Source organism: Mchenga conophoros, linkage group LG3 (assembly GCF_057382185.1).
Source record: "Mchenga conophoros isolate Kocher_MC1m ecotype Shallow Benthic linkage group LG3, M_conophoros_male_GT1.1, whole genome shotgun sequence".
Lineage (NCBI taxonomy): Eukaryota > Metazoa > Chordata > Actinopteri > Cichliformes > Cichlidae > Mchenga > Mchenga conophoros.
In genome coordinates this window covers 55,121,254-55,353,881 of record NC_140528.1, presented here as the reverse complement: position 1 = coordinate 55,353,881, position 232,628 = coordinate 55,121,254, and the positions used below count along the sequence as shown (strand labels likewise).

At 40.9% G+C, this 232,628-nt stretch overlaps 7 protein-coding genes, 1 long non-coding RNA gene and 1 pseudogene across 10 annotated transcripts in view; 7 read left to right on the top strand and 2 right to left on the bottom strand.

Moving 5' to 3' along the window:
- Window positions 1-10,866: 10,866 nt before the first annotated feature.
- exoc6b (exocyst complex component 6B) lies at window positions 10,867-138,664 on the bottom strand. Of its 2 annotated transcripts, XM_085263567.1 has the most exons (23): window positions 138,411-138,664; window positions 116,996-117,161; window positions 116,854-116,901; window positions 116,668-116,758; window positions 115,887-115,932; window positions 114,938-115,142; window positions 104,191-104,364; window positions 96,473-96,541; window positions 89,299-89,382; window positions 88,068-88,114; window positions 83,477-83,597; window positions 83,310-83,381; window positions 81,783-81,880; window positions 80,962-81,067; window positions 80,607-80,716; window positions 70,887-70,998; window positions 68,229-68,363; window positions 67,800-67,988; window positions 63,217-63,246; window positions 53,051-53,192; window positions 48,552-48,625; window positions 16,288-16,400; window positions 10,867-12,894 (listed from the first exon to the last, which is right to left on the bottom strand). In XM_085263567.1, the coding sequence occupies exons 1-23, from the start codon at window positions 138,497-138,499 to the stop codon at window positions 12,768-12,770; spliced, it is 2,448 nt and encodes an 815-aa protein (XP_085119693.1). In that variant the 5' UTR covers window positions 138,500-138,664; the 3' UTR covers window positions 10,867-12,767. The 2 variants fall into 2 exon arrangements, with proteins under 2 accessions (XP_085119693.1, XP_085119694.1); XM_085263568.1 differs by lacking the exon at window positions 63,217-63,246 and having other exon boundaries at window positions 138,411-138,662.
- Window positions 138,665-139,192: 528 nt separating this feature from the next.
- Window positions 139,193-139,884, top strand: LOC146579569 (small ribosomal subunit protein mS40 pseudogene; annotated as a pseudogene).
- A 978-nt stretch (window positions 139,885-140,862) lies between these two features.
- Window positions 140,863-153,060, top strand: tkfc (triokinase/FMN cyclase). Its single transcript, XM_085263565.1, has 17 exons — window positions 140,863-140,965; window positions 141,490-141,679; window positions 141,758-141,862; window positions 143,708-143,895; window positions 145,608-145,686; window positions 145,782-145,871; window positions 146,450-146,484; window positions 146,570-146,654; window positions 146,741-146,830; window positions 147,218-147,334; window positions 149,206-149,325; window positions 149,624-149,761; window positions 149,834-149,940; window positions 150,028-150,134; window positions 150,967-151,000; window positions 151,099-151,191; window positions 151,279-153,060. Exons 1-17 carry the CDS (start codon window positions 140,960-140,962, stop codon window positions 151,435-151,437), a joined length of 1,743 nt encoding a protein of 580 aa, XP_085119691.1. The 5' UTR covers window positions 140,863-140,959; the 3' UTR covers window positions 151,438-153,060.
- Window positions 153,061-153,233: 173 nt separating this feature from the next.
- On the top strand, window positions 153,234-170,244 carry LOC146579567 (circularly permutated Ras protein 1). Its single transcript, XM_085263562.1, has 19 exons — window positions 153,234-153,279; window positions 156,990-157,041; window positions 157,262-157,318; window positions 159,671-159,802; window positions 159,891-159,977; window positions 160,062-160,147; window positions 160,269-160,466; window positions 161,654-161,698; window positions 161,793-161,882; window positions 162,824-162,975; window positions 163,063-163,144; window positions 163,241-163,368; window positions 165,644-165,728; window positions 165,811-165,917; window positions 166,079-166,191; window positions 166,308-166,419; window positions 166,538-166,678; window positions 167,579-167,672; window positions 168,311-170,244. Exons 2-19 carry the CDS (start codon window positions 156,990-156,992, stop codon window positions 168,452-168,454), a joined length of 1,905 nt encoding a protein of 634 aa, XP_085119688.1. The 5' UTR covers window positions 153,234-153,279; the 3' UTR covers window positions 168,455-170,244.
- A 5,212-nt stretch (window positions 170,245-175,456) lies between these two features.
- LOC146579566 (E3 ubiquitin-protein ligase TRIM21-like) lies at window positions 175,457-191,988 on the top strand. The gene is made up of 15 exons (XM_085269512.1): window positions 175,457-175,532; window positions 178,961-179,105; window positions 179,269-179,503; window positions 180,116-180,336; window positions 180,416-180,520; window positions 181,286-181,381; window positions 183,272-183,505; window positions 184,336-184,483; window positions 186,021-186,068; window positions 186,310-186,336; window positions 186,422-186,486; window positions 186,652-186,762; window positions 186,987-187,105; window positions 191,298-191,394; window positions 191,568-191,988. The coding sequence occupies exons 2-15, from the start codon at window positions 178,965-178,967 to the stop codon at window positions 191,718-191,720; spliced, it is 1,800 nt and encodes a 599-aa protein (XP_085125638.1). The 5' UTR covers window positions 175,457-175,532; window positions 178,961-178,964; the 3' UTR covers window positions 191,721-191,988.
- Window positions 191,989-202,825: 10,837 nt separating this feature from the next.
- Window positions 202,826-210,549, top strand: LOC146579565 (uncharacterized). 2 transcript variants are annotated; one of them, XM_085263484.1, is made up of 2 exons: window positions 202,826-203,033; window positions 204,902-210,549. In XM_085263484.1, the coding sequence occupies exons 1-2, from the start codon at window positions 202,997-202,999 to the stop codon at window positions 206,485-206,487; spliced, it is 1,623 nt and encodes a 540-aa protein (XP_085119610.1). In that variant the 5' UTR covers window positions 202,826-202,996; the 3' UTR covers window positions 206,488-210,549. The 2 variants fall into 2 exon arrangements, with proteins under 2 accessions (XP_085119610.1, XP_085119619.1); XM_085263493.1 differs by having other exon boundaries at window positions 202,826-203,144.
- Window positions 210,550-215,094: 4,545 nt separating this feature from the next.
- On the bottom strand, window positions 215,095-216,149 carry LOC146579564 (uncharacterized). Its single transcript, XR_014890574.1, has 2 exons — window positions 215,982-216,149; window positions 215,095-215,426 (listed from the first exon to the last, which is right to left on the bottom strand). It is a non-coding gene; the product is annotated as an uncharacterized LOC146579564 (long non-coding RNA).
- Window positions 216,150-220,961: 4,812 nt separating this feature from the next.
- Window positions 220,962-228,247, top strand: LOC146579563 (uncharacterized). The gene is made up of 3 exons (XM_085263526.1): window positions 220,962-221,012; window positions 222,637-222,710; window positions 226,329-228,247. The coding sequence occupies exon 3, from the start codon at window positions 226,448-226,450 to the stop codon at window positions 227,585-227,587; it is 1,140 nt and encodes a 379-aa protein (XP_085119652.1). The 5' UTR covers window positions 220,962-221,012; window positions 222,637-222,710; window positions 226,329-226,447; the 3' UTR covers window positions 227,588-228,247.
- Window positions 220,979-232,628, top strand: part of LOC146579562 (uncharacterized) — a 21,170-nt gene continuing 9,520 nt past the window's right edge. Inside the window, exons 1-2 of the mRNA XM_085263448.1 lie at window positions 220,979-221,012; window positions 222,637-222,710. The gene's annotated coding sequence lies outside the window, so the exon portion shown is untranslated. The remainder of the gene's footprint in view (window positions 221,013-222,636; window positions 222,711-232,628) is intronic.

Here is a 232,628-nt window from a genome sequence, read left to right as displayed (position 1 = left end):
AAGGTAGCCGTGTTACAGGCGCTGTTCGAGGGAAAAAAGCATTTGCAGTATGTATTTTTGTATGTTACCATAACGTTTATGTTACCTTAAGGATTAAATTAAACGTTAAAAATCCTCACGTGTAATATTTCTGTGTAAATATCTCATATTACAAGTGAAACGCATACAGCTTAAAATGCGGTGCGGCCTGTACAAGTACAAAATTGATTTTCTTTCTAAAATTAGAGCATGCGGCTTTTAATCAGGTGCGCTCTGTAGTCCGGGAATTACAGTAATATAATTTTTTTATATTACAGTTTAAGCCCAAAGTTGTGGTGACAGATTTTTAAAAATTTACTAGAGCATCATTTCATTATTGTGTAGAAAACTGAGACGTGCTGTTTAAACATCTTTATGTTGACAGAAAGGCAGAAACGTTTCACTGACATAAATAAAATATAAATAAAGGAGGGAGGGAAGCAAGACTTCTTCCTCAGGCTTTCCTTCCTCTCCTCTTTCATGCTCCTGGCTGATTTGTGTTTGGGGGAAGTTATTCTAGTTTGTTATAAAATAACTTCCTGTTTCTATATTTAGCTCTCGCCTCTTCCGACTCGGCTTGAGGACACAATTGAACCTGAGCATCACAGACACAACGTGATCTGATAAAAATGAGTGTAAAGATGAACAGATTGTGCAGCGAAGAGTGTTTGAGAGAAACTCTGATAACAGATGCTCTGACCTCGTGTGAACCCTGCTGTCTGTAGCTCTCACAGATCTGAAACTGGCAGAGAAATGGTAAAAATAAAGAAAAGGTTGATGAGCTGCAGGAAGGAAGGAAAGATTTAAGTAACAGAGATTCAGAAGCCTGACAGAGGTCTCTTTGAAACAAAATAATAGTAGTGTGCAAGAAATTAATAAATAAGTAGGATGAAAGGGGAAACTTTAAGACTTATGATTTTCAGCGTGTTGTGGATTTCCACCACATCAGGTACAAATGATCCAAACAAGAATACGTTAGCATGTTATGAATGACTGTGTGTCCTTTTAATTGCATTTAGATGCAACTAATCTGCAGTACATTTGGAAGGAAATGTGATTAAGGCCTAACTGCGTCCTCCCACAGTCTCTCAGAGCTTTATTAGTTATCCACAAGTCTCTGTAGGTGTCGATGTAAGCGATCTGTCTCTCTAGATGAGATATTATACACTCCAGCGCGGTGATACGTTAGTTTAATCAGGCATGCCATGAGGTGCTAACAGGCCCACCAACAGTTAATAAATAAGACAGACTGAAGAGGTTCCAGTGTTGTCACAACTAAAATGCAGTTGCAGCTAATGAATGCAGGGAAATGTGTGTTCCTTCTGATATATTGCCTTTGGGTCAGTTAAGTTATGTAGTCTATAAGTAAGTTAAGTATGTCCTAATTTTATCTGTTTAATACTATTTGTTTGTTATAACCAACCCTTGGCTTCCTGTCGTTGTTTTCTTAAAAGAAATCCCTGGGTGAAGCAAGTTCAGTGTCCCTGATGGTAACCCTGCACAGGATACAGCAAAGCTGCATAAATCTAAGTTTACATAGTCTGATGGATTTTTTAATAAGACATACATCCTGGTTATGTTAAAAGTGGAAAGGTTTAATCGGAACCACAATCTTTCCCCCTAAAACTACTCAGTTCTCCTCGACCACACAGGGACAGGGCGGGTCGTGAAACATGTGGGAGATCAGTTAGACCACCAGGGATGAATATCCTTCCTGATGCCTTGAAGTTTGTGATGCTCTTGACATAATTGTTGTTAAAAAATAATAATAGTTTTGAGAACCACTGTTTCAAGGCCTCATATTAAAGTGCATCTGTTATGCTTTTCCTTATGTTTTTTCACATCACTCCTGTGAAAGAGTATTTGCCCCTTCCCGATTTTGTAGTTTTTTTGCATGTTTTAGGTCATCGAACTCATTTTATTATTAGACAGAGATAGCCCGAGTAAATTAAAAATCTATTTTTAAAACAATCATTTTGTCTATTAAGAAAAAAGAAAGCTATCCAAGCTACCTGACCCTTTAATAAAAAGTAATTGCCCCCAAACCTGGTTGTGCCACTCTGGGCAGTAAGAACTTTAGTTAAGCATTAACTCTCAGTGAGTCGAGACTTTTGGCCGACTAATCTTTGCAGAATTGTTTTAATTCAGAAACACTGGAGGGTTCGAGATCATGTTAAGGTATCTCAATCAGATTAAGGTTTGGTCAACACGTCAGCGCGGTGAGCTCGTTAACGCGTTAGCGCCGTGCAGCCCCTCACACGAGATTTGCCGCGTTAATGAGGTTATGGCGTTAACGCCATTTTAACAAGATTAACGCTGACAGCACTATGAAAAATATGAACTTTTAAATTTAAACAAATGGTCAGTTTTAACAACTTTAATTCAGACCAGTATATGTTTGCGTATAGGATTTTTGATGTCATGTTTGTTTTTATAGTCTTTAAATAAGGTGTCCACAGAGATAGATAGTGCTTCCTTAATTGACTCATCATCTGTAAAATGTTTAGTTTGTGCTTTGCTATAAGGTGACTCATACAAAATGATGCCTCTATAGAAGCTTTTAGTATTTCTGCGGACCTAGTAAGCAGCTGCTGTTGTGTCTTTAATCCGACTTTAACTCGGTGACTTTGGCGGAGCGCAGAGCGCTTTTAGGCGGAGGTATCCTTTGAATTTTGGGTGGGCCATAGCATGATGTCATTCCAGGTTGCCTTTGTTTTTTTCTTCAGCGCAACTGCTTGGGTGCAAAGCAGGCACACTGGTCTGTCATTGACTAAAGTGAATTAAAACTCATACTCCCATTCTGACTAAAAGTGGTAGGTTTTAAACTTCTTCCGAACGCCATCTGCCATCTTACGCTGCTACATGGCTTGTAGTTTCAGACAAATGACCGTCTCTGTATCTTTGCTTGTAAATCAGTACGGTGACCCAATCAATGCCTGGTTCTGCCGGAGGTTTCTTCCTGTTAAAAGGGAGTTTTTCCTTCCCACTGTCGCCAAAGTGCTTGCTCATAGGGGGTCATATGATTGTTGGGTTTTTCTCTGTATCTATGAAGCGCCTTGAGGCGACTTTTGTTGTGATTTGGCGCTATATAAATAAAATTGAATTGAATTGAATTGAATCAAACATCACACATTCAGACATCATCTGCCAATCAGTCATGGGAACGGTAGAGTGACACATTATAAAGTAAACAGATTGGCTGTGACCTAACTTCTGATAGGTTAAAATAATATATCAGCATTCTTAAATGCTTTGCGATCTACTTTGACACAAAGAACGTTGGCAACTCCTGTTATAGTGCAATAACAAAAATCTAGAGGTGGAAATGTCCCCTTAAGTATTTGGAATTTATCCTGAATAGAAAAAGACTGAAAAAGCAGCAACACTGCCTCATTGGAGTATATAATGACTGAAATCATGGTATATTTTCTCTCCTAGTAGCAGCTTTGAAAGGATTTTGTACACTGACACATATATCTAATCTCCAGCCAGCTCCTTCCTCCGAGCTTTTGATGTGGTTGGCTCCGCTTAAAACGACAAAAGACAGCAGAGGAAATGTGAAGATTGTTTTATTAGAGCCTGGATGCTCATGTGTGCGTTTGAGGAAAAGATCTGCTTCTTCTCACACTTGCCAGACCACATGAATCTGAGACAAACCACTGTCAGAGGAGTATTAATGAGATAACACACACTCTCACACACACACTTGAGTTTGCACTATTATCAGACACTCTTGCAAGGTTTAGTGCATGCCCTGCAGAAAAAGACACTGATTGCACAGGCCTGTCCATTTCTTCACTTATTCTGTTTCCTTCTCTTTAAGGCTAATATTTCTTGCCGTTTTTCAAAGCTAAACCCAACAAAACCCTTTTTTGGATGGATCTTACAATCTGTGAGAAAACATCGTGTTAGCAGGATTACTGAAAAGGTTTTATAGATGGACTGGCACAGGAATTTATTTTACCAGACCGAACTTCAGGAAGCAAGGTTTTGTTGGATTTTTTACAACAGTGGGGCAAAACTAGACATTTATTATTATAGCTTTACAATAACATATGAGATTGAACCAAGTAAATTCAGCAATGCTGTCTTGATAGTCTCAACAAAATACCACACACTTATCCAGTTAAAGATATTCTTCTTAACGTGGAGGCTCAGTTCATCCATTCACATCATTGGGAGATTTTTTAGCCTTAGAAAAGCTATGTAGTCTAAAATTGCGTATATTAGAGATCAGGGTCGTTCACGTTTTCAAACCAAGTGAACCAGGGCTGAAAAAGCTGCAGTTCTTCCAGTGACCGCTTGAGGCTACGATAGCCATAAAGTCTCCCGTGCTAAAAATGCCCAATTTTGCAGCATTAAACAGCACAAAGAATAAAGAGTTCTGATTAGATTCCCCCTTCATTACAACATTTAGTGGCCACTTTGATTGACAACTGGCAGCCATAGCTAGTCGGCATCACTTCCCCAAGCAGATTGACCTTCGAACTGGACATTTTGACTGTTGGACCATTTCTTGTGGAATTAAATGAGAAATAATTCATTTGCTGTGAAGTGCAGAGTAGGGATGTCACAGTACTGGGAATTTAGTAGTCGCTATCAGTACCAGTAGAGTTACACGATTCCTGATACCAAAATAATGCATGTCCCACATACGTAAACATGAACATCTTCATTAAAAAGTCATTATAAAACACAGAGTATTTAATGTTAGCCATTCAAACGTTTCAGCCTGTGGATCACAGTTGATTTCCCAACAATTAAACTGCAAAACTAACATTTTACATTCTTATAGCATATTCTGAGTGCTATTAAGTGACCTACTTCCAGCTTGTTCTCCCAGTTGTTCTACTGGAGCTCCTCTTGGACGGCAGGTCTGTGTTTCTGCTGCATGATAATAATGTTGAGCAGGGTATTGCAGGAAAAGAGCACCAGTTTTACTTGAGTGTAGGTAACAATATATACGGACATAATGAAAAATTCCACTGCAAATAATAATAATAATGATAACTTTTCTGACACTCAAAGCCTTTCTGAATGAAAGAACTGATCTCCAGTAGAGTAGATGCACATTAAGATAAGCCATACAGGTAGACAGGGAGTATGTGTGATGTGCAAATATAACTGGAAGAAGCTTCAAATCAGCACTTTTGCTCATAGCCATCTGTGTTTCAACACTTGGGAACCAAACAGTGACCCAAAGAACGCTGCTACAAGGAACCAGAGACAGGAACTAAAATCTGGAGAGTCAGCTACTGTGAGCTCATAAAACAAAGGCTGACTGACTCAATGCAAAAATCTGCAAATTTCATTAGAAAAAACAGAAGCTGCCTCTTTGTTATTTTGGTTAGGAACGGTTAAGAAGTCACAGAGCGGGAAGGATGAAAAGGAGGAACTTTTCGAAAAACACTGTACGTGCAGCTGAGGAGTGTTCAAGAAGTTCATGCTCTGGAAAAATGTGAATAAACACAGAATGCAATGATTTGCAAATGATGTCTAATCTATATTTGATTGAAAACAACACAGAGATGATGTGCTGCTGCACCGCCTGTTAATCTAACAACAATGTAAGCACTTTGGACCTCAGGAGACCAAGCACTGAAGCTGGCTGAAGAAAGGATTTCAGCTGCTCTGTGGTTCACAGGCTCCTGATCTAAAACGTTTTCAGCGAGTGAGCTCAAACTCTTTAACTACTGCTGGATCAAGTGCAGAATCCGGTTTAGCATAGTCTTCCTGAAATAAGCAAGAACTTCCTGAAAAGGATGCCTGGATGTCAGTAGATGTCAAAAATTACCAATGCCACGTGCACTAATGTGCTGCCACACAGTGACATGTGCTGGCTTTTGAGCTATGTGTTGACTAGCAGATGTTCTGTCTCTTCCCTTTAACCCGAAATATTGATTGATCAGATCACAGGACAGTTTTCTGCTTCTGCCCATCTTAAAACCAGAGATGGACTTAAAATACTGAACACACATGCAGCACACATGATCTTAGTGAAGGTTACCAAAAAGAATCATAAAAGCATTTTCAGCATTTTTACAAGTGATGATGGTGATATTTGGAAAGATTTGCATGTGTGCAAGAAAACAGCTACATTTCTCAATCTTGTTTATGTCCGTTATTTTCTTGTTTTGGTCCTATTTAATTCAGTTCAACTCAATTATTTATACAGCAGCAAATCACAACAACAGTTGCCTCAAGGCCTACTATAATACAAAGGATACAGAGAAAACCTCAACAATCATATGACCCACTGTGAGCAAGTGCTTTGGCGACAGTGGGAAGGAAAACCTCCAGCAGAACCATTGCCTTAAAGTAAGTTTTAACTTGTATGTGTAGATACAAAATTAAACGGTGTGCACTGATCATGATTTACTGAAGTGTTCTTGAGCACAAGCGGCGATTTTCACCTCAGAGACACATCAGGTTTTAATACAGTGCCGCCTGAGACAGTGGCACTGACAAAAAGACTTGTTAACATGTTAAGATTTTAATTTCGAGTGCCTAGAATGGTCAGGATTAGAAACGAGCACATCAGAGGGACTGCTCAGTTTGACATGGTTCGGACATGTGCAGAAGACGGATAGTGGATGGTGAAGATGGAGCTGCCAGGCAGCAGGGGAGAGCACAGAGGTGGTTCGTGGTTGTGGTGAAGGAGGACATGCAGAGGGTTGGTGTAACAGGAGGATGCCAAAAATAGGTTGATAACTGGCTGCGGTGGGGCCTGAAATTTTGCAACTGTCAGCAGTGCGTTTGTTGTCCTGACCGAGTCGCAATAAGAAGTCTATGTCAGTGAGCAATAATTTGTGAGTAATGCATTTCAATAGGAAGTCGTTTTGTATTATAAGTACGTACATTTTTCAGAAAAAGCAGTCAGCATCACCATGGCAACCAAGTAAACAAGTTTTTAACAGATGTTGCAGCTGTTATATTTTATTTCAACACAGATGTTTTTTTCACCCCTAAATGTAATCAAACAACTTAAAATGAAATCATAATTACCGGTAATCGTGAAAAAATCAGAAAATGCTGAAGGAGACTGTCCGACCATCAGACCATGCTCTGAAGGTCAGGCTCACTTGGGTTATGCAGCAGCTTTTGGGGGTTGTTTGTTGTTCAGGCATTACTTTAACAGGACATTCATGCTGAAAACCTTCCTGTGTGCATGAATTAAAAGAATTCAGCAAAAACAAGCCGTCCGGTTCATCTACAGTGATTTCACTCACCACCAGTGTTGGTCAAGTTACTTAAAAAAGTAATTAGTAACTAATTACTGAGGTCAACAATCAGAAACAGACTGCAAAAATGACATCGATGAGAGAGCTCAAGGAGAACCACTGTTGGCCAAGAAGAACACAAAGTCTCGACTAACATTTAGCAAAAAAACTTTTGGGAAAATATTCAGTGGACTGATGAGGCAAAACTGGAACTTTTTGTAAGGTTTGAGACCCGTTACATCTGCAATAAACTAAAACAGCATTTCATAAACAGAACATAAAACCAGCAGTCAAACATGGTGGGATGGTTTGAGGCTGCTTTGCTGCTTCAGGACAACTTGATGAAACCATGAATTCTGCTCTCTACCAGAAAATCCTGAAGGAGAATGTCTGACTATCAGTTCACGCTCTTAAGGTCAGGTTCACTTGGGTTATGCATCAGGTTTTGGAGGTTGTTTGTTGTTCTGGATTTAAGTCTGGCTGTTCATGCTGAAAAACCTTCCTGTGTACGTGAGTTAAAAGAATTCTGCAAAGAGTGGGACGGTTCCTCCACAGTGATGTGAAAGACTCATTGCTAGTTATCACAAATTGCAGTTCTTACTACCAGGGGTCGCACAACCAGGAACATACAATGAATCAGTAAATGAGAGGTCATGACTATCTCATGAATTCCTGTGGATCTGTTCTGGGATTTTGTGTCTATTCAGCAGTTTTTTCTGGTTTTTGTTCCTTTTTCCTTTTATGAAATTATTTATCTGAATCATTTAACACCATAGACTGTATAATTCTTATATTGCTAATGTTATAATTCACATTTAAATCATCCATGTTAATAACCAGAATTTTGTTTTTTAATGATAATTAAATGTTTCTGAGCAGATGTGCACTGGCTAAGACAAATGGTACTGATACAGTGCTTTACCCCATGATTTTGGTCCACTCTTCTTTACACCACCACATCAGTTCATTAAGGTTCATTCATTTATGCACAGCTCTCTGAATGTCCCACCGCAGCATTTCCATCAGGTTTCTTCTTTTTCAGTCACTCTGCTATAGATTTGTTGCTCTGTTTATGCTGTTGCATGACTTAGCTCAGGCCATGCTTTAGCTGTCAGACAGACTGCTTCAAATTTGAGTCTAGAATATTTCAGTATACAGAGGAGTTTATGGTTGACTCAATGACAGCAAGGTGCCAAACCCCATGGCTGAAAACAAAGTCCAAATGATCACACCTCCACCACCCTGCTTGACAGCTGGTATGAGGGATCTGGTTTTCCTCAAATGTGGTGCTGTGCATGATGGCCAGATATCTGTACTTTGGACTTTGGTGTCATCAGTCCAAATGACATTATTTCAGAAGTCTTGTGGTCTGTTCAGATGAAACTTGGCAGCAGAGCTTAAGATTTGCATTCCTTTTTCAAAAGAGGCTTTGTACTGGAAGTTCGTCCAAAAAGCCTGTAGAGTCGGAGATTGTTGCATTGTAATACCCCCATCAGCCTTTTTACATCTAAGGGGTAAATGATTATGTAGCTTCAAGCGACAAAAGAAACTTCAGCAAACAAAACGTTCAACAGTTTTTCATTTATTCCATATTCACCTGTTGGCATTTGTCATAATTTTATTAGTATTTTGTTTCATTCATTAGTGGTTTAATACAACAGCGTGTACAGTGTCTCAATAACAACATCTGCTTTACAAAAAAACCAAAAAACAAATTAGCAACAACATCTGCAGTGCGTGGACTCTGGATACCAATAAAGTTTTTAGTAAATTAAAACGGGGACAGTGGCACTAACACAAAAATGTATTTATTATGTCTTAAACAATATAAACTGACCATCATACTTTGATTAGCTAGGCTTGACCTCAGCTAATCTGAATGACTAAACTGCACCTCTCCAAGGTGTTTGTGCTTTCTGATGTATTTTCAATTAAATTATCTGACATATATTATGACCTGCTGTGTGCTGTAACATTTCATTTTGAGTGAAGCCTTTTATTACTCTGTTATTTAGCATTATTTATCTCTTTGTCTAATGCTGGCTGGCATTAGCTGTTGGTTTAGCACTCCACCTAGTAGCTGGAAAAAAAAGAGCTATGTGACTCCAAAAAACCCAACATAGTAGCAACTAAAATATTAACGCTTTAAAATGCTTAGTCCAAAATCAAGAGGTGGTACCACAGTGTCAATGTCATTCTTTTACATACAGTCTATTGCAGTTACTAGTTGCTAATAATTAATTATTAGGAATACTGAGAAATGTTTTGCAGATCTCTTATAGTTGTGAGAAAATCTTTTTTATAATAAAAGTAGTTTTTGTGAATGTAGTAGATGCCCAGCTGTCTTAAATAAAAGAAAATAGCCTTCAGTTGTTTAGAAAATGCAAAGCAGTCTTCACTGTGATCATAATAAACTGTGCAAGTCCAGGGTATTAACATAAAAGCTTCAAAACAGCATCATAAATAATATAGCAGAAAAGAAAACAGAGCAAACGCAGTCTGGAAAAAAAAAAGGAAATTTTGCAGATTTTGAATTAATTTTTTTTTTGTGAAGAATGAAGTGTTTCCAGAGTCCAATCACCACGGCTGAGGACGGCTGCTTTATTGGCAGGAAAAACAACAAAATACAGCAAAAGGCACATTCAATAACGACGGCCTCGTTCCCTTTCTAAAAAAACAAACAAACAAACAAACAAACAAACAAACAACAACAAAAACAACCCCCCCCCCCCCCCAAAAAAAAAAGATGCACAGCTAATAATGACTCAAAAAACTAAAGAAAAAAAAACTATTTAAAAAAAAAAAGCACAGTGCTGCCATGCACAAGAGAAACAACACACTCATGAGCATGGGAAGGAAGACACTTTTTCCCTTCAGACACCCACCCACACCAGGTTAGCATTCCCTTTATAAATCCCTATTTATAATCCCTATATGATTAACGCACACACACGCACACCTGCTGCAGTTTCTTCCAAGGTCATTATTGCACCAGAGTTCAAGAAAGAAAAGTTATACAAAGAGTGAAAAGACCCCCGTTAGTTTCAAAGACGATCTAGTGTGAAAGGAATTAAGTATTGTGCTTCAATTATTTAAGCTTGTGTGTAAAAGTAGCCTCACTGCACACACTCACACAGAGCTTGGCATGTTCATGGAAGACACACATCTGTCTACAGCGGTTTATATACAAATCTTTCCAAACCACGTGGCAAGCAAACTACACGTTTTATAGCAAGTTGCAATGTTGAAGCATCCCCCCCCCCGCCCTTGTTAAGACCTAGTTTTTGTAATACATTACAACAAAGAAAACACCCAAGCCCCATGTCCCTTCCATTTCAAATCAAGTTTCACTTAAAAGGTTGGTTGCCATGTTGGGAGACCTCACCACCATCACGCACACGCACACACACGCACACACACACACCTTTAAATCCCCCAACATGCACTGTGCTACCAAAGGAAATAAGGTTGCCAAATCAAGTTTCAAGTGTCTGCAGGTTGTATATACTAAGAGGGGAAATGGGTTACCAAGCTGCGCCAATATCCCCCCTTTTGTTAGAAGATAAAGGCAGTAACATTCTGTTCATTTTCACTAATATCTTGTTTTTGTTTTCAGTGCTTTTCCAGCTTTTTCACAACCTTAAAAAAAACAGAAAGACATTCAGCCATGGGAGGCGGCCCTCTGTGATGTACATTCAATGCGTTGTTATCACGTCACAGTGATGGAGAGTGATGCGGAAGACATTAAAGGCCGGGTGAGGATGGGTGGCTTAACCGGCCCGGCTCAGTCTGAGAAGGACTGAAGGGGAAAATGGAATTGAGCACAAAAATACAACCTGCTTCAACGTTTCTTGTACACAATTCCCTTACAAAACTTTTAAGCCAAAATTAACTCTCATTCCCACTAAGCAGACCCACAAATGGATCGATAGCAACCATCCAGCAACTGGAAACGTATTTTTCAAGCTTCAAAGATGACGGAGAGCATTTGATCTGAGAGCAGTGGATAACAGCATGTGTAGAATTACTTGTAATGTTACATTTTTTTCCTTTTAGCTGCATGATAAAAAAGAAATGATCAATTTCATTATCACTTGTGCTCCTAAAGAGACCAAAGTCAGAATCCTTCCAGGCTGAAGAACACCAGGTCCAGTTAAAGGCAGAAGTTGGTGATGATGTAGATTTTTTTCTTGAACATCATGAGGTTTAAGGCAGAGCCAAAGAAAATACACTAGTTCTCTGTAACTGGGGTTACAGAGCCAGAAAACAAACTTGTGAATATACTTTGTGTTAGGAGAAGATATCGGTACCATAACTTTTCTAAAACTGTAAAATCAAAGCTGTCAATTTAATGTTCAGTCTCTATTCCTACCTTCATCTGCTGCCTTGAGCTGCGGAAAATGTCAGAAAGGAGGCGATCATGCAGAATTGAGCTCCCTCCAAAGGCTGTCTGCGCTCTCCCTTAGAGACAGATTGAGGAGCTCGGTCATTCAACTACACTCCTCTACAATGAAAGGAGCCAGTTGAGATGGTTGAGCTATCTGATAGGAGGGAGAGTTTGTCTCTCAGCTTGGGAACACGGAAGTGTCCGCCAAGAAGAGCTGGAGGAGCTGGCTGAGGAGAGGGAGGTCTGGGTGTCTCTGCTTAGACCGCAGCCCACATGACCGATTCTGGATAAGCTGCAGAAAATAGATGGATCGAAGTTTTCTGGTTTCTGTTTCTACTGACCAAACAGCCTGAAGACAATTAAGCCTTAATTGTTGGACTGCAAACAATGCCTCGGGCAAAGAACAGGAAGCTTTGGCCCAGATATCGAAGAGCTACAACAGAAGTCCCAAAAACATTAAGCTTGAAGCCAAAATCGTCAGGTAATAGCCGACGGGCTTCTAGATTTCCTCCTCATCAACGAATACCATGAAAGACCAAAACCAACAATCTATTAATCTATCGTTTGGTAACTAAAGACCTCCTGACACCTTTTCTAATTACTGAGACGATCATTGGTGGAAATCAGTGGGAAATATTATTGAACTTTAAAAAACACAAGGCTCAGCAGGTTTCTGCCATTTATCGCAAATGGCTCTAATAGACGAGTAAACAGTTTTAGAAAGATGAGTTTTGTTGTTCGTTTTGATCTTTTTCTGTACTAAAGAAAAATATAACATGGCACCAGACTTCTGTTTATAAGTCGGTAGGACGTGTGGACACGGAATTACATTTTGAGAAGCCTGTATGGTTATCTAAGCAGATCCAGATAGCTCGATTAAAACTGAACTTTCAGGATGTACAACATTGCTTTTAAAAGGATGTCCTTCCAGCTAACATGCTACTGTGGACAGTTTCTTACATGGTTGTCTTCAGCCAAAATGTAACCACTAACACTAATCAGACTGCAAGCTTATCATCCAGTGTGCTTTTTCCAGTTTTAGACTGCCTAATTTGTTGTTGCTTTTTGAAGTTTTTTTTTTTTTTTAACTTAAGGTGCATACACCAGCCTCGTGGGGTTGTTGGCCAATTGTGTGGCTTGCTTTAGGTGTGGTGCTGCGCGATGAGGTTGCGTAGCTGCTTGATGATGGTGTCGATGAGCTTCTGCCTGTCTCTATCTGTCTTCCTGAACTGGGCGAAGACGTTGTTCTTCCTGCTCGTCTCCTTCATCCTGGAGATGGGTTGTGGGTGGGTGAGCAAGAATAAACAGGGAAGAAAGAAGAGCCAATCAGAAATAAAAAAAGATTTTAAAGAAATCAATCAGGGACAAATAAGGATCAATATTTACAGGGCTGTTCATTTCATGCAATCAGGAAAACACAAGTTTATGAGCATGCTCAGAACAAGCACACATCCCTGCTAAGGTCGCCTATTTGAGAAGAAAAAAACCTTCATTGTCACATGTGTATCTCGGCATGTATTTTTTTTTTGTATTCTTTAGCTGAACACTGGAGCGTTACGACCTCCAGGAAGTTCGGGGGCCCAGCAGACCAGACTAACCCCAGTAGGGTGCTTCCTCATGGGCAAAGAGAGACCACCAGGCCTGGCTATCTGAAGAGAAAAGGCTGTCCCTAATTAAGGTGCTCTGCCGCACAATGAATGAGAACATATGACTTTGTGCGTGTGTATTTTTTTTGTTGTTGTTGTTTCTTGCCTCAAGTCTTAAAAGTGTGTATTTACTTTCAGGTTTCTCTGTGAAAACTTTTAGAGGCGGTGATCCACAAAGTCAGATTATAACTTTTTGAGTTCATGCAGGTTGTGTGTGTGGTTATCTTCCCTATTTTCATATCAGCTCGGGCTCTATGGCCCTACACTGATGGTACACAGATACAGGATGCGGGTGGTGTTGTAGCGATAACATCCTATGGTTAACAGCCATGGCGATAAACATCAGTATCATCACGACATGAGTTTATGTTCTCAGGATGAGTGAGAGTGAGTAATACGGAAGGTGAGATTGCACACACCCTTTTTAAAAAGGAAGAAGGTAAACAGCTTTAGTAAACCCGAGTACTGGTCTTGGTGTAAGTACATGCCTCAAACAAGCATCTCACTCTCTCACACACACACACACACACACACACACACACACACACACGATACTCACGGCTTAAACAACCTGTCAAGAACATGAAGGAGGACAGGAGACAGAAAAGAGCAGATGGAGGAAAAGGTAGATGAAGTTCAAAAGTTCAAATGAGATTTGATGTAGGAATGCTGCTGGATTTCCACTGATCTGATGTTGGCTTTCTCATTAAAGGAGCTCTGCATAACCCACAAACCCCAAACCCATCCATTAACATACATTGTCTTTGCCCACTTCCTCATTTCCAATTTATATTGCATGTTTGTCATACTTGAATATTTCAGGTCATTAGAGAAGATAACCACAGTAAATGCAAAATGCAATTTTAAATGATGATTTGGTTTATTAAAGGAAAACGTTATCCAAACCTATATGGGTTGTGAGAAAGTCATTGTTCCCCTAAATCTAATAACTGACTAGAGTTGTTGCTGCCAGGGCCAGCACAATCAAGCATTTGTGTTAATTGTCAATGCGTCTCTTCTCTGTGGAGGAATTTTGGTCCACTCTTCATTGCAGAATTGTTTTAATTCAGAAAGATCGAGGGAGTTTGAGTATGAACATCCTGTTTTAAGTCACAGCAAAGCATCTAAATCTCACGTAAGTCCAAACTTTGACCGGGCCTCTTCTTCATTTTGTTTGAGCCTCTCAGAGGTGGACTCGCTGATGTGTTTTGGATCCTTGTTCTATTGCATAACCCACGTGAGCCTGAGATTCAGGACACAAACTGATGGTTGGACATTCTCCTTCAGGATTTTCTGGTACATCAAGCAGACATCGTGGTTCCATCAATTACAGCAAAATGTCCTGAAGCAGCAAAGCGGCCCAGACCTTCACAGTACCACCACCATGTATGACTGCCGGTATGATGGTCTGTTTATGAAATACTGTGTTACACCACACGTAACCGGACTCTAACCTTACAAAAAGTTTGTCTCGTCAGTCCACAGAATACTTTCTCAAAAGTCTTGTTTTTTGGCAAATGTGAGACGACTCTTTATGTTCTTTGTGGTCAGCAGTGATTTTCTCTTTGAAACTTTCCTCCCGTCTCTTTCTGATTGTTGAATCATGCAGTTCTTTAGATGTTGCTCTGGGTTCTTTTGTGAGCTCATGGATGAGTCGTCGTTGTGTTCTTGGGAAGGTTCACCATCATTCCCTGAAATCCCAAAGCCTTGAAGTAGCTTTGTATCCCTTTCCAGACTAACAGACATCAATGACTTTGTTTTTCAGCTGTTTCTTTAGATCGTCATGGCGTGATGTGTTGGTGTTTGACATCTTTTAATACAATGCACTTCGTCAGGCAGGTTGTATTTAAGTGATTTCTCTATTCAACAGTTCTTGCAGTAATTCGGCGTGGGTGTGTGAAACTAAACTCAGCTTTCCAAAACATGTGGGTGCTCAAAGTTGACGTATTCAAACAGGGTCAGGTAGATCTGGATAGAATTTTTTCCTTAATATATGAAATCATCATTTAAAAACTGCATTTTGTATTTTTGTAATGCGTTATATTTGCCTAATGTTGACATTTATTTGATGATCTGAAAAAATGGAAGCGTTACAAAAATGCAAACAAAAACATCAGTCTAAGAAATCAGGAAGGGGGCAAAATCAACAGCTTGCCCTTCCAGGTCATCTCCTTGTGCAACTTTCACTGCTGTCTGATCCCATTCCCAACACATGTACATCTGTAACCGGACAAACATCAACTTCTGTGTAAAATCAACCTGACTTTAATACTTGTATATCAAGGGCAAGGGCTGGTTGTGAGAACTAGGTTTCACTATGAAATACCACAAATGAATCTCAATGGAAGAGTCCAAAATGTCCAAGCCTGATGTTGGGGGTACAGGGTCAGAAATTATTTTTCTTTCTTTTTAGACACTTTTAGGTTTGCGAACTACAAAAAAAAATACAATAAAAATAAATATATAAAATAAACAATTGGATCAGACTGTTGTAGAACATGGAGTTGTCTGAGGCACAATCCAGATTTGGCTCCAAGAAACTTAATCCTCTCCCCTAAAATAAAACTGTGCTGGGACACTTAAGGGGATCCAGCACACATCACAAGCGCTCAAGCTCAGAGTGGGATCTCCACTGATCTACAACTGCAAACATGCTGGATGTGATGCAGACCTTGATAAGGAAATCAGCCAAATTTGAGCCAGGCAGGGTTTAAATTTTTATGTGTGGGGGGGAACTAACTAAAATGTTGACGTTTTATCAATAGAAAGAAGTTTATGAAAATTCATAAAACTTGACAGTGAGGGCTTCAACTTTTTTTGTGAGATTAATTAACATGAAATTAACAGTAGTATAAAGCTGAGAAAACAAGGAAACTCTCACATTTAAGAAGCTGGAATCAGAAACTGTTTGGTCAGTTAATGGCAAAACAAGGATTTGAGTCATCCAAAAAATGAGGCAACAGAACAATAGATTAACAGTAATGTGTGAATCCCAGAATGATGAATCACTACTCACTTCTCCAGCAGTGCCAGTGCAGTGTGTGGGTTGACTCTCAGGTATTTGCAGGTGGGTTTGCCGTAATCAGCCAGGTAGGTTGACCAATCCCACTGGGTGAACAAATCCAGTAACTAGAAAAAAAAAGTCAGAGGAAGAACGTGAGATTTAGGGAGTGTTTCTGTTTTACTCATAGGAAGATCTCAGATTTTGGAGATGATAAATTATCCATTAAGCAGTGATGAAATAAACACCAGCAGATCACCGATTCACTCACTAACCCACCAACATGTTGCGTAACAGCTGGTGCCCACTTCAAAAACCAGGGAAACATGAACCTGTAGCAGCTCTGAAGATAAATATGTGGTGTTTTATACAACTACGATGTACTCAGATGGATTCAGAGCCAAAGGTTTGTCTTGTGAACAGATGTGTGGCGCTTCCATGACCACATTTATCACAGCTTTTCTGGCCTTCTTTGCTCAGCTCGGCACCCCCACACCACCCCCTCACTCACAGCAGTGATAATCACGTTCATCACGACCTTGCTGTCGCATCTATGCCACTAGGTTAGTATATCAGACATGAGTGAGTCCTAAGGTATGCTCAGAAATACAGGATTGGGAGTGTAAGTAATAGAGGTGCAGCTCGCTGTAAAAATCACACCAACTGTGCTCTCCTTGAAAAAGGCTGGCAGGTGCAATCACGTTTCAATCGCAACTTTCAAAAACTTTACAAAGCTCAGAGGTGTCGATTTCATTTAAAGTAGTGGGTTGGACCAGTGAAATTCTCCTTGGTGTCAGTGTAAAGATTACAGATTATTAAGACATATTAAATACCTGGGAAGTGTTAATATATGAAAAAGAAGTGCAGTTTCAACAGTACGCCTCTGTTTTTCTACATAATGTAGAAATGCTGCTCTATGCTGCCCCGACTGTCCTGTAATTATAAAATGTTTTTGTTATATCACAGTAAGTCCTATTGTTATTGAATCTTTACTAGAAAACTAATTTCTATAGAAATATATAAACATTTTATATCTCACATTTAGTGAAAAAAATCTACATATGTGACACTAAAAAAAGAGCACTGCACACTAACTCCACATTAGCACACTAGACCCTCATCCCATGATTCCACCATGCTGGTGAAATCATGGTTCAACAAAACCTAGAAACCCACAGATGACGGTGAACCCGTTAATCCCGCTGGGTAGTACACCCCTCTGAAGACTGCTCAAAAACCGCGATGAACCGAAGAGACCAACAGAGAAATGGTCAAAAATTCCCGCTGCCGTCCAGCTCCCTTTAGTTGCCACAGGAAACCTCATGATGTTGCTGTTTGCGTCCAGACTGCACTGTGAGTTATTACTCAGTGTGATTAATAAGAACATTAAAAGCACATTTGTTTGTGGGTTACTGCTTTAGTCAGATTATGCTTGCTTACAAGTGCCACTTGTGATGAAGATCAGTCCGCATGTTATATGAGTAACCACTTGTGAAGTCCGGGTAACTCCAAAGGAAATAGTATTAAGTTCTGGCACTTGCAGCTTGTGCCAACTTAATGCGGATGTTTATGTTTTCAGCACTTAAAAAAATGACCAAATCGTCTCAAGAAACCTTTAAGTTCCCCACATGGAGACATTTTTACATTTAGGTAAATAAAAGCAACAACGCCAAGAAAGTAAACGGCAAACGGGTCAAGGGAAAGGAAAGAAAAGCAACAAGCTGGAGAGGTTGAGTCTTCTTCGGAATGGCCCACATTTCAAACAGTTGCATAACCTGCCGCTGCCCTGCTGAACTCTACCTAACACACACACACACACACACACACACACACACACAGAAACAGGCCCAGGCAGGCAGACCCGTAAGCCTGCAGACATTCACACACGCCGTCTCTCTATCTCTGTCTGTAAAACACACACACATATGAGCAGGAGCCCCAGTGAACTCTGGGTAACACCAAACACAGATCCAGAGAGAGAAACCATATGTGAGCAAGGGATGAGAGAAGAAGAGGAGGAGGTGGAGGAATGGAGTACAGAGGGATGGAGAGCAAAACCACATGTGAGGAAAGGGGGAGAGAAAATGAGGGAGAGTAAAGATGGAAGGAGACACAGATGGAGAGGAATGGATAACAGCGCTTACAGAAAGAGGGAGAGGGTAAAGTAAGGGCAGATGAAGATGGATAGATAAGACTAAGAGAAGGGGATAGACCGGAGTTAGCTGATGAAGGTGCCCCGGCAGGCGACCGGGGAAAACAGAACGGATGACAGAGGACACGAGAGAAATTAAGTGAAGTGAAAAATCTGTGAAAGTCACTGGCTTGTACTGCTGCTTTCTCAGCGTTCACATCTGTAACTATGGTCCTGACGTTTACGAAAACTGTGCTTCACCTCACAGAAACTCCTGCATGGAATCGTTAATCATCCAGTTAGTCCCTATTGTACATAGGATTGATTTTTACAAGTTCCCTGGAGGGTCCTTTATCTTTTCTTAATTCTTCTTTATACTCAAGTCAGAGAGACACTATTTATTCAATCCAACACACATTTTTGTGTTTGTATAATCAGAATGTCGAGCTGTCATGGATGTGCTTTCAGTCTTCCACTGAGTTTAACGCCATTAGATTTCACACACTTAGCAACTTGGTTTTGTACCACTGAACTGTGCGGTGACTTCATATAGCGCTGCTGTTTGTTATTTTTGACATGAACCGCCTAGCTAACCTCTGCTGGAGACTTAGAACCCTTCCCCCCATGCACTCCTCGATGGCAGCAGCCTCCTGCAGCAGGACAGTGGATTTAAGAAAGATATCAAAGAACCCGAGGCTGTCAAACTCTCTGGATCTCTCCAGACTCTGTCCTACAAAAAGCCCTGGAGCAGACCCAAGATGCTGCAGAGTTTATGTCTCTGGGCTGGTTTGGGAACGCCTTGGTGTCCACCCAGACAAAGAGGAGGTGGTCAGGAAGAGGTAGGTCTTAGATTCTTGCCCACGCAATCCAAACACACCTAAGTATTGATGGCTGCTGCGGTGCTAGCAGCTTGTGTTGCTAATATAAACAGTGCTAACAGCAGTAGACTGTGCCTTTCTCCAGGCTAACATCTCCATGCCTGTGCGGAGCGGGCATATCTGACATAGCCGACAATCGTCAACAATCATCGTCTGTATCAAAGTCCTGCAGAACCACACTGAGCTGCTGACATCTAATTACGTCACCACTCGTTCTTTAACATCGCTGACTGAGAAGGAAAGGGGCGTGGCCCTGGTAAGGGACTGGTGGTGTTGTAACACCTTTGAATCGACAGGTAACTGCTGTTGTACATTAATAAAATAACTCGTGTAACTGCAGAGCATTCGTGGTCAGCAACTTCTAAACATTACAACACTCTGACTGACCTGTCTTGGACATGTCTGTACAGTATTTAACACCAGACCAGTCGATGAACTTGCTGACTCAAAAATCAGTGGATGATGTAACAAGTTGCTACATCTCTGCGACGTGATAAATCGGCCCAAATGAAACAAGAATTTACTGGGTGTTCAGTTACTTCTTTATCTGGGAACTGAACTCATACAATCAAACCAATACAGACAAGACCAGCTGAACAGTGCCTGCTTCAGTCAGTAGTAAAATAGATGGCCTTACAGACCACCATAAGCCACGATTCCACATGCATTCATACAGCGCTTTACCTTTGACACACAGACTTAAAACTATCTTGGCCAAGGACACTTCAACATACGGACTGGATTGAATCAGGGATTTTCCAATTACTGGACGAGCCTCTCTGCCTCCTGAGCCACAGCCGCTCGTGCTTTAGACACGTGGAAGTTTCCTTTCATAAAGACCCAGAATTTGAAGACTGCTGTGGGATTACTGAGTTATAACAGTGTATTTACTTTCCAATTAAGCACTGCTTTTGTCTTATTTTGAATTCACGCCACCTTTATTTCCAGAGCAGGTTCAGTTCAGTTTTTATTATTTTAAAAACACTCTGGGGTTTTTTTTTTTTGGTTTCATTATTACTTTGTTTTCCTAATTATTTTTAATGGAGCATATTTTTTTAGAAGTACAGACCAGAAAAGCTGACAGCACTTTATGAAGCTCACAATCGTGTAAACACCTTGAGAGTGAATCAAGAAATACACCAAAACCTCATGAGGCGGGCTGTGATGACCAACCTGACAAACTAAAGTGAAACACATTACACACCCCTCGTCCAAAGGCAGCCGGTCACAACGCGCTCCATCCGGAGATGGACCCCAGAAAAGGAGGATGCTCTGAGAGACTGCTATGACACCACAGACTGGGATGTGCTCCTGAGCCCACATGGTGAGGACATAGAGGGGGCGACACACTGTCTTACAGACTACCTCAACTTTTGAGTGGACACAGTCGCCCCTGCTAAGACGGTACGGTGTTATCCTAATAACAAACCGTGGGTAACACAGGAAGTCAAAGCTGTCCTCAACATGAAGAAGAAGGCTTTCAGGAGCAAAGTGAAGGAGGAGATGAAAGCAGCACAGCGGGAGGTGAAACGCTGCCTGAGGGAAGCAAAGGACACCTACAGAAGGAAGGTGGAGCAGAAGTTGGAGAGGAACAATATGAGGGAGGTCTGGAATGGTGTGAAAACCATCACAGGCCACAACACCAAGAAAAGCACAGTGGGGGGGACTGTGGAGAAGGCAAACGAACTCAACAACTTCTTCAACAGGTTTGACCAGCCCACAACCCCCCCACCCTCACCCTCACCTTCACTACAGAGTCCAATCCCCACTCTCCTACCTCCCTCGCTTCCCCCCCTTCCTGACACCATGACACCCCCCTCCTCCAATCCCTCTCTCAGCAGCAAGACATCTCCCCCCCTCCCCTCCTCCCAAACATCTCCCAGTGTCACAGTGGATCAGGTCAGGAGACAACTGAGGAAGCTTCGCCCCAGAAAGGCAGCAGGCCCAGACAAGGTGTGTCCTAGGATGCTAAAGGCGTGTGCTGCTGAACTTGGGGAGCCGCTACAACGAGTCTTCAACCTCAGTCTGCGACTGGGGAGAGTGCCCGCCCTATGGAAGACATCCTGCATCGTCCCGGTCCCCAAAAAGAACCGGCCCAATGAGCTGAATGACTTCCGACCGGTGGCACTGACGTCACATCTTATGAAGACTCTAGAGCGGCTCTTCCTCAACCTCCTCCGACCACAGGTACAACATGCCCAGGACCCACTACAGTTTGCATACGGTGTCGGAGTGGAGGATGCCATCCTGTACCTCCTACACAGAGCCCACTCACACCTGGATGGGGGAAAAGGCACGGTCAGGATCCTGTTTCTTGACTTTTCCAGTGCCTTTAATACCATCCGGCCCTGTATGCTTCAGGAAAAACTGAACAGGATGGAGGTGGACCCCTGCCTGGTGGCTTGGATCTCCGACTACCTCACCGACAGACCACAGTACGTCAGGCTGAAGGACATCACGTCTGACACTGTGGTCAGCAGCACAGGAGCACCACAGGGAACTGTGCTGTCCCCTCTTCTCTTCACCCTGTACACCTCTGACTTCTGCTACAACTCTGAATTATGCCACATTCAGAAGTTTGCAGACGACACGGCCATCATGGGGTGTATCTGGGATGATCAGGAAGAGGAGTACAGAAGTCTGGTGAGGAACTTTGTCGCATGGAGTCACACAAACCACCTGCAACTCAACACCTCAAAGACTAAGGAACTGGTTGTGGACTTCGGGAGGTCCAGAGCAGGTCCACTGCCGGTTCAGATAGAGGGGGAGGAGGTGGAGGTGGTCAACAAGTACAAGTACCTCGGGCTGTGGGTGGACAATAAACTGGACTGGTCATGCAACACAGAGCACCTGTATAAAAAAGCCCAAAGCCGACTGTACTTCCTCAGGAGGCTGAGGTCTTTTAACATCTGCAGGAAGCTCCTGAGGATGTTTTACCAGTCGGTGGTTGCTGGAGTACTTTTCTATGCTGTGGTGTGCTGGGGGAGCAGCACAGCAAAGAAGGACTCATCCAGGCTGGAGAAACTGATCAGGAGGGCTAGCTCTGTGGTCGGCATGAAGCTGGACACTCTGGTGACAGTGGCAGAGAAAAGGACATTAAAGAAACGGATGGACATTATGGACAATGCCAGACATCCTCTGCACACGGCCATTAACAACCAGAAGAGTCTGTTCAGTGACAGGTTGCTTCTCCCCAAGACAAGAACTAACAGACTTAAAAACTCCTTTGTCCCACACGCCATCAGACTGTTTAACTTCTCTCTGGTGGGGAGAGGGAGGGGAAACAGGAGGATAAAGGAGGGGGGAACAACTAAGCTGTAGTGCCTCTGCACCTCACTGTACAATACCTTGTGCAATACTTTTGTAAATAGTCAACAGTGCAATAGACCTCAATACTTGAAATGTGCAATTCACTTGTATTTTTATTTTTTATTCCTATTTATTCTATTTATCCCCTTCGTATATTTTATTTATATTGTCTCTGTATTTATATGTGTGTGTGTGTGTGTGTGTGTGTGTGTGTGTGTGTGTGTGTATATATAATATTCTGTAACTCTGTAACTTCTGTCGGTGCTGTGCTTTTTTGGAAATCGAATTTCCCAGAGGAACCCACCCGAGGGATTAATAAAGTTCTATCTTATCTTATCTTATCTTATTTGCTTTATTATTATTATTATTATTAAATTATAGTGAATTTTGTGAGCACAAATTGAAGTTTTGCTTTAACTTTAACATGCCTGGGTGTGCCACCGAGCTATTAAACAGCTATAAACTAACTGGATCAGGAGTTGCCCATCAGCAGGTACCAAGAAGTCATACCAGTCTGAACTAACCACCAAAACTGATTGTTTTAATATAAATGTTTATTCTCTTCCACAGCCTGTCAGATATATGATTTATCTGTTTTATTGATTAGCCTTTCTTTAAGTGTTCCCCTTTATTTTGTGCCATAGAACGTGAGACTTTATCAAAATATGAAGCACTTTGTCACTGTGCTTTGAAAATGCCATAAAAAAAGTTATTATTATTATTATTTCACGTCATATGTAAGTGAAAGTAGTCCTTGAAGCTGCATCTTTATCTGTATTTTTTTTAAAGGTCATGGCTTCTACCTGACTTCACCTCTTCAGAGTTATTCCTGAAAACAGGAAACATCCTAAATATTTTCTCAAATGGTTCAACCTGGCTTCGCAAGACAAGTGATTCCGTTGGACTCCCCCCCTTCCTTTCCTCCCTCCTTTGACCCCCTCCCAACGTCTCCTATCGCTGCTTTCTGCTCCTTTCCTTCCACCCTCTGGCCTTTTCACTTCTGCGTTCAGCTCTCTCTACTTTGTCCCCGAGTTCACCCTTGCACGGCCGAGGTTTGACCTGCTAATCCTCCCATATAAACAAACAAACACACACACACACACACACACACACACACACACACACACACACACACACACACACAAGTGAGGGCGGTTAAAGCACAAATATTATTTGATGATTAGGTGCCGATACAAGTGTGTGCACAGTGTTCACATAAACTGTCTGAGTATTATATAATATTGTTTGTCAGGATGTTTCCATCTGCTTGTGTGCAGGAAGTTATTTGTGCACACGCACCTTGCTTTGTGTATGTATGTCTGCACTGCTTGTACGTCTGTATTTGTGGGGACCACATGCGCACTATTCTTCACTTTAACGCAGATGTTTGAACGCAAAAAAAAGCCTTTTAAAGTTATTGTTGAAGGTGTTGGAGGATGGGCTTTGTGCTCAAAGACACAGCACATCTGTACTTGTTTCTGAGGAACATACAAGGTAAAAGCATGTGGGATAAACACATACTTTAGCTGCCTGTTTACAGGAAGTAACGCCCCCCCACACACACACACAGCAAAGAAGACACACGCCACCATGCATCCATAGATGGATAAGCTGCTGGCTGAGATTCGTGAGATTTTCATTTTATCTGACAGCAAATCACTGTCTGCAATCATGCTCTGCGCATCAGTCTTCCTTTATCTCTTGCTTTCTTCTCCCACCCACTTTCTTTTTTTGTATCAGAGATAAAAGGAAAATAAACCTGCACAAAATTTCCCGTTAGGCATGAGGATTGCAGAGGACAAGAGAAAGAAAAAAGCAGTGAGGAGGACAAAGACTAGGAAGGAGAGAAGAACAGGACCACAGACCATACACAAGATCCCACATTGGTTAGCAAAGTCCCTTCAACCCTTCAAACTTTGAGTTCAGGGTTTTTACTGCAGCCATGCTGGTGTGTTTGAAACCTGACATGATGAGGGATCGACCTAAAAGCAATGACACTGTGGGCTAGTTGGCAAATGTATACTGTAAGGTAAAGACCCTCCCCAAGCCGCAGGTTTCTTCCTGTTAAAGGGGAGTTTTTCCTTCCTACTATCACCAACTGCTTGCTCATAGGGAGTCATCTTACTGTTGGGGTTTTCTCTCTTTTTTAGTGTCTTTTTCTTAAAATATAAAGCACCTTGAGGCAACTATAGTTGTTGTTATCTGGTGCTATAAAAGTAAAACTCAATCTTCATTTTTCAGTCTGCTAGTTTTCCACTCTTATTCTTTTAAATGCAACAGAAAAAATTAGTATGGGGAGCGTCACAGACAAGATGGAAAAAAACTGCTGCAAAAACAAACCTTTAGCTTCATCGTAACATTAACAGCTGTGTCTTTTTTTTGGGCAAAACATCTCATGTGAGGGAGGGCAGCATTTGGGTGCACACGTAAAATTACGGCTATTTGTCTTCAACTTTGGTACCTCAGGTGCTGATCTGAGTAAAATTAAGAGCAGTAATGTGGGACAAAAGGGATAAAAATTAAGAAAAGGGAGAAATCAGGGCAGCAGGGAAAGTTTATGAGTGAACCTCAGTTTGGATGACAAACTTTATTTATACGTCACTTTTCTTTGCAAATTTGCACCAAGGGGAAAAAAAAAAAAAGTCTAACGCAAACATCAATTAGGGGGGTGACACAGGAGTGAGGAGTGGAGGGCACGAACAGTAGGAGAAGTTCAACAAGAAGGGAGGACAGCAGGAGGAGGAGGCAGATAAGACTGATGAAAATGGAAAAGAGACGGAGAAAGAAAAAAAAAGTGTGTACGGGGGGGGGGGGGGAGGGGAGCGTGGGCTGTCCAAAAAACAAAAAAAAACAAAACCCAGCCACACGCGAGCCAGCAGGTCCTTCTCTCTCTCTCTCTCTCTCTCTCTCTCTCACACACACACACACACACACACACACACACACACCCCTGACCCTTGATTCACCCGAAACACACACACAGAAAACGGCAGGTCTCTCGCTTCACCTCTAGCTGAACTTCTCTCTCCGTCTCGCTCTCCCTCTCTCACCTCGCTGTGACCTCCCCCACGCTATCGCTGCTGTCTCCTCACACACACACAGATTATTGCTTCCTCTTATTCTTCTGGGGGGTGGGCAGAATAACAGTGATGTGTTGCCCTCACATTTCTTGTTTGTTTTCTCTCATTTCTTCTCCGCTAATGGGCTTCTTTTACTTCTCGTAATCCCTCACCCACAAACCCCCTTCCCTCCCTCTTTCTCCACCCCTCCCCCTTTCTCTCTCTCTCTGTTTCTACAAACTCCATGCCCTCCATCCTTTCTTTCCCTCGTTATCCCTCCTTTTTCGTGTCCTCACCAGCTTTTGTCACTTCCATCTCTTTCATCCTCCTCATTTAACCCAACTTCCATTCTTCACCCACCTTTTTACTCTCCCCATCACTCTCCCTGTGTTCTCCTCCCCTTCTTTCAGCCCTCTCTACCTCCTCAAGCTTTTCACTTGCTACTTCAACTTCCTCACATCCATCCCCATTTTTTCCCTTCTCCCTTTCTCCCAAGTTAACTTGACCCATACACTCCCCCCTTTGCATCTTTCCTCGATTCCCCTCACCATCCGCAGATTTGTCTACGCTCCCCTCCTCCCCCTCCTCTTCTTCAGTGTTTAGCAGACTTGTTAATGGTTATTCCGGCTGCAGGCAGGATTTATTTGTTTGGGACCGTTGGGGAATTGCCGTGTTCCCGTTGCTAATGGCCAAACGTCAGGGTCACCCAGAATTCATCATGTTTACACTCACACACACACAGTTAGGTTGTGATTATGTAATGTTTCGGCTATGAAGAAAACAAATTTGTGACCCAGCGGTGTGAACTTAGTATCATTCATCTTTACACGGGAGAGGAAAATGAATAAAAATGCACCATATTGGATAATAAGTAACGCTTTCTAACTTTTCATCCCTTGCTCTTTAAGCTCCAGTGCTCTTACTCCCTCTCCCTGTACACTCGTCTCACAGCTCTATTAGCTCTCTGTGCCCCTCAAAATTTGACAGGCGAGAGGTCAAAGGTTGCTAAAAGCAGGGAAAGTGCACCAGGCTTTTATCAAGAAAAGCAGCCCTTTTGGCACCGTCCATCTCCACAATCCAAATCTACCGCCTTCATCCGTCGTGCGTCAGTCACCCAATGTGAGATCACTCTTGTCTTTATTCCCAGTGAAGTGCTGTTAAAAGCAAGAGCGGCACTGTTGAGATCCCTGTTACAGGAATAAAGTGGAATTAGCATCCAGGCTGCATGTACAGTGCTGGGAAAAAGTATTTATTCTCTTCCAGATTTCATATCTCTTTGCATATTTGTCACACGTGTTTCAGATCAAACACATTTTAATAATCTACAAAGATAACCCAAGTAAATACAAGATGCAGTTTTTAAATGATGTTTACATTTATAAAGGAGAAATAGTTATCCAAACCTACTTGCTCTCTAAACCGAATGACTGGTTGTGCCACCCTTGGCAGCAAGAACAGCAATCAAGCATTTGTGATAATTGTTTTTTCCTTCGACTCATCACCGTGAGGAATTTTGGTCCACTCTTCATTCAATTCAGAGACATTGGAGGGTTTTTGAGCATGACTGTGATGTCAAACTTTAGTCTTGGACTAGGCCTCTCCTTCATTTGAATTGTTTGAGCCTTTCAGAGGTGGACTTGCTGGTGTGTTCCTCCTGCATAACCCAAGGTTAAACTATTAGTTTGTGTCTTTGAGCTTCAGGACAAAAACGAATAGTTGAACCTTTTTCTTGAGGATTTTCTGGTGCAGAGCAGAATTCATGGTTTTCTCAAATACAGCACGTCATCCTGATTCAACAAAGCAGCCCCAGACCATCACAGTACCACCACCATGTTTGACTGTTGGTATGATGTTCAATCTGTGAAATGCTGCATTGGTTTTACATTAGAATTAAACTAGATTAGACTCAAATTTTCCAACAACTTGTCCACAGAATATTTGTCCAAAATTCTTTTGGATCATCAAGACGTTTTCTGGCAAATGTGAGAGGACCTGTGTTCTTTTTAAATAGCAGAGGTTTTCTCCCACGGACGCCATTTCTGCCCAGACTCTTTCTTATTGTTGAATTGTGAACGCTGACCTTATTTTGGTAGGTCAGTCACTTCTGCTCCACGTTTTCTCCATTTGTGGATAATTTCTCTCACTGTGGTTCATTGGAGGCCCAAAGCCTTAAAAATGGCTTTTGGTTTTTCTAGGTCATAGCATGATGTGTTGCGATCTTTTAGCGTGCTTCACTTTATCAGACAGGCTCTACTTAAGTAATTTCTTGATTCAACAGTTCGGGCAATAAGTAGGCCTGAGTGTGGCTAGTGAAATTAAACTAAGCTTCCCAAAACAATTTGATTATTAACAAACCAATTACGTTTTCACAGCACTATATAATCTCTCTCTCTTTTCTGCTTGTGGGAGAAAGTGAAAGATTTTTGTTATCTAACATTTTACTTTCAGCAGATTAAAAGGTCAAAGGTTAGCAAAGCAGAGAAAATGCTTCAAATTGTTCCAAGGCTAAATCGTTTCCTTTGACACCTGTCCATCACCAGCTTCATCGCTAAGTCCTCTTTTCACTTAAAAGTTCAAAGGTCACCATCAGCACACAAAGACCACCCCCACACCTGTCAGTTAGGTCTGTGCGTCCGGAGTATGTTTAAGGTCAGACAGAAGAGAAAAAGGAGGCGAGGACATGCTGGCTATTTGAGGCGGAAAATAATGAGGGAGCATCTCGACACCTGCCCGTCACGGTGGTCGTCCTGCCTGAGAAAGCAGTTTTTACCTTCAGCATGAAAAACAACGGCAGCTGTCTGTCATCCTTCAGCTCCTTGCTTTCTTCCTGACACAATCCATATTTTTGGCTTCCACTCTGCACCAGATTTTAGGGTTAAAGGTGAGATGTGGAGCAGAATTTGGAAGCGGTCCCACGGACCCCACAATCCGAGATGGTAGCAATGCACATGATCAGAAACCTTTGGGTTGACTGTTGGTGACGTTTGCACCGATCCTCATGTTCAATCTCTGGTTGTCTCTTGCTTTTGTCACTTAAGAAATACTCCCAAGTTAAGTGCCACTGTGTCTCCCTCTGCACTGCAGATTGTTATTCATGCAGTTATTGTAATCCATCGTTCATTTGTTTAAGCAAACTCACTAGAACGTTTGCAGGTTATTCAGAGCGTCGCTTCGAGGTTACTCTCGTGTCACACTGTTGCTAATTCCACAAGGTCATGTGATCAGGGTCTGCTGGCCGTGCAGCTACGAGGCTGAGAACTAAAGGAAGCAGAGCTTTTGCAGCAGCAGCCTCCAGACTCTTAAACTTTCTTCCTCTTCTAAATACAAACAAGCTCAAACCTCATCTTCTTAAACTTGCTTTTGTGTATTTTTTGTTATAATGATTTTACATTTAGCATTTTTATTATGAAGCACAATTCTTTATTGTGTCACATGTGTGACCTTGCTAAGAGGAGAACAAATTCTTGCTTTTAGTGTTGTATTACTGGAATGTGCTCAAATCGGGAGTGATGTCACTCTCAGCTCCGGCATCCGACTTCCGGATACAAAGCAGCATTACCTGCATTAATAGGCCAGTTGTCCCTTTTAAGGTGAGAGTCATCGACCCCACCCTGTAATACCGTTGTGATGGCTCGTGTGACCCACATGGTGTGAATTGAGGTGTGGGTCATTACTGTGACAGGGGCTCAGCAATCTTTAGACATGAAGAAGCCTCCAGAATGAGAAATTAAATTCATGAACCTGAAAGAAGTCCCAGTCCAGGTGCCTTCGTACAAGTGTTTAACTCTTTACACCATGCACACAACATTTGACGACTTCCCCAGTAACGTTAATGACGTGTTTTGAGACCTCTGTATATATCAATAAAGAGATGGTTTGAAGAGCATTAGAATAGTTTCCAGGTTTTTCCAAGGGTACCTGAATAGGCAGAGACCCCCCCTCACCGTCTAGCACAAACCCATTAATTTTATTCTAGGCCTGAAATATGACAGGAACCACTTCAAGGGTTACTCCTAGTAGGCTGTTAAGGGTTAAAACCTTAAGACAACTCTTAGGCTGTTTTGTGAATGGATGGTTCATTAAATGTGAACATTTTAAAACGTGATTATTTACACTAAAAGAAACATACGTTTAGAGTTGTCATTTGTGCAGTGGGTTTATTAGTTTGGCAGACTTGAAATAAGCCTGCATATGACCCATAGATTGGGAGTCTGGCAGTTCTGCATTACAGCACTAAATGATCACATTTGTGAAGCCAATATGGCTGGAAGCCTTTTTTTTTGTTCTTTTGCTCTAAAGTGAATAATGATCTATCATCAAAAACACATAAAAGGTTTTACATTCAAACCATGTAACAACAAACATACAAATATCCTGCCGTGGTTGGGTTTTTTTAATCTGGAAATAATATACTTTCATTATCATTTCGGAGGAAAAATGCTTCTTCTGATTCGTCAGAGCCCAGGGTGATGTCCTTCATTTGGTTGTTTTGTCTGAAAAACAAAAAAAGCCCCCAGAAGATTTCATTGAAATAATTTGAAACTGACAAAAGCAGCTGTGAGAAGCTGCAGGGAGAAAATCTATTGACGATTTTAGCACCAATGTCCCATGCAGTGTGAGAAAGTCCGCTTAGACACCAGCGTGCTCAATCTTATCTGCCACAGAGTCCCACTGACAATCTGCAGGAAAACCCTTAAGTCAGCTCTTGACTTCTGTAAGTAAGAAGTCAAAGGTCATATGCAGAGGTTATACTGACTAGCTACTATCACCTCCACTTTTACTTTTTTAAGTGCCAAACAGAAACTTCTTCCTCTTGGTTTCTTTTTTGTTGTCGTATTCAACCAACATTTGTTTCTAACTTCATGTCAGCATGTGAAAGGCCCTCCATCACTGCTTACACATAACCCCGTACCCTCCAGCTCGAACACTATCGCTCAATCTCGAGCTATGAATGGAATGAAGCACACTTGGATGTTTATCGCTTCGCAACAGGGAACTAATTTCACTTTCTTACTGCAGGGCCAGGAGTTAAATTAAAACCAAAAGCTTGTATCTTTGTACATCTGCCTGCTGCTTCGTTTCCACAGCCGCAGCACGCTGCTGCCAGTGACCACAACGCAGCACAACCTCCGCTGTGATACTGCTTCGCTGTGCGCACTGCACTTCATTTATCCACTGCAGGTCGACTGCTCGCCATGTGCACGAAGCAAAGTGCAGATAAAATCCTGATACGTTATCGCTCCCTGAGGGAAGCTATCTTATGCTTCCTCCACACGCACACAGAGACGCCAGAAGTGTGCAAGAGAAGCTTGCTCAAAAGCACTTTAATCATGCTAGATGTATGCCATACAGGAGAATTTGAATCTGACTGATATTCAGATAGAATATGGTTTAAATTTGCTCAGTGACCCATTCCTGGCTCTTGCCAGTAAATGAATAATAAACAGAAGCCGCAGCAAATGGATAAAATTGATTTTCTGACCTGCTTATTTTACAGAAGATTGATGTACACAAGTATATTTTTATCAGCCTGCTCATGTTAGCACACTTACAACACTCATATAAGTAAATGAATGCTTGGACTGGAAGCAGTCGATGACGACGAATATCAATCCATGAATTTTCCACTTTTCGGACACTAACCAAACTAGCAGCCAAGTGAGAAGCTGCAAGTGGGTTACTATTGGTAACCAGGGTTCTTACAGCTGGAGGCAAAATTAGATTTTTAAGATCTTCTTTTTTCATGTCACTCTGAATGAAATTTAACATCAACTGCACAATAATCAAAATTGAAGGGGAAAAAAACCGTCAGTGATTAGGGATTTGGATGCTAACTGCTTGGTTTCGTGGTTTGGTCGAGGCCCCGGATAAACATTAACAGAAAGGAATTGTTGTTAACATCAACAACAAGTTGATTTGCAATGTTATGGGCTAATCTGCACTCCCTGATGTAGATCATATCATCCGAAATGCATGCAAATCAGGCTGGGTTCAGTGTCTAAAACTAATCACCGATTGTTGTTGTTTTAAACACTGACATAGAAACGGGTCACAAAGCACGATTGGTGCCTACGGTGAAAGGCAGTAAGCCTGTTCCCTTTATTGGAAAGAAATCTCTACAGTTACCTGTCATTTCATGCTGTTTGATGAACAAACATGGATATTTTCTTGAATTAATGAAATTCAACGGGAAAATCTTTATATCAACATTGGAAGGTGCAGGATGTGGGGCACCTTGAGGAAAACTTACTTCTTCACATACTACTCCCTGATACTGGTTTTAGTTGGGTGGAACGGCCCTAATCTACATTTTCCCATTTCGTCACTAGGAAGGCAGAAAGGAAACAGTGCATTGGCTCAGGGGATCCCAGTTGCAAAACATAATGAGTGTTGATGGTTCAGCAAACCTGCTTGGTGATATTAATGCCAGGGGCTTTTGGGTAAACTATTTAAATTACTTTGAATGTCTCAGAATTTCTCAAGCCTTAAAAAAGCCTTTGTTTTTTAGGTTAATGAATTCAATGTTTAGGTTTTTCTTTTTTAAGGAGACACAAAAATTATTTTTACAATAATAAAAAAAATAAAAGAAACCACATGAATGATGCAACTGCTGTATTTGTGTCACAGAGTCACAAGTACTGGGAAAAATGTGACCAGAATTAAATGGTTTTAATTCACCATTAAACACGCTGTTTGTTCAGACAGCCGTTTCTTTTAGACCAGTTTCAGTAATGTTTTATATCCTTATACTCACTACAAAGACAAACACAGCAGTGGGTCATTTCCGGATATGATTTTGGCTCCTAAACATACTCTGATCTGTTGAGGATGACTGTGAAATGCAGTTTTTTGTTTCCTGGTCATGCTACAAGCTGCTTTTTTACTGCACAAGCCTTTACCAGTGACGAGAATCCTCTGAATGGACTCACTGTGCTTCCACTGCAGGGATAAAGGTCTGCTCAGGGGGATGGTACTTTCTGAAAGTTCAGAAGCATTAAACTCTGGGTGTGTGGCTTGCAATCGAGAACATTTCTTAGTGCTTGCAGCATTTCAGCCACTCACTGAATCATTTCCGTCATTAGCTGGTAAAAATAATGTTTACTTTAAGGTATATTACACAAATTGTTAACGTAAACAACCTTCTAGAATCATTATTGGGTCAGTGAGCCAGCAGGCTGGAGAAGGAGGGCGAGCAGGAGTGGTGGGGTGAGGTAAGGAATGAATGAACAAGAGGGATCTACGTTAGAGGAAACGAGGAATGGATGCATTGGGGGAAGCTTGGGGTTCAGTATCTTGCCCGAAGATACCACAAGAAATCACCAAGATTCAGATTGGTAGACAAACTGCTCTACTTAGTATTAGGCTGATGGTCTTTGTTCTTGGGAGTAAAAGCAAAACCATGGCTGTGGAAAGCCAGCTACTGTTTAAAAAGAAAAACAAACAAAAAAACCTTTCATGCGCAGACAGAAAAGCCAGTCAGTAAAGGGTTGCAGTTCAGACATGTCCTGATGTAATTTCAGACCAATGAACAGAAAACTACTGCAAAAGCACACAAAACACAGAAGAAGCTGAATAAAATGCAACAGAAGTGACAGAAATCGAGACAAGCAAAGGATTGCACCGAGACACTGATTATCCCCATGTTGATATTGTTCCTGCATCATCATCATGTTGGTCCAGGATCAACAACAACTGTCCAATCATAGTGTTGTGATGTCAGAGTTTCAATGTGGAGGAAAAAGAAAAGACATAAAAACTCTTCTGTAACAAATGGCAAGCATTTGAAGTGTTTATTAAAACCCTTGGCAGGCCCTGGGACCATTTTTGTACAATATACCTATATACAATATAATAACTATATTATCAATTTGTGTTTGCTGTTAGCCAAAATTGGGCTACTCACAGTTGTTTCCTAGTGGCAATTTTTAAAAGCATTAGCCAAGTTCTTGGATGCTAACTGAATGCTCAGACAGCTTGGTCATTTTCAATGCTGATCCTGGACCAGCATTATTAAGATGATGTAGGAAGGACACCAATATGGGGATATCATCGTGCCTGAGACATACTTGAAAGAAGTGTGATAATTCAAGCTAACGTGTGTTCTCTGATGTTCATAAATGTTTGCTATTAGTTGTTTGCCCGAGCTGTCCCATCGCGTTATTGTCTCCCCTAAGTCACTTCTGTTGTGTTTTATGAGCTTTTTATGTTTTTTTGAATGTGCTTTTGGTGTTTGACCTACTTCCCTTTTGTTTTACTCAACTTGTGTTGCCTTTTGTGTGCTTTTGCAACTAATAAATTACACTTCTGAACTTGAAGTGCGTTTGACCTCCTCGGGCCACCAAAATGGGCAGGAGAAAGCAGAACTTCTGGAGGAAACCCACTGAAGCACAAGAAGAAGATGTCATGCATCTTCCTGCTTCCTGTAAGGCGACAGTGCTGCAGAGCTTTCTCAAGTTCAACAACACAATATAGCAAGAGGAATGGGAACACGTCTGCCAAATGAATTATGCTTCTGAACTCTGAGCTACCCTAAAAGAACGAGCTTTTCAGGATCCGTCCCCTCCTTCCTCTCATCTTTCATCTTGTCCTTGTCCCCACCTTTTCTCTCACCTATTCATCCTCCCTTGTTCTTCGTCAGGAGTGTTAGAGAAGTTGTGTGACCTGCTTTAAAAAAAAGTGAGAGGACTCGAATGGAATGACTGCTGGAGAAAAGGAAAAAAAAAAGAAACAAAAATGAGAAAAGAGTGCTGGTGGTTCAACCAGGGGTCTGCGCTGTCAATTAGACACTGCACAGACGGAGAGAGGGCGAGCGAGAGACATACATGGACAGAGACGAAGTGGGGAGAGAGAGCCAGAGAGAGAGAATGAGAGGAGGTAAACGAGAGGGACGAGAGAAAACTCAAAAAGAATGATTGGGGGAATATTACAGGACTGGTGGAGCAAGGGAAAGGAGGGAGAGCAGGAGGTCAGGCGGAGGGTAACTAGATGTTACGGAGGAGGAAGAACGAGTGAGTGAGAAACAGGGAGACGATAAACAAGTGCAGGCTGAAGTCAAGAGGGGCCTGCTGGGAGCTGCTCTGTGCGCTGATAAAGCAAATAAAGACAGAATACTCCAAAACAAACAGGCTAGAAAAACAGCAGCTTTTAGCTGCACTCTGAGCTCAGTTTAGATTCAGGCACTTTTTCAAAAAGGTCGATTCAAACTCAGCCACTTTCTTAAAATCAATTTGGGTCCACACACTTATTTTTAGAGGTTAATCCTGGGTCAGGAGTTCATGTGAGGTTTGTCCATTTATTAGACTTTGATAGAGTCTTGATACAACGCTGCACTGCAATTCCTTCACATTTTTCTATGCAGACCGAGTCCCTTTAAATGAATTTAATAACAAATTTTTACCATAGCTGCTCCAAAAGACAGCATGCATTTACCTGAGGGGAACTCTGTGTTGTAGCCTGACTAAAACACAGGCCCTTAACAGAAGATGGTCCTGGTCTGGTTAAAAGAAAACTTCAGAGAGATTTGCCTATGACAAGAATGTGATCTGCCCTCAATCTGGCCCAAAGACCAGGTGTATGCTGCAGGTTTGAGCTAAACGTCCTGTGTTAAGGTAAAACCATTGGAGTTCCTAGCATGCTACACGTAGATTTACCTGAAATATTAATCAAATAAATATAAATCAAATCACTCAATCAATCCGGTGTTTTTCACTTTACAAGGTGTAGTATCCAGGATAGTGGAGGGGGATGGTGGCGAGACATAGGAGACATCGTGTGTTTAAATAGTGTGATTTTCAATTATGAAGGTGGAATGCAGGTTGAATAGAGGCTATCTGACCAAATTCTCATAGGCTGCACAATTTCCAGAGTTACTGAACTCCACACGTTAGGTTATGGAATAAGGTTTCAACACTGACATGTAATCCACTGCAGCTCATCTACTCTTCCCTTATTGGTGCTTTAGATGTTGCAAATGTATCAAATAGTACATTTCAGTATTTTTGGTCTGATAATCATCTCACACGATCCATAGCAGCAGCTACACCCAAGCTGGATGTAACACCTCTTCTCTCATAATAAAGGAAGTTTAAGTTCAGGTGAAATTTCCTTTGGGCTGCTGCAGATATAGTGATTTTATGAATGATGAAATGAGATTACAATAAGTCATAAAACATATCTTCAGAGGATCTTAAAGAAAAAACCAAGAGGAGTAACATTTTTGAGAAAGGTTCACTAAATTTAGAAGAGCTCATGAAACCTCTTCATTTTAGTCAATTTACTAGATAGTTCTGTTGTTTTTGCTGTTATTCTTTATATTAGTCTCAACATTTCTTCATGTCCATAAAAGTTTCTTTAACCTGTTTCAGTTAACTTTAAAGCGTCGTCATTAAGGACAAAAGTATCTGGTAACATGGTGTTTTTAGTCTAAAAGTCTAGAAGCAGACAGTGAGGTAGGAAACAAAATGTTAAAAGTATAAAAATAAATAAATATATAAATCTGAGATATTTTAGTCAGCTGGAGCCGCTTCTCCCAAACTGTGAATAAGGAAACCTAAAGGTAAATCCGAAGATGTCCCGACCTCCAAAAAGCCACTGCTGGGTTAAACTGGAACACGTGACAAAGGCTTGCGAGCATGTGCATGCAATTAGTCAAATTTCGCCCCCGGACTAGTCTTCAAAAGATGATTTAACTGCTGTGAAAAATCTAATTTGTAGATCCAGGAAAATGAGACTTCACAGCATCGCTCTGCAGCTCTCCGAACCCTCCCCCCGAACAACAGGAAACAGTTGAAAGGTGAGAGCTGTTGGAGGGTTTTTCGGTTTGACCACAGAATGACCGCAGCCGCACTCTCTCACACACAGGAAGGGGTGTACATGTAGGTCATATCGGAGGAGACTGACGGAGAGGTCGGGACTGATAACGCAGAACAATGACCTGACCGGGTCACAGCGCGGCCACTGTATGTGCATATTAAAAACAAAATATATACAAAAGGCACTTCAGCGTGTGCGCGTCTGCATCTGTGACTGCGTGCGTGAAGCTATTTATCAAAGTCTGAGAGAGCTCATGGTGTGTTTGCGTTCATCAGAGTTTGAGCCACCTTGACTCGCCCCCCCCAATTTCTGACCGCTACTTGACCATTGGTCGGAAGTAGAGAGCCAGCGCTCCCCACCCCGTCCAATCAGGTCAGTGAATAGCCCCTGCTGCCGTGACCACCGCCTGACCTGCTGTCACGCCGATAAAGCTGGCCACAGACAGGACAGGAAGTTGAGACAGGGGCCGAGAAACACACGCTCATACACATACACACACTTAAGTGACCGTTCCCAGATAAATAACAGCTTACACTCGCGTCTGAGCAGCAGCCGCTTTTTGCTGCGTTATCTCGAGTACAACAGGATCGCAGGCTGCGGGGAAGAGCAGAAATGTGTGTGAAGCAAAGAGGCAGGACAGGTGTATGCGGCAGACTTTCAGTGTTTGTGGAAAAGGAGAGAATTGTGTGAGAGACAGATCCATTAGATAAGCGTCTTTTTGGGGGGGGGGGGGGGGGGGGGCTGACGGCAGATTCTCACCCCTCCCTGGCACCACTACTTATCCCGCTGACCTTATATTGCACTTATTGTGAACCGTGTGAATGCGTGCTTCTGTGTCTGAGGCATCAGCCCCCATGATGTCCAGCAATCACGCTTTAAGGCAGAAATTTAGAGAAAGTGGAGGAAGAGCAGAAGCAGATGAGACCATCAGAGACGGAGAGAGTGAGAGGGAAATTACTCCTCACAACCGGTGGATGACCTAAAGGTTTGGCACTAAAGTAGGAAGACTGTAAGCACCAACTCATTTTGCCTTTAACTGCTATCCATATTGCATGCAACATTTTTTTAAATCACTCGAAAGTAGAGCTGCAGTCATATTTTGCATTTTCTCTCTTTTTTTTTTCTTTAGTTGTTTTCATGCCAAAGGTGATTTAATCCCCATAGATTTGAAGGCACTTGCGGCCTTCGGGCTTGGAAACTAGTGAAAATAACTTTGTGTAACTAGAGATCCAGCTTTTACAGAGATCTTCCACCAACCCCCAAAGGTTTTAAGAAAACAAAACAAAAAATTAAGGTTTCAAAAAGGAGTCCAGAACCACAGAATCATGTTTACAGCATTAAAAACCACATAACCTGCTTATCAAGTTAATATTTCCACAACAAAAAGTCAGCAGATTAAGTTTTAACTTCATAAGATCAGTGACACAAAACATGGGCGAAACATAGGACAAGGTTTCCGCAAGAAAACCAGGACGAGCTTGCGTGGTTACACGGCAAGTCTCTCAAGCTGTTGGCCATCATCACGGAGGACTATTTGCTGTGTTTGAGAGTTTTTAGAGGGCTAACAAAAGCAACGTTTCAGAGCATCCCCCCCCCCGTTTCCACACCCAAGTTTGCACGCATGGATGTCCACTACCAGCAAATGTGTTGCTGCATTTTGTGCAAACTGCTCGCATCCCTGTTTTTGTTTGTGTGTCGGCCTCTGCACGCTCGTTCTTCCAAAAGATCGGCAGGCGAGCATTTAGATGTCCGTCTGCTGCTCATCCTCTCTTCGGCCCCTTTCTTCTCCGCTCATCCCGCTCTTTCACCCCTCTCCACTCCTCTATTCATCCCCCCTTCTGTGACCGGTCAAACGGATGAAGAGAAGTGTCAGCCTCCCGATGAGAGAGAGAGAGGGAGCGAGGTAGAGAGACAGGGGGAGAGACCAGTGGAGAGAGAGACCACCCTGTCCGTCCGTTCGACTCGCCGTATCACTTTCACCTGACTGCACTCTTTCACTTGCAATCCCTCGCTTTTTTGCTCCATTCCATCAACTTTTTTTTTCCTTCACACATTCATGTCTCGTTTTGTCACTCGGTGAGTTCAGAATCGGGCCAGAATGCTTTCTCTCTTTTCCACTTCCATCTCCTCCCGTCATCTTCCTTTGGACTCATTCATCTCCTCCTCATCGAGTCTTGCGCATCAACTTTCCCCCTCATTTCCGCCTTTCTGTTAAGATTTTTGTACTTTCGCCATCTCTGCCTTTTCTCCCACCACCCCTTACATTCATCTTCCTTACGTGCTCGTCCTCTCCTCTTTCCCCATCCGTCTGAGTCTGGTGAGGAGTTGAAAGGTCAGAGGTGAACCTGTTGCATGTGCGGTCATTGCTGCTCAACCCTAACACACACACACACACACACACACACACACACACACACACACACACGTGTGCACGGTTCACCCTGGTCTTGTCAGCAGTCCCTTTCCTGACTCTGACCTGTCTCTCACACACACACACACACACACACACACACACACACACACTCCTAAAAACACACACACACACACACACACACACACACACACACACGCCCATGTTGCAGCTGTCCCAGCGTGACCACAGTTCTTAGGAATGTGATGGTAGCAGATTTTTCTGTCTCCTTCCACTCCTCTGACCTCGTCTATCTCTTCCTGTCCTCATCCTCACCTCTGTCCTACCCTTCTCTTAATCCTTCACTTTCTCTTTACCTTTTGCCTCACGTCGCCCTCCCCGGCATCTTTCTCTTGTGTGAAAACATCGCAAAGAGTGAAGAGAGGTCACCAAATAAGCAAGCCTCAGCATACGACCTGGTAAAACGTTGCAATAAACGGGTAAACGGGGTCAACAGCTCAAACGGAGTTTGAGGTAGGAAAGCGTTGTGTTCATATGGAGTCTTGCTTTTCAGTTTCCAGCCAATGAAGGTTGTCAAAGCAGTAAGCACAAACATTAAAAAGCAAATGGGAACAAAACGGCAGAACATAAAGCAGCTTCAGGGATGTCTAGTTCCCGTGCACTAGTAGGTCTTTCTTTCCTTTCTACGGTTTCTGTTTACATTAAATTTACAGCATATAAAATTAACATTTCATATATGATATGTTAAATCTTGTTCCTGACTAAACTAAGTCTTTTTAGTTTCATTCATTATTTTTGTATTTATTTTGTTCTGAATTTGAGTTTCAGTAAGTTTTTATGATTTAAAACTGTCTTTAATTTCTTATCATCAGGATTATTATTGTGATCAACAATATTTTTGCTCTTTATTGCTGTCATTAATTACAATCATCCTTATAACCATTATATCATCATCATCATTATCATCATCAGCAGCAGCATCAGGATGAAACAGTGGTCAAAAATTTCCAGAATTACAATCACCAATATTATTATTAGTGGTAGTTGTTTTAGGATTATAAGCACATTTTAACATTACAGAACTATTACAAACAAACAACACCTGGGTTCAAAGTTCAAAGTGACATGAAACAAAAATATTTAATAAAAGATTTCAGCGTGTCCTGCTTTTCTTGTTGCATCTGCAGCTCCTGTCCTGTTGTTGCTTTGCTAAAAATAACATTTAGAAAATAAAACTGAAAAAAAAACAAAACAATTTATTTCAGTTAAATTGTGTTTTTCCTAAATATAAAACTGAACTAAAACTAAGAAAGAAAAAAGAAGACTCATCTACCCACCCATCCATCTATCTATATATCCACCTTCATTACTATATCTATCAGCCTACCTACCAACTCACCTACTCAGCGCATAACAATGTAAGAAAACCCCTGCTTTTGCTCTTTCTACCTTACTTGCTCTACCTCAGAACATTTACTTAACCCTCCCTATTTCACCAACATCATGCGCTCCTTTCCTTCTCTCTCATTCTTCCCCATATGGGTGTAGTTTTCAGGTCAACTTGGCTAAAGACAGACTGTGGATCAAACTTCGAGAAATAAATCACACTGACATATTACAGGCTTAGCAGTAGCTAAAATGAAAATTCATTTATCCCCGTCTCGAGGACTGAAGTAAAAACTTTGCCAAAACTAAGGAGAAACCTGATATGATCAACACAAAGTTTCGGGTTAACGATGTGAGCATAAACAAAGTTACTAAGACAATATGGTTGTGAGGGATTATTTCCTGCAGGAGCGTATCACGTTTGAAAGGAAGCGGGGAGCGTTAAGTAGCATGTGCACTCCAGTGGGGAACAGTGAGTCGACAAACAAACTGTGGTGGAATCAAGTGAAGGCTTCCTGCCGTGTTGATGGACGACCTTGTTCTGTACAAGTTGTTTTTCTTACTGATACAACAGGCCTGAATGAGAGCCAAGAGCTTTTCTCCGAGGAAGAAACAAACCCTCGTTTTTTGAAACGTCGTGAAATTTAATCCACTACGTGAGGTTATCGTCATGTAGTCGTCCCATGAATAAAAGCTTAATCAGGGTTATTTTGCAAGTCTCCAACTTCTGATCTGGGATAAACAGCGTATGCATTTATAACGTGAGTCAAGCCAGGCTTGGTTTAGTTATCTGTTTTTAAAAGAAACAAAAACTTAGTTTAGCAAAGTTTTTGCTTAATTTAAAGTTAAAGCGCACATTTAAAGGAAAGGATGCTTTGTTTTTCTTCAATGTGACGTTATTAGACACTTCAAATCCAAACTTTGAAAAAAAGATGGGTAAAAGAAAACAAGACAGAGGAAAGCAAAACCCAAAAAGTAAGATGAATACAAACAGCTTCATGTATCCGAGATATGAGGTCATGAGGTAAAGCTGCAGCATTAACGTCATTTGCAGTTTGTGTTTTTTTTGGAAATGAAAGTCTCTGAGGACTTTCACAGTTAATTGGCCTACACAGTTAATTTCATACTGTTATCATTCGCTATCATCTTTAATGGCTTTAACCTTCAGGAAAGAAACTTAATGACAGCAGAAATTACAAGGACTGCCCCAGGGGTATGAGGTGACAGAGTTCCTAAAACTGTTAAGACGATCAAAATAGCAAGTTCAGAAAAATAATAGAACTTCTGATACATTCAGCTTGTGTTTTCCATATCTTCGTTTCTTTCCATCGCTCCTTCCCTTTTTCCAAACTTCTCTCCCGTCTCCCTCCCACTGCTCTGTCAGTCTGGGTTAGGAGGAGGTGAGATGGAGGTTTCCTCTCCCACTGGGCCTCATTGCCTCCCTTAGCTTGTGTACTGCCTCCACATACACACACAGAGGGGGAGAATCTGCTATCCTGTCACTGGATAATCGCTACTGGCCACGCCAGTCAATCTACGCACACACAAAGTTGGGATAAGGGGAGCAGTCGTCATGCTGTGACATGTTGCTTTTGGAGAGTGAGGGGGGAAGCCTCGTGAGGTAATGCTCGGGATGGACGCGAGCGTCAGACACAGGGCAGACGGCACTGAAAGTCTGCACGACTGTGTGTGTGCTTAGAAAGGGAACTGGGTGATATGTTGACCGCTGAAATACAGCACGTGAAGTGGTGAATTGGCGGACGGAGAGACGGAATAATTTAAGGAAGACGGTGACAAGTACAACGGAAAGAACTACAAGTTGGGGTAGGAGTGAGAAGGACAGCGACAGGGAATGAAGTTAAAGGGAATGAAAAGGTGCCAGTAAGTGAAGCACAGAGCAGAAACAAAGAACATCGAAGTGAGAATTCAAATTTTTAGTTAGTAGTTTTAGTTAGTCGTCTCCTGTGTTGTGTGATTAATGTCTGCTTTTTCTTATTTTGCCCCAGCTGTTTTCTCCGGATTACTCTCCAGTTTGTTTAAAAACCTTAGTTTGCCCTAATGCTGCACATTTTGCTGTTTTCACCAAATAAAAATTTGCTGTTGTTTATTCACTCTAACATCCGAGTCTGTATTTTGGGTTTGCATTCCACTTACATGTGGAAATATAATGTTGAATGTTGGACTCTCATATGAAACATGACCATTGGACCTCTAAACTGGAGAAACCAAGCAGCAGAACATGAACTCATCTGCACCTAAAGGTTAAAGGTTACTCGTTCAAGGGTGTCAATGTTCTGGCTCACTGTGAACAACCATCACTGAACAGAGGGGGTGGTACGACACGAACTGTTTGCCACCTACAATCCACTTTGGAGATCCTTTCTCAGGTGCCTTAACCCCCACTCACATTTTGCGTCAGGTGACCTCAATAGGTCGCATAATAAAGTGAGGCAAAGTCAGTTGTTTCACTACGAAACCGCCTTTTTTCGAACCTTGGCTCATGCGATCAGGCACATGATTAATAGCGGGTCAGCTACCTTCTAGGGGACAATCCCCACTAGTGTTTAAATATCTGGGACTCTCCACCTTTTTCTTTTAGAACTAAAGAAGCCTCTCGGTTGAAAAGTCTTCACAGAAGTCCAGTCTCCTTTTCCAAACTCTTAAAAACACATTAACAACGTTTCAAATCTCTGTGAGGCAAAACCTTAATAGGGTCACAATCAGGGAAGACCCACCTCCTTTTAAACGTTTTGGGAGGGGGAGCCAATCAGCAGAAAGCTGACTTAAAAGGAGACAGAGGATGAACTTAAGGCCCAATTATTAAACAAATATGGATGATTTAGAACTGGGAATCATGCAACGCTACATTAGTAGAATCCTAAAATAAAAATATGGAGTTGGTCAACTTTCAACTGCACAGGGCAGTGCAGTTGAAAGTTGCACTGCCCTGTGCCCCCCCCCCATCGGCAGCTGACCTGGGTAAGCAGTTAAAAAAAAAATGGATGGACAGATGGTTTAAAAGGAAAAAAAACAAAAGGGGAAAGAAATGACATTTTATTTTTAAGGAGATGAATGGGTGGAATTTGACTGTCTGTGGTCAACCGAAGGAATGAAACCAATCACACACACACAGACGGGAGAGGGCTGAAGGTGGAAGAATGCATGCCTGGCGTATGAACGAGTGGAGAAGGGGATGAGTGGAACTCCACTGTTGCAAGCGTTTTTTTGGGGGGAAGCCACACCGCAACACAAACACACACCAGAGGGCCAGCCAAAGGTTTGAAGCAACCACAGACTTCTGAATGTTCTAAATATAGGAGGATTGATAGGATCTGTGGAAAAGTACAACCTGGGGATTGAATACACACACCAACACAATCAGCCTCCTACGCTCAACAAATTATTTAGCAATCATAGGGAAGAGGAGAAAGCTGCTGACAACTTAGATAAGCTTGTTGTTACAGTGAATCAGCCTTTTTCTAGACAGCCTTGAGTAGTGTGCCATGAAAATGTGAATTCTGGCTGGTGTGACACTGCCCTTTTTTTCCTTTTCTTTTTTTTTTGGTGATTTTGCAGATAAAAGCATGAACTTGTCTTGTTTGGAGCCTGCAGTGGTTTCACTGTGGGACTCAAAGTTGGCAAATTCTGAATACTAAAAGTGACAGTTTCTTTCTTTGTTTAAGTTAATTTGATGCATAGCTGCTTAAAGAAGGCAATGCACCCAACACAAATCAACCTTATCAACCCAAATCTTTGGGAAAACTCCACCACTGCCTTGTCCCAGGTCCAGGATGAGAGAGTAGGACGGTTGGGCATGGGACCAACAACCGCACTCTATAAACAGCTAACTGCTACAGAAGCATCGATGACAAACTCACAGCGAAGCGCTGGCAGGCAGCAGTGGATGGCCTACGCTCCAGGGGGAGGCTAAGGGCCTAACTAACGTCATTGTGTCCAACTTTGCATGTACACTAGCAGCTGCAGGATCACACAAACATCAGGGTTTTGCCAGAAGCGGGGGGTAGAAATCACCATCTTTGTGGCTGAAATATCAAAGTTTCAAGAGACATCTACAGAGGGCGGATTGTCGATATATTGGGCAAAGGGTGTTGAATATGGAAGAGCCAGGCAAGAGGAAGACCACAGAGAAAATTCATGGATGTAGTGCAGGAAAACATGCAGAGGGTTGGAGTGACCTGGGAGTATAGCAGGGATAGGGAGGGATGGAGTCAGATGACCCGATTTTGTGACCTCTAAAGGGAGCAGCAGGAAGAAGAAGAAGAAAAGGACGAACACACTTACAGGAGCTTTCAGACATATGAAAATGCACAAAAAAGTTTAGGACCTATGTAATCCTTTTCTCAAGCTGTCAAATGGGCAGAGTCTTTGCCAGGTCAATTTTGGAACCCTGGGTCTTATGTTTGAATTTGCACTGTATAAAGAATAGAAAAACTTTACTTTTCTCATGTTTCTCTCTTCATTTTGTCACAATAAAAAAAGGACGTATTTCTGACCAAACACAACTCGAGACCTCCTGCCTTCAGGAATCAGTAAGGATACAGTTTAATTTTGGGGGGTATTGACTGAAATGTGCCTGCAGCACTGACTATTGAAAAATCCCAAATGCTTATTACTGATTTATTTAAAAAAGGGCCAGCTGAAAACACTTGATAGAGCATACAAGATTATTGCTTCCAGCTAAATTTTGACAGTCGACAGCACCTTGACAGGGATCCTCCTTCTTCCTTCTTCTCTGATCGGACAAAAAGTTTATACATGTACGTCTATTATATCTTTACATGGAGACTTGTAAGTCTTTTGTCCCACATGGCCTTTTCCCCCAATCCTCACAGTGGCTATCTGCTCCAAAATGCAGATACTGAGTTAAAAACAGGCTGTACTTTTAAGAAAATGCTTAATGGTGTTAAAAAAACTTTTTTGCAGGTATGACATATGTCTGAGCTGCCCGTATACATCGATTGTACGCGCTCGGTGTGTGTGTGTCCATCCAAGTATCTAAAAGTGCATAAGTGTGTGTGTCCTGGGGGAACTCCTGTCTCAGCCCTGTCCCAGGACCCAGGATCCTTCCAGAACACCGGGACCCGACCACCCAACAAACGGACCCGTCAGCGTGATTTATCGGCCATTCAAAAATCAGGTCACACACACAAACACACACGGACATATTGCACAAAGACCCGCACACACTCACAGAGCGCCAACATACGAAAGTCGACACAGGAAAATGAAAAATCGACCCTCGCACAAACACACAAGAAAAGATGCGCTCGGGCAGATGTGTACGCACCGACGTCACGTATGAAAGCTCGTTCAGAGCTTTGGGGGGGAAAGGAATGCTCTTTCTTTTGATATAAGAAGAATGGTGAGGAAAAACAAAGGAGGAGAGAGATATAAAAGAGCGAAGGAGCTGAATAACGCTAAAAGAGTCGACTGATTCTGATCACTGACAAAGGAGGAGGAGGAGGAGGATGGAGCTGAAGGAAGAGGACGAGGTAGCGGGCAGTGGGAGCAAAATGGGGAAAGAGCGGAGGAGAGAAGAGAGAAGAAGGAGGGGGGTAGCTGAAGTAAACATCAATGCCGGATGAATGCAATTTTTTCTTTTCTCATTCTCCCCATCTTCCCCCCTTCCTTCTCCTCCTCCGAGCGAGAGGACAAGAGGCACTGCATCATCCCGACAGGCGGAGAAAGAGAAGAGAGGGAGAGAGAAAGAGGGATTGTGACGGAGGGATAAAGGGCTATCCGTCTCTGTCTGTCACCTCATTCATCGTCCCCTGCTCCGTCCTGCCGGCCCATCCGTCATCCGCTGTCACACACACACACACACACACACACACACACACACACACACAAAAATACAAACACACACTTTCCACCAACTTTCACACACTCAACAACAACAAACACACATCAAAGGCGAGCACAAACTTTGACTCCCTCTCCGCCCTGTTTCACACATTCACTGGACTGACACACACTTTCACAGCAACTATGACAAACACGCAGCAGCCAGAAAAGCCACACACAAACGTTTTAGTCGGGCTCTCCGCCCCGTTTCACACATTCAGCGATGACACAGACACACAAACGGCGCTTCAGTTTCACACACTCGGCGGCGACTCACGAACGCGCCAGAGCCTCGGAAACGGCGACGGCAAACACAAGTTTGCGTGCTCTCGCGCACGTACGTGGGCGCCGGCTTGCCAAATGCTTTTTTCGCGAAGTTAATATGTGACATCGACACACACACCCACACACACAACTTCGCCTAGCGTCCTGGATTCTCATCGGGGTTGTCCAGTTCTGTCCCCCGCTCTGTTTTTCCCAGGATCCAAAAACAAGACGCCCACAGCACACAATCGGGCCGCTTCCTGTACTCGACTGTTTCTCAGCATCCGGCTCGCGGACCCACTTTATTGCCACAGGGCGCAATATGAAGGCCGCTTCAGCGACGTGTGTTAGAAAGTCAGAAACTGGGCAAAAGAGACAACACGGGACACGTCACTAATGCTAAAACCAGCCCTAAACACTGGCCTTGATCCTGACAGCTTTACTGTGTGTTCCAACTTCTCATATACACAAACTGAGGCTGAAGTTGTGTTTTTTGTGGTGTTTCTGGTGCTTTAGGCCTTTTACCGCCTGTGTCTTACCTGCAACAACTGGTTTTAACTGTTATTTCAGCTGCTGCTCTTTCTGATCATTCATTTGTGGGTTTTCAGCAGGGATCTCTGTGAGGTAAACCCAGTCAAAATGTGGGACACTGTCTATAGATGTGGTCGATATAAATATGTAAAAATGCTGCAGATTCCCAGATGAAGCAGAAACCCGTGTCTGCACCCATTCACTTACACACTGATGGCAGCAGATCACAAGTCAGCACCTCTCAGGGGCAGTTCTGGTTGTGGTGAAGTTGAATGTTTTTGTTGCTTTTGCAGCGTAATCAGAGAAATGTTATATGCAACTTCATGCATCAATCAACTACAACACTCAGGTAAGCAGAATAAAGCTCACTATCTTCTTACACTTGTTGCAATGTTCTTCTGAGAGACTGCTGTGAGAAACCAAATCACTTCCAAACTGTTCAAAAGAACACACGAAAAAGGTGTTGGTGATTTTTTGCACATGTCGAGGAGCGTGTCAGGCTACATTTCACTGTGTGTTATACTTGTATAACTATGCATGTGACAAATAAAGAACCTTGAACCTTGACTAGACATTCATTCAAGTCCACTGATCCCAATCAGAGCCAGTATGGATAGACGCGGATCCACGAAGCTCCCGCCCCACGACACCCAAAGGATGTGTGTGTAAAAGACTTCAGTGGCAAGGACTCCCAGAGGCCCTGAATGCAGGCCCAGACTGAACAATTTAGCAGAACAAAGGCAAACCTACACAATGTTAAACAGGTTATTTCAATTCAATTCAGTTTTATTTATATAGCACCAGATCACAGCAACAGTCACCGCAAGGTGACTTATATTGTATGGTGGAAACTCTTCAGTAATAGAAAGAAAAGCTAATCAATTAGGAGTTGAGCAAGCACTTGGAGACAGTGGGAAGGAAAAACTATTTCCACAGGAAGAAACCTCTGGCAGAACCAGGCTTAGGAAGGCGAAGCCATCCCCCTCGACCAGTTGGAGGTGGATGATTTATGATGTGTCTGATTTAAATCTTTGGTTGCATTCATGAAAATCTGTTAACCTCAGTTTTGTTTTGTTTTTTTGTGTGTGTGTGTGTGTGTGTGTGTGTTGGGGGGGGGGGGGGGGGGGGGCAACGGAAGTTTAATTTTTACACTCTACAAAAGTGAGACGAACTTTTAATGTTTCTCAGATCAGGGTCTTTGCAGATAAGATGCTTGAACCTTTCACCACAGTAAAGCATCAGTTGTTCGTTACAACATTCAGGTTTCCCGTTTTTTCTCTCGAAACATCGTCACTTCCTCGCAATGAATGTGTGAGGAATTTGATGAGAGATAAGGCAGCAGTAGAGATATGTTAGATGTTAGAAACTTCCAGATAAACACAGTAAGTAAACAAAAGGGTGGAGAAAGCAAGGACGACTGGGATGTGGGATAACAAAAAAAAAGAAGAGAAAACGAAGAAGGAATAAAATCAGAAAACCAAATGAAGGGTGAAGATGAGGAGGGTTGAGGGGAGTGTGAGGGAGGATGGGAGAAGGATGAAAAGGACAAGGAAGTGGGGGGGAGGAGGAGGAGGCAGAAAAAAAAGATAGTGGGGTAAATAAAAAAATAAAGAAAAAAACACACAGAAAGAGAAAATGAAGGAGAGAGGACCACGAGGGAGACAAAGACCTACTTGTCTCAAGTCACTGAAGGCCAGAAGCAACGTGTCACCCTGGAAGCCTGCGACCGGGCCGGCTCTGGCAAAACCTGTGGGAAAATACAAGCCCGCCACCCCCAGTCCACCCCCGGAGAGAGGGAAGAGAGGAGGAGGAGGAAAAAAAAATAAGAGGGTGAAAAACAGAATAATAAAAGACCTGGTCGGATTTGCTATGCATCGGGATAGATTGGCAGACAAATGACAGCCTGGGGAGGAGGGGGGAGGAGGGAGGAGAGGAAAGGGGAGGGCAGGGTGTTAGAGTCATGTCGCTAGGTCTTGCTGAAAAAGAGTGTGTGCGTGCCTGTGAAAGTGTGTGTGTTTGGGGTGATGCAGACTTGGTGAAAGTGAAGGAGATAATGTCAGAGTTTTAAGGCTAGCGCGCGCGTGCGTGTGTGTGCGCATTGCTTGTACAGGGCTTAGCTGTTCGATTTTGAACCCAGACGTGAGGCCTGTGTGTGCGCGTCAGGGTCGTACGGAGTGTGAACTAGGGTCTTGGCGTCAGTTGGCTCAGTAAACAAGCCGAAGCGAGGGAACGAGAGGAGAGGAAAGAGGAGCGCCGTGGTGTAGAGAGGGAGCCAGAGCCAGCCTGTAGCTAATCTCTTTTACCTCAGGACACACACAGAAGCACAAGGCCATACACACTACAGCACTGATTACACGCCCGCCGTCTTCACTGACCCCAGAGACACACACACACACGTCCTGCACATAAACTTTGAAGCCATCGCCTAAGCTAACCTTTTAAACGATTCTTCCACCCAAACTCGGTTCAACTTTCTCTTAATTTCTCCCTCTGCCGTCACTTAACAGGCACTGGTCTTGGCAGCAGCAACAGACCTATTACCACTCGCTCCCTTTTGAATATTTCAAATTAGTGACAAATCAAACCTGCTCTCTATCGCTCTTTAAGGGAAACGAAACAGGAAACCCATCACACCGGCTGTTCCTCCAGGCTTAGTGTTAGCAGACAGCAGTGCTTTGGGTACGTGGAGGCGCAGCCACTCGAGCAAAGCTTTCGCAACTTAAAAAGCCGGCCACAGCCCTGTTTCACACCACCTGTTCAACGTTTTCCTGCCCAATGCCGCTACACTTTATACAATCAGAGTAGCACGTTGGCTTGTTTTGTGCATTCAAACTTCCACACATCTTTTAACTTGCAATCATTGCTGTCAACGGACACGGGTAACATCTCTTTCACTACTAGTGATAACTGGCATGCAGTGCCAGTCAGGTCATTTGAACCGCCTCAACGAACCCTTTAGGGCACAGCTGTTGAACTCCAGGCCTCGAGGGCCGGTGTCCTGCAGGTTTCAGATGTGTCCTTGATCCAACACAGCTGATTTAAATGGTTAAATTAGCTCCTCAACATGTCTTGAAGTTCTCCAGAGGCCTGATAATGAACCAATCATTTGACTCAGGTGTGTTGACCCAGGGTAATATCTAAAACCTGCAGGACACCGGCCCTCGAGGCCTGGAGTTCGACACCCCTGCTTTAGGGTCTGCTCAAGTCCAAGTGACATAAATTTCATCATCAGATGAAGAGCACTAGTGTCCTTGTGGACATTCGCATGCCTACCTGTATCACAGGGCACCAGTTATCCATGCACTCCTGGATATCTCCTCAAGCGGACTTAAAGGAAGTACAATCTACGCCTAAGGTGGTGCACATCCACAAGAGAGGGGAGTCACTGTACAGCCAACCATCCATCCAGACCTCCACCCTAAGGTGTTTTCTTGTGTCTCAGTGGCTTCCCTGCTCTTTGTTGTTGGGTTCAAGAAATGGTCAGATTCTTGAAAATCCCTGATTCTTTTTGTGGTTTTCTTTTAGCGAGTAGATCCTGGAGGTTATAATACATTTATGTTCATCTCAAACATACATTTTAAATACCTGCTTTGAACACGTAGCACCTTCTACCTTTGATTCTAACTCCCACGCTTCATTTGTTTCCTCCTTTCATCTCTGGATGTATTTCCCTGTAATATTTATATCTTGTCTTCATGTCTTCGCTCCCTTCTTCACCTTTGAACACGTCAAAGCTACAGCATCATTTGTGGTACAAAAAAATGACTTAGTTCTTTAACCTAGGTGCCGTGGCTTGTGCGCTTTACAAAAATGACTGGCCCTCTACATGTCCATGCGCAAACTGGAAATGAACTAAGGCAGCTTGGCGATGGCTTTCGAGAAACTGACTCTTTCCTAACTTGTTCATTTTGTATTTTTCACCCAGCATATACAAGATAATGGGAAAGCACAAGCCTGCATCCTCCGCAACGCCGTTCCCAAAGCCAGATAAGTGGGGATGGTCGCTTCACTAAGGCCAAAACAAAAACGTGGCTCATAAATCAGGTTTCCATCCCGGATAGTTTTGAGGTCAGGATTACGGATGCCCCGTTTTTCATCCTCGACTTTAATGTTTTTCATTTTATTCTCACTTTATCCATCTCCATGCTCTGCTTCTTTCTCTTAAGCCCCATCCACACAAAGCAATTCACTCGACGGGATTCACTTTGTAGCTGCCAGCTGGTGGCTGCTGTGGATAAACTCCGGACGCTAGTTTCCCACCCTGTCACACGTCCGTCTACAGTACCCGTCCCTCCCATTGGCTTTGCTTCAGGGTAGAAATTAGTTTAACCAGTGTCCGTCCACTCTGCGGCAGCGACAGTCACTGACAGCCTCTGGTCAACGGCCGGGTTTGAACGCTTGCTGCCCGCTGTGCCATGCTCGTAGCTTCACACTCTCATCCTCAACTCTTTTTCCTTCTCTCCATCAATGCTCCTCTGCTTCTCTCAGAATCCGACATCTCCTCCCTTTTCCTCCCCACACTCCCCTGGTGATCGCATTCATTCATCTGTACCTTCCTTTTTCTCTTTATCCCTAGCCATCCTGAAATTCCTCCCTTTATTCAAACTCTAATCCCTCTTTCTTGTGCTCTCTTCCTTCACTTCCTCCTTTTTTTATTTAAACCTCACTGTTAATTTTCATTTAATCCCTCCTCTCATCCATGCTTTCTGCTCTTCCCTCTGTCCGTCTCATGTGCCCTCCTTCTGATTTTCATTTGATTAATTTCACAGCTCTTCCATTTAATCTCATTTTCTTTGTTCACCTGTCCCTCACCCGAAATCTGTTCTGTCCTTTAATTTTACCCACTCATTATTCCACTTTTTGCTTAAAGTTTTCTTCTTGTTGCTCTTGAACATTTAACACTTTTGTTAGTCATATTGCTGTTTTCACCGCACTCGTGCAGTGACTTTTTAAAAAAGCTTACATTACATTAAGTGTATTTATTTAAACACAATAAACACAATTATTTGCCCCCATTTCTTCCACTCAAACTGTCCATGCATCTTAAACTTCTCATTTCATCCCCCTTTCCCGTTCCTCTTCTTCCTTTTTTAGTACTTTCTCCTAATATTTAACCCCCTTTCCCATTATTATAAGGCATTATTCTGTCTTGCATTTCCACTTAAATTTTTAACTCATCTTCCACTTTCCTTTTCTTCCATCCATCTACTGTACCATCAGCTCCACTTTTTTCCCAGTTTGACTCCCACCCCTCCCAATCCATTCTGAAAAACTAACTCTGTAACCTGCTAACCCCTCCGCAGCACTGCATGCATGTCACTGCACATCACATCACCCACACGCTCTCAGTGACTCTAAGAACCTTGATCATGTAAAAACCGAGCCAGCGACGCGTCTCGCTCTTTCATTCCCTGCCCGCCTTTATCTGCAAGCTCTGCATCTTTGTGGCTCCGAACCAAGGAGAAGGAGGAGGGACAGGAAAGAAAGAAATGAGGAAGAGAGGGGGAGAGCCAGGAGGATGATGGGAAGGAGAGAGGAGGCTGGAGACAAGGAGGAGAGTAAGGAGACATTCGAGGAAAAAAAGATGGAAGAGCAAGAAAAATTAAGGATTTTTAGAGAAGGGAGTATCGAAGATGCTTTCCCTCAACCATGCAATTGGTTGTTCCATAGCGCCCCCTGTGCTCTCAGATGCAAAGTGCAAACATGGCTTACTTCCAGCTCATTTCATAAAAGCGGTCTCGTGTGATTAATGTCTTTGTGCGACTCCAAGACTTTTAATTCAAAGAAAAATGCATTTCATGTTAAGGAGATGTGCCTCCTCACTTTCATTTGGGCTAAAAAGTACATGTGTGCACGTGTGAGTGTGTGAATGAAAAACAAAGTGGAACAAAGAAAAAATGAAAGAGAAAGAAGAAACTGACAAAGAGAACGCAAAGAGGTGAAGAAAACAGTAATCTGACAAAACATTTCTCTTCTTAATTCGTGTGTCAACATAAATCAAACGTCCAACCATAAACTTTGTAAAGTTTGCAGAAAAGTAACAAACGATCATTCTGAAGGAAAAAAAACAAAAAGACACAAAACCTTTTCACATATTTCTGTAAAAAAAAAAAATGCTTCAACACAAAAACCCACTAATGAAATGCCCAAACATTTGCACTGCGACACTCACTCTCGCACTCCTTCACGTCGGTGTCGAGCTGGTGCAGAGCGCCCATGGAGATCTGTCGGACCTCCGGGTCAAGCAGGAGCTGCATGAGGGACGTGGAGATGTGCTTACAGGACGACATGCACGCAGTCTGCGCTACTTTACCCTGAGAAAGAGCGAGAAGACACAAGGAAAGAAGAAAGGAGTGAAGTGAGGATGCTGCATTTTCTTCTCTTGATTTCTAAACAGAAATGTAAAATGTGTCGTTTTTCACTGCTAGACTCAGCTCTCATATCTCATAACCAATGTGCATCAGAGGTTAATGAGGGTGATCTCTGCCTGTGCAGCTACAAAATGTGCCCAAAAACTAAACACAACTCAAGTGTGTGTGTGTAGTCTCAGTGACAAGCTGTGGCCTCATGTTTGACCTCTATGACTCCATACCAACAACATGAAGCAAAGAGATGAAAACGGGGAAGAAGTGGTAAAGGGTTTTTTTTTTTTAAAAAAAAAAAGGTTATGTGAAAGAGCAAAAGTTCAGTGGGAACCGAGAAAGAAAAGGGGAAATCTAGAGCTTGAGAAGATGATTAGTTTTCTTGTAATCTTTAAATAAACAATTTGTATGACTTAATTCCTCTTTCCTGAGTACCATCAACATAATTTTGACGAGATGTTGCTTTGAGAGAACTACTGAGAAAAAAAAGGGGAAATCAAGTCTATTAAAAGATCATCTTAACCTTGTAAACTCTGAGTGAAACGCCGAGCAGAGGAAGTTTCCCTGAAAGGCCTGATTACACATATTAATCCTGACGTGACTTTGATGTGTCCGGCTGACACCAACGCACTTTAGGGGTGATTAATAAGAAACGCGGGACCTTTCATTTCAAGCCCTGCATATTTAATTACCTTCATTAATCACACAGTGAAGCTAAACACACATGTATACATGCAGCATGTGCAAATACACACACACACAACATTTATATTTGTGTGAAGCATGAAGGTGCTGGTGTGAACCTAGTGTTTATACAGCTCTAATCACACATGTGACTCTGTTTCCTTGTGTCGTTTGCAAATATTCATACACAGCGAATAAATTGTTGATATCTTCCTGCAATTGTTAGCGTGCATTCGATGTCAAATTAATTGAATTTTAGTCGTTTTAGCTCTTTGCGCTCCGTTTAAAGCAGACTGCAAGTGTTTTCATCTGACCTGCCAATCAAAGGAAGGCAAACCAACACTGTGAGCAGTTATACTCCCACTTTCTTTATATGCTGATTAATTCAGAGTAAATTCTCATAGAAGCCATACCATGACATAAAAAGAAGCAAAACTCAGGACATTTACCCCCTGACCTCCCTGAACACATAAAACATTATGCTAAAACATAAGGAATCACAGCTAGCAGATAGACGATGGTATCAAAACCTACTTTGACCAGCCGGCAATCACACTGTGACCCAAAACACACAGCAAGTTTTCCCCACTGAATTCTCAGAAACCAGATGAAACATCAGGGCACCAGTTCCTGTTTCTATTCCTCTACGCGCCGTAAACTGTTAACCGTGACCGATATATCAGCGGGGGCCGTTAGCAGCCACATGCTGATAAATCTGTATCTGCATTTATAACGGCTCAATTTGTTCCTCCGCTCGTTACCAATACAGATATTTGGTGATTTAAAAATCCCATGTTCCAATATATAGGCTATTTTTTTCCCCCTGCTTGCAGACACACGAAAAATAAACCCTTCCCCAGCGTTTGTGACATGAAGGTAAAATTTAGCTGGACTTCACTGCATACGCAAAAGATGCTGCACAAAAAAAAAAATACAGGAAAATTATTTAATTTAATTCATATGTCAGGAATTATTTAATCAGTAAGGATTTTAATCGGGGCTACATAATCACATTATAATAATAAGTTCCTATAAACGGCCCAAATTACACCCACAGAAAATCCTTGAGCACATCCTTAAAAAAAAAAAAAAAAAAAAAAAAAAAAAGACAACACAGCAAACACCTCAAAGACACTATCGAGGGCTGTCCATGGATGTTCCTGCAGCATGATTTTGTAGAGGGAAATTAACTGGCATCGATCCTTAACACATCAGACAACCCGAGCAGCAATTTCAGCAGCAGATCCCTTCAGCCTCGCTGTATGACGACACCAGAGGTCGTTCCTTCCTGCTCATCAGACTCTACACATACTGAACTGGACTAACTGCACTCCATCACTTTTTGTACACCACAACGTACATGTGCACCTACAATACCTGTAAAATCCTTTTAGTAACATTAGTGTTAATTTTATCTCTTTATTTATCCCTCCATTTCTACATTTCATTTTATACGGTTGCTTTGTTGTCTGTTTTGGCTGTGTGTACGCTGCTATGACAACTCAATTTCCCTCCAAGATTGATAAAGCTTCTCCAAATGCAAATTTAAGCAGTTCTAAATGTGAGGAAGTTACTCCTTTCATTTCGGCTTTTGGATAGTGGTTCATGGAGAAAAAACCCTTTTCTTTTCTCCGATGTTGAAAACAGGAGACACTCACTTTTTAACTAGTGCTCGTCTTGTGTTAAAGTCCCATCAAGTGGCTTTTGTTTCCTGCAGCGAAGGTAATCACAGAACCAGTTAACCTAACCAGCATGTCTTTGCACCCTGATGCAAACGTGAAAACTTGATTCAGAAAGACTCAAATTCAAACACAGGACCCTCTTGCTGTGAGGGGACAGTGCTAACCACCACTGTGCGAATGCTCTCATTTGTATATATTAAAAAAAAAAAAAACAGAAGCATAAACACATTTCTAATCATAACTTTAAAATCAGCGTTGTTTTTCTGCACACTGTCTACGCAATCTGGCGTCTAGACTGGGATGGAAACCTGCAGCGAATGTCCAAGCATTAATGAATGTACGAAACAAGCAGCACAGCACATTCATTATCCTTTCAATTGATCCCCTAGTAAAAATCCTGAGTAATGGCTGAGCTCCCAGACTTTTCCTATGGCTGAAAATACCCTCCCACCGATTCCCAAATACATCCAGGAAATGTGAAATTAAGGAAAAACAAAACAGAACATTAACAGACACATTAGTTAAAATTATTGGCTGTCATTAAGCAACGATTTAATCAAGACATTATTTTTATTTTAATGACACACTTTAATACCATTTCCTCTGTTTTCCAGGCAGCAACTCAACTCACTGCCGCTGTAATAAAACTGTTTCCCCTCAGAGATCCATAAAATTCATCTTATCTTATATAACAAACCCGACAGCAGCAAGAAAGAGAAAAGAAAAAAAAAAGATCTAATTGTAGCAGCGCATGAACTGAGATCCAAGTCAGGAAAGAGTCTGGAGAGCCTTCACCTCACAGGGAAAATCAAATTATACACAAGACACACACATGCAAGCACATATGTTTGAGAAACACACACCTACGACTGGCCGGATATCCTCCAATACGACGCTGACCTCTGAACTCTGCGTGCACACAAACACAGAATACAGTGTTCGCACAACCTCGGGGGTCAATTATCATCGGGTGAGACACACACACACACACACACACACACACACACACACACACACAGGTCTTTCTGACAAAAATGGCGTTGCCTTGGACTTCAGTACAGACAACTGGGAACGATTAGCCTGAGGCACAGTGGAGAAGAGGAAGGAGAGGAAAGTATAAGATGGGAAAGGAAAGGGGGTGAAAAGAAAAGGTGAGGGAAAGGGTGGAAGGTTGGGATTAAAAAAATAAATAAAAGCAGTGACAATTGAAGGGAAATGTGGGAAAAGGAATGGAAAAGAAAGAAAGCATGAGGAAAGGTAAGGAATGACTAGGAAAGAAAAGATAAAGGCAGGAAAGAGAAGACGAGCACAGGTGACAAGGTAACAAAGGGGGAAGGAAAAAGTTAAAAAGAAAAAGGGTGGGAACAAAAACAGAAGAAAAACAAAAGAAAAGCTGCTGAAAAGTGACAAAAGGAAGAGCAAAGTAAGAAAGGGTGATGAAAAAAGAAGGAAAATAAGAGGAAAGAGAAAAACAAGAACAGGTGAGCTGGGGAAAGGAGGAAAGGAACCATTAGGACAGCTGGAAGATGTAAATTTAAATAGATGTGATCAAAGGAAGAATGAAACTGGTTGAGTACTGGTGAGGAAGGAAGAAAGGGAAAAGAAAACAAGAAAAATGTAAAAGAGTGAAGAATTGAGGAAATGCAGGTAGCAAGGTGAAATAAGGCAAAGATGGAAAGAAGGAAAGAAAAGAAGAGGATGCAAAATATGAGGGGAGGTGAGCAAAGGAAAGGTAAGGTGAGGACAGAGGAATAAAAGGAAAGGATTCAAGAACATAAATATGTAGAGAAGAGGAGGTGGGAGAGAAGTTAGTAAGGAAGGAAGAGAGCCAAGAAAAGGAAACTAGAAAAACAAGTGATGCTTCTCCTCCATCCTCCCACCTCCATCCCTCCTTCTAACTAACGAGAGACGTTCATCAAAGAGCTCATTAAAATCTACTAAGCGCCTAACGGCTGAACAAATAGACCGAAAGAAAGAGCAGGCCAGGTGGAGGGAACGAGGTGAGGGGAAAGGATGGGGACGAGACTGGCGGGGTCAGGCGGAGAGACAGACGACGGGTGGTGGTGAGTAATCAAGAAAGAGGAAGGAAGAGGAGGAAAGCACAGTTGAAAAAAAACCAAACATCTGCTCGTCCCACTGTTCAGGATATGAAAATTCACCTTCAGGTGCTTTCGCACACGCATTAATCTCCGACGTTAATATTTAATCGTTTTTATGTGCGGGAAACCTACAAATCGCTCTACGCTGTGATAAACCTGCTGTTTGCTTCCTTCCAACAACTAACAGCAGAGAAAGTGGAGAAAGGCCTAGTGTTGCTTCACTAGGCCTGTGTGAGGGGAAATGATGGGTATGTGACACATGCTAGTGCCACATTAACAATAACACATCCAACTGTGAGTTTGACCACCTGATATCTAATACTTATGTTCACAGTGCTAACACAGTGCTAACTGCTAACAGTTTCCATCTAGTCAGGTAATGTCCACCCTAAATGCTTCCATAGGAATTAAGGAGGTAAATAGCAGCCAGGTCCTGCTAATTAATGCATTTAATTAACTGATCATCAGCAGATGTGAATACCTCTATAAAAGGTACTCACAGTACACAATGCCGCAATATTCCCAGGAACTAGCCCAAGTACTACATCTGACTCTAAAGGGCTCAGTTAGCATGGCAAATGTTAAAGTTTGTGACACTACAATTAAAATGTTTGAATGGATTGTCAGCAGAAAGGCCCTGCAGCACGGCTTAGGCTTGCAAAGTTGCATATGAACAAACTACAAGGCTTCTGGAACAATGTCCTTTGGGCAGAAGAGACCAGACTGGAGATGTTGGGCCATAATGCACAACAACACATCTGGAGAAAACCAAACACAGCATATCAGCAGAAACACTTCATACCAACTATCAGCACGGAGGTGGAGGCGTGATGATTTGGACACCTTGCAGTCATTGAGTAGGCCATGAATTTCTCTCTAGAAGAAGTACTCTATAGCAAGAATGTTAAAGTCATTTTACATTGTGAGCCACATACAGAGCCAGACCAGTAAAACTCCCCAATGTCTGTCTGTGACTGTAAATGCATTTAACTACACATTTAATTCCCCAGAGGTGTTAATATGAGGGAAAGAAGTGTGATTTCAACAGCATGTCTCAGTTTTTCTACACAAATAAAGGTGTAAAAATACAGAACAAAGTTCTGGCTGCTCATATATTTCTATAGTAGAAAGACTATCTACTACTTCACTTTAGTATAGTATGAATGCCTGCGGAGGAGATCTTTATCAATAGGAAAAGTTGTAAAACCTATGAAAAATGTTCTAATCACTATGTACTTAACTGACAAATATACATCTGGTGTCAATACTAGAGACACAGTTATTTGATCAACTGTGAATATAAAATTATATTAAGAGCAAAGCTTTAAAGCCCCTAAAAAAATCTTAAAGTAGTTTTTTTTTATTTTTTATATCTGGCTCATGTTGATTGTCAGCTTCCAGCACAGCAAACTTGAGAAGAAAGTGTTCAGGTTATTCATGGTCTTGCTTTGTGGGGGTAAATAAATGTGTAAGTGTGGCCACATGTATTACTCCAGCAGTGACTGAGGCAGAACAGGTACCTGAATACAGGCCAAATAAACACAATGATTTTCCCTTCATTTAATCTTAGATCGTGTTCAAGCTAAATTTAATCAGTTACTTTTAATAAAAACATTCATGTTTATGGATCTGTTAGAAGCACCAGAGCCTCACGTGTAAAAGCGTTCAGCATTATAGACTCATGTGCAACTCCCCCCTTTTTTTGGACAGAGCTTGTTTTTGAAGTGCCCCCATCTGAATTCAACTGCAGTCTCATAATGCTAAAAGCAGGTTGAGTTATAAACACAACAGCACCGTAAGTCAGCGCTTCACAACGCCACAAACGTACTGATTCACAACTCCTGGAACTGATTCGACATGGTGTATAATATGCTCTCTGTCCATCCAGAAACCTGTCAATCATACGAACAGCCACGCAGCGCAGCCAAAAGTCAAGAGGTGGGATCACAGCAAAAAAAAAAAAAAAAAAAAATGACACTGCAGGGCGACACCCGGCTGTAGTGCTTCTTCACCTAAATCTGCGTCTGGGGGATACGAGATTGAGCGCTCCGGGTAAATCTGAAGGGTTACAGGTGCTTATTCTGATTAATGACCTGAAAAAAATACTATAAAAGGGGGGATATACTGATGTGTCTGAGACCGTGCAGGGCGCAGGCCCAGGTTAAGGCTTGTGGAACAATCACAGATTTCTGCACCAGGCAGGTATTTGTTCATGTCACTCAAGAAACACCACAAAAATGAAGTCTGGACTTTTGTGCATTTTTGTGAGTGATTTTTCCTTCTTTTCTTTGACTGTAACCTTGACACACAGACACACAGATACACAGAACCAATGCAAGCAGCTTTACTTCAAGGACTACAAACCACATTTGATCTGACAGACACCAGGGTTGGAAATTTCTTTTGTCTTTTGAAGCAGCTGGTAAACACATTCTTCACATTGGCCTTTTCCCTTTGTTTCATTAGAGCCCGTTTTAGAAATCTGAAGAAAGTGAGTACCAGACATCAGGCTTGGGCGGTATCCATCTTTTCATACCTTCCTGACATCACACAGGGTGTTTTTAATGGCACACAGTGGCCTTTGTGCAGCTTTTGTACGGTTGTCTTTGTACACCACCACAGTGTATTGTAAATGAAACATAATCAAAATATGTGATTGAAGTGCTGACTTTTAGCTTTAATTCAAAGGGTTTTACAAACATTTTGTATCAACTCTTTGGGAATTACACATTTTTTTCTGCAGTTGTTCATCTTTAGAGGCTCAAACTTAATGTGACAATTGACGGGTGGTTTCATGGCCAGGTGAGATATGTTCTCTTGTGATTTTGTGATAAATGAAGCAGATATGACATCTGAAGTTGATTCTAAATGTCGAGTTTGTATTTATAGCTTTTTACTATAATTTTAAAGCTGACCGCCGTTAAGCGAAAAACACCCGAGTAAACCAATCAGCGAAAACTTCAAAACTGTAATTCCCTGGACTTTGAACAATCATCTATGCACTGCCTTTAGTAAGTCCAGAATGGGGCATGAAGACATCACCTCGGCCTCTCACCCCTTCTTTAGCTCCCTGTCTGTTTTAGAATTGATTTTAAGATTTCATTGCTTACTTTTAAGGTTTTCAACAGACTTGCATGTTTGTATCAGTCTGAGCCGTTTCACACTGATAAACCTGTAAACGCTGCAGTTATCTTACCAGTTCCTCTAACGCACGCCTAAAACCAAGAGGTGATTGAGCTTTTACAGCAGCAGCACCAAATCTATGGGATAATCTACCTCTCCGTATCCACACAGCTCAGACAATACACTCGTTTAAATCTTTATTCGCCTAGGCATTTGGTTCCAGTGCAGCATCCTTAGATTATTGCATTTTGTGTTATAAATGTATTTTATTTTTATCAAATGTTATTCATTGTGTTTTAAATGTTGTGTTTCCTGCTCAATTGTTCTGGATTTCAGTGCAATGTTTGATGGCGCTATACAATTTTAATGTACAGCACTTTGGTTACCTCTGTTGTTTTTAATATGGTATATAAATAAATTTGACCTTGTGCAGCAGCCAAACGGCTCATTGTTAAAAAGAAATGAAGGCACTGGCCAGCTGAGCTACAGCAAAAGGCCTGAAAGACCAGAAAATACAACTAAAGTGGATCACAGATTTATTTCTGTGGTTATGAAAATAAACCTGTGTATCACTGTCAAGATCTGCAATCAGGAGACGCTTATACAGAAGCTGTACAACAAGACGCAAATCACTGGCTACACTAAAGACCACAATGGTCAGATTAGACTTTGCTAGAAAACATTTAAAACATGTTAGACAAATGAATCCAAGATTAACTTGTACCTGATGGGAAAAGAAAAATACAGATGACAGAAACAGCTCGTGATGCAAAGCTATACTATGCATCTAACATGGTGAAGGCTGTGTTATGGTGTAAGCGTGTATGGCTGCCAGTGGAACTGTGTCACTAGTGTTTACTGATGCTGTAACTGCTGATAGAAGCAGCAGAATGAGTTAGTAAGAAGCGATTCTTTCTGCTCGGATTCTACTAAATGCTGCAAAACTGATTAGACAGAGCTTCACAGCGCAAATGGATAACGAACCAAAGCATAAGCTACCCAAGAGTTTTCAAGGCAAGGAAAAGGACATTCTTCAATGGCCTTTTGTTTCTATGTTCTGGCATTTGTTGTGAAGCAGTTTGCAATAAATATCACACAATTTATTTATTCAAATAGAATAAAATTCAATTAATTAGTGCTCCGGACTAAAAAACTAAAAAAGGAAAATGCTTGAATTTCACTCAGCAAAGCCGACACACACTTCTTGGATCGTCTGTACCTCACAGCAAGCCATAAGGTTAGTCAGCTAACCCATTGGACAGTGGAAAAGCTGGGTGCTTCAACTGGGAGATACACCAGGGGAAGGAACACAGCGAGTTTTTCCCAAAGAAATGCTCAGTGCTTAAAACAGAATAGGTTAAGGTGATTAACGAGCATCTTTCACATTACACTCTGACTTTAACAAAATCAACCCAACAGTCAGAAACAACCTTCAGCTGTCTCTCATTGATGATGATGATGATTACGATGGGTCTGTGTAGTCACCACACCAACACTCGTGCATGTAGAAGGACATTGACCTGTGCCCTCGTTACATAAGGAGGTGTGACATTAAATCATTGCTTGACGGATTTATAATGAATCTCGGAATAATATTAATTTATTGAGTCAATGAGGAATTTATACAATAACTCTTTCACCACAACTGATCCCTGACATCATTGTCCATGTTTGATCTCCAAGTCTGTGTCCTCAACAGAGTACAAAACAACTTTTTAAAAGCAAGCAATCCGCACAGCTTCTTCCTTTCGGCCTGTTTGGCTGCCTCACTTTTATCAACTGGACTAAACCCCAAAATACTCCCAAGTTACTGGTTACTAACTTGCAATTGACAACTTTCACAGCTCACTGAGCTCAGCTGCTTGTCCACTGACAGAATCTGTCCTCTTTAATAGAGGACTGTTGGGGTTTTTTTGGACAACGTTGAAGGAAATTACATAATTTCCTCAGGACAACAAAAAAGTCATGCTGTGCAGATTTGTAAATAGTCTTCTTTACTAATACACATCGATACCGCCCAAGCGTACCAGATATGCTCTAGTCAAGATTGGATAACTCTCAGATAGAGAGTTAAATATCAACTGTTTATACACAGTTATAATACATAACAAAGGTTTCATACTATGACTGAACCTACAACAAAATGACAATTTAACCTGCCAAAATATGTGGTTCAGTAGTTGAAACAAACAGAATTGTGCCCCCATTTCCTTCCCTGGTTGGGACAGAGATAACACCGATTCAGGCAAACGTGCATCACTCTCTTTTCATCTTGCATGCTGGTCGATGCGTTCTAGTGAGGAGATTTAAGGTCAGGGTTGAGGGTTAACAAGGTGAGTCAGGGGTTTGTAAACATCACTCCATCACAACAGCAGCCCAGATACTCACCGGTAAGGTAGCGTGTTCTATGGGTGTTCCCTAAAGCAAGAAACATAAACCAGGATATTTAGCACAGGGCAAAGCATCAGAAGTCATGTGTTCTTAATGGAAGGAAAAAAAAAAATATAATGGCTGCCTGGAAACAATCCTCCTCAATCAAATCACTGCAAGGACATTGGCAGCTTTTTCTACCTCAGTGTGTGTATATATTACACACAGGCCCTCGAGATGAAGCTAATCTGGCTTTAACTGGCACTTTGTGCAACATGCTGAAGCACCACGCAGATCTGGTGGACACAACGGCGGCAGCAGTGGCCAAAACATCTCAGAACACTACAGAAAAATGATCTAAGTGCCCATAAACCATAAAACCGAAGTTTGCTCTCCAATATTCATGTGACTGTTTTCACTCCAGAGGACTTTTCACGTCGTCCCCCTTCTGCTTTTAAAATTTGAGCCCAATTCGATTATGATCCTTTTTCTAAGTAGACGTAGTATTAGTCTTTGGATAAAGGAAACGCTTTCCTTTCTAGGAACTGAAACTGAGGCATGAGACGAATAAGTGTAATCTTTCCTGTGGCTGTTCAGGAAATATGAGCCAAGTACCTTTAGAGCTTTTACATTTAATACTAATAGGTTTAGAGCTGTTTAAACAGCTGACACAAGCATGTGCAAAAATATAGCGAGCTGATCGCTGCAGGAATGTTTCTGTAACATGCTGCTCCTTCACTCCATAAATATCGGATTGGGGTTCGTATGTTTGTGCTGTTTTCAATGTCCTTACTGTTGGCTGCATAACATCCAGGACTTTATATTTGGATGCTTTATTTCCTTCCCATTATCGTCCATCAAACAGTCTGCTTCAAAGCTTGGAAATGGTGCAATATATTAAAAAAAGGATCATTCACAGTATTCCATCAAAGTAAAATCCATGAGTGGGAAGCACTGCGAAGCCCTGAACTTGAGTTCATGAGTTGAAGCTGGTCTTAATTTGGCTGATGATCTAAGGTCGTCCAGAAAATTGTGGCTTTGAAAGTGTATGACAGTCAAAGTACAGGAAGTCCGTAATAATCTAATTTAATTAGTTTAACAATTTAATTCAGATTGGCTTTCAGTACTAATACTAGAAGCCATTAAAAGTGTTTTAGATGTTATTTTGTGGACTTGGAGAAGACATTCAACTGCATCCCTCAGTGAATCCTATGGGGCTTAATAGTTGATTGCACAGTATTTAGGTTTCATGTTATGTGCCATTTGGTCCATCTAAAAATACAGGGCTTCACATTGCCACCAATAAGTTACTCATACTGGGCTCATAACGTCTATGGACAAAATTTCAGGCACAGCTAAAGATCAGAGAACATCCTAAAGATCACGTCTGCTTCCTGCAGATGATGTGGTCGGCATGGCTTCATCAAGCAACGACTTCCAATTTGCACCAGGATGGCTTGACTGGGATGGGAATGAGCATCTGCAAGTCTGAGGCCACAGCTGTCAGCCAGAAAAGGGTGAAGTGCTGGTTCAGGGTTGAAGATCCAAGTATCTAGGTGTCTCGTTAATGAGTTGGGGAAAGTGGTTAGATGGACCTACAGTGATGTGCTGGAAAAGAGCCAGTTGAGCTGGACTGGACCAACTGAGACGCTTCCTTGGTGAGGTTTTTGGGTAGTGTGCAAAAATGACGACACACTCTGGAAAAATCAACAGAAAGCATCTTTTGGCTGCATACCTTTGTACCACCCCAGAAGTAGGAGGTTTAGATATCTCTTTTAAATGCTGCTGCTCCCTACTCGCATAGACCCAGACACACAGTAGGACATGAATAAAGGGGCAGTATAAACGTATTTGTTAATTTATGCCCCTATAAACCTGTTTACGCACTTTAGTAGTATCCAATTCATTTCTGTGAAACCTTACTCTTTCACACAATCACCTCTTAATCTAGGAGGTCATACCACCCAGCATCATAGGTTCATAGCATCTGATCTGCTTAGGAGGCCCCACACTGGGTGTTAACGTGTGTGTGATGGGGTCATGTCCAGGGCTTGTGGGGGTGCAGAAAAAGCCTCTTAGAAATGCTAGAAAACACTTGGTGTGTGGGTGCTTATGGCCTTGTGACCCTCTGGGACTAAATCTGCGTGCAAAATCACCTTAAAGCTAATGTGTGTGTGTCCGTGTGTGAGTGTATTTCTGTGTGTGGTGTGTAGGCTCTCAAATCGGTTTGTCTGCTTAAATGATCAAAACAGCTGATACAAAATCCAATTTCAGGCTTTAAAATTCAGTTGTTTGTTTGTCATTAAAAGCTGAGCGGGTTAATCCCATTTTACTTTTTAAATTAACCCAAAACAGTAGATTCAGAGTGGGAACAACATAGCTGGGATATTAAGCTCTGTCCGCTTTTCTGCTCAGCATGCAGTACAATGCCCCTCTATTTTCTTCAGTTCCTTCTGAAGGCTTTGTATAAACGATAAACGTAGCGAACATGATGCCATCCACACATTTTGGCCGTTACCATCTTGTTTACTTGAAACTGAAAAGTGAGCGTATTTGGACAACAGTGCAGTGCTGCGACATTAGCACTGATTTGAGGTTTGGCTAGTGAGAAACAGAGCAAACACTGGACCCGCTGCTTCTACAGCCCTGTCCAGTTACCCTCGAGTAACTGCCCGTCTCCTGGCATCTCCTCTGCACTCTTGAGACTGTGCAGGGAGACACAGCACACCTTCTTACAACATCACGTAAAGTACTAGAGAAGCTGAATATCTGTGCAACCTGAATGGGCTTCAGGCGAACTCGTGCTACTAGTAGTGAAAAAGCCGCTAACAATAAGGAAAGTTGGAGGGGAAAATGGAAAGAGCAATGATGTGTGGCCACCATCTGCAAACCATTGTCTTTTTTGGAAGGATGTCCTGTCGTCGCCTTTCCAGTCACTGCTGTCACTTTTATTTGCACCAAAGCAACTAAAATGGATTCACAATGGCTTCTGCTTCCTAGTGTGGGACTGGTATGCCTGAACTTTAACCCTACTTAGTGTAGGTTTCACTGTCATGATCAAGCATTCCTTTCATTTTCTTTGAACAGTATAATTATTTCTTTCCACTTTAGAAACACTTTAAAATGTGGAAAATTGCGCTGTGATATCCTGACCTGAAGTGTAATGTCATTAAAGTTGGGCAGCAGCATCACCAGCCTGAGTCTGTATATAATCGAGTGGTCCTGACCCAACCAGCTCACCCTTTAATAAGCTTAGCGGAGCCCATGTTAACGACCTAACCTGTAACAAGCTGATCCTTTAACGAAGTAAAGCAGATTGTGCTGCCCTGTGATGCGTCATGCTAACACGAAGCGAGACGGACAAATGAACACAACGGCACACTCAGAGTAAATACAACACGTGTGAAACACAGTGCTACTAAACCTCCTTTTTGTAATTTAGAAACATTTCACATTAATCTCACAGGGGGGGGGGCGCTGTGAGGCTGTTTTATGATGACCTTAGGACGACCTCATGTCTTGGGCACAGGAAACGATATTCCTCTCTTCCTAGTGAGATCGATTCTCGTAATGGTGGCCAAATTCATAGCAGAGCCCTAAACGAGTTCAGTTTCATGATCATTAATATGCAAATTGTTGTCACAAATCGATCTGTGGCCATGACTACTGTTCACAGAGAGTTGGGGACGGCTGCAAGCACAACACTGGAAGACGGTGAAAGATGCTGTCTTAAGGCCTCTCTGTGTTGTACCGTCTGCTTAGCAGGCGGTTGTTTCATCTCTCTGATAAACACTTTAATGACCCACATATTGTGAACACTACAACATCCACCATACCTGCTGCTAAACCGAAGCACGCTGTATACACTTAGGATGTCAACTTAGTTCATTCTGGCCAACAACACCCGGACCTGCCAGAATCCCCAAGTTTTGTACATTTGTTTCTGTAGCAATTTGAGATTCATCTTTAAAAACTTTTTAAGAAAGCTTATCAATTTTACTCCTCACTTTCATTTTAAAACATTACATTCTCGTCTTCTTTTACTTAAATTCATTTTAAGTTATAATTTAATCGCTGTCTGCTGTAGGACAGCACGATAATCGTTGTTTGCACAGTTTCATCACAGAAAGAAGGTCCTGGGTGCCTGAGTGGGTTGTCTCGTGGTACTCTGGTTTCCTCCCACAGTACAAAGACATGCAGTTAGTGAGATTAGGTTCACTGGTGAATCTAAAATGTAATCTTATGTGTGGAATGTGAGTGTGAATGACTGTACGTCTCCCTGTGTTAGCCTGCGACAGACTGGCAACCTGTCAGGGTGTACTGATCTCGCCCTGTGGCAGCTGGGCTGCAGCCCCACAACCCTGACCTGGATAAACTGGATGGAAAATGGATGGATGGAGCACTGTTATAGTTATTTAGTTCTTTATATTTGCAGGTGAGATTTGCAGATTTCCTTAGTTGTGCTGAATGGCTCGATTCTCTGTTCTGGTGTTCCAATGCTGTAAAGTCTATAGTGTGTGTGTGTGTGTGTGTGTGTGTGTGTGTGTGTGTGTGTGTGTGTGTGTGTGTGTGTGTGTGTGTGTATTCATGTGTTTACTAACAGGCAGATTGGTGAAGACACTGAAGGTGCTCTTAAGAAAAGCAATCAGGTCAATCAGGTAGTCGCTGGCAGCCAGATTCTCGCCTCCGGGCACCGCAGCCATCCAGTCGTAATCAGCCAGCTGCAGGAACTGGTCAATCTTTGCATTCAGGCTGGTGTAGATCTCCGCCTCTGCAGCATGACGAGCATCCTGCGAGAGAAGATTGTAACCAACAGAGAATTTTAAAAAAGGAAAAGAAAAAAAGGAAAAGTATCATAGAATTTACAAACTGGAGACACGTGCGTGCCTTCATGTTGCAGACAGACAATGCATGGCACGATAAACAAACTGTGTGGAAAGGAGGAAAAAGAAAGGAAGAATGGGGGAATAAAGAAAAAGTAAAACAGCTGGGGAGAAAAGAGGAGACAGAGGAAGAAAGAGCAGCCTTACCTTAAAGGTGGAGGTGCCGTACAGCTTGGTAGCATTTACTGTGTCAGGAGGAACATTGGTTATGTTTGATATGAACTCCTCCAGGAAGTGGCAGCTCTGCTCCAGGTGAGTGGTGTTAATGATCACCTGCACCAACTACACAAACAGGACAGACATGTAGCCGGTCATCTTTGGATTCTTTCTCCTTTTGTTGTGTAGTTCTTTTTCCTCACATTTTTTCACAATGTGTCATCTTTTGCAAGTGGAACATATTGAACAGTTCGACTTTTTTTTTCCAGCATGTGGGCAATTTTTCGATGAAATGGGCCGAGAGCTCGCCAAAAAGCCAAATATCAAACATACCACCGAATTTAAAAGTATAATGTCTCCTGTGGACCGTGTGGGATACGTTTGCCACGTTTACTGATATTTCTTAGGTTAAAAAGTACAAACGGTTACTTGATTTTTGGCTTTAATCGTGAATTTTTATGCGTTAATCGAATCCAAACTGCAATACGTGCAATGACAGGAGCAAACGGGTGTGCAAATGCATTCACATTCTGCAACAATCAGTCTAGTGACTTCCTCATAAGCCTTAATTTGAACAACAAATAGAGCTTTGTGATTCTTAGATGAACTTGTTTAATAAAGGATGCAGACATGCTGAATTTTCCATAACACGTCGTCTTATCATTACATCCTGTCCCCGTGAATTAATGATGTTTGTGCTCTAGTGTAGCCGCTGAGCATGAAAATAAACAGCAACGGAAAGTGGAAAATATTAAATCATTACTTCACATCACATTCTGCAGCGATGGGACAACAATAACAGTGGGCCGAAAAGAGGAAACGTCTGTTTTTGGGAAAGTAAATGAGCTGGAAATGCTGAGAATCGCCATTCTGAGTAAGAGAACTACTCTGAAGTTGTGCAAGCGACTTTAGAGGAACACGTTCACTCTGAGAAGGTTATTACAAGTGTCAGGGGTGACAAAAGTTGCACTTGCCAAAGAAAACAACATAATAAAAGATAGAATCAAAAACATAAGACTTCACTTGTTTACTGGCTCACATCACTGCAAAAATCCCCCATTCAGAGGCCATTATTGTAACACAAGTCTAATGAGCATTTGTTCAGTAGAGCTCTGTCTCCATCTCTTCATAATTTCACTGTCATTACTGGCAATGTTATTTGTTCTCTCGACTAGAGCAGCTTTGCATGAGTCCCAGCTCAGAATAATCCTTGTTTATCTTATAGTGGGTCTTGGTGCAGCTCCTCTGTTCATCCTCTGACACAAGCTGCTTTAGTTCCTCTTACTTTGCAAACAGCAGGGTGGGCCCCACTGCTGGGACCGAAACTATGTTCAGTGAATAGGGTTTTTCGACCCCACTGCACATGCTTCTGACTGCAACTCAACGTCATCCCTGTTTTTGTTGTTAGATACAGAAATAAAAGACAGAAATTGTTGAGGATGAAGTAAGATTTTTTTTTTAAGTTGTTAAAAGTTTCTTACTATGTGAAAGCCTGCTAGGAGTATTACTTGAAGCTCTGTTCTGAACCTCATAGAACAAAATAACTGGGTGTGCATCAGAAGTTAGTGAGGGTCACCTCTACCTGTGCAGCTGCCCTTCAAAAAAAAAACCCAGAAACTACTGTAATGGTCGTTTCGTTTCTTCTAATTGGCTGTCGGCTCCAAACAGAAGGTATAAACAGCAGGTGGGTGGGGCTTCTGTGCTCACAGTCAGAGTGCCTGAGAAGACCATATAAGGGATATCCACTTCACCAGTGGTTTATTGGGGGAAAAATAGACATATATCTGTATCCACCCATTTAACACTCTCTCTCTGTCCTTATTTAATACAGCGAGTTTATTTTGTCAGTTATAATCCCATTAGAGTAATCTCAGTTTGCCTCTTTTTCCTCTCACCCCTTAAGCTAGTCGCAGCAGATGGCGACTTCCCACTGTTGCCTAGTGTCCCCTCGTAGGAGGTCATCTGATTGTTGGAGATTCTTTCTAATATTGCACAGTCTTTACTCTACAATAAAAAGTGCTGTGAGGCGAATGTTGTTGTGATTTGACACTATATAAATAAACGTATTCTCTGTTTTGTGGCGACCGTGGCTCAAGGGGTTGGGAATCGCATCTGTAACCGGAAGGTCGCCGGTTCGATCCCTGGGCTCTCTGTCCTGGTCGTTGTGTCCTTGGGCAAGACACTTTACCCTACTTGCCTACTGGTGTTGGCCAGAGGGGCCGATGGCGCGATATGGCAGCCTCGCTTCTGTCAGTCTGCCCCAGGGCAGCTGTGGCTACAACCGTAGCTTTCCTCCACCAGTGTGTGAATGTGAGAGTGAATGAATAGTGGCATTGTAAAGCGCTTTGGGTGCCTTGAAAAGCGCTATATAAATCCAATCCATTATTATTATTATTATTATGTCAAATTCAGGTAAAAAACTAGACAAAACAAAAAACAAGATGGAAAGCGTCAAAACGCTCAACTTATGTCAACTTTAATTCTACGTCTATGGTTTTTGGTCAGACGAAAATATTAAATCCAAAGTAGGAGAACAGAAACTCCCCACATCTTCCTCAGTTCAGAAAAATGTCTGACCTTTTGGAGTGACCATTGTGGTTTTATCTGTCCACTTTTTTGGAAAAATACACACACACACACACACATTACCTCTGCCAGTCCGACATTCTTCTTCTTAATGGCGTACTGCAGACAGTGGCTAAGAGTTCTGGTCAACAGCAGATTTGTCGACTTGCGGATCATATCGTCCACCTCTGTGGAGCTGAGAAAAACACATACATAATAAATACATAAGCGAAGAGAACGGGAGAGTCTGTGACTGTGCAGAAGCGATTTCTTCCATTTCTTGCAGAGAGCTGCTACGCCCGAAAGCCAGTACAAACAGTTTAAGTGAATTTCTCTGTCTGCGACTCTCTCCATTTGGGAAAAAGTCTAAATGCCAGCCAACTCTAACAAGTACATTACCATGTTATGAGCTGTCAGGCTCATTAAAACTCTAACGCCATCCTAAATGCCCTGATAAGACTTCAGCTTTAAACTTGCCAACCAAAAACTGGTCATTTAGGACTCATGATCCTAAATGTATGACCACAGAATATCACAGAAATCAAACTTCTTCCTCCAAATTCTTAAAATTCTTAAAGCTTTAATAGTTGTAAAATTACCAGCTGTGCTCAGCCAGCGGACTTAACTCTGAAATGAGCTCAAATTTCCTATTAAAACAAATGTTTGATGGCAGAAAAATCAGACCCACTTAAAGAATCTCCGACACGCTATCAGCTTTGTTATGTTTGAAATGCGGGTGATGTTTGGTGAAGAAACCCAGACAATTTTCTGCACAATTTTGGGGGTCCAGTAAAGTTTTTTATGGCAGGGTGTCTCTTTCTCTGGCCTCCTGTTTAATAACAACACGTTCCTGGAAACAACTACACAAAAAGTCGTGTGACTTCGGGCTCTGTGTGATAGGCAAAAGGTTGCGTGTACAGACAGAAGAGAGGTCGTAACCCATGAGAGACCAGAGGTAAAGCACACAGTATTAGAAGATGATGCACGCTCTTGCAGGAAAAGGTCAGGGGAGGTCAAAACGAGTCGCACAGGCAGAGATAATCACTGTGAATGAAAGCAATCGCTTTCTCCCGCTGAGGGATGATGAACAATCTGTGTTTGTGTTTTATTTTCTGTGTTTGAATCCAGAGCCCTGTGGGCAACAAATACATTCCAACTGAATCAGTAAATTGTCTGTGCCTGGAATTCAACACACATGCACACTGAGTTGCCTGAGGGAGAGCGAAAGCTGGAATTCAAACTCACTGCTTTTCCAAAAAAGCAGAGGAATCCTAAAAACGTTCCGACAAATCGGAGCAAAGGTTGCGGGGGGTGGTGGAGGAAGACAGAAAAAAAATTCCTGGAGCGGCAGAAGTGCCGAGTGGACAGAAATGGTGGAGAGTGGCAAAAAGTCAATGTATGCTGGTGAACTCACCGAAACGCGCGCATACATATACAAATATAGACACACCGCAGAGCTGGGTTTGAGTTTCATTGTATTTATGCTGCCATCAGTCACAATAAATGCACGGCGATCTGCGCTGTCAAAGGGAAGCCAGAAGCCTTCAGATGAGGCGTGTTTACAGCACGCCCAGGAGGTATTTTCTAAAAATACACAGGCAGCAGCATCAGCGATGACAACAACGAAAAAAATGAACGCAGTCAGCAGTGAAAACAGCGACGGGCTGAATACACACAAAACACTGTGGACGTTCAAACGTGTGGCGCCACGTAGCACTCGCTACATTTAATAAAAGAATCAACTGTGGTAACCGATTTGCCAGCCAAGTAAACTCTGCTCTCCCTCTGTCTGTGTGTGTGTCTGTGTGTGTGTGTGTGTGTGTGTGTGTGTGTGTGTGTGTGTGTGTGTGTAACCGCCACCAGCGTGCGTCTCGCGAACTACGATGGCAAACTAAAAACATTCCAGTCGTGCTTGATTCTCGCGCTTCACTGGCTCCCCAGCACTGCTCTCTGGATCATCCGTCACTGAATCAGCAGATTTCATACCACATTACGTCCCAGCAGCTCGCAAAGCAACCGAAAATGATGCTGAGGAACAGAAAAGCTGCTATGATGTCACCGAGAGCAAAAATCAGAAGTGTTTCAGTCAATGTGATTGTGAACTGCAGCTCAGCACACAACAGATATGAAAGTCTGATGAGCTTCTCTGCTTATTAAGTCTCTGCGTATTAAAAGTTGCAACTGTCTGCTCAGGGAGTTGCAACCTTTTTGACATCCAGTCTTGCATTTACAGCTACACTACATAGGTCACATGTTTCTGTTTTACAAAACCAACCAATGTGAACATCAACCAAAAAAGCATTTCCTAATCTTTTCATGCAGCACTTATATATTGATGAGGTATTCTGGTTCATAAATAGAGGGTGTCTATCTGCAGAGGTGCAGGTGCGTTTGACACATAAGGTTTTATGCTCTGTATATCAATCCGTCCATTCAGCAGGCACTGCAGGGGTTTGGTGCCTTGTGCACTAGGCACCAAACCCCTGGCAGGCAGAACAGTAGTTGCCAAGAATTTGAAAATAACTACCTTGCTTATATTTTGTATTTATATTCTATACTTTATCTACTGGTGCACATACCTGCCCAGAGATTGCACATATAAATTATTAGTACAACAAACAAAAGAATGAATGACGAGACAAACGATTATTAAAGGTCATGAACTGACTCTACAATATATATAAAGAATGTGCTAACTTTAGATTCTGCCTACAACTCCTTTAAATCAGTCTCATGCTGAGATTTAGGCCAAAAACTACTCATAACTAAATCCTAGTTGGGTTACTAACATTGTAACATAAAAAATGTGACGTATAAAGTTCCACAGAGAGGCTTAAGTTAAGTATTTTAAATACAATATTGATTAAGTAATTAGTAATTAATTACTTTTTAAAGTAACTGACTCAACACTGTCGTCAGATAGCCTGCAGATTTACATTTGCGATTAACTGTGAATGTCAGAAGACTACAATCTTCAAGCTGTTACAAGCTATAATTGGCTTTTATCTGTAGGTGGGGGAGTATTAATTACTCAATAAGTAAATTAACTAAATACTTCTTAAAATCCCTATAAACCTTGAGTGGACAAACAATAGAAATTAAACTCTTTAAATAATAAATAAATTTTTTTACAGTACGCAGCGGTAGCATCTCTTCCACAACGTAGCCTGCAATCATTTTTTAAGCTCACCTTCAGACGCTTTCTGTGCTGCTGAAGTAAAATCAGGTTTTGCTGCTTAGCAGGAGTTGCCGCGGTGTTATCCATGGATGATGAACAAGGATCACTCTGAAGTGTTCGTCTATGCTCTCGTGTCAGGCGCTTCAGTAGATTACTCCTGCTATTAACAGCAGCTGATAGTTTTTACATATAACTGTAATGTTCTTGTCTGCTTGTTTCAGAAAAGTGAAGAGACGGGAATATGTCTATTTCATAAAACAGCCACTCGCTTCAGCCGAGTCCGACATCTTCCGCTTTAGAATACGACTATGCAGCAAACTGGCGCGAAATGACGCGCACCTGCACTACAGCGACGTTAAAGCGGCAGAGTTTACTTTTACCTTTAGAAGACAAATTATTGATTAAATAATTAAATAATGATATTCAGCGAGTTTAATTATTTTACAATGTAACGCAAATACATTGTAAGTAACTCTAATTAAAATACCTAAAAATGAACAGTAATCAGTTACTCTACTTTTTCAGTGGAAAAGTAATTTAATTACAGTAACGCGTTACTTAATAATGCGTTACACCCAACACTGTCTGACGATATATTACAACTGCTTTCTTTATAATTTCTTTAATGTAACAAACGAGATGGATCTTTTCCATGCTGAAATGCTATCTGGCGATTCATCACTAGGAATTACGTCTAGCGTCACTTAGATCAATTTGATTCATTTCTTCTTGCAGGCCTCTACAATTCAGAACGCTTTCCATATAACACCTCTAATTGTTCTCTAATGCCGTGTTACTTCCCACGATCCATTTCACGGACTTGGTGCAGGTCTATCCAATTGCATCCAGAAACATTGTGTACATTGTCTACATCTGTTGTTAACACCCCCTGGAAATCAAAAATGGGTTGAGGCAATCCAGAGTATTTGCATTCACACATTTGTCATGGTAAACTTCCAACTGACCGATGTCAAAGAACTACTCAGCTCTCCCAGTCTCAAACATAAGCATGTGCTCATGCCTGTTGTTATCGTGCCAGCACTGCTCTGGAAATATTACCACTCTGACGTCCACAGCGGCTTGAAGTGTTTGCAATCCAATACCTACCTGTGAACAAGACTGACATCTGCAGCTTAATTTTGAATCACTTGATTGTATTTGTGGGGAAAATGTGGCCAATAAGTGTTGACATTTTCATCTACAATCGCCTCTGTTTTCTTTCCAGTCTTTACCTCAAATAGGCTGGCTGAGCATGCATGCCGTTTCTCAGCAACACACTCGTTCATATTCACAGTTTGACAGATTCACACCCACAGTCTTCTTCCACTGGACCGGCTCATGGGCATCTGTGTGGCAGCAGATTCATTTTCACCTTCCAGACTGTTCTCCAACTGGTTCATCATGAGCTCCACCATCCTCTGGCTAACAGCTCCCGCTGATCTACCTCTAGGCTACAGGTTGATGTCTTTCGCACATATTTTCATGCCAACATCACCTCATCTTCTTCTCCTCCAAAAACGTCACAAACTTGCACAGCCTTCATCACTCAGGCTCCTGCCAGTCCAACACTCAGGTCTTCGTCAGGCCTATAATTATGTCTTAGTTGTCTGCTTTAGCTACTTTGGCACGATAGACTATACAATCATTTCCAAACTGAATATAAATAATAGAATTTCTGAGGTAGTACTGCAATAGTTCAAACAACAGCCTCCTATACACGTATCATCCAAGGGTCCGACATGTTCAATCCAAAGTGTTTTTTGAGTTTGACAGACATCCAGACAAAAAAAAAAAAAAAGCCTCTTTGCACCTGATATTACCTGAACAGGCATAATGAACTCATATCTAATAGTGAACGAGAAGAACTTTGGATAAACTGATAAATGGGATTATTAATAACTTGCAGAACTACACCTAAAAGTACAGCTGCTCCAAATAAATTAGTTCTTAGAGCTTATCATACTTATCTTTGAACACGAATATAATTGTCTTGTGCATGCAAGTCCACTGATACGTGAAAAAATACATAGTAATGCCAGAGAAAGTGCTTTCCAACTTAAGATCTCTTAAACACAGACAACAGCTGGGAAGACGGAAAGTAACAAAAAAAAAGAATAGTGACAGAGCTAAGACCATCATTTTTTTTTTAATGAATGCTGCAGTGAACAGATGCTGCAGATGTGGGATGGAAGATATGACGAACTGGGGAGAAGGTGATGCAAGAGCTTGAAAATCAGCACCAGTACGACGTCAGTCTGTATTTGAGTTATTGGAAAGGCAGGTTTGTCTTTTACTAAATGCTTTGATAACACAGATTGAGTAGTTACGATTTACTAGTTAGTTCTAAAGTCAACAGTGCTAGAAAACTCTGCAAAATACTGGCAACAGCAACTAGGACTCCTCACCCTCCTACCAGATGGTATCCTAAGTGACTTCCTTCTCGAGTAATTGCATACACAAGATTTTCAAATGACAAGTGAACTGACCTTAAGGTCAAGGTCACTGAGATTTTTAGTAGATATCAATTTGAAACCACCGATATATTTCCACACCTAACACACCGATAAGTTTGACCATATCAGCCAGGGCTTATAGAGAGCTGACTGGTCCATAACAGCTGTGGCTTTCGAACAGTAGGCAACATATTTTCCATCTTGGGGAATCATCAAGATTTGTTTTTGGCAAATGTGAGATGAACCTTTGTATTATTTTGGTTTGACAGTGGGGTTGTCCTTGAAACTCTTCCATGGATGCCATTTTTGCTTAACTATTTCAATGTACTAATGTGCACTGTTTTTTTGTTTTCTTTTACAACGTCCTGGATAAGTCGTCAATGTTTTCTTGGAGTAATTTTGGAAGCCCATTCACTCCTGGGAAGGTTCACAACTGTTCAACTATATCTATATATATCTATATTCAGGGGTAAATACTTTTTCACAGCACATGAACATGTTTGAATTCCTGGAATGCATAGATTTTTGAACTAGTAGGTAATGGTTCCCATGCAAGTCAAATAAGTATGTCGTGACCTCAATTTGTTAGTCAGAACAGTCAGTATAGCTCAGTTGTCACCTCCAGGTTTTATAAAACATGAAAAAAAATGATGGTGATTGGCAAAATGTTCAAATTGTAGCTTAAAAGAGGTAGTTTCCATAATAGTGAGTAACATCACAGTGGGTAGATCCAGTTTTTATTTAAAGTCTATTGTGCGGAAATGCAGAGCTATTGGGTAAATGTTTCGCTATTTGAACTTGGACCAAAGTGGTGGCTTTATCAACCCCAAGGCTAAAAATGTCATCCTTATAGCTACTATGGCAGCTTGCCTGAAACACACAAGTCTAGAACAACAGGAGAAGACAAGCACACATGGAGGCACTAAAGTACACTTGCGCATATGCATGCAAGTGTACCCACTTTCCACCAAATTATAAAAGTGAACAGAGGTTACGGTCAGAGGTCGGAGTGTGGGGGGTGCTTGGGATCAGTGACCAAAGTCCTGCACCATCATCCCGTCTGCTTCCGGATCTGTGTATCCATGTATATGTCTGTTTGAAACAGGCAGGAAGGCATGCCACTGCAGTAACCAGATAGCAGGGTGTGCATGGCCATAAAAAAAATCCAGCCAGGTCAAACAGTGGAGTCATTACTCTGATTGAGAAGAGCGATTAGTGCTGTCTGGTCAGCAAGAGACCAGAAAAAAACTTTTACTTGAAAAACATCTGTCGGGAACATTTTGACAGGTTCAGACACAAGAGTCCAGACGCGCACACAGAATCGTTTCCACTGTCCAATAAATCTGACCAAAGCAGACTGTATTTGTAGGAATGAGTCCTCAACAAATACAGAAGACTACTACTTCTACTATTTGTGCTCCAGTGAATTCTGCTCATGCTTTCAATTTTTAGCATTTCAGAGAGTTCATATGCTCTAGAAAGTGCCAGAGACACAGGCTTCTTCAGCTTGATTCATTTTCACACAGATCTGTGGCAAAGATGGTGACTAAACTGTCTCTAACACAAACACACAACTGTTCTGCTTTTCTAAACCGATGACTTTAATTAGATGCCTTGGACTTTCTTTTTTCTTTTTCCCCATCCCCAATCATCCCTGCTCCTGCCGCCGTCTCCTTTTTCCCCCGGTCACGGATCAATGGCACCTCCCCAATTCCCAGCCCCCAGGGAGAATCAACTGATGCACACATACGCACAAGGAGCCACTAAACATTCGTAGAGCTTCGTCTACAGAAGCGGACAAGAGCACAAAAATATTAAAGCTATATGACTCAGAGTTACAGGTACAAGTAAAAAATGTTATTCATTTGGAACGCACAACGCAAATCTGAACATGACTCTAATAATGTGTTTCAAACTGAAGGACCCAGAGTCCGTGCTATTCTGGAAGTGAATGTTCAGTTCTTTGTTCTGCTTTTTCAAGCTCAAAGTGAGGATCTTTAGCTTTTACATTAAGCGGGAAATTTGTTGTGTGTGTGTGTGTTTGTGTGTGCTTGTGTGTGTGCGTCTGGCTGAGGCCCAGGCCTGCTGAATCCCTCTGATTGCTCATCTTCTCAGTAGAAAAGTAGCTGCATTGTTTTACTTAATTCTTCCATCAACCATAACCCACACACACGCTTACCATTTAACCTTTTCAGAACAGAAGCTGCATTTGATTGCAGAGTTGTGTGTGTGTGTGTGTGTGTGTGTGTGTGTGTGTGTGTGTGTGTGTGTGTGTGCATGCTGTATCCCACTCGAGCCAGATCTAATGAGACAAAAACCCCTGGTCAGAATGGAAAGAACCAATCAACCAAACGGCGTCTGCTGTCTGCTGAGTGTGTGTGTGTCAGTGAGAATGAATGGGAGAAGGTGTGCAGGCGTTGAAGTTTGTGGTCAATCTGAATCGTTTGAGCTGCAACAATTGATCCTGACCTGGTGAAAATATTTGCCTGAATAAAAAAAAAATATGAATATGAATAATTGCTCACACAAAAGCCCATTTCAATGACTTTTGAACAATTTTTTATAAGTACCACAGACTAAAGATAGTTACCCAACGAAATGGTAGAGACTGATGAGTCCGCATCAGTGTGCAGTCATTGCAAATGCAGATTTTGTTATTACTAAAGACAGCTAATACAATCAGCTCTCATCTAAATCTTTTATTGTAAATGATTTTTGTGAGGTGATGAGAGACGACATTTTGTAGGTGAAGTGATGAGTTTCTGGACATTTATGCTTCAGCAGGAAATTTGCACAGTAGCTACGCTGTCACCACGATCTCCCCTGAAACACTGGGCTATAAGCTGCACCTTCATAGAAATGTAACTACAACTTGGGTCGACGCAGCTCCCAACAATCCCGACTACTTTTTCCCCAGAGTTTTGGAATTTTTCAGTCAGAGAATAACAATCATCTCCTCAACATGAGGAATAAGAATCATAGCATCAATATAAGGACTCACAAAATTCCTGGGGTGAGATTTTTGAAACGATCAGAGCAGACGTGAGTGAATGTAAAAAGAAGTGGAAAACCTAAATGTGATTGCCCCCAGGGAACAAAATAAACCACAGCAAAGAGCAATGGGGGGTGGGGGGGGTGTCCTTGCATTCTGTTTGTTTCTATTCGTCTCAAGTCTGAATCAAGCTCAAATGAGACCTTAGCGACTGACCAGCTTCCGTCTATTTTTCCATAAATCTTTTGAGCTTCTCTTACAGAGTGAATAATGTGGGGAGTAAACTATTTAAATGAATCACAAAGACATAATTTGATAAGACAAATTCTTCTTCTTTTGTGCTACCAGGAATGTATAACTATTTGGAATGATGTGGGAGATGATCAGAGCGTAACTAGTGGATATGAAAATGCTGTGAGCCTGAGGTTTAACACAGACACCTGCATATTTATCTATTTCATTTGTATTTCCTTTCCTTTTGGGAAGCTTCATTATAGCATCAGATCTATTAGACAATACTGTGCGCAAAAGTCTTGAACAACACCTCATTTCTTTATTTTGTGCCAAACAGGGGAAAACGGCTGCACTATGCCAAATTACACAAGAACATTAGTGGCAACAGGTCTTACAGAGGGATGAATTCAAACTTGGGTCAACATTATTGAAGCAATGTGGGATCATCTTGACAAAGAACAGACCAAAAGTCAGCCAACATCCAAAGAAGAACTTTGAATATCCTTCAAGTAGTCTGGAGAAATACTTAAAGACATCACAAGAAAGCTAAGAGAGTTCAGGCTTTATTGAAGAATAAAAGGTGGCCGTACTAAATATTGACTTTCAAGCTCTTCTCAAATATATACAATTGAGACGTGCGCAAGACTTTTGCACAGTAATCTACATTTAAATGTGTACCAACACAGATTTATTGAAGTGACTCATATCTGGAGCTACAATCCTTTCTGAATCTTGTAAACCACGACTGTCACTGAATGCGTTTCACTGTTTGCTGCCCACAGAAAAATCAGATTCAAGGTGAACAGAACAAATCTATTCACCTTCAGCTGGCTGTCCTCAATCAGTGTTTCCATGCTGCTTATAGAAGCATCTGTAAAATCAAAAGCACTAAACTCTGACACCAGGACTGTCAGTGGCAGAGGAGTGTAAGCATGCAGCGCATGTACCTGAGATGAAGGTCCTCAGAGTATTTCAGACAAGCGTAGATGAACTCTTTTAGCTGGCAGTAGACTTTTGGCACAAACTCTGAGAAGGGAAGCTTCTTTGGGAAGGGAAGCTGGAGGAAATGGGGCGAAAAATAAGAGATTAAGTGAGATTTTACTCAAACTTTAATTCACATACTGCACAAAAGCTAACTTGAGCAAGTTCAAGCATAGAGGTAGTTTTTTCTTGAGAGTTCCTAAAGGGAAGAAGCTTTTGCATGGAAGAAATTAAACTGACATGACTGCAAGAAGCAACATGCAGCACTTTTCAGAGTATAAAACTCTTTTTGCACACTTTTATATCGTCTATGTTCTCTACCTTTTCCAGTTCGGGGTCTTGAAAGGGACACTGGGAAGTGTATTGTCTGTACTCCTCCTCCGTTGAGACTGGGATTGGACTGTAGTTGTCCTGGTCTATCACCTGCCTGCAGAGGGCAAAGAAACAAATAAATCAAAGGTAAATAACTTCCCATCTTCTCCAAAGAGGTCAACACACACCCACACCCACAGAGGATACATATAAACAATCATCCCATTGGGGGTCGTTTTAATTCTTGAGGTTTTCTTACCACCCTGCCCTCTTTCACCACCCCCGCGTCTTTTTGGCACTCCAGAGTTCGGACGTTCCAGCGTTCCATGGAGAGGCCGTGAACCGGAGCGCGCTCTCTCCCTCTCCCCAACAATACAACACAAAATTCCTGTGGCTTCCACGATGTGTGTGTGTGTGAAAGAGAAAGATGGAGGAAGGAGAGAGGGAGTGTGTGTTTGTTTGTCCGTTCTCACTGCTGCAAGTCCCACTGGTGTCATTGGACAAAAGCGGTGCTGAAACAATGGCACGTTTAGCCCGAATACAAACACGCACTCTCACACTCAGAGTTTTGTAGGGGGTAGTACCCATTGAAGGGCAGAGAATGTTCCGGACGTTGGTTTAAAACACTTCCTCCCTCTGGCTGGTTGTAAAACTTCAAAACCAGGACGTTTCCCACAGACATGCGCTGCTGCACAAATATGTGTGTGTGTACGAGCTTCATGACCGTATCGTTAGAGAGGTGAAGGTCAGTGCGGCACACACTGGAGTATTTAGAACCCAGCTACTGAAAAACAGCTATCAGGAGAGCGTGGAAACAAAACGTTCGCTACCTGAAGGTGACATTCCATCTCTTGAGTAAGATTTCTCCGTACTGCTCCCTCATCTCCAGCAGCATGTCAAACAGCTGAGACACAGGGAAACCATAACCCTGCAGAAAGGAAAGAAGAGCAGCTGCATGTGAAACCATGGTAAATGGTCTGGTTCTTATATGGCACTTTTCTGCTCTGAGCACTCAAATGGTTAACACAACTTGCCTCATTCACTCACTCACACCCATTTACACACTATGTTGTTTTAACATAAGTGCTTCTATCTAACGTTCACACACATTCATACCCCGATGCATCGGAGAGCAATTTTGGGGTTAGTATCTTGTCCAAGGATATTTCCACGGAGATTGGAGCAGACAGACGAGCCCAAATATTCATGCCTCCACCACTGTGCTTGACAGCTGGTATGAGGTGTTTATGCTGATATGCTGTGTTTGGGTTTCTCCAGATGTGGCACATGTGGTTTGCTAAGATGCAACTTTGCAAACTTAAGCTGTGCTGTCACGTTCTTTTCAGAGGGAAGTGGCTTTGTTCTGGCAAACCTTCTAAGCAGGCCATACTTGTTTAGTCTTTTTGTAACTGCGCTGTTATGAGCTAACTGAGGCTCGTAAAGTCTAAGCTGCAGCTCTTGGGTTTTTTGCAGTTTCTCTGAGCATTGAGCGATCTGACCTTGGGGTGTTTTTACTGGGACATGTTCCTGGGAAGATTGTGACAGCACATAGCTGGCTAACAGGGCTGCTGTCTGACAAGACTTCGCTCTAGGAGGACTAAGTTGATACAGGTGGATGAGATTAAACACATAATTATTTGATTTTTCAAAACAATATTTTGCATCAAATGTCTGAAATGTCAAAATAAAGACTGATGGAAGGACCAATTAAAATGAGGTTGGAAAACAACATGCCTTCAACATAAGACAGAGTGTGGTATAAAGAAAACCCAAGGTATAGTTTCCTCTCTGCTGGAAGAAATACAGAAGAATTCCAAAAAATAATAATAAAATAAAACAGAAACGCCCTCAAACATAAACAATGAGTAGAAATTTAGCCATTCAGCAGCACTTCATCTCTGTACATGAATGACTTTTGGACATCGAACCACACATTCATCATTCCCCGCCTTTAATGTGCCTCACTCTTCTCTGAATGTTTCTCCCATCCGGTTTTCACCCACATCCCCTCTATCTCCCCTTCATCCTCTCATACATCACACTCAATCCATCCAGGCTAGTTCATAAATACAGCCAGAAAATAAATGGATGGAGCGCAAACTGACAGCACATGATTAAGGTCCATTTCTAAAAATGGACGAATTAAGACAGAAAGTCTTTCTTTTTTTTTTTTTTAAGAGGCTGGCAGCAGTCTGTTTTGTAAAAACTACAAAACATGCTTTGAACAAGAATCACGGGCCTCTGGGGTCAAATATCTTAGGAGAACACAACAGCATTTCATATAGCGTGATGCAAAAGGGAACGAGAGGATTTCCTTCCTTTCGAAGTGAAATATTAGGAATTAATCACACACATACCTGCAGAGTATCAGCAAACAGGACAATGAGGTTCTTCAGATCCAGCACCAGGTCAGGGTCGTCACAGTATGACTAAGGAAACAGGAGGGAGGGGTGTGTCTGTGTCATTTCAGACTTTTGTGGAAACATGCATTTCGTATTTAATGAGTGTGTGTGATTCGCCTCACAGAGTGCGTCCTCAGGGCAGCGACTATTTTGGACAGCGCCAACTCCCAGAGCTCCTCTACGTATGCTCTGTTGACCAAACCCTGTGTGGTGTGCAGGACGTGATCCTCCACAACAAAGAAGCTGCAAGCGAGGAGAACAGAGAGACAGATGGAATTACTTAGGCAGTTTGGTAAATATACCTAATCACGCTCCTGCCAAAAGTAAGAGGAGGAGAACAATACCACTCCTGCTGGAGCCAGGACATGGTTAGCTTAGCTTTGCATAAATACTGAGTGCCGGGCTATGTCCAAATCCACCTAGCTCACTGAAGCGCACTAATTTGCATGTTATATTACAGTTCAATATGCACAAAAACCAGGAGGTTAGGTGCCAGAGTGTTTCTACCATTACTATCCAAGAAATAGCTTGGCCTGAAACCTCCAGCGCAACAGCAAATTGTCCTTGTTACACTTCAGATTTTGTACAAATTAAATAAATGAGATATAACTTGAAAAATATTTGAGTAGGAGTCTTTCCTGGATTCAAATTGGATTTGTCTTAGGTGCACTTTGGAAGGGATATACAAACAGATTTAAAGGGACAGTCCACCCGTAAATCAGATTCACATATTTGGCAGAATACTGAGCTGCAGTGACATTTATCCTTTAGACTGCTCTGGAGTTGGCTGCCCAGTTTCTGATATATGTGCTGTAGAGAAGTCTGCCTCCTCTTGAATGTTACAGAACTGAATTGTGCTTTCTGTTTAGTCCCCTACGCACCACAAAAAAAAACAAAAAAAAAAAAACACCTAAAATCTTAGCAGCAATGTCACACATCAAAGCCAGTGATACAAAACCTTCCGTTGTTCTAATCCCTTTTTTCAGGAGCTACTTTCCTTCTGTTCAACTAGACCTGAAAACCAGTGGAAACATGCAACTGGCAAAACACTGAAGCAGCTAACAGGAGATCCCACTAATGTTTACGTGCCATTTCTTACAGATTTTGTTGCGGCAAATCAAATATGACAGTTAAAAGAAGTTGACTTGTTACTATTGAGAACAACGTCTTTATAAAGAAGACTAAACATGAAACATGTTCAGCCTGGTCAAGATGCTGCGTCTCATAAAAGTCATAATGAAATTCTAGTACTAGTTTCTTTTGATAAGGTATACAGCGATTCTCTTCGGATGGAATACGGCAGCACACGGTGTTCTAGGTTATCCTGTAGACGGCGAAGACAACGACGACGGAAAAAGATGAAAAGAAAAAAAAAAAAAGAAACAAGACAAGGACGAGTTAAGCAGCTGGAGACTAAGCAGATGAAGAAAAAAAAAGGCCAAGAAGACAACAAAGATAAAGAAGAAAGCAAGAAAAAAACTACTTGTGGGAGATGGCAACAAGTCCAGCTGTGTGTTAGCTGTACTCAGACTCGTTGGTAAGAAAGTCTTGGAGGATCAAGGGATACTGATTCTAATACTGCCTCTTGCAAATATAACAGTACTGTCATGTTTTCCGGACCAAGGTTAGAAATACTTTCACATAAGCGAAGCAGTTAAAAGACCAGGATCTAGATTAGGTTTCACTTTATTAATCCATCTGCTGCTCTTGACAATAACTGTATTTTCCATCATGTCAAACAGAGAAATGTGAAATCTGGTTTTCATAAAAATAAAGCTGCTGATCTTTTCTATGACAAATGGTTTTCTTTGGTTCATCTTTCTCTTTATGATCCATTTTTTTTCTACAAGATGTTTTTGTGGAAAACAATCCTTAAAATCAGCTGCAAAGTGAATTAAAAATAATTAGGCAATAGGAACGCAAATGAAAACATGTTTCTGGACTGCAGAGGAAGGGACTGTTCAGAGATATCCCCAATCTCAAATAAAAGACAAACACTTGTGTGGCTTATTTTCACCCTGAGAGTACTTTGGGATGGTTCGAGTCAATTCTGATAACTTTTCCAGAAGAGCTGCCATGTTTCTCTGATTTAAAATCATTTGCAAGTGCAAATGACAGCCAGGCAAACGGCGCATTCGCCCAGCCAGGCGTGCGAGGATGCTGATATCTGAGCACAGCAACAAACCCGTCAGTCACACGTTGTGCTGCTGTCTTGAAATGATGCCTGTGTGAAACGGATCAAATCGCCTGCAAAGTGACTTTGGTTTACATCCACTCACAACACGTCTAACTCAAACCAGTGCCCACCGAGCATTGCCAGGCCACAATGAGCCGCACTGCGGTCGGATCAGTGGCCCGGCTATGTATGGTTACTTTTCTCTTTGCTATTACTGAAGGGAATAAATATGATGAGATTCACTCAACAGATTTTTACTTTTTCCAGCTTTTTCTTCATGTAAGAAACTAAAAGATTTGTGCACTTTTTTTATGGAAGACCAAGCAGCATCTTCTACCTGTTTGTACCACAGTGGAACAAAGCACAAATTTCCCTACAAATCCAACTCATTGAGAAAGAATAACTGTAACTTAAAAAATTGTTGATATGTTGATACAGAACAGCTTCACATTTGAGAAGCTTTGCTTTTCATTTGATTTACATATATGTTGGATTTATGCTTTAAAAGCATCAACCAGAAAACACTTTGGTACAAATTCTGATTTTAAATGTACCACATCCATGAAAGTGATTTAACCTGATTTAGACACGCAATTATTAGGTCAATCCAACTTACATATTAGATTTTTTTATCCCGCCCTATGGACAACTTTCTCCAAGCATCTATCTCTGCAGACTAACATTAACCCAGGGCCAAACTGTTCATACTGAATAAGGTTGCAAGTCGCTTAACATTTGCTATGGTGTCTCCACATCTAACACACATGCTCAGTTTGAACCTGTTTGAATCTGTGAAGAGAACCTGCCAAGTCTGAAGTTCATCAGTGACCTGCACAGATCCCACTCAATGACTTGAGGACCATCATGGAGTCCAATTATGAACGTGAGTAGCACTGGAGGTTATTCTGCTGTACAGTTGTAAAGCTGTTCCTCCTTCCATGAAGGAGAAGATGATGCTGCAGCTAATGGTATAAGCCCTTTTAAGCTCTACTCATGTAACTGCCCATCTACTGGTATCTCCTCCACACCTGAGACTGTGCTGGCAGAGACAGCAAACCTGTTGGCATGTAAGCATGTGCAACCTGTATGCCCTCCTGGTAGCAACTCATGGTAGCAGCAGGGAGAAGGACACTAATACCAAACCCAAGATAAGAAGATAAGGACAGTGACTGTCCACCACCTGCAATCCATTTTTTAGAGGATTGTCCTGTTGTTACTTCTCCAGAGCAACTGTGTCACTTTGATTTGCTCCAAAGAAGCAAAAATTACCTCACCATACTTCAAACTTCTTAACAGGACACACTGATATCGCTGAATTTTATTATTGTTGCACTCTGATGATCGGGTGTTGCATTCATTTTTTTGAACAGTGTACATACGTTTTTATTAGTTGACCCATTTTTTAAACTTATAACTGAGTTCATTACATTAATATACATTTCTCTGTTTGCTTATTCATTGGCTCATCAGTGAACGGTATCATTTTCAAATGGATGAGCCGAGTGCCTCAGCTCTCTAATGAGTGTCTCCTGGAGGCAGCCATTTATATTGTGAGAAATCTTCAGTTAGTAAGTTGGAAGACAAACATGGCGTGATGAAGATTTTTAAAAATAAATTTTGATGTCATTTAATGCATCCATTTAATCTTTTTTGTTGTTGTTATTTTGGCAGTTTCAGCCCCCATATATTTCCTCATATAAACACGCACAGTTACTAATTAAACATATATAATAACTCTGGTTTTGTGGGCATGCACAACTATTACATAAAAAAAATAAATGCAGATATTAAAGGAAGCCTTAGTTGGAGTTATTTTGAAGTGTTTAATGTCAACAGAGAGCGCAGATGAAAGAATATTAGGGTGGGAGACATGGATGAAGAAGCACTAGTGGATAACAGACAAAGGATGGCACTTTCCAGCACTTCAGATGGGAATAACAGACCTGAGGGTGAGTGCATGAGTCTGAGCTGATGTCCAGTGTTTATAGAAGCGTCTGCTCCAGCAAGACAGACAGAAGGAATAACAGCAACACGCCAACCGCCATCACACACACACTATCAATCCTCACTGCTGCGTGCATGTGAGGGAGAACGAGCGGACGTGTGTGTAGACGCAACATAGAAGTGGGACGGAGTGACGGATGAGAGGACAGTAAAGAAAAGGTGGAGGATGGGGTGTGAGTGGGGAAAAAAGGGGGGCAGGAATAACAGCAGGAGAGGAGGGAGATGAAAAGATGTCAAATGGTCACAAGTCACTCAGAAGAAATGAAATGAGGTGCTGTTAAATGCTGAATGTTTGCTTTCACTCAAACGTTCCTCTGCCAAGGTACACAGAAATCTCACAATGAGCGGGCGGATGGTCGGTCGGTGGAAATCTGTTATGAGCCATTTTGAAAATATTTACAACTATTTCTAAACAGACGTTTTCATTCTGACCTTTTGGCAAAAGTTCACTTTCAATTAGGGTGAAATTAAAGAAGGAAATTAGAAAAACTTCAAGGAGTAGGAAATAAATAAAAGCGGGCGGACGAACTTACCCAACAATCTGATTGAAGTACCGCCGGTATCCCTCCAGAGTTTCATGCTAGAAATAAATAACAACACAAAGGCCAAACAGAGGGAGAAACAGGGAGTTACTAATAATGTGAAAATATACAGATATCAGAATAACAGGAAACAAACTTATACCAGATTACTCAAATATATGCATCTAAATTCTTTGTTTTATGCATTAGCAACATCTGTTCATCATGGGGCGATCGTGGCTCAAGAGTTGGGAGTTCGCCTCGTAATCGGAAGGTTGCCGGTTCGAGCCCCGGCTTGGACAGTCTCGGTCGTTGTGTCCTTGGGCAAGACACTTCACCCGTTGCCTACTGGTGGTGGTCAGAGGGCCCGGTGGCGCCAGTGTCCGGCAGCCTCGCCTCTGTCAGTGCGCCCCAGGGTGGCTGTGGCTACAATGTAGCTTGCCATCACCAGTGTGTGAATGTGTGTGTGAATGGGTGGATGACTGGATGTGTAAAGCGCTTTGGGGTCCTTAGGGACTAGTAAAGCGCTATATAAATACAGGCCATTTACCATTTTCAAGTGGCAGAGACATTGACTGTAATTCTATGTGAGGTTGTCGTATTTTTCATCATAACAATTTTGTCCAACCACTGTTTATCTGCTTGTTTACAGGATAAAGGGTGCAGGCTTTATAATAGAGTCCTGCAACAGGAGGGTAATTACATTTAATTTCAGTGTATTTAATGTTCGCCTTCAAAATAAAAGCTGCAAATCTTGAAACACTCCGGTTGTAGCAGTAAGGCAAAAGCTTTACTTTGAAGGTGAATGTTCTCAGTTTCTGGTTTGTGTTGCACTTTCTGCAGTTTCATTTCGTTGGGCGAGTATTTGCCTTTTGTTCTCAACACTAAACAAACTCATCAGTCCTCAGTTTATCGTGTTTCTGTGATCTTTCTACCTTAAGCCCAATTTTAAGGTGTCCAAAACAATCATGAGAAGGTTTCCTTTGCAGCACCATATACCTTTTTTTTTTTTTTTTTTTTTTACCAGTAGAAAGCCAGCCACCACAAGCCAACATGTCGGGGTATACATCGGTGGTTGCCAGGGGTCACTAGCCAGTCTAGGCCTGTGTGACTGAGGCCTTGGCTGTTCAAACAGCTTGAGAGTGTGTGTGTGTGCAGGGCTAGGGTGGAGTCAGTGTAGTTAGGAGTGTGTGGACATAACAGTGCATCGAATAACACACAAAGTGAGGGTGCGGAGTCATACCATGTTAGAGTGGGGCTGCAGTACGAGACGGGCCTGTTTCCTCCTTTGCTTTCTGTAGTAGTTCTCAAACACATCACGCAAACCCTAAAAACACAAACTGGAGGTAAGACCGGCTGCAGGGATGGACTGCAAGTACAGCCTGTGAAGCGCCAACAACACAAGCATACAACCCAGTGTTTCAGGTTAATCGAGGTTGGTAGACAACAGGGGAAGAACTCATGTAATGAGGTACAAAATCAAAAGGGTAGACCCACACGAGGATGGAGAAGGTCATGTTAGTGCATACGTGAGTAAGAGGGAGATAGGGAAGCTGCCTTTGATGGCTGGCTAGCGTCACCGCTCAGACATCAAACTAAAACGTACCCACGCAAGAGACACAGAATCGGCTGTCTAAACTTGACCATCTCGTATCTGTTCCTCCCATTACACTGAAGCTCTCTCGCCCTTATCTCTGTTGTGCTAAGATAGACCACAAGTCTCTCTCTCTCTTTCTCTCACACACACACGTATCCAGATCCCACAGTAACCGGTGAGCTCAGAGATAAAGGCCCAGGAGTGGGCAGATAACATGACAAGCTCCCTGAGCTACTGACCAGACCAGCGCACGTATATCTACCCAGCTGACGTTGCTGTTGTAGGAGGTCAGATACAGGAATAAAAATACACCACAAACACAAAAACACCACTGTTTTACCAACTTTGACATTTGACAGCTTCAAAAATAAATGAATACACTTTGTCTTTAATTATGACAACACAACTGCTCTGTTGGGAACATAGGGTGCCAGCATTCAAGTAGAAGTCACTTTGATATGCTCATGACAAAAAGCAACAGCATCACCAGGCAGTATAATATGCTCCATCGTAAAACAGCTCGGTCAGCACCGACCCAAATGCCACAGAGCATCTATTGGATACCCTGGAACAACTCCAGTCCTCGAGGCCTAACCCCACTGCCAATCACCTGGTCCCAGAAAACACAGACCGAGTGTGTGCTGTGTTCATGCTAGCCCTCCATCTGGGATCAGACAAACGATGTTGAAGGCGTCCCTCCTCACGGTACAGTTTCTTTTGAGAAATATGAAATTTGTACATTCAGAAATTACATTTATGTTCATGTTCCCTGCAGTCCATTGCCTCAGTTATTTAAAGAGATTGGAATTTAATAATCAATACCATGATTAGCTTCCAACGTTATACTTTAACCAATTCTCTAATGCTGCAGCCACATTAGTTGTGATCTCATCATCTTTGAAACGGCTGCAACAACTGCCACCTTCAATCCGATTTCAGTGCATCATGACGGCAATGAAATGGCGACAAGAGTCAGTCTGCTGTTAGTTTCTGATTGGATGTGCCACTGCCTTAAAAGTAGCAATTAAAATGGTCGCCACAATTACCTGCGATCAGTCGCCAAATATGAATATAATACGATGGGCGTCATATTTTGACTCTAGTGTCTCTGAGCCATAAAGGACAGTTTCCTTTCTCGCTCTCCGTCTGTTGCCCTTTTGTATTTCTAAGGTTTGCAAACAACCTTGTCCTTCATGCTTTATCTGTCCGCGCTCCTTTTCAAAACTTAAATAAAGAAAAAAAGAATATCAACAAAAAAGTATTTGTTAAAAAAAATTAAGATCTAAAGTGCTGTATGTGGATTTTGGCATCATGCTCAGCTACACTCTTTAGTCGTTCCCTTGATTAAACCGTGCCCTTTGAAAACAAAGATACCAACAAAACAATGTGGTGAATGGTAGAAATACAGCTCTCCCTGGTAGTGTGTCAGAACTAGGTTGAGCTTGTTTGGAGGTGACAAAACTGTTTTTTAATTCCCAGTTTGACCCTCAGTGGAACAATGTGTATTCAACAAATGAGAGGCATCAAACCGCTGTGAACTCTGCATTATACAGCGCTCGCTGTCCCTGAGAGAGCGTGAGCACGGGGTGAGAAACACGGGCTGAGATCAGCACGAGTGTTTGTGCGACAATATAACATCACCAGAGAAGGTGAGGAGAGATAAACGAAACAGAGAGGAGCTGAAAGAGAGAAGAACACCAGCAGGCGGAGCCAGCAGAGAATCAAAGAAAGAACGGATCAGACAGCACGAGGATCAGACGTGAATAAATTACAACAACATGAACCCGACAAAAACCTGCTAACAAAGAAAGACAAATGTTTCTAGTAACTGCTCACAGACTATTTATGTTCATGGCACCAGCTTTCTTCTGATTGGCTGCCCCACACAAACATAGGGTGTGAGGAACTGGTGGGTGGGGCTTGTCTACTCCTGCGCTCCATACTGTCTGAGATGACCATACTGAGAATGTACCTGTTCACACACCAACTTCATTATGTGAATCTTTGTTTTATATGCACATCCGCCAATCAGCAGTGTAATTACAACAAAACAGTATAACAAGCCGGTTCCCCTCTTAAATAAACGACTACAGTCTCCCACTGGAGTGAGCGTGACTGAGCATAAGTGTTCCACCTTTACTGAAGTAAACACATCTGCTTGCTAAAGGTCAAGAAGTCAGTCTTTTTTCACCTTTTTGATCTCTTTATAGACATTTTCCTCCACTATAGCCCAACATCCCATCACCTGACCCCTTTATTTGAAACTTCAGCCCATGTTTATTATAAGCATCCAACAATAAGAGTGTTTACATGAAATAGACTTTTCATTTCTTTTTAAGTCTTTGAAAACACTGTTTGATTTCTAGTCTCAGTCACTAGTTTTATATCATATTCAATACAAAAAAATTCATTTAGCAAATGTATAGCTCTTATCACACATTGCCCTCTACGCCCCTGTCTCCCTTTAAGAAAGGTAAAGAAGAACGATTTTGCAACTTTACATCTCTGGCAGGTTTTTCCAAACCGGAGGGGTAAGAAAGAAGGTAATGAAGCTTCAGCAATCTGTGAGAGTGACCGAGTCGGACCGCAATTGTTGGAGAGAGGCTAACTTCCACCGTGTGACCTGTGTGATTGCCAATCGGCGCTCAGAGGTTGAAGACGTTGCATGCTCAACCTCCACAACTATCTGGTGGCACCAGCGTAGGTAGTAGGGCTGAGCATGTGACCCAAATGCTGTGAGGCTATTGCAGAGGCCTGGATGTTTTGATGCGTGCAACAGCTTTCCTGTCAACTCAGAACTGTCCTGTCAAAATAAAGGCTAAAAAGTCCAGAAAAAAATGCTTCAATCTCCAAGCAGCTACATGTTTTTCCTAGTTGGAAAAGGGATGCTCGACTATTTTTACTTTATTTAAGAAAAACAAGCTGAGAAGGAGCAGAAGTAGTTGGTTAGAAGCAAGGGAACTTTCAAAATAAAAGACCTACTAGACGAATTGCCTGTATATGTTAATGCTCTCTAAAAAAATGTTTTTTTTAAAGACTCAAGGATCTGTTAGAGCAGCTGCTTTGTTCCAGCTGTCGTGCTGTAGCTCAGAGTTCCCAGTCTGACCGGTTTGATGGACTGGCTGCTACCGCCGCTCACCTCGCCTCTCCTTCCCCTCGTCTCTGCCCGACACGCTGGGCTTTAGGCCCGTGTTTACATCCATCGCAGCTCTGCCCACATTTGTCAACGTGCGGTACGTGTGCGAGTGTAACAAAGGAGTATTGTTCGGGCTCGCCGCTGCTCCACAGCGGGTGGAAAATTGTGGGCCTTAAAGGTGGAAAAGGGAAAGCGGGGAGAAGAGTGGACGGGGGGGGGGGTTGGTCTTGATTGCAAATGGGATTCTACGTCCAGGTTTGCTACAAAAATAAATAAAAGTGCTACAAGCGTGTGCCTGTGGAAGTACAAGACATTCTCAAACATTTAACAATGAGTGTGTGTGTGTGTGTGTGTGTGTGTGTGTGTGTGTGTGTGTGTGTGTGTGTGTGTGTGTGTGTGTGTGTGTGTGTGGTTTTATTTTCTGATATTAAATCCACATCTCCACCCGACAGCTTGTCATTCAAAGCACCGCAGCACAGCTTATTTTAACACACAAAACAGTTCGAGTGTGTCTGTTTAATCTTGTGTCCTTTCTGCATTTTAATAGAAACGCAAACAAAATCTCAAATGGCAGCAGCAGCAGGAGGAGAAGGAGGGGGAACATAAATGACTAAGAGTGTGTGACCCCAAAGGTTCAGGGGTCAATCCTTTCAACACCTTCCCGAGCAGCAGCGTGCTCCTTTCCTCCCCCCTTTCTCCTTCATCTCGAGTGCTTCATTCCTCCTCTCTCATCCATCCTCCCCTCTCTCGTCTCGCTGCATTTTCACCCTCGTCTTCCTGTTTTTGCCCTTTTAACCTCCCCGTGACCTCCCTCTGCTCCCTACTCTCTGCAACAGCTTATCTCCAATCAGCTGATTGAGGCCTCAGCAACATACAGCAGGGCTGGTTCAAGTGCTGCTGAGGCTCTAATGACTGAGATTTGTGGAAAATTCTTATTTCCTTCCACTTTTCACTCCTCCTGCTTAGCCTCCACATCTCAATGCTCCCTTCTTCCCTTCCTGTGACCCCCGCTCTTCTCATAACCTTCCTCTCTGATTGCCTCTTCCACATCATTAAGGGTTCAGTTCAGCTTTAAGGGGTCAGTAAGATGAGAAAGATCACCATATGGTAGTTCTCCTCCCTCCCCACGGACCAATAACACCTCACCTGTTACTTGATTCAACCAATCAGATGCTGACCACTCCCTCTAGAAGCAGTATATTTTATTTTGGTTTGGGGAATTTATTGAGCTATTTATGCCACAGATCCACTTTATTGTACTATTCTACCATTATTTATTTTGTTGTATTTTTTGAAACTTTATTTACCTATACTTCCTACATGTGCTGCACTTTCTCCATCTTCCAATATATACATCATCCTTCTGCCTCTCTAACTCCGTCTCCAAATCCATCAAGTTGTCCTTCAGTTGTACTCATGTCTTGTTCATTCTGTTCACTCGGAGTGAAGATCTTGGCATCTTGACCTCTCATCTGTGCCACAGTCTCCAAATCATACATCACAGCAGGAACGATGATACCATCCTGTAAAAAATAGCAGCAAATCACCCCTTACACTCTTCTCTACCCATTCCACCCTGCCAGCACTCTCTTCTTCATCTCTCTTGTGGACTGTTCCTTGATTTGCATGGCTGACCCCAGCTATTTAATCTTAATCTCTTAATCCACCCCCCCCCCCCCCACCACCACTTGGAAAGCTCAGCTCGGTGCCATACATGAGTGGTTCTTACACCTAGCTCATTCTTCACTGGGTCACTGATATCTTTCATTTTTACTTTATACACAGTTATTCATATTTTTTCCACATGTGGTTACATCATTACAGAAACTGTAGATCGGTAGTACAGCACTTCATGCAAATACACTTTTCCTAACCTTGTCATATACACACCAGGGCCAAAACACACAAATCTGTCCTACACGGTGGCTCGGGCAGCCACTGATGGGTGATGTGATTTAACGTGACGATCGAAAAAAAATAAATTGCTAATTATGTTTATACAGCCCTGCAACAAAAAATAAATGACAGATTTATGGACCTATCCAGCTCAAAATACACGAACCAGTCTGTATACATATACATTTTAAAAATGTATGTAGAGTAAAAAAACCTGCAGCAGTCCACTTGGCTTCGCTATTGTGCTACATTATATATTTTATAAATTTTTTCATGACCTTTCCTTCTTTCCTTCTGCTGCAGGTTTTTCCTTAAAAGGGCCCTAAAAAACCAAGTTTTTAGAACTGTAATCTTTTCTTTAAGGGGACATGCAGTGTTTTAAGTTAAATGAGGGAAACCGTTCAGCTTCACACAAACATTTAAAGCCAGAAAATAAAGTGTTTGTGTGTTTATACTTTCTTCACCCACGTCGTCACCTGTCTAAACCTTCTGTAACCTCTCTCTCTTTGTTTCTCCTCCACCATCGTGCCCTGCTTAACCTTTCTTTAACCTCAGCCTTGCTTTTCTACTCCCTCCCTCACTCTTTTGCCCGTTCACTTTCTCCTTCCTGTCATGCACTTCCTGTCCCCCTGTCATACCCCGACCCTCTGGCTGTGCTGGCCTGATAACGTCCCCTACAAAGTCCTACAAACTCACAAATGCAAACAAACGCACACTCACACAGAGAACCCTAATGCACAGCTAACCCATTCGTGGCACCTCCACCCATGTCACTTTCACTCTAAGTGAGACGAGACACGCGAGTTCTCTCTGCAGTCTGGTTGGAGCGAAGCCAGGCTCGAGCTGGAGGCCCCGTCGTACCGAAGTCGTTTACCCCCTCTGTGCCAGGTCACCCTCAGAGCTGGGCACAAGCAGATTCTGACATTTAAGCAAAAGAAGCGGGCCTCCTCATTATCGCTGGCTGTTGTAGGCGATGAAGAGGATGCTGCTGCAAACCACTGAGCAGGGCTAAACGATGTCAACAATCACATCTCATGAATATGAGAAATAAATGAGCCAAACATGATATTTGGAGGCTCTATCATGTTTTGGAGCTATGCTTCAGTCAGTGGTGTAAAATATAAAGAAATGAAAGTAGGTTTAATACTTTTGCACAATATGATGAGCTGGACACAGGGTAGGAAAAAAAGGAGAAAATTCAGCCCCGATCTCATGAGGCCAAGCACTGCTGGTGACAGAGTCAAAGCTGACTGTCACATGGCACTGACACTCTGGAGTCAAAGGCAGCTGTTAATAATCCTTCTCGAGCTTCATCTGCAGAACCTGTGTAGGTTTGACCTCCTTTATGTGGACGCTGTGGACCAAAAGCTTCCTTTTAGTCATCTCAGCTCGAGCTGAACTAAACAGCTAGTAGATTTAAGCTTTTAGGGAACAACGTGAGCCCAGCGCTCCAAAGGAAAGGAGTGAACTTTGTAACCAAAGCAGAGCAGCAAAGCATCTTGTTTTCATAAAGCTAATACCATAAATCACCCAGCCCTGATGTAGGCAGAACAAAGTCAGTACAAAGGATGCAACAAACAACATTGTTACTTCAGTCAATCACATGCACAGGAAATACAGGCAGATACACCTTTACGAGCTGATCAGAAAGGAGTTGCGGCTTCACTTAAGCTGAAAAACTGAAGCGCTCATGGATGGAGGAAAGAAACAGCTCTGCATCTTTGATTTGAGACAAAAGAAAAAAAGAGCACAGAAGAAATAAAACAGAAAATGAGAAAATGAACTCACCAGCACAGTGTAGATATGCAGACAGCGGTAAACTGGAGAGAAATCCACCAAGTCCTGAGCTCCTGGGACCTGCAGGGGGAAACAATTTGCACAGTTCACATGTTCAGTTCATAAACTGCAATCAACCAGCCCGTCTTCAGTTTTCTTTTACAAGTTTTGGCAACACCTGTTTTGGTTAAAGCCAAGCAAAGTAAAACCAAACCTGAGATTCTAACCAGAGAGAGACAAAGATGGCAACGAGGGGCAAGACAGAGACAAATGATTGTGTTTGTGAAACAGACGAGGGAAATGTGAACGGCAAGAATAAAACAGGCCGCGTCCCTAATAATGAACAGCCTCCAACCTCAATAATAATAATAATAATAATAATAATAATAATAATAATAATAATAATAATAATAATGGATTGGATTGATATAGCGCTTTTCAAGGCACCCAAAGCGCTTTACAATGCCACTATTCATTCACACACTGGTGGAGGCAGCTACGGTTGTAGCCACAGCTGCCCTGGGGCAGACTGACAGAAGCGAGGCTGCCATATAGCGCCATCGGCCCCTCTGGCTAACACCAGTAGGCAAGTAGGGTAAAGTGTCTTGCCCAAGGACACAACGACCAGGACAGAGAGCCCAGGGATCGAACCGGCGACCTTCCAGTTACAGATGCGATTCCCAACCCCCTGAGCCACGGTCGCCCGTAAAATAAAACTTAAATGGCAGAGCAAAAAAATGAAGTGGTTACCAGGCTGCAAACACGTTTACTTCTATAAAGCTGTTAACTCTAACAAAGGAGTCAGTGGAGATGATTTTCGGGAGCTGGCCTCAAGTGGCCACTAGAGGAACTGCCGGTTTTGGCATGTCTCAACTTTCCAGCCCTGGAGGCTGCAACTTTGCTTTAACAGACACAGTATCTAATTCTTTTCCTCACTGTAAGATTAGACAAATTTAGAATATACGTTTTAGGGGTTTTTATTAATTTAATTTCATTATATTTTCTAAGATATTTTACCTGCATAAAGGGTAAAACAAACAGTACAGTTACTCATTGAAATAACTTAATGTGGAGGAACATTACGGAAAGATTCAAGGTGGTATCAGTTGTGCTTAAACAAGGATATTTATATTTAAAACAAACAAAACAAAACAGTCACTTCCTGTGAAACAGACTGAATAATTCACAGCCATAAGTTTAAAACTGATCTCAGAGCTTGCTGCTCCATTTGCTTGAAGTTCTCTAAACTCCGGACTTTGTTCAGCTGCGCTTCCCCCTGCTGCCACCCATGACTCGCCCTGCAGTTTTTATTCATCTTTATTAAACTACAGTCCCCTACATATTCATCACAACTAGCTAGCTCTGGTTCATCTTATATCAGCCTTCATAACAAAAGACTAATAATGAATAAGCCCATTTTAGGAAAAAGCCATGAAATATGAATTGACACAGTTTCAATTTACCAAAGTCGGATGATTTTTAAAGCAACCCGTTTGGCGTTTCTAGTGTTAGTGGCACTGGATACTGAGGTTTTAACTATCATGGAGTGGCTGTGACTGAGGAGATGGTGCAGGTCATAGGCAGGTTGGTGGTTCGATCCTTGGCTGCTACAGTCTGCATGCCAAAGCATCCTTGGGCAAGATACTGAACCCAGAGTTTCTTCCAATGCATTCATCAGAGTGTGAAGGAGCCATTTTGTTCTACTTTCAGGCAGAAAAGTGCCAAATAAGAACCGGTCCATTTACTACTCACTGACAATCATTGAATTATTCTATTTGTGTTGGTTAGGATGCCTTTAACATCATGCAGGTTAGGTTTAATTAACAGAACTGAGACAAAGTATGGGTATAAATACTGGCAGAAACAGATCAACACTCAATTCAAACTTCTCATATGTCACTGCCATCTGAAGTGAACTGAAGCTTTCAGGGAGTCTTCTGTTACGAGTTACTCATACCTCTTTTTCTTAGCATCTATCCCTCGATCTAACCATCATTCCAGTCCCTCCTCCCTGCCCACATCCTCTGTCCCCTGCCCTTTTGCCCTCTGGAAAGTTTGCCTTCTGTAAAACTCACTAGAGGCAAAGCACAATGCCAGCTTTGATGTAACCGCACACAAACAAGGGTCCCAAAACAATAAGAACAAGAACAAAAAACAAAACCAAAGAGTTGTACCACTTAAAGACAGAGGAAGAGCTGAGAATTAGAGGGGGGGAATATAAACACAGGCAGGTAAAACTTAAAGACAACCGAAAATGACTCAAAAGGCAGAGGTGGAAAGAAAAAGGATGAACGGAACCAGAGGAAGCAGATGAAAAACATAAAGGTGAGAAACAAGCCAAAAGAAACAAGAATTAGAAGATAAGGTAAAGGAGTGAGGAACAAACATGAGGGATGGTTGTAAATGAAGGGAAGTAGAAGAAGTGATGGAGAGGCAGGGTTGGCGTGAGGAGACGTGACGCTGATGGTTGGCATCGCTGCAGCCAGCGGCGCCAACGCGGTCGTAACCCTGACGGCCACGGGGTCAGGTCTTTGTTCGAGCCAAGGTCTTCCTGTGAAGAAGGTTGAGTCAAGTTTACAGGACATAAATAAAGCCAAGGGGACGACAGGGACCTTAAAACAGAATGGCAGCACAGGGGTGACAAGTTCAGCTCTATTCTCTCCTTAACCTCATTGTACTTTATTTTCCCCGAGCAAGAACAACAAAAGGCTCCGAAAAGGAACTCTGATCCCGCGAGGGATGACTTGAAGAGTTCAGTGTCAAAATGCTTTGTGCCCGCTTTGCTGCCCTGACACGATTTCCACAAGTTCATAGTATTTGAACATTTTTCTCCAAACTTAACTGTGTGCCGGCAGTTTTTTTGTTGTACGATATGTGGACAGCATGAGGAAGTCAGCAGGTGTGTTCCCACCATTCCTATAAGGGCATCTTCACACCTTCACAGCTCATTTACTCCGATCTGAATCAGTTGATGGGTTTGTAAACTTGTAGCCTTTCACTGGCTTTCTTTTCTTTTCACACACAGAAAAATCAAAGTGAACCTTAAGCGAACGAAAATGCGTCACTGAAAACAACGTGGGAATGCTCAGTCAGCTTACTGTCCAGATGTGCCTGGACCTGACTAATAAAAGTGAATACATTCAGATGGTGCTGTGTTCTGGACGTTTGGAGAACATGAATTTCACAGCTAGCCGCTAGCCTGTACAGACCTTTTTTCTTTCTTTTTCCCCCCACAGACTCAGTGTGGTTGTTTCAGAGTAAGATTCAAATTGGCACAAGTAAACTGCACCAAGGGGGAAAACGAACCAGAGTTTAGTTTAAACCAGGAGTGGGGAACTCCAGGGCCTGCCATGCAGGTTTTAGATCTCACCCTGGGTCAACACACCTGAATCACATGATTGGTTCATTACCAGCCTCTGGAGAACTTCAAGACATGTTGAGGAGGTCATTTAGCCATTTAAATCAGCTGTGTTGGATCAAGGACACATTTAAAACCTTCAGGACACCAGCCTGGAGTTCCCCACAGGCTAAGAAAAACCCCACACACCTTTACATGTCCCAGCCGACAGAAAAAAATGGAATGCTGAGACATTTTTTCCTCCTTCCTTCTTTGTTGTGTTCATATTTTTTTTCCAGCGGCAAACATATTTGTTACTGACGTTTTTCCACTTCGTTGTACATTTTAGTAGTTTCAGAAATCGCCCACCAAGAATTTGCTGTGAGTCCTTACATTGATGCTATGGTTCCTTATGGTAGCTGTGTTAAAAACGTAGATGGAAAAGCACAGCTGTAATCAATGGTACTGAACAGGCTACTCAAAATAGTGGCGGGCTGCATCGACCTGATGTGCAGTTACTTTTCTAGGGCGATGCATGTCAGATCATGGTGTGGCTACAACATAGATTTCCCCCTGAAGCACAAATCTCCAGTCAGTGAGTCCCACCCAATTTTGTTTTGTTCTTTTTGTATAGTAATAAAAAATAAAAAGAATCACAGATATTAGACTGGTGGACTAAAACGCTAAACTATCATGTCTCATATATATATATATATATATATATATCATGATTTTAAAGCTCAAAGTTAGTCACAGATAGAAGGGGGGAAAGCAAAATAAAGTAAAATAAACTTTTACTTGGCGTGAACTGCGTGTGTGTGGCTGCAGTTTTAAACAGAAGTTTAACAAGTTCTTTACCCCTGAAAATTTCATATGGCTGTCATTTCTGCAGGAAAAAATATAGAAGTAAAAGAGTCGTATTTCAATCCAACCCTATCCAATTTGGAGCACGGAACAATTTCACAGTCTGACAGTAATATACTGCACGGCTTCACTAAATGCACTTAAATGCACTTAAGCTGTTATACACGACAATCAGGTGATTCTGAGGCAGCCAGATGGGAACTTTTTCAGATTTGCCTAATTTCATAAGGAGGGCCCTCACTGTGAATTAACATGTCATTTGTTCCGTGCTCGGCTGGGAGGATAAGCTGGAGACATGATCTAGCCTGTTATGGAGCTGCGATGTTATGAAACTGTGTACGTGTGGCAGAAACATAAAAAAGCTTTTCAGACCTTATTTTAGGGCAAAGTCATCTAACTTTTAAAGGTTTGGGTTTTTTTGTTGTTTTTTAAAAAAAATCAGATCTGACTGCTGCTTCTATTCAAAAATGCAGTTATATTTCGCTTCCTCTTCACATAAATAGGTTGCCTGTTCTTGTTAACCTGAAATAAGTGCCTGGAGATGTTGCCAAGATGGCTGCCAAGTGGCAAGACACGCGCCTATGAGGAGACTGTTTCGAGTGTCTGAAGCTGGACACACACTTAATGACTGTCGGGCCAATTACAGATGCAATCTGGGCGCACTGACTGACCGGTCGGACCGGGTCTGCTCCAGCTGGGCTCGGTCACAGTTTACATTCAGATGATAAAGTCATGATGAGTGTGTGTGTGTGTGTGTGTGTGTGTGTGTGTGTGTGTGTGTGTGTGTAGACTATTCTTAATTCTTAAAGGAGTCACTGCCAGCTGTCAGCGTTTATTTAGAGCAGGTTTAATATTGGCGACACAGTCACAGATGTTCACTGACAGCGTTGATGTGCTCTCGCCTTTTCAAAAGGTGCAGCGGTGTCACCTGTTATCTAAACAGACACGAACACCCGCACACACAAAAAACACACACAAAAGAAAAAAAAAAAAAAAAAAACACACACACACACACACACACACACACACACACACACACACACACACACACACACACACACACCAGCTCTTTGGTGGCACTAGTCCTGTATCAGGGTATGCTGTAACAGCACTGGCTCCACCTTTAATGAGCTTCAGGAACTGTATGAAGCGAAGACCTTTGCATGATCACCCTCCATCATTTGGACCCTCTTCGTCTTTTACGCTCCAGAATTCCAGATGCTTCCATCAAGGAGAAGATTTGGTTTTCCTAAATGTAGGACTAACAGATTCAGATATTCATTTGTTCTATCCACTGTTGCTCTTTAAACAGTGGATAGAACAAAACCATGACAGCACTTCCGCCGTGTTTTACAGATCAGATCGCTGTAGATTCTCACTGTTGCAACTTTGATCTCATTCAAATATACTAACAGGGATTTGAACCTAAAACTTCAAATTTGAATTCATCAATAAGACATGTTGTCCTTGATTTTCAGTCCAGTTCTTATGCAATTTGGCAAACCTCGGTCTTTTTTCCCTGTTCCACTTCCTTAACAATTCTTCTCGACAGCCATCCTTCCGCTGAGACCATTCCTGATGAGGTTTCAGGGACCAGCAGACGGATCAACGAAGGGCCAGATGGATCCCTCAGGTCCTGTGTCGGGTCTTTGCTGGATTTTTTTCTGTTTCTTAAGGACATGACTTCCAGATACTGTTCATCTGCTGAAGACATTTCTGAGTACGAATATTTCTTTGCTCCTTCGTTTGTCCAGTTTCCTTACATTGTTTTAGGACACACTGCATGCCATGTTGACATATGCCAAGTTTTTAGCTAATTGCTCTTTGGGAATCACCTTGGTGTGCCTGTCAGACTGTTATCTTTGGCATTTTTGTAGATTCAACTAAAAAAAAAAAAAAATGGAATCAACTGATTTGTTTTTACAACAGGCTTCTAGGAACAAAGTGCCGAAATTTAAAATTGAATTTTCCTAAGTTGTCATTTGTGGTTCAACAAACAAAAAGCACATTCCTCTGAAAGTTGTCAGGTACAAAGACTGGACTGAAAACGACTGAAAAAAGTTAAAGGCCAAAGTCCAAAGAACTGCAGAATTATTTCTCAAGACTTTAAAAACTTCCAAACATCTCTGGATCCTAAGAACATAAGAATAAATGAGGCATGGCCAAAGACCTTTGCACAACACTGTCTGTGTGTATTTATTATGTTGGACTTCTACAAAACAAGCTGCCATGAGGACATTAAAGTTTCACTGTGCTGAGGTGTAGAAAGTCTTTAAGCTTACGAAAATTACTTTTGTACACACAGCGCAACACAGATTCTAAATATCAGAACACTCCAGAAAACAATCACTCTCAGGCCAAACAAGACTTCAGTGTCGACATTAACCTTAAGATCACAACAACCACACAGCGGCTCTCCTCAGCCTTGTAAATATGCCCACAAGTTACACGTAATTGCAAAACCTGAGAGAAGCACCACACTGATCATCTTATTGGAAATCAAAGAATTTGAACTATTTTACCTCTCAGTGATCCCTCTGTGTTTGTTTGCGTTTAGTATCTAAAGAAGCATTTGGATTCGGAAATCTCTAAAGGCATTAGACTTAACAAGCAGACCACGAAACATCCAGCTGCATTTATTTGTTGGTTTGCCTAGTGGCAGAGAGCCCAGTCATTACTTTATGATCTTTCAGCAAGTTTTTTTTTATAAATTGTTTTTACCCTCAGCTGTTTGATTTGCGCTCCTTTCCCTTTCAAAGACTAGAATCTGCTCCAGCCCATGGGAACAGTCTTTTGAATATGTTGAATACTTTGGTACAATGTTTCGAGCAGTAGTTGTATTTGAGCGTGCGCCCAGTATAAGCTGGTTTACGTGGGCTACGTGCTGCAGTGGGATGAATGTTCGCTCTCCGGAAACATCAGAAATGTCACCTGGGCCGGACCTAATGACTTCAGACTACTGGGACTGAAGAAACATTCGCAGTCAATGTGGAAGGAAAAGGAAATGAATGGAAAGAAAAAGAAGACGACAAAAAAAAAAAAAAGAGAGAGAGAAAGAGTCACGTAGAAAAAGCAGCATAAGCCTTGGGCAAGAAGAGGACACATGGAAGAGATGAAAGGACAGAAAGACTAAAAACTGACTAACAACAAAGAAAACGCAGCAGGAAGCAAGTAAAACTGAGGCCACACTGAAGGATAATCAGACTTCAAACGAAATTGGTCCAGCCTGCCAATCTTAGGGGAAACCCACGGTCAGGATTGGCAACAATTATCTGACTGTTTAAGGGGTTATAAAAATGAATGTCAGCTCGCTTGGAAACAAGTCTGAGCTGCCCTGGCGACTCATGTACCCCGCCATGGGGGCGAGATCAGAGACGATTCTGCCAAGGACCAATCTGAGATGAATGGGATGCACTGGATGTACAAACGTATCAGTATAGAGATGTTTGTTTCATCAAATAAGGTGAAGCCAGATAATTGGAGGCTGCGTGTTGTCTGGATTTTGTGTGTGTGTTTGCAGTTTTCTCACTTCATCTTCCTCCTCTTCATCCTCCACATCCAGAATTCCCGTGTCTTGTTCTGACAGCGGGTTGACACCCATTCCAGCCCGAATCGCCGCCGGCGCCGCCTTTCTGCCGCGCCGGCCGAGTAGGACCCTCGGCTGAGGCGAGACGGAGCTGTCCAGTGAGCGCTGTAGCTGGGCCTGGAGAACAAAACAGAAAAGCAGATGAGAACTCCACCGAGGGTCAACGGATTATTTTAAACCTGCATTGTTTGGTTCATTTCAGTTACTTCCTACATTTCCCAGAATCTCTTTTAAGTCTGACAGACGAGAATTTGCATTTAGGTGCTGGCGCAACTTCAGAGCAAAACAATGGAAGCTCTTTGATTTTCACGCTCTGACACCAAAACCAGATGTTGTCTGATAACACTCACACTCTGTCTGCAATAAGACTCCTCACGTGCAACAACTTTTATAGGGGACGGAGCAGAAAACAAACCCAGGAAAAATTCAAAAAACACAAACTGCTTTCAGACACTAACGGGGAAATGGTATTAATCCAACTCAGCATGTGAGCAATAAATGCTCGGGTTATTGCTCACAGTACCCCCCTCGTTTTAGAAAAATTTCGGGAAAAATGTCAGAAATTGTGGACGGTGTTGCGAGGTCACCGGTTTAGACCTTTTGAGCCACTCCTCGTCCCATTGGAAATGGCCAATAAAAGTGATTTACCAAAGCAGCCTAAGAATACACAGGAGGGAAAATAGCAGGCCAGGAAGGGAAGGACAGGAAGGATGAGGAGTCGATGAAAACAAAGCACGTAAAATTAGTGCTCGAGACATAAAAGTGCAGACAGGGACAGATTACATGTCTGACCTGTGCTTTTGCTCGACAACGCCTTCGATTCAGCTGTTCCTTAAACTCAAGCTTACCAAAAAAAAAAAAAAAAAAAAAATTTGGAGGACAAAAACTGTCCGAAAAATAAAACAGGAAGGGCTCATTCTCTGAGCGGTATTTACTTCTAATGAAATAGTATTTCATTTTGCATGAATTCATTTTATTTTCTTTGTTCTCTTTAAATACATGCACAAAACACCAAAAAAACCAACCTCCTTGTTACAGGTAATAAGGGATACAAAACTGATATAGAAAATACCCAGTGGTCGGCAGATCTCTTGGCAAAAATGCTTTGTTGATACAGGAAGAGAATGGCCAGATTGTTTTGCGCTGGCAGGAACACAAAAGTAACTCAAATAAGCTCTCAAGACAACCAAATACATTACAATGAGTTCACTCTATTCAACATGGCTCCGCAGTCACCAGATCTCACTTCAACAGCGAACCTCTGCAATGTGGTGGAACAGGAGATTCACATTAAGGATGTGCAGCATGATGCTATCACGTCTGTATGGACCAAAATCTCCGTGGAATCTTTCCAGCATCTCCTTGAACCTCTGCCACGAAGAATTAAGGCAGCTCTGAACGCACAACTCAAAAACTATACCTAATAAAATGTCCTGTGAGGGTCACATCACTTCTTTTGTCAGTGCAACACAAACACACACGTGTGCAGCATATACAGCTGCATTTGGTTAATGTCCAACTCATCCTGTCATTTCAGTTTCTCAAAAACGTGGTCATTTAAAAGAAGGTGGGGTAAAGCAGAGCAGGAAATGGAAAGGTCTACCTGGAAAGATTCCCCTACCAAACAATGCCATGTGTAATGTAATTTCTGATGCTAATTGTGTCCTGAGTCTACATCGCTGTTCGGGGATTACTGTGGGAAGTGATACATTCATCTCCCTGTGCGGCAGTGCTCGATGATGAGCTCTAAAAATAAAAATACTAAAAAACAGGAAGTTTTAGTCAGAAATTAATGGAAGCTGGTCTCCATAACAGAGTGAAAACAGAGCCGCGGTCACTCCAGAGGTGGCCAAGTCTTTGTCAGGACCTCGCTGGTAGGAGATCATCATCTTGCACTTCTACATACAAATAAAACTGATCTGAAGTCTTTAGTCATTTATCTCTACCTGATGTGCATTTTGAACTCTTTAACATGACCACCGTTCGCCTTTCTTCGAAATCCTCCTCCAGTCGGGCCTCGGGCGCAGCATGGTCGCCAACATTTTTCTGTGGGAAAACCCTCAGAAATGAGGTCAGCATGCCTTTCCATCCACACCCAAATCCGCATCGGGCTACTTTTGAAAAACCTATGCAAACACCTTCCTTGATCACTGGCGCCAACACTTAAGCGCACAAAGCAGCCTACGTGTGTCGAATGGAACGTCAATAAAGACGTCATACACATCAAAATGCTTCGTTTTGGGCTGTTAATGCGAGGTTAATGAGAAAAACTGTTCCGGACACCAGGGCAGATAGGCACAAACCCAGAAGAGCACAATATCAGAGATGCTTGTGTATGAACACAATGCCATCTTTGATCTAATGTCCAAACACAAACAAACACGCACACACACCCACAGAAGACAAGTGAGTCATGGAGGACAATAAGAACAAACTAAATCAGGAAAGTGTCGTTGGGCTGCAGGAGCAGCTTAGGCCTAACGCTGAGGAATGTGCCGAGCTCTGAGTGTTTTCTCTAATTACTTTACATCGAATTAAATCAAAATGCTGAAAGAACAACAGGCGTCTGCGAGTCATTTCTTTGTAATTGTTCAAATACTCAGAAATGTACAACTTAACATAGCTCGACCACAAAAGACCGCAACCTGTGAATGGCGGAGAAAAGAGAAGAGGTTTTCAGCGACGTCAGCACCTGCGTCAAAGTAACTCGGTGCGGCGGTCGAGTTGGGCTCCGGAATTCTTCAGCAGGTGCTAACATTACTGCATACACACTCACCCGACCATTCACTCTTAACCGGGAAGCCTTTTTAGCCCCGTCTTTTGTTGTGTTTTTTTCTTTGGGGACAGAATTCGGTACAGCGCTTGAAGTAGAAGTGTGGGAATGTGCGTCATCTGCGGCACAAAAAAGCCATGAGAAACTGGGACGCAGTTACAGGAGGGAAACATGGGAGGCATGGGGAGTGGAGCAGACGGAAAACGAACAGTAGGAGTTGGGAAGAAAAGGAAAGAGAAATGGGAAAGTTGGAGTGATGGAGTGAGAAAAAAATAAAAAGTGTACAAAAGGAAGGCAGCACAGCATTTGGAATCAGCCACACTATAATGATTTAAAGTAAAATCACTTTAAATACTTTTTAAATGATCGGAAATTACTCTGTGGAAACGATAGGAGGGCAGTCCTGACTTAAATATGTGGCTGAGGTGAGTCGATGTCTCTGAGTGTAGAGTCAAGTGAACAAGGCCCCAGTTACTAGAGACCAGTCTGCAACAATCTGGCAACCACTAAAAATATTCACTCCCCAACCGCCTGGAGAGTGGTAGCTGGAGGTTGATTGGAAACAGATTGCTCAGTGACCCCAGTGCTAGGGGAGAATCTGCATCCCCCAATCGGATGACAAAAACCTCCTTGTGACTGTTTTACCATGGGCAAGTGTGGCAGCTTGCTTGGTTTGCGTGGAACAAGGCATCTTATCTGCAAACACTCATAAGCTACCCGCCGAGCTGTGGTAACACTTGAAAAGCATGTGGCAAACTGGAAACTGAAACCATTTGCCTTCAAAGTAAAGGCTGTCTCCTTTGAAAAGTGTTGGCTGCGACTCTAAGGCACAACTTTTTTTCTCCAAAGACCAACAGCCACCGATCCCAGTTTCCCACTTTTTCCAAGTTTTACTGCTGCTCAGGTAGCAGTTAGCGAGTACTTGCAGTCAAACTAGCATCATCCACTTAAACTACAGCTGACCACAGCGAACATAAGGAGGTTTTTGATGCAGCACCTTGATTGTGACCAGCATTGGGTGCAACGCATCCCTCCTAACATGTTCCCTTTTCCTTGCTGCACAAATGTGATACAATGAGCTGATGTCATTTCGTATGCAGAGGAAGAAAACAGTGCCCTGATCTACATAAGCGGCGACATGGACAAAAGACAATAGCGCAATAGTAAAGTGTGACATACCGGGACCCAAAAAGCTGCATTACACTGGTAACACAAGTACTTCCTCCCCACAGTCACCGAGAGCTGTGCTCACAGGGGACATGATTTCAATATTGAACTAAATTGTTTTAAAGGCTACTGAAATTATGAAAAAACTAATACAAATCTATTCAAAAGGACCTCCAAACCTCACTAAAACCACATTAAACTTGTTTATTTTTATTTGGTTTTGGTGAAGAAAAGCTGGCAGGCTTGCCGCACAGGAGAAAGTCTGAAAATCCAACCTCAAACTTCACAAAATGTACCCATCGAATTAAGTCTAGAGAGAATGAGTATCAAAAGGTTAGAGTTAAAAGGAAAAATTGAGCAAAGATGAGCAGGAAAAGTTGACGCTATGATAACGTTTTACTAATCCTTTTTTTTTTAGTATTCATTTGGCATTTTGTTCAGTATTGGAAAAACAATCCTGATAATACTCGAAATAACATACAAGAATCAAATTGGTACTCTGTACAGAAAAATACTCCGTAACAAATGACTCGGATAAGGATCGAAGCTAAAACCTGACTGGGGCATCCCTACTATAGATCACTTTTTGGCAGACAGTCGGCCAGCCAGAAATAATGGTGTCTGATGGCAGTGAACTGTGGTGCATTATTCGGCAGACACCACACACACACAGGGTCCAGACTGGGTGACACAGCAGCCCATAACAGTTTATTTTTGTTCCCCTTGTGATGGTTCAATACACCGACCCAGCGTGCGCCCTCAGCCACCCTCGTTGCACGCACACGCATGTGTGTGTTCAGTAACTAGATACAGGTAATCAATCTTCTTCCACTTCACAGGCCCGGCAATCTGTTTCCCATTAGTGTGTACGAGTGTGTGTGCGCCTACTGAATACACAGCAGAAGCTCCAGACTCGTCCTCTGTTGAAAGCGAACACAAGAAACAGAAAAACAAGAGGAACAAGAGAATGAAGAAGGGAGGCAGGGAGATGGAAAGATGAGGAGGTGGAAAGAAAGGACGAGAGACAGACATGGAGATTTTGAGGAGGAGGGGTATGATGGGACAGCAAGACAGAAAGAGAGACATGACAAATGACAGGGGAGTCATGGGAGAATGACAAAGGCAGAGGATTCTGGCTAATTCCACTCCCTTGGTTCTCTTTCAAAAGGACCTATTATGCTTTACTTATTTTCTGTCATATACATGCTGTTATAGTTCTGATGCTCATATTAAGCTCACAGTCACTACTGTTTTAGAGTTTATAAATAGAAATAAAGAATATTCTACTTATAAATATACACTTATTATTGTGTAGTTAATGCATTCTCATGAACTTAGAATTAATCCATTAACAACTGATCCCGTAGCAGCAGGTCGATCGCTGTTCCACCTGATCACGTTTTATGTACATGGCTGAAGATCAGCCACAAATATATTATCGATGCTGCCATTATTTATCAGCAGATTAAACATGTGACCCTCATGTCTCCCCATCGCCGCACAACTGACAAAAAAACTAGCAATAAAAAAAAATAATAATAATAAAATAAAATAAAACCAGCAGCTAGTTATAAGCTATAGTTGTGTCAACTAATGTTAGCCTCATGTCCTAAAAAATAAAATATTTCACTTTACCTCAAATAAACAGTTTGATTACATTATCACATCTTGTGAAAGTTTGTTCAACAGGTGTCCAAAGTAAACAAGCTAATGCTAGCTATCAGCAACTAACAGAGGCTAACAGAGGCTAACAGAGGCTAACAGCAGCACTTGCCAACAGAAAACTTCAGGATACCCTAAACTAGGGGACCCCAACCTTTTTTGCGCCACAGACCGGTTTGTCCGACAACATTTTCACGGACCAGCCTTTAAGGTGTTGCAGATAAATACAACAAAATAAAACCAGTACTGGTACCAAAAAATATATATATATTTATTCATAATACACAGGAAAAGACCCAGGGAAACACAGTTAACGATAAAAACGATTAACAAAAGAACAATTAAAAACCCCAAAAACCATAAATTTCACACCTGAGCCTCAACTCTCGTAACCTGGTACCAAACGACTCATGGACCAGTACCGGTCCATGGCCCGGGGGTTGGGGACCCCTGCCCTAAACTGTCATCAGACAAAAGCGACTTCGCTGACTTGTATCGCTTCTCACCTGTCAAACTGACAGTTGAGGTAAACGGTGGACTGAAAGCCTAAACTCACTCCCAGAGATTTTGGAAGTTTTTTGAAGGTAAAAGCATAAAGTACAGCAAAAATATTTAATTGTCGCATACCCTTTGTCACATTTGACAAAATTTCAGACTGCTCTACGCACTCGTTTTTCCCCACTCCTGATTTTGTATGACATGCAATTGAGAGGGATACACCGTGTAAACCCTCTCTTTACAAGGGCTTCCAGCGAGGGAAGCCCTTCCAGCATCATGCAAAGCTACTCTACAAGATTTAAATCAATCTCTGGTGTAAACAGCGACTGGACTGAATAAGTGTCCTGCTATTTGATGTGTTTTGACAGCATACGCAGGTTCAAAACTTGAAAAGGCCCATCTTATATTTATAGAACTCCAGGCTTCAGTGAAACGGCTTCCCTGAAGGCGTGCTTTTTGTAATGAAATACCAATTTTTTGTCCCGTCTTCCTCACTCTCTCGTCACCTTCCTGTCGTCTTTTTTGGCTCTCAGCATCCTTCTGCTACTCTTTTTCAGATATCTCCCTTACCTCTTCATCTCCTCCTAACTTCTACATCTTTTTTCCTGCCCCTCATCCATCATAATCCCTCCCGATAATTCCCCAGTTTCCTCTTCTTGTTTCTATACATCTAACCCCCCCGCAGCTTTATTCTTCTTTAACCATCTTCTACTTTTTTCTTTGATCCTCCCTCTTCTTCTTCTTTCCTCTTCCTCCACTTCCATGGGCATGTGGCAGCAGACAATAGCTCCATTGTAAGCCATTTGCACTCCTCAATCTCCTCCACCTCTTCTTTCCCCCCAGATCTATTTATTTTCACATCCTTGTAACGACGGCCGGGTAGAGAGCTGGAGCTAATTTGGAACAGAGCGCAGCAGAGAGACACACTGTCTGAGGGAGAAAGAGATGGAGTGACAGAAAAAATGGAAGCAGAACAAGAAGAAAGAGTGAAGGAGAGACAGAGGAGGAAAGGAAGGGAAGGAAGGGAAGAACGTCTACTTTGCTTGTGCACATTCAGTCCCAAACACACACACACACAGTTACGACTGAGGGTGTGTGTGTTCAGAGCCAAACATTTGATACAACAACATAATCCCAGTATCAGTATCAGTTCTGCTGGACTGCTGGGGTTTCCATAATCTTCCTTGTAATTAGTGGTTAGGGGAGTAAGTGGTTAGCTTCTTCAGTGACTGCAAGTGGATTTTCTACGCCAGTAACTCTCAAATTGTGGTCCAAGGACCCCCCACCCAAAGGTCACTGAAGGGTTGTTAGCGTGCAGATGTTATAAATGGGGACTGCTTGTGCGTGATCATAATTTCTATTTAATGTCCATCACCTCCTTCCTCAGAGAGAAAATAAATACTTTCTCCCACAAAGATGTGACAAATTGAAGGAAAACTACTATAAAAGGTTCTTTGTGAAGTGCTGGATCAACAGCAACATCTTTCCACAGCGATGGCAGCTGTCTAAAAGGTCACTCTGAAAACTCAAGTGAAGTTCAAATAGTTTGGAAATCCTCAGACCATGCACTGACCCCTGTGACCTGCTCTGGGTGTTTGTTGTTGTTTTTTTCTAGATGGTAACCTTTAAAACTAACTGCCAACCAGAAGCAGCAAGATTATGAAGCGAGATCCTCTAGTGACATCTAGAGGACAAAAAAAACTAAACAATGCATGTTAACTTTTCCCCCCCGGGGGGGCTTCAAACTACCACCTAATACATGCACAGTAAGGTGTCTGTAAAACAATTTGAACACCTGATAGCTTCTCGCCTGTAGGAAATGTTTAACAAACTCTCTGAATCTTTTTTTCTTCCCAATAAGAAGCAAATATAGCCTGCCTGAGTGCATGAACCTTCTCATGTAATTTAAAGTCAAATACTTTTATAACACAACTTTATTCTTCTAGTGATTGTTGTGAAAAAATGCTTTCAGCTTCATCTGCTGTTCTTCTCATCCAAGAGGCTTCTTCCCTTCTTAACATACTGACTGCCCCCTGTGCTACCACTCGTCCATTCAGTAGACTCACCTATGGCATCAATTCGTAAAGCTCACTGGTATTCACAGTCTGATTCTTTTGGACACTAGCCACAGGTTGAGGCCATAAAACGTAGATGACAGGTTAATCTGCAGCTTTGCTTTGAATTTCAGCTCTCGCTTCACCACAACTGGCTGATAAAGCAAACACTGCACCTTACTTCCCTCACTCCTGAACAAGACCCAGAGATGCTTTTCAGCAAAAACTATTCAGCAAATCATTCCCAACCCAGCTGAGCCAAGCCAAGGGATGTAATCCATCCAGCGTGTCCTGGGTCTACTCTGGACCCAAGTAACCAGCAGAAAACCAAAAGCTGGGTGCCATTGACTGATCTTCGGTAAAAATGGCATTTATCTTTGAGATCGTAGAGAACTTAGATTTACTATATAATATTACATTTACTGTTGAATTGAAATACATCTGTGGGTATCTGTATTTAAGTTGCAGGTTGATTGAACGGCTGCTGCTTTGGATGGGCCGGCAGAAGAGCGGTGCACCACTGCTCAATGTCCCAAAGCACCAGCACTAATGAGGGAAGTAATTATTAGAATGTAAAACAGAAGCAAATGTGCAGCGTGCTTTACTCTGAGCCTCCATCCACTCGTACATCTGTCGTGAACCACTCCTTCATCATTCCCATCCCTTCATCCTGCACTTCCATGGAACAACATTCCCCAAATAATGGAAGCCCGCAAATAAACAAGGAGGCCTTCACTCTGAGCTACGGATACCACAAGAGAACATAAAACACACAGACATATATAACTTCCTTATCCTTGAAGAAAAAAAACAAAACAATGAGGTAAGTGGAGAAAAGCTGCACACACATCTTTGTGCGTGCATGTGTGCGTGCATGTGTGCGTGCATGTGTGCGTGCATGTGTGCGTGCATGTGTGCGTGCATGTTCCTTGACAAGCCAACGTACTTGCTTACTGGCAGTGGAACCACAGAGCAACACGCGCACGCACAGAGGCTGCTTCCAATTATCAGACAGAAAAGATGAACAACAAAAATCAGTTGTAGGATGAAGTCAGTTAGACAGGCAGTAACATACAGTCTTCATCAAAGACACCAAACGACGTTACACACCAGGCGCGTAAAATCTGTGAAATGTTAAGAACATTCATATTTTTGGACTTCCCTACCCTTAATGCAGCCGCTCACACCGACCGCATACTGTCACAGGATAAATATAGTTTTTTCCCCATCAAGTTAGATTTTTTCTGATTTTCACGTGTGAATAAAAAGATCTGACCAATCAGATCAGTGCATTTGGCAACAGCTGCATTCATAGCATGCAGTGCTGAATGTACGACGATGTGAAAATACTATTTTACCTCAGATACACAGCTAGATGCTGCTCCGGGTCAATCGGCTCTCTGAAATCCTTTCTGTGCCCCCTTAGACGTGATCAGTGTGTATGTAACAAGTTCACATCTAGAAAAACTCGTGTTATTTCTTCACAATATACCCTGTGGGTAAAGGCCTAAACCACATTTTATTCAAATTTCTAGCAGTTTGCACCATGTGAAACTTTTGCTACCCACGTTTGCTCTTTTGACTAAGTAAATGATTTATAACCTAAAAACTGAGCCTTAACCATCAAACAGGTCTTGACATTCAAAGCCTATTTCAAGGTGAAGACAGGCTGAATGTCCTCACTTTGCCAAAAAGATCTTGAAAAGCAGAGTTCTGTCCACTTGTGGCACATTGCTGTGCTCTGTTGTTAGCTCCAATATCTCCTGAGCACCAGATAAAGCCAGAAGATTAAGTTAAGGTTTAAAAATGGTCCTCAAAAACACACCTGATACAAACCCTAACCTCTGAAAACAATTGTTGAAAGTGTCACCTTTTATATTATGTAACTCGAAAACGGAAGCAGATCTCTAAAATATGATGAATATAGGCAGATGTATTACCCCTGTTTCACTCATTCCAGGGGTAATCCAAGAACACACACGGCTCCTGTACTCACCTTTACAACATTTATCTGTGTGAATCTTGAACTTTAAGACGTCAAACTGACTGTTCCATCAGTTTAATAATGATAAAAACTCCAAGAAAGGGTCAATCCATCACAACCCACAGGGCGCTACCATCACAGCAGAGTGAAGGTCTCTGGCACAGTTCAGAACCCACTAACAAAACACATCTAGTTTGTGGCTGTTTGGCTGCTGTAATACAGTTTTCTGCTCTTCTCTCTGTATAAGTAGACGTATCCCTAATAAGGTCCTCTCAGTCAAAAGGCCACACCCACCTGTAGTTTAAATCTTTTGTTTGGGAGGGGCAGCCAATTAGAATGAAGTTGGAAAAGAGAAACAGAGCTGAGGATCTGCACCGAGGCCCAGAACGAGATAAATGAGGATTGCTTTGAACTGTAAATCACGCAAAGCTACTCTAACACAGTGCAAGAATAAACTCACAGAGCCACATTTAGTAAATCTGTCATCTCCTGTGAATGAGAGCATGTCAGCTGAACTTTCTCAGCCCAAAGTGTTTCTGGGTGCTTGTGTACCTGTTTCATGGCAGTCTGGCCTATCTTATCCGAGTGTTTCCGAATGCTCTCCAGGAAGTCTCTCAGCTGTGACATGGCCGTGTCGCGGATCTGTATCCTCAGTTTGGGGATGTTTTCAGCCATGATGGAGCAGAACCGGTACTGACCCGCTTTGGGAAGACACGTCTGTTCCAGCTGTTCTAACGTTCGCAGCGCGGGGTAGTACCTACAGAGACAAAGCATTTGGAAAAGTGCAGTCAGCTTGTTTGTTCAGTCACTCAGTGAGCTGGTTTGAAAGTTCAGGATGAAGTCTGACTCGTCTCAAGCCAAACGTTGTTTTTTTCAGCTTTCACGCCTGAACGCAGCTAATCTGGTTTCGTTTTGAACATGTTAATTTCCACTTGCAAAACTGACAGACACACAGATGCATGACCAAAAAACACCCAACAACCTAGGAGTGCTCGCACACACAGAGAAATAAACACACTCCGATACACCTCACGGAGATTTGGCAGCACAGAAATCCCCCAGACACTTCAGCCCACTTCACTCCACTGCATCGCTCAAACACAGGCTCTCCCTCTCGAGGAGCGTTCGCTTTTGGCTGACCTCCTCCTGCTCTCTGAGAGCCCAGCAGCCGCGGGACAGGGAGACGGGGAAAAATACACAAACAAAATGACAAATTTATGACCAGCCAAGACTCCTATCTAGAGGCAGCCCGAGGACAGAGAAGGGGAAGAAAGAAGCAGAGAAATTGTCTCAGCTGCTCAAGGAAGTGCTCTGGCTCCATCTTGTGGCTGCCAGCAAGCAAACATCTACATGATCCAAGAAGGATGTGAAGTTATACAGATATGTACCATACAGTAGTAGCTCTGACCAAACAGCAGTGTTCCCCACACTTGGAATGAGAACAGCACGACACCTTTAGAAAATATATTCACATCAACAAAGAAAAAGACTCGATGATTACCGTTTGGCCTTCATCTGCTCCTGAAGTCTGCTGTACATCTCAAGAACTGGAAGGAAAGAAGGAAAAAAACAGTAATTAGTCCGAGAAAGGAAACTCGTGCTCAATCACCCCGGGAAGGAAATCTCAGGAAATTGATTGCATCCATTCAAATGTAGCATCATCCTTACATTCACTCCTGAAAAATAGGTTTCACAACTCCGACAGTAAGGCCACATCAGTGCCAATAACAATGAAGTCATAACTGGAAGTAAAGACTTGGCAGAGTGGTTTTTATTTTTCCAAAAAGAGCTTTCAAACAGTTGCCTCTACATTTCAACTGTGTATCTCTGAGCTCCATTAAATTGGCAGCAAAAACTGACACAATCGTGCACTTGGGGTTACAACTCTGCTGCGGTGCCAGCAGATGTGACATCATTATCACCACACGCTGCCAGTATATGTGCGTTTGTATATGTGCATATGGGAGAAACTTGAAAACACTAGAACAAAACTTCCTGTTGTGCTCAGGGCACGACTCCTGTGTTAAACCAAACCTCATATGTGCACGTGAAACCAAAGCAGGGGAGCGCATCTTTTGTCATTTGTAGCTGGGGCTGCAAAGCCATTTGCTCCCCTCGTTTTGGGTGAGACCTAGGAAACCCACACATTTTCACCCGACCTAATGTATGTGCAGAAATTTCAAGTATGTTTACTGCCTCAAAACGATGATTAATCTTCTAAAACAATAATAAACAGAGCAGATACAATAAAGGGGGATTCACACTGAGTGTTTGGGTGTTACCTGGTAGACAGTGCGTCAGTTTGTCTATCGTGGTGGCGATGTTTCTCTGTTGCACCCGACACTGTCTGAGCTCCTCCATGGAGGTGGTGAGCTAAATAGCAGGAGGAAGAGGTGACGAGAGCAACATCAGTGAGGATGTAAGCAGAAGCCTGCAGGACTTCTCTGTGTGAACCTGTGAGCTTTTACCTCTTTGCCATTTTCCTGAAGATGCACGTTAGTCTCAGTCACCTGACTCTGAGAGACACAAAGGAGGAAGACATTAATTCAGATGCTTTACAGTCAAGCTCGCCATCGTACCTGTGGCGCAGACCTCACCGGCACGCCTTACCTTCAACTTCTGCGCCTCTCCTCGCACTTTCAGCAGCTCTGTGATGGAGTCCACGAACCCCTGGAAGTGATGGTTGCACATCTTCTCGATCTCTCGGTCATGGTTCCTGATCCGAGCATCCAGCTTCTCCATGAACAGGCCATGCTCCTGACCATCGTACACCGACCTGAAGACGAACAAGAAGAAAAGAAAGAGAAGACTGCTGGTAAAAAATATTCTGTTTATTTATTTTTAAAGTCATTTAAGTCATTTTAAATTCTAAGAGTACTTTTATTTAGGACCAACAGTGACACAAAACTTTGTTTTTTTAATAATCCTCCTGCTGTAACCTGCTCCCTGAAGGAGTCACCACAGCAGATCGTCTGCCTCCATCTCACCCTATCCCCACCATCCTCCTGTCACACTAACCCTCTGCATGTCCTCCTTCACTACAGTCATGAATCTTCTATCCAAAGCATAGCTCCACCTCTCTCCACAGAGACTCCTGCCTGACCTCATCTGTCAGACTTTTCATCATCACTGCAAACAAGGAGGAGCTGAGAGCTGATCCCTAATGTAATTGTATCCCCACCTTAAACCCATGTAACACACCACTGTATTGTATAACGGAAAATGAAATGGGATAGTCAATAGTAAGGGAAAGTCTACTAATACAGATGGAGTTACATAGAATTAAATAGAAACTCACATTTTAGCTGAATTGATTTATCTCTAAATGTATTTTTGGTATTATTCTCAATTAATTTAAATAATTCATTTACCTGATTCTTTATGTTTTGCAGTATTGTCATTCATACATTTTTTGTGGCTTCACTGATCCCAAGAAATCAGGTGCTCAGGTCACATGATGTCGGAGATCAACTAAACACATCATCCTAGTGTTTATCAGACTCGCCATGAGGGCGCTCACCTACACAGCACAGTGCAGGCAGCAGATTTTACAAAGAAACACAAACCTGATAAAACCTGGAAGAGGTTTTACACACACACACACACACACACACACACACACACACACACCAGGGCTCTAGAGTGCGACCAATGGTGGGACTAAAAAAAAAAATCCTAGGTCGCACCGGTGTGACCAGCAGCTGTTCGAGTCTCTGTGTGGTCAACAACATTACACCCCTATCGTGGTCTAAACCAATCAGAGATAGTCAGGGGCGGGAACTCTGATTGGCCGTGTTCCAGATATTCCTGTAGTCCTTCGTGTGTACGTTTGAAAGTGCAGGTGGATAGAGGGAGGTGAGTAGCTTGAATAAAGCGATATCGCTTCATTAAATCCTGAATAGACTTTTAAATATGTATTTTGCCAGAATCTCAGGTTAAAGCTCACAAAACAACTTCAACAACCACCAAACAGCAAATGAGAGAGCAGGAAAACGGATTCCACACAAAGACGCATCAGAATCAGCTTTCTTTTTCTCGGCTTTCTCACCCTACGGAAACGCCGTCGGGGCTGAGAGCCGACAGCTCACTGATTCTGATGCGTCGGGTCCGCGCTGTGTTTACGTCTTTTTTGCGCTACATTCTGAGCTGCAGGTTTTGTCTCTCTCCAACAAAAATTCACTGAACCAGCAGCAAAAGAAGCAGCAAACTACACTTCACATTTGATAACATCATCATGAATTCCCTCTTACTTTTGCTGTTTTGATAAAAATCACACTTCCTGCACAGCTCTCTCTCTCTCTGTACATCAAGAACAGTTTCCCGTCTCAAATCTGTTTTCCACATTATTCATTCGCTTATTACCCACCAGTCTACCGTTGTTTACAGTGCTGTCAGCTGCTGTCTATTTTTTTAATATATACCTCAAATGACCTCTGACAGGAAAGCCTGTTCTGCTTTTCAGTACTGAAGAAATTTAAACTTTTAAAAATTATGCAAAATTGCAGAATATTTTTAAGGTTATCTGCTATAAAAAGTCAGGCCAGGAAAATCTCCTGTTTATCTCGTGTTTTTCTGACACAAAGGCATCTGCTGTGATGCTCACACCGCTGATGAAGTCTCACATGTATCAGTACTGATAAGTGATTCGAATTATAATATTTCTGACTGAGGCAAAATTGAATCGAATCAGCAAACAGGTCATCAGGAGGCAGAGATGATGATTAAGTTTAACATCGTCTACAATACTACCACAGAGTGCCAACGCACTTTCTCAGTAACGTATCTTTCTTGTAGAACTTTGCTCCTAATAAAGAACTTTAACTAACAATCTTGTTAACACAATCATTTACAATGATTATCTTTATGAACAGCAATAAATAAAATCCAAAAAGAAGCAAGCATCCTGTTTGAGAATCCCTTATTGAGGCTTAAAATTGATCTTAAATGTGTTTTTAAGAATCTGTTTCTCCCCGATGCTCATCAGGAAAAGGCCCTGTTGCCATGAGCAATGCTATTTTTTACATCAATGACCAGATCATTTATATCCCCTATCAAATCCTCCTCCAAAGCAGGTCCAACCAATGAATAACCTTCATAACATGTCGAACCCACAGTTAAATCTGAAGTTAGCTCACCAAGCCTGAAAGCTTCAAGCGTGCACTATTTCTTCCCTCTGTCTCTTTTGATCTGAAAACGAATTAATCCTAAACCTGCCAACCTTTATCGGCTATGATAGCATTCAGGAAAGAATCAAAGCATTAACCGTGCACAGGTTACTGCTTCTTCTAAAAGAAGAACAGTAAAGAAAACAACTGCATCTCCTCTAAATCTCCAGTAGAGGTCGCTTGTAATCCATCATTCACAGCTGGGGTTGACCATAGCAGCTTCCAGTTCACCGCATTGCTCCAGGGCTTATGGGCAGTCTGTGCTGTGATTTTTAGCTCAAACAGTCAATACTGATAAATTCTCCTCATATGCATAAAATCTTTTAATCAATAAAAAAAAAAAACGACACTAATGTGGGCAGTTTGCTTAATGTACTGACCGAATATATTTCTTCTGTCTTTGGACTGCTGGTCAAACAAAAACAAAACTAATAACTGCATGTTTTCTATTTTATTCCCATGTGTGATTGTTGGGAAACTTTGCAGCTTCACTGTGCAAACTGCATATTTTCCACTTAACATACTTGGATATTCACTCTAGAAAAATGAGTAACTGTGCCCCTGATTATACTCATTATTGAAGATCACACAGCTATTAAACGGTAACTACTCAGAGTTTTCCTACAGTCAAAGCAGTTCAGCTCAAATGTTGCTTTCAGCTCACTACAAACTAAAGTGGTGCTGGCAGTGACACAGGAGGATTAATAAAGCAAAATACCTCTTATCCACACTTTGTTTTCCCCTGTAAAGGCAGGGCGCACAGCATGGAAGGCTCCAAAGACAAAGAGTTGGGCTGCATGCTGTGATCATTTCTTTAACATGAAAATCCTGAAAATTTTTGCAAGATTTACATGATGACGTACTTATCCTGAAAGTCTGGGACAATGCTGATGTTTAAATCACAGGCTGTAAATAAAAGATGACCATAGCCAGGGGTGCACATAAGTCAAAATAAAAATAAAAAACGCGCACCAGATAAGAAGTTGTAACGCGCGTTTGCGTACATAAGATTTTCTGGAGGAGGACAGACATTTGTTTAGAACTCTTGAAGATGTCGAAGAAGCTCCTTTAAGCAATTACTTTGGACATTTCTTTGGAGGTGGAGGAACACCAAAGGAGTCCGAACCGCAAAAGAAGCGCGTATTCTTGGAAAAGTGGTTGCATGAGGTGAGCTGGCTTCTAACAAATGATGAACGCACAGAGATGTGGTGCAGAATATGCCGTGAAAATCCCACTCTAGCGGACAACTTCTTATCTGGTGCGCAGTTTTTTTTTTGACAGCACATGCACAACTGTGGACCACTTATGTAAACCCCAGACCATAGCTCTCAGGTCTTATAAGTGGATGAAATCTACATCCTCTCTAATGTTCAAGAGGGGGCAATTTTTGTTCATGCCCTACCTGGCCTGCTGGCTAAACTTTGCTAGATCCGCCCCTGCACAGTTACCAGCTGTCAGCTACGTAGAAAAAGATCCTGGTGTAGAAAGTAACATTAAATAAATTGTAGCAACAGCTTATCAAGCGTAAACGTGCTGCTGTTGTTCAACTGCTGGTTTCCTCTTTCTGGCGCAATGTGGGCGATAAACAAACAAAAGAGACGGACTCGCGACAGAAAAGCCGATCAGCTGATCATTGATCAGTTTCATGATTGAAGTAGCAGCAGGAGAGAGAGAGAGAATGAGAGGCTACATATATCAGTTGTGAAGCTTAACATGGCAATGCTTCACAAACATTCAGAGATGAACTTACACACTTGCTTTACTTCTCTAGGATAACTTTCTCAGAGATTAAAAGCCGGTTTGGAAGCACGTAGCGAGGCTCCAAATGCTCAACCAGACCGCCGACAGGTCTCGCACGCCACAGCCGCTCTATCACGTGATGCATACTCTTCCGCCGTGCTAAGGTTATGAGCTGGGTTATGCTATGTCTGAAGTTTTGTGAGGTGCTTTTCTGTATACGATTTCCGATCCAGTAATTTAGGTCAGTGTCAGACCGATACATAAGATCAGATCGGTCCATCTATAATAAGAACACAAAGTTTCAGTGAGCATCATCATGTCATGAGACACTTTATAAAGCAACCCGTTAGGTACTAAATCGCTGCCATCTATAATTCATCATTAATGTTACGATATATATAAGTTTAGTATCTTCTTCATTTTACATGCTTATACTGAACAAAAAACGACATTAACAAATTTGTTATGTTAATTGCAATGCAATTAAAAATAAGAAAAAGTAATTTATTGATCTAACAACAAAAGAGAAGGAATGGAAATTTAGCCATTTCAGAATCAACAAAGTAAAAGAGAATTTTTACAAAAGACACAAAAGGAACTATAAATGTTAAAATGAAAAGTGACTCTGACAGTGAAGAAAGGGAACCTGGCATGTTTGATGGAGATTTAGCGCAGCTGTTCAATTCAGAAACAGAGGCTGAGGACTTCAGTGGGTTTGATTGATGACGATTAAGATTATGATGGTGGTAAAATAAATGTGAAAACCAAACTCAGTTATGCTCCCGCGCTATTTTTAAATACGCACACTTGTATGCTTGTGTGTGTTGTTGTTGTAAGGCGGACGTGGTAGAGGACACCATGAGAACATTAAAGGGGGAAGTGTGGGCGTAGATTGTATATAAAACCCGCGCCCTATAATCAGGTGCGCCTTGTGTGTGTGTCAAATACAGTAATGGCACACATAACTGAGACTGCGCCTTTGAGTAGGGTGCGTCTTATGGTCGTGAAAATACGGTATAAATGTTAAAATGAAAAGAGCAGATGATTACGATCTGTTGTGCAGTATTATATTATAAAAAGTTAATGCATAAGGTATGAAAGACTTCCTCTATCCATCCTTGGGGCAACTGTTAATACAGATTTTTGGCAGATATTTCAATGAGTTTGAGCCAAAAATAAATAAATAAATACTCAGATTACTGCCAGGAAAGCAGCAAATGTGTGCCTTTTCTTCCTGTAGGTCAGTCAGTACTAGAGATGGACCGATCCGATATTACGTAACGGTATCGGTCCGATACTGACCTAAATTACTGGATCGGATATCGGAGAAAAATAAAAAATGTAATCCGATCCATTAAATATCACGAAAGCACCTCACAAAACTTGCAACACGCCGTAACTCACCTCAGAACGTTAGCACGTCGGAGCAGTATGCATCACGTGATAGAGCAGCTGTGGCATGCGGGACCTGTCGGTGGTCTGGATAGCATTTGGAGCTTCGCTAGCAACCCGGCATTTCATCTCCGACAAAGTTATCCCGAGAGAAGTAAAGCAAGTGTGTAAGTCCATCTCTGAATGTTTGTAAAGCATTCCTGCGTTAAGCTTAACAAGCGACTGCCTCTCCTGCTGCTACTTCAATCATGAAACTGCTTAATGATCAGCTGATCGGCTTTTCTGTCGCGAGTCCGTCTCTCTTGTTTGCTTTTTGGCCCACTTTGCACCAGAAAGAGGAAACCAGCGGCTGAACAACAGCAGCACGTTTAAGCTTGAATGTATTTAATATTACTTTCTACACCAGGATCTTTTTCTACGTAGCTGACGGCTGGTAACTGTGCAGGGGCGGATCTAGCAAAGTTTAGCCAGGGGGGCCGATAGGGCATGAACAGGGAAAAGGGGGCACAAAGACATACTTTTCTTTCTTATTCTCATTTAAAATGTCGAGCTTTTAATAAATAATTATCTGAATCTTACACCCAAAGTTTTAATTTGATGTAAAATGAATAGAAGTCCATTACTGTATATAGTGACTATTAAGTCTAATATATATACCCTAGTAAGCTATAGTACTTTTTCCTTTGGGAAGGTACCATCTGTGCAGTCTGCAATTTTGTTGAAGAAAGATGTTGAATCTATTTAATATTTCTTGAAAAATAATTGATTTCTGTGCATTTTTTTTTCACACTGCATCAAATTAAGGTTGATTACGTCGATTAAGCATCATGAGGCGGAGCGTGAGGGGTGGTTCCCTATTTTTTATTTATTTATTTTTGTTGTTGCTGGGAGTTGGAACCCTATTAGTTAGGTTGCTTAATATTTATGCTAAGTACTCTTTAAAATACCAGAATAGGGAGGATGGTGTAGGTTTAAGTTTATTAGATTGATCAGTATTGCTGAACTATGAAATATTTTTTTTTGCATACAGGTATAACAGAATAGCTTTAGTGTAGTTGTTGTTTTAAACTTGAGTATGAACTTATACAAAATGCAGCAAGATATTTAAAAAAAAACAAACAATTTTGTTGATTAAAAAACACTATATCGGATTCATATCGGTATCGGCAGATATCCAAATTTATGATATCGGTATAAAAATAAAAAAGTGGTATCGTGCCATCTCTAGTCAGTACATGTCTAGCTTACATTTTATACAATCTAACTACAGCCTGCAACAAACCACACAAAACCATAAAACTGGATTCATAGATTTAAAATGAAGCACGCCTCCATTCGCCCGACCTCAAGAGGACAGATGTAGAAAAATCTCATGTTATTTCTGTGTAATAATGAACACAGCACTTCCTGTGTTTTTTCCCCTTCCTGAAGCAGCACACACACACACACACACACACACACACACACACACACACCTACCTGTGTACAGCTAACAATCCCCCCTCCTTCCTCCTGCAGACCAGGAAATGCCCAGCATGTACAGCAGGGTCTGATGTCACTAACTGCTTTCTTTAGATGCACTCATACAAACATAATAAAGCCCTGCCTTTGGCAAACACTTAGGCAAACTGCCGCCTGCTAATGAAACCAGAGCAGAAAACAAAGTACAAACAAGGGCAGTGATAAATAAACAGACTGCTGAGGGTAGATGCAGTCGGAAGGGAGGACATTGGTCCACTCCTAGTTTTTCTACCTTGGGGATGAGGAAAATCCCTTCGGTCTTTCATCTCTATAACTCACATATTTGTTTTTCCTCAGTGCTTTGGGGGGAGGCAGTTCACAAGAACTATAACACAAGCCACAGCAGCATGTGCCCTTTTTTTGGTGGCAATAGTGGAAAGTTTTCACTTCATGTTATGGTGAATTCTCCAAACAATGGCTGGTTTCCTGTGTGTACAAACTAAGATTAGCATGTTAGCACATCTGCAGTGCCTGGTAAGAGTCTCTCACTCACTCAGTGCCTGGTGGTGTCTGCTATTGAGCAAGGGGAGAGGACATGCTGCTTAGTTTTGCTCCTTGTCAGCTCAAAAATGCACAATAAAAGTTCCAATATTGGCAATGATAAACCGCCGAAGTCACCGGTTCATCAACATCAACAAAAAAGTTAATTTTCTCTGTATTTCTTTGTGTAGAAATATTTGATTTTCACCTCTTTAGATCCCTTCAGAAAAGGAAAACTGGACACTTCCAACATGATAAGCTTCTAAAACCACTTAAAACATTCAAATACTGGCTACTTTTACATTACATAGTTCTCATAGGACAATTTAAGTGATCCTTTTTTAATCTACTCTGACCATCACAGTTAACAGCTCAAAACGACACTACCACCATAACCTGTGATGGAGGAAACAAGTACTACTTCATTTTTCGGTGTAATCTGATAGAGCGCAGCACGTCTAACACTTCCCTCTAAATCGTTCGGGGCTTGAGTGTATGTGTCCACATTACTGTGCATCCTGATATCTTCAGTATTTTCATGTATTTGTGATGACATGACGTTAAGATCTTGCGATGGCCAGGCTCCATCTCTGTTACGCCGCTTCCTTTATCTGTGACAGATATCCATAAATGCTCTGATGTAATTCATTTCAGTGCATGAAGGGTCAGAGCTAGTCTTGAGGCTTCCGCAGGTCTGTTAGTGATGTTTCACTACAAAGCAATGTAGTGATTAGAAGCAAGGATTCAATATAATCTATGGTGTGATTGCTCTCTCGCTCTCTCACACACACACACACACACACCTACCTGTTTGGGCCACTGACTGTGTTTCCCAAACACACTGGCTGTAATGGACCCTCAATAATGAGCAGCACAGCTCTTTTCACATTAAAAACAACAGACGTGCTTTTACCGCCCGTGTGGACAGTTTTACTCAGCAACACCACCACATAAATTAGGAGGCCATTTTAAAAATAAAAAATAAAAAAAATCAGCTGTCTGTGCATTCATGTGAAAAACATTTCACAGGTTTCTATGCATAAACTGAGTCCATGTTTGCTGCTGTTACAGGAACTAAGTGGGTGCTAATCAGATGTACTTGATTAACTGATGAAAGTGTAAGCACCTCTTTAAAGGCTGAAGTTTTGGTAGTTTACTGGTTTGGAGCATTCAGCTGTGTTAACAACACCGCAGTCTTCTCAGGAGTGGATTTCATTGGAAATTCAGCCAAAGGCCAGACTGTGCAATGCTCAGAGAGACTGCAACAAACCCAAGAGCTAAGAACAAATAGCTCATACCAGCTGTCAAGCACAGTGGTGGAGGGGTGTTGATTTGGCCTTGTTCTGCAGCCACAGGACCTGAACAGTCTGAGTAGTTACTGAGCTGACCATGAACTCCTCTGTCTAACAAAGTATCCTAGGGTCAAATGTGAGGCTGTTTGTTGTTCCTGCAACAGTACAATGACCCCCAAGCACAGCAGCAAATCTACATGAGAACGGCTGAAAAAGAAGAATCAAGGTGAAGGAGTGAAATGCTGTGATGGGACCTTATGAGAGCTGTGCATAAATTAATGCCTGCCTGCACAGAGTCCTGTGAAAACTCACTGCACTGTATGCAGATAAAATGCCAGCTGTGTAGAAAAAATTGAGATTTCTTGTAACCTTTGCTGCGACATGGGCTCTCTCTCTTTCTAACAGCACTACCTGCAGAATGAAGGGTGTCGTCAGCATGAAGGCAAAACAGCACACTAGAGCAGGGCGATATGGCCAAAAATATTTATCACGATATATATATCTGAAAATTTGCGATAACGATATAACCGACGATATAATTGATGCGGGACAAAATACAACTCCACAACATTACTAGCGCAAAAAGAAAACCTTCCATTTATTTTCACTTAAACAAGAAGCTGGTTTTTATGTACATTAAAGCTTTATAAAAATTTAACAGTGCAAATGCAAATTCCTTTAGTTTAACCAAAAGGCATTTCCAGTAGAAATGGGCTGACATATCCTGAGCATAACCATGTATAATATCCACTGAAGTTAAAAAGAGGTGCTTTGCAACATTAAACTGCAGTGTGCAGTACGCATTTTTCGGACCATAAGGTGCACGGGATTATAAGGCACATTAAGCGAAACAAAGCAGTCAGATAAATCAAACTTTATTAAACTCATTCTTCTTGCTTCCTCCACTTCTGTACCATTGATTCATTAATGTTGAATTCTCTGGCAGCTGCTCTATTCCCATGTTGCTGCAGTATATTAATGACTAACCTCGTATTGTGGATGGATTATCTCAGTTGTTCTCCTGACTGAAGTTTGGTCCGTTTACAGCATCCTGCCATGCGATTGCATTTGTCTCTAACCATGAAGAACCTTCACGTTAACTTTTATAAGTGGAAAAGTGTTAGTGTTCGTCCTCCAGCTTCACTGTTTATGTTATGCTAACATAGCTGTGTCACTAGCGATCACGTAGCACATCATTATATACCAGCTAGCCCAACTTCAGTAACCCTACAAACGTCACTGCTGTTTAGTTTCCTGTCTTCATTTATGTTGGAAGTGATAGCAGAGCTGTACGTTTGATTTTTTTCAGAAATCTCTCAGTCAGAACATGCAATATCATGCTTAGGTAACTAGCGAAACTAGCGAGCTAACTTCCGCTAGCTTCCTGCTAACTTCTAACTCCGTTAAATGTAATAACTTTTGTTTTCATGGATGCCTGGAAGTTAAACTTTATAGTTACACCTGGTAAAGCAGCAATGCTGATCGTTTTATTAAAGATGAAAGAATTTAGACAGTTTTTAACTCTAAGTGATGCTGCAGTGTTGTTTGACCTGAAGCATACGGAGTTTAGGACCCAGATTACTCCCAGATTTAAGAGCATCTTAGTCCGACAAATACGACAATAACAACGGCCGCTTGCATGTTCTGCAAAAAAATGTGCTTTGTTGTGTATCTGACGGACAAACACCAAACCAGTTCCACATCACTGAAGTTGCACCATTTTTACAAACCAATTCTGGTTCATCTGTTTCACTCAACAATCGGCCATGTGCGTATGAAAACAAAGGCACTGCGCATGCACGTTTTACTCATATTCTATCGCGATATTTCATTTTCCTATCGTTGCCTAACATTATACCGGTATTACCGTGAACGGTATAATAGGGCCCAGCCCTACAGCACACCACATTTAGTTATTCAGTTATTAAATGACTTACTAATAGTTTTTAAATACAAATCAACTCATACATTAGTCTACATTCTTCTAAATTAAGCTATAGGGCGATCTATTGGCTTAGGGAGCTCAGTGAAGTAAAAATGTTACGTTGAGCCATTGTAAGTGGAAATTGACAATTAAATTAATCCTATAATGTTAAAAATACTGTAACATATCACATGCAGGTTAATATGCATTTGCTGCTGCATCAGAGAAACCATTACCCATTACAGTATGAAGAGATGAGGGCTGCTCATATAGATGCAAATTATAAGAGGCGTACGCAGAGTGAAAACAAGCTCACAATAAAGACGGGGGTAAGGGAAGCTGTGGTTCCCAAAGCGTAAAAGTTTGGTAGAAGTTCAACAAAGCTGCTCTCAGTTATGACATCATTGTGAACAGCTGCTCTGTGTGTGTGTGTGTGTGTGTGTGTGTGTGTGTGTGTGTGTGTGTGTGTGTCTTCTATCCAAGGATCTTTGGAGAGGAGTTTGCTGACTGCTCGACAGCTAGCTAAATAGGATCTTAACCCACTTAAGACGTGCAGCAAACCCCTGATTGTATGTGTGTGTGTTTCAAGTGCAGAATGATGACTCAGCAGGGTGTGTGTGGATCGGTGTGTACATGATCTAACAAGCTTGTGGTGGGTTCCTCCCACTCTTCTCTGACTAGTTGAACCCTTGAGACGGAGACTTTCTCAGAGTGTGTTAGTTTTCAGTGGAAGACGTTAGTGAGGACACAGAAAACAAACAGATGACCAAGAACGTCTCCTCCAGAGAGCTTTCACTCCTTCCCAGTATGAACTACAAGCCACACAATAGTGTTCAGTGCCTCTTTTCCACACACAGCTTTTATTTGGGCGGGCTGCCCAGGTATACCAACACTGGCCCAGGGTACGTTTGGTGACTCATTTTTCCTTCTTTTTTCTCATTTCCCCATCTGCAGTCGATTAACTGGTGTTCCTCATATTTCGAAAGCTCAGTTGCTGCAGCTGCAGCTAGCTGTGACCCTCTCTAGAGCACACATGGCCAAAAGACGACCATCTTAATCTGACTTCTGACCATGAAAGAGTCATTCCATCTTAAGTGACCATGGCCTTCTGCTCAACCATCTCACATGATCTCAGATTAATTATGTTAGTAAACACTAAACCTACTTTGTGACAATAAACAACAGTGTGAATATCAGATGCTCGTCCTCCCATGGACAGACTTAAATATCATCAGGGCTTTGTCCAGTGATAATCTGACACAGATGGCTTACAGTATCTGCTGGCATTGTGTTAAATTAATAAGCTGTGTTCCTCTTTGTGAGGAACAGACTGGCAACCATTTATTTTTATGTATACAAGGTTAACATGAGGTTTGACTTAAACAGTTTTCCTAAATGTTTAAAATAAAACAAAAATGCAAAGAACTTTTATTTTAGTAAAATAATAAATGAGAACAGGACGAAAATAATTAAAAACATTACTGAAATTCTTCTTCAAAATAAAAGCTGCTGGTGAAGTCAGACCGAAGCTGCTGACAGTCTCCTGTTTGAAACCGGTGCACTGCTGCCAATGAGTGGCCTTGCAAATGAACAGTTTTCATCACAACACCTCGAATGAGCATCATTGCAGATTTTATTTTAGCCCAACACCAACACAGCTGAGCCAAATGTCGTTTGGCGCTGTAGTTTAACATGCGGCTCATGCAGTCTCATGGCTGAACATCCAGCACAAAGACTGAGCCTCTCTGTCATATTTGAAACAAACACCTGCAGCCCAATAAGGAAAAAGCATTTTCCATGACTTTACAGTAGGAAAACCACAAAATGAGCACATGCGTAAAGGTTCCCTGTCATTAATGGCTAAATCTGACAAACCTCCCCGCCGGCATGCTGTTAAACACAGGGTGGAGCTCAGCACACATACACGACTTTTTAAAAGCCTCTTCAGCTCAGGAGGAGCTGGACAACTCTCAGATGCACTCAGCTGTTTCTGAAGAAATAAACATGAGCAATGCAACCTCCACGGGCATTGAACGCACAAAAAAATCTGCAGAAATCCAAGCTCAATATTCTCAGCTGACGCAGACAGAAACTTAAGACTTAAATTGACTGCTGTGCTATTTAATCTGTTTATATGAGCTTCTGATAATCTGAACAGATTCAATGAGTAACAACAATGAACCTGAACAAGCTTTTATGAAAAAACACAGACAAAAGAACAAAAAAGCTGTTATTCAATGTGTGTGTGTGTGTGTGTGTGTGTGTGTGTGCGCGCGCAATGTCTAATGCGACGGTCATTGCATTAGAGAAGAGGTCTGTCATGATACAGCAGCACTTCTACACAATGTCACTCATTCATTACCCTCACTTTAACCTTTTCATAGCCAGCGCTGTTCTTGCCCGTCTGTGTTTATGCAAGTTGTAAAGCAAGAGTGCATCCCAGCATAACTGCCTTTTAGCAAGGCAGGAAATCCCTCACTGAACAAATATGCAGTTGGTGCATAAAGCCATTTGCAGACATTTAAATACGGCTAAAATTCAGCTGAACATCATTATAGTGTTGATGTCATTTTCTGTAAATCTGATACTAATTTAACCAACAGCAATGTAGGGGAAAAAATTCAACACAAGCACAAATTAGATCAGGGAACATTGTTTTTTTTTTATAAAAATAAATAAATAAATCTATCAATAAATGAAACTTAATCTGGACTTTGGTACGGTGATAATGACCTTTTCCCAGGTGCCAAAGTGACATCTTTAAATCTGTTCTGGCTAACAGACAGACATCAACAGTGAAAGTGATGGAAACGTTCCTGTCACTACCCGATCCGTACCGGAAACCCGATCGGTACCCCGCATGCGCGAAAGGTTTCTACTTCCGGTCGTAGCGTTTTACGATAGTTATGGGTCAGAGTATCTGTTAAGATGTTAAGAATAACAAGTATATCTTAAAATGTTTGCAATAATGAAGCATTTCAGTACAATGTAGACAAAAACGAAAAATAAAAAGAAAGTTACGGATCAGGACTCTCCGATCCTTACTGCGCATGTGTAAAGTCTGACCGTACAAATCGGGTCTACCCGATCCGTACCACGCATGTGCAGATGTTTTCTTCTTCTTCTGTTCGTTTAATGGCAGTTTACTCCCCAGTGTACGAGGATACCGCCACCTGCTGACCGAGCGAATAAACCCTATTATAAACTGATTTATCGTCATTACAAACGTGTGTTAAATCTGATTTAGCGATAGTCGAGTGTGTTTATGCTTGTCTGTGAGGAGAGGATTGTTGGAATAGTGATGATGATGTGCGCTATCACTGTCAATTGTCAGTAAACACTTCATCTGGCTGATGAATCTACACGTGAGATATTACAAAGTCTGCATTATTAACTCTGTAATTAGGCGCCATTCTTCTTATTTTACGGCGCTGTTGCTCAATCGGGGGACGCTCTCTGTTGAGGAGAAAAGCATGAATTTCTTTGTATACGGATTATCCATTGTTTAAATGTCCCGGGCAGTCGAAAAGAAGGCAGAGCTGTTGAGAAATGCTAGGAACTAACTGGGCGCTAACCGCATCATTCAAATATATTGAATGTCGCAAAGAGAGGAAGTGACGTAAGATTTGCGCATGCGGGGTACCGATCGGGTTTCCGGTACGGATCGGGTAGTGACAGTTCCTCTGTAACAATCACAAAGTCCCTGAGGGGGATGTTTTCACGCATCAGCACAGAGAGTGACAGCCTAACAGTCACAGAAATCTCTCGGGGTTTCCACCAGCACACAGCAAGCCCGCAGCGCCAAGCAGCTTTCTTTTAAAGCTACACTTGTTTTTAAGCTACAATTTAATGTGAAAATAGTTGGACAGTTCACCAGTGACATCTTTAAAACGTAAACACTCTCTAGGAAAACAGCAAGGTGACATAAGTGCGCTCTACCCTCAAGTATAGCAGGAGAAAGTTCACTGATGTCGGACAAGAGGGTCTGGCTTGGTGTGGGACCTTTAGGCTTTTCTACACTTAACTCATCACACCGTGCATCTATGGGCGTTGCTCGGTGCACTGGGGCACAGTCATGATAGAACAGGAAATAGACTTTCCCCATATTTTTCCCACAAAGTCAAAAGCAGAGAATTGTTTACAATGTCTTGATTTCCTTTCGCTGGACCTCAGGGGGCCCAGACCCCCACAGCTCCGGTCAAGCAGGTAACCTTATCCTAACATTTGCCAAACCCAGACTCCTCCGACTACCAGATAAGAGGAGAGAGCTTGGTCAAGTCACAGAACACAGGACCACTGCGTTGGAGTCCACTGCCAGCATGTTTTACACTGCTCCACCTTACATTTGGCACCCAGCACCCTGTTTTTGTGCTGATGTTAATGCCAGAGGAGGTTTGGAGCTCTGCAGTTCTTGAGTCAGCAGAGTGTTGATGACACACCCACTCTGAAAGTTGCAGTGGTTCCTAAATGCCTCCACTTTGCAATAATGACACTTACAGCTGTTCATGGAATATCTAGGAGGGAAGAGTTTTCACAGACTGACTTGTTGCAACAGTGGCATCTAGGCCGGGCCATATCATACTGTTCACGGTAATACCGGTATAGTGTTGGGCAACGCACATGTGCAGTGCCTTTGTTTACATACGCACATGGCGGAAAAAGCGTGCCGGCGACGGAGAATGAGGGCAAAAGCGGATCGTTGAATGAAACAGATGAACCAGAATTGGTTTGTAAAAATGCTGCAACTTCAGTGGTGTGGAACTGGTTTAGCTTTCGTCCGTCAGACACACAACAAAGCACTATTTTTGGTAGAGCATGCTAGCGGGCCGTCGTTATTACCGTGTTGTTTGGAAAATACGGCACACTTAAACTCAATCCTTTGATTTTTCTGAAAATCGACAGTGGCCCTTATAATCCTGTGTGCCTTATGTATGAATCCTGGTTGTGTTTACTGACCTCGAAATGATTTTATGTCGTACACGGCGCTCGAAAATCTGTCAAATGTTTTAGTACGACTTTGCTAAGCTACGAGCCCGCAACGCTTGATGGATTGTCGGAGCATTACGGCTATCGTAGGCAGGAGCCTCGTGGAGTGATACGTACTGTGCTTCAACATAATATTACCGTATTGTGTGTGTATAACCTTTTTTAAGTTTTGTGGATATTATACATGGTTATGCTGAGGATATGTCGGCCAATTTCCACTGGAAATGCCTTTTGGTTAAACTGTCAGCAAGGATTTGCATTTGCACTGTTAAATGTTTATATAACTTTACTGCACATAAAAAAAAACAGCTGCTTGTTCAAGTGAAAATACATTATTAGTGCAAAAAAAACCCATCAAAATTGTGGAGTTGTAAAGTATTTTGTCTAGTGTCAATTATATCGTTATCGCAAATTATCAAATGTATATCGTGATAAATATGTTTGGTCATATCGCCCTGCTCTAGTGGCATCCATGCTTAAATTCAGTGAGCCCGTTAGAGCGCCCCACTCTCACTAACATTTGTAAAGGCACACTGCATGGATCTTACTACTTATCTTATACACCTGTGACAATGACACTGAAAACACCTGAATTAAAAGATGAACTAATGTCGCCCAATACCACACTCCATAGAGTTTATATCCACAATACCCAACACTTCTTTTTTTTTTTTAAAGTGATTAAATACTTTCTGTTCAAGCCATGGGTTAACTTATGTTTCACATTTAAATAGTTCTTTAATAAACACACACCGCCAGTGTTTGACATTGTCCGCAATATTCTGCCCCTTTCTAAACGTTTCCTGTTTTTGTGCGTTCAGACTTGGTCACCAGTTCTCGTCCCATTTCAATGCTTTCACATCACACATTGTGACACAACGTCAGCAAGCTCCCCAAGTATTCAGTAAAGCTGATACGTCATATTTAAAGTAAGGAAAAAAGTTTAAACCCCAAACGCCCTCAAGAAGGAAAATAGAAGCCTGAGAGATTTTAAGCCTTGGATGTCATTTACTGTTTTGAGTCCATTGTCCTTTCACAGCTGTCAAAAATACTTTATATTAAACTGAAAATGATCAGGAAATAAGGAAAAAAATATCAGCACTAAAAATAAGAAGCTGGATATCCACGAGCAAAATTACATCGCTGCTGGGGTGGGATTAATGGAGTGCAATGCACCTGCAACACAGCTTAGTGTTTATGTCAAAGTCAAACGGGTGGAGCGATCACTGACTCAGACACACAATGGGCAGTGTAAGGAGAGACGGAGGGAGAGGTGTGAATGACTTAGCCTGACATAATTAGAGAAAATAAGTGAATGGAGGTCAGCTGAAGGTAAACAGTTTATTTTTTTCTTGTTTTAATTTTCTTTTGTTCTACGAATGTTTTCACATAGTTTTAAATGGGCTAATTATACACATGAGATAATGATCCAACTGTGATCAAAGGTTGATTGCACAGGCCGCCTGATAGGAGGCAACTTTTCTGCAAATCTCTCAGAGAGATTGTCAATGGTTCGTAAATAATTGTGTCAACAATAATAATATCCAACATGCTGCCATCAGTCTGAACGAGTCTGTTAATGAGCACAACTCGAGGGGACTCGACTCAGCTGGCTGCCAACTGGTTATATTTCTATAAAGCGGGAAGGCTGCCAAGCCCCTACGTGAGCTGACGATCTATCACATTTCATTGCTGTATTGTCAGAAACAGATTGGATCTAATTGCCAACTTGACCCCTTTCAGTAAGCTCCGCCTTATGGCAACATTTATGGCATGTTTTAGTGACAGTGCTGGCGTGCTTGAGAATCTCGTTTTGAAAAAAACTGAGGTGAAATAAATGTGTTATTGTAGAAAACTGATACAGACATAGTTTAACTTTGAGAAATTAATTTGCAGTTGAAAAAAGGTGATAAATAGTAATGTGTGTTACTGCAATACTCAGAATATCACAAAATGTAAGAAACTGCAATAACGTCATATTCGACGTGTCTGAGGATTCCCAACTTTAATTTTATAACAGTCCAGTTATGTGTGTTTTGCTTTACAGTTTCTTTGCTTTAAAAATAATTTTTCAAAACGTTTTTCTGGAATCAATTTTGACAGCACTGCTTTCCCGAACTTCTTTTAACCCCTGGGGGCTCCAAAAATATACTTCGAGAGGCTCAAAGTACTTTTTTTTTCTTCTTGGGGGAAAAAAAAAAAAAAGACAAGTATTTACTAGAAAAAGCAAAAAGCAACAAAGTACTCCGAGAAACAACAAAGGACAAACAATACTTGGAAGCTTCCTTTTCACACATCACTCTTTAAGCTTTCACCTTATGGTCAAGGATGCCAGCAGAGGCTACTGAAATTTTAATAAAGGCAGCTGAAACACTAAATGAGATTCCTGGCACACAAAGTGGGATTTCTACCATGAATTTTGAGCTTTTGTTCCACTAAACTTTAACAAAATCTTCAAGCTATACAAACAGTTGCTTTAGCTGATGTTGTAATTTATTAACAATATCAACAATCTTCACTGTAATGTCCAGCCCTGTAGTGGCCACAACAACCTCAATGAATATTTTGATTGGACTGTCTGGGCTTCACTAACCCATTAGCATCAAGGTTAAACACCCACCCATCGATCTTTTTAAGAGCTCATCCAGTTCAGGGTCGAGGATGAGCCGGCGCCTATCCCAGCTGTCACAGAGCAACAAGCAGATTGAACAGGCCTAAATACACACACACACACACACACACACACACACACACAATATTTTAGTATTTATCCACAGCATTTCAGTCTTGAGTTTATGTTGTAACCTGAGGGAGTTGGCTGGTTGCTGCAGTCATATTTATGCTGTCAGGGTGGAATTCTGCAGCTAGCCTCGACCTGCACACCAATGCTGCATTCACACGCGCACACACACACAGACGCGCACGCACACAGCTCTCACTGCCAATTTGATTTTTCCAGGCTCTTTCTGGGGACTTTTAGTCCTGGGAAAGTTAAATGGAGGCTGAATAATAGCCAGAAGTTAGAAAAAGTTGCAGAAGATGTAGCTCAATCAAAAGTTTAAGAAGTTTACTTTTCAAAACTGAATTAAGAGATTAAAGTAATGAAGCCCCAACAGATTTGTCGACATAACCGACAGTCCAATAGTTCATTACCAGATGTGGTAGGTAGAGCAGGGCGATATGACCAAAAATATTTATCACGATATACATTTGAAAATTTGCGATAACGATATAACTGACGATATAATTGACACTAGACAAAATACTTTACAACTCCACAACTTTATTAGTGCAAAAAACCCCATCAATGTATTTTCACTTAAACAAGCAGCTGTTTTTTATGTGCATTAAAGTTATATAAAAATGTTACAGTACAAATTCCTTGCTGACAGTTTAACCAAAAGGCATTTCCAGTGGAAACTGGCCGACCTATCCTCAGCATAACCATGTATAATATCCACAAAACTTAAGAGGTTATACACACACAATACGGTAATATTATGTTGAAGCACAGTACGTATCACTCCGCGAGGCTCCTGCCTACGATAGCCGTAATGCTCCGACAATCCATCAAGCGGTGCGGCTTCGTAGCTTTGCAAAGTCGCACTAAAACATTTGACAGATTTTTGAGCGCCGTGTACGACATAAAATCGGATTGATTTTAAGTGTGCCGTATTTTCCAAACAACACGGTAATAACAACAGCCCGCTAGCATGCTCTACCAAAAATAGTGGTTTGTTGTGTATCTGACGGACGAAAGCTAAACCAGTTCCACATCACTGAAGTTGCAGCATCTTTACAAACCAGTTCTGGTTCATCTGTTTCATTCAACGATCCGCTTTCGCTCTTTTCATTCTGCGTCGCCGCCATGTGTGTATGTAAACAAAGGCACTGCGCATGCGCATTTTACCCATATTCTATCGCGATATCTCATTTTCCTATGTTGCCCAAAATTACACCGGTATTACCGTGAACAGTATGATATAGCCCAGCCCTAGTGGTAGGTATTTTTTACTGTTTTATATCCCTCTTTTTTTAAAGCCCTGTAGAATATCTGCACTTACCAAAAAAAAATAAAAAATGCTTCTTTGGAAAGTTTCATTTCCCCACTGCATACATGCAAACTTGACAACTTCCTTCCTTTGCAAACAAAACTCCCTTTTTTAGGCGTCTCTGGACTAAATTTAACTCGCAATGAATATGACAGCTCCAAAATTAGACTTTGCCAGTGTATTTTCAGAGTGTTGAGCGCACACAGGGTGAAGTGGAAATACTGAGGAGTCGGACACAGGAGATGAAACGTCACCCACAGGAGGGGGAAAAAGAATAATATAAAAAGGCAGACGAACGCGGCAACCGGGGGTGTCGCACAAAGTTGTCAAGTCATTTTAGCAACAGGATCTGGAGAGGACTGATAAACACACATGCTCTTTCTCTCTCTCACACACACACACACACACACACACAAACAAACACACAGCGGAGGTGCCCTGAATAACAAGTTTAAACAGGACTTATGATGACCAGAAGAGCCCAACGTAGAGGAATAAGAGGGGAAAAACACCTTTGATACGCCTTTGGTAGCCTGCAGCATTTCCCCTCAAAGCTGCTTCACAGAGGCCACTCAAAGGCCACAATTTGTAGAAGATCCCTTTGCTCTTACGTCTTGCTCTTATGCTCTCGTTGTGTTTTTCACCTCTAATCTGAAAGCTGAAGATAAACACGAGTGTGTACCCATTCCAGGTGCAAAACGAAGCATCCTCCTCCATTCCCTGCTAATATGATTGAGCAAACCAAAAAACAAAACAAAAAGGGAAGCAAGGCAATCTTTTAAGTGTAGCTTCCACTAAATTATTGATAAAGACACTAAACGGTCAATTAGAAGCATGACAACCATCAGCACGTGCCTCTCTGCTGCTCGGGGAGGGTTTGGACTGAGCCTCTGTCTTCATTCATTGACACATGCAGGGTTTGTCACGGCTGCTGCACTTGACACTCCTTGATAAAGCTGCTGCTAACAGCAAAGGGCACAAACACTCGCCCCCTCCATACAGAATAAAGTTTACTAACCCTGCCCTGACAAGTACACAGAGCCACACGGGTAACACGAACGGTTCGGCCACGGGAAAACAGGCTTGTGCCCCCGTGTGTGCCGAATGTCAATTAATTAGCACAGTTAGCTTAATGTTAGCCAAAGTTGTTGAAATTCCTGTGGACGACTTGCCGAAACTTCTGCGACAAAGCCAAACAACCCGCCTTGAGAAGAAAACGTGAAGCCAATAAAGACAGCCGGCAGTCAGGACTGTTCAGGCTCGACACTCTATATGTTCAAAGTGGAAATTAGCTAGCTTTAATGTTTGCTAAAGTTAGCCGGCTAGCTGTCCGATAATGGAAGCAGACGGGTTAAAGTTTTGAGCAAGCTCCGGGAGTCTCTGGATCAGCGCTAGTCGCAGCCAGCTAGCCGCGGCTCCCGCAAGCTGAGTGACGCTGCTGCTCCCCCAGCCGTGGAGTGGGGACTGACTCACCGGAGTGTCGGTCCGATACAGTTGGTGTCTGTGCTCTCGATTTCCCGCAGGATACGTTCGTGCTCGGCGGCTGTCTCCAAACTCGCCATCCTGCATGTTGCTCCGGACGGTTCCGAGCTGAGCTGAACAGACTCGCCGGGATCTGTGCGTCACGGCAGGAGGAACCACAGGGTTGGCTTGATATTTTAACCGAGCAGCCCGAGTGAGCGGAGCTTTCCTCTTTGTCGGGAAGAAGGGACGTTGTGTTATGAGGAGCGGCGACCTGTAGAGTGTTAATGTTGGTTTGATAAAATAAACTAGATTTTTTACTCCCCTTTTAAATGTTGTTTTACTTCTGATTCAAGATTGAAGACTCTTTGTTGTCATTATGTAAACATAACATAGCATAACAATACACTAAGTAAATAATAACAATCACTTTTATTTGTTGGCACCTTTTAAAACTTCTCACGGTCATCAACATTAAATAAAATTTAAAATAAAAAAATATGTTTTGAGCATTCATCTCCAGTTTGGCATCTTAATCAAAAATAACAATAATGTGTTGACTGTTTTTTTTTAAACTTTTTTGTAAAACAGTCAATTTGCAGGAAATCAATAAAAATAACCAAAATTTTACTATTTGACCAAAATGGTCCATTAAAAGGGTGAAAATTGCAGTGAAGCCATTTATTTGAGTATAATGGCTTTAATGTTTGACACCCCTGATCTATAGTAGGACAACATGGCGATAAGATATACTGTATAAGACCTTTCACCTCTAATCCGGGTAGGATCTGAAAATGGCTACCTCCATGAAGTACATCGCAATGTTTTTATGTCGTGTGTCGCCTTCAATTTCACATTCAGTTCGTCAGTATCAGTCCCTTCTAGAGGCTACCTGCAAGGACATGTCTTTCTTTGTCTCTATTTATACATCCCAGACACTCTTACTGCAAAGCAGCATTGCTTTAGGATGGAGGACAGGCCTTGGGATTACATGGAGAGTGAAGAGTATATTGAAAGGTATGGAAGCAATCCAGTGTGGACTGACTACAGGAGGAACCACAAAGTAGACATCCCCCCTCACAAGACTTGTAAGACTTGCATTAGAGGTGATAACATATGTGGAAACCCCTGCTCAATTTGTTGTGATCCAAACATCATCATTCACCATCAGAATGTCAAGTTGTTGCAGCAATTCATTAGTCCCCAAACTGGAATGGTGTTGGATTCCACTCGAACTGGTGTCTGTATGAAACAGCAGAAGAAGCTAAATGAGACAATTAACAGCACAAGATCACGGCTTACTTCCTTTTCAGATTCCATATGTGGGATATGCCCACAGCATAATTCCCATGATGCTGTGGGCTCCACACCACCACCCCCTTCCTTTACTTTAGATGACAATTGGTATAAATGATATGGGGAAATACTTCCTGATGAGAATGAAGTGGCTAAAGTCAAGAAGACATATAAGGCTTAATTAAAGTGACCGCGGCACTGGTCATGCTGTCACAAAGAGACCTATTGCAAAACTTAGTTTGTTTTTAGCCCCTGAGATGTTTTTTCTACTGGTGTGCACAAAGTTGTACAATAAACCACAATGAAAAATTGAAAAAAAGAAATACTGTATAAGTTGTAAGTATGCCCACTTTCTTTAACCTAAAAATAATACAACTAAATACAAAAACATTTTAACTTTATCCATTCCTCCTCACACATGAAAATAAATAAAACAACAACTACAATAATAATAATAATAATAATAATAATAATAATAATAATAATAATAATAATAATAATAATAATAATAATAATAAGAAGAAGAAGAAGAAGAAGAAGAAGAAGAACTGATTGCAGCCACATTTTATTATGTGGCAGATTCAGACATGCACATGCATATCTTCTTCAGTGATATCATGTGTTGGCCTCTTACTTCTGTTAATTCTGAAATTGTTTCTTTCTTGCATTTCTATTGTTTGATTATTTGTTTTTAAAGTTCCTTTATTTCATATTTTCGCTTTGTCTAATTTCACAGGAACTTATGTGTGACTTATTTATACTATATGCCTTTATTTCTGAGGGGTTTTACATCTAAGTGACCTCATATGTAATTTCCTAATATGTGTTTGTGCCTGTAAAGCCCTTTGAACATCCATATGACAATGGCCTATATACAAACGAAACAAACTGAAAACTCAAGTTTTAATAATTTTCCCGGAAACAAAAAGGTGGGCGTGACCGCTGTGTCCTTTCTCGAGCTTAAACCGAAACAAGACTTCCTTTGATATTTTCAAATTAAAACCATAAGTATATGCTGGCCTCGCATCTTTTAGCTCTTTTATTTAATAGCAGTCTGATTTTGCTGTATCTCCAACATAATGCAGTTTTGGAGCATTTTTGTACTCCACGGACTATATGTGTGCTTTTAAAAGGGGAGCAATGCTTTTATTTTGTAGGCATACTTGCTTACTCAGACTGCAGGTGTCAGTCTGAGTAAAGCTTTCGGATCTGACGCTACTCATTGTGCCTGCTGTCGGAAGAGTGAGAGAGCGAGAAAAGTTAAGATGGAGGTAAAAAAGAAAAAAAGAAGAAGAATAAAGACAATTTGAAGCGATCTGTTTGAATACGAGTGAAGATTGTCCGGTTGATAATTTGTGTTAACATGAAATGTCAGTGGTTCGCTAGGCTGGATGAGCCCGCAGCACTTTGCACATGGATCAGAGTCCATGCAGTGATAACGGGAACAAGCTGTGAAAACTCAGCATTTTAATTGCGCTGTTGTTGCAAATAAAACTTTAGTTTGTTTTTAGTTTAATTGTGCAGCTTTTGCCAACTTTAATTTAACTCGCGCATATACACAAACACAGGCGGCGTGGATCTGCTTGACTGTGTCTGTGCCACCTGCTGAGGGCAACTCTTGGACTTCAATCATTAAGACATTTGAATGGCATTTCCACAGATTCGCAGATGCCTCGTTGTGTAACTTGCATGAGGATAAACGGCATCTCAGTTGTGTCTTTTGAGGCTGATCAAAAACACATATTCTATGTGGGGTTTTTTCCCCATTTTTATTTTTTATCTCTTTCTATTTCAGCCCCAGAAGAAGTTGATCAACTCAGCAGAGAGTTGCGTGGATGACGCCCTCCTCGGCCTCGTCAGGGCCTCTGGGGGCCTCTCTCTGCTAAAAGGCCACAGGGTTGTGCTTCGGTCCGACCTTGAAAACCTCAAGGGAAAAGTGGCCCTCCTCTCTGGAGGGGGGTCGGGCCACGAGCCTGCACACGCAGGTAAGACTATTCCTTTACACATGAACATGAGATACTTCTGATTACCTCAGCTCTGATTTCTCCTCCTCGTATCCTCAGGTTATATCGGAGCAGGGATGCTGTCGGCGGCTGTTGCAGGAGGAGTGTTTGCATCGCCGCCTCCTGGCAGTATCCTTGCTGCCATTCTCTCTTTGCACAATGCAGGCAATGTGTCCTTCAGTTTTCCGTGTGTGTGTGTCTGTGAGAGTTGGTAGTGCATATATAATCACTGATCTTATCTGTTTAATAAAACCAGTGCTTGCACAGTGCAGTGTGGTGCAACTCTTTTTAAAAAAAGTCTAACTGTTGATTTGATTTGAAGTTTGACCTTTTACATTTGATCCTTTTGCCAAAATGGTTCACTGATCTCGCCCTGTGACAGTGCTGCACTGTTGCCGTCGTTAACGCTGCACCTTATAAAAATTTGGTGGCCACTTCCTTTCAGTGAGGAAAAAATCTGTGTCCATGGTGATTGCATTATTTTTGTAAGTAGTCACAGAGGGTCTAACACCTTCACCCACCTGGTGTGAAGTAACCTGTCTGCAATGGACAGACTCAGACTGTCTTCAGTCAGTCTCACAGTTTGCAAATAAGTGCATGCAGATTGCCAGCATGTGGGAGTAGGGTGGAATCGACTCAACTGGATGCCAGCTGGTTATATTTGAGTTATATTCCTGTGCAAAATCAAAGGTTACTGAGCACCTGTGTTAGTCTGCAGATAAATTACTATCCTGCAGCAACTACTGGGAGGCAGAGCCTTCAGCTTTCAGGCCCCTCTTCTGTGGAACCAGCTCTCAGTTTGGATGCAGGAGACAGACTATGGCTGTATCCCAATTCAGGGTCTGCAGCCTTAAAGGCTGCATTTTAAGGCCGATTACGTCACAGCGACGCGACGAAGGCTGTCCCAATTCGAAGGCTGCTCGAAATGCGGCCCTCAAATGCGTCCTTCATTTCCCTGAATTTTAAGGAGGGGCGCCTGAAGAGTAAACTTTAAGTAAGTACTGAATATTATGTCACTTATTTATGTGCAAATGTTTAATAACGAAGAACATTAAAACATTACTGTTGGCCACATGTCGGCAAAGTTATGTGACATTAGTGACGTTTGTACTAACTTTGTTTTAAAGCCTTTACTTTAAAATATACGCCGTTCAATAGCTGAGCTTAATCTTACAGAGAATGACCAAAGCTCATGTAGAAACAAACAAACAAATGATGTTCTCCTTCATGTCTGTCAGACAAAGCTGTATGAAACGTTTCCAGCTGTTAGTATCATGGTTGCTAGGCAACCTGGGCAGCGCAACGGAGGCTAGACCGTCCCATTTCACAAGCGTCCCATTTCACAAGCCTCGCATTTCCAGCCTTAGCGGTCTTTAAGTACGCGGCCCTTGAGGATCATTGAGGCTGCGTACTTTAAGGCTGCAGACCCTGAATTGGGATAGAGCCACTGTCTCTTCTTTTAAGATTAGGCTTAAAACTTTCCTTTTTGGCAAAACATAGAGTTAGGTTTGCAACAGGTGACCATGAATCCTTCTCCTAGTTACACTGCAATAGGTGTAGGCTGCTGGCCCCAAAAAGAAGGATAAGGACAACAAAGTGATGTTGTGAGAACAGATGCTCATCATAACCCCAGATCAGCTACTGCTGTCTCTGGCAGAAGGGAACAAAGACTGTATATAAAAGACTGAGACACACTTTATACTAATGGTTAGCAAGCTGGAGTTGTGAGTGCGTATCTGACTGAGAAACTGAGGATGCTGTTCATAGGGTAGCGACCCATCAGTCACAAACTAGAGAGTCAAAGCCATAACTAAAAGTGTTTGCTGAGGTCAGAGGGTTCGTTGTGCAGCCAAAGCAGTTGTCCCCTGGTGGCCATTAGAGAGAATGCAGCTTTTAAAATACATAGACCTAAAAGCTATGTCCATCTTTTATATACTGTCTGTGACCTGCTGCAAGTTTTTTTTTTTTTTTTTAAATATCCAATGAACTAACAACAGTCTTCCCACTCAGGAGCCTCTGGGGTCCTTCTCATTGTGAAGAACTACACAGGTGACCGCCTTAACTTTGGATTGGCTGCAGAGCAAGCTCGTAACCAGGGCGTTGCTGTTGACATGGTGATAGTTGCGGAAGACTGCGCCTTTGACCAACCAAGTAAGGCTGGAAGAAGAGGCTTGTGTGGCACTGTCTTCATACATAAGGTACACAACAACAGCCTAATAGAGGTGTTATTTACTCTGGAAACAGCTCAACTTGGACCAGTACAAGTGTATCCTGAGTTAAAAGGGTTATAATATTATATCACTGTGCTCATTTTTTTTATGGTACAAATGCTGTTATAAAGCTACATGAGGCACATTTGTCCTGTCTGCCGGTTCATACATGCCAACCCTCCCTATTTTTCCGGGAGAATTCTGAATTTCAGTGCCCCTCCCGGAGTCACCATTCTCCCGAATTTCTCCTGATTTTCCACCTGGACAACAAAAATGAAAAACCATATCCCAGAATTCATAGCTCAGCCCAGCCAGTTCCAGTTTCCAACAATGGCGGCAGCTACTTAGTTTTAATATTACTCTTATTATTCTTTCTGGGTCGCAAAATAAACTTTTAGCATATTTTCAGGCGAGAATGTAGCTGTGTAAACTTCAAATAACTGAGTTGGCGAGAACAGCAAACTCCCGGCACGTTTTCAAGCCCCTGCGGTCTTTCGCTACTCAGGTTAAACATGATATATAAGTCACTTAGATAACCTAAAACTGTTATTGTTTGACTTTTTTTTCAGTGTTTTATTTGTTCCTGAGTAAATCCGTTTGGCTGAGATTAAAGTTACTAGATTAGATTAGATTAAATAAAACTTCCTCTGGGGTTTTCACACAGCTGAATAAACGTCAAACACAAAACTGACTAAACAGAAGTGTGAGATGGTCGAGAATTTACACCAGCATCCGGTTATATTTAGATAGCAAGGAGCAGATGGCAGTTTCACTCCACCGAGAGAGCTCGTGACGTAATTCTGAAGGCTAGACCGTCACAGTTGCTCACTTCCGGCCTACCTGGCTTTTGGAGGACCCGGCCCACTTAGACCATGAAGGCTGGGTCCTCAGGTGGATGCAGCCTCTGCATTTGGACAGCCCCAGCTGGGGGACAGTAATAACAGTGACATTTAACTTACTTTAAATAAATAATTTTAAATAAATAAACACTGTAAAATTCAAGTTTTTTGAATATGTGTATATATATATATATATATATATATACCAACCCCCCCCCCCTTTGTCTCCCTAATTCTGAGGTCTCAAGGCTGGCAAGTATGTGCCGGTTACTGATCTTGCAAAAAAGAAACTGTGAAACTGTTCTCTTAATAATAATTTTTTAAAAAAAAGGAAAAGCAAAAACAAATCTTAAAATGTATGGAGGACTGAAACTGCCAACATCAAACATGAATTAAATGTATAATATGCCCTTAAATGTGTCTAATTTAATTAAAAAATAATTAGGCAATAATTCATTCATAAACTCTGGCATTATTTTTTTTTACTTTACCCTGTAATTATTTATTTTTCCCACGTAATTATTTTTTGTAATACATATTTTTATTAGAACCACAATAATAATGTCACATTTTATTAAACGCTCCATGTTTTTTCCCACTGAATGAAGCTCTTTTGTGTATTTCTTTTTATATTATTATTTGTATTTATTTATTTTACCGTCATTGTTGTGAGTCATTTTATGATGTTGTATTTTGTTGATCTAGGTTGTTGGAACAGGAAAGTATACGTCATCTTGTGAACTTAAGCAGAAACCATGAATTTGTATATTTTGCACCATGCAGCCTCGTATCATTGATGCTTTTATTAGATTTTTGTAGTATTTTTCTTGCCTTTAAACATGTGGTCTCTCGCTCTGTTAGCTGGCTGGTGCTTTAGCAGAAGAGGGCTGCTCATTGGATCAGATTGTTTCCAAGGTGACGGAGATTTTAAAGAGGATCGGTGAGTCGCGCTTTCTTTTGGGGTTTTTTAATACATTTAATACTTTCTGGGAACACTGGAATATTTTTCTTAATGATGTTTCTGTTTTACTCCAGGCACTCTGGGGGTGAGTCTGTCTCCATGCAGCGTTCCCGGCTGCCTGCCTTCCTTCGATCTACCGCCAGGAGACATGGAGGTCGGGCTGGGTGAGGGATGATTAGAGGAGGATGGAAAAGGTGGAGTTGTGAGAGCAGGAGAAAGAGAGTGGCAGAATATGGAGAGCAGCCTTTTGGGCTGACACCAGTTATCTAGACTTTTATTTCCAGAACTAAACTTCCACCCAAGCTAATGAATACTTTTTTACATATTTTTTTTTTTTGTGACAAATGATTTAAAACCAGATCGTTAGAATGGCCAATCTCCATCTTTGACTTTCTCTGCAGATGTGACATCATGTTAGTGATATTTTAGAGAAAATGACTGAATTGCACCATCTAGTGGTGTGCAAGAGCAGTTAAGAGCAGCAAAATGGTTTAAGTGAAGCATAAAATAGTGTTTCCAAAGAATTCATTCAGTCAAATGGGGAGATGGGGATGTCAGAATTTCAGCATGTTAAATGGGTTGGGTGTCTTTAATCTGAATCTTTCTATTCAATTCATAAAACTGGAGGAAATTCACTTGTAAAAGCTGAGAAAATGATGGAAACTCTTCTAAAGATGCACAGATGGCGAGAGCACAGGAGACGAAAATGAAATAACAGCCAGTGTTTTCTTTCTATTTTCAGGTATCCACGGGGAACCTGGAATAAAGAGGTCAAAGGTGAGTCGGATTTGAACCTTAACAGCCTGAATGTGCTTTTACCATCAGGCTGTATGGCTCAGTTTCTGTTGATCTTCTCCCTCAGGTGGCCTCTGCTGATGAGGTGGTCAAGACCATGATAGACCACATGACCAACCCAAGCAGCCAATCGCATCTGCCGCTGAAATCAGGTTCACTAAATGACATCGATCATGTATCATGCTGACCGTTAGTACGGCTACTCTCCATGTGTGTGTTTTTTCCCTCTTTCCTACAGGAGACAGTGTGGTTGTGTGCGTGAACAACCTTGGAGCTCTGTCTTGCCTAGAGATGGCTGTGGTGACTAGATCGGCCATCATCTGCCTGGGTAAGTGTGTGTCTGTGTGTGTGTGTGAGGTAAGCATTTAACCATACTTAGCTGGGTCCTACTGTGCTTCTCTCACATGATCACCATTTTAACTTTAATATGCAGGAAAATAAATACCTGCATCTCACTACACCCTGTGAGCTAAAATATCGTCCATGTAAAACATAACCTTGTCTCTTTTATTTTTCATAGCTTATGAATGGCAGTTTTTGTGAGTAGCTAGACTAACTAAAAGAAACCGCAGTGGAACGTTAATGAATGCTATTGAATAACATTTTTTATTAGCACTTAGCATGAGCTCAGATGTGATTTGATTGGCTGGTTTTGGTGGGTGGGGGAACAGCACGATCATTCGATAATCTGGAATATGATTGGTGTTTTTTATAGAAAGCCGTGGAGTGGTGGTTGCCAGGGTGATGTCTGGGTTGTTCATGACCTCTCTGGAGATGGCAGGAGTGTCGCTGACCCTGATGAGGGCTGACAAGGAAACACTGAGGCTGATAGGTAAGTGTTCAAACACATAGCTTTGTTTTTCTAAACTTGTGAGGGCCTTTGTCATAACATCACAGTGTATTCAGAGCTTCAGAACTTCAAACTTCAGAAGCTTCAAAGTGAATGCTTACATGATTGACATGGCAGCAGCAACCAGTCAGTCAGCTCTTTGGCATGAAAACCACGAGGCAAACAACTAATCCAGTGGTCTAAAGAGCTTGGAAAGAAAAGCATCTGGACTTCTTGGAGTTTCCTTGAAGAAGTTTCACTTCTCATCCGAGAGGCTTCTTTGGTTCTAAGAGCACCTGGTGGAGAGTCATAGATTTTAAGCCCTATGTGAGTGTCCCCCGAAGAGGGTCATGGACCCCCTATTGATCCTGTACCTAATCACATGAGGCAAGATGTGAAAACAAGTCTGACCCAGAGGTGAGAGTGTGAGAGTCTGAAAGTCATATGTCTGAACAATCCCTTATAGAGTGGAGGAGACTAGCAGCAATTAGAGAGCAGAGACCATGAAATCTCTGTGAAATTCACCAACATGTACCTACTTTCTGCATCTTTGAAGCGAGGAACTACTACTGGGCAGGAAAGATAACCGAGTGATGTATGACACAAGTTGGGATGGTCTCTTGGAGGTGTTTTCAAAAAAACTTCAGATTCAAAGGTCATTAGCTGAAGTTATTAGGCTGTGTCACCACTTTGCCAAAGTCTGGAGGAAGACCCACTGTCACCCTCACGAGACTGATTTGGATGTTCAGGAACAACCCAGAAATCATCAAAGCGAGTTATAAACTGGAAACTGCTGGAACACCAGCGTGTTTGTCCACAGTGAAGCGAGTTTTACATCTTCATGGATTGAGAGGGTACAGCCCAAGAAGGAAGATCCTGTGCCAAAATTTACATCTTCAAGCTTGACTGAAATGCCTTCTGAAGAAATGCTTTATGATTAGAAGAGGCAAAGATTGAGCTGTTTGGCCACAGAGAGATGTTTGGAGGAGTAAAGGTGAGGTTTTCAAAGCTTAAAACACTGTATGACACTATGACATCTCTGAGGGTGTTTTGCTACTGGTGGTACTGGTACATTGGATAAAGTGGATGGAATAATGAAGAAGGAGTACCTCTAAGTTCTTTAACTTCCCTTCAAATTGACAGCTAGGTGGTTGAAACTTGGACACAGTTGGTTTAAAAATTGGTTTAAATGGATAAAGCAGGCTAAAAGTAAGCTTGAAAGCTGCGGCCATGTCAGGAAACCAGGAAATTTAAATGAACTCCACCAATTCTACCAAGAAGAATGATCAAATATCATGCTAGAATTATGCCAGGAGCTTGTTGATGGCTACTCTGAGTGTGAAAGCCCAAAATACCCAAACCCAACCCAAAAATCACGATGTCATAAGTCACTGGACACTGAACATCCAAGGTCACCACATATCCATAATCACATACTGTGTATGCTACCATTGTATACAGTGTATTATCTTCCTTTTTTCATTGATTGTACTTATTGTATTTTTGTATTTCCTTCTGATATCTGTACCTGAGCTGAGGTGATGCAAAAATTTCCCCGTTGTGGCATCAATAAAGTCTTATCTTATCTCTCTCTTAAATAAATTCAGACTTTTGCACCCAGTTCTTGATTTCTCATTAGATTTAAATTAAGTTATTAGATTTATGCTGAACAATTATTCTACCCTGGAAAAGGACTGGTTCAAAGTAATCATTAAATCCAAACTTAGAAGGAATTTCATCCCCAAGATGAGTGAATATTAACTTCTGATAGAACCACACAAATAAGCACTCTCATATGGGTTCAGAGACACAGATTTATATGATAAATAAATTTGTTACTAATGAAAAACACACACCTCCTTTGTCCCATCAAGATGCTAAGACTACTGCCCCTGCCTGGCCAAACCTCAGCAATGTGTGTTTGAGTGGACGCAGCTACATCACAGAACCACAAACAACCATCAAACGGCCACAAGATGAGAAGCACTCTGAAGGTTAGTTCATGAGCTTTTTGTGTATGTGTATTGCAATCAATTATTGTAATGCATTACTTATTCAAGGCTTATAATTGAACATGTTTAAAACTTGTTTACCTGCATGAAATTGAAACAGGATGAACAAAAGGAAACCAACAAATTGTGCTGTCAGAGAGGGCATATTGGACATTCCAGTTAGGACACATAACATCCATTAACTCTTACTCTCTAGCCCAGTATATAATTTCTGATCTATATATTAATAAAATAGTTTGGGCTTTTTTTAAATGGAAGTTTGTTTTGTTATTCTTGGCAGGACCACTTAGTCCTGTGATGCATAAAACCTTGGAGAAGATTTGCTCCACTCTGTTGGAAAAGCAGGAGGAACTCAATTCCCTTGATCGTGCTTCCGGGGATGGAGACTGTGGTAATACTCATGCTCAGGCTGCTAGAGGTAAGAAACTGTGATTACTATCTTCAGTAGCTTAAAGAGGAACTTGTAAAAATAGTGAAGATGCTTGTTCAGCCATTCAGGAGTGGCTTCAAGGACATGTGGTCCCCGGTTGCCCCGGGAAGCTGTTATCAGTCGTTGCTGGATTGGTGCAGGAGAAAATGGGCGGGTCTTCAGGAGCGGTGGGTTTATTGATTCAAGTGGTGTTTGACTGCAGTATTCTGTCTTAATCAGCACAAGCACATGTACTAATGCTCAGTTTATTTCAGTTGTACAGTCTGTTCCTCACTGCGGCAGCCGGTCATGTGACCGAGGGGCGGAGCAATGCTGCAGCCTGGGCCACTGCTATGAATGCTGGGACAGAAGCAATGAAAAAGTAAGGGTTGGTAACATTTTCATGTCTGTATTTATTTCAAAGTCCACTTTTCTTCTTCATATGGCCATTTAACTGCTGTTCCAGAGTTTTTGATCTTATGATCAATGTTGGCGTGCTGCTCTCCAGTTGGTTTAAAAGAAACTTAGTTTATTCATTACTACAGTCACATCATCAGCAAATGCTATACTTGCCTTCCAGTCTGAAAGCTCTGGAATATCCTTACATTTAACTTTTGAATTAATGCTCTCAGGTCCCATATTATTTGCCAACCTGGCAGGTGTGTGGTAGCCTATGTCACCATTTTCAGTGTCATGCTCCTCCAAAAGTCCAACACTGAGTTGACTTCATCAGGTCTTTCGCCGGATGAAGCTTTAAGTTACAACATTCAGAACATAGTTAATATTAGCAGGGGATTTCACTACATCTCCTGGTTTATAACACAATGCAAAAATACCAGTTCAGTTCTGGATTCATGTAAGTCACTTTATCTTGTATCCTCTGCAAAAATCCAGTATTCTTCCCTGTCAGATTTGGACAGCCATTGTCTACAACAACTGCAAGTTTCTTCCTTTTCAGACCCAGCTTATCGCAGCATACAGTTAGGTCCTTGAACAAATGACTAGCTGTCATAGTCCATTTTTGCATTGCTGCTAGTTCCTCTGTAATCTCAAAAGTACAAAGATGAGTAAGTGGGCTGTTAGTGTATGTCACAACTCAAGGAGAATAAAAGTCAAGGAAGAGAAAAGTGCAAATTGTCTTCATTGTTTTTCAACCGAACCTCCAGATTTCTGTGCAATGGCCAGGTCGGACTTAAATGTTGACTTTCTTGCAGATATGGTGGTGCCGCCCCTGGAGACAGAACAATGGTAAGATTTTTGTCCCCCAAATCTCATTTAATCTGAATTACCTAATTTATGAAGAGTGTCTTTAGCAGTGAAGTTTCTTTGTTTCTCTTACCTTGTAGCTGGACGCTTTGTGCCCTGCAGTTGATGAACTGATTAAGCTGGCCACAGCTCCATCTGGTGGACACATGGCTGTACTGCAAAGTGCTGTGAAGGTATGGTGCCACCTGGTGTTGATGTGGTTGCACTGCTCACTCAGCAGATTTTTCTACATAATGTTCCTTTTGCTTCGGTCTCCACAGAAAGCTGCTTCAGGAGCGGAGGCAACTCGTGACCTTAAAGCAAGGGCTGGGAGAGCCAGCTACATCTCACCCAACCTGGTCAGCCTGCCAGACCCTGGTGCTGTAGCTGTGGCAACCATCTTGAAAGCTATTCTGGAGGTGCTAGAGGGGCGAAAGTGATGCAGCCACCAGGATAAGAGTAGAGGGCTAATGCTACCTAAACAAAACTGTGATGCAAGAGTGATTATCATTTAAAATATTTTGATTTTGTGATGCATATTTTACATTTTTGGAAGCTATTTTTCACACTATACACAAAGTAAGTCATTACAAGCTGTTAAACTGAGTTTACGAAACAAAAGGATGTAAAAAATTATGGCAGCAGTGCAAAGATGTAAAGCAAAAATCAAGAAAAATAACTTTGGTATTGTCTCTAAAACATATTCCATTGAAAACTGAATCATATGAACAGCAGGAGACTTTTGTAGCAGAAGGGAATATTCATAGTTTCTACTAATAAAGGAAAAATCTATTAATAGATTGGTGTTAGTGATTTTGGTATTTGTTATTAAAAAAGCAAGATCCATTTATCCATTTTTCTGGTACTGATCTGGGATCACAGGGATTACTGGCATTCCAGAGAAGCCAGAGTCCATCTCTTGAAAGGCCAAACTCTTCACTCTGTCTCTAAGGGAGAGCCCAGCTTTTTTCACTTTGTGATCAGATGCTCCATCACCGTTTCTTCCTGCTGCAGCGATGATCTTGACTTTATGAAGGGTTTGTGTGATTGATATCAGTATGATTCAGATAATTAGTGAAGATAAATGTTTGGGAAATTCTTTTGTTGCATTTCCTGCTATATGATGTGCAGTAAAGATAATCCTAAAGGCTGCAATACAGCAGCTTTTAAAGTGAGGCCACAGCTCGTGCACACTAAGATGATCGCTTTCATGCAGCACATAATCTGTTGCCAGGTCTGTAGACCTTTTTTTTATTGTTCAGATACACGTTTGTTCTTCACACAACACAACTTGTATAGCAGCAGCATTCATAGTTCATTGGTGGGTTTAACACCTACTATGGTAAAAGGTTCAGGATGTGATGATATGAAAGGAAAATATTATTAACATGAAGATGACCTGCATTCATCTGTGCATGCATTCATGCAAACATCCATCATCCATGCATGCATGCATGCAGTCATCTACCCATACAATATCCATCCATGCATCTCCATAGTAATCCATGTATCCAACCATGTATGCATTGTTCATTCATCCATTCATCCTTCCATGCATGCATGAATCCAAACATGTATACATCATCCATCCACCCATCTACACATCTATCCATGATTCCTGCATGCATCATCTGTCTACCTATCTATCCATGCATCCATCAAAGTGTCCATCTACCCTTTGATGTCTGTCAGTCTGTTCGTGTGTCCGTACGGTGTTATCTTCATATTCAACTCTGGGTCCTGAAGGGAGTTGGAGCAGCTGCTTCTTTTATATATTTTTAATTTTAAATATGAAGGTCTTTTATCTTTCTTGTTCCACTGTGTGGCATAATACAGATTAAATGTAGTTTAGATTCCAGTGCAGTAGGACAGTCCTGATATAATAAAGTAACTAAGACATATTATGTGTACATATAGATATGTGTGCTTTAACAGCACACACCCACTCCCTGTCCTCTTCCACACAGTGAAAATGAGTGGACATGGTTCAACAACCGTCTCGTGATTCTCACAGTCTGTAAAGATTTTTCTCTTTGATGATTAAAACGTGCAGATAAAGTCTTTTTCTTGTCTTCCTTGCTTCCTTTCAAACTTCGTTTCACACTGTATCAAAGAAAAAAACAAAACAAAGAAACCCAGCTCTGCACCGACTTCCTGACACACATGCACAAAGTGTTGCTGTTTAGACTTTGAACACGCCCACACTCTCACACATATTAGAAACATGCTTCATGAAACGCTTTCAGTTTGAGCGACACCGCTGCACTCAGACCGCTGCAAAGGTATTTCTTTTCTTCTTGTGTGTGTGTATCCACGATAAATTGTTACAGCTTTTATTTTCAGGAGTGAGTCGTGTATTTTTAATTTAGCTAACTTTTGATTAAATGTTTTGGACTAAAGTTTCCAAACGTGATATGCACCTGCTTTATCCACTTTTCAAAATTGAATCTATGTACAAGTATAAAGAATTAATTTACTAACTGATACAACAGATGAGATTAATTTGTCGTTTAGGAAAACAGATAACTGTTCATGGCACAGATTCATGAAGATGCTGGAATCTTCATGAATCTATGATGTGAATCTCCTGTTCCACTACATCTCAAAGGTGCTCTACTGTTCTCACATATGGTGACTTTGGAGGCCTCTTGGGTGCAATGAACGCACTGTAATCTTCAAGAAACCAGCTTGAGATTATCCTGATCTTTGTGACATGGTGTATTATTCTGCACCTTGCACCTTTAGGCAAGTGTAGTTGTGATTTGGTGTTATATAAATAAAATACAATTGACTTGAAAAGGCAAGTCATGGCCAGGAATAACACTGATGCAGGCTGTGGTTTTTAAATGATGCTCACTTGGGGCCCAAATGTGCCTAATGCCATTATACCAGCACCACCAGACGGAAGTATTAATACAATGCATCGATCTGTGCATCCATGTTCATGTAACACCAACTTTTGACTGCCATTTGAATTTTGCCACAGAAATCAAGACTCATCAGACCAGGCAACATTTTTCCAATGTCTTATTGTCTGTTTTTGGCGCTATATAAATAACATTGAATTAAACCTGCTTCAAGGTTCCTTGTTAATTCAGAAATGCTCTTCTGCATACTTTGGTTGTAATGAGTGTTTATTTGAGGTACCATTGTCTCTGGTCATTCTTCCCTGACCTCTGACATCAACAAGGCCCAGAGAACTGCTGCTCACTTTACATTTTCCCTTTCAGAGTATTCTCTGTAAACCACAGAGATCACTGTGCAGTAAAATACCAGCAGATTAGCAGTTTCTGCAATACTTAGACCACCCTGTCCAGCACAAATAATCATACAACATTCAAAGTTTCTCAAATCACCTTTCTTCTTCATTCAGATGCAGTTTAGCAGCTTTACTGAATTAAACCGGGTGACAGGTGTATCCCACCAGAGGCCCTTTTTATGAAAGGCTAGAAAGTAGTTCAGGTACCCAACTGATGCAAACCTTGAAACTAACCTGCAAAAGCTGCAGAAACTCTGCTGCACATGTGTGAAGTATGCAGCTCAACTTGTTTGGTCCCGGTTGCCAAGATCGACCTATTTATAGAGCAACCTGGAGTGATTTAGAGAGCTGATAACCTCTGAGCATAACCGAGGTTGTGAGGTTTAGGGAAGCAAAAATAAGGAAATGATATCCTGGGCATGCCCAACTTGCTGTGTGAAAATGCAAATAAGCTCCTTAAGTAATTTAAGTGAGAGCATTTGCTTATGTTGACTCATTAGTACTTTTTGCCTTCATACTGAGCAGCACAGAGGTGCCGACCTCTGTCTTTTGTATTTAATTTGCTGTGTGTGTGTCACAGGAACAGAGAAAACGCTGTCTTACTTGCTGTGCATTCTTGACTTTCTGAGTCAGGAGTACTTGTAAAACAAAGCTTGTATAAAGTGGAGAAAAGGGTCAGACTTTGGTGTGTTATTTTAAGTTGTTGCTTACGTTATCTTCCTTTAATTATAGCAAGCTCAAAATAAGTGTAGCTCAACCCTCTTGGGTTGATGTGACTTTTTTTTGAAGCAATGAGTTTGCATGAGTAGAGCTAATGTTGTGGTTCAGCCCGCTCTTGTTTCAAAATGGCTTTCAGCGAAAACTCGAACAAAATGCTCCAGAGATCTTCAGGATTTTCTACCTACAATCTAAAAAATAAAAAACCCTTTAAATCTCTGTGATGGTGAGAAATGTTTTTAGAGTAATTCATAGCAAAATGCACAATTTCTTTTTTAAAGTAAAGCTTGTGTGGTTCGTTTTAGATTACTTACGTTTGAATCTTTTTTTGAGAGCAAATCTTGCTCTTAAAAATGATACCTAAGCTTACCTTCAGTTTTTTTTTGATGATCATGGACTATAAGCTCACCATGACACAGTAAAAACCTTTCCTTTCAGAATCTTTTTGAGTCCCTCTGCTCTTAAAATGTACCTGGTTAAAGTTCCATCTGAAAAAAGCAAAAAAAAAAAAAAAACAGACATAAAAAAAGACACCTTTAATATAAAGCAGCTTTAATTAAAAAATAATAATTCTACTCTAAGGGGAATTCATGCTTAGATGAGGATTTCTGGTTGTCATCAGTGCAGATAGCTGCTGTCTTGATAAACTGAACGTCTGCTTCGTGAATAAATTTGGAGGAAACATGGTTCAAAACAGTTCACAACATAGAGCTGAAGAATATGAAGAACACAGAAAAATGTGAATTTCGACTCTACATGTGCTGAGACACAACAACAGTATGGCTAGCAGCTGCTATACACTAAAAACAGTTTTTACCTTTAAGTCTTACAAAACTTTCCTTTTTAAACTTTTCCAAAGAAACTTTTGAAAATAAACTGACTGACGTCGTCATTTTCATTTTCTGGGTGTAACATGGGGTGCACAATCTAAGGATCATGAACTTTTAATGATAAAAAAAATAGAAATTGCGCACATTTTTATTGTGAAACAAGAAAGAAGGAAATGTTCTCAAAAAATTTGTCTGAAAACATAAATGACCATATTTATCTGACCAATCACTCTGAGTATCCACAGAGTCATCCTTAGTTTTTCCTTTTTGCTTTAGTTAAGGTCCACGTAGAAAAAATTTAGCTGGTCACTAAAGTACACGTCAAAAACCTCACATTTCTCAAGGCATCGTGTTAATCAGCAGCAGGATAGTGCAGTCATATCAGGGCAGGGCGGTGCAGCGGTTTGGCTGTCGGCTCACAGGAAGCCTTTCTGTGTGGAGCTTGCATGTTTTCTCTGCGGCTTCTCGTTGGTTTCCTTCAGGTGCTCCTTCCTCCTCCCACAGTCCAAACACATGCATGTTAGGCGCTTTTTGAGTTTTTTGTTTTAAAATAATGTGTAGGTTTTTATTTTATAGGCTTTTGAGATAATTTTGGAGTCACATTAGAGCTGTTTGGGGGTTTTGGTTGGGGGTGTGAGATTGTGGTTTGACCCCTTTAACACTCATTAGTCTGTAGCCTGCTCTGTGACTGCCACCATGCTCTGATTAAAAACAATCTAAATCTGGTTAATAATTTAACAGTTCTCAGAACTTTAAACCCTGTCATTTCCTTCACGTTGACCTCAATGGCATTGGCTCTGTTCTCTAGTTTCAGTGTCTGCAGCCATACTTCAACCAAACAAACCAAACCTGAAGAAAAATGCAACTTTTATTCCTTCATATTTAAGAAGCCATTACTTCTCATGTTTTCTCATTTCTTCCCTGTTCTTATAACAGGAAGTGTTTTACTGAGGCACCTGTTAACAAGAAAAATAACCAAACCAAAGGAACAGCTGCTGTGGTGACAACGCACTGACAATGCCAGGAAGCTCGTCTACCATAGTCATGAAGCTGATATGTCAGCTTTTCTCGCTTTCTTTGTCCCCATTATCTGATTCATTTGTCTCTTAAAGATAAAAACCCAAAGAGATTGTGGGTCTTTTAAATGGTGTCGCAATCAATTTAAATAAATATCTGTGTGTTGCAGATGGAGTTTGCTTGCAGCCATGTTGTTTGCAACTGGAGTCCAGATGGACCAGGTGAGTTTCTTAAAGTGAATCTTTGCCAATGTGACAAATAATGCTCATGCTTGCTATAGTTAGAACCTTTCAAGTACATTAATCCGGTGAAATGTTGACATCTTTGACCCTGAGTTGCAGAACAGTCTGCGTCTGTTTGTATTAAGTGCCACCAAAAAGGAAGAGAGCGTGCATAACTGCTTAAACCTGTTATAACGAAGGGTTTTTCCTCCAACTATAGGCGTTTTTCCTATGGGGCCCGAGTATGACAACATAGTGCCAGTAAAACAACAAGCAGGTAATTTTCTCACTCATGCACTTGCAAAAAATGTGCACAAGCATGCAGCTCTCATGACGCTGATGGTGATGAACCGTTGCTTTTTTCTGGCCAGAGCGTTGATTAAATTCTCAAGAGCATTGCAGTGAAATAACAGGAAAGCATATTAAGTAGTAATGTGTGTGCGTGCGTGTGTGTGTGTGTGGGCATGCTTGCAAATGCAAGACAGACAAAGAGACGAACTGTGTAGGAGATGTAAAGATAGAGGTTCAACAAGGGAAAGTCCACACAGAGAAAAAGATGTCAGATAGCTCTAATTATCAAGATGTTAGAAGAGTGTGACAGTTAATGCTGATAAAACTAAAAAATCAGTCCAAATCAGTTTGGCTCCACCCCCATTGCCAGTAAAATTGAATTTCTCACCAACACAAATCAATTTCAGTGAAATTAATGTAAGAAATAAAGTAAATATTCCACATATCAAGTATTAACAAGTATTAACGCAGATCATAAAAACAAAAATCAAGATTTGTATTATTTGTTCTGCAGATAGATAGTAAATGGTTGGATAAGCACAACAGAATGGATGGATGGTGACAGATGGCCTGTAGAATTTTTTCCGAGTTCCTCAGGCCTTAAAATGTTGTTGGTTGAAGTTCAATCAGAAAAATCTAACAAAAAGACAGCATTTATTATAAAACAGCTTTCATATTTGCAGCTAGATAGATGGATATTAGGTCTCACAGTGAACGCTTTTATGACTTTTTGGCATTGATGTCACATGACTGTCAATGGTTCGGATTGTTTTGCAATGGTTTATGTGGTTCTTATGGTCCAGTGTGGTCGCAGCCATTCCCCATGTGATGGCCACTGATAACAATTTGCATATTGACGACTGCCAAATCGAGGCCACGGCCTATTGTTAGTGGTGCTAGGTTCAGATCATTTTGCGACGGTTTATGTGGTTCCATCTCATCATCTGAGATGGATGCAGTCACTTGGATCAGTGAAGAAATGTTGAGGCGAACAGAATAAACTTTCTGGGATTTCCTTGTCTGGATTATTGAGCATGCATTAAGACATTATTACTTTGGATTGTTTTCAGACTTCATGTTGCATTACTTCTAGGATTAATTCTGATTTCACTCCCAGTTTAGTTTCACTTTCACTTAGTCTTTGGTTAGGTAAGGGAACCAACATTATATGATTCGATTGGGGAAAAGGTCCCCTCTACTTCACCAGACTGAAAATCAGCAGCATGAAGTTTAAACTTTTTGGTTCAAATTTACATCAATAGGTATGGATGAGGTACAACACTGAGTGTTTCTTGTCTTGTGTTTCTACGGTGTATTGACAGACATACAGGCTTTTTGTGCTGGGGTGTTTTTTTCTGTTCTCAACCTCTTCTCCCATTAGCAGCTCAGTCTGAGTGGAGTTTTTTTCCCCTCTTCCTCTCACCTCATGTTATGAATTGTGTTGTTTTTTCCTATCAGCCTACCTCTCTGACATGTCTTCCCAATGTGATGTTTGTGTAAAGTTTGGTCAGAGGGCTCCTTTGTAAGTGTGCATGCGCCATTAGCGTGCTGCCTGCTGTAACCTATAATTTCCTTCGGGATTAATAAAGTATTTCTGATTTAGATTCTAATTTAAAATCTGTAAGACAGGGTGGAGGCTCTGTCATGGTTTGTGGCTGTATATCAACCAGAGGTGTTAAGCTCATTTTCATGCAGAAAAAAATGAAGCCGCTGCATGTCAGATGCTATCCAGAATGTACTATTTTTGCCTTACACCAACAGGAATAAATCATGGCTTCTGTTTCTGTTTGTTCATTTAAAGATAAAGGCGATAGTACTGAAATTAGTAAGATTACGGTCAGCTGATTAAAAAGCTCCTGGGTTTCCTAAAAAGGCCTGACATTCATGCTAATATATAGCTGACAGTTAGTATACAAGGAATAAACAATACAGAGTAGAAATGTGATAACTAAACTAAAGGGCAAGTGTGACCACCTGACTAATGTAATATTTTTTTGTTTGTTTGTTTGCTTGTTTTTAAGGAGAGTGAATTTTAAATTTACAACTCAAAATTTAAAGAGACAAAATCAGCTGTTAATTTTCACAATCTTTGATCGGATCAGCTGTAGCCATTTCCTTTAGGTCCATGGGTTGGTGGAAGTTTTATTCTGATAGACCTTTAATGTTTTAAGACAAGTTTTGAAAGAAGATTTTAAAAGGATCTCACATATGCACATCAGATAATGACTGCAGTGAGGTAATAAAGCCATAGCCTGGACTCTGCATGTCCTAGAGAACGTGTCACTTGATACGTTTTGCTTTTGTAGGCTATTTATTCAGTGTTTCCTTGTTACTTCAGATGAGGTTCCTCCACCGCTGCCCCCTCGTCGACTGAGGAAACCTCGGCCTACTTCTCTTCCTCTTTACAGCAATTCCTCCTTCGAGCCTCCGTCTGCTCCTCCCTCCCTCCCTCCTCCTGTTCCTCCCAGACGTGAGTTTGATTTGCCAGTCTTTCCTTATGTTTTATATTTGATATTTAATCTTTCTCTCTCTCTCATTTCCTTTTTGCGTTTCATCAGTTGACAAGCTGGAAGGATTAACCAGGTTGAAGGCCAACGTCAACGTTGTCTCACTCAATGTTGGAAAACTGGTTGACACTAGTCAAGGTCAGGGGGCACACACATGCAAACACACTTCCTTCCAAGATTTTTGGGGATTTTATTAATCTCTTTTCTTTCTTTGCTTATCAGACTCAGGCATGGAGACTTTTCAAAGGCCAGTGATTTGTGGGAAATGTAGTGCTGCTTTGTCATGTCTCAGTTCGTTACAGAAGAACGTGAGTGGTAATTTAATTGCCGAATTTTTTATTTCTTTGGATTCAACCAATTGATTAACTGGTTTCCACTGGACAAAGGTAGTTGAAACAAACAAAAGCAAATCCTCTTCTTCTTGTGCAGGTTTGGCGATGTGAGTTCTGTGGATATGAAAACAGCGTAGACGAAAGTTTAGCTGCTTTGTGCATTGGCCAGCGAGCCGGTGTGCGCAGTGATGACCTTTACCTGCCCAGACAGAGTGAAGACGACTATCAGAACTTAGAGGACACGCTAGTTGTTTTCTGCGTGGACACTTCTGGCAGCATGAGCGTTACTACAGAGGTGTGTGGATTGCATTATTCAAACACACTGCGGGTAAAATTCCTACAGTCATTGTTTATCAAAAGCTGGAGGCTACCCTTGTGGTTGCAAAAAGAGTTCTTGCATGATTCAAAAGCTTGTAGGATCGCCTTGAGCATAAAATAACTTGAAGTAAATGCATTTCTGTATGATTTTATCAGTCGTCAAGTCCTCAGTGAAGAATATTATTCCACTCTCATTTAAGTGTGTTGCTTTAGTTGATTGAGTTTTGCAGGCATCCATTTATGGACAGCTCTGTTAAGGTCCTGCCACAGAACAGGACGTGCCACAGCGTTTCAGTGAGTTTGAGGTCTGGACTCTGAATTGGATCATCTGGATTCTTTTCTTTTTTAGACATTCAGTTGTAGATTTTGTGTGTTCTTGTCCTGTTGTATGATATAATTTGGACAAAGCTTTAGCTGTCGGACAGATGGGCTTACATTTGATTCTAAAATAAAGAATGGTATGCAGAGGAGTTGTTGGTTGACTCAATGACAACAAGGTGCCCAGGTCCTGTAGCTGCAATCAGCATCCACACAATATAGGTGTTTATGATGATATGCTATGTTTGGGTTTCACTCTACATTGTGGCCAAACCTCCCACTTTGATCTCGTCTGTGCAGTCTTGTCTCTGTCAAGTTTTGTGTTTTGCTCAGATGCAAGTTTATTTACGTGTTATTTATTTATTTATTTTAGACAGAGAGAGAGAGAGAAAAGGGTTTCTTCTGGCAATCCTTCCAAACAAGCCGTACTTGTTCAGTCTTTTTCTAATGGCACTGTCAAGATTTTTTACATTTAACATGCTAACTCAGTCTGAGATGCACCTCTCAAGTTTCTTGCAGTTTATGTAAGCACTGCACAATCTGTTCTTTGGGTGGACTTACTGGGACATCCACTCTTAAAAAGATTGTGGCATTGTGGTAACATATAGCTAAATACCAAAATGTCTGCTGTCATCGAGGTGCCTACACTCACTTGTTATCAGTTAAACAAGTGTAATTAATTAGCAGCACCTGGCTGCTACTTACCTTCTGAATACCTGTAGTAGCAGTAAAGAGACATTCAGTTTTCCACAGTTGAAACCTCTTTTCCACATGATTGTAGGTTAATTAAATCACAATAAAACTCCATTTGAAATGTTCAGTCTTATCATGTTTGCTCTGCTTTAGGTTCCATCAAGCAATGGCTCTGTAACATACGTATCCAGACTAGAGGTGAGAGGATAATTTGTTGTGGTTTGATTGGCTGAGCTGCATTAACATAATCATTTTGTTTTAAAGTTTGTGCTGTTTTGGTATGTCTTCACAGGGTATGCAGGATGCCCTCTACAGGGCACTATTCACCATAAAGCAACGGTCCCCTCATCGGAGGGTGGCTCTGGTGACATTTAACGATGAGGTAGGAGATGTAGCGGTAGTAGTAGTAGTATTAATTATAACACTGATTCTTGTATGCTGCTTTTTTGAATCTTTCTTTTTTGTGAACATTTAAATACAAATATAAGTGTTATCCCATCCAACTAGCATGTGGTAAAAGATTGTAAAAGGTGTTTAGTATTCATTATGTCTTTGGACTCCAGAAATCACAATGAGAACAAATCATTATGGTTGATTCAGACTGAACCTGGGGTCCTTATCAGGAGTGGGGATGCTAAAGCTTTAGGTATTTTGCTGTCTACCTTAAAACAACGACAACAAAAACTAAATTTATTTTTTTTTACCTTTTACTCTACTGTTACATTTTTTTTTACTTCCATGCGATCTTTCTCATTTTTTGAGTAGAATAGAATAGAAAAGCCCTTTATTGTCTTTCCTATGGTTTTGGGGGTTTTTTTGGCCAATTTTAATCTATATGAATATATAATCGTGTCACTCAAGATATAATGAATATTTAATTGCATTCCTCTATGTTGCTATAACTAAGTACATTGCTCCAGTTTTACCTCAATGTTGTAAAATAGAAAAATCAGTGGAGCAGATCATAAGACGTCCTTGTTCATAGAACCAGACTTATAAAGTCCATTGAATCCCTTATTTATCACTACATGAGAGAATTTTAAATGTTTTCCTGTTTTTGTCCCCTTTGGACCTTGCATAATTGACAGTTATGTAGCCTGGCCCACAAAAACAAGAGGACTTCCTGTTTACCATGATGAACTGTCATGCTCTGTAGAAGATGGCTCTTCAGCAGACAGAAGGGAGAAGCAATCTGCCCTCATCTGCCAGAGAATTTGTTTTTTTTGTCAAAATTTGAATTAAATGTTGAAGACATTAAATGAAGAAGACCTTATAAATCTCCTGCCCCTGGAGTACTCTAACTACATTCTGCTGGTTTCACAGGTTGTAATATATGGTGATGGTACTAGTGCTCCTATCACACTCAGGGATTGGGCGCTAGTTGACTACGACCATATATGGGAAAAGGGTGTGACTTACAACATCCCACACTGTATCGCTGAGACCTACAACCACCTAATACAGAGGGTCAAAGAGTAAGTGTTAGAAGTGTTTTAGAAACATGGAAGAATGCTCTGTACAGTCTGAAACACTCTTTGTTTTCTCCACATCTCTGACTCTAGACTCAGGGAACATGGAGCCACGTGTCTTGGTCCCGCAGCATTAGCCTCCGTTGCCATGGCTTCAAGGTACCCCGGGTCAAAAGTGAGTAAATGAGCGGTCAGATATCAGATTGGGACAACTGAGTGCTGTGACTGTCACCACTATTAACAAGAACCTTGCGGCTGTTGTGATTTACAGGTCATTTTATGTACTGATGGCAAAGCAAACATCGGACTGGGAGAGATGGAGGAAGCTCCCTCTCTGACTCCTTCTGCCTTTACTCCATATTTCTATACTCAGCTGGCTCTAGATGCGGTACAGAAGGGGTAAGGGCTCACATGCATGCACAAAGTTGTTGAGCATTTGTCAAGGGACAGGATGAAGTTTACAGACTCTTGTGTGGCAGGTAAATGATTGCTCACCAGAGACATGGTTAACGCAATTAAACATTGACAAATGCTCAATGTTTAATTGCGTTAACCATGTCTCTGGTGAACAATCATTTACCTGCCACACAAGAGTCTGCCTCAAAGTCAGACAGGCACCACCTCTGCTCCTAAACACAGCAGCTGATAAGAATAGTCCTGTTTTGTTTTGCAGATTTAAGTGTAAACTTCATCCTGTCCTCTTCGAGTATTGAAATTGTGTGGTATTTAGAGATATTCCTGTCAAATATTGATCGTAGGCGATCGTGACTCAAGAGTTGGGAGTTTGCCTTGTAATCGGAAGGTTGCTGGTTCGAGCCCTGGCTCCAACAGTCTCGGTCGTGGTGTCCTTGGGCAAGACACTTCACCCGTTGCCTACTGGTGGTGGTCAGAGGGCCCGGTGGCACCAGTGTCTGCCACCGCCGCCATCACCTGTGTGTGAATGGGTGGATAACTGGATGTGTAAAGCGCTTTGGGGTCCTTAGGGACTAAGTAAAGAGCTATACAAATATAGATAAATGGCCATTTACCATTTCAAATCTTTTACTTTTTTCTGTTTACAGAGTATATTTGTTTTAATTTTAATTACACAGTCCCGATCAAAAGTTTATGAACACTTGAAAAATGACAAAAAAAATCATATTTTGCATGGTTGGATCTTAACAAGGTTCCTGACAGAACAGATTCAAGTGCAGACTGTGTAATTAAAGCAAAAGATTTTTATTTTCAATACCAGCTGATCAAAAGTTTAGGACCGCATGCCTTTAAAAGGCCAAATTTGTGCAAAAATGTGGGTTCATTGTCATTTTCTGTCAGATAGTCACACTGTCATGATGTTCTGATGGCAAAGGCAAAAAAACGTCCCTTTTTGAACGTGGTCGGGTTGTTGAACTGCATAAGCAGAGTCTCTCGGAACATGCCATCGCCTCTGAGGTGGGACGCAGTAAAACAGTCATTTGGAATTTCTTAAATGATCCTGGGGGTTATGGAACAAAAAAGTCAAGTGGAAGACCCAAAACAATTTCACCAGCACTGGATCCAATTGGCTGTCTGTCAAGACACTGGACAATTCCCGAACCAAATTAAGGCCGTTACTGGTGCCAACTGCAGCCTCCTAACCATCAGACAGCATATAGTTTGAAGGGCCTCAAAAACAAAAAACGTCTTCAATGGTATCGTCTCCTTGAATGCCACAGAACTGACCATGTGGACTTTGCAAGAGAGAACTAAACATGGGACATTGAAAGGTGGAATAAAGTTTATTCTCTGATGAAAATTTTTTTTAACCTTGATGGTCCTGATGGTTTCCAACGTTACTGGCATGACAAGTAGATCCAACCTTAGATGTTTTCTATGCGTCACAGTGGAGGGGACACAATAATGGTCTGGGGTGATTTTTCCTTCAGTTTAACAATGGAGCTTGTGCAGAGGCATCAAACGGCCACTGATTTCTGTTTTGGGGGCAATTACAGGGTTGTTTTTTTTTGGAGGTGTGGTCCTAAACTTTTGATCAGCTGTAAAACAGCCTTTTTCAGTTTAAGCATTGTTTTCAATAAATTATGCATGCTCAAAAAACCTCCCATTTCTTCTTATTGCATGTTGAAGCTCTACTTGGAACCTTGTTAAGATCCAGCCATGCAAAATATGATTTGTTTTGCCATTTTTCAAGTATTCTTAAACTTTTGATTGGGATTGTAAAAATAAAACCGTCAGTCAAAATAAAACAGTGGGAAAAAAAAAAGAAAAAAAAAAGAAATGCTTGTGAGGAGAGGTTCACAATGACCAGAATCTGGAACAGAACAAAGACGTCAACATCTGGTGAAGTTTAAGAGCCTTTACTCCAGTGCAAATCAGTTGACTTGTAGCTTATCAGCACAAAAAAGTCACTTTGTTGGGATAAACAAAGTAAAAACTGGAAACATATGCTTTGTTCTGGAGTAGAAATGGAGAATTTACTACTAAGACTTCATTTTACAGCTACATGCTACAGTTTGTACACTCTTTTATATACTCTTTGCACATGTACTCTACAGCATTCCAGAATTCAGACTCACCTGGCTACAGCAGGGTGTCTAGCTCAAACCTTTGAACTTTTCACATCTGCATGAACTGAGCACATCAGCCACAAGACCTGTCTAATTCTGTGAAAAACATATCTCTTTCTTTCCTTTTTCAGAGTCATAATATCAGTAATGACTTTTGAAGGGACAGACTGTCGCCTGGCTGATATTGGTAAACTGGCAGATGCTACGGGAGGAAGAGTGAGATAGACACAAATTAATTCACACAAGCAAACACAAAGAAGAACATATTACTGTAACTCTTGCTCCTTGGCTTGCGCAGGTAAATATTGTCAGCATTGGCACGGTAGCAAGAGAGATTCAATCGGTCTCCGAAGATAACGTCCTAGCTACAGGAGTCAAAGCAACCCTGCTCGCTTCTGATGGAGTGTGAGTGGCAACGTAAAAACACTGCCACATAAACATTTTACATACTCGATTGTATGTTAGTCTAATAACAATAATAATATAGAGTGGTGCAGTGGTATCCAAAATATTAATTTCCTTTGTTTCCTTCTTTTATTTTCACTCTTCTCTCTCTTTCACTTTAGGTATTTTCCATATGAGGATGAAAACAATCACAAACTGGTAAGAGAGATTGGGAATGTCACCAAAGGTCTGGAGATCACCTTCCAGTTTGCTGTAAAACCAGATTTTATGGAATGTAGGTCAACTCTGCTGTATTATTACTGCTTAAAAATCATTTTTAGTGCAGAAAGCATTTAATAGAATCAACCAAAGTCTAATCTATTTTGTTATATATTGGTCTGTATTCACCAGTTTTTCTCCAGAAAGGAATGCTTCCATTCCAAATGCAGCTCAGCTTCAAGACCAGAGACCAACACAGAATCACTCGCATCATCACCGAACAGCGACCAGCAACTACCTGCAGGTAAAAAGCTGGAGCTGGGTGTTAAATACTTTTAGAATCATTAACTTAAATGTGTTCCAGTTAATCATAAAATATATTTATATATTTAATTTCATCTTGTTTATCTGTCTGTCTAAAGTCGGATTTTTGCAGGTAGACTTAACATGGCAGTGCTCGATGTTCACTGCGCACAGCTCTGTGCCAGTTTAACCATGGAGGGTAAAGTGCAGGAGGCACAAAGGCAGCTGAAAGCACAGCAAGACCTGCTGCAACAAGTCAGGTATGAGTCTTGTAGAGGATACATGGAGAAAAAGGTAATAATGAATGCACATATGAGAGATTCAGTAGCCAGCTATTAAGGCACTGATAATGTATGCTGCATGCTATTGTTGTGATGAATCCTGTAAAAAGTCAATTTGGTGAATTTGGACCTAAGTCAATGAAAGCCAGACCGAAATCTGTTTTTACTACAAGCATTTTTATTATTATGGTTTACACAAAATTTATAAGAAATGTGAAGAAGTGTTTACTTTGTAGAAGTGACAGAAAGTGGCTAAAACAACTCTATATAGATCCCAGATAATATAGCTACTGTTTTCTGCAACATTTGGCCACTCAGTGTTTCAGGAATTAAATTTGAGACACCACGTGCATAAAATGGTCATTAAACTTTATCATACAGAGAAAAGAAGCTCGAGTTCTCCTAAAAACAAACTAACTTACCTTAGTATTCTTTTATATAGTCCAAACGTAAAGTGTTACACATTATGTTGAGGAATAATTATGCAAATATTCTCAACTTTATTACTTTTGTGTAGTTACTGCTGCCTGCCTTTGTAGGAAAGATATTTTCCAAGTGTGGCATTTAATCTCTTGTCACTATTTTATTACTACCGGACATTTAAACTTTTATAAATATTCAGATTATTATTTTTTAAATCCCTATAACAATAAATAGCAAAGCAGATATGTATGCAGATCTTAGTACACATTGAATGGGGGGGATCTAGACCCATCAGTTCACCTGTACTGTGGGGCCACTGAGCCACCACCTGATCATTTTACGTTAACGGTTGAAGTGAGTAGAAGAAAGTGGAATGGTTTTAAGGGGTTAGAGTTCAAGTGTGTGTGTGACTTTACTGTGTTGTAGGCAGTAACAGTGCCTCTTTCTAAACTACAGCAAGTGGAGGCCAATCCAAAAGGAAGAGAGTATGTATGGTAACTGGATGGAAACCATGACGACAATTTGTGAGGACATTACCACGGAATCCCAGGTATTCATACACTTTTTTAATGAAGACAATTAGATGAAATATCACACAGTGAGTTGTATCATTATATAAACCCTTTGTTTATGTAGCATGAACATTTTGGAAGTATTCATTTTTATTTTATTTTTACATGTGTCAGATGTTGTGTTTGTCTGTGACTGAGCAGGCAAAGATTTGGAAAATCGTACTTTTATACAACTGCCAATGAAGCAGCACAAGAATTCATGAAACATTAATCAGATGTTGTGCACTCGTAATCTTTCTTTTTTTATTTGTTTTTTGTCTGCACATACATTGCAACAGATCAACAACAAAGTTAATACTAACTTCTAACAGTCGTAAATATGAAAATATAGCCCTCACCCTATAAATTTTAACTTGAGTAAATACTAAACTCAGAGTGAGAATGAGCTTATTGAACTCCATCACAGCCCCTTAATGGTCAGCACCTTTCAAGCAACCACAGTGAATAAAGTTTTTATAGCTACTTTTTGAACCTCTCCATAGACGAAAATTTTGCAATTAGTGCAAGAGTACAAGATCCACTGGAACAAGATATTAGATTTTGTTTATTGGTCTGTTTATGAGTTTGTAAAAAATAGTTATTCACAGATTATCAATTTTTTTTACATCTATTACAGCTGACTCTTTCTGATGAAGCAGCTAAGGTGGTGTACCAGATGAAGAGAGCCAGCAGTGTCAGAAACAACAACAACAGCAGCAACACAGTTAATGTCCAAAAGAAGACCACAAAGAAGAAAAAGGCTGTCATGGAGGCTGTGTAAATTAAAAGACAAAACAAAACTGTTTATTAAGCAATTAATTTTACAGCAGTGAGAGAACCATAGTTTCTTTTTATTTAAGAAGCCCAGAGTACAGACAGGCAAATGTATATGACTAAAAATCTTCTGTGTCTGAGATGCTGTTGTACAATAGATTCAATAAGAGCTCCTACCTCTTTGCTTATTCCACGCCTAATTATTGAGCTGGAAATGGATACAATTTTTCCAACACTGATCTACTCTAGAAAAACTGTACGAGGAGTTTTATCACATTTTTAAATGCAAAATCTCATAAACTGAAGAATTTAGAGTGGTTGTAACTGATTTCGTAGAAGCTGTTACGATTATAGTTTTCTTTGTATTGTAATTATATTTCTTAATAGTCTACAACAGAGATGGGCAGTAACGAGTAAAGTAAGGCATTAATACTGCAAAAAAGGTCATTAGATTACTGTTACTTTCCCGTAAGCACGCTGCGTTACTGCGTTACTCTCACATTGCGTTTGTGAGAGTGTCTCATGACAATGACATAAGCGAGTGCGACGTTCGTGGCAACTGTGTGCAGATCAACAATGGATAATATAACGAGTGCAGGAGTATGAGGTGCAGTATTTAATGCGTGGAAGTACTGACCTTACTTTGAGTTTGATTCTGTAAAAAGTGACAAAATCATCAGCATCTGCTGCTCACTGTCTGGGAAGAAAATTTCTTTTTACAGGGAAAAAACCCCTAATCTTCAGAGCAAGCACTGAGTATGCTGCCACGGCAATGTGAAATTCAAAGAGAAACTCCCAGATCCTTCCTCTGACATGACCACTGCGGCATACCTGCACCAGGGCAAACATCCGCCTACCCCACTTTTTTATTTATTTTCTGCTGTGTTTTACTTGCATCTATTTGAAAGAGTGAGTGTAAACACCAAAAATTGTTTTATTTTATGTGCAGGAATGTGCAGAAAATAGGTTTAAATGTTAAACAAATTTCTTCCAGTCAGAGAATGGTGCATGTAATTTAATTTTTGCTTGATGCATTAAGTTAAAATATTAAAACTAATAAAACTAGTTTTAAAAGGAGACTTTTTCATTTGATTACACTTTGTATGATGGATTGTGCAGAAAAAGTAGAATTGGGCTGAAAGATCTATCGCTTTATCACCTATTCAGGTTGTAAATCATGTTTTTAAAAAGTCAGTTCAAGTAATGGGATTACTTTTGAGGGGAAATAATCAGTAATTAGTTACTGATTACTGTCAATTTGGTCATGACAATTTGCATCAAGGAACTGACCTCCCAGTCCATTGTTCCTTCAGTGGGCTGGTTTCAGTCATTATTCAAATGTACTGTTTATAAGACTGGGGAAACCTGCAGTCAGCTGAGACTGAACAAGTCACTGTGACGAAACGTTTCTCCCACTGACAACGCTAAGTCCAGAACATAATCAACCTTTTGAGACTGTCAATTTGATCCAAATATTTAGACCAAATTGAACTTTCTACACAAATGACAAAAAAAATTATTGGCCAAATTAAAGTCAAATTTGAAGTGTGATTGCAACAAATAATTCTTTTGTTGAATTTATCATATGTAGACCATACAGGTTCTTTTAGTATCAAGGACTGTTGTTTCTGAATTAAGACTGACAAAAAGTTTATGAGAACTGCCTTAAATCAGTCAGCAAAAAATGTAGCCAAACAAATGTGCTTTTATTTGATTTCTGTTTTAGAGGAATTTTTGTAAAACAAAATGAAACAGTTTTATTTGTTTCATGTGTAATAAATGAACGTGTTTGACATTTCTAAATTAGTCCTGTTTTTATTATATTACAAGAATATTGTTTTTAGTAATGCGATAATAATGCGATTTCATGTGGGATTATTCTGATCTTTACTGGAATTCACATCTGTGACATCAAGCAGTAAAATTTATAATGACAAAAATGTATGAATAACAGCAAATTCATTATATAGTGAAGCACATTTAAACTGATCTATGTTTGATGATATTCATTTGTTGCGGGATTTGCTCGCGTTTTTGTGGCTGGGTGTCCTGTGAGGACCGTAGGTGATGTGTGTGTGAGCATGCGCGTGAGGAGACGCTGTGAGCGCAAAAAATGTCGCGGGTAGAGACGGTGACGGGGGCAGCGTTCTAACGGGCTACAGCCTATGCAGTGTGTATTTGAATGTGCAGTACCGTTATTAAAGCCTCATCCCTTCAGTATCTCAGGTGTCTTGGCTAATTTCTGCCTGCCTCACTGCTCCACAAAAGTGGGGGGATTTAACCCCAAAGTAGGACAAAACTTCGGCCCTGGAGGAAGTATCTGTCAGGGTCCTGGGACTGGGCGACCCAGGACCCCTGGGCAGTCATGGACCTGTGTTATTGTTGTGTATTTTGGTGTTGCTTCCCCTTCTCTGTGCTTGTGTATATGTGTGTGTGGGTGGCTGAGCACTTGTTTATAGGCGGCGTCAGGCCTGGAGGGTGTGGCCCTGCAAGGGGACTGGCCACACCCGAAGCCACACACCTGCTGCTGATCAGGCCTCGTCGGGGGAGCTACTTAAGAGAGTCTTGGAGCTCCCACCGACGCGGGATCATTGCTTGGGACTCCACGTTAGTTACCCAGTTTAGGTTTTGGTCGTGTAGTGTATGCCTGCCATTTTTCAGTGTCCTGACTACTGCCGCTATTGTTTCCCGCAGGAGGAGCGTGGAAGGCTTAAGGAGCAGCGAGCACCGGGAGTGCAGACACGGGAGCAGAGAGCACTTGGAGGACACGACACGGGAGTCTGGGGAAAAACACGGGGATTTATTGTTGTTTGATATCACCCTCTGTAAATAAACGCACTGCTTGAACTTTGAGCTCCGCGCCTGGGTCCTCCTTCCCCACATCCCCACGGTCTGCCAGCCAGACCGTGACAGAATCTCCCCTTGCATCTCCCGACCACGGTCAGGGGACCGACGGTGAGGAATGGTTAGTAATTTTACTCCTATTTGATGGGCACAACCAAACAGTTCATGACAAGCTTATGTATCAGTATGTTTTTGCTGTTGTAGCAAAAACGGTTTGTCTTTAGATAGTGAGTCAGGCTTTACTTTCTCAAACTATATGATACTACAAGACAGAAAGAAAAATAACTTAAACTTTACTATGAGATGCAATCAACACATATACAGTTATATGAGGTAGAAATGATTGTTTTCTAATTAAGAGACATTATATTCTGAAACTACTATAATAGTTTTTTTTTTAGCCAATACCAAAAATGGCTTCAGATACTTTTTAATTTCAAACTATTTAAAAAAGTTTGAGATTTAAATTTTGATTAAACAAAACAAGCACAGTAATAATGCTGCTTTGAGCTCTGGATAACTGTAACTTGCATTTGCTGCTATTTTATGATTTTTGTTTTTCTCAAACACTCATTTTATTAGTTTTAAACTCATATGAAACAGCTAAAAGGTAGTTCTATATTAAACTACTGCAAATGCTTCATGCTTTATGAGTAACACTGATCTAATCTTAGTATTTCTAATGCTGTAACACTCACCCAGAACATTTTCATAATACAGCAAAAAAACACAGAGTCATCACAGATTTACAGACCAGCTTGTTGCAATGCTTAAGTCTTTTAATGTTGTATAAGACAAGCTGACAAAACAAAGTTCAGTCAAAACTCCATAGATCAAATATCTATTTTATAATCATAAAATGTCACATGCTGAGTTGTGCTTATCTTTGAAAAGAAACTCACTCTCATCGTTCTCTTTTGCTCGCCTTCTGTTTCCTAAATTCAGAGTCACAGTGGAACCTATCCTGTTCCTCAGTCCTCTTGAGCGACCTGCTCACGTCTTTGTTTTCTCTCTGTGTCTCTTCTTTCTCTATGCTTGTCTTGCTTATCTGTCTGTCTGTGGGTGGAACTCATCGTGGGTTCCCGCCTCTGTCAGAGCATGTCTGCACCAATCAACCGCCTGTTCCAGATGAGCTCATCAGGAGGCCACTACTTCATGTGGTGACTGAGGTTCATTATTTGCTGGATTGTTGAATTATGCTATTAGTAAAGTCCTGGGTCTGGACACTAGTGTGTTTCCCTTGCCCACCCCCCCATAACTGCGCATACAGACCTTCCCTGGATCTTCCCTGCCCTCGAGTGTTTGGAGAGACTACATTAGTGGATATCACTCTGGTGCATTTATTTACAGTGAAAACACTAAACATGAACACACTGAATCCCACCTCCTGCTCCACCCAGGGTTCCTGACAGTGTTTAAAATACAGCAGCTTTTGAAATCCTCAGCCCAACAATCATGCCACTTTCAAAGTATCTTAAATCACCTTATTTCTCCATTCTGACGTTCAGTTTGAACTTCAGCAGGTCGTCTTGATCATGTCCGCGTGCCTCAATGCATTCATTTGCAGTCATTAGATTTGTGCTAAGGACGAAGTACATGGGTGTACCAAATGAAATGCTCAGTGAGTGTACATATTAAGCATGTGTAAACTCTACACCTTCAGTTCACAAATTTATAAAGCTTTGTATATAGGCCTGCTTTGTTTCATCCGATAACCCCATTAGTGACCTTGGAGTCAACAGGTTCATTCTTGTAATGAGTGAATAAGCTCAGCAAAAATGCTAACGATGTAGGCGTTCAGTTATCAGTTGCCAGTTGGTACTGCTATGCTTTTTACCAAGAAGTAACAAAGACGTGACACTGTGGAATGTCCATGATTGAAAGTTCTGATTGTACAGATGATTATTAAATACTGGAAACTGAACTGATGTTATATCGTCTATATGGTTCACGGTAAAGAAAAGGAAAAGAAAAACACTTCTGAGTATCAAAGCACATCCATCCATGTAAGGTAGTCCAAAAACAATTCCAAGGTATTTGTTTGTGAATATTTCTTGGTATTGACTGATTCTTATATTTATTTGTTGCGAATATCTACCTGAATACACAATTCCAAAGTTTAGAAAGTACTGAGTCGTGTGTTATCTAGCTACTGACAACCTACATGGGTTAATGCTATATGTGCCCATCAATCCATGTAAAGTATCAGAAGGCTAATCATTTTATGATAATTAATTTTAAATGAAATGAATTGATAAAAACAGTCTTTCTGAAAAAATAATTAAAAGAGAATTAAACGGGACTGTAGTTTCAGTGACTTGGCTGACACTGCTAAGTCTTTCTTTGTGGTTCTCACACAGAAGACTCAGTCAATTGTTTGCTGTACTTGTCAATTTAAAATAGAGAGTATTTTACATATTAGTGTAGGAACTTTACCTTAAAGTGTAAAGCACCTTGAGAAAGCTGTTCTTGTGATTTGGTACTGTATAAATATAATGGAATGTTTAACCTTTGCCTCAGCATGTTTAGTTCTGAAAAAGCGATTTGTACCTCCTCCCGGGAACAATGTAGGGCTCCTCCTCTTTTAAGGAAAATGTACAAACCATTATGCTACGAAGACACATTTTCTTTGCTTTTTGAATTTAAACTTGTTTGTTTTGTTTTTCTGGGAATTGGTTATGAAGGTTAAAACTACTGTTTCGCAACATCTTATTTGGGTGCACACTGTCAGAGTGTACTTATCTTTCTCTCGGTGTAATTGTTTCTCGGCAGAAAGGAATGACAAGCTTGTGAAATGTTACTGATTCAGATGCAGGAACTGGAAACAAACAAATGATTACTAGAATCAAAAAGCACATGCAGAGCAGTTGAAAGGCATCCACAGTTGGCTCCTCTACAGCAATAACTCCTACAGAGAGACGGATGAGAGAATAAGAAGATCTAATTTTATTCTTATTCCAGCACAGAGTCTTGACCAGCCAGAGCTGTGCACAGTGAAGTTGTTGTTAATGTCAAAATATTACAAATATTACATAAAAACAGTGATATGATGAACTGCATAGAGGTTTCTCTGAAGTTTGCATTAATTTCGTAATTCAATGGAAAAGTAAATGACAGCCTCCCTCACTTGGAGTTTTATAAGTTTACTCAAAAAAATGTAACTGGTGCCTTAGTTGCTTTATCCGACATTCTCACCATAATAGTCACACACCAAAAATAGTGGACAACTGGCCTTAGTCTCCTTTTATTTTGAACATATTTTATGCTTTTGTTATCTGATTTTACTAGTTTCTCATTTAGTTGTGTATTTTTTTTTAAATTGCTGTACTAATCTCAGGTGACCTTGAGGTTTTGAAAGGCACCTATATATAAAAATGTGTTATCATCATCATCATCGTTGTTGTTGTTGTTGTTGGTGGTGGTGGTGGTAGTAGTAGTATTAAGCTAATGTGACATGGTTAGAAGTTACTTGCCTTAAAAACCTCAACAACAAAATATTCTTAATGGAGAGGATGATTAAACAGCCTGCTGTAGTGTAGTGTTTTAGCACAACCAAATGATATGAAAATGTACTGGTCATGTGCAACACTTAAAAATTATGCTGAAGTTTATAGATCTTAATCCATTTTAAAAGAGTTATACAAAACATAATCACACCTCTGGTAAAGGATCACCATTTTGACACCCTCAAGGAGATCCAGCAGCCATTGCAAGATGATTTCTGTGGAGTGATCTTAAAATAGCAAGCATGCTGAGAACAGCTCAGATGTGCACCAGATGAGGACCTTACATCTGATAAAGGCCAGATTTAACGCTCAGAGCGGTTCTATCACACACAATGGCAAAAAACAAAGAACACACCCTATATCACAAAATCTCAAAATAATCCTATATCACAAATTTGCTTTACTTATAATCAGTAATTCATAATACTTATGATATGTGATACAGTCTCACAGGCTGATCTATGTGCGGCTATTTTCATTGATGCTTAATAAAAGGAGTGTTACTATAAACATATGCAGTGATAAGATCTGACGTCCTCTGACCTAGTTTTTCTTTTTTCACTATCTTAACCAGTCCTGCCACATTTACAGAGAACTATGAGAGGGCGTGGCTGTACTTTCTCGAACACACTACTTATGCACGTACACACACCGAGACACCTCATAATTGAGAGTGTGAGCGGCCAAGGTGGGACATCTCTGGATTTCTGTGCTGTCCACCTTACCTGCATTAAGGTATCACATTTTCCTTTAGTTATTATTTTGTGTATTTCTTGTAATACGAGGCTGTGCTTGTTGTTTTTCTGGCATATGTTGATTAGTGAGATTTAGGAGTAAAATGTAATAGTTTGGGTCACTCATCAAACAGCATGTAACGAATCTTGGAGCCATAATGGATTTGGATTTTAAATTTAGTAAACAAATCAGTTCTGAGTTGCAAAAAAGCTTTTTCCAATTAAGGCAAAGCTTAAGCCAATTTTGTCAGGGCATGACTTTGAGAAAATAATACATGCCTTATCTCAACTCGGCTTGACTATTGCAATGCACTTTATGCTGGAGTCAGCCAAGCATCCCTCTCACATCTTCAGCTTGTACAAAATGCTGCTGCCAGTCTCTTAACTGGCACACAGGCATGGAAATATCTCACCTTTCATTCCCTCCTTTAACTGGCTTCCTGTTTATCATAGAATTAATTTCAAAGTCCTAATGTTGACTTATAAATGCTTAAATGGTCTTGCTTCTCCATACTATTCTGATGTACTTCCCTCGCAGGCCCACAGATCAGCTGCCTTTGGTTGTCCCAAAAACTAGGCTGAAGCTTAGAGGAGAAGAAGCTTTTTCAATTGTGGTTCCCAAACTTTGGAATGCATTGCCTGTAAATAATAGGCAGTTTTTAAGTCTCTTTTGGACACACTTCTTTTTTGGACCGGTGTGAGTTGATGTTGATGTGTCTTTGTTTTATTTTATGTACGTGTTTGAATGTGAGTGGTCTTATCGTTTGTTTTTTGTCTTGTTTTTGTTTTTCTGTACAGCACTTTGGGCAAACTTTCTGTTTTTAAATGTAGTTTATAAATAAATTCGATTTGGATTTGGATCATATAAACCACAGAAAAGTTGAAGAATTCTTAGATCTCCAAACCCCAACCATCCCATCTCCAAGGATAATTTTCAAGCAGTGAGATAACATTTTGCAATGGTTTTGCAGCTACCAGAACACCAAACATGCTCCACATATTTGTGGGCACTTTAGTGGTTTATTCTGTGGATTTTAGAATTTTAGCTGAGTCATATTATGGCTGTAATGTTGTTTACTTCAGCTACTTTGTGCTTTGTGGGTATGACCTTCTTAATGGAAGTTAAAGATTGAGCATAATCATGATAATTGTGCTTTGTAATCATCTCTTGGCTGCAAACCAAGATGATGAACACACTGTTTTTTAATTTTGGATATAATTCCTCTTTTGTTCCCTCTTCCATAAGAACCCCTGACAAATGTTTTAATGCCAAAATTAGGAAAGTTAGTTATATGTTTATCTAGGAAACGTGCTAAGAGGATTTTTTTAAGCTTTTGATTTTTGTCCTAAATGGAGCCTGTAATCTGCATCTTTCCTTGCTCATATAACAATTTCTAGTAGTAAATCATTATCTCAATGCTCATGAATTGAGCACGATTCAACTCATGGTTGATGACTCAAGCAAAAAAATCGAATATTTGACAATGGTACTAGTTTCTTTTGACAAATAACTAGCTCTCTTTAACCTGCAGGATTTCACACTTGTGCATGTATTTCCCTCCCTCACAAAACAAATACCTGACCTGCATGTAGTAGCTGTGGGACAGACAGATGAACCATCCTGGGATTTAACTGCAGAACAATAACAATACTGTCCAGCCCCATAAAACTCTGAAACAGGATAGGCTAGCATGAGAAGTTTACACATGAGACAGAATTATGCATGGCTTCCCGTGAAAATCAACTTTCAGAAGTATTTGTGAAATGTGTTGCCCAACATGAGTCTGCTCAAATGTTACCTGTATAAAGATAAACCTGTACCTGTGGGTTCTGAACAAAATCTCGATCAACTTCATTCCTGAAATCTTCTGACCATACTGTTCAGATTTTAGTCATCAAAGAGAGATATGTGTGAGGGAGGTCGCCTTGTAATCGGAAGGTTACCAGTTCGAGCCCTGGCTTGGACAGTCTCGGTCGTTGTGTCCTTGGGCAAGACACTTCACCCATTGCCTACTGGTGGTGGTCAGAGGGCCCGGTGGCGCCAGTGTCCGGCAGCCTCGCCTCTGTCAGTGCGCCCCAGGGTGGCTGTGGCTACAATGTAGCTGCCATCAGCAGTGTGTGAATGGGTGGATGGCTGGATATGTAAAGCGCTTTGGGGTCCTTAGGGACTAGTAAAGTGCTATATAAATACAGGCCATTTACCATCTTAACCATGTTATTTTGTTGCTAGACATTTGATACACTAAATTTAAACATGACTTCTATGCATTGATTCTCATAATAAATAAATAGCTTGTTAGATAACTGCTTCATGACTCTTTGCTCCTCTCTTGGGTTTCACTTGTTTAAAAAAGTCAAACAGCACTCACATTAAAACACACCAAACACCCAAAGTACAACTAGCATCACCTAGTGATAAATTCAACCCGACACGCTGATCAGAGCATATGACACAATAAGACAATTTTGTGTTTTCAGGGACTGAGCACAGTTGCGGGACAAAAGCTACGTTACAGAAGCCTCAGTTGTTCTCTGAAGAAAGTCTTAATGAAGTTGTTATCAGTGGTTAGTGAGAAGTCCTCCCAGCAGCTACCTGAGACGGAAGGTTATCACCTCAGATAACATGATGAGCTTGATTATGAGCAAAAGTGTTTCAAAGGTCAAGTGTGATAGTAAAAGTATCACACACACAATTACATATTCAATCAGAAAGTGACACATGTAGAAAAAAACTTGACAGCTGGATATTTAGAAGGCTTTAGTTTAACATGTTTTGAGTGAAGAGAGGAATTAAAGCTTAAAGCTGGGGAATAACAAATACTTGAGCCAGTAGGGGGCAGTATACTCCGTCAGAATTGATGTTTTTCTGTTTACGCACATGACAATCTGTGAAGGTTTTATTTCACTACACTGTAAGCAATACCTCGGTTAAATTGGATTAAAGGATCGGGAGCTACATTTGATCAGCTTTTATGATTTTACTATAATCCAGCAGTTTTTTATTCCAAAGTTGAAAGACAAGTGACAGCTGGGAGTGACAGATCTGTTCCTCTGACATGCCTTGACGTGGTTTGTCAGAGTACAAATGCCAAAGGACACCTTTTGTGTAAAAGACAAGTGAAACCTTTGACGAAGTGCATCAAGTTTACTTGTGTGAACAGCCAGATGAAATACCATGTAAGGTGCACCATTATCCCATCCTTTATTATTTATGCCACCAATACGATTGAGAGCATACAGCAGTAAATTTGCCAAATCATCACACTGGAGAAGCTGTAACCTTCTCCAGTGACTGCTTAGTCACTGAAATAAACCAAACCAACATAAACCAAATCAGTTATGTGGTTTATGTTGCTTAAAATCACAAATGTTATCATCCATATGTTGAAACTCTCCTAAAGATTGTTTGCATCTCTCTTTTGCTTCCAGAAAGATGTCTCTATATGACAGTTTTTTATGTGAAGAACAGTTCCAGTGCTCCATATGCCTTGATGTATTCACCAACCCTGCATCCACACCATGTGGACATAGCTTCTGCATGCAATGCATCACCAAATACTGGAATGGAGCTAAGGTCTTATTTTTTTGATTTCCTTCATTTTCAGCTTTTTCATTCCCTTACTTTCTGTTGACGTTCAGAGAAGTTATTTAACATATTTTCGTCATTCCTGCTGATGTCCTTTTTGTTTCTATTGTTTCCATCTTTACTTATATCTTATTTCCATCTTTCCTTCCAGGTTTTCAAGTGTCCTCTGTGTAAAAAGAGCTTTGAAAAGCGACCAGACCTCCAGATTAACAGAACACTACGAGAGATCACTGACCAGTATAAATCTATGAAAAATGGAGTAGTAAAGAATAAGAGTGGAAGAAAGGGAACTGGAGGTCATGGAAGCCCGTCAAGCCATTTATTTGATGAACTGAAGAAAAAGCTGTGTCACCCTGTGCGAAAGACTCACCAGACCTTTTCTCGGAGTAAGAAAACTTCTGTGTTTCCGTCTGTAATAATTTATAGAGTACTTTTCAAAGCTCAAGTACAATCTGGAGGAGTTCTCAGATTTCAGAGTAGGCAATTCAGAGTACTTGGTAAATGACTGTCCTGTCATAATTATGTTGCACAACAGCAAACTTATACAAGACTACTGACAGAGGTTTCTTCCTGTTACAAGGGAGTTTTTCCTTCCCACTGTTGCCAAACAGTAACTACCTTACAATATAAAGCACCTTGAGGCGACTGTTGTTCCGAATTGGCTCTGTATGAATAAATCTGAATTGAATTGAATTACATTTAATTAAATTGAATGTGTACTTTCACCTTTTGTGGATTACGAAAGATGAATGCTGAATAATTATTCCACCCAGAAAAAAACAGCAGTTCAAAGAAATCATGATTAGCAGAATGTTAACATGTGATTCATGCCCATGATGAGTGTATGTAAACCTCTGACCACAACTGTACTTGAACAAAGATCTAGGGTCAATGAATGGCTCTACAAAATGTCAGCATTGTGTATCCAAATAGATATTTGACTTTTCACTAAAGCGACTGACTAACCTGAAAATCCCTGATATTTTTTTCATCTTCAGGCTTGGAAAGTGACTCAATCTCAACGTCCTTTCCTCCAGTCAAGGACTCACGAGCATCCTCAGTGCCAAACCACAGTTTCAGTGATGCATTGAATGAAACCTATGTGGCAGGTCCTAAGGTTTCCCACCGACCACATACCCGGAGGAGGAGGTACACGCTGAGTGGGACTGAGATGAGCCACAATGTCCCTCTTTGTGAGATCCACAACAGGCCAATATTGGTAAAACGTTCACCTTCTGCACCTGTTGAATGAAGTCCTTAAAGAAGACCAAATAAAAATCATATGCAATGGGCTTCAGATTTTCTGTAGGAGTGACCAGGTGTGCATTTGTCCTGAATGCGAGATGGAGGATCATCCAGACCATGACACAGTGACCGTTGAAACTGAATGGATGGAAACCAAGGTTTGAAAATTAAAACAGAAAAAGATAGATACAAAGGACAGATGGATTAGGTTAGGGAAGTTTCCATGTTAAAAAAAAACAGAATAATGTTTTTTATTGGAGTAACAAAGAATTGCTAAAAAGCAGGTGATAACTGACATGTGATAGTATGAAGTTCTGGCATGAACGAACTAGACCATTTTTTAAAAAAATCTGTTAAAAATGATTTAACATCTGAGCCTAAATTCTTAGACAGTGGAGCAGTTTGATAACAGAAAATGAGTCAAATACATAGAATCTATGTTCCTCGACAGCAGGGGTGGGCAACTCCAGGCCTCAGTGTCCTGCAGGTTTTAGATCTGTCCTTGATCCAACACATCTAATTTAATTGGTTAAATTACCTCCTCAACATGTCTTGAAGTTCTCTAGAGGCCTGGTAATGAACTAATCATTTGATTCATGTGTGTTGAACCAGGGTGAGATCTAAAACCTGCAGGACACCGGCCCTCGAGGCCTGGAGTTGCTTACCCTTGCTCTACACTGTTTCTATTCAATATATCATTTTTAAACATTTGGTTTCAGGTCATGCTGCATATAATATGAAGTTATGTAGTGATTATTTGTTTCCAGAAGGAGGTATTTTGTAAGATATGCTCATTGACTACTGTCTGACATACATTATCACAAACAGATCCACCCTTGTTCCCCACGTCTGTTTCAGAACACCAATAGGCTGAAGGTCAAGTGAAGTCAGTACTGTGTAACATGAATGTTTGTGTATTTTAGACACTGCTGACTGTGTCAGAGCGGACAATCCAGGACATGATTATCGAGAGAATCAACAAGATCAAAGAGATAAATATGTCAGTGACAGAGCTGGAGGTAAAACACAAACACATTCTTGTGTAAGACCACAGGTGCATGGTAAAACCTGTAAATCCTCATATCACTTCAAGGTTTTTGTTAAACCAGCAGTCCCCAACCTTTTTTGCACTGGTTTAACGTCACACAATATTTTCACGGACCGGCCTTTAAGGAGTCAAGGATCAATGCAAAAAAATAAAATTATACGACCAAGACAAAAACTGTGCTATTTAGCGAATTCAGTGTGTATTTGTGTAACTTTATTAGCAGCGTCCTCCTGAAATGCGCCAACAACATTGAGAGTAAACGTCCTCCTTTCTGCCCCTTAATGCTCTCTGGTCACTATGGTAACATTTCTTTCAATACAAGACTCACAACTACAACATGGGAAAAGACCCAGGGAAACTGAGTTAATGATAAAAACCCTGAATACCATAAATTTCACAGCCTCAACTCCCGCGGCCCGTACCAAATGACTCATGGACCAGTACTGGTCGTGGCCTGGGGATTGGGGACCGCGGTGTTAAACAATTTCTATTTCAATTTCCCTTTTTATGTTCGCACCTGATGGCTGCCCTTCCCTGACCCTGGTTCTGCCAGAGGTTTCATCCTGTTAAAAGGGAGTTTTTCCTTCCCACTGTTGCCAAAGTGCTTGCTCATAGGGGGTCATATAATTATTGGGGTTTTTCTGTGTAATATTGTAGGGTATACCTGTTGTGTGACGGCTGTGTGCGGACAGGAATAGGACCCAAGGTGCAGACTCCAGAGACAAACTTAAACCAAAACAGCTTTAATGCTGAACTCAAACATAACATAACTGGGAAAAAATCAAATAAACTAACACCGGTGGACTCACAAAACACACAGCAAAATAAACGGTAGATAGCGACACTGACAAACTGAAACACAGGGCTTAAATACATAGAGGGAGCAATCAGGGAATGGGCAACAGGAGGGAAACACAGCTGGGGCAAATCAGGCCTAACAAGACAAAGGAGAAGCAAAACCAAACACATTAACATGAGACATGGACTTTCAAAGTAAAACAGGAAACCCAAAACACAGACTGAACAAAAGACACAGACTCACATGCAAGCACTACAACAGAGGGAACAGAGACGTGGGACCAGGACAGACACAGACACTGACTGGATGTGGGGATACAGCAGACAGGGGAGACAGCAACTAAGGAACACAGACAGAAAACCAGAACACTAAAGCTCTAACCAACCCCACCCAGAGAACCTAAACTAAGAATGATCCTAAAACCCATAAAGCAAAGCTAGAATATAATGAAATAACAAAATCAAAGAACCAAAAACACAAAACACTGGGTCAACGACCCAGGGACCCTAACAATACCTTACAATATAATGCACCTTGAGGCGACTGTTGTTGTATAAATAAAATTGAATTGAATTTTTCAAACTTAAATTATGTATTTCTACATGTTGGGAGCTTATTAAACAATATCTATAGCCAATTTTACATAAAAGTGCAGGTGTATTTCCCTGATCTACAATTTATATCTGATTACCAAATCCACATATTACATTTTAAGTTAAAAATATATATATATTTTTCCAACATTATGTTTTTCTAAACAACAAAATCATTTATGAAACACTCTCAAGTTTTAATTACATTATTCAAACTTTGGTAAAGATTTTATGTTTCTAACTTTTTACCTTGCATTTTAGGATTTCTAGACATTTTGCACATGTTCTTAGATTTTTAGTTGTAGCAAAATTTAGGTTCCTTACGTTTGAAATCTGAGCTGCAATTCACAGATGCTGCATATTTCCATGTGATGTGAGAATTTTTATTTACAGGGGAGATTAATATATATTTTAAACCAAAACAAATTAAACAATCATGTATCTCATATCACTCTGTCTAACTTTCCAGCTGGCAGTGGACCGAGAGACGGCGGGCAGCGTTTCTCTATTCTCAAGTTTGGTTTGTTTCATTGAACGTTCCCAGGCAGAGCTGGTGGAGGCGATGGAGATCAGCCGGAAGGTGGCACAGCGCCATGCTGAATCCATGACAAGGCAGCTGGAACAGGAGATCGAACAACTAAAGAAGAGACAAAGCGAGCTTTCCAAGCTTGCCCAATCAGATGATCATTTATACTGTGTGAAAGTGAGAATTTAAGGATGAATGTGAAGATGCTAGTACACGCCCATGTTCCAATACTATTTGTTTTGTGCTGTTGGCAAACTGACATACTGAATCAGACTGAGGAAAGTAAAAAAGTAGAGGTGGTAAATGTTATTTATACAAATAAATAGCAGATAACCACAGAACTGACAAAATGTTCTTATACATCAAAATGCATTTGCATGTATCATTAAGGCATACTAATGCACTCATTGGTCAGACACTGGCCAGGCCCATTAAGTATATAATGAAAAATTAATATGCATGATTTGTTTATCTAGAATATAGTAAAAGATATACTATATGGGTGTATACTTGTATGGCTTTTGGTTTACCTATACATATACATAACATGCATGTGACAACAATCTGTTTAAGGTCAAATTCACGTGGATTGAAATCCTATTACCTTAAGTATATTTATACTTTTACTGAAGCAAACATTAAACTACTCATATAGTTTCTAAATAAAGTAAACTTGACTTGATAAGTTAGGGTGAAAAGAGATGTAATGTACACTTCACAGATTGGAGATTTCAAAAATGATTATATTCAATATTTGCCAAATTATATGTCACTGACATCAAATGAGTGACACAAAGCTTTTGTAAGCTTTTATAAGAGCACATAAGTGCCCGTTTGTTGTGTAAGGAACATTTTAGTCTATTATTAGGTGGTTGCTTGGCAACGTGACGGTGACTTAATGTCTGATAAGCTTTGATGCTCAACTCCTGATCCTGTAGGAAGAGTTGGCATTTTGGTAAATACTGACAGGAAAAAATTTCTAACATTTCTTTCCACCTGCTCCCTAGACGTTCCCAATTCTGTCCAGCCCTCCACCTACCAAAGACTGGTACAAAGTGTCGGTGAATTCTGACCTGGGGACAGAGTCCATTTACATGTCTATATTAGCTCAGGTGGAGAAGTTTGCCAAAGAGCTGAAGAATATCACAGAAAAAGGTCAGTGTAATGAAAAGCATTCAGCTGGTTTACACATATAATATACAAAGAAGACACAAAATCTGCGAGAACAGGGAATTTTTAATTAGTTCAGACTCAACATACGGAGCAAAAAAACCCAACAACTCTCAAAACACATTTAGGCGATAGATAACAGAGTCTGGCTGTTATATAAAAAAGAAACTTTAAATAAATTTCTTGGCTGATGCTTTTGTGTTTTTCTGTAGCTGCAAGTGAAATGCTAAATACTCAGCTAATGCTGGTCTGGGTAATAAGCTGCATCCATAAACTGTACCAGTGTAATGCACAGATACCCATATGTTAATTAGTGCTAAGTAGGAGAACAATAGAATACTATAATTCTGATCACCAAAATGCAGACACAAACTTTTTATGACCCATACCACACATCGGGGTATATTCAACAGACATTGGACAAGAGAGGTGTGGAAGAGAGTGCAGGTAGGGTGAAGTGGGTGAAGACAAGTGTCAGGGGTAATTGAAGATGTTAAGATTTTTATTGGGCATGAACAGAATTAAAAATGAGTAGATTAAGTGCAATCTACAATCTAGGATCTAGACAAGCCCAGAGAGGCAAGGCTGAGATAGTTTGCACATTTGAAGAGGAGGTGGGTGGATGGTGGGTTTACTGAATAAAGGATATTGAAGATGAAGCTGATAGGGATGAGGAAGAATATCCCCTAAGAGAAGATTCATGGATGTAGTGAAGTTGGTTAGTGTGAGTATAATAGAAGAGAATGCTAGGGGTAGGGTGAGGTGGTGGCAGATGATCCGCTGTGATGACCCAAAAGGCACCAGCTAGACGATAATCAGTCAGATAATCTTATTAAAAACACGCAAGTGAAAAAAACTCTACTTTAAGAGATCTTTCACGTAGAAAGCAGCGTGGAGATTCAGCAAATGGCTCCAAAACCTGTATTGAGCTTTTTCACTAATTTGCATGTACTATGCAATTGTTTTTTATTGGCTATTCATGGTCTTCTTGTGTACTATATGTCACTACTTCCTGTGATTCCCTGTCTCTTCATTGCACAAATGCACATTACACTGTGGCATGAGCATGCCCCAATGGGTGCCCATGCACTGTGCTTTGCATGTCTAGTCAATAAACACAATAAACCTGTTATTTGTCCAATAATTCCTCATCAACACAGAAGTTTAGGCCTAGCAGCCCTCTCAAGAGTATGCCCTCAACTCTAAGCCTTATAAGTTTTCAGATGGATGAATTATAAAATATATTCACACACCATAAAGTTCTTGGGAGAAACCATTAAACTATCAATGACTGTCTTTCTGGAGCAGGCTATAAATTGCCACTAGAGGAATTTTTAAAAGTATTTTTAAGTGTTCAAGCCAGACAGTACTACAGATACAATCATTAAGCAATGAAATACCCCCCCCCCCCGGTGGTGCAGGTTTGTATTAGCTGTTACTTCTATTTCTGCTGGATTACCAGACCAAACAGTAAGGTAGGTTCATGTTAGCTCCTTACACCTGTTGTCTTGTTTCTGTTCAGGTTTTCCTGCACAAACACTGGTTCCCAGTCCTTCTCGATCACAGCCCAGTGAGTGTACATGTCCTCTCCACCTTAACAAGTGCTCTTTTAACGGTTACACTGTATACAACTTCATCCACTTTAACCTTGTTGATAATTAAGATCCAAATGTATCTGGTGAGTTTTAACAGCAGCACTGTATTTTGTTAATAATATATATATATATATATATATATATATATATATATATATATATATATATATACATATATATATATATATATATATATATAATTTTGTTTGTCTGCAGGGATAAAGGGAATACACGAATATGCATGTAAGTGACATTCATCCAAGCTAAAATTAATGAAAGCAGAATTACCAACAGAAAATGAAGTTCTTTACATCTTCTTTCAACACAGTGGATGTAACTCTGGACTCCAGTACCGCCCATCCAAGACTGGTGCTGTCATCAGACCTGAAAAGTGTGAGGCTCCTGTTCAGTTACTAGACCATTACAATCATGCTGAAATGACTTCCTGTGTCCTCTTGTCTCGGAGCCTCTCTTTTAGCATAAATAGAGAACAGTAGAAAAAGAAGATGTAAAATCTCCATGAAATGAGCTGTAATTATAAATTGTATATTTCTGCAGGTGAGGTGTGGAGATCGACACCAACTGGTGCCAGACAACCCAGAGAGGTTTGAAAAAGTTGTCTGTGTTATAGGGAGGGAGCCAATCTCTTCTGGAAAACATTATTGGGAGGTATGAGGGTTTGCCCTTTCCAAGAGTCAAAAGTCTTGAAAATCATTGCTCATATATTATAATTCAGTTCTTTATTGTTGATTAAACTTGATTCCATACTGCTTTCATTACAAGATACAATTGTGTGCTAAATAAACAAATGTTGGCCAAACATCTTGGCTTCTTCAGACTTACATGCGTTTCACTATTTGAGTGAAGGATTGTGGTTTGTTTGGTTTGAAAAGGTGGACGTGACAGGGAAGACTGACTGGGACCTGGGTGTGGTCAAGTATTCCGTCAGCAGGAAGGGGAAGATTGAATACACCCCAGACAATGGATTCTGGTTCCTCAGTTTAAGAGACAAGTGAGTTAAACACATTGTTGAAGAGTTCTCCAAATTATTGGCCGTTGTAGCTGAAGGAAAAATGCTTATTTCCCAAATGGTTGGCGGTGGTTCCCAGAAGCATGCTGCTTGTTGTCACTTTGGTTGCTAGAAGATTGCCACAATTGCTTGCAGATTTTCATGTGTTTCTGCAAGTATGTGGTTAACTACTTGTGGTAATACAACATTATGGTGTGACACAAACTGGAAAGGGAGAAGGTTCACCTTCAAAGTAAAAGTTGTACCTCAGAGCTACAGTCAACATGTTTCATATGGTACAACTTCCACTTTGAAGGTGAATGGTCTCCATTTGCAGTCTGTATATATATTTTTAGTTTCAATATAGGTCTGAGAGAAGCTAAACAGTATTTGTGGATAAATCGTCACTTAGTCACTTCCATTTAATTATGACCGCAACATATTGTCCAGCGCAGTACTGTAGAATAGACCTATTTAACACCATATACAGTTTACACAAGGCAATTTTATTTCTTATATGAATTTTATTTATTTTAACGGTCATAAACTGGCTGTGACACGTGACAATAATAACAACTGTACTCCATTAAAACATTCACAGTAGGTGGTATATCCAATCTTTAAATGATGACCTGATGAATCCTGCTTCTGGGTCCAAACTACTTTGCGTTTATTAAGGCTGTTGTGTTTTTAACATGTTTTAATGCTTTGTATCTTGTTCTATTTAATCTGAACAGCCCCCTAAAAACAGCCAGTGATCACTGTTAGCCTCTCTCAGTTTTTATTATCACTGTTCATTTTAAAGCTCAGTTTGAAAACCTTACAATGTAACTATAGCCCAGTTTAACCAGAGCTTCTATGTACCCTCTGGTGGACCAGTTCTAGGTTTGTGAGGTAGTGTTAAAGGGAGAATGGTTTACAGGAGGCAGGTGAGTTGAGGAGAACGCTGTATTATCCCACAAATGATAGCACTGCAACATAGACACAACTATAGCTGGCAAAACAATTTATAACCTAAACAATCTCAGTCATAAAATTACTGTTAAGGGTCTCTGAGTCTCCACATGGGTGTCAGTGATACAAAGTCTCAAGTCAAGAGTCAGAAGAATAAGTCAAGTCAAGCTCGCTTTTTCTTGACAAAAAAATCAGAAAAGAAGATTTAGTGGGTGCACCCTCAGGTCTTTTTCTACTGTCAGCACTGTTATGTGGTCTGGGCGTGTTCTACCAAACCGCGAATCTTCAAATCAACTAAGGACGATCATTGCGGCAGACAAATTCTAGGGCCTGGGATGGTTCGACATCTCCTCTCAGAGGAGAGTTCCAACATCTGAAATCCATGAACAACCACAAATGGGATGGAAGGGGGAAAAAAACCCAGTCTGCATGACAATAAAAACCTTTATTACATACAGCTTTGGAATTGAGCTCACACACATATTTGTGTATTCAAGTATGTTAACCATATGGACATTGCATCATTTCAATCCTTATACAAAATGAAAATAAACCATTGAACTAATAAAATAGTATAGCACTGAAAAACACATAACAGTGGACTTTTCTTTTTGGAAATGAAAGAACTGATTAAGTCTTAATTATTTTTTATGGAGTCTCATTATCTTTAACTAGAAAGTTATCAAGTTTTTCTGACTTGTACTCACCTTACAATATAGTTTTAATCAGCATTTATTTCTAAACAAATTTTCCATGTACAAAACCATATTTTTATATGGGATAGGCGCTGGAGCCTATCCCAGCTGTCATAGGGCGAGAGGCGGGGGACACCCTGGACAGGTCGCCAGTTTGTTGTAGGGCTAACACACAGAGACAGACAACCGCACATTCACGCCTACGGGTAATTTAAATTGATCAATTAACCTATCCCCACTAACTGCATGTCTTTGGACTGTGGGAAGAAGCCAGGGGAGAATATTTGTGTAATACTCCATATCCAGCTACGGGACTTCAATCACATTTTACACATTGCCTGCAGCAGCAGCAGTAACATTTGCATGCAAATAAAGAGGAATAAAAGTGGAATAAAGAGCATTGGCTTAGGCAGGACTATCACATGGTTAACTTGGACATAAAACAAATTTTTATTAATAATTTTTATTAATATTATTTAATATTAATCCTCCAAACACTGTTTTGAAAACTTCATCAGTGCCTACCCAACTTACCCACACACCGATAGACTTGGGAAGAAGGCACCATGCTCGCTACATCAGCTAGCAATGCTAACTTTTACAACACTCATCAAGACGGTCGGAAGTACTATAATTTCCGTATAAACAACCTCCGGTTTTCTAGGTGATTCCGTTCTGCTCCTCCTGAACCAAATACTGGTTACAGGCTGTTATTTTTTTCCACTACAGAAAGTATTTTTCCTCATTAATCAGGGATTGTTTGTTTTAGCCTTTCACTGTAGCCTCATCTACACTGCACTTGGAATGTCCTTCAGTAAGCATGAGGAGGCAGGATCTACTTCTCCTAACCAATCACATGCAAGAATGTATGGTTTAAGCCAATAAGGTGAAAGGATGGCAAAATAAATTTGATAGACAGATTTGACACAATAGAGAATAGGTTTGGCAAAGAAGAGCAAATAAACTATAGTGAATTATAAAATATAGAATTATAAAAATAGATTAGACAGAACAGGAAAAAGAAGAACTGTGGAACCTCAATTCCACTGGGCTACACCAGCCCATGCAGCAGTGACTAACCTCGTACTGTAGATGGATTATCTCAGTTGTTCTCCTGACTAAAGTTTGGTCTGTTTACAGCATCTTGCCATGCGATTGCATTTGTCCCGAACCTTCGGGAACCCTCACGTTAACTTTTATCAAGTGGAAAAAAGTTAGCGTTCGGCGTCCAGCTTCACAGTGTTTATATATGCTAACGATAGCAGTGTAGCTAGCCACCATGTTAACCCTACTTCAGTAACCCTACAAACACCATGGCTGTTTGGTTTTCTGTCTTCACTTATTTTGGAAGTGATAGCTGAGCTGTATGTTTCAACTTTTGCTGTGGCTTTTAAGCTGCCGGATTTTTGGCTTCACCACCTCCTTCATGGTTTGTGCACGTTGAAGCTGAGTTTTCTTTTTTTTGGCTGTTTCAGCCAACGAAACGAAATACCATCATGTGGTGGCCTTACTCGATCTGCTGAGGGTCATGTGATGACCTTCCTCCGGGATCCCCCCCACCCAAGGGAATGACACCACTCATTCGCTACCCCCTCTCTGTTGAAGAGTGGGCTGAGAAACTCCCCTCTCTCTCTCTGGCCTGGATGATGGCCTCTCAAGCTCATGGAAAGTATGCTATCCTTGCTAGGAATGGATGATGACGGATTCATCTTCACTTACATATTCCTCCAACAGTTGCTGGCTCCAGTGCAAGCTGGCCTCGCCAACTCCCTGTCTCTGGCCTAGCAGGATTACCGCTCACTCACTGAAGAAATGGATCACATTCTCCTGGCTATTAGGAGCTTTGGTATCCAGACGATAGTTCCGACGGGATCTCCCGTGACCCCCACGATTTTCCCGGGGGCAACCGACGCATTGATGGTGGGTGGGATCACTGTGATTTTACCATCAGTGTTTTGGCGTTGCAGCATGGCCGCCTTGCAGTTTTAAGGCCGAGGGAAATGAGGCTGCCAGCACTCTGTAGCAGCCGCGACCACTGACAACAAGGAAAGGCTCCTCTTCATAGAGGACTCACTCAAGAAGACATTTTCTAGTTGACTCTAGCTCCCAGAAGAGCTACGGGAACTCTTGTGTCGTCTTTGCATACATTCACATTTAGCCAATAATGAGACAGAAAATTCAATTAGCAGAGGATGAAGACCAAACAGAACTGTGAGACATAACATTGTACTTGTATTAATGAAAAGGACAGAAACACTCCAGATTGATGCTGTTTCCCAGCATTTGCTGAATGTAAAAATAAAGCAATGACATGTAAATGTTGGATTTAAAAGCTGGTCTTTTTAGCAATCCCCCACAAAGAATGTTTTCAGTTGTTTAATTTTTCCCTTTTACCTGATAGTTGTCTTACTTTTTTAAGTTCCTTAAAAATGCATGAAAATGCCATGCTTTTGCAATAATGCAGATTAAAATGAAATCAGACCTACTGATGTTAGAAGAAATTTTTCATCTTTAATTTCCTTTCCCTTTGTCATTTCTCCCCACAGGAATAAGTTTGGCTTTCGTTCTCAACCCTACACAGATGTCCCAGTGAACCTTGTACTTCATAAGATCGGGATATTTGTGGACTTTGAAAATGGACAGGTGCGCAGGTGTACATGATTGGAATTTACCTGTCTCATAAAGAATGGGCAAATTGAGTCCCCCTTTAATTTAAACTTATTTAGCTACATATAGATAAATATTATAAATATAGATATTTTCACTATTGTCTTGTTTATGTAATTTTACTTTAGGTGTGTTTCTCTTCTTTGCAGGTGTCTTTCTACAATGTTGATGCTAAGATGCACATCTATACTTTTAATGACATTTTCAATGAGACCCTCTACCCTTTCTTCAGCCCCTGCACCAACAAGTCAGGAAGGAACGATTTACCACTGATCATCACGCCAGTGAAGATGACCGAGTGACACCTAAAAGTTGCATAATATTGTATTTCTTCCTCTCAGTTTTATTTTCCTGCCTTTGCACTTATGTGCTCTCCATACATATAAGCTTAGTCAGTTTTTCCCCCAATTGTGTATATATCTATAAATATTCCCTATTGATTTAAACCTCGCAGTTGTCAGACTGAATAGTTTATGCATACAGGTTAAATGTTTTTATGTATTTTGAAACTGATAATCTATTAAACAAATATCTTACATTTGGATGTATTGTGGAAGTTTTCCATTTAATAAAGCCTGCAAACAAGCGGTGAGTGGTAGCTAACATGCTTTACCCCTCTGGGGTCCAGGGTATAAATGACTGTTTTTGACTACTTTTGATTTTACCTCTATATTTCACCTTTAAAACAGTTTTTCTTGCCTTGTTTGGTATCATTATTTTCAGAATAACCTCAAATATCTGAAATTGGAGGTTTCTTTTCATTTTAATTTTTGTTTTTTATTCTTAACTTTACCAAATGGACCATCCCGGCCTTGCTGTATTGGTCTATTTGATTCACCTTTGTTTTTATTGTTTATTTTATTTTCACTTGCTACACACGGGACAGGCATGACTGGGGGAAAGAAGGAGAAAGAAAGAGAGGTAGGGAAAGAAAAACAGCGGGGAAGAGGAACGGTGATAAAGGGCAAAAAATAAAAAAACAACCAAAACAAACAGACAAATACATATATATATATAAAAAAACACCCAGCACGCCCCTGCGGGCGGTTTATCCTTCAAGCTCATGCTGTTATGTGCTGGATTGTCTCTGGGGCACCTTTACACAGCCTGCACCTGGGGTCTTGCCTGGTGTGATAGACCCCAGCCTCTATGGCTCTTGTACTCAGAGCTTGTTCTTGTGCTGCCATGATTAGTGCCTCTGTGCTGTCTTTCAGTCCAGCTTTGTCCAGCCACTGGTAGGATTTCTGGATATCCCCTCAGTTCTGACTACCTTCCCTCTCTTTGTTACCATTCGACTACACTTCTCCAGTCCGAACGACATTCCAATGTCATTGCTGTATAGCCTGGTAGTGTGGATCAGTGAATCGATGTCTCGTTCACTCTTGGCATACAGCTTGATGTCATCCATGTACAGGAGGTGGCTGACACATATATATATATATATATATATATATATATATATATATATATATATATATATATATATATATATATATATATATATACATACATATATATATACATATATATATATATATACATACATATATACATACATATACATATATATATATATACACACATATATATATATATACGTGTATATATATATATATATATATATATACATATACACGTATATATATACGTATGTATATATATATACATACACACGTATATATACACTGAACAAAAATATAAACGCAACACCTTTGTTACTGCTCCCATTCCCCATGGGATGGACGTAGAGACCTAAAATTCATTCCAGATACACAATATAACCATCCCTCCCAAACAGTGGTCACAAATCAGTCCAAATGTGTGGTAGTGGGCACATCTGCTATATTGAGATAATCCATCCCACCTCACAGGTGTGCCACATCAGGATGCTGATCTGACATCATGAGTAGTGCACAGGTGTACCTCAGACTGCCCACAACAAAAGGCCACCCTGGAAGTTTACAGTTTTTTGTTCTATTGTGGGTCTGGGGACCCAGAACCGGTCAGTATCTGGTGTGACCACCATTTGCCTCATGCAGTGCAACACATCTTCGCATGGAGTCTATCAGATTGTCAATTGTGGCCTGTGGAATGTTGGTCCACTCCACTTCAATGGCTGTGCGAGGTTGTTGGATATTCGTGGGAACTGGTACACGCTGTCGTATACGCCGGTCAAGCACATCCCGAACATGCTCAATGGGTGACATGTCCGGTGAGTATGCTGGCCATGCAAGAACTGGGACATTCTCAGCTGCCATCTGCCCTGAACAATGTGAACCATGATTCATCCGTGAAGCGCACACCTCTCCAACGTGCCAGACGCCATTGAATGTGAGCATTTGCCCACACAAGTCTGTTACGGTGACGAGCTGGAGTCAGGTCAAGACCCAGATGAGGACGACGGGCATGCAGTTGAGCGTCCCTAAGACGGTTTCTGACAGTTTGTGCAGAAATTGTTTGGTTGTGCAAACCAATTGTTCCAGCAGCTGTCTGGGTGGCTGGTCTCAGACGATCTTGGAGGTGAACCTGCTGGATGTGGAGGTCCTGGGCTGGTGTGGTTACACGAGGTCTGCGGTTGTGAGGCCGGTTGGATGCGCTGCCATATTCTCTGAAACGCCTGTGGAGATGGCTTATGGTTGAGAAATGAACATTCAATGCACGGGCGACAGATCTGGTTGACATTCCTGCTGTCAGCATGCCAATTGCACGCTCCCTCATTGCTTGTGGCATCTGTGGCATTTTGCTGTGAGACAAAACTGCACATTCCAGGGTGGCCTTTTGTTGTGGGCAGTCTGAGGTACACCTGTGCACTACTCATGATGTCAGATCAGCATCCTGATGTGGCACACCTGTGAGGTGGGATGGATTATCTCAATATAGCAGATGTGCCCACTACCACACATTTGGACTGATTTGTGACCACTGTTTGGGAGGGATGGTTATATTGTGTATCTGGAATGAATTTTAGGTCTCTACATCCATCCCATGGGGAATGGGAGCAAAAACAAAAGTGTTGCGTTTATATTTTTGTTCAGTGTATATACACGTATATATATATATATATATATATATATATATATATATATATATATATATATATATATATAAACTGGTGGGTTGTGCTGCTGAGGTGGAGGCAACAGGAAGACCGCTTGATGCTGCTGCATCATGGCTGGGTTGTGCTGCTGAAGTGGAGGCAGCAGCGGTAGATGTGGTAGATGGCCCAGGGGTGGGATTTAGAAACTTCAACAGTGCATCTGAAGAGAGGAGTATGTGACACCACTGAGTATCAAAGTCTAATAATAAAAACATATGATTCCAGGAATAAAATCAAATGATATAATATAAATGAAAAACCAAAGAGATATATGTATGATGTTAACTGATATGCAAATTAGATTAGATTCAATTTATTGTCATCATTACAGGGAAATGCTGAATAGCAGAATGCAAAGTAACAGTATAATATCATATGAGAATGTTATGTTATGATTATCTTTGACCGAATCACAGCAGTGCTCATATTAAAAAACAGCATTCCCTCTCATGTGATATTGCTTAATTAACATTAATGATGTGCGCTTTAACAACTAGGCTTACAACTATAATATATACAGGGGTGGAAAAGTGACTATTACCTGCAGGGTAAACGTTAGCTAACCAGAAGGCAATAACAATGTAAACAAAAAACACCTGCTTAAAAGATGAATACAAATGAGGAATGGTGGGAGTGCTGTAATTACCTAACGTTACATTATTATTTTCCATAACAATTTAGCCCCCCCCCCTCCACAATATTAACTGACGTTAAAACAGTTAACTAGCTATTTATTGACTATCAATTAGCGAATCATGTAACATTAGCTCAATGCTAAAAATTTAGGTTACTATCACATTCAGACAAATAATTTCATGTAGGCTAACGTTACCTACCTCTGTCTTTTTCTTGTTTCTCCTCCTCTTCTTTTCTCTTTTTTCTTCCCTGGGCACCTGACAGTTTTGGCCGTTTTGACACCTTTTGTTGATTTTCTGATGTGGTGACGTCCAAAAGGAACCATGATACGGGAAGGGAGGGGGCGCACCGTGCGGGGAGGGGGGGGGGGGGCCGTAATGTTGTAACAAATAATATTTCTATTAAATAAGCTTTACTTTGCATTTTAATTAACGTGGGATTATTTTTTGTATTTAGAAATAATAGTACCAACTTTTTTTTTTTCAACATTTGTGGCACTGGCGTGGCGCCCCCTGATGGACGGCGCCCTTAGCATTTGGCTATACGGCCTATGCCACGGGCCGGCCCTGCATGCGATACTTGCCTCCATTGACAGGAATGTTACAAAGTAACTGAAACGTGGGAATCTTTTGTGCTCCAGCTGGTACACTGTAGCCTTTCGGTTCCACCTCTTACTTAACCAATCTGGTAGTTTAGCAGCAAGTCTTTGATTCTCAATGCCATCATTGAGAATGTTCAGATTCTCATTATTAGTCATTGCAGATTGGCAGCTTTGTAAAAAGTCCACAAACTTTCTTAGCTCTGCACTATCCTTTCGTGTGACCTTTGGCCAGGTGTGTAACTTGTCTCTAACGGCCTTAGCAATGACAAAAGGCTCTCCATAACGTTCATTGAGCATATTCCATGCTGCCTCATATGAGTCTTCAGAGCCAATCAGAAAATAGCCATCTAAGGCTTCCTTAACACAGCCACCAACATACTTCTGTAGAAAAAATATCTTTTCGGCAGTGGGAATGTTCTTTCTCTCTATTGGAGTCTGAAAGGATGCCTTCCAATGCTTAAACTTAAGTGGATCCCCACTAAATACCGAGGGTTCTGGAATAGGCAGTCTATTAGCTGACATAGCTTCTGCCAAAACCTTTACAAGCTCACCTGTGTTCTCATAAGTGACATTTAACTCTCTTCGTGGTTGTAAGGGTTGATTAGCAGTATTCTTGGACTCCGTTACCTGTAAGTTTGCAGGGTTTAGAGTGACTCTTTCTTGCTTTACTGAAACGTAGTCTTCCTCATAAACTTGTAGTTTTGCTTGTGCTGCCTTGAGTCCTTTCAGATTTTCCAATCTTTCAATTTCTCTTCTAAAGTCCTCAACTGACTTTCTCCTTGCAGCACTTTCCTCTTGTTGTCTCTTTATCACGGCCGCTTTCTCCTTTTCTCTTTGTAGCTTGCGCTCAGTTTCCTCCTTTTCCTCTAGGAGACGTTGTGACATTGCAGCAGCTGCTTGCTCTGCGGATATGCGTTTGTCTTCTTCTTCAAGCATTTGCATTCTTTCTCTGTACTTCTCTTGTTCCGTCATTATCTGAAGCACAGCCTTTGTGGCTTCATACTCTGCTGCAGCTTTTTGTCTTTTGGAGGAGGAACCATTAGAAAGAACTGTATTGGCTTTAAATGGACTATGAACTGAGGCACTAACAGAGCTGGAGGATGTAAATACAGAGCCTGCATCAGGCCATACAATCTCCTCTTGAGTTTCTCCTTTAATGTGACATTTGATCTTTTGCAAAACTACTGTAGTCACTGATGTGCATTTGTCTAGCTTGGAACGCATATCATGAGGTGGTCCATCCATTGCTCTGTATTCATCATAAATATCATTAAGCTCGGCTGCTTCTCTTTGTACAACGTTCATGTGACCTTCAAGAATGTCAGGTGGATCTCCTTTTATAACAGATTTTTTTGCCACCTTGATTAATGCTTTCCATCTGTCATAAATACTGTCAAAGCGACGTTGCAACCCTTGTAACCTTTCTTTATGGAATTCTTTTCCTTTTTCTGTGAGCATGCGAGGCCTTTCACTTGAATAAGAACAGAGAAGACCTTAAATTGTCTTAGAAATGAACTTTTAAAGCAAGATTGGAATATTGTATATGAACAAACAGAAGTTAATAAAGCTTACGAAGGATTTTTAAGAACATTTAACACATTACTTGATAAAAACTGCCCAGTAATTGAAATCAATAGGAAACACAACTATGCAGGAAGACCATGGATGACAAAAGGACTACAAAATGCCAGCAAAAAAAAGAATACCTTATATCGAGAATTCATAAAAAAGAGAACAATAGAAACTGAAATGAAGTATAAAACTTACAAAAATAAATTAACTAATATAATGAGATCCTGTAAAAGAGAGTATTACATTAAAAGGTTAGAACACAATAAAGATAACACAAGAGATATATGGAATGTATTAAACAGAATAATCAAAAATGAATCAAGGAATAATGATGACCCTGGGTACTTTATAGAAGGGACAAGAAGTATTAATAACATGGAGGAGATAGTAAATGGCTTTAATGAATTCTTCGTAAACATAGGGCCAAAACTGGCAGAAGAAATAAAGGTTGATGGAATAGAAAGGGACACTGGTGAAAATATTGAAAGGAATAGTAGCTCAATGTTTTTAAGAGCAGTGGAAGAGAAAGAGATTTATGACATGGTTAGAGGACTTAAGAACAAAACCAGTACAGACTGGAATGATATTGATATGGTAACGGTAAAGACAGTTATTGATGGTATCGTAAAACCATTAAAATATATATTCAACTTGTCGTTTCAAAAAGGAGTTTTTCCACAAAAAATGAAAGTTGCTAAAGTTATTCCCATTTACAAAACCGGTGAAAGACATCATTTTACAAACTATAGACCAGTGTCAATACTCTCCCAGTTCTCTAAGATACTGGAAAAACTCTTCATAAAAAGATTTGACAGTTTTGTGGAAAAATATGAATTATTGACAGATAGTCAGTATGGGTTCAGAAACAACAGATCAACAGCTTTGGCACTGATAGATTTAATGGAAAAGATAACGGAATGTATGGATAATAAGAGGTATGCGCTCGGAGTTTTCTTAGATCTAAAGAAGGCGTTTGATACTGTTAATCATGAAATTCTATTAAAAAAACTGGAAAAGTACGGGTTTAGGGGAGTGGTTTTGGAATGGTTAAAAAGCTATGTAGGGAATAGGCAACAATATGTACAAATAAATGAATATAAATCTAATTTGATGGATATAGCTTGTGGAGTACCTCAAGGTTCAGTACTGGGTCCAAAAATGTTTATTATGTACTTAAATGATATCTGCAGAGTATCGGAGATTTTAAAGTTTGTAATATTTGCAGATGACACAAATATACTGTGTGCAGGTGGGGAATTGCCACAGGTTTTGGAAATGATCACACAGGAATTAACGATATTAAAGAAGTGGTTTGATATAAATAAATTATCATTGAATCTTGATAAAACCAAATTTATGTTGTTTGGAAACCAAAAGAAAAACATCGAAGTAGAAATATGTGTTGACAATGTATATTTAGAAAGAGTAAATGAAATAAAATTTCTTGGGGTGATCATTGACCACAAGCTCTGTTGGAAGCCACACATTACTTATGTTCGGGGGAAATTGGCACGGGGCATTGCCGTCCTGGGAAAAGCAAAGCATATGTTGGATCAGAAAGCACTGCACATTTTATACTGTGCTTTACTACTGCCATATATGAGCTACTGTGTAGAGGTCTGGGGAAACACATACAAAAGTAACACACAAACAATAACTATAATACAGAAAAGGGCCATTAGATTAATAAATAATGTGGGGTACAGGGACCATACAAATGCACTCTTTGTCAAAATGCAAGCTATTAAATTCCAAGACTTGGTGAAGCTTAAAACAGCGCAAATAATGTATAAAGTAAGAAATAAACTGCTTCCCAAAGAAATCTGTAAATTGTTCATAGAAAGAGAAGGTGGGTATAACTTAAGAGGGAAATGGAATTTAAAAATACAAAGTGCTAGAACAACTTTAAGAACTATGTCAATCTCAATTGCAGGAGTTAAATTATGGAACAGTCTAACAGAAGAAATAAAAGACAGTCAAAACATAAAACAGTTTAAAGTAAAATATAAAAACCTAATTTTAAATAAGTATAAGAATGAAGAAAACGGGGTTAACCCAGGATGGTAATGTTGCTGGTAATGGTGTTGCGGTTCTTTTTTGGTTGTTTTTTTGTTTTTTTGTTTTGTTTTGGTTTGTTGTTTTTCCATAACTTGTGTATCTGCAAATATACACATTCTGTATTTTTCATATGAAAGAAACTATACTGTGGTGGGGCTTGCTAATTTCTTGTTTTTGATTTATGTATGTTATGTTTTGTTTTACTTCATATGTTTATATGTTTCATATGTTGTTTGTTTAATTTAAGACAAAAAAAATTAAATGAATGAGAGGTAAAACTTGAGGGGGTAGGGACAAATAAGTAAATACTTCAGCCTACTCCTTTTCAAACAAATAATGGAATGATATTTTGTAATGATTGTGAAGGCACGTTTGAAATGTTTGAAATAAAAATGAACTGAACTGAACTGAACTGAACTTCTACGTTGCTCCATTTGCACTGTATGTTCTAAAGAGGTTTCATCCACTTGCCTTGCAGCTTGTTCTGCACTGGGAGCTTCAATTTCTGTCTCATTTGTGTCTGCCATTTTGTTTTTCTTGTAATGCACTTATTTGTTGATGCAAAATCTCCTTTTAACTTGACTTAAGTAATGAATTGTGAACTTGGGTGCATTAATTCCCTTCTTGCTAACTTGTGATGCTGTTGTTGTCAGGCTTAACACAGTTCCTTATTGTTTCTCCCTCCTTGTGTCATCTTTCCAAACATAAACTTTAATGTCTGGCTTCTGGACATCTTTATGAAGAAGCAACTGTGAACTTGTGTGTCCATTAACATTTGCAGCAGCTTGGTCCTTGGTGCACTGGCACGATGTTGCCACCAGGGGGCCGGGAATCATGCAGGTCTGAGTTCGACTATCACTTCTACCTCTTCTTAAAGTCAATAAAGAGTTCTTTTACTGATGGCATGAAGTTGGCTTTAATGTTAGTTGTAAGGTCTTGGGGTTGTTACAGCTTCACCTTGATCACAAACTACGCCACCGTCGAACTAAAACATAACATAAAATCCAATGAAATAGTAAGACAAGTGAAATAAAGACATAAAATGATCTATATAACATACAAACATACCTCGCTGGCTGACCCATGCTTTGAGGCAGAAATGAGCACTTTACAGATACTTTTAAGAAACAACTTTCTCAGAATTAAATTGGCGTCTCTTGCTTCAACTTGCCATGCTCACACATCAACATGGGCGTGCATCTCCCTCAGGTGCACCAGTGGAACGAAAATGCAGTACAATAGTTCCTACATGAGAATTTTTACAATAAATGACCTAATGGCATATAAAATATGCATAGTGCAAAACAAAATACATTAACTGAAAGTAAGGCAGTAAAACACGCCATGAGCATCAGGTAGCACAAAGAAGCAGTTTCTGCCGAAGGAAGGAAAATCCTCCAAATACTCCAGAATGTTAAGAAGAGTGATCAGATGAATTGCAAAGTTCTTTGCCATAAAAATGAACTTAATCCCAAAAAACCTATTTCCACTGCATTTATCACTACCATAAAAAGACATGCTGACATAATTTCAATAAACAAACAATACAAACAATAGAATGTTGACGAGCACAAGGCTGAAGATTATTATGTTATGCTGACTGAGTTAGAATAATAGTGAGGATTATGTTTGAGATCGTTGTTCTTCCTGTTAACCATGGTTATCTGCAATGCAACATCATTGTGTTGCATAAAAAGGGCTTCACAGGCAAGGATGTTGTTGCTACTAAAATTGCAGCTAAATCGACCATTTATGGGATCATCAAGAACTTTTAAGAAACAGGTTTAATTGTTGTCAAGAAGGTTCAGGGCGCTCAAGAAAGTCCAGCAAGGCTTAGAACGGTCTCCTAAACAGGATTCAGCTGCGGGATATGGGTGCCACAAGTGTAGAGTTGCTCAGGAATGGCAGCAGGCAGGTGTGAGTTCATCTGCACACACAGTGAGGCAAAGACTTTTGAAGGATGGCCTGTTGTTAGCTGAATGGGAAGAATAGGATCCAGGCAATTAATACCTGTACCCCTGCTGGGATAATCAGTAGGCTAAAAGAAGAGAAAGAAGCCACTGGCATCAAGATAAGAAAGCTCTTTAACATGTATGGAAAGTTTCAATCCAAATCCAGCACTCTGAGACTTTACACTAAATGAAATGAAGGATGCTGCAGTGTCAGAACCACTATTCAGGATGAAACAACAAACATCCATGAATACATCAGCAAGATGAGCACAACTGATAGTGTGTTTGGGACAGCCCTAGTCCTGTGGCACTTTCAGATACAGATAGACAAAGGTGATGGTTTTAACCCGCTTAAGAAAAAATGCCATGGAAAATAACAATTATGATGACTGGCACGTCTTCTTCTTCTTCGTTTATTGGAGCATTATCGCCACCAGCTGGAAATGAGTGTATCCCTATTAATGCCAGTATTTATTGAATTTCTAATAAAAGGTCTGGTCCACGGTCTTAATGCTGTTTTGAAATGAAATGAAATGAAGTTTAAATGCCCCATTTAACGCCCCATACCTACCATTATCCGATGACACATCTGATGTTTTGCTCGTTTCTTCTCCTCTCCTTTCTTTTTTTTCCTATACTGAGCATCTGATGACACTCAACCCGAGAATCACCATAACATAACCTAATAGACCTTGACCATTTTATAGGGTTTTATTTTCTTTCTGGGATTTCGCACAAACCACAAAAAATAATCAATGCACACTGGGCTTGGATTGAAAACATTATGAATGAAATGTTCTTTCTTTGGGTGCTTCCCGCCCCCTTTCCCTTTTGACAGGTTGTGTTTGAGACTTCAGCGCAGCAGCAGCAAGCAGGGGCACTGAGGGCCCTTGCGTTCACTTTTTGCGTATATGTGTGTAATAGAATTTAGAAAACACAAATTGTGCCAATTATAAGTCTTTATCATAATTTCTGGTGTTTTGTGTTTGTTGGTTTGTTTTTATTATGTTTTACTTTGCGAGCTGGTTATTAGTGGCATGGTGTGAATGACTGTAAAATTGTATATGCAGGAAAAATTACAATGTATTGTTTCATCTGATTTGTAGTGTGTCTTCCTCTCTCTGCTGTTCATGTTTATTAAAATGAAAACAAGCATAAGACAATCTTGACGGGAGGGGCCAATGGGGGAGCCTCAAATTTTAGAGCTGGAACGCAAATATGCAAAACAAGCTACATAAAGCAGTCAAATTGATATAATGATACTACTCACTAAAGGAGAAATGAAACAGTAATTAAAAAAATCAAGTGAAGATGGCAGAACAGTAAAGATGAAAGAATTCGCAGGAAGTTAGTGTCCCCTATCAACACTTCTGTGCAGGTGGTGGCGGTAATGCACCAGAAACGTTGCTTGCCAATCGACATTAAACAAGAAGAAGTAGTAGCGCTTGTAAAAAGCAGAACGTAGGCGTAAGGAAGTAAGAGTATAACTACAGTCATCAAACGTTTTATCTTCCACGAGGACCTTTAGTTTTTTAAGCCGTCTAAGGCAAAGATCGTGTGGCTGTGCCCCTCTGGTCTCCAGCAGATCGCGTTTCTGTTTCTGATGTGTGATTGGAAAGATATACGCTCTCGTTGATCGTTGTAAACAAAGAACGTGTACTCATGCTGACTGACGGGAGTAACATGCCGGAAAGAGGATGTAAGTGAGCCCACTCTCTCTACTCGTCGTAGTCTAATTACAAAATCGGCACGCTTGCCTCCTTCTCTCCTGGTGGATCTTTAATTCGGGTTACTCAGAGAGGGATCCACAGTGAGTAAATTATAACTGCATTGGTTGCCTAACTCCATCATTGTCTACAGGGTTTCTCTCTTAGCTAATTTGTGTTTTCGCTTGTACCTTCTGTTTATCCTCTGTCGCTTACTTTATTCCATCTGATGATCGCATAGAGCTTCTTTTGTTAATAGCATTACATCCTCTGCACAATGTGGCTGCTCTGAAAAAGAAGTCAACAAATCAGAGAATCTCGACTCCCTGGAAGAACTTATAAGTACACCTACACTGAAGACTAATTTAGAAGATCTTCTTTTGACATGGAAAAGTAAAAGCCCCCTTGAAAGTAATGAAATCTTAGTAAGTAAGGAACAACATCAGGTTTCTTTACGGCGCTGCAGCCAGGTTGAGCCAAGTGTACTGTTTGTCTTTCTATCTTAGTACAGCACTGGTCAAATGTTTGGACACAGCTTCTCATTTAATGCCTTTTCTTTCATTTCATGACTGTTTACATTGTAGGTTCTCACTGAAGGCATCAAAACTATAAATGAAGAAATATGGAAATAGGAAGTAAACAAAAAAATGAAAATAACTCATGTCTTATATTCTAGATTCTAGCCACCCTTTGGTTTGATTACTGCCTCGCACTCTTGGCATCCCTTGATGAGCTTCACAGGTAGTCACCTGAAATGGTTTTCCAACAGTCTTGAGTACTTTCTAGCCCTTTTGGTCCATATGATCCCAAACCATCTCGATTGGGTTTAAGTCGGGTTACTGTGGAGTCCAGGCTTTCTGGCGTAGCGCTCCATCATTCTCCTTGGTCAAATTAGCTCTTACACAGCCTGGAGGTGTGTTTGGGGTCATTGTCCTGTTGAAAAATAAATGATGGTGCACCTAAACACAAACCAGATGGGGCGGCATGTTGCTGCGGGATGCTGTAGTAGCCTTGCTGGTTTAGCGTGCATTCAATTTTGAATAAATCCCCAACAACGTCACAAGCAAAGCACCTCCACACCATCACACCTCCTCCATGTTTCACAGCGTGAACCGTTCACCTTTTCTGCTTCGCCCAAAGACACAGTGGGTGGAACCAAACATCTCAAAATTTGACTCATCAGACCAGATTTTCACTGGTCTAATGTCCATTCCCTGTGTTTCTCGGCCCAAACAAATGTCTTCTGATTGTTGCTTTTCCTTAGTAGTGGTTTCTTAGCAGCTATTTGACCATAAAGGGCTGATTCACAAAGTCTCCTCTCAGCAGGTGATGTAGAGATATTTCTGCTACTGGAACTCTGTGTGGCATTTCTCTAGGCTCTAACCAGAGGTGCTGTGATTTCTGAGGCTGGTGACTCAGATAAATTTATCGTCAGCAGCAGAGGTGACTCTTGGTCTTCCTTTCCTGGGATGGTCACCACGTGAGCCACTTTTTTATTTGTTAGCGATTGATGTTTTTTTGCGACTGCGCTTGGCGACTACATCATGAAGCTCATTGAGAGAAGGCCAAGGGATTGCAGCGCTGTCAACAAATGAAAGGGTGGCTACTTTTAGATGTCTAAAATATAAGATATATTTAGAGTTATTTATCTTTTTTCTTTGCTAAATAATTCACACATCTCTTTTCATATATTTAATGTCTTCTGTTTGTGTCTACAATGTGTCTCTATATACGTTTTCTTTAACCTTTTAACGATGTTAAACTGAAACTGAATTAAGGTTTTAAGAATGTGTCATAATCTGTACACTTTGTAGGTTTTGTCATTCTATAACCGCATGTCATTGTTTCTTTGTCATTATAGGCAAAAGAAGGGAAAGCATCAAAGAAAACAAAAACCAACCAGTTCCAGCAAGTACAGATGAACCAGTTGTGAACCGGCTGGAAAAGACTTTTACCACTATGAAGCAGCCCAGAAGACGCCAGAGCATTGACAGTGGGGACAAAAGCTTCACATGTGATCAGTGTGGAAAGACTTTAACCCGGCATAGTTGTTTAATACAACATCAGCTCATCCACACTGGATTTAAACCATTCAGCTGTGATCGGTGTGGAAAGGCTTTTACTCAGAATTCCAACTTAAAAAGACATCAGCTCATCCACACTGGATTTAAACCATTCAGCTGTGATCAGTGTGGAAAGAGTTTCACCAAGAGTGACGGCTTAAAAAAACACAACCTCATTCACACTGGATTTAAACCATTCAGCTGTGATCAGTGTGGAAAAGCTTTTACTCAGAATGCCAACTTAAAAAAACATCAGCTCATTCACGCTGGATTTAAACCATTCAGGTGTGATCAGTGGGGAAAGTCTTTCACTTCCAAAAGTAACTTAAAAGGACATCAGGTCATCCACACTGGATTTAAACCATTCACCTGTGATCAGTGTGGAAAGTCTTTCACGTCCAAAGGTAACTTAAAAGGACATCAGGTCATCCACACTGGATTTAAACCATTCAGCTGTGATCAATGTGGCAGGACTTTCACTCAGAGTGGCAGCTTAAAAAAACATCAGGTCATCCACACTGGATTTAAACCATTCAGCTGTGATCAGTGTGGAAAGTCTTTCACTTCTAAAGGTAACTTAAAAGGACATCAGGTCATCCACACTGGATTTAAACCATTCAGCTGTGATCAGTGTGGAAAGTCTTTCACTTCCAAAGGTAACTTAAAAGGACATCAGCTCATCCACACTGGATTTAAACCATTCAGCTGTGGTCAGTGTGGAAAGACCTTTACTCAGAATTGCAGCTTACAAAAACATCAGCTTATCCACACTGGATTTAAACCATTCAGCTGTGATCAGTGTGGAAAGACCTTTACTCAGAATTGCAGCTTACAAAAACATCAGCTTATCCACACTGGATTTAAACCATTCAGCTGTGGTCAGTGTGGAAAGACCTTTACTCAGGATTGCAGCTTACAAAAACATCAGCTTATCCACACTGGATTTAAACCATTCAGCTGTGATCAGTGTGGAAAGGCTTTTACTCAGAATGGTCACTTACAAAAACATCAGGTCATCCACACTGGATTTAAACCATACAGTTGTGATCAGTGTGGAAAGACCTTTACTCAGGATGGCAGCTTACAAAAACATCAGCTTATCCACACTGGATTTAAACCATTCAGCTGTGATCAGTGTGGAAAGACTTTTGCACTCAAGAATAGGTTAATAAATCATCAACTGATCCCCCCAATCAACCATCCATCTTCTTTTGCTTTATCCGGGGCTGGATCGCGGGGCTGGATCGCGGGGAACACCAAGGCGTTCCCAGGCCAGCCGAGAGATATAATCTCCCCAGTGTGTCCTGGATCTGCCTCGGAGCCTCCTCCCAGTGGGATAGGCCCAGAACACCTCACTCAGGAGGCATCCTGGTCAGATGCCTGAATCACCTCAACTGGCTCCTTTTGATGTGGAGGAGCAGCGGCTCTGCGACTCTGAGCCCCTCCCGAATGGCTGAAGGAGTAACAGATGGGTTGAAGGTGGGGATGGGATTACATCAATTCTGAGCCCTTCTTGTTTTCAGTAGCGACGGACAGACTGACATACAAAGTCAGTTAAGAGTCTCTGTTGAATATGTTGTTTGCAGATGATATTGTAATCTATAGTAGGAATAGGAATCAGTAGTAAGAGAACCTGGAGAGGTGGAGGTGTGCTCTGGAGAGAAGAGGAATGAAGGGAAGGGAAATAACATGCCCATCTTAAGCTGGCAGCCAGCATGTAGAAAGACTTTGTCTTAATTGTTGATATTAGTTTCTTACATTTTCTGATTTTTAATCAAATGGTCTTTTCAGAAACTCCTGATTGTTGTTTCATAAATGTAATGGCTATTATTAATGGGGTGGCTGTAGCTCAGGCGGTAGAGCAGGCATCTACTGATCGGAAGGTTGGTGGTTCGATTCCTGGCTTCCCTTGGTCTGCATGCCAAATATCCTTGGGCAAGATATTAACCCCAAATTGATCTCCGATGCATCCATCGGAGTATGAATGTGTGTGAATGTTACTTAGAAAGCACTTAGAACAATGTGCTTGTGCAAATGGGTGAATGCACAAGTTGTGTAAAGCGCTTTGAGTGCTCAGAAGAGTAGAAAAGCGCTATATAAGAACCAGTCTATTTACCATATTTACTTTACTAAATTAAACCCATGATTAAGAGTGTTAATAAAAATATATTCTTATTTTCTGATTATATTGTTTTTTTGTACTTTGTAGTAAGGTCTGTGAGGAAAACTAGGTCAGAGGGTGACTGGTCGCCTTGGCAACAGAGACTTCAGTTAGGGGAAGTTAAAAAACAGGAAGCTAGGGTAGAGTTGCTTAGGCATATTAATAAAACACAGGAAACCAGACAGAAAAGCGGAACTAGTAACACAGAAGGAGTTGTTTATATCGAAACTATGTGTGTGTGATGTATAGCAGAACTATAAACGGAATTTAATAAAAGGCCACAATGCACAAAGGCTTAGAGATCTATGCACGCCTCACAAAACAAACTGTTCATTGAAGATCAAATTGAGGAAAACTTTGTCACGTTAAAGTCATGCAAACATTGAGTTTATCTGTTCTGTGCAAACATCTATGTAATGTTACAGACCAAGCATTATTGTCATCATGTGATCACAAAGAGAAGCAGAGCATCTGAACAGATTGCCTTCTAGGTCAATCTGAAAGACCTGTTGCTGTTTAGTGGGCTGTTCATCATGATAATTAGTGAGGTCAATGCAGCGCTGTTTCTCTAATGTAGCTATTTGAAATGTGGTGAAATGTGTTTTGTTGGGATTTGAGTGTAAACTAGGTTGCAGCACAGGAGGTGCAGACAGAAAGTGAAACTAAGCAGAGTGTTTTGATCCAAACTTAGAGTGTGTGACGTGCTGCAGAAATATATATATATTAGGGGTGCAACGATACACAAAATTCACGGTTCGGTTCGGTTCGATACTTTGGTGTCACGGTTCGATATTTTTTCGATACAAAAAAAATGTTCAAGCATTTTTAATTTGTCATTTATTAAAATTATAAATATATATTTTAACTCAAAAGTACAGTTTTTAAATTTAACCCTAACCCTTGTGCGTGTTTTTTATTTTGACAGTGAATGCGCACCTGCGGACCACTTATGTGCAGCCCTGGTTATTTAGCTCGTCATATTGCAGCCACAGAAATTATTTTGTCCATGAAACCATAAAGCTGCACTTTCTTTTTGCCTTATAGTCTGATTTGTCATAACTTTTCCGTTTTGTGGTAAGCTTTTCTTTGGCTGTCACTTCTTCACCCTGACCTGTCTTATTTGGCTCAGCAGAACTAAAATATATATCTGTCTGTGAAGGTTCTCAGTCATCCAGGTCATCGTAGTCAAATATAAATCCTGCTGGTTTTACACACGTACTCACATAAGCTCAGCGATTCTCTGCGCGATCAACCTCTCACATGTTTAAGCTTGCTGCAGGAGATTTCACTTGTCATGTTTGCATAGTAAGCTAACGATTAATAAGACGATGTCAGAGGAATTGGTGCCCAAATTATCATCACTCACAGATCAGTGCTGTCGCTCTCTATACACAGTTCACGTGATTGCAAAGTGAAAGCAAAAAACAAGCGCAAATTCAAACGCGACTTCAATACGTCACATATTGACAGTGGCTCACCGATGCCAATGACATAATTACCCAGCTACATTTCTGAAAGAATGCAAAAGCATTGACATATATTTTTCCTACAATAGCCCGACGGGCAGGGAAGAGATAGATTTTGGTAGCCCGACTGAAAAAAATCGCTAGCTCCGGGACGTCGGGCTAGCGATATTGCAAGCCCTGTATCTGATTGAGGAATCACTCATCTTTGGAAAAGAGAGTTTATTACAGAGAAATGGCTCTTTCCAAAATAAAAGCTATACTATCCGCTTCTTCTGGGCTATATTCTCAGCAGCATAAGGAGAATCATGTGCTAACAGCTGTCTAAATGACTCGGCTAAAGTTAGTAGCATGCTTGTTTTTTGTCTGCTTCCACTTGTCTTTGCACTAGGATGATGTCGGCGTAAATGTGCAGTCATATTCGTTGTGTTCCCACTAGTGCTTTCAGGTTAATCTCGTTGAAATGACCTTAGCGCCACAACACGGCAAATCTCCGTTAACGAGCTACCGCCGATCGCTCCGTGCATGGGGCTAGACGGCCAACACGTTAACGAGCTAACTGCGCTAACACACTAGTTCACACCAATGTAATTGAGCATTGCATGGCACATCCAACATACTGTTTTACTTTAGTCCATGACATGCTTACCTTCAGGGTCATACGTCACATGAAAACCAAAATAATTCCAAACGCCAGATCTGAATGAGAGTGGGGGAGGTCCATGTTAAAAGGAGAGCTTAACTTCTGTCTCGCTAGCTTGCCCTGCGCTCTTCCTTCTGACTATGCTGTCTGTGTTGAGCGCTCAGTGGATCTGCGCTCGACAGTGCAGCCTAGGCGGAGTAGTCGAACGCAGATTCACTGAGCGCTCAACACAGACAGCATCGTCAGAAGGAAAACTGATAAAATAAATTACAAATGTTGTATTGTTCGATACATATGCGTACCGAACCGAAAGCACTGTATCGAACGGTTCAATATCGATACGAATATCGTTGCACCCCTAATATATATATATATATATATATATGACCATGTTGGCTGCTGCTGCTTTCAGACCTGAGCGTGTGTTCATGTGTTCAGGTCTCCGTTCCCGGGAATGTAAAATAAAGATCATGTTTTGAGCTTTGACCACCCTGGGTCCAGTCTTTCTCTGCCGCCAAAAGAATTCAAATAACAAAATTTAATAGTTTTAAATGATTTCTGTTGTCTTAAAACATGATGTGGGTCTGTTTTGTTGCATGATGAGAAAAAGAAACCTGTCTTTTTTATGTTGCATCAAACTTTTTTTATTGTATTTCATCAGTTTGTCATTTTGACCAAAGGTATGTGTAAAATTAAATGTATCCTATAATTATTAAGATATATAAAACTTATAATGTATATTTCTTATTTTCTGTTAACTTATTTACACATTACTTAAAAGTTATGTCGCTATAATCATTTTTTGTATTTTCTCTGTAAGAAAACGACTTGCTAACCCTTTATTCCAGTGTACCTACTGTTAAGTATTTGTGCATAAATATATTTAAAATGCCAATTCAAAGAGAATAATTGAAATACCATATAATTACAGTGGAATTGCAGCATTTATCACAGGACCACACTCCGAATCCCCCTGTAACTGTATTGTCATGTGACATGTGCAGTGTAATAGGGCAGCCTTTTGCGGCTGGATTTATTATGAGGCAGACCAAGACAAGTATAGTTGAACAAGGTATTTATTTACCATACAGCTCACAAATATTGCATCTAATAACAACTAGAGATGGACCGATCCGATATTACGTATCGGTATCGGTCCGATACTGACCTAAATTACTGGATCGGATATCGGAGAAAAATAAAAAATGTAATCCGATCCATTAAATATCACGAAAGCACCTCACAAAACTTGCAACACGCCGTAACTCACCTCAGGTTAGCACGTCGGAGCAATATGCATCACGTGATAGAGCGGCTGTGGCATGCGGGACCTGTCGGTGGTCTGGATAGCATTTGGAGCTTCGCTAGCAACCTGGCATTTCATCTCCGACAAAGTTATCCCGAGAGAAGTAAAGCAAGTGTGTAAGTCCATCTCTGAATGTTTGTAAAGCATTCCCACGTTAAGCTTAACGAGCGACTGCCTCTCGCTCTCCGGCTGCTACTTCAATCGTGAAACTGCTTAAATGATCAGCTGATCGGCTTTTCTGTAGCGAGTCTCTCTTGTTTGTTTTTGGCCCACTTTGCACCAGAAAGAGGAAACCAGCGGCTGAACAACAGCAGCACGTTTAAGCTTGATAAGCTGTTGTTAGAATTTATTTAATATTTCTTTCTACACCAGGATCTTTTTCTACGTAGCTGACGCTGGTAACTGTGCAGGGGCGGATCTAGCAAAGTTTAGCCAGGGGGGCCGATAGGGCATTAACAGGGAAAAGGGGGCACAAAGACATACTTTTCTTTCTTATTCTCATTTAAAATGTCTCGCTTTTAATAAATAATTATCTGACACCCAAAGTTTTAATTTGATGTAAAACGAATAGAAGTCAATTACTGTATATAGTGACTATTAAGTCTAATATACCCTAGTAAGCTATAGTACTTTTTCCTTTGGGAAGGTACCATCTGTGCAGTCTGCAATTTTGTTGAAGAAAGATGTTGAATCTATTTAATATTTCTTGAAAAATAATTGATTTCTGTGCATTTTTTTTCACACTGCATCAAATTAAGGTTGATTACGTCGATTAAGCATCATGAGGTGGAGCGTGAGGGGTGGTTCCCTATTTTTTATTTATTTAATTTTGTTGTTGCTGGGAGTTGGAACCCTATTAGTTAGGTTGCTTAATATTTACGCTAAGTACTCTTTAAAATACCAGAATAGGGAGAATGGTGTAGGTCTAAGTTTATTAGATTGATCAGTATTGCTGAACTATGAAATATTTTTTTTGTATACAGGTATAACAGAATAGCTTTAGTGTAGTTGTTGTTTTAAACTTGAGTATGAACTTGCAGACTTGCAAAATGCAGCAAGATATTTTAAAAAACAGTTTTGTCGATTAAAAAACACTATATCGGATTCATATCGGTATCGGCAGATATCCAAATTTATGATATCGGTATCGGTATCGGACATAAAAAAGTGGTATCGTGCCATCTCTAATAACAACTGACAGTCTTAAATACTTTCAGCTGTCACAGGTTAAAGCATTATTCTATTAACAGGTGAGTTCTCAAATCCTGACCTTCCACCACATTATATAATACATCAACTTCAATAAAAATATATATAAATACATTTTACATTTTCATATTAATAAATATTTTTCACTTTATCCTTAAACCATACCCCTTATTGTAAAAACACCAAAAAAAACCCAAGCACAAAAGCAAGGCTGGACTGGGACAAAAAATCGGCCCGGGCATTTTGACTAGAGACCGGCCCACCAGGATAAAGATTGAAAATGTGACGTCAATCAGGGGTAAAACCGCAAAGGATTCTGGGAACTTGTGGCAAGAGGTACTAGCACACGCAGGCTTTCAATTGAACTCAGTTACACAGCAATAAAAAGAAACCCAAAAAATGGCAAGAAGCTGTTGTATTATTAACTGCAATAGCTGGTCGCATGACAGCCACGGGAAGCCGACGGGTAAAGAGATCGTTTTTTTTATCGGATTACGTCGTTGAAGAGAAATTTTTTAAGCCATGTTTCCGAAGTAAGAGCCGACGGATGGTCTGGATATACCAAATATAATGTCTCAGAACACTCCAGCTCACAGGTTAGTCTGCTCCAAGCATTCCCACAAAGGTCAGAGTTTTGTAGTAGTTAATACGTCATTTTTCTTAACATAATTGGTGATATAGGTTACAAGCAAGTCTGGCGCTGAACAGAAATTGTTGCGCTATGCTCCTTTATTTATTGTGCATAAATAGTGAATTGTCCTGACACAATATTGTGTTTCGCTTCTGTTATTACCATGGTACATTGACAAAAACATATACTTTTATTCACAGGATAAAACAGTTGTTTTGTATCACTAATTGTCCAGTGCGATTACAGCATACAATATTATTGTCACTGCTACATTTCTGTAATGCTACCAGAAATTATTTCCACTACTAATTAATTACCGTTGAGCTCAAAGGTCCTATTAATAAACTGTTAACGAATGTGTATTTATGACGACGATTTGTGAGACTGGTAAACTTACCTTTGTTCGTACGATGGTCTTTCGTTCTACACGGTGCATTTCAAGGTCCTGTACCCATCCGTCGGTAAACTGTACCTGGGCTTGTTGCAGTGACCTGAAGTTACTAAACTTCATGAGTGTATGCACTAACTCCAAGAACCGTATAATTATAAATCTGAGCGTGGTGAAAGTTGGGCAGCATGCTAACGTCTTTTGTCCACTCTGTGTGCTCGTAAGGGTCTGACCCTTTCACTCCTTTGATTTTTTCCTCGTATCTTTTCTTTGACTTTTCGTCGAGTCTGTCTTTGTACGGACCAGCATTGTTCTCCTTTTGTTTTGTACATTCCTTTTTTGTGCGGCAAAGAAAAAACAAGAAGGTTTGGAACCGGAGAATGAACGTTTTGCGGTGCTGCAAATGCTTGCATTTGATGCGGTACTTGGATTGTTTTGCCACGAGTTCCCAGCATGCAATGCGCGAAAATCACATGATTGCTAAACAAGGGGGAGGGTGCATCCGGCTTCCTCGGCTGTAATTGGTCCAGCCCAGAGTCGATCATGACCATTGGCCAATCCAACACCTTTCATTATATATACCCTTCCTAAAAAAAAAAAAAAAAATAATAAAATAAAATCCATCGGCCCATAAAAACAAAAATTCGCCAGCAAATGCCCGGTATGCCCGATGGCCAGTCCAGCTATGCACAAAAGATTTCCCACGCTCCTTTAACCCATGGCCTCTCCTGGAACCTTTAAATGTTTCTGGACCACCAGGAAAACATTTGCCCAAACACCCTGGAGTGAACACGGGAAAGAAAGGTGAGTAATAACATCTTACGGTCACTTCTTTGCACCACCTTTATTTCTAGACTTTCACACACACTATCATTAGTTATCCTTACTGGTAAACTTTATTTGCTCTCAATCACAAACTGTCTTCTTCACAGACAACCACCACATTTATTGATGAGGAGTAGGACCTGTAACAAAGGCTACCAACTGATTTTTAAATACACAATAAATACTCAATGAAAAATCCAACTTGTGTGCAAATATTCTTCCTGTGCTAGGCTTAAAGTGCGATGCTGAATAAAGAGCTAGACAAGGTTCTTTTAATAAAGCGAAAGGTGCTCCTAAAGTGATATAGAAATTATAATATAAGTGGTAGTAAGGGAGGCCTCTCCATTACATGCAGTAAAGCCCACTATTAGAGTACATCGTCTGGACCATTTCTCACCGCAAATGCACCATAGTGGCTTCACCAAATCAAATCAAATCACTTTTATTGTCACATCACATGTGCAGGTACATTGGTACAGCACATGCGAGTGAAATTCTTGTGTGCGAGCTTCACAAGCAACAGAGTTGTGCAAAATACAATAACATAAACAGGCAAAATATATGAATGGCTAAATCTGAAACTAATAAATATATGTACAATATATAATAGTATATGCAAAAAAAAAAAAAATTTCTGGATGTGTATACTAAATGTTTTTCTACGTGTGTGTGTGTGTGTGTATAAACATATTTTACAAATTAAATAGAGTCAACAATAAATAAAATATATAAAAATATACAGAGTACACATTTTGTACATGACGATATACCATTGTTGAGCCAGTGGTTAGCATTCTGCCTGTGTTCGGTGTGTTTGCTTTTGCCTTCCATATCCTGTTAGTCTGTATTACTTGCAGCGGCATTCCCTCCTATTGTTATCATGTGTGTATTTAAGTCCTGTGTCCTCCTCTGCTCATTCTTGTGTAATGTCCGTTAGCGCTGTTTCCCTGCATTCCACCTTTATCCTTCCGGTTCTAGTGTTTTATTGTTGTTGGGGTTTTTTTTTTAGTATTGTTGTATTTTGTTTGAGTATTTTTTCTACAGCAATAAAGGTGGCTCTTTGAGTTTATTACCCTGTCTGTGACTCCTGTGTCCTGCCTCCCACTTAGTACCATCATGGCAATACTAACTCAAGACAACTGTATTCTGATGTGATGTCGTCTCTTAATAAACATTATTGTAACACTGGTGGTGCAACACTAGACCTGTTAGTGCTACTTCTTGCCTTCTTTGCATGTAGTGCGGGCAATATAGTTACCTTTAACCACAGTACGAGGACAGAAGGGAAATATGGACCAGATCAGACAGGTTCTAGATTCGTAGGAGCCAAGGGTGTATGACAACAGAGGACTTGTACACAGTAGGTGTAGAAAACACAATTGCATTTATTAGCAATTATTAAAGTTGTGCACATTTAACAAAAGTAGAGAGCTCTTCTTGAAAACAAAAAAATAAAATAAACCCCACAAATGGTCGACCCAAGGATATATTGTCTTTTGTGTCTTTTTTAAAGTCAATTTCAGTCTTTCAATGTTCAATAGTCACTCAGTGTGTGTGTAACCAGTCGGGTTACAATCTACCAGTTCATCCGGCTCTTTGGGCTGGTCTCGCCATCCAGTACTGGAAAAGGGATCCTCGATTCTTCTCAGGTCCTCAAAACCAATCCAATCCAAATAAGCAAAGGGAAAAAACCTGACCTGGGGACCAGGCCAGAACACAGTAGTTCAACATTTAAGCTATCATGCCTGTAACTTATTATGACTACTGGTTGCTTGTAGTGCTTCTAAATTTCTTTCAAAATATTCTATGTTGTACAACAAATTATTCTCATTTCAAAGGGAAAAAGTGCATAGGAAACACATTTAAAATAATACAAAATAGCTCAGCAGTGCATTAAAAATACACATTGGCTTGAGACCTATCAAGTTTCAGCTAAATAAAGTGCAGGTGAAGGCACTTAATTTCACATTGTTAATACTTAATTGTGCAGAACTATTAGCATTAGCACCATGAGAAAAGGGAACATGTGCTAACATAACAACTTCGCACAAAACCATACATTATACATCAATACCACAGTAATGTGACATAAACCTTTAAAGAACATCTCGTATAAAGTGCAGCAGACTCAGTGCTAATTGCTTTAGCCTCAGAAAAGGCACTTTCATTGCAAAATGGCTAACGGAAGTTAGCATCAGAGCTAGCGGCAAGTAGCATGCTATGCTAGCGCACGTGTACTGCCTGGGACTTACCATGCAAAGCAACAAATGCTACACGGGGCTTCACAGTGCTCACGTTGGCTCACGGCCTCTGGAATACAGTATTACTCTTATTATTCTTGCCGAAAAAAGGACTTTCTCTATCCAGCTAGCTTCTTCGCCACACGGGTAAACTGATCTTTCACCGTCTGTGTCTCTGGCGTATCTGACTGGCACATGAAGGCGCACAGGTGTCTGAGCAGCGCGCAGACTGGGGGAGAGTCAGACCGGCCAATGATTGGTCGCTCAGTGGATCTGACAAACACACTCTACAGGACTAAGTCCTGCCCCCACACCACTTATACATTACATATACATATGTACATATTAATTAAACTTATGTTTACATGCTTTTTATCAGTATTTATTATAATTAACTTTGTTTTTATCAATATTTATTTATACTTTTAATCCTGTTTTTAACACTGGGTTACATTATGGAAAACCACACCAGTTTGCTGTGAGATGTAAAGCAGAAGTGATGGAAGCCCCGAACATCCACATGAATAGCACGAGTTTTTAAGGGGCTTGCATGCATGTGTGCGCAGACACTACTGGTAATGCTTGAGCAGCCTGGAAACAGTGGCCATGTTGAGCTTCAGTGTGGGTTGCTGCTAAAGCTATCATAAGATATAAGAACTGAGTTCAAAAGATAACTGTACTGTAGGTTCTTTTAACAAGAGAAGACAAATGTGCTCCAATTATACTTTTTCACAATTTATTATCAACACGGTTAGAATTTTAAATTAGTTTTACATGGTACCATGGACCTCCTTTTACTGGCTGAGGGACAATAGGCTGTCACAAACAGGCAGTAAACACTTTTTTATTATGTGTGATAAAGAGTCTACTAAGGTGAAAAATTTGTTTCTTCTTCTACTGGTGATGGCAATGTAGCTTGCCATCACCAGTGTGTGAATGTGTGTGTGAATGGGTGGATGACTGGATATGTAAAGCGCTTTGGGGTCCTTAGGGACTAGTAAAGCGCTATATAAATACAGGCCATTTACCATTCTATAATTTTCCAAGCATCTCCTTATTTGGAAATAACCCTTTTGCAAGCAACGCTGCCATTACCATGAAAAATGCCTCTTGTGCTCCAGTCTAGCCTGTAGATTTAAAGACAGGGGAAGAGTGCATTAAATAAGAGCAGATTTATGGCTGAGGCCACATTGCTGTGAGGGCGTCCTCTCAATGTTTATGTTTGCCAGTGAATCCAAGAGTATTCAACTATACACTGTTGAGAGTAAAATACAAAATAGAAATATGTGTTGCTAGTGTTGAAATCTCCCAATTCTTTGAATCTTTGGGCTGAAGGAAGGACAATACTCGGTGTATTTATGCTCAATCAACAATACTTTATTTCCATACAATTCAACACTTAAGAGCATAAGGACCATCATGATGGGGAGACATGCCTGAAGAGGGTCACCGCAAATCTCGAAATGGTGACGTGTTACTCAGCTTCTTATAGCCGCTAGTGGCCCCCACCTAGTCGTAAAAGCCCAAACATTCACATTCTTTCTCCCTTACGGCGCCTAAGTTATGACCTCGGCTGTTGTTTCTCTACTCTTTGTAAAGGTGGGGGTGTGGAATGTGGTCTATCTCCCCTGTCTTAGATACAGAGTCTCCTTCTGTTTATGATTCAGCAATAAAACATGTCAAGAACACAGTATGAGACATTCACAGCAGATCAAGGATACAGAGTGATGCACACTTATCTAATAAACTAATAAGTGAATATGTTCTTTTAACTCAAAAGTATAATGAGAACTAAACTACATACACAGCACACCATCTAAACTAAATGATAATATATGACCTACAGCAGTTAACATAATTCAACTATTTTAACTACAGGTGTAAGATAACATATGATAACAGAATAATCTCACACTAGTTATGAGATATAAGCGTCTGTCAGTGCGCCCCAGGGTGGCTGTGGCTAAAATGTAGCTTGCCATCACCGATGTGTGAATGTGTGTGTGAATGGGTGGATGACTGGATGTGTATAGCGCTTTGGGGTAGTAGTAAAGCGCTATACAAATACAGGCCATTTACCATTTAAAAGTTGTGAGATTATTATATTATCTTATGCTATGTTATACCCCTAATTAAAGATTGTGAAATTATTTTGTAGTTTTAGTTTGCATTATTCTCCTGAAGAGGTGATAACTATTAGATTTTTTAAACTGATTTGTATTACATTAGACTGCTGATTTATTGTGAATGAATGATATTGTTTTATGATGCATTATACTGCTGAGTTATAAGAAATACTGTTTTTAGAGAGTCATGGCCAGAGGCTATAAGAGTTTGAGTAACTTTCCATCATTTTGAGATTTTGCTGTGACCCTCTTCATGCATGTCTCCCCATCCGGATGGTTTATACTCAAAGTGTTGAATTGTATTGAATAAAATAATTGTTGATTGAGCATTTATACACCGAGTATTGTCCTTCCTTCAGCCCAAAGATCAAAAGAACTGAGGATTTAACAAGGTAAAAATAAATCCCAGCAATACCCTCAACATATCCACATCCCCACAGTTGTTAGACTATGAGCTGGGGATACAGAAATCTGTGTTTGAAATCCTTGGGGATGCTGTTAAAGCAGATAGGGACCCACAGAAAGACTGACGCAAGGATCAAAGGCCAAATATCTCCACAATCATTCTCCACGGTGCTGATCTGCCAATAGGTGTCACCACACTGGAGTTCCCTTCACCATCAAGCAGCAACCAAAGGAGCTACAAGTGTATTGTCCTTACTGCTCCAACTCTGAGCACTATGTGACGCAGTGAGACAACTTTTGTCAACACGCGATATTGGATCATGGATTTTCAAGATATCTGATACGCTGTGAAGATATATGAATAGCTGAATATATGAATAGCTGAAAGAGTTGCCTCTGATCCAGTCAGTTTCAGCTTGTGGTCCTGATTTTCTACTATTGTCCACATCTCATTACCCCAATAGAGCCAGTGCATGTGGTGCCACCAGTTGGACCAGCTACGAGTGGCAGGACCACCCTTTTGATGCTACCTGTCGCACATGTTGTGCGACCTTCGCATTACAAAAACATGTGAATGTTGTAAAAGCACTGTGACTGAAAAAGTGATTTGAAAGTGCAAATTTAGGGAAATTGTGTCGTAACCACATTTTGCGAGGAGTGCTGTTTCCCTGTGATTTCTTTCTATCTTTTCTTTGGGAAAAGAAAAAGAGTTATAAACTCCTCTCTATAAACACTGAGCTTAACAGTGAAGTTATGTTTCTGCAGATACCTATAAACACTTTGTCACTGATGTAAGAGGACTGAAAAAAGGTGTAATAGTAAGTAAAACCAAATATGTTAATTGAGTAATTTGATTTATTCTTACATGGAAAATTATTTGCTGCCTTCTTTTTGTGAACAACATTTTCACTTCCAGGTGACTGTTGGTGTAATTTGGCGATGTATAGATAAAACTGAATTGAAACTTCTGCTGTACAGCTCACTAAGGAGTCCTCTCATGGACAGTGTGCAATGACACAAAAGAACAACTTCAATTTCACCATAAGCCTTACTGGAGATCAGTTTGGATATGTAAATGACACTTTTGTACATTAGTCTGAGATCAGTGCTATGAGAGTGCTTTAAGATCACAACTTGATTTGAGACAGAATCTTGGTCCTGGAAATAGCTCTAAGATATCAACTGAGTATGCCAAATGAGATGACAGGATCAAGGAACATCAAAGTACCACAGCAAAGAATAAATGCACATATGAAAGAGGAAGTATCACTGCTATGGAGATTTCTTGTTTTGCATACAGACTCAGGACTGCTGTTCTCCTCTTGGCATTTTCTTATATAAATATTTTTGATTTTGAACCTCAGAATTTAGCAGCACAACACTTCAATTCTTTTTTCCATCAAACATTTCATTCAGCCACTGCTCTCCCCAGGTGTGCTGGATTAGATTCAAATGCAGAGTCTTCTGTGCTGGTAAAAGAGGCTCTTTGTGAGTTCATAAATTTAAAAAAAAAAAAGAAAAAAGAAGAAGCTCACGTGAATGTGGAGGCCACAGAAAAGGACCGTACCAAAGAGCACTGCTAAGACAAAGTGATTCGGGCCAGTAAAGCAGTTGCAGAGCAGCTGGCCAGGACTTTTTTTTCCCTCTGGAGAGTCTGCAAAATTGCTTTGTGTGATTTCAAAAGATTTTAACATTAGCTGTGTTACTCATTGACTGAAGAGAGTCATACTTCTCCATATAATAACTCTATTGACAGTCGACAGTACATTTTTAATTGATTATTGATAAATGTTAAACAGTTTTAAATGTTATGCAATGAGTGGGGAGTGGAGTGAGCTGAGCAAAGAAATGAAATCAGTAACTAAAAAAAGGTCAGTGCCAGAAACAGTACGAAGAAGAAAGAACTGACCAGTGGCTTCATAATATTCAATGAAAGTAAGGATGAAATAAACATCTGACTAACAATACATTCTGTAAATTGGGGAAACATGGTAGATGGAAATAAGACTTGTTTTCAATAAGAGACAATAGAACATGTTTTATTTTTCTGTTCCAGTTGGTGGCGGTAATGCTCCAGAAACCTCGGTCGCAAACCGCCAGCAAACAAGAAGAAGAAGAAGAAGAAGTAGCAGCTCCCGGCGCGTTTAAACAGCAGAAGGTTCGCTTAAGGAATAAAGAGTATAACCAGAGTCATCATACGTGTTGTCTTCCAAGGGGAACTTTAGGTTTTATTTTCAAGCCGGCTATGGCAAAGATCGCGTGGCTGTGCTGAGCTTCCTTTCTGCTTCTCCTCTGGTCTCCGGCAGACCGCATTTCTGTTTCTGATGCGTGTTTGGAAAGATATACGCTCTCGTAGCTCACACAGCTTGTTCTTTCTGCAAGGTAGCCAGTAACATGCTGGGAGGTCAGATAGCCCACTGTCTCTACTAGTCCTACTCCAACTACAAAGCCCACGTGTCTCCTTCTCCGCTGGTGGATCTTTAGGTCGGGTTATTCTGAGAGGGGATCCAGAGTGAGTACATTATAACTACATTGGTTGCTTAACTCTATAACTGTTTACAGGGTTTCTCTCTCTTAGCTATTTTTTTTCGTTTGTTCCTTGTGTTTAACGTCTCGGTTTGTCTGCCTGGAGCTTCCAGCAGTTCAGGACTTAAATGTTTAATCATTTGAGTTCAGCTATTTGTTTTACTTCTTTTGAAGGTGGTGTACTGAAAGTTACGATTATATGAGATGGATAAAATGCAGCATAATCCACAATTAATAACAGAATCACCAATCAGTAATACGCCTTGATGCATGCTCAATTATCCAGGTAAGTAAACCCCCAAATTTGATTGTGTTCATCTGGACGTCTTCAGTGGGAGAAACGTTTCGTCAACTTGGATGAGTGACGAAACGTTTCTCCTGCTGAAAACGTCCAGAATAAACTTTCAGGGACCAACCAGTAATGTGTCTTTAAATTGGCACTGTTCTAGTGGCAGCCTGTTGTAGCAGCTCCATGTCTACGTAATGTTCTTTAGTTTCGTTTGCGGTTCTGTCTTTTTCATTTTCTTTCTGTTTAATCTTACTATTTTGTTTTAATTATTTTGCTTTCAATAATTTTGCTTTTTATTTATATATCTCTGTATTTGTCTTAATATTGATCCATCATAATCCATCATAAGGCTCATTTGTATGAGTGCTTGTTCTTTGTTGCATATTTGCTTCTATGACAACTCAGTTTCACTCTGCGATTAATAGAGTTTCTCTGAATCTGATTCTAATGTTGGTAGTGAATGTATGAGTAAGAATAATTCTATACAATATAGGGCTGCACGATTAATCGTTAGAAAATCGCGATCTCAATTCATACTTATGTGCGATCTCATTTCCAAATTACAACGATTTAAAAAAAAAAAAAAAAAAAAAAAAAAAAAAAAGACGACGACGACGATTGTACCGCATTTTGATCCGGGACGTAATCTGCATGAAAACAAGCGCTCACTCTTCCTGCTCAACAAATGACAAGGGCGGAGCCTTATACCACGTGATACAGAAGCTGTGCCGTGTGATGCTAAAATTAGCAGGGAAAAACCAACGGAGAGCACGTCAGGGATGACGAGAAAGTGACAGGAGAAAATCCGTCCCGGTCAACCACCCAAACATCAATAACGGGAACCTTATACAGCGCTTCCCTATACCCGTCGAACTCCCGCAGGCACAAAGAAATTACGGAGGCTATCACTTATCACCTGACCAAATATATGGCTCCCATCAACACTGTGCAAAACGAGGGATTTAGGAAAATGATCAACACCCTAGACAAACGCTACACAGTGCCGTCCCGCAACTATTTTTCTATTGTTGCACTACCTGCTCTATACACGCAGCGTCGAGCAACGGTGGAGACGGAATTTCAAGCAGTACAACATTTTGCGGTTTCAACTGTTACGAAGTTGATGTGCAGTTAATAAGTGCAATAAATATTTATACTGGAAAAGAAAATCGTGAGAGAATCGTGATCTCAATTCTAAGCCAAAAAATCGTGATTCTCATTTTATGCAAAATCGTGCAGCCCTAATACAATACAATGCTCTTAGGTAGTGCCGTACAATAAATCACTGAATAGAAAAATAAAGATCTGTTTGATGACACAGGCGACTGATGGGAGGAGGAGAGTCTGGTGGAGGAGCAGCTCAGCCACTGCAGTGAGATCTGTTCTTCATAAAAGGTGACAAAAATAAAAATCACCACCATTATCCTACAGACATTAAGCTGCTGTTATTATGATTATTGTTAGTAATAATAACATTTATCCTGCACACACTGGCATCTTGCCAGTTTATACCAAATGTGGGACAAATCATTGCTAAAGAAAAATAATGTAAAGCAACTAGTATTCCTTAATGTTTCTAATCTTTCTTTTGTCACCGAAATACTTCGAAAACATTGCTTCTGTTTAAAAAATATATATTTGTGGTACATACCCACACTGAATGGAAAAATGAATATCTATTTGATGTCACTTTGAGTCTAAAATATAAGACATAATATATTTTACAGTTATTCATTATTGTTTTCTTTGCCAAATAATTCCTTTTATCTCGCTTCATATATTTGACGTATATAGCTATAAAGTAGAAATTTGTAAAATAAATTAGTAAAAGTAAAAACCATTAAATGAGCGTGTGTGTCCAACTTTTGAGTGGAAGCGTACCCTACCGGTCAAAAGTGGTAGAACACCCTAATTTCTGAATTTTTTTCAATTGAAAATTATGTAGCTTAGTGTTTCATTGCACTCTGAAACGAAACCATAGTATAAATAATGAGTTGGAGTTAAACAAAGAAATCATGGAATCAATTTATAGGCTGGCAGATAAAACAGCTGAACATACCTGTTTTATTCTTTATATTCTTCAAAAAGTTCTTTCCATATGTGCTGCACAAGTTCTGCGTGATGAACCAAAGATTTCAAATTTTGATTCATTATACCTTCCAGTCTTCCGTAGTTCAATGGCAGTGTTTCATGGCTCAGGGAAACCTCTTATACTGATTCTTCTTATTCTGATGTCTCAGCATTGGCTTTCTTGCTGCAACTCATCCTATCAAACCTGCAGCTTGAAGTCTTCTATTCACTGTTGCAACTGACACTTGATTACTATGACCACTATTTATGTGCTTGAAGCTTTTGTCCTGTGACTCAGCTGTTACACAACCTGTCAACTCTCAGAAACCTGTCCTGGTATTCAGTTGTGGCTTTGGGTCTGCCAGACCTCTTCCTGTCAGAGTTGTCCCAGTTTCTGAGGGCTTTTGAATGGTGAAGGAAAATGTATTCATTGACCCCTTGACTTTCTTTGCTATTTCTCTCTTCTAGAGTTAACTGCCTTGTTCCTCACCTTTTTTGTGGCAAAACATCACTTTCTGCAGTACAATAATGTTCAACTGATGCTCATAAGGATATCTTACCACAGTGTGTTCCAACACTGCTTTTATGCAGACAGAGCAGTTTGTAAGTAATTCAGAAAGGTTGGAACACTTGTAGGAGTTAGTCGCACCAGGTTTCAAGGCTTGATGATGGGTGGTTTGAAAAAATAAATTTCCCTGATTGAAATGTATTGTAGTTTGAATAACACAATAATGATTAAAGAGCAGGCAAACAGATTCCGCCAAAATATTTAAATATAACGCGCTGACCTGCCGTCTGGTGCTGAAAGTCGACATCTCACAGATTCTGAAACTACAGGTTGTATCACTGTCTGACTAAATTCACTGAACCAGAAGCAAAAGAGCATCAAAATTATGCTTCATGTTTGATAAATATTGTCATGAACTCCCTCTTGCATTTGCTGTCTTGCTTCCACCACTAATCACACTTGCTCTACAGCTCTCTCAGTGTAGTTCAAGACTAGTTTGCCATTATAAAAAAAATCAGTTTTTTGCATTATTTGCTTGCTTATCATGCATCAGTCTACCGATGTGTACAGTGTTGCTGCCCATTGTTTTTGTTTGTTTGTTTTTTTAAAGTGCCATCTGACCAGAAAGCTTAATTTCTGCTCATTTCTACTGAAGAAATTTAAACTTTTACAAACGATGCCAAATTGTAAAATGCGTAGCCATTTCTCTAATAAAACCTCTTCAACATTGCTCTACTTTAGTTCAGCAGCATCAGGTAATGTTCATATGTCGATTCGTGGTTTTCTTCCTTTTTGGATTTACTGGAGAATATTTTCAGGGGGTTATCTGCTATAAAAGCCAGGACTTTTTTTTACAGAGACCTAAATATAGCACAGGGGTTAAAACATAGCACCAAAAAAAGAGATGACCAAAATATTGCACAGAACAAGGAAAGACTAAGATATTGCACATGGGATGGCAGCAACATAGTCAATGAACAGCAGCAAGAGAGTTATTGTATGGAAGAAGTCTGTTCACATTCTTAGTTTGCATTAAAAGTTCTGACAGCCCACGGGAAGAAGGTGGTTTTTAGTCTATTGGTTTTGCAACTGGTGGAGCACCTGATGGATCTTGACTATAAGATAACAGACCTCAAAATAACAATATATACAAATGGTAAATGAATTCAGTCCTAGCCACTTTGTCACACACTGCTAGAATAATAGAAGGTTTTTTTTTTTAATGGGGTTTCACACAAACGCAAAGCAGACGTTGATGCATTGCCAAATATGCTTCCAAACCAACTTCCTTCCAAGCCAATGACTAGAAAATGATCACTAACTACTCCTGAAATGTTGGAGGTTTTAGCTCTTCATACAGTAAAGTTACAGGAGAAAAAATGTTCTTTGTTTGTTAAAATAATCCCGTCCGGTACCTCGTGAGAACAATAAATATATAATTTTCAGTTGTAACCCTCAAACTGAATGGTAATGTAATCCACTCATTTTTTGCTTCATCACAAAACTCAAACATTACTACTTCCACGTCTAATCGTTTGTAATGGAGGCAGAGCAAACTGGATCCGCAGTCCGTGCCTGATAGGTTTCTAGCTTAAACCTATTCGCTGGAACGTTCAAGAGAATATACTACACAGCAAAAGCAAGACACGAGTAGGCAAAGTTCTTTGTGTTACCTGCCTGGAGCCAAGTGTCGTTCCACCGACTTGACCTCCGTCAGACTCTCAGCCAGTTTCCCAATAGCACTCCTTTTATTGTGGTTGCATGAATATGCATAGGTTCATTAACATATGACGTTTCATATAGGTATACATGTGGACAAAGAATACCTTGTGTGTGGGGGGGGGGGGGGTCAAGATGTGACCCCGTGAAGACTCCCCAAAGCTGGTGCCAGGAGTCTGGCGGTCCATCTAAACAAAAGGCTCTTATACTTAACCAGATACAGAGTAGGTGTCCTTCTATACCATAAATCAGTAAGAGCAGATATGACCTCTCTCCTGACCTTAAGTTGTATGTGCATGCCAGAGTGCTCTGGGAGGCACACAGAAAGATCAAACCTCTACCAACATGACATTGATTATGAGTAGATACTTCTAAGCATAAATGACAATCAACAATACAAATCTAACAGTGCCCAGTGAATGCTCACAATGCAGGGGGCACAAATTTAGTTGGTGATACCTACCTTGTCACAGGATCAGTGCTGTGCCAATTTGGTGCAGTCATGGACAAACAGTATCCCACAGTTGTTTGTGTTTTTAAACCCATCTTGCACAGAGACAATTTTTGAAAAATGTATTGATAGCAGTGTTGAATATTCTTACACGGTGTAAAAAAAAAAAAGAAGAAAAAAAACTATATTCTTTTTTCTTTTTTTTTTTTGTAGGTTTTGTTGTTCCATAACTGCGTGTCACTATTTTGATTCTTTGTCATCATAGGCAAAAGAAGGAAAAGCAAGCCAAAACCTCTGCACACCGATGACCTAAAAATAACCCACCCAAGGCCAACAAGTACAGATAAACCAGTTGTGATCCCTGTGGAAAAGACTTTTACCACTATGAAGCAAGCCAGAAGACACCAGCGCACCGATAGTGGGGACAGAAGCTTTAGATGTGATCGTTGTGGAAAGTCTTTTACTCATAATAGCAGCTTAAAAAGACATCAGCTCATCCATGCTGAAGTTAAACCCTTTAGCTGTGATCGGTGTGGAAAGTCTTTTTCTCAGCATCACAGTTTAAAAAAACATCAGCTCATCCACACTGGATTTAAACCATTCAGCTGTGAACAGTGTGGAAAGGCTTTCACTTCCAAAAGTAACTTAAAAGGACATCAGGTCATCCACACTGGAGTTAAACCATTCAGCTGCGACCAGTGTGGAAAGTCTTTCACTTCCAAAAGTAACTTAACAGCACATCAGCTCATCCACACTGGATTTAAACCATTCAGCTGTGATCAGTGTGGGAAGGCTTTTACTCAGGATGGAAGCTTAAAAAAACATCAGCTTATCCACTCTGGTGTTAAACCATTTAGCTGTAATCAGTGTGGAAAGGCTTTTACTCACAAAAGGAACTTTAAAGAACATCAGTTTATCCATGCTGGGGTTAAACCGTTCAGCTGTGATCAGTGTGGAAAGTCTTTTACTCGCAAAAGTCACTTAAAAGGACATCAGCTCCTCCATGCTGGAGTTAAACCTTTTAGGTGTGATCAGTGTGGAAACTGTTTTACTCACAAAAGTCACTTAAAAGAACATCAGCTTATCCATGCTGGAGTAAAACCTTTTAGGTGTGATCAGTGTGGAAACTGTTTTACTCACAAAAGTCACTTGAAACAACATCAGCTCATCCATGCTGGAATTAAACCATTCAGCTGCAATCAGTGTGGAAAGGCTTTTAATCGCAATAGTCACTTAAAACAACATCTGCTCATCCATGCTGGAGTTAAAGCATTCACCTGTGATCAGTGTGGAAAGTCTTTTACTCATAGAAGTCACTTAAAAGATCATCAGCTAATCCATGCTGGAGTTAAATCATTTGTCTGTGGCCAGTGTGGAAAATCTTTTACTCATATTAGTAATTTAAGAAAACATCAACTCATCCACACTGGAGTTAAAGCTTTTGTCTGTGGCCAGTGTGGAAAATCTTTTACTCATATTAGTAATTTAAGAAAACATCAAGTCATCCACACTGGAGTCAAATAATTGTTTTGTGATCACTGTGGAGGCTTTTACTTATATAGACACATTTAAAAAGCACCAGATCATTCACACTGGAATTAAAGCATTTGTGGTCAGTGTGGAAAGTCTAGTTTAATTATCTAAAAAAATAAAGATATCAACCATCTTAAAATTAAAACACTGAAACGTGAATGGGGTGGAAAGTTTTATATCCATAACACAAACTTGTTCAACTGACAAAGTGTCCCTCTGTAACAAAACTGGCAGACCGTCGTGACAGTACTCTGACAGAGTTCTTTTGGACAGAGTGAGAAACACAGCTGATCTGAACAAATCTTCTTTATGCCTGGTCAAACTTAAAAACTTGATCAGGCCTGACAGAATTCAGCTTTAATCTCCTGTTCAATGCTACTGCGAGAAAGTCCGTTATATCAGTTAAGACCTTCTACATGCTCTCTGGTGAAAGCGAGTGTGGATAAACTTTGACAGCATTGAGCAAGCTAAGTATTAGAAAGACTTAGGACTAGGTAAAATGAGCAAGTAAATGGAAAGAGATTCACAGATGTGATGTTTGCTTTGAGGGTTTGATGGAGACTGTCAGATCTTCACTATGTCTTTGTGGATCTGGTGGTGCAGGACATGAAAACAGAATGGTGAAATGTGTGGTAACAGATTGATTGAAGGTGGGGGTGGGATTACATCCAATTCTGAGCCCCTTCTTGCTACCAGTTGTGATGGACAGGCTGACATGCAAGATAAGTTAACAGTCTCTTTGGATTATCATGTTTGCAGATGACATTGTTATCAATAACCCACTGATCAAAGACCACTGATCAAGGTTTTGGTCAGTGGTTGTTGGTCAATGGTAGGGCTGCACAATTAACACTTTGAGTCCCCCGAGAGCAGCAGTGCCCAGCCTTCTACCTTTCTACCTTTAAAACCCGCCTTCCAGCCAAATGGCTGGTAGGCTTTTAGCTAGGCTTTAGCTTCAGCCAAGTGGAAGCTAAATTGTCTAGTCATTCATATGTAAATTAGGTTGTTATCTGGGAATTCTGGAGGGGAGTGGGGGTGTGTGAATGAGGGGGTGGGGGAGCTGCTAAAAGCTGTGAACTTCCTTTTGTGTTCGTCTTGATGCATTCTCAATCATCCAGGGAAATAAATCTCCAAAAGTCACCAACTCGGAGTGTTTCAGTTTGCCATCTTAGGGAGAAATCAACACACATGGGTTTATTTCCTTTGTTGCTGAGATTTATTGATAAAAACAGTACAAAAAACCAACCATTTGTACACATATTTACAAATAATAATAAAAAGTGAGTGAGTACATTTCAACATTTTCAGCAATCACTCACAATTCTGGCACCGAACCGAAAGGACTGTATCGAACGGTTCAATATCGATACGAATACCGTTGCACCCCTACAATATATATTTATGTGTGTGTGTGTGTGTGTATGTGTGTATGTATGTATGTATGTATTGTGGAGCAGGGAAATTATTTTACTGCTATTGGTAAATAATCATCATTACCATTGCATTAATAATATAATCTGCAGCATTGATATTGTATTCAGAGGTTTAAACAGTGTGTGTGTTTTAGAAAGAATAAGTTGCAGGCTGACAGGAAGTTGCAGAGAGTTTGCAGAAGTGAAAGCAGAGTCTAAGTTATTCTGAGGAGCAGGTTAGACGAGGCTATTTGAATTACTAGGTTATTCAAATTGTCTGTTATACTTTTATATGCTTTTACTAAGCTTTTAGTAGAAGTTCTTGATTAAAACATTTATTCAACATAGTACATGTAGTTTCAGTTAGGCTATTACACATAAGGATGAGCCTCTGGTCTGGTAAAAGGTCAGAAGTGCAACGGGTGAATTGAGAGAGCATTTGAGGACGACACACACACACACACACACACACACACACACACACACTCAGTTAGAGAGAATCATTTATAGGTGGAAGTTTAATCATGTTTTGCTTGGGGTTGCAAAAAGAGCAGTTTGTCGCAGAACTGCTGCTGAGGTGTCAAGATGACAAGCAAGCATCCGGCAGTGACAGGAAGTACCGGCCATGAAGATAAAAGACAACGTTCTTTTAAACCGTGTTAAAAGTCATTGTGGTTTTGATTTGATGTATGTATGTATTCTGTCTGTGACGTATGAAGGGGCGTCATTAATTCAAACCCTGATGCTATAAAAATCTGTGTATGCTTTGATTAAGTCGAAGATCAATTGCTGTCTGCAGTGATCTTCCCACGCGTGTATTAAAATCATCGTTTGACTTCACCCAGCCGGATCAGTGTGGTTATTCTTCGATCATCTCTTGTACCCTTCCTCAATTATGTGAACCTTAACAGTAGGGATGGGTATCGTTTAGGTTTTATCCGATACCGGTGCCAAATCGGTACTTTTGAAACGGTGCCGGTGCTCAAACGGTGCTCAAACCGGTGCTTAAAGAATGGAGAACACAAAATTGGTCCAAAAACCTCTCATGTTCAGCACTTTGGCGCCATTGGGAAGACAAAACTCCCTTTTTAACAGGAAGAAACCTCCGGCAGAACCAGGCTCAGGGAGGGGCGGCCATCTGCTGTGATGCTGCTACCGTTAAAGTATCTGAATTTTATTATTTATTATTATAACTTGTATTCTCCTTTTACTTTATCCCATATCCCAGTGTGTGAATGTGTGTGTGAATGGGTGGATGACTGGATATGTAAAGCGCTTTGGGGTCCTTGGGGACTAGTAAAGCGCTATATAAATACAGGCCATTTACCATAGTTTCCACTGAGCTTTGATCCATGGACTTTGAAGATTGCTTGTATTGGTAGGTCTTTAATTATTGAGAGCTTGTTGTCCTTCCATCTAGCGTGGAATTTTGATTCTCAGAAATAAACAAGAGGCTTGATTTGAGCCGCATAGGAAGGCTAAGGTTTGGTAAGGCTCAACATCCCTCTTCTTTAGGAAGTGGTAATGTTTTATATTTAATCCTAGCTCTCCTGCCTTGCCAAATAAATTTGGAAATGATTTTGTCAATTACTGAAAATTCTTTCTGGCTGATTTCCACTGGGTTGCCTGGAACAAATACAGATACCGCACAAGTATGTTCATTTCCACACAATCAATTCTGTGGCTCAGATTGAGAAAGAAAGTTGAAAGTAGTCCCGGATAATGCATTACTTTAAATGGTGAGAATCGTGAGGGATGGCTTCTATGAGGAAAGGCAGCCCAGAGACTTTACCAGCAGCACACATCGCTGTGTGCCTCAACTTTTGGTCATTTACTGTCAGAGATTTACAGTTAACAAACAGTCAGGTGAATAAACAACAATGAGACACTTGTGTAGGTTAACGTGCTGCACGGGTGAAAAGCTCAGAGCAAATCACACCGAACTGAAGTATTCGTTTATTTTTATAGGTTACATCGTCAATATGCAAATATAATCACATTTCCTGTCACGCAGGTCCTGATGTCTGTCTGCATGCAAGCTGTGTGTGTGTGTGTGTGTGTGTGTGTGTGTGTGTGTGTGTGTGTGTGTCACAGAGTATGTGTGTTGCAGGTCAATTTCTAAGAATAATATAATGCAAGTCAACTTCTGCGGATATGTATTTCTGTGCTGGTCTCTTGTCAGTGTCACAGGCTCAGCTTCCTGTTTTAACAGAAAACTGTGTCTGGTGAAATATGTATAACAAAACTTTTGAAGCATAAGCAAATAAAACAATAAAAACTCCCTGACATTTACCCAAGCTAGTCTGACATTTTTTTTTTTTTTTTTTTGGGGGGGAGGGGATTAGAGATCTGATCTAGATTATTGTATGGGACACATCGTCAGTAGTGGACCTTGGATTCATCGGGTGTTTCGGCAACACGTTCTCACTCCCAACTTGTCAAATGTGTGACGCATGGTCAGGCTACCTCTGCTTCACTTATCGACGCACAGGTTACCCCCCTTGCATCGAGGATTGACGTGCAGGGTCCTCTCATTGAATACTATAGAGCTCCCTAAACGTAGATATTATTACGTGTTTTACCGTCTTTATGGTGCTAGCTTAAAGTTGCGGTGTAAACGTTAGCTTATATTGTAGTAAAGCTGTTGCTGTTTAAACGATGTTAGGACAGAAATATTAGCTTCTGTCATGACTGATGAAGTTACTAGTTAATAAAGTTTCCAGTAAAGTGATTAATCGCAGCCACAGATTTACAGCAAATTAAGACGCTGTCTTAATTCTCCAATAAGCCAGGGCCAAGCCAGCTCCGATCAGCAAGAACCCTGTTATCATGGTTCCGAATAGGTAGATATCTTCAGCGTCCTCGATCGACAGTCCCGCCAGGCACACGATCCTCCATTTCTGCCACCCATCCATCGTGTATCCGGCAGGGAAAGTCCCTGTAGGGCACTTGGGCTCTCCCGAGCCAGGACTTCTCATTGAGAAAAGGGTGTCAATAGCATTCAGAGATTTGATCAACTGGTCTAGTTGATCAAATCCATAATTCTCTTTTAGGTTTTAGAGAACGACTGTGAGAGACTGTTCCAGGTAAAGTAATACACACGAGACAGGACAAGGACACAAGAGGCTAAGCAGGGAAGATAAGGGGAAGGAGGAGAGGAGAAAAGTGCAACTGCCTTCACCGAGAGCCAAAGAGAGAACAGCAATATATTGGCCATATTATATTTACATTACCGCAGTGAGATGATTTTAGTCTCATGAACAGCATTAGCTAATTGTTATTACTAACTACTCTTGAAATGACTGTTCAGTACAGAAATGAAGCCCAACAATCATGTTTTACAGTCCTGTGGTCTCAGCCTCAGATACTCAGCTAATCAAAGTGATGTCATGACAAAAATGAATGACCAACAAAAATTTTTTCTCCTTCATTTCTGTCAAACAATGCTGTATGTAACGTTTCTCGCAGTTAGTATCATGGTTGCTAGGCAACCTGAAGAGGGCGACGAAGGCTAGACCGTCCCATTTCACAAGCCTCTCACTTCCGCACTGCTCGTACTTATAGTACGCACCGTACGTAGTATGCGTAGTGTGCGTACTTCAAGCGTGCAGACCCTGAAT

Bases quoted from the DNA above. Each gene is read 5' to 3' on its own strand.
- exoc6b (XM_085263567.1), bottom strand. From the start codon at position 138,499: ATGGCGAGTTTGGAGACAGCCGCCGAGCACGAACGTATCCTGCGGGAA. The intron at 116,759-116,853 runs GTAAAAGCTCAC...CCTGCTATTTAG, and splicing joins TTCAGGAAAATGGCAAAGAG to CTCACCACCTCCATGGAGGA. The intron at 115,143-115,886 runs GTAATCATCGAG...TTGTCTCTGTAG, and splicing joins GAGCAGATGAAGGCCAAACG to GTACTACCCCGCGCTGCGAA.
- tkfc (XM_085263565.1), top strand. The intron at 150,135-150,966 runs GTAAGGGTTGGT...ACTTTCTTGCAG, and splicing joins GGGACAGAAGCAATGAAAAA to ATATGGTGGTGCCGCCCCTG. The intron at 151,001-151,098 runs GTAAGATTTTTG...CTTACCTTGTAG, and splicing joins CCCCTGGAGACAGAACAATG to CTGGACGCTTTGTGCCCTGC.
- LOC146579567 (XM_085263562.1), top strand. From the start codon at position 156,990: ATGGAGTTTGCTTGCAGCCATGTTGTTTGCAACTGGAGTCCAGATGGA. The intron at 157,042-157,261 runs GTGAGTTTCTTA...CTCCAACTATAG, and splicing joins CTGGAGTCCAGATGGACCAG to GCGTTTTTCCTATGGGGCCC. The intron at 166,192-166,307 runs GTAGGTCAACTC...TGTATTCACCAG, and splicing joins AAAACCAGATTTTATGGAAT to TTTTTCTCCAGAAAGGAATG.
- LOC146579566 (XM_085269512.1), top strand. From the start codon at position 178,965: ATGTCTCTATATGACAGTTTTTTATGTGAAGAACAGTTCCAGTGCTCC. The intron at 186,487-186,651 runs GTGAGGCTCCTG...ATATTTCTGCAG, and splicing joins TGTCATCAGACCTGAAAAGT to GTGAGGTGTGGAGATCGACA. The intron at 187,106-191,297 runs GTGAGTTAAACA...TTCTCCCCACAG, and splicing joins TTCCTCAGTTTAAGAGACAA to GAATAAGTTTGGCTTTCGTT.
- LOC146579565 (XM_085263484.1), top strand. From the start codon at position 202,997: ATGCTGACTGACGGGAGTAACATGCCGGAAAGAGGAT. The intron at 203,034-204,901 runs GTAAGTGAGCCC...TTGTCATTATAG, and splicing joins TAACATGCCGGAAAGAGGAT to GCAAAAGAAGGGAAAGCATC.
- LOC146579563 (XM_085263526.1), top strand. From the start codon at position 226,448: ATGAAGCAAGCCAGAAGACACCAGCGCACCGATAGTGGGGACAGAAGC.